The following is a 236,968-nucleotide window of genomic DNA, read 5'->3' as shown; positions in this document are numbered from 1 at the left end:
GGCACGTCAAACAGGTTGTCTCTTATCTGTAAGATGCTGTAAACTACTTCCACACAGTCGTGCTGGTCCTGGGGGACTGGCAGGTCAGGAAGCAAGGTAGCTGGATTAAGGGGTCCACACCTTTCAAAAATTAGGTTAGTGTCTTCTAAGAGTTCGGCCTCTAGCTGTTGCTGACGATGGGCCGAAAAGACTTGGGTTGTGCCCCTACGCAGAAGGGCTGACAAGGCATGAGAGGTCCAAACCGTGGTAAAATGACCCAGGGTTAGGCTCTTTGCCTTTGTGATCAGCAGGGCAGCTGCTGCCAGAGTCCGGGTGCAGGATGGGGTTCCCTGAGCGACAGGGTCGATTTGCTGAGAGTAAAAAGCAAGCGGGAAATGGTGGGGCCCGCTCAGCTGGGTAAGGACACCACTAGCAATTCCGCCCCTCTCGTGGACAAAAAGGTGAAAGGGTTTGCTGTAATTGGGGGGGCGGAGAGACATGGAGGAGGCCACACTGTCCTTGAGTAACTGAAAGGCTTGAATAGTGTCCGGGGACCACTGCAAAGGGTCAGGAGCAAGGTTAGCAGTGAGTCGGTGGAGCGGTTTGCTTAACTCCCCGCAGGACGGCAACCAGGGGCGACAGAAGCCAATTAATCCTAAGAAACCTCGAAGTTGTTTCTTGGTGTTCGGTAGAGGGCAGTTTTGAATAGTCTTTATGCGGGCTGGGTCCATTTGTCTTCCTTCTGGGGTTAACAGGAAGCCCAGATATCGGACCTTCTGTGAGACCCACTGAATCTTTTTAGGGTCTACCTTGTGGCCTCTGGTGTGTAGGTATAATAAAAGTGCCTTACCATCGATGCGGAGGGCAGCTTCTTCGCGATTACCTAATAGGATGTCATCTACGTATAGGACCAATGTGGATCCCTGCGGACTGGTGAAACCTTCCAAGTCGTGGCGGAGGCACTGGCTGAAAATCGTGGGGCTGTCTCTGTAGCCTTGAGGAAGTCGTTGCCAGACATAACTTTGTCCCTCCCAGGTGAAACCAAAGAGATACTGAGAGTCTGGGTGCACAGGAATGCTGAAAAAAGCTGATTTTAAGTCAATAACAGTGAACCACTCAGCATCCCAGGGGATTTGGCTGATGATAGTAGCTGGGTCAGGAACTACTGCATGAAGAGGGACCACATACTGATTAACAACTCGTAGATCCTGTACAAAGCGTCAACGAACAGGGTCTCCGTCCTTTTTAGGAGGCTTTTTGACAGGCAGTATAGGGGTGTTACAGGGAGTGCGCTGAGGGCGGACTAGCTTTTGTGCAATGAATCCCTCAATAATGGGGCGGATGCCCTCCCGGGCTTCCAGAGACAGGGGGTATTGAGGGACTGACGGGGGGGTTAAGGAAGGCTTTACCTGAATCCTTACGGGCTCTGCCGAAAGGAGCAGGCCAACATCAGTGTCAGAAATTCCCCAGAGGGTTGAAGGCAAGTCAGTGAGGTCAGGGGAGAGAGAGAGAGGTGTTTCCCAATTACCCTGAGTAGGGGCCGAATCTCCTAACACAGTCATCAATAATCCTACCCCTTCAGGAGTGCAGGTTAAAGTAGCCTCAAGCTTACAGAGTAAATCCCGGCCCATCAAAGGGATCGGACAAGCTGGGGAAAAAAGAAAACGGTGAGAAAAACATTTATCAGCATAAATAACATTCAAAGGCAAAGTGAGTCCCAGAGACTGTGGGTTGCCCTCCACCCCAGTCGCAGTTTTAACCTCAGAGGATAGCCAGGGAGAGGGGGCATGATTTAAAAGAGAGAAAGTAGCCCCAGTATCAATGAGGAAAGAGACAGGCAGTCCCTGGACTGAAAGGGTTAAACGAGGCTCTTTGCTGGGAGGGGAGAAAGTGAGAAAGGAGCCGGCTAAAGACATTAAGGAAATAAGACCATCACATTGTTTGCCTTCGCCCCCGGGGTACCGTCATTGAGGAGGCTGAGTTTGCTGCGGCTGCTGCTGTTTCCCGTAGTTGATCCAGGCCTGGGGGATGGGCTGAGCTGGTGGTGCAGGGGTGTATTCCTCACTTGTATAAGCATCTGCGGATGCAACCAGACCCTCTGGGCGTCCCCAGGGGCATTCACGTTTAAAGTGACCAGGCTGTCCGCACTGAAAACAATTTCCTGATGGCTGGGGTCGCCAGGACCCTCTTCCCCGGGCACCCTGGAATCCCCTGCCACGGCCACGGCCTTTGCCTCGAACACCGCCGTGAAAAGCTAAAGCCATCAGCTTATATTCTTCCTTTTTCTCTTTCTTTTTACTACTTTCCCTTTCTTTCTCCCAGGCAAAATCAGCTACTTCCAACACTGAAGTGACTGACTCACCTCCCCAACCAGGGCGAAACTTTAAGAAGTAATCCCTTACAGGGGGCACCGACTGATTCACAAAAAATGAAATAAGAGTAGGGTGGTCTGCTTCTCTCTCAGGATCCATCTGAGTGAACATTCGGGCCCCCTCCAATAGCCTCGACCAGAACTTTCTGGGCGGCTCATCAGATTCCTGCCGAATCTGCATGAACTTAGCCTGATTAGGCGAGCGGCGAGCCATTTCCTTGAGTCTCTCTAACAATCGCTCTCTATCTGTTCGCAGCTGAGTCAGCCTTAGCTGAGTCCAGTCTAGGGGATTCCAGCCAGTGGCCAGATCCCGCCTATCCATCCAAGTAAGATTAGCTGCATTGCTATCTCCCCATGTCCTTTCTGCCATCCACAATCTACTACGTTCTTCTCCGGTCAAAACTCTACTTAACAACTGATCCACATCCGTATAAGTAGGATTATAACTTAAAAACAATCTTTCTAGAAGTTCTATGATCTTTCGGGGATTTTCCCCAAAAGACCCTGACAACTGTCCCCACTCTTTCAAATCCCATTCTAGCCATCCTTTATATTCCACAATACTAGCATGTTGCAATCGTCCATCATTGCCCATATAAGGTTGATCGTGCACCTGTAAAGGCATCTCTCTAACTATACTTTTATTATTCGCAAGAGATTTGACGGAGACATCCTCTGGGCTATCCTCGGGGGGGGGGGCATGCACCCTGCTGTACCTGCTTGGACCTAAGCCTAGTAACTACTCCTCCCGAGGTTTGCCCCTCCAATTCCTCCTCATCCTTCTGCACAAATTCCAATCTGGGATCCTGCAGATTCCCCTCTGCTACAAGGAGAGAGTCCCCCTGCGGAGGAATAGGGGCAGGTGCAGAGGGGACCAGCTGACGAGTCAAAACACGCCGTAGTCTACACCCTTCATCGAAATAACCTGGAGGGGGTTCACTCTCGGGAGAGTACCTGACTGCCATAATTTTTAAAGATTTCCACAGCTCTGCTGCTGTGTCCCAACAAAACCAGTAACATAACTGTCCCGGATGGTCTTTTTCGATCTGGCTCTTTACTCCTCTTAAGGCAGCCTGCTCGAAAGAGCCATACGAAGGCCACCTCATCTCCGAGTCGGCCAATACCGCGGTATACCCAGTCCAATTCCTTACACATAGTGTGTACAACTTCTTCCTAGACATTCCTGTCTGTACTGGGAGTTTCCCTTCGTTCCATAACTTATTTACAATCCCCAACGGACTCTCAAGAGGCACGCTAGTCCCTTGATCCATGGTGTCTGACAGGAGCCCTCCAACTGGCGTTTACCCTGCTGTCCAATACACGACCCCTCAATATTGAATTGGCTAGGAGAAATCTCCTGTGGCGCCTTGCCAATTCATATATGAGTGATCTGACCACTGGACAGAGGTACCGCACCAGAAGGAATCCCGGACGAGCCCCCAAATTGTTAGGTAATAAAGCAAGTCCTCACTCACCTCTCCAACACCCAAGCTCGTGCGGAGTTGGAATTTGGGCACACAATTCTGTCAGAGACCAGACACCAATGCGTTGATCAACGGGCTCACACTACCCCAAAAGCTTTAGAATAAGTGTGGCGCCTTTATTAGGGGTGAGCATCAATATTTATACACAGAAGTAAACAAAGTGATTAATAAAAGATAATGGTCATGCATAATCAATCAAGATTTTACAGGAAGAGCAAGTTTAACAAGTAAATGCATAGAGATAAAGGCTAATGGCTACTTGAGGAAGGGGGTGTCATGAGTAGTTTGCAGGTCAGTGCTTTGTTCAAAAAAAGGTTCAGAAAGGATTATGCAGAGACGGCCAGTCTGGGTGTTTTTTGGCTCCAAAGTTCACCAAAAGTTTAGACCCAACAATCCCATGCACCTTTAATCCTCTGTTTTCAAACAGATTAGGATATAGCACAGGCATATACAGCAGAAGGAGCCTTCTGAACAGCTTTCCAGCTCCCTCCTTGACTTCCTGTTCCTCCCCTTACTAAGCCAATTACCTCACTAGCCATCAAGGGTCAGTAATCCTCCCCACCAGTAACAGAGCAATTGATTCTAATTAGGCCTGCAGCCTTCTCTGTGCTGCAGCAAACTCAGTGGGCAGGGTGCGACATGCACTCTGCCACAAGTCAAGTGCCATCCCTTAATGTGGTGTGTCCTCTGGCCTGTTCTCCATTCCCTTTTGTAATAGAATGCTACTCTGAATTGTACTGCTCAGCCTCTAGCTGGCCCTGTGTGTAACAGATCTAACCTCAGCCAGATGGGCAGGGCATTAAAGGATCCTACACTGAACCCAGCTGGTGTGTCTGTGGCTCAGAAGGAAGCTCTGGAGCCAGTCTGTATCTGGTACAGGAGCTTGACACCTTTTGTGTGCACTGAGCATATGCTTGGTGCCACTGCGTAAGTGTGGAGGCCTGCAGTGGGGACGAGGCCTGAACAGGGGTAGAAAACTGCAGTGACTCCCATTGTATGCCACAAAAATTACCTGGGGGGTCGGGGGGGGAGAAGCATTTTAATTACTGTGTGGTTTCTATATATTCCCTCTAACTGGGCCTGTTTTCACTTCTTTTCTTCTTTAAGTGGATTTTTGTTGCTTGAGCTAGATATTCTTGTTTTGCGAACTCTTGATCTCTTTCCCCACCAGCCCCTTTCTATGTGCTTCTTTCTATGAGAATCCAATTATATCCATTTGAGTTTTTTCCTACAGGTTATTTATTTAAACAAACTAGGAAAGATTTCCAGTAGAGCATTGTTAACAGTATGTGATTTCTAAAAATGTCATCTTAAATTATTCAGGGTCATGTTGCAGAACCATATGGTGTTGCAAGGTGTGTAGGTGCCTTAACCAAGAATTGAGCCCATTGAGCTAGGTGCTGATACATCCATAGTAAGAGAAAGCTTCTGAACTCTTTGGATAAGAGCCTAAACAGACAAGAAGGAAAACGGGTGGGGAGTGGGGGAAGGAAATAGTATGTGTTCCTCGTCCATCTTTGTAAAATGAGGACAAGAACAGAAAGTCATCCAGGATGTCTGTGACAGCTGGAAAGTGAAGACAAACCTCCCGAGTTCCAGTCAAAGTCACAAACCACAAGGCTTTTTTCCTGTAATTCAGCTTGTCATAATTTTAGTCAGTTCTCCTAAATTTTGTTACACTTTGCTATGCATCAACAATTCATCATTTTGAAACAGTTTAGAAGATGCCTCTCTACAAGTAATAACCTATAACACTGAGGAGTCCTTGTGGCACCTAAGCGACTAACAAATTATTTGGGCGTAAGCTTCCATGGGCTAAACCCCCATGATGCATCTGATGAAGTGGGTTATAGCCCTCAAAAGCTTATGCCCAAATAAATTTTCTAGTCTCTAAGATGCCACCATGGCTCTTCACTTTTGTTGATACAGACTAACACGGCTACCCCTCTGAAACCTATAACACTGTCTCTCTTAAAAAATCAGTTGGCAACGTTTAGCCCTATGTAGTCTGGCACAACTTTACCTTCAGTGAAATTTCTTCCATGTAGTAAAGGTGTGTGTGATGTTGCAGTCTATATAATTTTATAAAAATATGCTAATGAGTGAATATAATGTAACTGGAATATGCTTCATGCAAAAGGTCTCTTGTAAGGTATCATTACAAATCTTATAATCTACTGAGTGTGATCATCCTATTTGTATAAATGTACCACTCTTGTATCTGAAACTAGAAATATGAAATATAACTCTGAGGGTCTATTGTTATTATGCAAAGTGTGGGCCATTAATGGTGGTTTGGAATCTTGATGACTCCCATTAACTAGGACAATTGTCTGCAGATGGCTTTTTTATCTGAAAGTCTTCCTGTACAGTGTGTGCTGGCAAGTGGGCACTGAAGTCTTGCAGTGACATGTGATCACGTCACCTGAACTGGAATCCATCTTTAACCTGGCGTCTTTCCATTGAGAAGGAGCGGGTGGGAACCCAGAGAGGGACGAAGGATTCCTGCCTTATGCAAAAGATATATAAAGGGGTGGAACAGAACAAAGCGAGAGGAGCCATCATGAAGAATCCCCTAGCTACCATCTGAGCTGGAACAACAGCTGTACCAGGGGAAAGAATTGTGCCCAGGCCTGGAAGGTGTCTAGTCCGAGGAAAAAACTTACTGAAGCATCTCTGAGGGTGAGATTATCTGTATTCAGCAAAGAGTCCTGTGACACCTTATAGACTAACAGATGTATTGGAGCATGAGCTTTCATGGGTGAACACCCACTTCGTCAGATGCATGCATGTTAGTCTATAAGGTGCCATAGGACTCTTTGCTGCTTTTACTGATCCAGACTAACACAGCTACCCCTCTGATACTATCTGTATTCAGTTTGATTAGACACAGATTTGCGTATTTTATTTTATTTTGCTTGGTGACTTACCTTGTTTGGTCTGTTACTATTTGGAACCACTTAAATCCTACTTTCTGTATTTAATAAAATCACTTTTTACTTATTAATTAACTTAGAGTATGTATTAATACCTGGGGGAGCAAACAACTGTGCATATCTCTCTATCAGTGGTATAGAGGGCAAACAATTTACAAGTTTACCCTTCATAAGCTTTATATAGGGTAAAACGGATTTATTTGGGTTTATACTCCATTGGGGCAAGTAATTCAGACCCTGGGTCTTTGTTGGAGCAGATGGGAGTGTCTGACTCAGCAAGACAGGGTGCTGGAGTCCCGAGCTGGCAGGGAAAGCAGGGGTAGAAGTAGTCTTGGCACATCGGGTGGCAGCTCCCAAGAAAGTTTCTGTGATCCAACCCATCACAGTGTGGATTTTGTACTTTGATCATTTATTAATTACTGTTTATATGCTGGAGACCCTAGTTTTGAAACATATGTGCTAATCTTAGGTTCTCAAGTCAGAACCTGGCTACCTAAAATGGATATCTGGATACCATAAGGACTACTGCTCATTATGGTCTTGCTCTAGCAACGCATTTATGCATGTGCTTAAGTTTTAAGCAAGTGAGTGGTCCCACTCAAGTCAGTGGAACTATTCACATGCTTAAATGTTCTGCTGGATCCAGGCCTGTACGGCTGACAGGTATCTATCTGTGAGTGTGAAAACAAGTTCAAATTCTGATCTCAGTTACAACAATGTAAATCTGGAGTGTCTCCATGGAAGTGAATGGGGCAAGTCTGGATTTACACCATTGCAAGTGAGAACAGACTTGGTCCAATTACTTCAATTATAAAAGTCTTCTTACCTAAGAAATAACACAGTAAATGACCCTACTGCATGTTGGGAATACAATTTTTATGAAAGAGCAAACACCTCACATAAGGTCTTTTTTTAAATGTGAAGCCTATCGTCCTTTAAGAGTACATTTAGAAATAGTTTATAAGAGATTAATAGATGTGAGTAGTATGTGCTGTAGATGGTTATAAGCATATCAGTAGGGGTGATATAAACCTGGGTTAGAAGCAATGCATTGGACTCTATAACTTATTAAAAGATCTATTCATATATGAACACTTTATCCAATATATCTGCACCCTTAATGGATCAAGTGACCAGGAATTCTTTGGACTAAGTTGTGCTGTTTAGGCATAGTCAGGGCTCAGGGTAGGGTTGTGTCATCCTGTTCCAGCGGGAGGGCAGGGTCAGGCTGCTCCTTGGGACCTTCGGGAATAAGAAGGCTGCATTGTCCAGGGGTGATTGGAGTGCTTAATAGGACAGTGTGGAAGAAGAGGGATAGGACTCCACCTCCTATGGGACACAAATGTACAGAAGGTACAATCCCTGCGCTCCCCAGAGGACAAAGGCTGCTGTTATTCCTGGTCCCTGCACAGTATGTGCAAGGGAAGAGGGAGGGTCTGGGACAATCTGGCTTTTTGTGAGAGGGTAAAACACAGAGACAACTGAAAAGCATCCTTTTGCTGCAATTCAAAATAGCAACTGTCTGGCAGCATCTACTGTGTGATTGGCCCAGTCCCGCAGATGATGGCAGCCCTGTAGTCAAGGGGCATCCCATGCAATGTCCCCAGAGGATTATGCCCTGCCTCTTGTAAAACATGCATGGTTTCCTTCCCCAATAAGGTGATGGAGAGGGTTGGCTTAGATGAGCAAAATCTCATGCATTGGCACAAAATCTGTCACGATGTGACTAATCCAGGAAATTTTTTTGCATAAAACTGATGTCATTAAATGATTAAGAATTTTCCTATCGATGGCCTTCAATTACACCACTCATTAATTTAGCTGCTATAATGCAAGGTGCAATACGATGTTAAGTTAATATATTGTGACTGCTGTATTGTATCAGGGATTGTATTAAAGAAAGCTAGCACTCACATGGTGCATTTGGTGCATTTACAATAAGATGGGAGGGAAAGGGTGAACTTCCTAAGCATCTTGCTAAATTAATATGTCTGAGAAAGGAAACACATGTAACTTTTAACAAGACATTTCATAGGGAGCTTATTGTAGTGAAGTTCATTGAAAATGAATTTGATCATGAAGAAATGAGTTCCAGTGGCAATTGGCTCCTGCACTCCACAGATACACCTATTAACTCTTCTAAAGGAGACACACTTCATCTTCTAGAGCTGCAGAATTCTGAATTCTTTCCCAATGGTAGAAGGCCTATGATTATGTTGGCAACAGGGGTCCTGGAAGCAGGGCCGGTGCAAGGATATTTTGCACCGTAGGTGAAAATTCCACCTTGTGCCCTCCCTCCCCCTCCCTCTGGACCATCGCTTATTATAAACTTTCAAAAATGAATACTGCATAATGTGGCATTGTTCATTAGAACTGATACACGTTCGACTTGAAAATTTATTAATTTCATTATTTAATCTACATATTTAATGAAAATAAATGGCCTTGGGTCTCCTGCATGTAGCGAGTCCCTCCTGCCCTCCCCCGCCATGGATCTGGAAAGGGCTGTTTTGGGGATCAGAGCACAGAGCTGGGAGTCAGGATCTGGCGTCTGTTCTCCATCCTGGCACCAACTCACTGGATGACTTTAGGCAAGTTACTTCCCTGTTCTGGGCTTCAGCTTTCCCCAGCGCTAAGGTGTGAAATGATTCCTTGCTCCTGGGCTGGAAAGAGCAATGCAGGCAGGAGGGGGTGTCTGAAGGCCTGTCTTCCCCACAGGTATGAGGTAAGGACAGAGTTCCAGCCTTTGTCATGACTGTCCTGGTTGCTTTACTCTGCCCCATGCCAACTGCTGCTGAAGCCCCTTACTCAGAGAGCTCTGGCTCAGGGCAGAGGCATCAGTGTCATTCTGAGCCTGATTTTCAGAGACGCTGAGCACCTGTGGTTCCCCCGATGTCTGTGGAAACTCCAGGGTCCTCAGTACTTCTGAAACTCAGAGCAATTTATTTAGAATGCTGGGCCAGGACTGAGCCTGCAAAGTCAGGTCCATACACACCCCTCAATCCACAGCAGATCTCCCATCACTAACAATACAAGCAAACAGGAGAATGATGAGGGGCAGTTGGCCCAATGCTGGGAGTAGGGAGGATATGGCCCTAATGTGGTCACTAATGTGAGGATATGGCCCTAATGTGGTCTACCTAGTAAAGTTACTGGTGCATCTGCTGTCATTCAGTGAGAGGAGAAAAATCTCTTGGGTGCTTCAGCCTGTCCAGGGTTCAGCTGCACTTAACCTGAGTTGCTCGCACACTTGCAGTGCTTGTGCACCACGCATCTGGTCACCCATGTTACATGAAAATCTGGCTTTGACCGTGCTGTAATTAGACTTAACAGTTGTTGCTGCAGTTCCTAGAGCTGTTGTCCCAGGCTGGCTGCAGACTGAGGCAGACAGAACTGTGTCAGCTAGATGCTCATCACCTTTGGAAGATTTTCCTTGTAGCCATAAGGGCTCGATACAGCCTTGTTTCTTCACTGAAAACTTGCAGTGTGCTGGCCCTGGATCCCAGATTAATACCTTGTGTGGGCAGGTGCAGAGCTCAGGGCTTGAAGGCCTCTGGTCTAATGGTATGAGCCAGCACAGAACTAGGAGCCTTGAATGCCTGTGTTCAAAGCAGGACTCCAACAATGACTCCCCGGCTTACCTTGGGCAAATCACGTCCCTGTTCCCTGCCTCAGTTTCCCCCAAAATGGGGCTCTACCATTTTTGCCACCCCAAACAAAAAAAAAAGCTGCTCAGATGGCCACCCGAACTGCCACCCCAAGAATGGACAGAATGCTGCCCCTTACCAGGTGCAACCCCAGGCACATGCTTTCTCCACTGGTGCCTGGAGTTGGCCCTGTCCACAGGGCTGCAGGGATGGATGGAGATGAAGCCTTGGAAGGTGGCATGTGCTGAGGACGGTTACACTTTTGCAGCTTTTTAACCCTGTATCCTCTGGCAGGGCCATGATCTACCCCCGCAGGTGGACCGGTGGCCACGGCCTCCTCTTGCTTTTCCCCACCCCTGCCCCCCGTCCTGCCACTGCATTGCTGTCAATAGGGCCAGCAGCAGGTGGGCTGATGTCACCTGCTCCAATCTGCAGCTGGCAGCCCTTGGGGAGCAGCCACTGGTGCGGCAGGGGGTCCAGGACTGCCAGAGCCAGAGGGAGCGGGCTAGGGAGTGATGCAGCAGCCCACGGGCTCGGGGAGGAGGCGGCTCTGGGCTGGCAGGGGGGCATGGGTGGGCTGTGATGTGAGGTGCAGCGGAGGGAAGTGGCGGGGCCCACGGTTGCAGAGGACATCCACAGAGGTGGGTACTAATGCAGCTGTGAGAGGACTGTCCCCCAGCTGGGAGCAATAGTGTAAAAAAAAATTGGGGGCACTGCTTTTTGGTGCCCCCACATCTTGGCACCCTAGATGGCCACCTAGTTCGCCTAGTGGTTACATTAGCCCTGCCTGGAAGTAAAAGTAGAGGAATTCAGCAGGTCTGATGTGATGTGCTAAAGCAAGCTGGGGCAAGCAACCTGGATATACAGTTTTTTTTCTTGGCTGACATCTCCATTCTAGAAGTCACATGGGGAGGAGCAAAGAAGAGGCTCATACAGTCTTAAGACTGAAAAATCCTAGCAGTTAGGCATCAGGAGTCAATTCATTCCACTTCAGAGCCCCACATCAATTGGGGGAATCAGCCAACCCCTATGCTACAGGGAAGAGAGACTATTGTATTTTGTACCAGTTGGTGCTAAGGGTGCTTCAGTCCTAAATATAAAGTATAAAATTAACCCTGAGGGGATCACGTATGCCTGGATTGCCATGGCCAGCCTACATCTATGGAGGGCAGCTTTCTGGTCTGTTATAGGGGGTGGGGCAGGGGCGCACTGTGCTCTGGGTATCCCCAGGTGGCAGGTTAGAGCAGTTCGCAGACTGTTATAACCTATGTCAAAGCTAGATCAGAGGCATGCAGAAACTCAGGAAGCCATAAATATCTCCCCAATTGACTGCATTCTTTAACGTACTGAGCCGATTTCCTCCTTGGCAGAGGCTCTGTCCCAAAGAGCTTGATTACTCCTGTGTAAATAGGGAATAACACCACAGAGGTACACAGTACAAACGAGAGAAGAATGTGGCCCAAATATTATTTATGCAAAATATGGCAGGGACCTCTGGTGCTAGGTAGATCTGTATTAGTCATCTGTAACCTTTTCTCCACCCTCTGAACTGTGCCTTTAAATTTCTAGGAGTCTGCTGAAGTCAGCTGCGATTTTGTGTACAGTTCAGATGCAGCCTGAGGGGGCCACACATTGTGCTTTGTCTTATGGAGCATCTATTTTTGTTCTTTCTTGTTTCCTTTAACCTACAATAACAGTCATCCAGGGTCAAGATGTAAGTTCCTCTCTAGGTATGGAAAAATGTCACAGGACCTGCTAAGTCTAAGACTCACTTATTTTCAACTGAGTTTATTTAATGGCACTGCATAGATATAATATTCAGGTTGAATCAGTACCATGGAGGGAGAAAAATCACAAAAACTCTGTAAACTATGGGTAGGGAAGTTCATATGGTTGTATTAACCTCGGCTCTTTGTAATGTAGGTCAGAATTTCAAAGGCCCACTACCGATTGGAACAAAAATTGAAGTGCTGCCCTTTCTGACCAACTTGTCAAAGCTTTGAGAAATTCTGCTGAACTCTGCAGACCTGCACAGGCCTCAGAGTAATCAGATGTAGAACAGTGGTGGCAGGGGACACAAAGGGACATATCTAAAGTCATCTTGCGTGGTGGAACTGCTCCTAGGCAAAACTAATGCTGAATTGACTTTTACTAAGGGCAATCAGTGCTACAAAGCACTGAATTCACCTAAAGCTTCTCCTTGTGTTAGTAGACTGATTACCAGTAGATCACTCTATTCTTTGAAATTCTGTACTGCAAATAAAGTTTTCTTTCTATTAATTCCTATAACTTTTTTTCTTGATATCCAGAATATCTCTCCTTTTAGGAAGTCTTAAATTTACTCTAGGAATGCATCATTTTTGAGATGAGAACAGATGAATGATTCACTTCCACTTCAGCAATCCATATCTCCTACCTCTGCCATCTGGAGGCCTCTCCACTGCAGATTTGCTGGCGCTTCCTTTGTAGGTTAAAAATAAGGACTGAAGCTTTGGGTCTGCTCCTGTCTTCCACACTGCAAAAAGGCATACATCTGTATTCTTTACAGAGGAAGTATGGTATAGTGGTTGGAAGAGGTGACTAGGTCACTGACTGGTCCTGGAGTCTATTTCCAAGTCTGTAACGGAGTTGACATGGGGAATTCTCTTCACCTATGTGTCCTCTTGCTCTTCTGTAGCATGAGCATAACAAAGCTTCCCAAGTGTATTGGGAGTCTTTTTAATTAATATCCCAGTGCTTGGAAATGCTCAGAAGAAAGCACCTAGAGAATTGCCAGTATTTATACTGAAAAGGGGTATAAAACTGTCAATGACTTTTAAAGCTCTTTACTGGCATTGCTGATGTGCACGTTGGACCAATTATCAGGGCTCTTCTATAATAGCCACGCACACCCAGGAGCTAGATCTCAAGAGCTAATGAATGTTGCAATGGTGCAATGATTTTAACCTTAATCAGGGTGCCAGAAGTGTTTCATAGGGCTCCTATATATACAAATATAGAGTCTCTTCTCATTTACACATATGTTATTTTGTGGACTCCACTCTTTGGTTGGTGTAAACTGTCCTTATTCGGTTTAAAAGCATGGCCTTCAGGCCATGACTCCTGACTTACAGCAATGTAAATGAGAAGAGAATCAAGCCCCTACCCATCTTTACTAATTTGTTTGATATTGTACTGCATTTTATCTCTTTAAGATAAAAGCCTTTTTCAAATCCATTTTCTTCCATGCTTGCTATATAAAACTTTTATTTTTATTTTTATTTTGGTAGTACCTGATGTCATGATCCCTGCCCCAAAGAGCTGGCAATCTAGCTAGTATCTGCAGCCCCACTCAGAAACATGGAAGAATAAAGCCACAGTAAAATAAATGTACCTCTTCTCACTTCAATGTGCTATTCTCAGCTGGTCACTTAACAATCACTTCTCTAGATGAAGGATCTTTTTAGTTGCTTCAGTATTCTAGACTACATGGTATACAGTCTTTGCAACCCAGCAGGGGATGGAAAGCACTACATAGCCAAGCAGTTACAACAGAGGACTGAAAGAGACTTTCCCAAGTGCCTTTTGCTAATGAGTTCCTGTGGAGCTAATGTAAGGAACAGAGGCCCTCCTGAAATGTTGACCCATGGTTGCCAGGCTCCAATCTTAAGTAGTTGAATTAAGTACATAGTCCTGAACAAATGAATAAAATAAAATCCTTAAGGGAAGTCATTGCAGAATCAGTGAATTCTTCAAGCACATGCAGTGACAGGAATTTTGAATTCTTTTTTGCTGCATACCATGTATGTCCTTTGAAGAACAGATGGGTTTCCTGTCCCCAGTTTACAAGAACAACCAATATGTGCATGTACTAGAAATCGTGGAAGAAAAAAACCCTCCAATCTTCTTCCTTTAACATTGGCAATTTGCATAACTATTCCTGAAGAAAAAAATCATGACACAAGTTCTAAATTGAATTGTTGCTTTTCTTCATTTTTGTATGTGTATTTAAAATTCGGATTCCTTCTGCAGTATACTGTTAAGCAACATTCCTGCCCTGGTTGCCTTCCTGCATCTTTGAAGCACAGCTGACTTTAGCCCTTAGAGGGAGCCACAGACTTGACTATGGCTGTTTGAAGTAAAAATAGGGTTGAACAACCAGTCTATCCATAATTAAGGAGGAAAAAATTGTTCAGGACTGTCTCTTTCCATTTTTCTAATTGACAGTGATGTCTGTGCACATCAGACACAGCAATGGTTTGTTTTGGTGAGTGCTCTAATCCATTTCCTTCTCCTGATGAGAATCTTTTGTGAAGAAGGCCTTGAACAAAACATGAATTTTAGCTCTTTCTTTCACATTTTCACCCCCACCAATCAGCCCCCCCCAAATCATTTTATTCCAAATTCCACTAGAATTGCTGTGATGCTGACAAGCAGTTACACTCCAGGACTTGCCAAATTATAAACACTGCACATACCACTGCCTACCCCTTCAACCCCCTCCCGGGCTGGGGGTTAGGCTGCTGAGTTCAGTGCATGGAGAAACATCCATGAATGCCTGGTTTTATGTTTGCTCTGTCATTCTTTTCTCTGACCCCTATTGCTAGGGGACGGGTTATTTGCTATCTTGATTTACCATCTGTGGATTATAACCAAATACTTATGTACATTACATGACTGAGGTAGGTTTATATGGGTATGTCATAAAAACTGACTGGTAATCCTATTCTGCTGCATCAGCACTTGTCCTGTCAGAATGCTAGTCAGCTCTGGGACTGGGACAGTGCACACTTCATAAAGAAAATGGATGAGGAAACAAGCATGACTTATCCAGTTAAACACATTCTAAAACCCCCACCCTATACCAGCTTTGTGTCAATTTAGTATTTTCAAAAGGTGCTGAAGTGACAGTGCCATGGACTCACATCCTCTCTTTAGCCATATGACATCTACAGCTTAAGGAGGCAGCAGCAGCCTGACACATCCATGCTGCCACGCAGAGGGACACCTTTAGGGATAAAAGGGTACTTCAGTCTCCAATCAGCCCCAGTTATGGGACTGCCAATTAGTGGTGGCAGTTTCGTGATAAGAACAGCTGTCTGCTAGACGCCGGTATAATATTATTTGCTCTGCATGGGCCAGGAAGTAGGGGTCTGATGGTAATGACTTTCAGCCATGACTCTAGCTTGATTTGAACTTGTGAACTAAGTGTATGTCTACACTGCAATAAAACACCAGCCCAGGTCCGCTGACTTGGGCTGCAGGGCTATACAACTGTGGTGTAAATGTTCAGCTCAAGCAGGAGCTTGGGTTCTGGGACCCTTCCCCCTCACTGGGTCTCAGAGCCAGGGCTCCAGCCTGACCTCAAATGTCTACATTCACCACCCCTCTTCTCTCCTAATCCTGGCTTCAATGGGGAACTCCTCTTTACAAAGGAAGGAGAGCCGTGCTTGCCCATGGTCCCCTGTTTCTCTTCTGAATTATTCTCCTGCTCAGTAGATATTCTATTGCGGCATAGGGATGTGGCTGGAATCCAGTATTGGCAAACACAAGCATTCAAAAATCATGACTCCGGCCCTAAAAATAATATTTTAAAAAATAATAATAATTTGGAGTTCTTTTTATTTGCCTTCTGGCTTTTGAACCTTTATGGGTCATGTTTTCAAGCTTTTCTCCAGAACCATTAGGATTAGAAATTTACTTTTCTTTTCTTTTTTTTTTTTAAATGAAAGCACAGATTCTGTTGCAGTTGCATGATGCCAGGGTCCAGGGCACTAAGAAAAACATCAAATATAGTGAGATTGATGACAAAATTGCAAGAATTGGCAACATTGAGGATCCATTTGGGGGAGGCTGATATCTTGTCAGAGGTTTGCTTGGACAGCATTGGGAGCACTTTATGTACTGTCCGCAGAATCACTTTGATGGCATAGCTAAGAGATGTGCAATACTTCTGTCTCCTTCTCAATGTCACATCCTTCATGAAGTCGGCCCATGCTCTATTAGGTTAGTCCCCTTATCACAGCATAAACAAGGAAACCCTCCTAATGCCACTGCTGGAGAAAGCAGTTGACCAGATAAGTCTAGTTTGACTTCCTTGCATAGCTAAGAATTGTTTCTGTTACTTCTCCTCATTCATTTTGACTTAAAGCATGATGGGTTTAGATCAGTTTCATTGACTTCTCTGAACATTTAGCTGCTAGCTATTACTTTCACATCAGCGTCTGTCAATTCTTTTCTGAATTTCTTATATAGTCTTTATAGAAGACTGTATTCTTGTGGCCCAATGAAGGGAGAGGACAGTGTGTGTGTGTGTGTGTGTGTGTGTGTGTGTGTGTGTGTGTGTGTGTGTGTGTGTGTGTGTGTATATATCTATATCTATATCTATCTATCTAAACATCTCTGTTGGCACAACTTCATTATAGCATAAGGCACTGTAGCCAAGCTAACACAATCCTGATGCTCCATTGTGCATTTGTGGCTTAAACATATATGTAAAACTAAATATCAAGTGTGAGAGAGGCATTATTATCCAAAAGGATGTTTCCTATAAGAGACAGAAGCAATGTGTGAAGCCTAGTGCTTTTTCTAAAATTATCCTCCCCTGGCTGGACTAAGGTGACCTGATAGTAAGTATGAAAAATCGGGACGGGGGGAGGGGGTAATAGGCATCTATATAAGATAAAGCCCCAAATATCATGACTATCCCTATAAAATCAGGACATCTGGTCACCCTAGGCTGGACACAGAGTTATAACTATGCAGGTAGGTTTTTGCATTTGACCTGCCAACTGAGAAAATCGGTGTCTGAGGAAAGTGCATCTGAGAGGGTAGCAAAGCAAAAGGGGAAGCTTTGTGTGAACTGGCCCGGCAAAGAGAGCTCGCATACAGAGGTGGAGGGAAAACTTTCCTACACTCCAGCTTCCATATGATATTTATTACTACGTGATAAAACAATTAAAATCTGATAGTCAGATCTCCTCATCCTTGTTGGAAAAATTAGCACTGGAGGAACTGGATCATTCCTCAGGGTGACAGCTATAATAATGTGACATACCGGAGCACTGGTAAGAGACTGAACTTCACTGCCTGGCCTGAGTCACATGCCCTGACTCAAGGTTACAAAAGTTTATACTCTTGCCACATGACTGGTCAGTGGCTAATGTTATATCACCCATTCCTTAGCACTGCTAGTTTGGTGTGTGGAAGGGAGCTGCTCTTTCATTCCTAGTAATACAAGCCTCTCTCCTGCAATACTTCCTGGAAGAGGAGGCTGGGTCCCGTTGACTCCTGTGAAAGTCATTAGGGTTTGGAGTACAGAGTTCCCTTCAGGAGGTACTCAGGTTTGGATCCACAAAATGTCACTGGGCCAGAGAGAGAGTAAGAATGACTTGGTAGCCTGGTAGTTAGGGCACCCACATGGAGACTCAGGGTCCGGTACCGTGCTCCAATTACTCTGATTATTCACAGTGGAATAGCTTCAACAGGAGAGATTGAGGGAACCTCACACTAGAAAACCCCATAGATCAGTGGTTAGCGCGCGCTCTTGTGAGCGGTGAGAGATCCCCTAGTCAATTTTTTTTCTCTCCCTATACATGGGGGGGAGGATTGAACCTAGGTCTTCCACTTCCCAGGAGAGTGCTCTAACCACTAGGCTAAAAATCATAATGTAGACAGCAAACAACCTCTTCCTTCAATTCTGAATAGAACCCAATCTGATAGGTGGCCTCTGCACTTTCCTGCCGGATCTACCCTGCATGTTAGTTAGGTGGCCCAACACCTAAGGCTCCGGTGGGAGGTGCCTGCATGCCTACAGCAAGGCAGCAGTGCATTTGCTCGGAGGCAGAAATTTAAGCACTGAGGGGAATTTTTACCCTGAAAATTTAGTCACTGATAGAGGTTAGGTGCCCACAGGCTATGGTGGGAGTTATGAGGATTGCAATGGAGCCTAAAACAGGGATTTAAATACTTCACAGGCCTATATTCTTCAAAGGTTCTGTCTTTCTGGGAGTTGCATCCAAATCCAAACCCTTGCTGATAAGTTGGGCCTTATCAGTATCCAGAAGCACTTCCACTGTTACCCAAAAGAATAGAAAATCTTAATCAGATAGGTATCCTGGATCCTACTACTAGGTGGGTGGGGAAAAATTGTGAATGGAATGTAACTGAACAACAAAAAGTTAAGGCTGGTGAAAGCAACTTCCACCTCCTACTAGTCCTTCTGGGTTACCCTGTGCCATCCCTTCCATAAACAAACATGCAACCCTGCAGAACAAACCAACCAGTTCCCATGTTCCAGCTGGCAGAAAAGCATATTGGAGGGTCGGAAAGTTGAAAACAATACATCAAGAGGGAGCTGGAAGAACTACTACCTAAAGTACACCGTCATTACCTGGACAAGAAAGCCAATGGCAAGTTCGATATTGTCTCATTACTTTTGTCAGATGTTGTTGTTTGGCTTATACTTAGGAGGACTGTTGTTCTCTCCCATCCCTCCCATTTTTTAAGGTGTTTTATGCTTCAAATCTTAAGAAGGGGCAGCTAAAAGAGAGCAGATCAAACACTTTGTTGTGAATAATATTTGTTACAAATGTAATCTTTTGCTCTCTTCTTCCCCATCCCAAACAACAAACCAATCTTGATTCATCATTTTTTTCTAGGGTGACCAGAGGTCCCGATTTTATAGGGACAGTCGCGATATTTGGGGCTTTTTTTTATATGGGCTCCTATACCCCCCACCCCCGTTCCGATTTTTCTCACTTGCTAACTGGTCACCCTATTTGTTTCTCAAATAGTTTGGATGAATGATTTTCAGGCTATGAACTATTTGTTTCAACTCTTCACTACTAATTTTTCTTACTATGTGACTGGTCACCCAAGCGACCTGGCATTTTCAGGAATATTCAGTGGTTGTCTCAATACTTGGATATATATTGCCTTGTACTTCGGTTCATCTTCCTGCAAAATACCTGGAGCTTTTCCAGCAGTTGGATGTATTATGCAACTCAGAGATGCCTCTCTCTCCTTATCACACTTAAATGCACATACTCCTTGATGAAGAGTTTGTTCTTCACATTGTGGTAGCTTGTGATAAGGATTTGACTTCTGGTCTGTGAAGTCAAATAAAATCAAATAAAAAATATGAAGCCTGGGAACAGCAGAAAAATCACCTGCCCTGAAGCCTTTGCAAGCGTGAGTCTTTTTCACTTAGTACCAAAATGTGAAGCCATAATTGTAATATAAGTGAGTAAAATCAAAGAAACTAAGACCAGATCCACCAGGGTTTCTCCTTCAATACACGAGCAAGTAACAGAGGAGAAAGAAGTGGCAATATATTCCTCTTTTCCCTAGGTGCCTACTTGCCAAACTGCATTTTTCTTTCTCCCCACTCCTTTCCCCCCAAAACATTGTTTTATGAGACAAAATTCCTACATTGCAACATAAGAGAGGCTCTGAACTGCAAATCATGGGGGTGGTTCTGAACTTCTGCAAAGCTCCGGTCCTTTGGGACTTGGAGTTTTGGTTTGATCCAGAGAGAGGTGGCTATAGCTACTCAAGTTTAGATATGAATCTGTATCCAAATCCAAACTCCCATCTGCTTGAGATAGTCTGTTTGGATTCTGGGTTTTGGTTCAGGCTCATCTCTAAAAATGAGGGTACAGATGTTTTCTGTTTAGCTGTAATCTATTAGCCACTCAGAAGCAATAGATTCCTTTTAAATTGAAGAGTGTGTGTTTATGCTTTTATATGAAAGAAGGCTGGTCCCTGTGAATAGAGTTCTAGCCTGATACTTGAGAAACCAGATTAAACTCACTTAGTCTGTCTCTAGGCCTCAGTTCCTCATACCTCAATTTCCTGTCTGTAAAATGGGGATAATAGCACTTTGCTACTTCAGACGGGTTTTTTGATGGTAAATATACCTTAAAATGTTCAGCTACTATGGTAATGGTGAGCCATATCAGTACCTACGCTATGTCCTTCAAGGCCAGAATCCTGTGGAAAAAATAGTAGGTGGCTATGTAATTAAAGACATCATCATAATACCAACATACCAAGGGGGCAAAATTAACATTGCACAGGCAATTATAAATCTGGAATGTTCTAACTTTCAAGTGCTTGACTTTGCAACCTAATGAATGTTCTTTTAACAAAGTTTTTTGTATTTAATTCCTTAGATCCTTTTTTAAAGGAAAAAAGTGAAGAAAATTCTATCAGGTGCAGTAACAGCCTCTCCCTTCCCAATCATGCATCACCAGCTGGGTCTGAACCTTGAGAATTATAGCTCAATGTTAGCAGTCCATGATACAGAGCTAACTAAATCAGCAGGCACTAGGAGAAAATGGTTATCCCAGCGGTGGGACTGAGCCTCTGGAGCCAAGTTTGTGTGATTGGGGAGCATGGCCTGGTGCTCCCTCTATTTCTCCCAGAAAGTGGAAGGACCACACGGTCCTGGGAGGGGAGGAGGACTATCAATGCAGCCCAGCTCATTGGGGGGGGTGGGGCGGGAGGGAGGAATGTTGGGGGGAAGGAGAGACACAATAAGTAAGGGGAGCTTCAGTCTCATGTGGTGGCCCCAAACTGGGGAAGGAAGAAGTGGGTTGTTGGAACCAGGTGCTGAGGTCCAGGGATATTAGGGACAGTCCTGCCAAGTATAAGGAATCTTGCCTGACATGTATTCCTGCAGTTTGGCCTGTATGTCGTGTCTCGCTCAGCTGCACTTCCTCCTGTAGCTGCTAGAGCCTGCTGGGGAGCCTGACTCAGATCAGTCAGGCTGAGTTTCTGCTTCTCCAATGGCCTGTGTGCATTCAGCCCTATTTTTAGACTGACGAGTGCTAAAATAGAGGTCTGTGAAATACACGCAAAGTGAGAGGAAACAGCACAAAATGTGAGTTTATTTGCCTTTTGCTACAAATGCAGAAATGGCCGTATTTTGGTTTTGCTCAAAAAAAGGCCTCTTTTCAATTAAAAATGAGCTAGTTCCCCAGAGAAAATAGGCACACTTAAAGGAAAATTGGCTTTGGAATTTGATTGGATTTAAAAATAAAAAAATAAAAAAATAAAAACATTAAACTGCTGTTGGACTGATTGCTAAAATACTAGTGTTTTATTGAGATTAGTGAAGTGACTTTTTACTATGTAATAGCATAACTTGCTTGATCAGTAAACATATCTTTCTCCAGTCAAAGTGGACAAATGAATTGCATAGGCTACATGAACTGTGGAGAACTGCCTCTTGTCTAGTTAATATTAATTTGCTACTTATAAAGTGATAAGAATCTCATGGCTTCTGTTGCCTCTATTTTCCTTTTAAATCCTCTGTAGTCAGTTTGCTGAATCCCCATGTCTGTTGTCTCTAAGTAAACGTGAGAGGTGATGATGATGATGATGATAGGGGTGGCACACCCTACTAAGACTGATTAGGGAGATTATACTAGGAAATATAGTGCAAACTAGTTTCCTCTCTTATTGGAGATCAATTCCCCAAGGGAGCTGGAATGACATAGATAGTGCCAGTGTAACTGTTACTTTTAGCCATGACATCAGTCTGAACCCAACAACACTACACCACTGCTGCAGAATGGGAACCGGTTCAGCAGAAATAGTGCTGTAACCAGTGCCTCCCTTTGCACTGAGGTTTCTCTGCTTATTCATGCCCATTCTGGAATTTGCTGTTGTGTTTTGTTTTTTTTAATCTTTTTGCAGTAAAGTTCACACAAGTGGCCTCTCATTGTTCACCTGGCCTTCTCATTCCCCCCGCCTTTCTTCACTTGACACGTGTTGCTGTCTTCAGTGGGTGAGATGCCCAGGGAATTCTGTCATCATTCAGGGAAGGGGAGGAGCGCAGGTGTATGAAAAAGGGACAGAAGAAGAATTGGAATCTCCCCCAGGGAAGGCAGCTGTTGGGAGAGTTCTCTTGGTTTGAGTTACTTTGTGGAGTGCTGCAGGTGTGATTTTTGGGGGCTGTCGTGAGTGCTGTGGGAGGTTTTGTGAATTGCCATGCTGCAACAAATTTTGCATGATATGTACATTGACCCTGAGCTCCTGGCAGAACTGAATGACGAGCAGAAGCACATCCTGTTCTACAAAATGAGGGAAGAGCAGCTGAGGCGTTGGAGGGAAAAGGAGGAAAAAGAACAAAGAGAGGAAGCTGCGCTGAAAAGGACAGCGAGATTCAAGCAAAGTAAGCTTTTGTGGATGTGGGCTGAGATGGGCCTATGTGATTTAGAGGAACAAGATGGGCTGTAAGGCACTCTGTAGATGGACGAGACCACTTGGAGTAGTGTTGCCAAGTGGCTAAAACAGGGGAATGGGTGGAAGCTTGGCTCCAATGCTCTGCCCTCCATTCACTGACCAGAGAACCAGCACTACCCAAGGGTGAGTAGTCCTATTGCTGCTATAAACCAACAGTAATTTACTAATCCAGAAAGGCAGAACCAAGAGGAAATTTCCATTTAGATGCTGCCCTGAAGCACAAAGCCTCCCAGTGCTATTGCCATGGCAGGGCAGTTTAAGCACTGCCCGCTGTGGGGTGCCTATGGTCATAACCTAGCCTTTAAAGTCTGCCCAAAATTTTCCAAAAGTTCCTAATGATGCTTGGGTGTCTGGTTTCCAGAAACTGATGGATGTTGAGAGAATTCATGTTTGTAAACTTAGATGGAAAATGTTATAGGATTGCAGAATCCTGGACTTACCCCCAAAAGTTCTTGTGTGTGGAGACAAAGGATACAGCGTTGTCATTTCTGTGCAAAGGTATGATCGTGGGTTACATGTAATTTTTTCAATGTGCATGAACAATAATCATTTGCTGAGCTCAATCTTTTTCTCCACAACCCCTTGCTAGTATGGTAGGTTTATCCATCATTTCAGGGATTCAGAAAATATGGTAAGGCTCACAATTAATTGGACAAAGCCAAAGCTCAGAATAAGTCTTTTCTTCAGTCACTAATTAGCCAGCTCTGAGCTTTGCTATTGCAGAATTCCAAGACGAGCATATATGTGCTGCTTACATTAAGACGCAACTGGGGTACGAGTCTTGGTTCTGGGTACTAGATATAAGTGTAGGTTTCAGGGCTTAACTGAGCGTGTTTGTGCTTTAAGTAGTGTATGGCCTGTTCTTGCACGGTGCTGACTACATCCCTATGGATGTTTTACACCTTTCAGGCTGGGTCTTTACCCTGATTGTATGCTTCACTTGTAACTGATCCTGTAGACTTGTTGGAACAATTGCAGGATCAGGCCCTCTAAAATGACAGGATGTTAATGTACAAAGGTATTCTTAAAGCAAAATCCAGTGGGGAGTGCAGATACATGAATATCCTATGGATTAGCAACAAATGGGTTAAAATTGTCCCTACACTGTTATCAACATGAAGGCCCGGAGGATCCTATTGGCTACACTTGAAATTTCAAAGCGCTGCCGTGGCAGCACTTTGAAGTGTGAGTGTAGTTGGAGCGCCAGCGCTGGGAGAGAGCTCTCCCAGCGCTGCACGTAAACCACATCCCTTACGGGTGTAGCTTGCCGAGCTGGGAGCCACGCTTCCAGCACTGCAGCACTGATTACACTGAGGCTTTACAGCGCTGTATCTTGCAGCGCTTGGGGGGTGTTTTTTCACACCCCTGAGCGCGAAAGTTGCAGCGCTGTAAAGTGCCAGTGTAGCCGTGGCCAGTTAATTTTCTATTTGCCTCCTGAACACATTCTTAAACACACTGTAAAGGGACTTCTCCTACAAAAGATCACCTCTATACTGCTTCTTTCATATGGTAAACAAAGCTTGTTTACTTTGATTTGTAGCTGAGGAAAAAATTAGAAATGCAATTCAGACCCACAGACCAAAACAATATTATAGTGTCAAGATAATTTGCATTACACTCATTCTCTGAGGAACACAGATGCAGAAAAATCTAATGGCAAAACTATTTATGTGACAATTTGTCATGCTGACATCTAAATTTTCATATATAAATTATATATTAATCCTATTCAGCATTGAAGTGCAGGAGACCATTTTCTATGTAACTAATTTTCTTATTTACAAATAAAGAGGGAGAAAAGCAACAAAGGAACCTATAGATCATGTCTGTGCATAAGTGTGCACATGCACATGCAGAATAAAGCAACACGGTGACCCAGCTCCATTTTACACTCCTTGTCCCAAATTACCCCTATAAGATATCCTGATGGTTTTCCAGAAAATGTTCTTTCACCTTTCGTTCAACTCTTATTCCACTGGGCAACCAGTTTTGCTAGTTCCTTGAGTATTGTAATAAATGTCTGGCATGCAAGAGTACTGGACTTTCAAAAGGAAGGAAGGAAGGGTAATGGGACTGAATGGGAGGTAGGTGCTTAACTCCCTTAAATTCCTCTGAAAATGTGTGTGTGGGGGTTGTTTTTGTTTTTTTTTCCTCAGTCAGTTGACATAGGTAAGGGTTACAAAAGGTTTGTAATCCTTGAATATGCTAGTCTCTCTGTTAACTGTTCAACCTCACATGAATTGGGTTTATTAGGAGGCAGTGCAAACTAGAGTCTAGGGCTCTGGAGACCTGGGTTTTATTCCTGGCTCTGCTGCTGGTTGACCTTGGGCAGGTCATTTTCTCTGAGCCTTATTTTCCCCATCTGTAAAATGGGGATAATAATACAGACCTGCTTGGAGGTCTTTGGATTAAAAGGTGCTAAGTAGTAGTATTATGCAGATCTGTAATATAATGTCAATGGTCTCTCCTAGCAGCTGGCTTCTTGCAAGGAAAATGTGTTGCAGCTCAACCAGAAACAATGGGCCTGATGTAGGAATTACTGGGTGGAATTCTATAGTCTGTGTTTATGCAGGAGCTCAGACTAGTGGTCCTTTCTGGCCTTAAAATCTATGAGTGTATGAATCTTTCCCAACATGCATTCTGGAACATATTGAACTCTTTAGAACACATTGTGTAGCAATTTGAAGTCCTATTCATGCTCCCAATGGAATGTAAAGGAGGTTTCCTATGCTTGGGACCTGCTCCATATAGTGGTATAAGGGATTTCTCCCTCTTTGAATAGCTTCTAGGAAACTTGGAAGTGCCAAACCACCTCCTGGATGGTTTCATCTGCTTCCTTTGCCAAAAGTCTGATTCTCTATCCTATGACACTGGTTTTATGCTGGTGTTAATCTGTTGATGTCAGTGGCACTATACTGGTATAAAGCCAGTGTAACAGAGTTGAGAATCAAGCCCTAGCTTTTCTCAGATGCCATGTAGTTAGTTTGACACCTAGTAGAGCTGTGAGAAATGGGTCTTGAATTGCCTGGCCTTTTGGCCTGACATGAGTCAGGATTACAAAGGTTTACACTGTACACACATTAAAAGCATGTAGGAACAAAATTAGAAAGGCCAAGGCAGAAACAAGATTAAACTAGCTAGGAACCTAAAGGGTAACAGGAAAACATTTTAGATACATTAGAAGCAAGAGGAAGACTAACAACAAGGCTGATCCATACCTCAATGAGGAGGGAAAGACAATAACAGAAAATATAGAAACAGATGAAGTGTTTTTGTTTCAGTTTTTCATTTGTTTTCACCAAAAAGGTTAGCAGAGATTGGAGGACAAACCTAGTGAACATCAGTGTAAATGGGGTAGGATCAGAGACAAAAATAGGGAAAGAACAACTTAATAATTACTTAGACAAGTTAGATGTTTTCAAGTTGGCAGAGCCTGACCTAAGTACAGCCTAGAATACTTAAGGAGCTGGCTGAAGAGATCTGTGAGCCATTAGTGATTCTCTTTGATATCTCATAAAACGCAGGAGAGATCACAGAGGACTGGAAAAGGGCAAATATGGTACCTGCCTATAAAATGGGGAATAAGGACAACCCAGGGAATTATAGACTAGTCAGTTTAATTTTGGCACCTAAAAAGATAATGGAGCATATAATCAAACCATCAATTTGAAAGCACATAGAGGATAACAAGGGTTTAGTAAATCGACACCAATTTGTCAAGAATAAATCATATCAAACCAACCTAACATCCTTCTTTGAATTAGAATTCAAAATGGTCTTGACCAACTGGAGAAATGGTCTGAAATAAATACCCCAGGAAGTTGTGGAATCTCCATTATTCAAGATTTTTAAGAACAGTTAGCTAGACAAACTCTTGTCAGGGATGGTCTAGATCAGGCCTGCACAACATACAGCCCACGGCCCGCATGCAGCCCGCGAAGCCTCACTGTGCAGCCCACGGGGGGATTCTAAATCCCGCGCACACGGCGCTCTGTTGGCAGCCTAGAGCACTTTTAAATCTCAGCCGCGGCTGGGATTCAAAAGGCTCTGGTCTGCCCGCCGTGGCGAGGAGCCGAGAGCCCTTAAATCTCAGCAGTGGCCGGGATTCAAAGGGGAGCCCACGGGGAGCCCAGAGCCCTTTAAATCTCAACCATGGCTGGGAATCAAAGGGCTCTGGGCTGCCCCCAACCTCTTCAGCTGGAAGCCCCTGGTTGATTTAAAATCAAATATCACCTCCCCACCCCCAACCTTCCTTTTTGGCCCACAGCTGTTTTGGTGGGGTGGTGCTGGGGAAGGAGTGTTTGTTTTCGCAAGGCCGGGAGGTGCTGGGGGGGAAGCTTCTGCGGGGCCGGGGGATTTCTGCCTTCAGCTGTTTTCTTTGGAGTAATGTGGCCCTTGCCGCTTTACGAGTTGTGCAGGCCTGGTCTAGATAACATTTAGGTTCATCTCAGTGTGGAGAACTGGCCTAGATGACTTATCATGATCCTTTCCAGGCCTTCATTTCTATGCTTTCTGTAAGTATTTTTAGCTGTATTACCAATACAGAAGCTAATCCTGGCATTTTTTTAACAATTTGGATTGTTATTTCGGAACTCAGTTTCTTGATAACTGTCTAATGGTGGGGAAAGGGAGGGAAAGATGAAATATATAAACACAAGCTAGCCTTAGCTAGCGGCATTACATCTTTGGGCTGGAATGTTGTAAGAGATTGTAGGACAAACAAGCTTGGGCCTATTAATCAGTGCCTGTACTGAAAGCAGCACTCCAGGAGGTGCTCTTGGTGACTTGTGGGCTTGTACCTTCTAAGCTAAGCAACCAGACACTTGGGAAATAGTTCACTGTAGTAATTCAGAGCCCTCCCCATCTAGTGTCCCTTCTCTCACCATTGGAGATATTTGCTAATAGCAGTTGCAGATGGGCCATATGCAATTGTAGGCAACTTCTTCAGACCATCCCCCTCATGAACTTATCATGCGCAGTCCTAAAATAAGATAAGGTGATGGGTTGTGTGGTGTTTTTTTTTTTGCCCCTACTGCTCCTCTGGAAAGCTATTCCAGAGTTTGCTCCCCTGTGGTTAAAAATCGTAGTGTAATTTCAAATCTAAACTTATTGAAGTTTATAGCCATTTGTTCTTGTGCCAACATTGGCACTTAACTTAAATAACTCCACTCCCTCTCTGATGTTTATCCTTCTGACCTATTTACAGAGCACAATACTATCTCCCCGCAGCCTTAATTTGATTAGGTGAAACAGGTCAAGCTCTTTAAGTCTCCTCTCATAAGGTAGGTTCTCTATTCCTCTGATCATCCTGGTAGCTCTTCTCTGCACCTGTTCCAGTTTGAATTAATCTTTCTTAACCATGGGAGATCAGAATTGCATGCAGTGTTCCTGATAAGGTCTTGCCAGTACCATGAATAATGGTAATAATGCTTCACTACCTGTACTGGAAATACCTCATCTGATGCATCCTAGGATTGCATTAGACTTTTTCATGGTTGCATCACTTTGGCAACTCATCGTCATCCTGTGATAGACCTGACTGTATTGGTCCTTCTCCTCTTCTGTTGCTTCCAACTGATATGTCCCCAGCTTCTAGCAAATATTCTTGTGGTTAGTCCTGAAGTTCATGACTTTTGCACTATTAGATTTCATCCCATTTCTGTAGCTCTACTTCTCAAGGTTGTCCAGATTTTCTTGTGTGATATCAAATCACCAACTAAGAAACCCAGGTTTTATGCAGTTCCCTCAAAGTTTGAAAGAAACTGTGTCCACTTCTAGGAGCCATAATTACAGAATTACAAAAGAAAAATACATTCATATATCAAGGAATAGGAAATGATTTTTCTCTAAAAACATCCACTGGTGTATGGAAAATGGCTGAGTTACAGCTTTTCCACAACAAAAAATGTTGAATTTGTTAGAGAACCAGAGTGGCTTTTTCTTGAAGTTTTAGTGTAGTGTTGAATGTAGTTTGGACCATCTGATCTCCATTTGGTACAATGGACAAAGCCAACTGGATGGTCTGTTAAATGACGTTTTTAAAGGTAAAAAAAGGGGTACAATGCTTAGGCCACCAAGCAACCTGACTGACTGGCTTAATAGTCTTATGTGCTTTCTAATGAATGTGATAGGATTTTCTGTAGGGCTGGAGGAGATTATATGAGTCATCTTTAGTAGCTGTAACATGACTACTCTAATACTCTGATGGCTTCCGTCTTAGCAGTCTTTGCTCAAGGAAGTCCCAAGACTGCAATAGCAGGGTACATGTTACAGCGCAGCATTGCAATGTTCTAGCTGTGTGACTGAAGCTTGCACTATGCCAGTCACAATTGTGCCTGATGCAGGCCAGCATCAGGCACTTTCCTTTCATGGGCACTACATTCATGAACTAGCTGATATTTATTTTAAGTATAATTCTGTATAATATGTATTTTATTAGGTGAGTGATGGATGGCACGGACTTCTAGTGAGAGGTCTTCTAATAAGAATGTAGCCAATTTCTGAGAGGTTAATATTCTGGATCCAATTTATTTACAAACTACTCCTTGGATGGTTCCTGCAGGGGCATATTTCCTTCCATTGCAATATACAAAGCGTACAGTGCCAGGTTTCCTTTTTGCTGAGTGCTAATAGCACTAAAGGAAGTCACCTTGCAACTTCAAGATCCCTTTGGGATTTGCTCAGGTTGACGGACAGCTGTGACATTTGCACAGAAACATATTTATTTGATTAGGCAGCAGTTCTTTAACCATCTTGTCTGAATTGGGACTAAGTGAAGGACCCTGCCACTTTTGATGTAGACTTCTCTGCAGTATCCAGAGTCAAGGTGGCTTGGAGCTGTCTGAATACCAGCAATGAGATTTCAAAAACTCTTGAATTAAGCAGCTGAAGGACAGGCTTGTTGGAGAGGAGAGAATATTGGTTTGCTGCTACTTTATTCTGACATTTATTTGTTGTGAGTTGCAATTCATGAGGCTCAGTCAAGAACGGTTTGTAACAGCTGCATTTCTATTCTCCTATCCTTAACCAGTATAGCTGGGAATAGATTAGCTGGTCTTATTACAGTATGGCTGGAAAATAACTCCTTTATCTAAAAGCTATTCATGTTAGAAAGTCATTGGATATGGATGAAAGCACTTCACGGTAAACAAAAATCCCTATTATTGCAAGCTGGTAGTTGGAGAATACAACATCGTAACTGGTGTGTGTGTGTGTGTGTGTGTGTGTGTGTGTGTGTGTGTGTGTGTGTGTGTGTGTGTGTGTGTGTGTGTAAGAGAGAGAGTGTTAGCAGTACTTCCTTCTACTTCCCAATGATTGCTATAGAAAATACCTCGGACACTACATTATGCACTGAACTCTTGTTTATCTGTATGCACCTAACTCCCATCTTTGAGGATCCTAGCTGAAGAGCCTGATTTTCATTTTACTAAGGCTGCTTTGTATAAACTACTTAGGCTACTATGGAAGGGTAAAGGGGCTTGAAAGTGTGATACATATAATGATCCAAGATCAGATCTACCAGTAAGGCAACTGCTTTCAATTAAACATCAGACTTGAGCCTGTCATAACCTAGTCCCAGATTTGGACCTTAGCGTCCAAAATATGGGGGTTAGCATGAAAACCTCCAAGCTTAGTTACCAGCTTGGACCTGGTACTTGCTGCCACCACCTAAAAAATTAGAGTGTTTTGGGGCACTCTGTTCCCCCTGAAAAACCTTCCCTGGGGACCCCAAGACCCAAATCCCTTGAGTCTCACAACAAAGGGAAATAACCCTTTTTCTTTGGGGCACTCTGGTCCCCCTGAAAAACCTTCCCTGGGGACCCCAAGACCCAAATCCCTTGAGTCTCACAACAAAGGGAAATAATCCTTTTTCCCTTCCCCCCTCCAGGTGCTCCTGGAGAGATGCACAGACACAAGCTCTGTGAATCCAAACAGAGTGACTCCCCCTCTCCGTTCCCAGTCCTGGAAACAAAAAACACTTTCCTCTTTACCCAGAGGAAATGCAAAATCAGGCTAGCAAATTCAACACACACAGATCTCCCCTGATTTCTTCCTCCCACCAGTTCCCTGGTGAGTACAGACTCAATTTCCCTGAAGTAAAGAAAAACTCCAACAGGTCTGAAAAGAAAGCTTTATATAAAAAGAAAGAAAAATACATACAAATGGTCTCTCTGTATTAAGGTGACGAAATACAGGGTCAATTGCTTAAAAGAATATTGAATAAAGAGCCATATTCAAAAAGAATACAAATCAAAGCACTCCAGCACTTATATTCATGCAACTACCAAAGAAAAGAAACCATATAACTTACTATCTGATCTCTTTGTCCTTACACTTAGAAACAGAAGACTAGAAAGTAGAAACTACTTCTCCAAAGCTCAGAGAAAGCAGGCAGACAGAAAACAAAGACTCAGACACAAACTTCCCTCCACCCAGAGTTGAAAAAATCCGGTTTCCTGATTGGTCCTCTGGTCAGGTGCTTCAGGAGAAAGAGACATTAACCCTTAGCTATCTGTTTATGACAGAGCCCCTTCAAATTTTTTAGCAGCACTCAGAACCAAAATCAGCCGAGAATGATTTCAATTTCCAGTTGAGATATAACAGAAATTTCACCACATTTCTCAATAGGAACCAGATCCAACCCACACTGAAGTCAATGGCAAGATTTCCTTTGGCTTCAATGGAAGTTGGATCAGCCCTTAGATTTCCATCATAAGGGGCTGAAATCTCATGAGACTAGTTTGAGATTTTGATGCAGTCAGATTTTAACCTGAACCTTATTAACCTTATTCACCCTTGAATTCAAACCCTTATCTGAACCTAACTCCTATCCTGAACTGAACCGTTATGTCTTAGCATGTATTTAATACATGCATGCCATAGATACTAACTTGTTGCAAAACACATAATTCATTAAATACATAAGAAATTAAATTCAGATCTCTTCAGCAATGTCAAAAACAAAGAACTTGCTGAGGTCAGGCTTGCTTTAATAAGAAATAAGCCCATCCGATTTCACAGTACTACTGAATTATTGGGTTGCTAATTGATGTTCAGTGATTGTTGGGTATTTGTCATGCATTTAACATAAGGCATTTCTAGAGCTGGGTTTTAATTTAGCCTTTAACCCCAAAAGGTTGGCTGCCATTCATGGAATAAAAGTATCCTCGGATATTTACCAGCATGTGATATTATGGATTTTTGTACTTTGGAGACATAATCTCAGTGCAGCTGTGAGTTGGGAAGGGATTAAACAGAGGCTTTTAAAAACATCTTTTGACTTCTCTGATCCTGTGATCACTAGGATCTATAGTAGCCTACAATAGAACCTAGATATGTGTCAGCTGGAGCAGTTCCACAGGGACTGCTCTGGCAGCCAAGGATCAGCCAAAATACTGTGCTCCTCGGTCTCAACCCTTCCCTCCCAACATGTCCGCAGCGCAGAGTGGGAGTGACCTAGTGCCAGCTACGCTGCCTTTATTCCACCAGAGAATTCTCGTATATCTGGGGAATCCTTAGTCGTCCCTTTCTCTGAAGCATCTGACATTGGCTGCTCTCAGAAACAGGATTTTGCACTAGATGAAACGTGGTTATGTTTATGGAAATTGGTATGTACCCATGTCTCTGTTTGCTGCAGTCTGTTGCTAGGACTAACTGGACACTGCAATGTTCAGGCAGGCTTTCTTATAAATGTGAACAATCTGGCTATTAACTCTCTGGAAACAAGATGAGGCTGTAACTGTCTGAGCTCATGAATACTTGATGTGGAAAGAGAACAGTACTGCAACTAAGCACAGAATTTACCAAAGCAAATTTGGTATTTCTCCCTGATTTTTTCCTTTTCTTATATAAATGACTATTTATGGCCTGAAAGGGACTGCATTTAGTTACAAAAGTATTCTAGGGGTTGGTAGGTATGGAGAAGCTGTGTTCATTAGTGTAAATTATCCAGCATCCAAATCGGATAGGTAAGATCTTTGATACCTTCTGATGGCTCCAAGTCAGAAACTGCCTCATTCTGTCATTCATTTTCCATAGGGGCAACTTCTGCTCACCTTCAAAGAGGGGTAGAATTGGGTCCAGAAACCACATTGGTATTTATTTATTTATTTTTAAGAAGATGAAAGTGAAGGATCAACTGGATAATACTTGTTATGGATGAATTCACAACAATCCACTTTGTACTTTCAAAAATTCTTAAATGACTTCTACTGACAGGTCCAAGTATAGTGGATGGGCCACTAATTTCTTTCTAAAGCACAGGCATTAAGTTCTGGATATAATCTCCCAGTTGAAAGTATCTAAATGTGAAAATGATATTACAATGAACCACAGCCAGAGCGCGAGTAAGATGTCTGAGTCACATTGGAGACCAAATTAAAAATACTATGCACTTTCTGTGTTTCCTTAAGGGAGTATATCTGTAGTGTAGAAAACATGAAAATGTATCATGTGAACAACTTTTCCCACCCCCTTTTTGCCTTTTTGTGTACATTATATACCTACTTTACAGTAAAGTAGCAAACACTCTAACTCATCTCATTTGATCCTGTAGGGATATACCACAGCATAATTATTTCCATGGTAACAGGCAGTAATTCCATAAATAAAGGATTATGAGTTCATTACATGATCAGGACACAGCAGAAGAATCTGAGCTATAAAGATCTGATGCTCAGAAGTGCTGAGAGACAATAATTCCACTGATGTATTAATATGACACATTTAAATTCCCTCCTTTTTCAAAAAGGAAGCAAAACTGCACAGCACTGAATGGGAGTTAGAATTTTTTTCCTCTGTTAAGTTGATTTTTAAAAAGCATGTGTTTGAAGCTCCTCCAAGCTTTAGAATGTAATCTTGGTAGAGATGGATTAATGGTCAGCGTGCAGGTGTGGAAGACAAATGGAATTTATCCCAGTGGCTCCATAATTTATTGCATGGCTATGTTTTTTCACAAGAATATTGCAATCAGATAATTAGGCTGTACATTTTAACAGAAGCAACTGCTGGAATTCATGTTGTAAAAAGTGTTTCCATATTACTCCCTCAGTCACTCAGAACTGTATGTCTAAAAGTGAATGTTGCTGACAATGTTTTCTAGGTGTATTTCCCCCTTTAGAGTTTGCCAGCTCCTGAGAGGCTGGTCTGAGCCTACAAGAGCTAAAACAGTAATGGCTCCAGAGCCTCTGGATATCATTTCCCAGCCTGCTTAGGGCCTGGGCTGGGACAGACTAGAAGGAAACTCCTGCAAAAGCCAATACGGAGGCTTCTGATGGGGTGATTTACATAGACAGTTTGCTGGCCCAGTGATGAACCAGAACTGTTCACGTGCTTTCTCATTTACACACACACACTAGTGGGAGGGGACAACCTGACCCATTTACAAAGCTGCTAGGTTTAGTTTCACTTTTGCAGCTTCTGAGTTTGGGAGGCGAGAGCATAGGTGAACAGCCCAGGGAGTCTCTGTTTAGCTCCCAATTTCCACAAAAAGAGACTTTTAGAACTGCTGTGGGATCTAATACCTGGGTCAGGTAGCTCCAGCTCTGCAAACACCAGTGGTTGGAAAGGCAGAAAACCAACCTGCTGCTAGCTACCTAAAGCCAGCCAGTACCTCCACAGGACTCTGGATCAGGGGGACGGGAAAGGACCCTGTCCCACCCATGGATGAAAACACACTAAGGGAGTCCCCTTATGTTTTTTTTTCAAGCCAATGAATGTTTGCAGTGTTGCTATACCATTCTCCAGACTCATCTTAGGCAATCCATCTTCCTGGGAAGGTGCCGGGGTATATTTGTGACTATTCAGAGGTGGGGAATTTGTTATATTGTTGATGTGTTAGCTTTTTAGTTATGCTTCACCCTTTCCTTCTCTGGAGACTTTTCCTTCTCCTGTCCCCAGTAAAGTCCCCCTTTGTATACTATTGTTTTTGGGTGTGGCATTTCATTGGCTGGGCTTTATTATTGTATTCCATTTCTTGAGTACTGGGTTATACTCCTCGGGGAAAATAGCTAATACCACTAATTTTAACAAGGGACAGCACCCATTGTGTCCCAAGCACAGGGAAGAGTCACCTTAGGTGGAGGCACTGGGCGTCACAACCCAGGACCCAACATATGTGAGGGGGATGGATCACTTGAGAGTTGCTCTGTTATTTTCATTCCCTTTGGAGTGTCTGGCATTGGCCACTGGGCTAGATGAACTGTTGGTCTGATGCAGTATGGCCGTTATGTTATATTAAGATGATGTTGCATGTGTCTCAGGGGCAAACTTAGTTGTGTCCTTCAAAAAGTACTGATATTTATTGGCTATAAAAAGAGCGCTGGAGTCACTAAGGTGCATGGTGCCTTCCAGTGGTAAAAGGCCAAACTGGTTCACACTGAATTTAATTCAGTTGTATGTACCACTTCAATTCTACCCCCGTGTGCACAGGCTTTGTAATAAAGCCTTCAATTATAGATCACATATTTTGTTGCCTTTCTTGAGATGCATGCGCTATTTCCCCCCCACTCCATATTAGAAACATGATAAGCTATAACCATATTAAAAACACTTTGAGACACTTATAGGTAGAGGTAGGTGAATAATATTCACTGAAGTCCCTTTTTCATAACCAAAAACCCAAAGTCTAATAATGTATACCTGCTCAGGTCTAGTTATAAGCCCTAGTATGGCATGGGACTAAGAGAATGCAAAACAACCTGGCAAGCAAAAATATTTTCACTCTTGGACAGATTTGTAAAAATATAGGAGCCCTATATCTACTTGATTAAAATAAGTGAGGAAATGAAAAGTGAGAAAATTCTCTTTTCTCCTTCTCCGTGTTCCACTTACATCATCTCAACCTTTGTGGACAAACCATGCCTATTTGCTTGTGTTTATAGTGTTATTGGAAGTTGTCTGTTAATCTGAATGTATAAGCAGTTAAGAAAAATGCTTATAATCAGCTGTGTTGCAGTTCTTTGTGGAAGCTGAGCTTCTTTCTTTCTTTCTTTCTTACCCCCCCCCCCACCAACTGGAATAATTACTTTGAGTTGTGGCCTATAGATTAAACAAAACATTACATGGTGCCAATAAATTAGAGCACTTTAGGCTACATCTGTGCTACACACCACCAATGGCGGCAGGTAGAGTACGTGTAGCTACATGGCTAAATGAAGAGCAGGCTGCAGCCATGTTGTGGCATGTAGCTATACGTGTCTGTGACAGGGACTGGTAGTGGGGAAAGGCTTCAACAGCAGGGAGCTGGCAGAGACTTTTCCTGTAGCAGGAGCCTTTCCCTGCCGTGGGGGAAGGACTCCAGTAGCAGGACACTACACTGCTAAAAATAGCAGTGTAGGTGGGGAGGCATGCCTTGGGTGAGTAGAGAGCCATGTAGGTGTAACCCCCTTTCCTTCCTGGGTTACTTGGGAGCAGGCAACACTCACCTGTGTGTGTGGACACCTGATGTTGTTGACATGAAAGGGGATCCTGGGGATCCCAGTGATGATGTTGGATAGGTGGGAATACCCCTCTGATGCCGTCCCTTTACTCCTAAAGGAATTTAAAATTGGTGGTGCCTCCACCTGGCTGGCCCCTGTACACATTCAATGGCATGCCTTGGGAACCTCCAGGAATACACCTATTCTAATAATAATCTGTGGCAGGGGGTCTACTCAAAAATACCAGTTATAGATAATATACATCCAATATGCTTAAATTAAATTAGTTAACATATCTTTACTTAACAACTTAAAGAAACAGGTATAACAGACTAAGATTAATTGTCACTACTAATTTAATTCCACAGGGGCAGCTGAATAAAATCAATTAACAAATATAGTATACAGTAATAAATGAAACGTATCTAACTGGCATTTACACTGTCATCATTTACTCCAGCCTAGAAAGTACACTTCTCTGGATTTCTTAGTCCTAGGTACTTGCTTGCATGGGTGCGCTCGAAGATGTGAAGCTGGAGAGAGCACTCTGTTGGTTCTGTGTATCAGTCCAGCCAAGGCAATAAGCTGCACAACCCTTGGCGATTGGTGCTGACCCCACCAAATGTCAGCAACTCTGGGTCCTAGTTCAATGGGAAGATCACCCTGCCTCTCCTCAGACAAGGCCTGGTCTACACTACAGAGTTAGATTGATGGAAGCTGCCTTAAGTCAACCTGTTAATGTATATGTCTATACTACTGGGTCCTTTATGTTGACCTAAGCTGCCTCCGATGTCGACTTCTGTAATTCACCTCTGCAAGAGGCATAGTGCTTAATTTGATTTTCATGGGCTGACTGCGAGGTAGTACAGATGCAGCTTTGTGTAATTCGACTTAATTGGCCTCAAAGTGGTGTCCCACAATGCTCATCTGTGACCACTCTGGAGAACATTCTCAACTCTGCTGCACTGCATCCAGGTACACAGGAAATAGCCCCTTCCCTGCTAAAGCCCTGGGAACTTTTGAATTCCCATTTTCTGTTTGATCAGCATTGGGAGCGTGCTAGCTTGAGCACAGCTGATCATGGAGACTACACACTCCAAATGCGCTCCAGCCTGGAAGTGGTGGTTCTCGTTTTGTGGGGAGAAACATCTGTGCAGGTAGAGTTCTGATCCAGCAGAAGAAACTCTAATATCTGTGCAAAGATCGCTCATGGAATGCAGGAGAAGGGCTACACGAAGGACACACAGCAGTGCCATATAAAAATAAAAGAACTTGGCAAAGCATACCACAAGGCAAGGGAGATGAATAGTCATTCTGATGTTGAACCCCACACATGCCAGCATGACAACGAGCTGCATGTGACTCTTGGGGGTGACCCTACCAGCACCCCCACAAGCAATGTGGACACCTCACAGGTGTGTGAGTCCAGGGACAACAAGGAGGATTATATGGTGGATGAGGAGGAGGATAATGGGAAACAGGTGAGTGGTGGATCCCATTCTCCCCAAGAACCAGGAAATATTTTTAACCCTGGAGCCCTGTGGATCACAGGACATCACTGTGGCCAACTGTGATGCTGGGGAAGGCACCTCTGGTGAGGATACAGTTAAAATGAACGTCCAGTTAAACTTTAGTGGGCACACACGTTTGTTGATATTGCATGTTTACTGTGAGAAAAAGCAAGATGCTTTGACTCTCTGCTTACAAGAGGCTGCTCCAGCTATGCAGAGGGTGGCCTGTGGAAAAACTGTTTATATGAACTGGAATAGCCTGGGAATCCTCCATGGATATCACTAGAAAACTTTCATGGAGGTACTCTGCAATTCTTTGCAGAAGGTTTCTGGGCAGAGCAGTCTTATTTGTTCCACCATGGCAGGACACTTTCCCATACAACTCCTGAATTAATTCAGAATTAATTCATTGCAGTACACGGCATAGCAGCACAAGGACAAGGCCTATACCCAGACCCTTTCAGCATCTCCTTCCTTTCCGACTCTATTACCCTCAGGAGACTGATATCAGATAGGGCTACCTAGGGGAAACAGGGGAAGTTCTCATTAAAAGAATGGGGGGAAGGGCATGTAGACCCCCACCCAGCCCCTCACATTCCGGATTGCAAAACCATGCAGCCTCTAAGGTGCCTTTACGGTGCTCAGCGTGGGTGGGCAAGTAGTTTTAAAGTGGCTGATAGGGGACTGGGACCCCACATGAGAGAGTTCGCAATTTGGGAGTGAAAACTCCACCCCCCACCCCCACAACCCGGTCCCATTCATAAACAGCTATGGAGAAGGGCCATTGTTCAACTAGCTACCTGTGTTCCTGACAAAAGCCTGCCATAAGCTTTATTAAAGGTGCGGTCAACCATGACTCTGGGAGGGCCTACTCATCATAGCTGGAGCAGCAAAACAACACAGTAAATGGTTATGGATTCTGATTATGTTATGGTTTGCACCTAGTGTAAACATTTTATTCATGTACAATGGCTCCTTTATTTTTTATCTTTTCCCCTGACTGACAGCTGGAAATGTGTCCTGCGGCGGGTGATTAGGAGCAGGAGAAAGAGAGAATGTGGGAGGACATGCTGGGACAGCTGACACAGAGCTGAGAGCAAGGAGGATTTCCACTGTCCGAGAGCGTACGGTGCAGGATGAGATGCTTTGGATTATGAGGGACCAGACATATTGAGGCTGCTTGAACTGCAGGAACAGAAGCAGGAAGGTAGAGTCTCTCTGCAGACCTTGGTGGACAGCCAGCCATGCAGAATCATCCTCCCCAAAGAGTTCCATGAGGTGTGGGTGAAAAGTCCGTTATCCCTTTCACTTAACTCGAGGGGGAGGGTACAAGGAACAGAAGGCGCCCGTTCCCCCAGACCTTTAATGGTCTGGAATGCGGTGTTATGTTACATAGCTGAAAATGTTTCTCCCGTTCCAACTGTATAACCCCTTTTCCTCAAGGTTACCTTTTCTCTGTTCTCCCTCTTTACTTATGTTTTTTAAATAAAGTAAATGGATTCGAGAAATAAATGTTCTTTGAGTAGAAGCGGTGGACTTGGGTAGGGGGCTGGCTTTACATGGACAGTGGTACAAGCCAGGTGAAGGTTTGGGAAAGCACAATGCAGACAAGCTGCTCACATTACTGTGACTCATTATTGAAATGGCTTTTGAAAGCCTCGTGGATATGCAGTGCCCCTTGCTGTGCACTTCTTATTGCCCTGGTGTCTGGCTACTCAAAAATGGCTGCCATAGGATCTGCCCATCCCTGCAGAAAATTTCCCCCCTTTTTTCCACAGATATTATGGAGCACACAACAGGCAGTTATAACCATGGGGATGTTCTCCTCACTAAAGTCCAACTTTCTTAGTAGACTTCTCCAGTGCCCTTTCAAATAATCAAAGGCACATTCAACCACCATTCTACACTTGATGAGCCTATAGTTGAACGGTTCCTAACTGCTGTCCAGATGGCCGGTGTATGGCTTCATGAGCCATGGGAGCAAGGGGTAGGCTGGGTCTCCCAGGATAAATATAGGCATCTAAACATCGTCAATGTTAATTTTGTGATCTGGAAAGAAAGTCCCAGATTGAAGCAGTTTGAACAGACTCTAGTTCCTAAAGATGCGTGTCATGAACTTTTTCCAACCATCCTACGTTGATGTCAGTGAAATGTCCCCTGTGATCCACCAGTGCTTGCAACACTATTGAAAAGTATCCATTTTATATACTCTTTGGCAAGCTGATCTGGTGCCAAGAAGGGGATATGTGTGCCATCTATCTCCCCACCACAATTTGGGAACCACATCATATCAAAGCCATCCAGTATGTCCTGCACATTTCCCAGAATCACTACCTTTCGGAGCAGAAATTGATTAATGACCCTGAACACTTGGTGCACAGCAGTTCCCACAGTTGATTTACATACTCTAAATTGATTCCCCACTGACCAGTAACTGTCTGGTGTTGCAAGCTTCCAAACAGTGATTGACACTCGCTTCTCCATTTTCAGAGCAGCTCTCATTTTTATGTTGCTCAACTGCAGGGGAGGGGAGAGCTCTGCACAAAGTTCCTGGAAGGTGGCCTTCTGCATTCAAAAGTTCTGCAGCCACTGCTCATCATCCCATACCTACAAACCAATGCAGTCCCACCAGTCAGTCTTTGTTTCATGGAACCAGAAATGGTGCTCAACAGAATGCAGCTGCTCTGTGACTGCCATCAGTAACTGTGAAATTCCCCCCACTCTCCAATGGCTTGCAGCAGGACTGCTTGCAGGACATCTCTCTGTTCCATGTGGCAGTCCCTACTTTGGCTCTGGAAATACTGCAGGAGAAGGCATGAGGTGTTTGAGATGCTCACAGCAAGAGTGCATAGCTGAGCAGACTCCATGCTTCTCGGGTTAGGTCGTACGCACGGTGGTTTTAAGGTGTGAAAACCACTAGGTTGTTTGCCATTGATGTGAGGAGGGAGCACAGTGCATTATGGGATGCTGAGACAATGTTCCCATTCTCTCCTGCGACAATTTTTTTGGTCCTATGAGACATTGCACAAACTTCCCAAAACACACTGCAGCAAGTTGCACTTTGGAATAGCTACCCACAATGCACTACTTTGTGCATCGAAGCAGGCGCTGCTAGTGAGGACGCACTTCATCAAGACAATGAGCATGGTGTGGCCATGCACAATCAACTTTGTTAATTCGGGGGCTCAAGGTCAAATTAAAATCAACTTAACTTTGTAGTGTACACATTCCTCTGCTGCCCCTTCCCTTGCAAGTACTTTCCCAAACAACAGTGGGGGGTTACTTGCAGTGCTTTCACTGCAGACCCAGTCTCTGCCCTGGTTCCAGTGGCTCTCAGCAGCAGCTTCTGGCTGCCTAGCAGCAGCTCCTGCTATGGGCAGAGCTCCACACCAGCCACTTCACTTCTTTTCCCAAAATGGAGTCCACTGCCTGCTCTCCCTGCACTGCCTGGAAAGCAAGTCTCTCACTCTTCTCCAAGGCATCATGGGAGTTGTAGTCTCTAAGGCTAGATTGCTGCACACAGGATCTTACCAGCTGGAACTCTCCCAATAAATTTCAGAGGCCCCTCTAGCAAAGGGTGCCTACATAGGGTATGTAATCTGCTGTACACACCCTTCAGGGGCAACTTTACTTGCCTAAGCCATGGCCTGCTATCTACATTGCTATTTATGCTCATGCAAGGGGGTGCTATGCATGTATGTACATGCTGCCAAAAGAAGCATTTATCTTGGGGTGTGCATGGCAGCTCATGTAGGTGTAACAGTGCTAGTTGTACTCTAGCTAGCTTGCTAAAAATAGAAGTAAGAATGGGTGTGACAGGGTGCTCAGCAGGAACAGCTGAACCAGCCCTCTGTCACTCCAGCTCCAATTAAAGGAGATAAATAGTGGCTGGTTTGGGGATCCTGTGGCTGATTGGCAGAGGAGAAATAGTTGCCAGCCTGATTAGCTTGGGGCTATACACAGGCCCAGAGGGAGGAAGTAAAAGGGGGGAAGCCAGGGAAGGGAAGGGAAGGGAAGGAGCAGAGCAGCCATCCTGGCCCAAGAGATGAAGAAGTCCTCAAGGCTGGAACACACAAGCTTTATTAGTGCCATCCCACCACCTTCTCACCATGTAAATAAACTACCTTAGAGGATCTTTATTGTCCTGCTCAAGTACACTTCAGTTAATAGCTTGTGCAATGAACTTGGAGGGTGAGTATATAAGGGAATGTGTCCAACCCACAATTCCCTGCATCTTTATTTCTGTCCTAAAACCTTATTCCATGTGTGTATGTGCTGGGCAGGACTGCAACCAGTGAAATTTGGAATGGAATACAGCATATTTTTGAAATCCAAGCAGAAACCTTTGAAGAAGATGTAAAAGTCATTAGTTCTGAACAGAGTGTGGTGATTAAATCTTATTCAAAATGCAGACTGTGCTTTAAAATATATCAGGTATCTAAATTCAGAAGGAACAAAAACAATCCCCCAGAAGCTACAGTATGTCTTGAAACTACAAAGGGAAATCAGGCTGATTGGCCCTATGCTAGAGAGCTGTATGCTGCTACAGTCTGTTTCAAATGCTGAATAGGTTTCAGGAGAATTTAACTTCTTCACAGTAATTATAGACAAGAGGGGGTGTCATAAACAGATGGTTAAGGGTTAATGCCTCTTTTACCCTTAAAGGATTAAAAAGTTCACCTAGCCTAGCTAACACCTGACCAGAGGAACCAATGGGGTAACAAGATGTTTCAAAAGGAAGGAGGGAAGTTTTTCCTTTGTTGAGAGTTTCAGTTTCAGCCAGAGTGAAAAAGATCAAGAAACCAGCCTCTTAACAGAGTAGTAAGTTTTAGAAAGGAATAAATAGGTTTATGTTTATTTCTTTGTAACCTGCATTATGCAATTAGAGGTAGAATCAAATTGGGTATTTTTTTGTGTAACTAAATTTGTGCCCAGGGGAACATCCTCTGTGTTTTGAATCTGTTGTCTGTGAGAGTAGCTGGTATGCTAATCTCTCCTAGAGGGTTTTCTTTTACCTTTCTTTTCTTTAATTAAAAGCCTTTTTCTTAATACCTGATTGATTTTTCCTTGTTTTTAGATCCAGGGGGATTGGATCTGGACTCACCAGGGACTGGTGGGAGAAAGGAAGGGGGTTGGTTAATTTCTCCTTGTTTTAATATCCAAGGGATTGGATCTGGATTCACCTGGGAATTGGTGAAGGAGTCTCTCAAGGCTACCCAGGGAGGGGAAGGTTTTGGGGGGAAAGAGAGTGATCCAGACACTGAAAATACTGGATGATGGCAGTGATACCAAATCTTAACTGGTAATTAAGCTTAGAAGTGTCCATGCAGGTCCCCACATCTGTACCATAAAGTTCAGAGTGGGGAAGGAACCTTGATGGGGGAAAAGAAAAGAAATACTTTATGCAGAGATGAGGGCCATAGAGTGGTTTTATGAACACAAGGCTTCCCAATGGCAAAAGAGGGGGAGTTATTTTGTTGTTGTGTGACATCTGCAGCCATCCAGGGTAGGAATGGTGGTAGGAAGCCAAACCACAATGAAGTTAGACTTTATCAGTGGAAACACAGGGCTTTGTTTTAAAAGGTTATTAAGCAGAGTTTAAATTTCATTTCATGTGTCTGGGATTCTAAATCAGCAGTGCTCTAACGTTTTCAAACTATAATTTTAATTAGTCTGTTGCACTCCATGTAATACAATGGCAGCAGGGTTACCTGCACGCTCCTGCTTTCTTTGCTAGGCGAAGCAAGTGGCTTGTGGCTCATGAGTAACAGCATAGCTGGGAGACTTGACTCCAAAGCGGGCTTTGAATGAACTTTGGCTTAGGTCCCTCACAAAAACTGGAGATAGATAACAAATGGGAATTGTCAGGGATGCCATAATTGTTAGAACAATGATAAATGAGCCTGCATAAAGGAAGCTGACTCCAGCAATATTCCATCAACTGCTGCCTCTGTTTTAAACTGCTTTTAATTAGCAGCACACATGCAAATGAATCCAGATTATAAACCAGAACTTCTATAAAAAGAAAACTAAGCTTCTGCCCACATGTCCTACTTACTAGAGACAGTGTAAGACTATTATTTTTCATATATTTCAGTGCATGCTAAATCTTATTTGCAGTGTGAATGTTATAGCTGTTTTAAAATTTAAGACAGATATCTCTTTCTTTGCAAATCAGGTTGCCTCCCTCCCAACAGTTTTCAAATGGTGCATATGTTTTTCTTGTAAGGAAGCTGATAGGAAATATGGAAACTTCTATTACTAGTCAGCCATAATATTGTCTCTCATCTACCATAGGGATACCCAAATAACAGTTTGAAGGCCAAGTGCAGCCTATAGCAGCATGGTCAGTGGAGATTGACTCTTATACACAAGAGCCTTGTTCTGTAGGGCCTTGTTTTGTGTTTTCCTTGCTGTGAACTCAACCCAGAAACAGACTGTTAATCTGTTGGGGACGCACTTGGTATAACCCCAGGTAATTCGGGAGAATGGAAGGCCATGAGAGCTGATGAAGTTCTCTTGTTCTGAGCCATAGTGTACCAGCTCCTCCATTTTGAGTTTTGCTCCTCCATTTTTAGTTTTACTCCTCCATGTTTGACCTCAGGTTGCCCTTGTTGGGAGGGGCTAGTCCTACTCCCTCTGTTGCTGGGCAGATTTAACCTTTGGGCGGGAAACTGAACTGTTACTAGGCAGACTTGGCCTTGGGTGGGGACTGTGTGAGTGACAGATCATGTTATAATGTGTATCAGTTTTGGTTCCAGTATAATTAGTTAGGTAAGCTGTTTGTTTGGCGCGCTTGATCTGAGTCCTGTATGGCTCCAGGCGTCTTATTTGAGCTCAAATAAAGTTTGGTTACTTCTCCACCCTGCTGTGTTTAATTGGATGCGAAGCACACCGGGCAACGGACCCACCGTTGCCACCCTCAGGCACTCTGTACCGGCAACAAATCTATCACACAAACTACTGTATAAGCAAAAGCAAACACTATCATTCAAAATGACATGGTTCTGAATGTTTGTGATCAGTGTATATATATATTTTCCATGCATAGTAAGTGTAGTCTTGTACCTCCTGGAAAGTTACCATGGTGTTGCAAATTTTGGATGCTGGCGTGCTATGTCAAGAGCTGCTAGGAAAAAAATTCACTGCCCTGTAAGCAGTTTAGATCTTGCAGTAGGTGGAGGGCTGAACTCCATGAAGGATACTCCTTCACAGATCTGCTGCAAGTAGAGAACTGTACATCAGTAGACACAATTTTGCTTTATAGCTGTTTTGGGGTGCTATGATAAGAATGGTTACCTTAAATGAACAACCAGTAGAAGACTAACTTTGTTTAAATCAAAGTGTCTAAAAGCCAGAGATGGAATAAACCTAAAGTTATCCAGTCCTCTTCCCTTCTCATGCAGGTTTGTTTCTAATAGTATATTATTTTAAATGTTCTGTTGAGACTAATTTATATGTGTTAAGCAATAGGGTTTCCCCACCTCCTCCTGTGGCGGATGAAGAGTGGGTTTACTTTGTTGTTAAGGTAGTAGACTGGGACTCGGACTTGAGTTGAATTCCTGATTCTTCCCCAAAATTCCTATATGAATTTGGGCTAGTTCTTTAATGTCTCTGTGCCTTAGATCCACAGCTGTAAAATAAGAATAGCAATACTCCCCCTTTCAGTCATTCTCTATTGTGTTGGTTTAGATTTTAAGCTCTTTTACATAGGGACTCTCTTTTGCTGGTTGAAAATTTTTAACTGAAAAATCCTCATGTGAAAAAAAGGGGATTTGTTGAAAACAATTTTTTTGGTGGGGAGCAGGAAAAGTGTCCTTACTGATGAGAAATCTCAAAACAAAAATTAAAAAAATCTTTTTTTTTTTTAACTATAACCAAACCTTACAGACAACTATTTCTTGATTGCCAAAGCAGGCAAACTCAGCCTGTGCAGGTAAAGTAGTGAAGGACATTTCACTTCTAGAATCCCTGTTCAGCTCTTAAGTACTTATATGGCCCCTCTGTAGTATCTGAGCACCTCCTCACAATCTGTAATGTAGTTTATGTCACAAGAGTGTTGTGAAATTAGGAAGAACTTAATTTATCTGACTCTGTTCCCCATCTGTTAAATAGGGGGTAAAGTGACTTGGCCAGGGTCACACAGGAGAGTGGACCAAAGAATTGAACCCAGTCCTGAGAGCCTCACCATTGGCCAAGCTTTCCTCTTTTGGTCTTAGAATTGATCTTATTTTTGGGTCTAAAAGACTAGAGCCTTCTCTTAACTTGACTTGCAGGCTGCAAGTACTTTGAGGCAAGAATTTCATTTTCAAAGTGTCCATATTTGAGTTACTTATTTCTTTTGCTGCCCACTCATCACATTGTCTTTTTGGATGCTGCTCTTGGAGAAACTACAAAGCTTTCTGATCAGATTGCACGGTGAAACCCATCTCCAGCTTTATGAAGAGTATTACTGATGTTGGTTTGGGGCAGATTTGCAGGGGAGGCACTTCTACCTACAGTCTAAATTTTACCTCTAGAAGTGAAAAAGCTGTTTTGGTTGTTCTAAAGAAAAAATAAACTAAAGGCATATGGTGTTCAAGCTGAATTGGCTTAAAATTGTATATGCTGTGGAGGGGCTGTCCAGCTATTGCTGATGCATAAAATTGTGAAATTGGTAGATTATGCTATAATCTTTCGGCCTGATAGATGGATGTGTGTATCATTATTAGTGCTGTACCAACTGATAAATTATACTGATCTGTTAGAGAGAGTTTAAATATCTGGTGCCTGTGGGGCTGGAAGAGACCTACAGCTTTGAAAAAAGAGTAATTTCTAAAGACATCCTCTAGAGATGAAGATTTTGATTCATATGGCTGTGTATTAAAGTTGTGCCTGTGAGAAATATATCAATAGGCCAGAGACGCAGGAAGAGTATGCACACTCCAAAGGGGTCTATTTTGTGCTGTGAATCTGCTAAATTCACAAATAAGCAGCAGGAGTCTCAGAACAGCAGTGAGATTTGACTTCTCCCAGCTACCACACTAATTAGGTGCTAGGATACTAATCAGGATGGTGCCAGTTTACAACATTTTTTTAAATGGGTTTACCTTTTATTTGCTCTCACAGATGTATGAGATTGATAGCACTGTTGAAAGCCACGTATAATGCGCACAGCCTACCCCTATTTATCATCACAGCTCTGTCAGAAAAGCCTCCGTCATGCTCTGCAACATGCTACAACAAATCACACAGTGATTCTGGGATTATTTCTATTACATTAGCATCTAGAGGCACAAACTGAGCACTATAGAAAATGCTATCCCTGCCGCATAATACATATAGTAGGGCATGCCAAGTATGAGGGCTCAGTCCTACCTTTTAGCTTTCCTTTACTTTGTGGGTTTAATTTTCTAGCACAGTTTCATCTATATTTGTTTCTGAATCTGAGCAAGTTGCTTAATAAATCCTTTCCATGTTTGTTTTGGTGGCTATTACAGGTAATGACAGACGTGTGCAGTGGCTGCATGGGAGTGATGGTGAGATCTGGGTCTGGATTATGGGAGACTCCCCAGGTGACAAGCCATATAAACAAATTTCTGAGGAACTAATGGCAGAACGAGCCAGGCAACAAGCACAAAAGGAGGCAGAAGAACTATGGTGAGATTTTATGACTCTAAATTGATGGCCCATTTGACACAATGACACAACTATTGGAAAAACCAAATTAAAAAAATCCATATTTTTTCATTCATTTAGAATTCTTTAGTGAAAAATGCCCCTTTCAAATCAATGTCAACTACTTCTGGTGATAGGAATGATGTTGAGATTAGGCTGGGTCTAATCGTGATCTAAACTATTTACCTGCTCAGTTGGCTTGTTTTATTTGTTTGCAATCTGCTTTTGGATGACAAATCAGAAACAGCAGCTGTAGTCAGGCGTACAAATTTCTGACTGAAGTTTGGCACATAAAGCCTATTACTGAGTGGCTTATTTGCATGTTAGCATAATTGACTCAGGAAAGTGCCATTAACTGTATTTCCAATGACGCCTATGACAGCTTTGGAATTGGTCAGAGGGTGTGTTGATGCCCAATGGCATTGAGAGATGCGGCTCCATGCAGATCTTGCTCTATGGTAATACTCTGAACAGGGATTGGAACAATGTGGTGTTGTTTCATATTTATTCTTTTTATTAGATTTTCTTAGTTAAAGTCAAAATATGCTGCTTCTGAATGTGGATGTTGCATATTTAACTTGGGATTCAAACATCAATCTGTGCTCGGCCTGTTGCATTGTCACCAGTAATAAAGATTTTGCCACTAGAATTTAGCAGATAGCTGCTTTGATGTGTGAGGCAGAATAGATTTCAGATCACTATCTCATTGCTGCTTTGGCTTTGCATTGCTGACAAGAAATATCTGGTTTTCATCAGAAAAGGAAATAGCTATGGTCTGAACCAAAGACAGCCAATGAACAAATTTCAGATTTTAGAAGGTGCTATTTTAAGTCACTTTCCAAGACTGAAAATGTCTGTCCCTTGTATGCTGTATGTGTATGCTTGGAATTAGGCTTATTGTACTTTACTTGTTAAATACATTTTAAATTATTTTTCCATGTGTATTTTCCTAGACTTACATGAACCAGTTATCACCGATAGTACTAAGAATCTAGGCTTGTTTACTCTAACTTTTTCTCACTTCCTAGAGACCAGTCTTTAACTATTTTTGTTTTTTTCAAATTCTTTTCTGAAGGAAGCAAAAAGAGGCTGAAATTACAAAGAAGTTCCGGGATGCTATGGCTAAGGAGAAAGCCAAAATAGTGGCAGAAAAGTGGAAATTAGAAACAGAAGATCGAAAAGCAGCCAAACTGATGGAGGAAAAAATTCAGGAGGAATTAAAGGTTTGCATGCAATCATCTTTAGCCTTCATATTCATTTTTCCCATATAGATTCACAACTCCTATCACCTATAAGCATTACAATCTTTTCTACTGGAATGTATAAGTAGAACCATTGTATTCATTAGAACAGATGGGTGAATAACTTTAAACGTGTTACATATCACTTTCACAAATGTCACTATAGTGATTACATGGCGTATTCAACTAACACATTTACGGAATTGGCTATAAATGTTGGATGAATAATAATAATAGGAGAGGGGAAAACATACTTGTATAACTTTTTTTGAAGATGTTAAAATTTGTTAAACATTCTGAATATTTGATAAGTAATTGATGTATGTATTTAATCTAAAAATGCTTTGGCTATTTTTTCTTTAATATTGTGATGAGCTGATCCTGCTCCAATTAAATTAATGGGGAAAACTGCAATTGATTCTGATTAGAGAAGGCTGTTTGACTAATTTTAGTTGTATTTTTTCTATAACATCTTCCACGTGGTCAGTTCTTAATAGTCATTTAACTCTTAGGGCACATCTGCGCTGCAGCTATGCTACTACAATGCTATAGTATAGATTAATCAATGCGGGGGGGTTCTGTTGATCAAGTTAATTCATCTCTCAGAGATGTAAGTCAGGTCAAGAGAAGATGTAGCTGTGTCTACACTGAAAATTAGATTATCCCAGTGGTTCCCAAACTGGGGTTTGAGAACCCCTGGGGGTTCACAAAATGTTACAGGGGGTTCTTGGAAAAAAGTTCCCTAATGGCGGACAGAGCTGTTCCTAGGAACTTTGGGCAGCATGGGGCCAGCAGCCTGGAGCCCCTGGACTTCCAAGAGCTAAGAGGATCAAAGCAAGCATATCTATCACACTGAGATTTAAACTTCAAGACTCCTTATAAGAGATGGAAAGGAAGGTGGATATTTTTTGCTGTTTTTAAAATTAAATAGGCAGCTAGTATTGCTTTTAAAATTATTATGATGAACAAATTTAAACTTTGTTGTAACATGCGTTGTTTGTGTGGACTGCTCAAGATCTGAATACTTGTGTAGGAGGAATTCTTTGAGTTGGCTTCTTAAATACCTTCATGCTGTTTCAAATCTGATATCCTTTGATGAAATGTAGGAGCATTGTCTTATAACAGGCTTATTCAAAGTGATACAACCTACAAAATTTAGATCTTGGAAGACTGTTGCCATTTTCATAATGTAATAAATACTGTAATGATAAATAAGAACATAAGAATGGCCCTACTTGGTCAGACCAAGGGTCCATCTAGCCCATTATCCTGTCTTCTGACAGTGGCGAGTGCCAGGTGCCCCAGAGGGAATGAACAGAACAGGTAATCATCAAGTGATCCATCTCTTTTCGCTCATTCCCAGCTTCTGGCAAACAGAGGCCAGGGACACTTGATAATAATTAGTGTGTAATAAGCATGTCATAAAAACAAAGCTTATATTTCCAAGATCACTACTTTTATAATATATACTCAGGTAAATGAGAATCCCTGGAAATATTCATTTTTAGGAGGGGGTTTGCGAGACTTGACATTTTAGTGAAAGGGTTTCACAGGTTGTTAAAGTTTGGGAACCATCCTAACTACAGTGGTTGGGACATGAAATTTTTCATAGCCCTGAGCAACATAGCTAGGTTGATCTAATTTTTAAGCATACATGAGGTTTTAGTCTTTATCTCCTATTTTGTATTTATTTAATGTAGTTTTTTCTATGATCCCATTTCTCACAAAAAAAAGTTACATCCTCACTCATTCATAAGTAAACATGGTAGAGAAAGACTTCTTTGAAAATATACCTGGCTTTTGCCTGCAGATAAATTCAGCACATTCATTCCATCTGAAGAGATTTTGTTGAAAATTAAACAAAGCAAAATTACTTTAAACCAGAAACCTATTTCAGAAGAAAAGGAGATAGGTCTAATGTGTGTATTGTGAGAGTGCAGGAGTGGCAGGTAATATGGTCTGCTTGAGGATCCACAAGGAAACCCTTTGGATCTCAGGAGATCTGCATACAGCAGCTGCCTGACACATGGCTCTCATCTCCTGTTAGCACTGACACCTTGGTTGTGCTCTCCCCCTCCCTGGGACTGTCCACAAGTCCCCATCTTCTTTAGTGTGTAGAAACCACTGAAAGAGTTAGTGCTCCTCACTATGCTACTCAATGCTGGTCCTAGGTCCGAAACATTCAGCTTTAACTCATGCAGCGATTTTTCTCATCAGTTATGGTCTGTAAGCCGGTTGTGTCGGGGCTCGTCCCCCTCAGGCATGGCGTGGAGCCAGGGCGCCTTCTTGCGCGCCGCAGTCCAGGTAGGCTTAGCCCTCGGCAGGTGTTGAGCGGGGTACAGGGTCTGTAAACAGGGTAGAGCCCTGGCCCTCTAGCCGGGGTTGGGGCTCTCAAAGTCAATAAGCCCTGGCCCTTGGACAGGGCGGGCAGCAATAGTTCAGGCTCAGACCTTCAGCGGGGCTGAGCAAACACAGTATTGGCCCAGGCCCTTGAACAGGCCGGACAGTAATAGTTCAGGCTCAGGCCCCTAGCAGGGGCTGAGCAAATACCTTATCAGTCCAGGCCCTTGGCTCGGGCGGGGCACCAAACACAAGTCTAGTTCGCTCTGGCCCTTTGGGTCAGGGCAGAGCAGTGGCAAAGTCAACAGGGCCCAGCCCTTGGTTCGGGCGGGGCACCAAACACAGGTCTAATTCGCTCTGGCCCTCTGGATCAGGGCAGAGCAGTGGCAATAGGCGGGAAGAGGGGGAGTCTGCCACCCGGTTATGGGTGGCAGGGGGAACGCAGGCCCTCCCACTCCAGTGCGTTCCAGCCCGGGGCCCTAGCAGCGGTGAAGACCCGCTGCGGTCAGTGGGGATCCTGGCCGCAACACACTGACATGGGTTCGGGCTCTTCCGGAGCCAAACCAGGGTCGGCTATCCCCGGGCTACTTCCAACCTCCCCCTCTCTGGGTACCTGGTTCTTGCCGGCGTCGTCTGATGGGTTCCAGACTATAGGTTCCTCCGAGTACCGGTCGTGGGGAAGCTCAGGCCACTCCTCGGGGTAACTGGCACATGGCAGGTCCGGCCAGCGCTCCTCCGGGTAGTGGGCGCGGGGCAGGTCCAGCCAGCGCTCCTCCGGGTAGTGGGCGCGGGGCAGGTCGGCCAGGCAGGAGCCCGGGCACCAGCGTCTGTCCTCTCTGGCGGCCGGCAGCCAACTGAGTGCTGGGGCCGGGCTTTTATACTTCCTGTCCCGCCCCTTGACTTCCGGGGGGCGAGGACAGGCCGTGCTGACTCCGCCCACTGAGGCACCTGCTCTGGCTTGTCCCCCTCAGGCGTGGCAGGGAGCCAGGGCGCCTCCTTACATGGTCCTTTCCATAGAGGAACGTTTGATGTAAATTGATGGTACCAAGACTCCTCTACTCATTGCCAGGCCAGATCGCTAATTTCAGCTGGTCAGTGTTGGGTGGGGGAGCCACTAGTGGGTATGTGGAGTGTATCCTCTAGCCTCTTTTGCACAAGGTCACTGATAATTTTGGTGCAATTACCTTGAATTTACACCTGTACTTACCTTGAAAGAGGAGAGACTTGGGCCCTTGGATCTTATGTCAGTGTTTAATAATGAAACTATAACTTTCAGGTGGCTTTATTAAAGCTTGTACTGTAAGCAGAATAACTCTTTGTGCAGCTCCACCTCTGCGTCTCAGAAAGCAAAGCCCTATTGAACTAAGACCCATGTGGCCTTGCTCATGTCACAAGTTGCCACTCAAGCTACACTGGCAACTTCTAGAAAGTGTAATACTATGCAGAACTTCAAACTTAGTGCTGCTCTTATATATCAAAGAGGCCCGTTGCAAAACAGGGTAGCAAGTAGCCTCATGATAGCTTCACTGGTCAGCCAACATAGCTACATGCATTTAGGGAAAATTAATTATTCTATTAGAAGCTTTTGGTACAATTTTAAAGTAATAGTGCCAGATTCTGCCCTCACTTCAATTGATATAAATCTGAAGGCAGTGAGGTGATTGGCCCTTGCTCCCACAATTCTTCTCAGAGCTGCGGGGTATCCCACACTCCGTAGCAACAATTGTGCAGTATGCTATGAGGCTGGAAGCACTGCAAGACTTACACTGGAGTAACTAGGGCCAGAACTTGCCCCCTTGCCTTTAACTTACAGTGGGGAAAGTGTTTTTGCTTTTATTTACTGTCCCATAACTCAAACATCTGAAGGGATTTTGTTGAAAATTAAACAAAGCAAAGTATCAGAGTGGTAGCCGTGTTAGTCTGGATCTGTAAAAGCAGAAAGGAGTCCTGTGGCACCTTATAGACTAACAGACATTTTGGAGCATGAGCTTTCGTGGGTGAACACCCACTTTGTCGGACCGGAAACCTACTTCAAAAGAAAATGTTCAGCCCCAAAGGTGAATACTTCAGTTTGTGAAGACATGAGGTTATGGATGAAAACGCTTTTGCAATAGTAGCTTATGGGAGGTGCTACTAGCACCAACTATAAGTTACAGCATGTTGTTCTATTAACTTGAGGCCCCAGTCTTGCAGTCAGATGTGTACCTTGCTAACATTGGCAGGTGAATTAACTTCGGTGGGCTCTGCATTGGCATAGTGTTCAGCCTGCATGGATCTGATTGCAGGATTGGCAACCTGTAATATAACAAATTGTTGCTCCCTAGATGTTTATAAAGCATCTCATCAATCCCTAATCTGATTTTCTTCTAAGAGTAACACTTATGTCTAGTTTTGTAGATTTGATTAAAAACAATAAAGACACTTAAATGACTCTACTGCCTCACCAGATGGCAATCCTGGTCAGTTGTTAAGCTTTATATTCTCTGGCATGTCCAGATCTTAACTTCCACTCCATTTATTCCTTTTGCAGCCACCAAATTAAATATTTACATGAAGTCTATTTAGCAATAATAAAACTGAAAAGTAGGAAAGTGGCACTTAGCATTAAAAAAATATTGCTTTACTTGCCTCTAACTAAATTAAGCAAATAATAATAATAAAAAAAACAAACTGTAGAGAAAAAGGTGAATTGGTTAATAATCATAGAATATTAGGGTAGGAAGAGACCTCAAGAGGTCATCTAGTCCAATTCCCTGCTCAAACCAGGACCAACACCAACTAAATCATCTCAACAAGGCCTTAAAAACCTCTAAGGATGCAGAGTCCACCACCTCCCTTGGTAACCCATTCCAGTGCTTCACCACCCTCCTAGTGAAATAGTGTTGCTTAATATCAAACCTAGACCTCCCTCACTGCAACTTGAGACCATTGCTTCTTGTTCTATCATCTTCCACCACTGAGGACAGCTGAGCTCCGTCCTCTTTGGAACCTTCCTTTAGGTAGTTGAAGGCTGCTATCAAATCCCCCCTCACTCTTGTCTTCTGCAGACTAAATAACCCCAGTTCCCTCAGACTCTCCTCATAAGTCATGTGCCACAGCCCCCTACTCATTTTTGTTGCCCTCTGCTGGAGTCTCTCCAATTTGTCCACATCCCCTCTGTAGTGGGGGGACCAAAACTGGATGCAGTAGTCTAGGTGTGGCTTCACCAATGCCAAATAGAAGGGAATAATCACTTCCCTTGATCTCCTGGCACTGCTCCTACTAATACAGCCCAATATGCCATTGGCCTTCTTGGCAACAAGGGCACACTTCTGACTCATATCCAGCTTCTCATCCACTGTAATCCCCAAGTCCTTTTCTGCAGAACTGCTGCTTAGCCAGTTGGTCCCCAGCCTGCAGCAGGGCATGGGATTCTTCCTTCCTAAGTGCAAGACTCTGTACTTGTCCTTGTTGAACCTCATGAGATTTATTTTTGGCCTAATCCTCCAATTTGTCTAGGTCACTGTGGACCTTATCCCTACCCCCCCAGCTTATCTACCTCTTCCCCCACCCCCGCCCAGTTTAGTGTCATCTGTGAACTTGCTGAGAGTGCAATTTATCCCATCATCCAGATCATTAATAAATCTATGCATGTGTGACTGTAATCAGTGAAATCCTGAAGAAATGTGCCTTTCATGAATGATTCAGGGGATGGAATGAGATGCAGATTGGTTAACAAGCCCACTTCAACAAGTTTAAAATATTTAACACCTCATTAATCATCCTTCTGTGATGATGACCAGACCATATTTAAAACAGTCTTTGAAAAGGAGAATAAAAACCTGAATGCCATTAAAGTTCCATCATCGTGAAGCATTTTGATTTGGGAAATTAAAGCTTGCAGTCTGTTTTGCTGATGTGTTTAATTTCAAACCATCTTGCATCACAATTGCCTCTTTTCAGTTAGCTTTTATTCCTCTTGGCATATCATGGGACTCTAAAGTCGGCTGGACTAGATAAATTAGATTTTCTCTTATCACAGTGAATGATGATCCCTGTTTTCCTTTTGCCGATACTAATCTTGCCCTTGTTGGTGCTGCTTAAGCAGAGATGCATTTAATTTATGATGCCAGAATATAAGTGTTGACTTTTCTTTTTTTTTGCAACTTAACAACAGCTACTCTTTTATGCACCTTTTGCAATGGATAAATAAGCGGGCCAATTACTGGCATTAATCTTATGCTAATTCACAAAGCTATGAGAGCATGGGCACCATTTTTTTTTGACTGTGATCAGTTGCTGCTGCTGTTTTTTGGTTTTTGAAGAATGTTGCATAACAAGCGCATTGGCCCAAATGAAAGATGTGAGTTTCGGCCATCCAGATGAGAGCAGAATTTTTCAGCTACACTCTAAAAATAATAGAGGTATGATTCTTTTAATGATGTCATCTGCTTCCCATTCCACAAGGAAATCTTAAGTTGTCATGCAGCCAGTTCATTCCCATTGAGGTGCCTGCCAGGAAGAATATCAACACAGCTGACTGCAAAGCTAGATTGTTTTTTTTTTGTTATGAAATGTTTGCAAAATGAAATGCATATTAACCAAAAATGTCAACGTTTTTTAGAAAGCATTTAAAAACAGGTGGGTGGTGGGACTTTAAAATTTGTGGGATGAGTTTGATGCAGAAGAGCTAGGTATTCTGTGAGATTGTCATACTTGGATCTGCTGAACAACTCAGGTGCTTGTCTGTATAAGTCCATACAAGTCTGGGGCTGGGTGCTAAAAGTTCCCTAATGCTCTTTGATTTACTCCACTTTGAAACAGGAGTAGATCAAAGCACACTAGAGAGTTTCTGGTGGATAGCAGCAGAGTCCGCGTGGCCAGTTAGTGTGTGGCATGCTAGTACAAGGTAGACTTACACCGCAGTTCACTGCTCACTAACTGTTTGTATAGACAAGTCCTAACTCGTGATTTGAACCAAAACTGTTCAGGGAAGAAGAGAAAGTTAATTAAGGCCTCCATTCAGGAAAGCATCTCTACTCAGGACAGCATTTAGAATAAGGCATGTGCTTAAATAACATTGAAATCAGTGGGATGTGAAGCATGTGCCTAAGTTCTTTCCTGAATTAGGACCTGACATACTATGGGCATGATTCTGCAGATCCTGACTACCAGCCACAGAGTTTGGCAATGAGTAGTCCCATTGAATTGTATGTCACTATTCATGATACAGTCACTATGGGTGCAATACTGTAATGGGTTAAGCACTCTTTGACCTGATCCAGTGAAGCACTTAAACTCACTCTTACTTTGAAGCATGAGAAGGGGCACCACTGATGGAATGTGGGCTACTCACTTTTTTAAAGTTAAGCACATGCTCAGGGGCTTTGCTGGGTCAGGCCAGAGTGCTCAGTGCCTGCAGCATTAAGCTCTATACCCAGTAATTATCATATGCAGGTGTGATGCTGGCAGACTAGGTGCTAGCTCATGCCAAGGCTCCAGGCCTCACTGAACACTTACAAAGGCACAGTTGGAAACCAGTCTTGTTTACCTCTGTGTTAGCGTCATCAGAATAGACACTAGATGTTAAGTTGATCAGAGTATGTTTAGTGTTCAGACTTTAAAAAATGTTTGTAGGATGCTGCATGTATTGATCTCAGTTATTATCTCTGTAGCCAACGGTATAAAGTTATATTGAGTGTTTGTTTGCATTATAAACCTCTGTAATTGTGTAACTCATCAAACAGGAAAAGAAGCATTGATTGAGGTGTAATGCTTGTCCAGCACCCAAAATAATCCACTGAAGTCAAATGACGACGTATTTGTGCAGCATCAAAGAACAGAGACTTTATTGATTGCACTCCTAAATCCCTCCAGGAAGGAGAGACCTGCACATGAATTCGTCCCATTAGTTTTGGATTCCAGAGTGGAGGGGATAAAAATCTCTGACAAGGAGAAACACAATCTCTTTCATGCTGCCTGAACTCTGAGGGGCAAGGATTCCTAAACATATGCACAGAGATCCCCATGTTGCTTGGCATGGCTTAGCCCTGAAAGATATTCAGTGCTGACAGATTATACATCTGTTACCTTTTGAAACCATCTGGAAAATGGCATAAACAGTGACGTGGCAAAATTTGAAGATGATACAAAACTACTCAAGATAGTTAAGTCCCAGGCAGACTGCGAAGAGCTACAAAAGGCTATCTCAAAACTGGGTGACTGGGCAACAAAATGGCAGATGAAATTTAATGTTCTTCTTCGAGTGATTGCTCACATCCATTCCAGGTAGGTGTGCGCGCCGCGCGTGCACGTTCGTCGGAAACTTTTTTACCCTAGCAACTCCAGTGGGCCGGCAGGTCGCCCCCTAGAGTGGCGCCGCCATGGCGCTCTATATATACCCCTGCCGGCCCGCCCGCTCCTCAGTTCCTTCTTACCGCCGTGTCGGTCGTTGGAACTGTGGAGCGCGGCTTAGCTGTCCTCCACGTCCCTAGCTCTCCTAGTTCTCTATCGTTTATCTATAGTTCATCTCTAGTTCCATTATAGTTGTTAATTAGTTTGTTAAGTAGATAGTTTAGTTAAATAGTTGTTAAGTAGTTCTTCGCCGGGGGCTTAGCCCTTCCCGGCACCCGGCGCCAGGCTCATGCCTGTTTCGCCGGGCTTCAAGCAGTGTGCGGCCTGCAAGAAGCCCATGCCTACCAGCGATCCCCACGAAGCGTGCCTGAAGTGCCTCGGGGAATCGCACAGATCCGACAAGTGCCGCATCTGTAAGGCTTTTAAGCCGAGGACAAAGAAGGAGAGAGATCAGAGGCTCCGAACTCTCCTAATGGAGGCGGCACTTGACCCGTCGGCTTTGCAGGCCGTGGTATCGGCACCGGCACCGGATCGCTCCGGCACCGAGAAGACTCCTCGGCACCGACCCTCTCCGGCACTGGAATCAGAGCCAAGGCCGTCGAAGTCTGATACTCCGGCCAGGCAGACCCGGCTTGAGCGCCCGGCCTCGACATCGGCCGCGGCGCCGCCGGCACCGTCAGCACCGTTGACTCCGGGCCCAGCGGGTCCGTTGAGTCCGGTGCCGCCGAGCTCCCCCATGAGATCTGGGGTTGAGGTAGTGGTCCCATCCACACCGGAGACCTTCGCCTCGGCTCGGGACCTTATTGCCCTGACTGAGCCCACTCGGCTGCCACCCCCGGTACCTCCGGTACGGGTTGTGTCCAGAGGCAAGCCCATGATGTCGGCGCCGCCCAGAGACAGTCGTTCGCCCTCCAGGTCCCGACGTCTTGGGCGCTCCAGATCCCGACGCCGCTCGCAGTCCTGGCACCGCTCCCCTCAGCGGCACCGGTCGCACTCGCGGCAACGGTCGGCATCGAGGCGGTCGCGGTCAGGCTCCAGTCGGCGACTCCGGCACCGCGACTCCAGGAGCAGGTCCCGACGCTACTCGCCGCACCGGTCGACCTCCCGGCACCGAGCTGGTGGCAGGTCCCGGTCTCGGTCGACCTCCCGGCGCCGAGCTGGTGGTAGGTCCCGGTCGACCTCCCGGCACCGAGCTGGTGGCAGGTCCCGGTACCGAAGCGGCGCCCGGTACCGATCAGGATCCCGGCACCGTGACAGATCCCGGTCCCGATCCCGGTCCCGGCACCGATATGACTCCCGGCACCGGTCCCCGGCACCGAGACGATCCTCCGTGCCGGCCCGCGCAGACCCTTACCATCCGGGGTCGGCCCCACCGTGGCCCTCGAGACAGCCGTCCGTATCCTCCCAGACGGACAGCGGGTATGCGCTGGGCACCGACCGGCAGGCGGCGCTGTTCGGTGATCCGCCGCTGCAAGACCAAGGCCCACAACAGTGGGGATTCTGGACACCCTGGGCATACCATCAGGCCCAGGGCCCCCAGCAGCTCCCTGCTAGACCGGCGACTGCGGAGCGTAGGGCCCCTGAAGCCTCCTTGTCTCGCCCCCCTCCCTCCCCGGAAGGGGAGGAAGGGTCCAAACAGCAGGACTCCGCTGCGGCTCCGGAGGCAGAGGCGAGGGCTGAGGAAGACCCTCAGTTAGACACTCTCGTGCCTGGGGTCTCATCATCCTCCTCCCCGGATGAGGCGGTGGCGGGTACCTCCTCCAACAGTCCCCCCCGCTGGATCTCAGGGCGCACCAGGACCTCCTCAGGCGATTGGCTCAAAATCTGAGTCTGCAGGCAGAGGAGGTCTCGGAGATAGAGGATCCAATTGTCACCATCCTCTCTTCTGATGCTCCCACCAGGGTCGCCCTGCCCTTTATACGGACCATCCAGGCCAACGCCAATACTATCTGGCAGTCCCCGGCCTCCATCCCTCCGACAGCGAAAGGAGTCGAGAGAAAGTACATGGCCCCTTCTAGGGGATACGAATATCTACATGTTCACCCGACTCCCGGTTCACTGGTGGTGCAATCGGTGAACGATAGGGAGCGTCACGGCCAGGAGGCTCCAGCCCCCAAATCCAGAGAAGCCAGGCGGATGGACCTCCTTGGCCGTAAGGTGTATTCGGCTGGGGCGCTGCAGCTCAGGGTCTCTAACCAACAGGCCCTGCTGAGCAGATACGCCTTTAACTCCTGGGTGGCAGTGGACAAATTTAAGGAGCTGCTGCCACAGGATGCTCGCCAAGAGTTTACGGCCATCTTGGACGAAGGCAAGAAGGTCGCACGCACGGCCTTACAAGCCTCCTTGGACGCTGCGGACTCGGCTGCCCGTACCCTCGCGTCAGGAGTTACGATGCGTCGCATCTCCTGGCTGCAGGTTTCCGGCCTTCCGCCGGAGCTCCAGCACACTATACAGGACCTTCCTTTCGAAGGCCAGGGCCTGTTTTCTGATAAGACAGACCCCAGACTCAAGAGTCTAAAAGACAACCGGGTCATTATGCGGTCCCTCGGGATGCACACTCCCGTGACGCAGCGTAGACCCTTTAGGTCGCAACAACAGCAACAACGTAGGCCGTTTTCCAAGTTCCGCCAGCGGCAGGACCTTTACAGGCGCCGCGGCAGAAACGGCAGGCGCAGGCAGTCTGGGAACCAAGGGGGGCAGAACCAAGGCTCCTCAAAACCCCCGCCTGGTCCTAAGCCTTCATTTTGAAGGTGCGCCCGAGGGCGCGGTAACAGTTTCCCCTATGGATCCTTCCCCCCCATTTTCCAACCGCCTTTCGTTTTTCCTCCCGGCGTGGTCCCAAATAACATCGGACCGCTGGGTCTTAAGCATGGTGCAGACGGGATACCGCCTGCAGTTTGTTTCGTTTCCTCCTTCCCGCCCTCCTTCCTCGTCCCTCTTCAGGGACCCCTCTCACGAGCAATTCCTTTGGCAGGAGGTGCAGACGCTCCTCAGCAAAGGAGCTATAGAGGCGGTTCCGGAAAACGAGAAAGGCAGGGGGTTTTATTCCCGCTACTTTCTGATCCCCAAGGCCAAGGGGGGCCTCAGGCCTATCCTCGACCTGCGAGAACTCAACAAATACCTCGTGAAGTTGAAGTTCCGCATGGTATCCCTGGGGACCATTATTCCATCCCTGGATCCGGGAGACTGGTACGCCGCCCTCGACATGCAGGACGCGTATTTCCACATTGCCATTTGGCCGCGCCACAGACGCTTTCTCCGCTTCGTTGTGGGGGCTCTTCATTATCAATTTGCAGTCCTCCCATTCGGCCTGTCCACGGCCCCGAGGGTGTTTACAAAATGCATGGCAGTTGTCGTGGCGCATCTTCGGCGCAACCGTGTCCACGTGTTCCCTTATCTGGACGACTGGTTGATTCGGGGCACGTCGGAACAGCAGGTCAACAGCCATGTCCGCATGATCACCGCCATATTTGCAAGTCTGGGCCTCTTGATAAACACAGACAAGTCCACTCTGAGGCCCATGCAGAAGGTGGAATTTATCGGGGCCGTCCTGGATGCCACTGTGGGCAGGGCCTCGCTACCTCTGCAACGGTTCCAGACCATGGCGGCGATCGTTCAACGTTTGCGGTCAGCCCCATTGACGTCAGTGAGGACATGTCTAACCCTGTTAGGCCACATGGCGGCGTGCACTTTTGTGACCGACTACGCTCGGCTCCACATGAGGCCTCTCCAGCTGTGGCTTATCAGTCATTACAGGCCGGCAAGGCAATCTTTAGACATGTTAGTCACAATCCCCCAGAAGGTCTTAGATTCTCTCGGCTGGTGGTTAGACCAGTCCGTATTATGTGCGGGTCTTCCCTTTCACCCCTCTCAGCCCTCGGTATCCCTGACAACGGATGCCTCAGATCTAGGCTGGGGGGCCCACCTAGGGACCCTGCGGACACAGGGCCTGTGGTCCCAGGAGGAGGTGGGGCTCCACATCAACATGCGGGAGTTGAGAGCGGTCCGCCTTGCTTGTCAAGCGTTTTGTCATCAGCTTCAGGGTCGTTGTGTCGCCGTGTTCACGGACAACACGACGACCATGTACTATATCAACAAGCAGGGAGGCACCAGGTCCTCCTCCCTGTGCCGCGAGGCGATACGACTCTGGGACTTTTGCGTAGCCCACTCCATTCACCTCAGGGCTTCCTTCCTCCCTGGAGTACGGAACACTCTGGCAGATCGATTGAGCAGATCCTTCCTGTCACACGAGTGGTCCCTTCGCCCGGACGTCGCTCTCTCCATTTTCCGGAGGTGGGGTTATCCCCGGGTGGACCTCTTCGCGTCCAAAGGGAACAGGAAGTGCCAAGCGTTCTGCTCCTTTCAGGGCAGGGAGCCGGGGTCGATAGCGGATGCCTTCCTCATCCAGTGGTCGACCCACCTGTACTATGCATTTCCCCCGTTCCCTCTGGTCCACAAGGTCCTCCTGAAGGTGCGCAGGGACAGGGCTCTCGTGATCATGGTGGCCCCGGCATGGCCCAGGCAGCACTGGTACACCATGCTGCTGGACTTGGCCATAGCCGACCCAGTTCCCCTGCCCCTTCATCCGGACCTGATTACCCAGGACCACGGGACCCTCTGTCAGCCGGACCTGCAGTCGCTGCACCTAGCGGCGTGGCTCCTGCGTGGCTGACTGGTTCCGAGCTGCGCTGCTCCACGCCTGTGAGAGAGGTGCTCTTGAGCAGCAGGAAACCGTCCACAAGAGCCACATATTCGGCGAAATGGAAGCGCTTTTCCTGTTGGTGCGTAGAGAGAAATCTCCGCCCTATGGAAGTTTCGGTAACCGAAATCTTAGACTACGTTTGGTCCCTCAAAGGGCAAGGTCTGGCCTTATCGTGGTTGCGAGTCCACCTAGCAGCTATCTCCACCTTTCACCCGGGTGCGGACGGTCGCTCCGTTTTTTCTCACCCGACGGTGTCGAGATTCCTTAAAGGGCTGGAACGTTTATTCCCTAACGTCCGTCCCCCTGCTCCAACCTGGGATCTTAACCTGGTGTTGTCCCGGCTCATGGGGCCCCCCTTTGAGCCGTTAGCTACTTGCTCCCTGCTCTACCTCTCTTGGAAAACTGCCTTTCTAGTGGCTATCACCTCAGCTAGACGGGTGTCGGAGCTCCGAGCTCTTGTGGTAGACCCCCCATATACGGTCTTCCACAAGGACAAGGTGCAGCTGAGACCACACCCTGCTTTTCTGCCCAAGGTGGTCTTAGCCTTCCACGTCAACCAAGAGATTTTCCTTCCGGTTTTTTTCCGAAAACCTCACTCCTCAGGCAGGGAGCAGCAGCTCCACTCGCTGGATGTTCGTAGGGCTCTCGCGTTCTACATAGAGAGGACTAAGCCCTTCCGAAAATCCCCCCAGCTTTTCGTGGCGGTAGCGGACCGTATGAAAGGGCTTCCTATCTCCTCCCAGAGGGTATCCTCTTGGGTTACGTCCTATATCAGGACCTGTTATGACTTGGCCCATGTCCCTACGGGCCGTGTGACTGCGCATTCTACCAGGGCGCAGGCGTCGTCGCTAGCTTTCCTCGCCCGTGTGCCCATCCAGGAAATCTGTCGGGCAGCGACCTGGTCATCGGTCCACACCTTTGCTTCCCACTACGCCCTGGTCCAGCAGTCGAGGGAGGATGCGGCCTTCGGAACTGCAGTGCTCCGTGCCGCGACTTCTCACTCCGACCCCACCGCCTAGGTATGGCTTGGGAGTCACCTACCTGGAATGGATGTGAGCAATCACTCGAAGAAGAAAAGACGGTTACTCACCTTTGTAACTGTTGTTCTTCGAGATGTGTTGCTCACATCCATTCCACACCCGCCCTCCTTCCCCACTGTCGGAGTAGCCGGCAAGAAGGAACTGAGGAGCGGGCGGGCCGGCAGGGGTATATATAGAGCGCCATGGCGGCGCCACTCTAGGGGGCGACCTGCCGGCCCACTGGAGTTGCTAGGGTAAAAAAGTTTCCGACGAACGGGCACGCGCGGCGCGCACACCTACCTGGAATGGATGTGAGCAACACATCTCGAAGAACAACAGTTACAAAGGTGAGTAACCGTCTTTTGATAAATGCAAAGTAATACACATTGGAAAATATAATCCTAACTATACACATACAATGATGGGGTCTAAATTAGCTGTTATCACTCAAGAACAAGATCTTGGAGTCATTGTAGATAGTTCTCTGAAGTCATCCTGTCATAAACAGATAGTTAAGGGTTAATAGAACAAGAGTACTTCATGTCTCTTTTGCCTGTAAAGGGTTAACAAGTTCAGTGAGCCTGGCTGTCACCTGACCAGAGGACCAATCAGGGGACAGGATACTTTCAAATCTTGAGGGAGGGAAGTCTTTGTGTGTGTGTGTGCTGTTAGAATTTGGTGGTGGTTCTCTCTGGGTTCTGAGAGTGACCAGACGTGCAACCAGGTTTCTCTCCAATCTCCTGATACAGGTTCTTATAGATTCAAAATAGTAAGTACTAAATGATAAGGCGAGTTAGGCTTATGTTTGTTTTCTTTATTTGCAAATGTGTATTTGGCTGGAAGGAGTTCAAATTTTGTATTTTGCTGAAAGCGTTTTAATTTGTACTTGTATACTTAGGCTGGGAGGATATTCCCAGTGTCTATAGGTGAAAGATCCTGTACCTATTCCATCTTAAGTTTACAAAGATAATTTTTACTGTTTTTTTCTTTTTTTAATTAAAAGCTTTTCTTGTTTAAGAACCTGATTGTTTTTTTTTATTCTGGTGAGACCCCATGAGGCTGGGTCTGGATTCACCAGGGAATTGGTGGGGCGAAAGGAGGGAAGGGGGAGACACAGGTTAATTTCTCTCGGTGTTAGGATTACTTCCTCTCTCAGGGAGAATCTGGGAGGGAGAGAGAGGAGGAGGGGGGAAGGTGAATTTTCCTCTCTGTTTTAAGATTCAAGGAGTTTGAATCACAGTGATCTTCCAGGGTAACCCAGGGAGGGGAAGTCTGGGAGAGGCAACGGTGAGGGAAAGGATTTACTTTCCTTGTGCTAAGATCCAGAGGGACTGGGTCTTGGGGGTCCCCGGCAAGGTTTTGGGGGGACCAGAGTGTACCAGGCACTGGAATTCCTGGTTGGTGGCAGTGCAACAAGTACTAAGCTGGTAATTGAGCTTAGAGGAATTCATGCTGGTACCCCATCTTTTGGATGCTAAGGTTCAGAGTGGGGAATTATACCATGACACATCCGCTCAATGTGCAGCGCCAGTTAAAAAAACGAACAGAATGTTGGGATTCATCAAGAAAGGGATAAATAATAAGACAGAAAATATCATTGCCTCTATATAAACCTCAGCTTGGAGAAGAGGCAACTGCAGGGGGATATGATACAGGGCTATAAAATCATGAGTGGTATAGAGAAAGTAAACAAGGACGTGTTATTTACTCCTTCTCATAATATAAGAACAAGGGGCCACCAAATGAAATTAATAGGTAGCAGGTTTAAAACAAACACAAAGTATTTTTTCACGCAACTCAGTCAGCTTCTGGAACTCGTTGCCAGAGGGTGTTGTGAAGGCCAAGAATATAACGGGGTTCAAAAGGGAGCTAGATAGATTCATGGAAGATAGATCTATCAATGGCTATTAGCCAAGATGGGCAGGAATGGTGTCCCTAGTTTGCTAGATGCTGGGATTGGGTTACAGGGCATGAATTACTTGATGATAACCTGTATGTTCATTCCCTTTGGGGCACCTTCCATTGGTCACTGTCAGAGGACAGGATACTAGGCTTGATGGACCTTTGGTCTGACCCAGTGTGGCCATTCTTATGTTATGTTCACAGACTGAACTCACTTGTTATGTTGCTTGCTTTAATCTGTAAATAACTCTCATTCCTTTTTCCTAATAAATCTTTAGTAGTTTTATTACAGGATTGGCTACCAGAGTTGTCTTTGGTGTGAGATCTAAGGTACACATTGATCTGTGGTGAGTGCCTGGTCTCTTGGGACTGGGAGCAATCTGAATATTTTGTGATTTTTGGAGTACGTGACCATTTATAACTAAGTCTAGTTTGCCTGGGCTGCAAGATAAACTGGAGTTTAACCATCTAAGGGGATGGTTTATGACTCCATTACAAGACTAAATTGTGACTTTCAAAGTACTGCATTTATTACTGGGTTGGTGAAACATATAGCCAGTTTGGAGTGTCTTCCCTATTTTTTGACTGTCTGCCCTGAGGTTGGCACTCTGAGTCATAAGCCACTCCAGACAGTGTGACAGTAGGATTCTGGCATATGACAAGTAACTTGTTGGGGCCAGAGATCAAATTTATCCATTATGTAACTCTGTTGAACTCAGTGGGTTCACCAAGGATGAATTTGGTGTGCTATCTCTTAATCACAGTAATATAGTAATACCTACCAAATAGTTCTGATCAATAACTCTGAGCACAGAGAGAGGAAAATCTTAGTGCTTTTTTTGTTCTTTAAGGAAGACCTTTTTCATCCAACTGCCTTTTTAGCTGTGACAAAATTAGTGAGCTGTCTAGTTTCTGCTGAGCAACCTGAGGGAATCCCTATCCTGTATTTGGGAAAGTTTTTGATATTTCATCATTAAAAGTAATATTTTCCTTATTTAGCCCAATAATGTTTGTGCTAACTGGTTATCTTTATTTAGGATATTTGCCAAGAAGTAGCATCTCGGTCTGATATTTTCCACAGGCAAGTAGATTTGCAGGACACATTTGAGCCACTAATGAAAAGAATAACTTGCATTTCATATAGCTTCTTACATGCTGAAAGAATCCCAGTATACAAGGATAACTATCACCAGTGATATGTAGCCACTTCTTGGGTGAAACACAGCAGACTAGCTTCTCAGCTGCTGTAAATCTGAGGATTTAAAGATCATGATCAACCTTATAATACGGAACAGACTGCCTCGGGAGGTTGTAGAAGCCCCTTCACTGGAGGTTTTCAAAAGGAGGTTGGACAGCCATCTGTCTCGAATAGTTTATGCACAACAAATCCTGCATCTTGGTCCTTGTGGTCCCCTCCAACCCTGTGATTCTAGCAATTGTAAACAGTTCATAGGAATGTTACCCCACCATTTAGAACATGAAGCAAACTACTGTCTCTAGTGAAACTTGAGATCCTCTTTAGAGTAGGTCAGGACTTCAGTGCACCATAACACCATGCTGGAGCACCAACTTTGTTAACACAGAGACTGTCTGCACTAGGGAATTTATACCACGTGTAATTAAAACAATAGACCATGTGTAACTGGCACATCTGCATAAGCAATCCTTGCTTTTATCCGCTCATACACACACCACAGGATAATACAATAATGAAAGCACACTGCTCCCTTTGTGACCATGGTGGGAGGAGCAATGGTAACTTGAGCTACTTTGCAAGTGCTTCTCATCTGCATTAGCACTATAACATTAGAAACTGATCTGAGCTAAGAATGAATATTATTTAGACTTGGTTGCAGCAGGGCTAACATCATCATTGCAAAACAGTTTTACAGTATAGCAAGTTTGCCTCTTGGTTGCTAACATTATTTAGTACACACATTTTCCAGTAGAGAGGAGGCCAGGTCAAATATAGCTACCTACTGAATTACCAGCATAATTTGTTGCAGCACATGAGTGTTTCTTGGCTATTTGCAACCAAGTACTACTCAAATATTGACTCAGCACCTTCCTGGTTAGCTTTTAAGTTATGGAGGGATCACCGCAGAAGGTGCTGTTTTTACCATCCATCAGCCAGTGACATATGGGGAGTTTGGATTATTACAGCTGCTTGTAACTTCCACCTCTGACAAACAAAACAAAGTTTCTTCCATGCTTGAAAAGGGTGATCTTTGTTTGTTGATGTGTTTTTTAAAGTAACTTTATCACCAAGCAAGATTTTCCCCAGCACTCAAAGTTCTGCCCTGGATTCTACTCTTTTCTTATCTACTTTGATCTCTTTCCAAACAGCATCAACAACAAGCAAAACCCCTCCTGAAAATTCCCTGAGGATACAAGAGGGCTGTTTGGGGGATCTGTTTGTTCTTTGCACATGGAGCTGTTTGGTGTGTTAAATGGGGATAATACTTACATCCCATGGCTACCTTGCTCAGTGGAAGGCTGGTAGTGTATTTATTGGCCTTATTGAATGTTTGGGAGCCAGGTGGGCACAAGTCTGCCTGTGGCTAAAGGCCCCTCCCCCAGGCTTGCAGGAGGTACCACTGGACCTGGTTCCAACTAAACATGGGGTACAACTAAAAAATAACAGGGCAAGAAATGGAGGTCACAGGTTCAGAACGAGGGATCCAGAGTGGGACACCAAGCAGAGAACCCTGGACAGCACTCACTGCTCCTCAAAACTGTCTAGGGAGCCAGCGGACACTGACCAGAGGAACTTTTCCCAGATGCGTGAGACCAGGGAACAGAAATAGGCCCCACAGTCGCAGAGCCCCCCACCCATCGAGCATCCTCCTCCTGTATTGTAGATGGCCACGTTGGCCAGGGCCAGGAGGAGGTTGACGAGGAGGTCTCACGACTTTGTGGGGCCACAGACAGGGTGTGAATATATGAAGAGGTGTGGGAAAAGTGCAGCCAGAACCTCAACAGGAGGTTCTGGAGGAGCAGAAAAAAGGGCTGAAACCTGGTGCATTTGAGAGAGGCATGTACCAGTTTCTCTCTCACCCCACAAAAGGAGCAGGCATCCGGGATAGGAGTGAATCAAGTCACGTACATGCCTGTGCTCATGGCTCCACGAAGGAGCTGCTAACCGATATCTCAGCGGGCTACAGGACCAAGATGGAATAGAGGCTGGCCCACCAGGGTTCCTCACCCTCCACAGATGGTAGATAGTCCTACCACTTGTTAGCAGGGCAGGACACAAGAATGAGGAAGTGAAGTGTATGGAGTATGAGCTTGTAAAGTTGTTCCCTTGGCGTGGTTTGAAAGCGAACTGGCTGCAGGAGACACAGCCGGCTCAGGTTATGAAAGGGAAGGGTCTAGGGGGCTCACAGAACAGGGGCCCAGTGAAAAGGTCCAGAAGGCCTGGGGTGAGGGGTGGACCCACTCAAGGAAAACCCAAGAACATTGTGTCTGACAGAATAGGTGAGAGAGAAAGACAGTTCATTGCAGAGACTGCAGTGTGTATGGGGGATTTAGAAATGAATAGATACATTTATTATGTTAATAATAGAGTATTATAAAAGTGTAGTGCCAATTTGGCTGCAGTAGCTCATGAGTGTGAGTATCAACCTCAGGGCAGCTTGTCAAGAAGCAGGACATAAACCCCAAGTTGGCAGTTAGAGTTCACCAACCAAATAATGAGTGTGAACTTCTCTAGCACTATAGCAGCCTAACCATGGATTCATAGACAGTCCTTTTGCGTACTCCCATCTATCTTTTTACCCAGGCAAATTTGCCTTTGTGATAGATGGTCCCATACCTCAAGAATCACAACCATATTCAAGTTACTCCCTGTTCCAAAGGACCAGTTACTTACCCCAGGTCAATTGCATCTCATATCTCACACCAAAGACAAGGTTTGTAGCCAATCCGGTAATAAACTAACTAAAGATTTATTAACTAAAAATAGAAATGAATTATTTATCAGGTTAAAACTGGTAAACATACCCAGAAAAATGAGTTACAGTCTTAGGTTCCAAAATGTAATAAAAGTTGCTGTAATATGCAATATTTCTGTGCCCTTTAGAGCGAAGCAGATTGGGGATACCTTGCTTACGCTCGCTAATATTGCCTTCTCCAAATTCCAAGCAGCATAGTGATAACAATGTCTTCTCAATGGGGATTTTTATTGCCTTGAAGCTGTGATGGGATGAGTGCTTGTGCATGTCCCCTCTTTGTGGGCATGAGGGAAGCAATCAGCTAAGTCTTTTGTTCACTGATGTTCCATAATGGATTGTCTGGTGTGTATGGGTCTTCTTTTGTTGGGGATAAGTTGATTCCTCTTGTGGTAAAGCAGTATTTCATACTTGGTAATGCTTCTCTCCTCATTGTGTGGGTTTACAGTTTTAGCAAACACTTTTATAGTTACAGAGAAAACACTTACGCTATGTGTACCCTACATCATTTATGCTTCTGGTGTAGGTGCTCTAAGCCTACAAAAGAGAGCTCGCCCATCTGTTTAATATCTGCTGCCTCCATGAGAGGCAGTAGCTGTGTTGCTGTCTACACAAGCACTTAGGTAAATATAATTTATGTTGTTCAGGAGTGTGGATTATTCACACCTCTGAGTGATAAAAGTTATACCGATGTAATTTGTAGTGTAGACAGTATTTGAAGCTCTATCTTATAACATGGGATAAAGATATTATAAGTAAGATTAATACCTATGGTAAGCTTAATAGTGTTACCTATAGTATAGAACTTTCCTTTTTTAAGGAGTTCTAGGAGTGGTCTATTTGTTGTTCCTATATGTGGTGGTTTTGGTGCTGTTATGTGCTTCATAGGCACATCATTATTAACATCCATGATTTCAGCGGGAAGGACTTCAGTTTTGGTTCATTATGAACAACAAGCCTTTAAAAATAAAAGGCTAGATCTTCGGTATGACTCCATTGACAGTGCTGTCAGACGTTGCTAGATGTTCTGCTGCATGTCTGTGTTCTCCCTGTGTACTGTCCCAGCTCTGCGCAGACAGTTGGCACAGTAGACCTCTAGCAAACTGCCCAATGACCACAAGATCCGTTAAGGTACAAAGGCACCTAGCTAGGTTTATTGTCAATGAGGGCACGGTCCTAGTATCCCACAGACTCTACAGGACCACTAACACCTGTATGCCCGTTACAATGGACACAGCTCAGTGAATGGCAGGACTTTCCATTCTCCCCCAATCCTAGGTCAGCCAAAGACCCTCCCTCTGAGACTCCATTTTATACATCGATGGAAACAAGTTATGTACTGCTCCTCTGATGCAGTTATTTGACACCCTCTGACGTAGCAAGTTACCACCATCACCTGGTACATCTTTATCCATCACGCTGTCATTCTGACCTTATTTTTAGGATGGGTCAGTGAGCTCCTGTTATTTTTAGGGAATGTGTTGGTATTAAGGTGTTTTAGTGCCTCCCTTCTGGAGTGTGTTTGCAAGAGTGCTCTGTGCCTAGCACCTCTTAGGAATGTGTGATTCTGCAATATCAGCCCTGTTCTTGCCAGACTCGGTGAGCTTGCAAACTGGCAGAGTCTGACTTCTGCTCACTTTGCTTCTTTGCTTTATATCAGCAAAGCTTGATCACTACTTTAGTTCAGGCTTACAGCTCACAACAGGCCTCTGATACAAGGACTTTATATTTCAGACTCTCTTTCTACTACAGACAGTAATGGGGATGCCTTGACTTACACTACCTGAGAATCTGACCCATTAAAAGTTTTCAGACCACCTGCAAAAGTGCCTGAGTTGTTGCAGAAGGTAGAGACTTTTCCATCCCCTGAGGATAATTGTTTTCAATTAGTAAATTGCTTACTTTTTTCAATCACTTTGAAATGTCAATGGACATAAACCCTTATTCAGCCAGCTGACAGAGCTCTACCACTAAGCAAACCATTCCTGAGAAACCCAAGACACCTGGCCTTGTTTATTCACACTTGGCAAACTAATACTGTGTTTCTCCATCCTTCCTAATAAAAGCGTCATTTTTCCTTAAGTATACCTTTTAGTGTGTTCCATAGCTCAGAACAACAAGCAGCCTGCTCTCTGTGACTTCTTCTGACCCTCACTGAGATCTGAAAGGTCACAAATGACACACTAATACTGCTTGCTTTGAAGAGTCTCCTTTGGGGAAAAAAAAAATCAGTTCCTCAGATCTTAGTGGCAAAAATACTCCCCTGCTCACAAACAGTTTATAAGGTAGCAAAGGAAGGGAATAAGAAAAGTTGCTCTGAGGTGGGAAAGCAATGTAATCCCTGGAAACCAGGTTGTTTTACATGCCTCAAAGGAAGCCCCCTCCAGTCAGCTACTACTCCTCTTATGGGTGGCAAGCCATGCAATGACCTGTCACTGTGAGACCAACACTTATGGAATGGCTACAGCAGCTGTTTGCCTGACTTTCTCCTGCCTAAAAGGAGAAAAGATAGGACAGGCAACCTTCTTGGGAATCAGATTAGATGTGTGAATAGCTGGTCTTTTTTTCAGTTGTATTTATGGAACAGTGGATGAATGAATAAATAACACCTGGTACTTGTATATCACCTTTCAACCAAGGATCAGATGGTTAAATTATGACAGAAGTGACAAAACTATGACTAAGACAACTTCAGTCCATATCTTGCAGACATTTCTGCTTACTTTTTATCCATGTGAGTAGTACCATTGAGCATTGACTGGGCCTGCTCTCAGGTATAAAATTAAGCATGTTTGTGTTTGTAGGATTGGATGCTTATCAAAGCCCATACAGCAAATCAGTGCTAAACTCAGGAGCTGAAGCAGGAAGTCCAGTATCCCAATCTCACATTCTAACCAGGAATCACAGTTAAATTGATATACATTGAGTAAATCCATTTATTTAGATGGAGTTACTATCAAATTTCACCAGTGTGACCTAAGATCAGAATCTGGCTTTTCTGCCTTTCTACATGTTCCCTACTCTCACCATAATAAACTTTTAATGGCAGGGACCACTGCTACCTGTATGGTAGTACTGTGTGTGGCTCAATGGAGCTCTAAACCCGACTGAGGCCTCCAGCTGATACCATAATAGGATAATCTGAAGGGCATTTCACATACCGTATTGAGCTCTTCTAGTTTATCTAGCTAAATCCATTTAAACAAATCATCAGATTTTTCTTCTTCTTGTGGCAGTATAATATCAGGCAATGCACTGTATTTTACTGTTGGTTTGAACTGGGGCCAAACATGCAGCACATACTTAGTCTCTAGGACTCCAGCACTATGAGGCTGGTCTGGAGGATGGCTTTGGTTTCTGACACTCCTGTGCAAAACAAATAACTTCACCTTTTCCTTCATCTAATATAGTGTGCTCAAAGCAGAAAAGGCTTAACATGTAATGAGCCCTGTGATCTAAAGCAATCTATTACTGCATCATTTGTGACTCAGTGGACAGTATCTGAATTTCCATTGAAAAGAAAAGTGGTTATTTTCAATGCAATGCTTTGAAGAAATTAGTGGAGCAAATAAATACTAAAACTCCATTGCACTGCCAAAATACAAATAAATGATGAAAATGGTCCCCTTTTTGTGGTCCCAGCTGGCCTACTCAAGATAGCTCTGAGATACAGAAGCGTAGCAGCGCTGTCTTAAGATTTTTCAGAATGTGTTCTGACAATATGTATGGCTCATTCTCTTAGGCAACCTCTGCCTTCCACTCACCTGATGAAAAAATTTGCACATAACCCCACAAAGGGAACCTTGCAGTGTTTTCTCCCTTAGCCATCTCCTTCAGGTTTTAGCACATGAACGGACAATAGCAAACTGCAAACACTGAAATTTGCTGGCAGGAAAGGTATTTAAAACTAACTGCTAAAACTAACGGGCATCAGAAGATGATCATGACTAGTAACAAATACTTAGCATGAGGGCAGTCAGTCTGACTTGATCTGGGATCCTGTTTGATTTCTCACACAAACTATGGTAGGCCCAAGTTGGGTTGGATGAGAGACCTCCAAGTTGCTAAACTAATGTCTCAGAATGGGAACTCTGCATTTACAGTGGGGATGAGCAGAGTGTGGACGTGGAAGCTCTGAGTTTTTAGAGAACACCATCACTCTGTTTATCGTCCCAACTCTAACATCTCTCCATTCACTTGTATATATGTATAGTTTTTAATTAATAGTCTGTGGATTGTTCTGGTTATGTCATGTGTGATATACAATGAATTGCTTTTCTTTTCAGATTTATAAGCTATATCTTTCTACAAAGTTCGGAGTGTACGAATATTTCCTAAAAAGCACACAATCTTATCCAAAAATCACTTCCGTTCTCCATTCCACCCCACTTCAAACATCCTTAAACCTCGGACAAGCACAGTCCATTAAAGGAAATTATGAAAAGCCTAATTTAAATGGAAAAATCCAATATAAACACTTAAAAAGAAATCACTGGATTTTATTCACCCTGATATGCTATTACCCATGCACATTTGCTAGTATTAAAATTCTAGAATAACCCATATTTGGTATGGGTCCATTTTAGTGATGTAGGATGCACTGCTGAATGAATTGTGACAAAGTTGTTGAAATGTTTATATTGCCCCCAAAGGAAATATCATTTGTTTCATTACAACACAAATTGCTGGCGGGGCGGCTCCAGGCACCAGTGCAGCAAGCGCGTGCCTGGGGCAGCAAGCCACAGGGGGATCCGCAGGTCCTGCGGTTTTGGCAGCAATTCGGCGGCAGGTACACCAAAGACACGAGACCAGCAGACCTCTCGCAGGCACGCTGCCAAAAGCCGCCTGACTGCTGTGCTTGGGGTGGCAAAATACATAGAGCAGCCCCGATTGCTGGGATGTTCCTTGTCTGCTTTTCCTATTGGAATGGTCTCCTATTGTATGAGTGAGCAATTGTATTGATGTCTATGGGCTCAATTCTCTTCTGCATCAAAGCTTGCTCTTCACAATGGAGGGGAGAGTGCCAACAGGAAAATGAAGACTAGAAAACATGGTCTCTTTGTCAGTCATGGCATACTAGTATTGTATTTTTTCAGGATGCAAAACCAATAAAAGCAGTGAAGTAATTAGAGCAGGTTTAATGCATTCTGCTGATCCTACAATAGAACAAATGACTTATCTTTGGGATTAAAGATGTGCTACCAGTGGGGATACATGTAGTATGGAAACAATAGCACAATTTGCAGATATACCACTTGTAGCATGCTGTTGGTAGAGGTGTCACATGACACAGCAAGTGTTCAGTATAAACATCAAGATCTAGCTATTGTAGGTGCTTTGTGTTCCCCATTACTGTAGTATCAGAGCACTCACAATTTTTCATGTATTTATCCTCTTGATAACCCTTGTAGGTAAGAAAGTGCTGTTATTCCCATTATATAGATGGGGAAGTGAGTCACAAAGAGACTAAATCACTTGCCAAAGGTCACACAGGAAGTTTTGAAGGAAGAAGAAATTGAACCAATGTTCTAATGACTGAACTATACTTACTCTCTAATGATTTTTTTTCCTTTTCCTGTTTCTTTTTTTTTAAGAAAAGAGAGGAAGAAGAGAGGCAGAGAGGTGAAGAACAGATACGACAGCAAGAAGAACTTAGAGCAAAAGAGTTGTATTTGAGCCTCAAGCAAGCTCAACAGCACAGCCAACACAGTGAACACGAGGACCAGGAGTGGAAAGAACAGCGTGAGTAAACTTAATCGATGAATGAATATGAAATATGCACAAATCTTACCTAAGCTTGTGCAAAGTACCATGGGGAACCATAGAACCCACAAGAAACAGTCATACGAGTGGGGAAGCTGCTCTTTACACAACCATGGAAAGAAGCATTTCTTTCTAGTCAAATTCATCTTTTATGAGGTAGATTCTACATCCAGCATTCCAAAATGACTCAAGTAAAAAAAATGCATTCGTGATTTTTTTACCTTGTGCAGTACAAGATTGCACACAATTTTGCTGCAAGCAGTCAATTTGTCCTTATGTTGCAAATTTCAAGTCACTTTGCCAATTTCATATTTCTTTCTGCATAAAGTTGCATCATCATTCATTTTCTGCAGTGGAAGCTACCTTGTGCAGACAACACCATAGAAAGCAATTTGATTTTTTTTGTAAAGTCTGATGAAAAAAAATTCTGGCCATCTGTATTTGAACATCTTATACTAGAGGATTCAGCTTTGAATAGACAAAAGTTGTTGTCTGCATATTTATTCTAATATGGCTATTTTAAGAATTCCTTACAAGCTGGTAGGGCAAAATGCTTATGTCCTTACTCTGGCAAATTTCCATTGACTTCAAAGGATTGTTTTAAATGGCAGTTTTGAGCATGATCTAGAATAGATCTTTATGACGTTGCATTCATAGCAGCATTTTTCATTGTGGTTCCTAGCCACACTGAAGTCTTTTATAAATACCATCAGTGTGACTGACAAAAATTTAGAAACACAGGAGTAGCTTGTGTTCAGCTGTAGCCATGTAGAGGGCACATCCCATATGTGATTGTGTATACTGTATATAAGGTTCCCAGTAGTTTTGTACAAGGGTGGTCTTAACAGGTTTCAGGGAATAAAATATGGTTAGCTGTCACTTTTATATAGTAATAACTCTGAGATATTAAATGTGCGACCTTCCTGTTAATGAGAAAAATTACACATTTGTATCGAGCAAAGAATGTACTTTATACCTGCTGACCTACATTGATTTGATTACTTAACAGAAAAAGAGGAAGAAATATTTAGAAGGTTTTAACTTGAACAGCGACATTGAGCTAATTGTGTATAACACAAAGATTAATAAAGTAAGCACTTAAAGTGACATTTATCTGGGTCAAAGATAAGCGTGTGTTTTATGAGATAATTCGGTAACTCATGAAGTAGGGAAAGCAAAGCTACAGAGGTAGTGTGCTGTGATATTGCTAATTTATATATGTTAACAGTAAAGGAAAACCAACAACAGTAAAAGAAATACCTCAAAATATGTGAAGAATGCTTCTGGTTTTTTTGTTTGTTTTTTGTTTTGTAGTTTTATTCATTCATTGCAGGAATTCTTGGAGACTGATTACCAAAGTTCTGTTTCCTGCTATTCATAAGAGATGACGTTATTAAGTACAAAATTGATTTTATATTTAAGATACACTTCTGGCATTATCCAATATGGTAACTGGCTGCCATCTATTTTGACAGAATAAATACTCTATAGATTAAATTTTCAATGAAAAAATAATTCCCTGTGAAATTATTTAAATCCAGGATTCTGTTCATTTGAAAAGGTAAAAGTTGTCCTTTTGTACTCCAGGCCTCTAAGGTATTTGGTGAGGAGTGGGGAGAGAGCATTTCACTTTTGAAATGAACAGGACTATTCCAGGTTATACCAGCTGACAGTCTAGCATTGTCAACTTTCTAACTTCAGAAAACCGAACACCCTTGCCCTACCTCTTCTCCAAGGTCCCGCCTCCACTCCCTTCCTTGCTTTCCCCCACCCTTGCCCACTTGCTCATTTTCACTGGGCTGGGGCAGGGGGTTGGGGGTGCAGGAGGGGGCTCCAGGCTGGGGCCCAGAGGTTCAGAGTGTGGGAGGAGGCTCTGGGCTGGAGCAGGTGTGTGGGGTGGGGGAGGGCTCTGGCTGGAGGTGTATGGGCTCTGGGGTGGGGCCAGGGATAAGGGGTTTGGAGTGCAGGAGCAGGCTTTGGGCTGGAATCAAGGGGTTCAGAGTGTGGGAGGGGGTTCTGAGTTGGGGCAGAGGGTTGGTACACGGAAGGGGGCGCGGGCCCCGGGCGACACTGATCTCAGGCAGGTCCCAGGAAGCAGCAACATGTCCCTCTGGCTCCTATGTGGAAGATTGGCCAGGGGACTCCACACCCCCCACCCCTGCCTGCAGGTGCCACCACCCCTGCAGCTTCAATTGGCTATGATTCCCAGCCAATGGGAGCTGCGGAGCCACCCCGGCCACTCCTCCCCCTAGTAGCTGGAGGGACATGCCCACAGCTTTCTGGGAGCTGCATGGAGCCAGGCTTGGAGTGTGCCTGCCCTGTTGGTGCTGTGGCCAACGACATTTTTAGTGGCCTGTCAATGAGGCTGACTGGAGTCGCCGGGGTCCCTTTTCGACTGGGGGTTTTGGTAGAAAACCGGATGCCTGGCAACCCTATGACAGTCTGGCCTAGAGGATGGTATTTCAGCAGCCCACTCAGATGGTGGATACAGAAACAGAGGAAATTTGTAAGATTCGTGTCAAAAGAAAAATATTGCATATGGAAATTGGCAACATAACAAAATACTACAAATTTTACTGTGTTTAATTTGTTCTGTTTTAAAAATAATAAAAAACAAAAAACTGGATAGTTTTTTGAAATGAATGCTGCAGTATAGGGACTGTGGCAGGAAAAGAGGGAAAATGAGGAATGGGGAAAAGAGGAAGCAGTTTTCAGCCAGGGTTTCCAAAATGGTTCTGAACACAGATTTTCCTAGTCTGCACTTAGATTGTGGCCAATCAACACTGCTTTGATTGCATCCAGGACTGGCGCTAGGGGTTTTAGCGCCCTAGGCACAGGGAAATTTCGCTGCCCTGCGCGCTGGTCCTGCGGCGCCAGTGGAGCTGCCACAGTCGTGGCTGCGGACAGTCGGCTGCTCCCGCGGCTCTGGTGGAGCTGCCGCAGTCGTGGCTGTGGACGGTCGGCTACTGCGGCAGCTGGTCCACCGGAGCCGCACGAACAGCCGGCCGTCCACAGCCACGACTGTGGCAGCTCCAACGGAGCCGCCTGCTGCCCTCTCCGGCAAAACGCCGCCCACCAATAATCCTGGCGCCCTAGGCAATTGCCTAGGCTGCCTAAATGGAAGCGCCAGCCCTGATTGCATCATTTTCTGATGCACATTGTTTGCAAGAGTTTATTTCTGTAGCACAGGCAAGTCTTTGGAGGGAGTCTAAATTAGTGTAACTTGCATTGTCTTCTCTTATCCTGAAACTGTATGCTCACAAATTTGGATGCCATCTAGTCCTCCATAGACTCTCTTCAATTTACTTAGCATCACGGCCACATGCCAATGAGTAACTTACACCCATACCTGTCATTTAAGTTCTAAGTTTGTCCCTCGGGGCTTGATTTACCTCACACACCAGTTTCATGTTGGTGTAAATCCGTTAAAGTCAATGAGGTTACTCCTTTTTTACACTGGTGTTATTGATAGGAAAATCAGGTCCACTGAGTCGAAACAAGTCTAAGTTAGTGTAACTCACGTGGGGAGGGCTGGAAGAGGGGAGCGTAGCAAGAAAAGTAACTAATAGGAGCATTTAGAATGCATATGTGAAAGTAGGATTAAGGAAATCTAAATCTAAATGTAATGCCACCGTGCATTCAAATTCAAAATTTGTTCCTGAATGCCTCTCTCCACTTTTGAAGTGGTTCTTTCTGTTCAGGCTTTAGGCTCCCCATTGCACCATTGTGGCAAAAGTTTACAGTACTGTTACTTGCAGTAACTGTGTTTGGCCTTTGTCCTAAATACTAAATAAATAAATAAATAAGTAAGCACATGCCTACGCAAAGGAGGCACTGTCAGATGCAGCATTAGCATCTTTGCCATTCTGCACCTGCTGTTGAAGGCACATTACCCATTAGGAGCTGGGCCAGGTTCTTCTTGAAGTCAGCCCCCGCACTCAGCAGCAGCAGGGGTCACAGCTGAAGAGGCGCAGCAGTGCTAGTGCATCTGTTGTGGAGGGCAAATGTAGCAATGATATTGATGACACTACTAATTTATTTAGTAGATGGAATTTAGAAAGGAATGAGGATTCATCGCTCATCATCAGATTATTTCTCAGCTGTTTATTGCCAAAGCAATAGGCATAGACGAAGTGTTGCTAATTTTAGTTTCTGTTGTTCACTTCAGTTCACTTGATTGTGCCAAATAACAATAAAAGCCCTTAGAACTGCTGTAGTGTCACTTTGCTATAGTTAATTGAAATACATATTTTTAGTGCTTTTTAATAGACTAAATGTCTAGTGTGGAATATCTTGAGTAATTGCCACTATAAAAAACAATTGATGTTATAAATGTAATTATACATTTAGATTTCACATGCTGGACATATGATAGGAATGTCTTGGAGAGCAGTTGTGAGTTGATACAAGTATAGAGGGGTATAAGTATATTAGCAGAATAGTGTATTAATGGAATAATATGAATAAGATTAGTGAAAAAGAGTGAACCAAGAAGTCCATATTTCAGTGTGCTTGTAATGACTAATAATAGCATGACTAAGAAGAAGTGGAGTTAGTTTGGGAGATAGGCAATGTATACATACTGCTCAACTTTGTTCCTAACCATAATAAAATCCATGTCATGGATTCTCAAAGCGTTCATGAGTAGTATTATGTTCCAGTCTCTGAAGTGATCTGTGCTTGTTGCACAGCTGCAAACAAAGGATTTGTAAAATACCACTGGAAAAATTGTTTAATACTTAGAAAAATGCTATTTGTAGAATAATTTGTTTGATGGAAAACAGCAAAATGTACTGACTACTATGTTAATCAAACACTGTTTGACCAGTTCTATTAATCTCCAATGTGAACAGTATTGCAGTATTATTAATGGGAGCAGAGTGACTACTGCAAAAAAGTCTGTATGTTTTTGTTTGAATTTTTAAGGGAATTTGCTTAGATCTTGTGAACACAACTTCTTTGTGTTTGCTTTCCATAAAAATTCAAGTGAACATGTATACTGGCAAGGATGTTTGCTAAAAGAATGATTTTTAAGCTAATAGGCTCCTATTCAGCAATGCATTTAAGCACATGCTTAATTTTAAGTATATGCTTGAGGCTCATTGCTTTCAGTGGGCCTCAGAGTGTTTTGCTGAATAGCTTTACAGCTTTAACATAAGCAGATTGTTGACCAGGAGCCATACTGCAGAATATTTATAGGAAGCCAATTTCCAACAGGGGAACAGAAACACACCACGTGATATATAAGTATACTCAAAATGTTGAATTTTGAATTTGAATATTATATAGTCATTATGAACTACTCATAAACAAGCTACAGACTAAGAATTATTAACAAGGGCACAGCTGAAGCAAAAGCTTTTAAAATTGGGATGCATATTCATGGCACATTTTTTTTGCAGAACTCACCCTGCTCCAGCTGTGACTCATAGTGCCTCAAAGGCACAAAATAGACCATAAAAATGGAGAGCTCCTAATCTTTCGCAAATGATGTGACTCACACGAGTTCAGTCCCAGCACTGCATGAATTAATTCACATCTGTATTAAAACATCTACTGTTAGAGTCCTGTCAGAACTGCGAAGAGGGGTTTTCCCGAGTCTACATGGAAATATAGAAGTCAGTGCTCTATTTTCAGTAAAAAGGCAACTTTGGTATGTTTAGAAAATTGTAGGGAAAATTATAAAGTGATCTGGAATAACGAGGGCCAAATCAAATCTCAGCCCAGATTCAAAAGCTCCACTGTTCCAAGGTTCCAAGCTAGTTGGTCTCACTCTTACAAACTGCGCAGATTAGGGTTACCATACGCCTGGGTTTTCCTGGACATAACCTCTTTTTCTTTGATCCTCTGCCCTCTATCCGGGTGGATTTTTCAAATAAGAGGAAATGTTGGGGATTTTTGTGGAGCAGATGGTGCAGTTCAGAAAGAGCCATCTCCACATCTCGATTGGTCCTTCCCCTGCATCCACAACTACCGACAGAGCCATCCCTTGGGTATGACAAATTGCGCGACCGCCCGGGCCACCTGCCTTGGGGGGCCTCGCAGGCAAGGAGGTGAAGTGGGATGCATGCGGGTGAGTGGGGTGAGGAGCCGAATGGGGAGACAAGCGGCAGATGGACGGGGGCAAGGAGGAGCTCCCCTACCAGAACCTCCCCCTCCCACTAGCACCTCCTGCCTTGTGGCGGGTCCTACCGATCAGTGCCCTCCTCCTACACGCAGTACCTGTCACAGATCAGATGTTTTGTGGTGTCAGGAGATGCTGGTGGGAAGGGGAGAGGAGCGAGGGCGAAACGTGCTTGGAGGGAGTTGCAGAACTGGGCGGGGAAGAAGTGGGGCAGGGGTGGGAAGAGGCGGGGTGGCGGTGGGGCCTTGGGGGAAAGGGAGGAGTGGGGGCAGGTCCTGGGTGAAGCCGGGGGAGGGGAGCCCTCCCAGCAGAATAGAAACTTGGAGCCTATATCTTGCCCCCCCAGGGATTCCCCTGACTGCCAGATCCCATCCACCCTGGCTTGGCCTGCCAGGTAAGCACCTCTCGGCCAGGCAGCCCGTCCCGCCACAGGGCCTCAAAGCCCGGCTAGGAGGGGTGACAGGGCCAAGTCTCAACTCCTCACCCTGTGGTGGTGGAGAGGCCTGCAGGAAGGACAGACTGATGGGCTGGCACTGTGTCCCTGGACTGTGCCAGCTTCCCTGCCACTGTGATAGGGATACTGCTCCCCACCTTGAGTGTGAGGTACCCCCTCTAGCAACCCCAAATCTGCACCCAATAGACACCCACAGCACCTTCCAAATATCCCCTCCAGTATCTCCCAACTGTACCCCCTCCAAATACCCCTTCCCAGGACACACGCTCTCCTCCAACTCCCCAACTCCTTCCCCACCATCCGCCGGCAGTATCCTCTATTTGGTAACTTGAAATATGGTAACCCTAGAGTAGATTCTTCTCTTTTGTCCATCACATCTGGGTTGAAGGAGAATGTGCCCTCCCTTGCTTCTGGCAATACTGTAAGCTAAAAGGAAGGACAAGGATAGGATGGTGAACTTGGACTCAGACTCTAGAGACCAGGGTTCAATTCTTGGCTCAGCCACAGGTTCGTGTATGACCGTAGGAAATCTACCCTGTTGCCTCAGGTCCCAGTTTGTAAAATAGGGATAATATTTCCCTGCTTCACAGGGAAGATATGAGGATACCATCCATTAATAATGGAGAGGGACTAGGTACTATGGTGATGAGGGTCTGTCACAGGCTGGCTAGCCCTTTAAAGCAAGCCATGCTCAGCCTTGCCTGAATCCTCCAGCTGTGTGTGATGGATATATAATTATAATGTCTGACCCCAGCTGCAGGAGATCAGACAGAGGATTATTTAAACAGAGCTCAGGCTAGGAGGAGACCCAGGAGAGACAAGCAAGGGGAGTTCTCTCTCTGGGAAGGGTCTGTGGAAAGTAGGCTGGAAGAGATGCAGATGGAGCCAGCTGGCTATGGCAGGGGGGCTGAGAGAGGGCCTGGAAGTAGCAGGAAGATCCCTAAAGGAAGCCGCCAGAGTCCCCAAGGAAGGGAGACAGTTGGGAAAACCTGCTGGGAGAAAGCTGCATCAGAGAAGCTCTGTAGGGCTCAGGAGTAGGTGCTAAGAAGCAGAAGGCTTCATGCAGTCCAAGAAGGGTAGAAGAATTTTTGGTTTAGATATTTATTTGGATGTACAGTTGAGCATTTTGTTACCCAGGAAGGGATATGCGCTACCTGCTTCTCAGCTGGAAGGCTGAGTGATGTACGAAGACAGATCGCCTGCAGGGGTACTGGAGGAGAAAAGCCCTGCACAATTGCACTATAACACAAGGGGTGCACTGATGATGTGTGCGCATCTTCACAGGGCTAGGGGTGTACTTAGAGAGAGGCCAACCTTTTCTGATGATGATTCAGAGACTTAAGGCCAGAAGAGACTATTAGACTCTTTAGTCTGACCTTGGATGATTTTATGCTCAGTGGCAGAGTGGTGTTAAAAATACACAACCTGTAGCACAGAGTATCTTCGGGCAGTCAAACAGGAAAAATAATTCATTCATACAATGAATAATACTAGATGTCCAAGCTCCTTTTGCCTTCCTATTGACAGGGTGGGAGATGAAAGGCTACAATGTGTTCTGAAAGATAACAAGTGGTGCAGAGATTGTAGCTGCTGCATGTATAGACATTCAGCATGACAATATCTGCACTGGTCTTGACCCCAGCATAAAGAGCTGGAGAAGAGACAGAATCAGGTAGGGCACTGAGAATAAGGATGTAGTTACCCAGCGGTATGCAAAGGACGAGGAAACAATAAGTATTAGAGATACAGGGCTAAATGCACCCTTATGCTTCCACGAGTGGCATTCTGAGTGCACAGAAAGGCACAGCAAGGTGAGGACCAACCCCATGATTTGCATGACTGCCTTGAGTCAGCTAGCTATGGGAATGGTGGGACCACAGATGGCCTCTTCCTCACCCTTTCATTTCCCCTTACTGGCGCTGGGTATTCCAGGAATAAATTTAATGCCACTGACCTTGGATCATTAGCTCCTGTGAGTTCCCTCTCCCACTCGGTGGATTCCCTAGAAGGAGGTCAGTGGAAGCTGGGGACAACATGACAGCACAGCTCCTGGAACAATTATAAAGACATAGAGCCTCTGTCAGCTTTTTCAGGGATCTGTGGGTGTTGGGAGGCTTAAATCCTGTCTTGCTCTGAGAAGTGAGACAGAGAAAACTGTGCCTTTTTCTTACTGACAGAATGTTCAGTAGGAGGCCCTGCAAATCCATAAGTATTGTTATATAGTTTTTCTGTTGCTTCTGTTAAGAAATCTGTAGTGAGGACAATTGTAAAACACAAAAAGACAGAATTCAGCCCAGGTGTCACTATGAATATATGTGATAAAATATAAGAGGGAGGAAGGGCTGTCAGTAGGAGACCAAAGTTTCTCTGGAAAAGATGTGTGAACATTAATGTTAAACCATTCCAAACAATGCCACTCTGCCTAAGAATGCCACTCTTCATACAAAGGGCAACTCCCTAGATGGTAAAAGTGTCACAATATCTTTATATGAACAGGAAAATGTAGTATAGGTTACTGGCCCCTACCAATATACAAGCATTAGCCAAAGTAAGGATTGTAGACACCTGGCCATGTCTCTGTTGAAGTACTTGTCTATGGCTGAGTGAAATGGAGCATGTAGATGCTTTTGCTTTTTTTTCTTGCCATTCTCCCCCCTTCTTAGATATAGGCAGGCTATCCAGGGAAGTCCAATATATCTATACCAGTGGACCCTAGAGAACTCAAGATTCTTTATACTGTATTCAGAACTCTGGTTCTAGCTGTGATACAGCTGTGACAAATGATGACTGCTCTCTTCCATTATTTACTTACCATGCTGCATTGCACTTAAGACTTATCTTCATTGCTATTGGTGGCATTATTACAAAGACAATGACCATATTTAAAACAACCAGTGTTTTGTGCCTCATATTCTTAAAGATGAAACAGAAAAGCTTTCCAAGTAATACTGTTGCCCCACTCAAATTACATATAGGAATCACTTCACCTGTAGGGTGAACAGTGAAAACTGTTTCTCTGTTTTTCATATTATGCAGTAGTTCAGTACTCTACCCAGCTGAAAATTCAGAGTGAATTTTTAGATAGACCCAAAGTATTTATCCAAATTGTAACTCTACCAATTGTACAGATGAAAGCATCAGACTGAAACTGGATAACTTTTCTTGGATCACTTATTAAATCCAATCTCTTTATTTGCTTCCACTCCAGATCACCCCTTAGCTTTTGATGTTACTTAAACCTCCAAAGTTTGTGGACATTCATTGGTCCCTTGTTTGCTTATAGATTTTCTTGTAAGGTCTGCTTTTATTATATCCTGGCTCCATTGAGTGTTTCCATAATTCACATAAATCAATATATACTTATGCTTATTTCACCTCAAGAGTGAAAACCAGAAGCAGGCAAGCAGCCTCATGAAATGTGGCTGTATAGCAGAATACCTGCATGCATGCATTGCCCATCACAGGTATCACTGCGGAGGGAGAGAAGTAGTGTATGTGCTGCATACACAACTATGTACTACACATGCAGAGCCTTCCTTGCTTTTAAAAAATCTTGTATGCATTAAGAACTGCACAGTGAGTATTCATTTATCAACTCGCTTTTTTTTTTAGTGCCTTGAGCCCCATTTTGCTGGTTTTTGAGACATAAATATCTTTAGGCAGACAAATTATTCCAGTACAGAAAAAATCCTTAACATCCAGCGAAGCAAATATTAAAGAATCAAGCTATTGCCTCCAGTAGCAATTATCAATCCTGCCGTGAGTATCCTGGCTTAGAAGAGGGCTCTTGGAGTTAAAACGAATATGCATATACTGTGCATTGCAGTGGCTGAAAGGGTATTACTCTTAAGAAAAAGTGTTCCCCCACCAACAAATAGAGGAGCAAGTGAACAACGTATTGTGGACAATAGGGCTAGCAGCCATTGGAAAGTACTATAGGGAAAGGCGTGATAAGAATAAAAATATTTAGACTTACAGTGGACACAGTTAATATCCTCTATTGTTAAGGTAACAAAACCATTTTCATTATGGCCTTTTGTTTCTAGGCTTTCATAATATTAGGAAACATTCTCATTTTGGGCAGATAACTGATTTAACCTCACACTAATGATGGTGGTAATAGCTTCTGCTTTATGGGACTATCCCAGTTGTAAAACGGTGATGAAACAGCTGTGAAATTATTAACTCTGACCTTTTGAACACATAAGTTCAAAATGAAGAGTGCTTAGGAGGCCTCAGTCATGGATGTCTTGCCTCTGGTGGCCTCAGTCAAGGATAGCAGCCCTGTCATTTTGCAGTGTGGGTGAAGATCAAGCTACTAGGCCCAGGTCAGAAGGTCTGCATAGTGCAGTATGGATGCAATAGCATGGCTGAGACCTGGGTCCAGCAATTGTAAATCAAGTTTTACTATGTTGAGTGGATGCTCAGGCGTGGGCTTGGAAATACCAAGTCTGCAAGCCCAGGTGCCACAAATCCGATTGTACAATGCAGTGTAGACATACCCTTACAAACCCTACTACAGAGCTTGGTTCTTGAGTTGATGAGACTCAAATTTTACATTGGCTTACCAAAGCCAGAGTAAGTGTCCTTTGTCCCTTCTGTCGCTTTTAGCCCATTTTCTACTTTTAAAAAGTGGTGGTCGTGGCGGGAAGAGTGAGAAAGAGGAAAAACAGCCAGACAAAAACCCCACAATTGGAAGATTTCTTTATGCCAAATTTAGTTATCCCCAAGTGTGTTGAAAGTGACTGGCAGCTGGGACTCACACAGATGTGAAAGGGCTGCATAGCACTTGGGACTGGAGAAGGGATCAAAGTAGCCCAGGGAACTTATTTTTTAAAAAGAAAAACATTAATATACTCAAAACAGTAGGAAAAGAGTGTTCATAAACTTTAGCCTAGTATTCTGTGATCCTTCTCCTAGGAACTGCTTTCCATAGTGGAAAGATACCCTGCATGTATTCCACAAATTATTTTTATATTATTCTAAAGAATATTTCAATTTAAGGAGCTGTAATCTAAGAGCATTAAGTTTCACCGTGGTAGGCTGTTGTGCTCTGATCCAACGAAACACTTAATCATGTTTTTAATCAGGTGAATAATCCCATTGAATTCAGCTACTCATGTGCTGAAATTAAGCATGTGCTTCAGTGTTTTGCTTGAATAGGGCACTGGTGGCTGAAGTAACGAAGCCAAAGACTGAGTTTCTCATAATGCCGCCCAAGCAGGCATCAAATGCATACCTCGTAATGGTTTATTGCTATTAACCTTTACTCGATCCATTCTCAAAAGATTGACCATTGAGATTGGACCACTTGTGTCTTTGTGTCCAAGCCTGGTATGCTTTCCCCAAATGTGGGTCCACACCTGATGCCTCAGAGGCATGCATCCCTATGACATGCTGTGACAAAGTGGGGTTTTATTCATCTTGTTATGTTGCATGTGAGTCTTACTGTCCTATATTGATACTGTGTGTACCTCCATTTCCCTGTGTACGGCACCAATATTTTTGTGGTGGGAATTGGGTGTCTGATTTTTGCTGAGGCTTTCAGGGCAGGTGAGGCTGCCCAGCTGTCTGAACATATGTAACCTGAGATCCAGGATGGAGGTGCGACCAGGTGATACCTTTTGCCCGGGAAGCAGTACAAAGAGAAGGAGGAGGAGCAGGGTCGGCTCCAGGGTTTTTGCTGTCCCAAGTGGTGGGGGAAAAAAAGCAAAAAAAAAAAAAAAGCGATCAGCAGCAGCTCCACCACGCCACTTTCTTCTTCCATGGCAATTTGGCGGCAGGTCCTTCCCTCCGAGAGGGATTAAGGGACCAGCCGCCGAATTGCCATTGAAGAGCCCAACATGCCGCCCCTTCCCCTTGGCCGCCCCAAGCACCTGCTGGCTGGGCTGGTGCTTGAAGCCGTCCCTGAGGAGGTGCCACAGGTGGGGTGTCGGAGGTCGGATCACTGGTAGTAGTCTGCTTGGCGGGACTGGAAGAGGGGAATCCAGGTTGTCTGGCCCAGGAGTCCCCAAGATGGACTTGGATGAAAGTACTGATTTCTGTGATAGCAAGCTCTGTTCTACGCTATGTTCCTGTCAACTAATAAACCCTTCTCTTCTACACACTGGCTGGGAGTCACTGCTGACTGAGGAGTTGGGGTGCAGGGCCCTCTGGCTTCTCCAGAAGCTCCACCTGGGCAGACTCGCTGCGGGAAGCGCACGGTGTGGAAGGGAATGCTGAATGCTCTGAGGTCAGACCCAGGGAGGTCAAAGCTGTGTAAGGTTATTGCTTTGGAGTCAGTATGCTCAGAGAGAGGAGGCATGCTACACCAGAGTCCTGAATGGCTTTGTATGGAGTAGTTCCAGAGCATTGGCCCAGTGACTCCATGACACCTGCCTCATATACTATGCAGTGTTGGAATTTAGAGCATTAATTCCTACTCAGCCCTGGCCATGGTGAATTTATGACCTGAAATAAGAGTTTAGATTTCCTTTATTTTACACAAATGCAAAGGACATTAGCCAAACCATTATTCAATCCTTTGGTGGTATTTTGTGTGTTGGAATCTGAATATTTTTAAAATCAGGTAATAGAGAGGAATGACTGTAGATCATTGTTCTGTAAAGAAAAGGGTAAAGAGTCATGTCTATATTTCTAAAACACAAATGACTTTCATCCCCACCCAGTGCACCGCTCAAAGGCTGCAGATGAGGAAAGGAGCCACAAAGCACGCAAGGCCCGGGATGAATATCGACGGCAATCCTTACGAGCCATCCAGAAAGGAAAAGTGGCTGGCTTGAGTAACCTGTTCAAGGGGACCAGCCTGAGTAATGAGCCAGAGATAAAGCTGAACAGCAACAATCCTAGCCCACTAATGACGCTCACTACACCAGTCAGGTTTGTTCGTATTATAGGTGATTCAAAAAAATTGTTCCTCCATTCATGGGCTTTTACCCCCATTTTAACAAGTGCTTCTTTTATCTTATTTTTTATTTTTAATTTAATTTTGTTTTATTTGAGATTCTCCACAGTGTTGCTCTTGACCCTGAATAGAAAGGGAATGTTTTAAAAAGATCAAAATGCACTGAGTGCATAATGTCAATTAAATGATGTTTGTTTTTAAAAAGCACCTTTTAGCATCCACAAAAAGATGGGTCTTTAAAAAAATCAATGATTTGATAAGAATGCAAGGCTGGGATAGAGAGAGAATCAAACAAATTCTCAAGCAAACTTTAGCTCCGCAGCCTAGAAATAACTGCTGCTCAAGTGTTCTTTGACATATTTTACAGAGAGGGCAACCTCCTAAGTTTTAGTTGAGTTTTCTGCTGGCAAAATCAAGGGTCTTCTGAGTTTTGTTTTATTTTGTTTTTAAACCTATTGATCCGTCATCTGTCTCTTTCATAAACCACATGGATTCCAGAAGTGAAAAACAGTCTAACACAGCACCCCATCTGCTGTGAAATTTATCGGTCGCTCCTTATGGGTTTATATGTTGCCATCTGACATTATTAATTAGGCTTGATAAGATGAACAAGATAATGTGAACTGGGCAAGGTGGTAAAGTAAAAAAATGCATATTCAGTGGAAAAAAGAGAAATTCAACTTTTATTTTCCCTTTTATTGCCAAGTCTTGCAATTACCAGTCAATGTGCTTGTGATATCTGACAGGCTGGCAGCACCAAAAGGACTTCAGTCCCTTCCTGTCTGGGATTTGTGTTCTGTTTTAACAAGCAATCTCTTTATCTTATATGAGATACGGAAACTCACAGCAGATGAGTTGTTTAAATTCCCAGTCTGAGGAATCAAAATTGCTCTGTCTGAAATGCAGTGGGATCTCTACACTCGCCATCAAGTCACTTGTCAAAACAATCTTCTCATTATTTTTATTTTCCCAAACCACTTACATCAAAGAGTCTTCTCTGAAATAAAGTAATAAACACACTAATAAAGATAGTAAATTTAGAAAACTAGTGGTTATAATTCAGCCTGTAGTTCTCCACTTTCTAAATGGAGTTATTTATTACAGAATTGAGCATTGTTTGGTATGAATTACTTACAAGTAGGGCTGAGAAAAAGTTTGGATCCTTATCCAGTCCTTGTCCAAAGCTGTTTATTCATTTCCAAGTCACATCCGTGTTTAAAATTTGATATTGTTTGTTTTTCTTATCTCTTAAGGCATCTTTTTGTCATTGTGTATGACTAGATTGTGACTCAGACTACGTACCTGCTGAAGGGAATCAGAGGAGTAAGGACTCTCTTTAAACCCATGTACAGGCTACCCGGATCTTGGATCTGCATGCATAGGAATAACAACTACTTTGTATGTGTGTACTTCCATATGGGGGCGGGGCAGGTGGGTGAACAGAGAGAGAGAAGGGGCAAAGTCATAGTATTGTTCCTCCAGTGAGGTGGCCAGGGCAACTAAGCAGGTATGGGGTGTGTTGTAATCTGCTACTGGTGTGGACATCACCAGATTACTGCTCCCTGGAGCAAGGGAAAGGGAGTTAGCACAGTATCTCTAGAGGGGTGAGTGTGGGTCACAGTGCTTCCTGAGGGTAATCCTGGATGGGTGCAAATTTGTGCACTGCTCTTTCAGTTCATGGCTGTCTAAAGTCACAGTAAAATGATGTTATTTCTGTGTGAGATTCCTATTTCTTTCACCTTCTATGTTCTTTGGAAAGCTTGTCTGGATTTTTATTTCCTCCCTTCATCCGTCTTTCCTGTCTATTTTGCCCTGCTGATTTTCTCTGTATGTTGAAGCATTTTGTTTCTTTTACTCATCATAGTTTGTCTCTATCTGTGTGGTTGTGTTTAATTTTTTTCTTCCTGCCCTTACCATGCTCACTTTGTCTACTGTAGTTGTGTAGAAATCAACTGGGAGCAATTTCATGATTTGGCCCTAGACAGAAAATTGCTATAAAACCAGCCCTCTTAATTCATGCTCAAACAGTTCCCACAAGGCTGTTTGGAGTCCTGTTTATCTTCCACTCTTAAACAGAATCAGAGAGAAGTGAGCTCTGGACTTTAGAATCCAGGAGTGAGTAAGCTGTCTAGGTCACCCATATAAAATCTTTAAAAGCAGAAATATCTGGGGGAATTAACTGTGCCTCCATGTGTAGTTTGCTTTCTTCTCTGTGTGGATAGCATGCATTCTCTCTGTTATTATAATATCAGAGCAGCTTTTCCATGTACTTAATTCAAACACTCTGGTATTGGTTTGCATATATTTCTGTGTTTGCACTGTTTTTATTTTACTTTTTTTCTACCTACAAAAATAGGTATTTGGAAATAATTTTGGTTGCTTATTGTGTTCTTTTAGCAAAGATTTATCTAGTTGTGCAAGTTGCATGCTTTTAAAACAAACCAGATGTTACAAAAGATGTTTAGAGGCCACTCTAAAAGCGGGGAAGAAGGATCCAGAAGGAGGAAGTTCTGGGGCCCTGAGAAGAAAGCATGCATAAATGGGCATCAGTATATTTCATCTACTGGAGTTCTCTTTCATAGAATCATAGACTTTAAGGTCAGAAGGTATCCTTCATCTTCCTCACTGTGTTCCATCTTTTGGTTCAGGTGGGTCAGGCTCAGTTGGGTGTGGAAGAGCTCTTAACCCTCTGTGGGCTCTGCAACATCCACATCCCCCTCCTAAACAAGCTGACTGTCATGTTGCAGTTCTGTGGTGCCTTTCTCCAGATGTTGTGTGGTGTCCACTGTCATTTGTGGGGTGGTGATGGGGTCACCACTCAGTACGGTGTCTAGCTCTACATATTAGTTGCAGTTCTTGAGGACAGCACCAGATTTTTTGTCCCCTCCTGTCTTTTGGTAGGACTGATGCAGTTCCTCTCTCTTTGCTAGACAGTGTTAATTGTCCCTGTTGTACCTCTGGCCTTTGCAATATCCAGATAAACATCTTTATTTCTGCAGCAGTTCCACATCTGGGCTTGCACTACCCCTCTACTCTCACAGGTTGATGAAATCCAGGAATTCTTTCCTGGACCAGGCAGCATCATGAGGTTTACCTGAGCTTTTTTTAGCTACAGGTTTACCTGGAAGAATACCTATATTCTTGTATACCAAAGGTGGGCTAGCAGGATGAGAGGGATTTCCAAACATATTGGGTATTTTAAGGGGTGGGGAAGCTTCCCCTAAGCAGCAGATTTCAAAAATATGACAAAACAGTCACTGCTGTGGGGCCAAGGGCCTTGTGGTTCTTTTGTTGGAGGACAATTTGTACCGGTACAAGTTATGCAGCATCCTCACGGGTATTGTACTGGTGGAACGGCACTGATACAGGATTTTTGCCATTTCGGGAGGTGGTTTAGCTTGAATGGGTTTTGTTGGCAGGACTCAAAACTGAGAATGGATGCGTGCAAGGATGTGCCAACAGAAGGCAAGTTTTACTGGTAAAACCTTGTGGCTTAGACCAAGCCTTAGGGCATATCCAACTAATATTCTGACTTAGGTCTCTGTCTTGCCACTTGAACTGAGACTCCTTGAGGTCAACCTAGATGTTCTGCCATTTACCCTAAAGGCCTAATTCTGCTTCTGTTGAAAGCAGCAGCCAAACTGCCATTGACTTCAGTGGAAGCAGGACCCAGACCCCGAGGAGGATATCCATCAGATGTCAAGAGCACCCAGTATTCTCTTGCACAGTCTCCAATCACTAGAGGGCAAGCTCATCATTACTGAGTATTATAGGATCTAGTTTGCTTTGTTGGTTCTTGGTTGTCTGGTAGGTTATAGTAGTGCTTCTCTGTGACTGCCCGGTTGATATCCTGATTTTGAAAGAGTTGTAATTCCAAACAATACTAATTTCAGCACTTACTCAGGATGCCTGCAAATATGGATCATTAAATGATAGCTCCGTTGTAGGCAGAGCACAAGATGCGAGAGCTAGAAAAATGCAGTGAGCCAAACAGAAACTGAGGACTTACAAGATGTATAAGTAGGGACATAGGACCTATGGAGCAATAGTAGAAGTAGGGGGAAGGCAAGGCACCTCAGAGAGAAACTCCAGAGAAATGTTTTCTCTCCATGTTTTCCTGTGGTCAAGGCATGCTAGACACAGTGGCTGAATCTTGCTTAACATGCAGGGGATTCACACAAAAGGTAAAAAGTAGTTTTTTGCTTGCAAATAATAATCTTTTGTTTATGAAAAATTAAAAGAAATCAGAGTGAATAATAGAGCAGGTTGAATATTTTCCATTAAATCTTATTGTCAGAAAATGGCTTTTGGACAAAACTGATGTTTTAATGATGGAATTTCTTTTGTCAAAAATGTTTGGATTTTTATAGGAAAACAAATCCCCACCTCCCCTACCCACAAGATATCTGGTTATTCAATGAAATAAAAAAATTCCCAGTGGACTGTAGTGATTAGCCCCTGTTCCCCCTACTCTATGAACATGGTGCAAGTTATTTTTTGTCCTATAGCTGCATGACATCTATCTCCCATTGTTTGTATTTTAAATGTAGGAAAGCTTGGGAGCGTCCTTCTAGACCCATTTCCAGAGAAATCCTCATTCGCTGGTTCAAGGAGGAGCAGCTTCCACGACATGCTGGGTTTGAGAGAAACACCTGTGCTGTAGCGCCCTGGTTTCATGGTAATTCAGTTATCTTTATTTTTTCATATAATTGAGCCTAAAGGACGTTCTGGGTTGAAGCAGTGGGTTACAAAATATCTTTGTTTTTTTGCAAGGACCACAATAGGCACTTTCAATTGCCCCTCTAGTTGGGAGTAATCTTGTTCACTTTCCTCACAAGGGTTGGTATAAAATGGGTTGCTGTCTGACCAGTAATGTCTATCCATTATTTTTATCATAGAGAGACTATTCTTCCCATTTTTTTCCCTCTGTTTTGTAGTCCAATTTGTGACACATACCAGATGTCCTCCTATTTCTTAGTATTATCAGAGCCTGAACTGCACAAATGAATGTCTGGAATAACATTTGGGAGAGGTGTGTGTGTGAGAGCGCGTGTGTAATGCCGACAGCCCCCTGTCATTGATGGGCAGGATTGAACCTGGGATTTCTGGAGCTTAGTACATGAGCCTCTACAGCATGAGCTAAAAGCCAACTAGCTGTTAGTGAAGGCTGTAGAGCAAACTTGTTAATCTCTCTCTCTCCGTAAGTGATCTTGGTACTGGTAGCTGGGACAGAACACTACACCCCAAAGGTGTGCGGATTACACGTGTGCAGATGCAAATCTCATTTTTATCCTGCATTACAAACATCGTTGATATTTGCTGTAACTATATAGGTAGGAACCAAGCATTCTGGCTATTAGTATAAATCATAGCTGACACAAAGACTTTTATTTATGAGCCTGAATGTATTTTAGATCCAAGTCACAACACTCTTTTCCTCTGAATGTTAGGAATTAGAGTATTATAGTAGATGTGGTGGGCCTGACCTTTTTCTGACCCCAACTGTCATTTCTTATTATGGGGTTGTGTTTTTAGAGAATCCCTCACTTTCCTTGAGAGCTCTTTGACACGTGAGCCTCCCTCACTCCCTGCCTATCAAGGCATAAATAAGTTAAATGTGCATATGGAGAATCATATCTCAACTAATCATCTGTTACAAGCAAGAAATGAAGAAATACAATTATGGACAGCTCTTGTCTCTCTCCAGGTTGTGATTTGAAATCCTTCTCACTATACATAAGTTTTTGCTTAAATATTTTAGAAAAGACGGTTACTCATCTTTGTAACTGTTGTTCTTCGAGATGTGTTGCTCACATCCATTCCAGTTAGGTGTGCGCGCCGCGCGTGCACGTTCGTCGGAAACTTTTTTACCCTAGCAACTCCAGTGGGCCGGCAGGCCGCCCCCTGGAGTGGCGCCGCCGTGGCGCTCAATATATATCCCTGCCGGCCCACCCGCTCCTCAGTTCCTTCTTGCCGGCTACTCCGACAGTGGGGAAGGAGGGCGGGTGTGGAATGGATGTGAGCAACACATCTCAAAGAACAACATTTACAAAGGTGAGTAACCGTCTTTTCTTCTTCGAGTGATTGCTCACATCCATTCCAGGTAGGTGAATCCCAAGCCATACCTAGGCGGTGGGGTCGGAGTGAGAAGTCGCGGCATGGAGCACTGCAGATCCGAAGGCCGCGTCCTCTCTTGACTGCTGGACCAGGGCGTAGTGGGAAGCAAAGGTGTGGACCGATGACCAGGTCGCTGCCCGACAGATTTCCTGGATGGGCACACGGGCGAGGAAAGCCAGCGATGACGCCTGCGCCCTGGTAGAATGCGCAGTCACACGGCCCGTAGGGACGTGGGCCAAGTCATAGCAGGTCCTGATACAGGACGTTACCCATGAGGATAACCTCTGGGAGGAGATAGGAAGCCCCTTCATGCGGTCCGCTACCGCCACGAAAAGTTGGGGGGAGTTGCGGAAGGGCCTGATCCTCTCCATGTAGAACGCGAGAGCCCTACGGACATCAAGCGAGTGGAGCTGCTGCACCCTGCCTGAGGAGTGAGGTTTCGGGAAAAAAACCGGAAGGAATATCTCTTGGCTGATGTGGAAGGACGAGACTACCTTGGGGAGAAAGGCAGGGTGTGGCCTCAGCTGCACCTTATCTTTGTGGAAGACTGTATACGGGGGGTCTACCACAAGAGCCCGGAGTTCCGACACCCGCCTAGCTGAGGTGATAGCTACTAAAAAGGCAGTCTTCCAAGAGAGGTAAAGCAAGGAGCAAGTAGCTAACGGCTCAAAGGGGGGTCCCATGAGCCGAGACAACACCAAGTTAAGATCCCAGGTTGGAGCAGGGAGTCGGACGTTAGGGTATAAACGTTCCAGACCCTTAAGGAATCTAGACACCGTCGGGTGAGAAAAAACAGAGCGACCATCCGCACCCGGGTGAAAGGTGGAGATAGCTGCCAGGTGGACTCGCAACGACGATATCGCCAGGCCCTGATGTTTGAGGGACCAAACGTAGTCTAAGATATTGGCCACCGAAACTTCCAAAGGGCGGAGATTTCTCTCCACGCACCAACAGGAGAAACACTTCCACTTGGCCGAATATGTCGCTCTCGTGGAAGGCTTCCTGCTGCCCAAAAGCACCTCCCTCACCGGTGTGGAGCAGCGCAGCTCAGAGCCGGTCAGCCACGCAGGAACCACGCCGCTAGGTGCAGCGACTGCAGGTCCGGGTGACAGAGGGTCCCGTGCTCCTGGGTAATCAGGTCCGGGTGAAGGGGCAGGGGAACTGGGTCGGCTATGGCCAGGTCCAGCAGCATGGGGTACCAATGTTGCCTGGGCCACGCCGGGGCTACCATGATCACGCGAGCCCTGTCCCTGCGCACCTTCAGAAGGACCCTGTGGACCAGTGGGAATGGGGGAAACGCGTAGTACAAGTGGGTCGACCACGGAATAAGGAAGGCATCCGCTATCGACCCGGGCTCCCTGCCCTGAAAGGAGCAGAACACCTGGCACTTCTTGTTCCCCCCGGACGCGAAGAGGTCCACACGGGGATAACCCCACCTCTGTAAGATTGAGAGGGCGACGTCCGGGCGAAGGGACCACTCGTGCGACAGGAAGGATCTGCTCAAGCGATCCGCCAGCGTGTTCCGTACTCCGGGGAGGAAGGAAGCCGTGAGGTGAATGGAGTGGGCTACACAAAAGTCCCAGAGTCGCATCGCCTCGTGACACAGGGGAGAGGATCTGGTGCCGCCTTGCTTGTTGATATAGTACATGGTCGTCGTGTTGTCGGTAAACACCGCGACACAACGACCATGAAGCTGATGGCAGAATGTTTGACAAGCAAGGCGGACTGCTCTCAACTCCCGCATGTTGATGTGCAACCCCACCTCCTTCGGGGACCACAGGCCCTGCGTTCTCAGGGTTCCCAGGTGGGCCCCCCAGCCTAAATCTGAGGCATCCGTTGTCAGGGACACCGAGGGCTGAGGTGGGTGGAAAGGGAGCCCCACACATAGCACGGACTGGTCCAGCCACCAGTCGAGAGAATCTAACACCCCTTGGGGGATCGTGACCAGCATGTCTAGCGGCTGTCTTGCCGGTCGGTAATGATCGATGAGCCACAACTGGAGGGGCCTCATGCGGAGCCGAGCGTAACCAGTCACAAAGGTGCAAGCCGCCATGTGGCCTAACAGGGCTAGACATGTCCGCACTGATGTCAAGGGGGCTGCCCGCAGTCGTTGAACGATCGCCGACAATGCCTGGAACCTCTGCAACGGCAGCAGAGCCCTGGCCACAGTGGCGTCCAGGACGGCCCCGATGAACTCCACCCTCTGCGTGGGGATCAGGGTGGACTTGTCCATGTTTATCAAGAGGCCCAAAGTAGCAAACAGGCCGGTGATCACGCGGACATGGCTGCAAACTTGCCGTTCCGACGTGCCCCGAATTAACCAATCGTATAGGTAAGGGAACACGTGGATACGACTGCGTCGAAGATGTGCCACAACAACTGCCATGCATTTTGTAAATACCCTCGGGGCCGTAGAAAGGCCAAATGGGAGGACTGCAAACTGGAAATGAAGGGGGCCCGCCACGAAACGAAGGAAACGTCTGTGGTGTGGCCAAATGGCAATGTGAAAATACGCGTCCTGCATGTCGAGGGCGGCGTACCAGTCTCCCGGATCCAGGGATGGGATAATGGTCCCCAGGGATACCATGCGGAACTTCAACTTCACCAGGTACTTGTTGAGCTCTCGCAAGTCGAGGATAGGCCTGAGGCCTCCCTTGGCCTTGGGGATCAGAAAGTAACGGGAATAAAACCCCTTGCCTTTCTCGTTTTCCGGAACCGTCTCTATAGCTCCTTTGCTGAGGAGCGTCTGTACCTCCTGCCGAAGGAATTGCTCGTGAGAGGGGTCCCTGAAGAGGGACGAGGAAGGGGGGCGGGAAGGAGGAAATGATACAAACTGCAGGCGGTATCCCGTCTGCACCGTGCGTAAGACCCAGCGGTCCGATGTTATTTGGGTCCACGCCGGGAGGAAAAACGAAAGGCGGTTGGAAAACGGGGGGGAAGGATCCATGGGGGAAACTGTTACTGCGCCCTCGGGCGCACCTTCAAAATGAAGGCTTGGGTCCAGGCGGGGGCTTAGAGGAGCCTTGGTTCTGCCCCCCTTGGTTCCCCGAATGCCTGCGCCTTCCATTCCTGCCACGGCGCCTATTAAGGTCCTGCCGTTGGCGGAACTGGGAATATGGCCTGCGCTGCTGTTGTTGCTGTGGCCGGAAGGGTCTGCGTTGCGTTCCCGGTGTGTGCATCCCGAGGGAGCGCATAATGACCCGATTGTCCTTCAGACTCTTAAGTCTGGGGTCTGTCTTTTCGGAAAACAGGCCCTGGCCTTCGAATGGGAGGTCCTGGATGGTATGTTGGAGCTCCGGAGGAAGGCCAGAGACCTGCAGCCAGGAGATGCAGCGCATCGTTACCCCCGACGCGAGGGTGCGGGCAGCCGAGTCTGCAGCGTCCAAAGAAGCTTGCAAAGATGTACGTGCAACCTTCTTGCCCTCATCTAAGATGGCTGCAAATTCCTGGCGGGCGTCTTGCGGCAGCAGCTCTTTAAATTTGTCTGCTGCCACCCAGGAGTTGAAAGCGTACCTGCTGAGCAGGGCTTGCTGGTTCGAAACCCTGAGCTGCAGCGCCCCAGCCGAGTATACTTTACGTCCAAGGAGGTCCATTCGCCTGGCCTCCCTGGATTTGGGGGCTGGAGCTTCCTGCTCATGACGCTCTCTGTCATTTACCGGTTGTACCACCAGGGAACACGGTGTCGGGTGTATATGGAGGTACTCATAGCCTTTAGAGGGGGCCATGTACTTCCTCTCGACCCCCCTCGCCGTAGGGGGGATGGAGGCCGGTGACTGCCAGATGGTATTAGCGTTGGCCTGGATGGTCCTTATGAAGGGTAGGGCGACCCTGGTGGGAGCATCCGATGAGAGGATGGTAACAATCGGATCCTCTATGTCCGAGACCTCCTCGGCTTGTAGGCTCAGATTCTGAGCTACTCGCCTGAGGAGGTCTTGGTGCGCCCTGAGATCCAGCGGGGGGGGGCTACTGGAGGAGGTACCAGCCACCGCTTCATCAGGGGAGGAGGATGAGGAGACCCCCAGCAAGAGAGTGTCTAATGGGGGGTCTCCCTCGGCCCTCGCCTCTGTCTCAGGAGCCAGAGCGGAGTCTTGCTGCTTGGACCCCTCTTCCCCATCCGGGGAGGGAGGGGGGCGAGACAATGAGGCCTCCGGCACCCTGTGCTCCGCCGTCGCAGGCCTAGCAGGAAGCTGCTGGGGCCCCTGGGCTTGATGGTATGCCCAGGGTGTCCAAAACCCCCACTGCTGCAGGCCTTGGTCGTGTTGTGGCGGGTCGTGAAAGAGCGCTGCCTGCCGGTCGGTGCCCAGCGCATACTCGCTGTCCGTTTGTGAGAAGACCGACGGCTGTCTAGAAGGCCACGGCGGGGCCGACCCTGGCTGGTAAGGGTCTGCGCGGGTCGGCAGGGACGATCTTCTCGGTGCCGGGGATCGGTACCGGGAGTCATAGCGGTGCCGGGACCGGGACCGGGTTCTGTCTCGGTGCCGGGATCTGGACCGGTACCAGCCGCCGCTTCGGTGCCGGGATCGGGACCGGGACCTGCCACCAGCTCGGTGCCGGGAGGTCGACCGGTGCGGCGAGTGACGGCGGGACTGGCTCCTGGAGTCACGGTGCCGGCATCGGCGGCTGGAGTCCGACCGCGACCGCCTTGAGGTCGACCGGTGCCACGAGTGCGACCGGTACCGCCGAGAAGAGCGGTGCCGGGACTGCGAGCGGCAATGAGATCTCGACCTGCCGTGACGTCGGGACCTGGACCGCGAGCGCGAGTCCCGAGACGGTGCCGACATCATGGGCTTGCCTCTAGACGCGACCCGCACCGGAGGTACCGGGGGTGGCAGCTGAGTAGGCTCAGTCAAGGCAATGAGGTCCCGTGCCGAGGCGAAGGTCTCCGGCGTGGATGGGACCAATATCTCAACCCCAGATCTCATGGGGGAGCTTGGCGGCACCGGACTCGACGGACCCGCCGGGCCCGGAGTCGACGGTGCCGGCGGCGCCGCGGCCGATGTTGAGGCCGGGCGCTCCAGTCGGATCTGCCTGGCCGGAGTAGCAGACTTCGACGGTCTTGGTTCTGCCCCCAGTGCCGGAGAAGGTCGGTGCCGGGGAGTCTTTTCGGTGCCGGTGCGATCCGGTGCCGGCGCCGAGATCACGGCCTGCGAAGCCGCCGGGTCAAGTGCCGCCTCCATAAGGAGAGTCCGGAGTCTTTGATCTCTCTCCTTTTTTGTCCTTGGCTTAAAAGCCTTGCAGATGCGGCACTTGTCTGATCTGTGTGATTCCCCCAGGCACTTCAGGCACGCGTCGTGGGGGTCGCTGATAGGCATAGGCTTCTTGCAGGCCGCACACTGCTTGAAGCCCGGCGAACCAGGCATGAGCCCGGTGCCGGGTAGGGCTAGAGCCCCCGGCAAACAACTATTTACAACCTATCTACACTTAAATACTTAACAATCTAACTAACAACTATAACAATAACGAGAGATAACGAGAGATAACAAGGAGAGCTAGGGACGTGGAGGACAGCTATGCCGCGCTCCACAGTTCCAACGACCGACACGGCGGTAAGAAGGAACTGAGGAGCGGGTGGGCCGGCAGGGATATATATTGAGCGCCATGGCGGCGCCACTCCAGGGGGCGACCTGCCGGCCCACTGGAGTTGCTAGGGTAAAAAAGTTTCCGACGAACGTGCACGCACGGCGCGCACGCCTAACTGGAATGGATGTGAGCAATCACTCGAAGAAGAACACATCAGCTAGCTACTGGCTTGGTGCATCAAACAAAAAGAAAGAAGTAGATAGCTTGTAAATATTATACATTTCTATTTTTTATGAGCAGTGATGCAGATGAAAGATAGGCCTGTATATACACATATTTGACATGGGATCTCTCTAAGAGTTAGTTAATGTAATAGTTGTATTTTTTGTAGCTTACAGTGTATGGAAAAGGAGCAAACATTCAACTCAATGGTTTATTTCCTGATTTGTAGAGCTGGTGGAACTCTGCAAGAAAGCATCTGTGAACATTCATAGGAATAAAGTTATGTGAGGTCAGTTCAACTGAATTCATGACCCCCACTTATTTGCTATTTGCAAACAATCTAATGGGCAAGGTTTTTCCCCCAGTATTTGAGGGAAGCTCATTCACATGAATATGCATGTGCAGATGCAAACATGTATTTGTGCAAGTCATCTAAGTCTTGATGTAAAGCCCAGTGAAGTCAATGGGAGTCAAGTATCAGAGGGGTAGCTGTGTTAGTCTGGATCTGTAAAAAGCAACAAAGAGTCCATTAATGGGAGTGTGACTTTATGGACTGAAAGCTCACAAAACTCATCATGAGAATAAGTTTCTTCTTGCTTCTCCACCCAACAAAGATAATGAAGTTATATTTAGAGCTGTGCAAAGCACAGCAATTTTGTGATTGTCTTTTTGTTCTGTGTTTCTATAGCACAATAGAGTCCTGATCTATGATTGAGACTCCTAGGTGCTATGATAATATAAACAATAATTTGCTGGGGTTCATGCAGATATTGTTTTGGTATCTTTTCATTTGAATGTGAACAAGATCATATTGTCCTAAGTGAAACTCAGTCAAAATCCTCAAGTTTCATCTAGTTTCACATGAAAATCCCCACCCTATTTCATGTGATTGTGATGCAAAAGCTAAAATGGGGCCTGGTGTGCTCAGATGTTTTGTGAATCTTTTAGCAAACTTCGTTTGAGTTCCAAATTTTGTAACAAACTTTGGGAACCAAACGAGTACTCTGTTGCTGGGTCACATTGTGAACATTGTGTCCAGGTCCAGCTGGCTCCCACAACACACCTCATCAGAGTGAAGAGTTCAATGGCATTATCTTGGAATGGTGGAAGCTAAACATCAACATGTTATGGTAAAAGGTCTAAAGGAATTTTGAGTGTGACTCTGAAATGAAGCAGAGAGAGAGCGCTACTTTGGCACAGAGCCCACTGTGGAGTCACACTTTGCAATTCTGAAGCAAGGAAATTCTTTGCTGTTTGTTTCCATTGTGTTCTGGGATACAGGACTTTGTGCACATTTTTCGTGTGTAAATGAGAGTACACCAAAGCGTGTACCTGAGTCATATTACTGATTTCTCATTTAAATGGAAACAATCATGCAAGGCCCTGAAATTTGTCTCATGGCTCTGGCCATAGAGCAACAACTTGTTCATCATCTGCTTAAATGGATGAGGTCATGGAAAGCAATGTTGTCAAGTATTTAGGCCAGAGGTTAGAAGGCATAACTCTTGCATTGCATTTTGGGTTCTATTACTGAATCAGGGCTGGAACCTGCCAAGTGCTCTCGAGAGTGCTAATACTGACTATAGTGACAGCGGAGGGTCCCTAGAACTTGTAGGATCAGATCCTTGACAACCTTGAGTGAGTCCCTGAACTTCCCATTCCTCATTTTCCCTATCTGTAAAATGGGATAATATTTTGCAAGGGTAATGTGAAGCTTCAGTAAAAGATCTGAAGTGCTTTGAGATCCTTGGATGAAGTGGGCTAAAGAAGGGTAAAATGTCATGGAGTATGATCATCTGGTAGATCAGTGCTGAAAGTAGATGCTCAGATAGTGTAAAATGATATAATTCCACTCAAGTAAATGGAGCTATCCTGATCTACATCAGCTGAGGAAGTCACCCTTAGTCTCTTAGCCAAGATAAAACTTCAGTCCAGTCAGTATCTTTAAAGTTTAAATTAAAGGTAACATTTTTTTATTGGTGCTAACTAGAAAATGAAGGAAAGAATCCTGTGGCACCTTATAGACTAACAGACGTTTTGGAGCATGAGCTTTCGTGGGTGAATACTCACTTCGTCAGATGCATGTAGTGGAAATTTCCAGGGGCAGGTATATATATGCAAGCAAGCTAGAGATAATGAGGTAGTTCAATCAGGGAGGATGAGGCCCTGTTCTAGCAGTTGAGGTGTGAAAACCAAGGGAGGAGAAACTGATTTTGTAATTGGCAAACCATTCACAGTCTTTGTTTAATCCTGAGCTGATGGTGTCAAATTTGCAGATGAACTGAAGCTCAGCAGTTTCTCTTTGAAGTCTGGTCCTGAAGTTTTTTTGCTGCAGGATGGCCACCTTAAGGTCTGCTATAGTGTGGCCAGGGAAGTTGAAGTCTTCTCCTACAGGTTTTTGTATATTGCCATTCCTAATATCTGATTTGTGTCCGTTTATCCTTTTGCGTAGCGACTGTCCAGTTTGGCCGATGTACATAGCAGAGGGGCATTGCTGGCATATGATGGCATATATTACATTGGTGGACGTGCAGGTGAATGAACTGGTGATGGTGTGGCTGATCTGGTTAGGTCCTGTGATGGTGTTGCTGGTGTAGATATGTGGGCAGAGTCTATAAGGTGCCACAGGATTCTTTGCTGCTTTTACAGATCCAGACTAACACGGCTACCCCTCTGATACTAGAAAATGAAGGCTCCTTCAAACTAAAAATAAAATCACAAACCCAAATCTTATAAAGATCAGCGGTCTTCACACTGGAATCCTGCACATATACCACCTTTTGTAATTATGCTGAGCCGAGTGCTCATGCAAATTCTAATTCCTCCAGTGGGTTTTCATGGAATGTGAAGCGGTGCAGCGTAATGGGGCTTTCTGTCTATCTAAAATTCCCCCACCAGTTTCATTTGAAAGTTGGGCCAGATCCTTGGTGCTGGGTAAATCACCTTTTTGCCTTTCCAGCACTGAAGGAGGGAGATAAAGGTGATAAAATACTGCGGCAGGGGGAACTATAGTCTACTGGATGGAGCTCAGGGCTAAGCAGTCACATGTTGTAGTCCCAGATCAGCCACTAACTAGCTCGCTGACCTTAGGCAAGTCATCCTATGTTTCTCTCCATCTCACTTTTCATCCTCCTCTAAAATAGATACAGTAAACACTTTGCATATTCTGTACAATCTTCAGATAAAAAATGCTATAAATATACAAAGGGTTATTAGTTAGATTTACCATAGGGCAACATCTGGAGTAAATGATGTTTAAAAACCAGAAAAACCTTTTCTAAGGTCTCTAGCCAGTCTTTCTTTCCTCACTCCCAAAAGTAACTGTGAGAAAACATCAATTTCAGCTCCAAGAGTCTCTTTCCTTTTCCATAGAGTAGAAATATCATTAATCTAATCCCCACAACATATGGGAAATTTATTTAAGTAACATTGATCATGGTAACATTAATCTTTCCAGTTTGTGTTCAAGAAGTTGCAGTGAGTTCTTGCAAAATTATTTTTAACATGGAGCTGCCAGGTGTGGATCCATAGTTCAGGTTGTGTTGCGTTTTGTACTGAAAGCAGGGATTCAGCTTTTCTTTGTCTGTAGAATACATTCTGTCCTTTCCCAAAATTACAGCACTTCCTCCTTGGAGACAGAATGAATTTTGTAACATTTTAGAAAGAAATCTGTTATTTAGTGTGAGTTAAAATTAGTGGTAAAAAGTCTCTTTAAAAAACCTCAGCTCAGACATTATCTGACTACAGAAATTGGCAGGGAAATGAATCTTGAGTAGATATGGTGCTGTGCACATTTGTGTTGTAAAGAAATATTTAGGATTCAGGGCCCCTCCACACTATTATTTTCCTTCAGGAGAGGCAGAAAAATATTGATCTCCAGAGAATATCACAAGAACTGCCCTCTTTCAAAATTGCTGCCACCTCCCATTGTTATCAATAGACTGAAGCCATGGCCTGACTTGAGTAAAGATGGTCATTGCCTCCATTCACTTGCTCCTCCCTGCCTCTTGACAGCATATAAAGCCACTTAACAAGTCCTTCCCAATGGAAGTGAAGCTATCAACTGGCATATGATTCCTCAGGGCCCTCAGCTAGCTGGAGCTGCTTGAATATCAAGGAGCCAGAATCAACTTCTTGGCTATCCTGACCATATCTTGGTTCAAGTGATAATCTGGGCTAACTCTCATTTGTACAAAACCATGTACAATAGTCTTAAAGTAGCTGTAAAAATTACTTAAATTATTTGAATACTTAAACCCAGAAAATTAAAGGTTCTGGGTTTCATAATTAGCAACTGATATCATACCAACTAATCAGTGAATGTGGGCTCTGAGGACACAATATAATGATCCCTTCTTGGGTTCAATTCTAGAGATTCAAGAAACTTGTTATGAATTTGCAATTCTGGCTGAACTTTGCCAATATCAGTGAATCTTGGTTTTTAGGGAAGATTTGAATGGGATTTATGATTTCAGATGGAAAGCTGTTTTATATGGCTCACAGCTGGAGACAAGTAAAACTGGGCTGTTTTGTCTGAGTTTTGCTTTGATTTGGGGGTTTTCAAACCTCAGTGCAACCCATGCCAAAGTAAAATGAAAAAGTTTATCAGCCTTTTCCCATCTATTGCCGAGTATTACCAAACTCTCTCTCATACATCTACGTTTGTTGTCAGTTAGCTGCAAATATATGGTATAGGCCAGGAATATAATTCTTTTTGGCAACAAAAACATGGGCCTCTACCTTCCTAACACTTAACTGTCCTGTGCTGTAATGAGGGATTCTGATTGCTGAAAATATACTAATACTTTGCCCTTTGTCTGAAGTATTGTCTTGTTTTTTCCTTCCTTCTGTTTAAACTCCATTTAGGCATTCAGCTTTTCCTATGAAAATTGGCTTTTCACTTGTTATTTCTGGGAAAGTTAAGATGTAGCAAACTCTCAGACCCAACATTTTGGCTCATGCAGAGTTTGACTCCTGAATATAGAAGATTTTCTCAAATCATTCAAGTGTCACTTAGCAAACAAGAACCAGACTCTAAAATGATCCCATCCTTAGTTAAGATTTGGAAGTTCTTGACAGCTTGTTCAGATCTACCTACCTTATGTCAATGGACGCTCTTGCAAGTGTAGAAAGGACATGTCCTAGTCATCACTATTATCAACACATTATCGTCTTATATCTATTACATGCCATTAGTGAAGGAGCTAAGTTGAAGGAGCTGTCCAGTCAATCAGTGTTTGAAAGGGAATCTTCTTTAGGTTGTGAGAGTTGGTGAAGAGACCCAAAAGTATGGTGTTCCCTCTGATTTCAGATCAAGAATTCCTTCTCTAATGGTTTTCATCTCCCATGTTGTTTGTGGGAAGAAACACTGACAGATGTCAGTAGACAGGATGTTTCTGCAGACTGGATTTCTTCAGTATGGGATGTCTAACATTTTTGAGCATTTGTGTTTTCTTTTGAGAATAGCACTGCCACACGGATAGGATGCAACAGCAAGATTTCTTGTAGCTTCTATTGAAATGAGCTTTTTCTGAGACACACAAGTATTTTAGCTGTTTGATTTGATCAAGACCTTATGCATCAATAAATACAGTATGCTCATTTGTTCATAAAACACACTTTCTGATTCTCTAAGGGAGGGAAACTTAAGTAATAGAACATGTTAGAATGAGATGAAGTAAACTCCAGTGGAGATATAGCATTTTTTTATGTGAATTATCTATTTTCCTATCTGTTACTTCACCTGCTTTTTGCGTGTTTGATTTGCTATTTTGAGAATACGGAGGGATGGTGTGACGTTGCACTCCATATGCTTTATGAAAATATGCTTGAGTGTGAATATGATGTAACTAGAATATGCTTTATGCAAAAGGTCTCTTGTAAGGTATTATTACAAAACTTGTAATCTACTGAGTGTGTTCATCCTATTTGTTTGCGTGTTTTATGTTTATGTCTGGAGTTAGGAGAATAAGATTGCATTGTATTACTAATGTAAACATATTCAGTGGAAGCCATTAAGGGTGCTTCAGAATCAATGAACTGTAAACGGCTCTCTTTATTTGTAAACCTTCCTGTGTATGTGTGGGCCAGCCCAGGAAGAATGGAGGCTGGGGTCTCACAGGACATGTGACCATGTCACATGATACTGAAATCCATCTTAAATCTGGTACTTTTCCATTTTAGAAGGAGGGGTGGGAACCCAGAGAGACAAAAGATTCCTGCCTTGTGCCAAAGTGATAAAAGGGAGTGGAGCAGGACAAGGAGGGCCAGTCATGAGAAAACCCCTAGTTCCACTTGAGATGTCTGCTGGAATTAGCAAGGACTATACCAGGAGAAAGGATTGGACCCAGACTTGGAAGGAGTCTAGTCTGTGAAAGAAACTTATTGGAACATCTCTGAGGGTGAGAGATTACCTGTAATCAGTTTCTTAATGTATTAGACTTGTGTGTTTTTGCTTTATTTTGCTCAGTAACTTACTTTGTTCTATCTGTTATTACTTGGAACCACTTAAATCCTACTTTTTAGACTTAATAAAATCACTTTTGTTTATTAGTAAACCCAGAGTAAGTGATTAATACCTGGGGGAGCAAACAGCTGTGCATATCTCTCTATGAGTGTTAAAGAGGGCGAATTATTTATAAATTTACCCTCTATAAGCTTTATACAGAATAAAACTGATTTATTTGGGGTTTAGATCCCATTGGGAGCTGGTGTCTGGGTGCTGGAATCAGGAAACCTGCAGAGCTGTTTTCACTTAAAACCTGCAGCTTTGGGGGCATGACTGGACCCTGGGTCTGTGTTGCAGCAGGCTAGTATGTCTAGCTCAACAAGACAGGTTCTGGTAGTCCCAAGCTGGCAGAGAAAATGGGCTCAGAGGTAATTCCAGCACATCAGGTGTCACTCCCAAGGGGGTCTCTGTGGCCAAACCCGTCACAGATGGATCCTCAGCTTGTTTACATAGAAATGAAGTTAAGGAGCACGTGACAAAAAAAGAGAGAATAAGGCCTTATCCAAAGCCTATTGAAGTCAATAGGCATCTTTCCCAGGGACTTGTTGGGTCAGGCCTCTGTGAATGGGACACACTCTACTTGGGAGGATGGTTGTTCAGTGTCAAAATCCGGTTCTAAGTGTCCCAAAAATCATTACTGCAATTAGTACTAAATGGCACCCTTGCTGGCAATCTTAGCACACAGACCACAGATTGAATCAGTCTGGAGACTGAATCTCTCTCTTGTCCCTCCGGGGGCTCCCTCTTGAACAGGGTTGAGGCGTATTGTCATGGACGGATGGGGAAGAATGTATTGCTGTTGCCTTATATTGTCCATTTTCCGTAGATAAACAGGGCACTTCAGGACTGACAATTCAGCACTTTTCATCATTGCTGAATCCAGAATAGAGGAATGAATGTACATTTTGCCATGCTAGGGCAGGGTGAATAACTCCCCCCCCCGCCCATGTATTATAAACAGACTGCTGTACACAGAAATGGGACATGTCAGGTTGGGAGAATTTATGTGACTAGTGTTTGGTGGAGATATTGATGGGGAATTCCTGGGGACCACAACATTTTTGTATCAAACCCTTGAAATGGTAATCCCCAAGCATGAGACTATTATGTTGAGTATCTTTAAAAGAGATACTATGCCCCTGGAAAGTTATGTATTTGTGGACGATGAGTGGATTCACTATATAATGATAGTGATGTGATTCCAGCTCTGTATTCACGGGGAGATGGCCTACAGTTTTGGCATCACCATATCAATCCCAGCCGTCTAACTAAAATATGAGGTACTAGCTCATACAGACTATTTTTCAAGGACAGCACAGTGTGTGGTGAATATGTGCTAAATCTTTGGATTCTTTGAGGGCTACCAGTAGCTGATGATGAATGTTTCAAGCCTGGTTAGTCTCCAGTAACATATGACAAGAAAACCTGACAACTTCATCAACTCTGATTCAGTTCTCAACTTTTCCCTCTGGGAACCAGAGGTGTTTTTGATTGGCTCTCAGAAATGAGAACTTCTGGCAGTATGTCACTCCACTTAGCTCTCAGTAATAGTTTTAGTCTATCAGTCCTTTGGAAGGCTTTGAGATTGTTTTTTCTAGTGCCGTTATGATTCAAAAGTGTCAGCATAGAGAAGTTCTTGGCAAACATAAGAAATGTTTTAGACTCATGGTCCCCCTTACAGTAGAGCTGAGTTTCAAAGTGAGGTAACAGGAGCTGTGGCATGCAGCAGGGAGAGAGGAAACACAAAAGAGCAGCTGAGCTATTTCTCTGAAATGAGAGAGTGAGGTAACTGAATAATTCATGTGAATAGGCTAATTGCTAATGTGAAAATAGGCTTCCCTGTCCTTTAACAATAGGTAATCGTCCTTGCTTTCTGTTTCACTGAGACTCACGTGCTATCTACCAAAGAAGTAGATGGTGGTTAGAAAGAGATTACTTTACTGGACAGATGTTGGATGCTAAAAATAAGTGATTACATAAATGTAACCACAGATGTAGAGAGATGTTTGCCTGGTGGGGCGTGTTCAAAGTTTAGGAGACAAACAGGTTAGGTGCACTAAGTAGGAACTGCCTTAGTATAGGAAAGGGTTGTTGTTGTTTTTTAAACTAATCTGTGTCATTCCGAGGTTTAGGTGGCATCAAACTATTTTTTTTTTTCACTTGGTAATGGTGGGTATCTTCTCTGGACCATTTTTTTTTTAACATGAAGCAAAGCAAAAAGAAGAAAGAACAAAAGTAATTTGAAACTGACTATATATGTTCTGCTGTCATGTTTGGAAATAATGTGTGCAAACTAATCAGTACATTACAAGAGGGTCATTTATTTAGAATAAATCAAAATAAGGACTTCATTCATTCATTTTTGAGAAAGTAAAAGAGATAATAAGCAAGGACAACGCTCTAACACATACTCCAGGAGAAGAAAACTGGATAGAAGTTTCTTCCAACCATTGGACATGTAGTATGACAAGGGTGCCATTTTTACACTAAAACAAACTGATACAAAAATAGTTGCTTATAAACATCTAGAATGCCTTCTCTTGATATGCACATACCCATCTATTCCATCTGTATCACACTAATCATTTACTAATTCTTTATAAGCTATTTACAAATTGACTCAATATAAAATGTGACTGAACAATCAGTATTTAACCCCAAAATAGTTACACTTCTTTGCCTATTTCCCATTTAAAGCACAGCAAACGTAGTAAAATCAAAGCCCAGAGATTACAGTCAGCTTTCTTGCAGGTGGTCTGCTGACTGGCCCTTTCCCCTTACTCCACAAAGCATTGTGATGACAGCCCTATTGATCCAGCCTCCAAGCAAAAGCTGTGCAGTTATCCATCTGACAGCTCCTGTGGAATGATGGCTTTTGAATTTTGCTAAGCCAAAATTACTCTCTCAGACAGGCTCTCAGTCCAGTCACTTGTGCTCTGTGACACTCAGAGGAAAGGCACATGACTGGGCAGAAACAGGACCGTGGTTTGGCTTTCCAGCTATAGTTTGCTCAGGTAGCAGTTGGTTGTGACCCTTAACCTGTGGTCACCACAAGAGCTAGATGCTGGGAGATGATTTGAAAACAAAGGGCAGATACTTCAGTGAGTTTGCTGACTGCTAACCTGGATATGCAGCTTCTTTCGGTGTGTGTGTTTGTGATGGCCAGGAGTTAGAGAAAGGGGGTTGTGTGTGTGTGTGTGGAGGGGAGCACACCATTCCCTCCTCTATTAAGAGCAAAGGGGGTGTTCCCCTTCCTTTCCCTGATGGAGCCTTGGGAGAGATCAGTTCCCTTCCTCCTGCCTCTTCTAGGACTAGTGCGCTCATAATTTTTTATAATTTCAGGAAAACAGAGGGCCAGATGTATAGCTGGTACAAATCAGCATAACTTCATTTGAATCAATGGGCTATGCAGATTACCATCCAGCAGCTGAGGACCTGGCCCACTGTATCCTCCATGTCTTATTTCAGAATCAGTATGTATCTTTGTGAATCAGTCTGTAACTTTAATGAACATTCTGGCCCTGAGGATAACCACCCTTTTGCCCACTAAAATTTGCATGCATCTTTCTGGGACTATACACTACTATTGTAAAACAGGCCCAGAATATTTGATTATAAATGGAGCAGTATGCAATTGTGTATCTGCCTCCTTGAAGATTTCCTTTGGGTTAAAATTATGCTGTAGACACATCTGAGCATTTAAGTTCAAACTGAAAGGTAGCAATAACTCATGAGACAGAGTACATCTTTTGCCTCAGTTTCCCCAGCAACCATGCTAAGAACTTCTTTGCAAAGTGAGAATTGCATCTGCAGCAGAGTCTATACATGATTATGTAACCAAATGTATCTCCATTCTCACATTCAAGGGCCTGGATCCTCATCTCCTGTAATCTGTCATAGATCCATTGACTTAATTTTAGGCACAGAGGTCCTTAATTCTTGAACCTGTGTTAGCAGCTCAGCCCTATAAGAATTCTCATTTGTTTTAGCTGATATTTGTAGTTTGCCAGATCCTTAGTGGCTGTAATCTGAAGTAGCTCCATTGAAGTCATTTCCACCTACTGAAATCTGGGTTTGTCTTAGATTTAAGGCCCCTAAATTAGGATTAAAGCTGTGTGAATAATAGCACGCACTGAAGGGCTAACAGATTACATTAATACAAATTTAGACACCTTTTAATTCATGCCTGCTGTCAGCGGCGGCTCCAGGCACCAGCACTCCAAGCATGTGCTTGGGGTGGCAAGCCGCGGGGGGCGCCCTGCCGGTCCTTGCAAGGGTGGCAGTCAGGCAGCCTTCAGTGGCTTGCCTGCGGGAGGTCCCCAGTCCCACAGATTCGGCAGCAATTCAGCAGTGGGTACGCCAAATCCATGGGACCAGCGGACCTCCCGCAGGAAAGCCGCCGAATCTGCAGGACCGGGGACCTCCCGCAGGCAAGCCGCCGAAGGAAGCCTGACTGCCGTGCTTGGAGCAGCAAAAAAGCTAGAGCTGCCCCTGCCTGTAGTCTCCACACAGAGGAGTGACAGTGGAGAACTTTGGTGAGCAGTGCTGTTCACACCCCTGAAGTCCGAACTGTGGGGCAGGGTAGCCATAGCTGTAGATCATACTGCAGTGAGCTTCATTCTAGCTCCTAGTTCATTGTTCCTCATCTCTAGTGATTCCACCGACTTCATGAGCTTTGGATCAAGCCCCAACCCTGGAATACCATAAACAATGTACTTTAGAGTTACCTTCAGAGGTTTGAGCAGCTTTTACAGTGCCTACCAGCACTCTTGCTTGACTTATGCTAGTGCTACAGTATCCCACTGTCACTTTCATGAGCGCTTAAAGTCAAACCTTGGTCTAGGACTCGAGAAACAAAAATCATAAGTATGTTTTATACAAGTAGACAAACAATATCTTTGTTAATTACAAACTTCTCAGTCTTGCCAAGTGCTTTAGAAGCAAAATTAGTAGCTCAAATTCCTTATACAGGTTCTAAAGTATTTACCAAAAACCCCACCCTCAAAGTGTTTTTTAAAAATCTATTTGGAATTTCTGTTAGTTTGAATAGAGGGGAAAAAATCCATGTATAATATGACAAATTTATATATATTTTATACTATGCATATAAAGTCTGATCCAAAGCCAGCAAAGACAATGAAAAGTCTCCGACGGGCTTTAGATCAGGCTAGTATTGTATATGGTAAATGTGCGCATCCATATTTTAAGTGGGCGGTACAGACAAAGCAAACATTTTTCACCTGTGGAAATATATGGACAAATAAAATCACAGTATGTTTTCTTCTTAGTTAATTATTATGAGTCCAGTTATACAATTAGAATTCTGGGGTCCAGGTTAACTGTGGCATTTATCTGTCTCCTTACACTCAGTGAGCTCTCCAGGTACTGATTTACAGTGACAATCATCACTGGGTTTGCAGAAGGGATGGTATCCTGACAGCTTCTTGATCATCTATAAGACATGATGTTCAGTGCAAGTTGTTAGCCCGGGCAGTTTTTGAAGTCCACCATGGACCTGTCTATGTAATTGTAAAGTCTGTTGTCTTTCTGGAAACATTCGTTTCTTTATAAAGTGTATATTTTTGGTGGGAGGGTGCATTTTTTTTCTTTGAAGATCTTTACTGCTAAATGGCTTACCTTTTAGATTGTTTTAAACAATCTCTTGTATCATAATTCACTACAGCAAAGCACAGTTAGGATATTTCATTTCTAACATTTGGAAATATGTGCATCAGCCATTGCCAAGCCATCACTTTTTGACAAGCTAGGATGTGGCTAGAAATTTTTTTTTGCCTTTAATGGCTGTGTCATAAACAGATGGTTAAGGGTTAATGTCTCTTTTACCTATACATAGTTAAGCAGCTCAGTGAACCTGGCTGACAGCTGACCAGAGGACCAATGGGGGGGACAAGATACTTTCAAATCTTGGTGGAGGGAAGTCTTTGTTTGTGCTGTTTGTTTTGTTCGTTGTTCACTCTTGGGGCTAAGAGGGACCAGACGTACACCCAAGTTTTCTCCCAATCTTTCTGAATCAGTCTCTCATGTTTCAAAATAGCAAGTAGTAGCCAGGAAAGGTGGATTAGTCTTATGTTTGTTTTCTTAACTTGTAAATGTGTCTTTTGCTGGAAGGATTTTTACCTCTGTTTGCTGTAACTTTAAATCTCAGGTTAAGGCGGGGGAGTCCCTCTAGGCTATATGAATCTGAATACCCTGTAAAGCATTTTACATCCTGATTTTACAGAGATAATTTTTACCTTTTCTTTCTTTTATTAAAAGCTTTCTTTTTTAAGAACCTGAGTAATTTTTTCCCTTGTTTTAAGACCCAAGGAGATTGGGTCTGAACTCACCAGGGATTGGTGGGGGGAAAAGGAGGAAGGGGATGGTAAATTCCTCTTTGTTTTAAGATCCAAGGAGTTTGGATCTGTATAGCTTCCCAAGGCAACCCAGGGAGGGGAAAGTCTGGCGGGAGGGGAAAGGAGGGGGGATGGTTTATTTCTCCTTGTTTTAAGACCCAAGGGGTTTGGGTCTTGGGTTCCCGAGGGAAGGTTTTGGGGGAACAGGAAGTGTACCAAACACTATATTTTTGGATGGTGGCAGTGTTATTGGATCTAAGCTAGGAATTAAGCTTAGAAGGGTCCATGCAGATCCCCACTTTTTGGACACTAAAGTTCAAAGTGGGGAAAAAACCTTGACAGGCTGACACGTAGAGTTTTCTGCCAACTTAATCACAAGTAGTTGTGATGTTTGCAGTGCAAGTTGTGCTGGCCATCCAGCTGTCATTGTGCTGTGTGTCTTATTCAACAGATTCTCACTGGTTTCATGTGCCAGTTTAGCTATAAATTATGGTCTGGATCCTCTGCTGCAACCTAGCCACTCTGGGTATGTCCGCACTGTGATAAAACCCCACAGCACCAAGTCTCAGTGCCTGGGTCAGCTCTTTCGGGCTCCCAGGGCTCTAAAATTGTTGTATAAGATGTTCAGGCTTGGCTAGAGCCCAAGTGTCCCAGAGCCCAGACTCAAGCCTTAGCCCATATGTCTACATTGCAATTTTATATCGCTGTGCCTGAGCCCCATGAGTCCAAGCCAGCTGACCCTAGCTCTCGGAGTCAGTGCCATAGCTTTTTAATCACATTATAGACATATCCTTTAGACTGCCTGCAGCAGCCGGTTCTCCCTGGTAAGCATAGGGTGTCTGCTATGGCATGGGGTGCATAGGAGAATGGCAGGGGCAGGGAGCAGGTAGAATGTCCTGTTGCCCCCTGGTGATTGAACTCCCCTTATTATCTAACTGGTATAGATTAAAGTAAGCCCCCAGGCTGCTCTGATTTTAGCCAGCTCTGGCATAGCAATGATTACAGAATCAGAAAGCCACCACTGGTTCCCTGAGGCTTCCCCCTAGCTGCTGAGCCCAGCTCCAATTTTGGATCTATATTTGGACCTATATTTCATTATTTTCAAGTAATTGTAACTTTCTTTTAAAACAACTTGGGTACAATTCAGTACAAATCAACATAAACACAAAGCAATAAGGAGACAAAATGGATAACATCAGCCACTCTAGTAAATTAGTGACTTGTCAATGACTGTAATAAAATATTTTGCCTACTACCATACTATCCAATTAACCTTCAGACATTTCAGTGTCCAACACTGGACCAACAATATTACTGTTTAGATCATTGCACTAGTGAATTTATCTCTCAAGCATTTTCTTTGTTTTGACTGGCAAATCATACTGAGGTGAAAACAAAGCAATTCTAAATAATATACCGGGGGGACGGGAAGAGAAGAGAAAACAAAAGACACTGAACGTACTGCAGTTCAGTTAGTAAAACTGCAAAACCTTTCCTGCATGACATTGCCTTTTGATAAACCCATCCCGTATAATTTGTACAAAATGGTACTTCAGAGAGGTTTCTGACATATCTGTATGCTAGTCACTAATTACAGGTTATGTCTAAGAAATTTATTTCTGGTTTCATGTATAAGCAGACCTTGATTCATATCCCTTATGGGCCCAAAATTGAGCAAAACCTCACTTCTCTGTTTCACAGTGAAGTGAGGCTTAGTGTGTGTGAAGTGCTTTTGGAGTCTCATATAGAACTTCGAATTATTATTACCACCACCTTTATGGTAAGAACTTTTATTAGTTACAGGAATTTATACAGTGTTATGTCTGTTGCAGAGCTTATTATGAAGAATTTGGGGCCTGAAAGGTATTTTAAAATTCCAAACTTTATCAATGACATCTCCTAACCTATCCCAACACTACCTAATTTTGGCAGAACCAAAAGGTGTGTGTCGCATCTCTATCAAGGGTCAATTTAATCCCAATCAAATGTTCTTAGATATACTGTTATCCAATAAATTCCCCTTTATAGAGCCTGTCAGAAGGCTAACTACCCCCTGACAGGGCCTTTTGATGAATGAAGGTTGTATTGATATGCGATGAGGTGGTATCAATACTCAGTGATCTTGGGTCAGTAAATGTGGATGTAGCACCATCAAGTTTTAATGCAGTGTCAATTTGGCGAAATAGACTTACAACACAGAATCATGCTGCTTTTCTGTCCCAACGGATGAATATTGGAAGGTGCAATGCTACTTCTCCCCCAGGCTTGACTGAGTGGGCTGTTTTTTCTTCCTGATTTTATTGAATGATTCCTGGAAATGCTCCATGATAAAGGCAGGAGCTCATTATAAAATGTATTGTATAAGTAAATCCAGTTTGTTTTTTCTTGATTTTTTTTAAATAGTTAAGATCTGCATCAGTCAGTCCAATGATCATTAATGTTTCTTTTTATCGTTCATTTTGCTGCTTGTCATCTGGCTTGACAAAATCTGCCAGTGGCTTCCTATTATATAGATTAGTGTGATTATTTTCTCTTTATTTAATAAGTCTGGTGGTGGTGGTGGGTCTCATAAGTATTTAAAGCAATATTGGTGGTGGGGAAACTGAGCTAAGGATTACTATTGGAACATCTTAGCTGTTCATTTCTAGGTTAGATCCAGACGACATCACAAGTCTCAAAAGTTATCCTTTCCACTTGAAGGTGGTTTAATATCCTGTATGAGGTGGTGGTCTCAATCCGCTCTTAAACCATGGGCCTGATTCTCCATTACCCTGCCCCTTGTGCAACATGCATATAATAATCCAAATGGCAGTGTGTTACGCCCATTTTGCACTGGGATAAATGACTACACAAGGCACAGAGCAACAGAGAATCAGGCTCTGACTATCAACATCACAAAAGCTACCTCTACCAAAGTTCAGACCATTGATTGCAATCTCAGCTCAGAGATCAAGGATTTCTTTGGAAATTAAACCCATGTTCATTTCTAGAAGTGATTCCTTCATATCAGAGCTGAGGCATAATGGTGGTGGGATAAGGTGTAGCATAAGGTAATATGGCAAAGTACCTGCTTCTCCTCTGCTGGCTCAGTCCCTTGCTGCCTTAGAGCCACAGGCTTGGGCAAAGCAAAAGCCCTTCCTGGTGGCACAGGGTCTGACCGATCCCTTCTCAGTCAGTCCCTTACTCAGTTTCTCTCTCTTTCTGGAGACAGTGCAATCTGCCTTGCAGGAAGAGTTTCAGAGTCCTGCTGCACCTACTCACTGGCAGCTACTCTACTTCTCTCCTCCTGCCAGGGAGGGTTTAAAAAGGTCCCCAGCAATTGGGGCCAGCTGAAGCTAATTAGTTCCCTGGTAACCCCTGTTCCAGCTGAACCTTGTTTCTCCATGGCTATCTCCCCTCAATGGATAGGGAGAGGCCTTTTAACCCCTCTGGGACTAATTACTACCCCTCTCCTGGTAGCTAATTGTCCTGAGTTTGCCACAGTAAGCTTGCATTGTTGGCACCTGTAACAAGTCCTCTGCCCGCCCTTCTTCCTGGGACCCACTGGCTGCCCCAATAAATCTGAGAAAGGCTTCTAGTTCTTCAGCACCCGTGGCTTTATTTACACCAGGTTCTCCTACCAGCAGTGATATACTATATACAGCTTGCAGGCCTAAAAAAATCTCCTCTCCTTCACAGAGTCTGCCCTCAGCCTGGAGACTAACCTTCCCCTAGCCATTCCCCTATTCTTCTGGCTGCCAGCCAGCCTTTATAGCCCTTGAACCCGCTGGCCCGCAGGTGCAGCCAGTTCTAAAGGCCAGGCACCAGACTTCTGCGCAGCCCCAATCTATTTCTCCTGATTGAGGCTAGCTGTGCAGGGGCTAATTAGGTGCTTTTGCACCAGTACCCTCCAACAGTGCCTATGGTGTATCTCCCAGTTTTACAGGGCACATTGTTTATATAAGGGACTGAGTTTGTATTGCAATTGTTTGCAGCCATCCAAACAGATGAATTAGTTACCTAACTACCTGTGTGCTCACACAAGTATCCAAAAATGTCGTGATTAATACTTTACAGGCCAATATTGAACCAATACATCACATGTTTCTGCATATTTCATTTTTATTACATCAAAATGATTTAAGAGCAGGCTTTGCCACTCTTACTCACGCTTGAGTAGTGTCTTACTCCTCAAGTGTAATGAATTCAATGAATGAATCAGTGTGACTGTGTGGCAAAATCTGACACTTAAATTAAACAATTGTATCATGGACATTTTCAGACATCAGTGTTTTATTTTTAAACCAGTGTACTTCAAGGATTACTGTGTCACCTTATAGACTAACAGATGTTTTGGAGCATGAGTTTTTGTGGGTGAATACCCACTTCGTCGGATGACATGCATCCAATGAAGTGGATATTCACCCACGAAAGCTCATGCTCCAACACGTCTGCTAGTCTATAATGTGCCACAGGACTCTTTGCTGCTTTTACAGATCCAGACTAACATGGCTACCCCTCTGATATTTAAGGATTATGTAATTTTTAAAGTATTTGTCAAGCCTTGTCAACATTTTTAGAGCTAGTAGAATATATTGCTTTATTTAGTTTCTCTTCCTAGTCAGAATTTTTGTTTGACTTGTGTTTCTTGTCAAGTTGAAGCGCCTGTTGTTTTGCAAGTATTTCTTTTGGGATTTTCAAAGGCAAGTTTGATGTTTAGATGTATGTATGTAGATTACTAAAGGGAAAAATAGCAAGCGGATAAAAATCAGTTTGTGACAAACTAGCAGAAATCTCTTCAGGAAGATTGAGGCATAAGAATATCTGGAAATAAAATGGCAGATATTCCACTGTATGGCTTAATTAATGTGAACAAGGCCTTCGACATCTGAACACAAAATGTAATGAGGCAGCATCACAAATGAGATATTATCTTTATTGGCATATATAATAACACAGGGTACACAACAGGGCACAAATGTTTTAGGTCAATAGCTATTTTCACACTTAAGAAAGAGCTCTGAAATGAAGCACAACGTTGGTGGCTAGTTTTACATATTGCTCTAAATATGTCAGCAAACGAATCTTTCTGTTGTGTAGCATTCATTTCCTTTAATTAGTTTTGGTTAGGCTATCCCCTAAATTTCATGCTCAGCTCTGTATGCTTTAATGTTTCCAACCTTTGCTTATCTCCTCCTCCACTGCCGCCCTGGGTACTTGATGTTACTTAGGTGGAGCATGGATGGCAGTTATACAACTCCTATGTATATTGAGCACAAGCATGTTTCTGCCCCTGCAGAATATGTTGAAGAGGCTGCCAGGCTCTTTTCCAGAGATTTTCTTACTCTTAAGAAGTATTTCAGACCTGTTCTTACATACAGAATGTCCTCACACTTTAAATACATGTTTGCTTCAATACTTCAGAAAGATAAAATATCGTAAGCTCTGAATATTAAGAGAGTCTTTCAAAAGTACTTACCTTCTGCTTCTGAGATACCTCGACACCTAATTATATATATGGGTATGCAAACGTTTTTACAATAGGTTTTTCTGTTTTGACAGAAATGGGGGGAGGGATGGCTCAGTGGTTTGAGCATTGGCCTGCTAAACCCAGGGTTGTGAATTCAGTCCTTGAGGGGGCCACTTAGGGATCTGGGGCAAAAATCAGTATTTGGTCCTGCTAGTGAAGGTAGGGGCCTGGACTCGATGACCTTTCAAGATCCCTTCCAGTTATAGGAGATTGGTATATCTCCTATTGTAAAAGGTTAAGTGAGCCCAATTTTTTCCCGGTTTTATATTTATGTAACACCATTGATTTAAGTGGAATCAAGTCAATGGGACTTGCATTAAGTGAAGGCAGAACACTGATGGATACTTCTTGATTGGTTAGTTACATATGACATCTAATCAGAGAAACAAATTTATATCAAGTGACTTACGTAACAAACTAAAAACAATCCAAGTTTAAAAGTGTGAATAGTTTCACAAATAGTTCACTGTGATATGTATATAAAATATTGTGAAGAAATTCATGAATAATTTTCATAATGAATGCATTCAAGAACTTCAGCCTGCTCACAGATATTCCACAAACAGGAAAAAAAAGTTAAATTCAGTTAATTATGTTTTATTAATTATTTGCTCATCCCCTCTCTTTCTGAGGAAAACAGTGGGATCCAGTGACTGTGACACTGTGTGATGTGTCTTAAAGTTCTTCTCTGAGTGATTGCTCATATCCATTCCAGTTAGGTGTGTGCGCCGCGCGTGCACATTCGTCGGAAAACTTTTACCCTAGCAACTCAGTGGGCCGGCAGGTCGCACCCTAGAGTGGCGCCATCATGGTGCTCGATATATACCCCTGCCGGCCCACCCGCTCCTCAGTTCCTTCTTACCGCCCGTGTCGGTCGTTGGAACAGTGGAGCGCGGCTTAGCTGACCTCCACTTCCCTAGCTACTCGTAGTTCTCGTATATAGTTATGCAGTTATAATTCCTTTATATATATATTTGTATAGTTATACGTTTTTTCTTTGCTAACATAGTTAGTTTAGTAATAGTTAGCGGGGTTCAGGAAGTAGCCCCTTCCCTGCACCCGGTGCCGGAGCCCATGCACGGCTCACCAGGTTTTAAAATGGGCTCGGCCTGCCAGAAGCCGATGCCGAAGGGAGATCCACACGACTCCTGTTTGAAGATCCTCAGGGAATCACACTTGACAGCTAAGTGCCCCATTTGCAAGGCTTTTAAGCCGAGAACAAAAAGGAGCGGGACTTTCACTTACCCCTCCACCTTTGGCACCGAGCAACCCTGCCGGTACTGCCAAGGCCTTTCGGCACCGGCCGTCGCTGGCACCGAAGTCAACTCGGCACCGCTCCCTTCCTCCGAGGTCGAGAAAGCCTACAATTCCTGCTGGTGCCTGACGGCTCCCCGGCACGTGCCGTGGTTGAGCCCCCTGCTCCTGCTGCTTCCGTGCCACCTGCATCGCAGCCAGAGAGCTCGTCTAAGTCGGATTGCCCGGCACCGACACCTGCAGAGGCACCGATGACATCGGCACCGTCGATTCCAGTCCCCCAGGGCCATTGAATCCAGTGCCTGACAGCTCCCCGGCATGCGCCGTGGTAGATCTTACTGCTCCCGCTGCTTCTGTGCCAACTGCACCACAGCCAGAGAGCTCGTCTAAGTCGGATCGCCCGGCACCGACACCTGCTGAGGCACCGACGACGTCGGCACCGTCGATCCCGGTCCCACAAGGGCCGTCGAATCCGGTGCCTGACGGCTCCCCGGCATGCGCCGTGGTTGAGCTTACTGCTCCTGCTGCTTCCGTGCCAACTGCACCGCAGCCAGAGAGCTCGTCTAAGTCGGATTGCCCGGCACCGACACCTGCAGAGGCACCGATGACATCGGCACCGTCGATTCCAGTCCCCCAGGGCCATTGAATCCAGTGCCTGACAGCTCCCCGGCATGCGCCGTGGTAGATCTTACTGCTCCCGCTGCTTCTGTGCCAACTGCACCACAGCCAGAGAGCTCGTCTAAGTCGGATCGCCCGGCACCGACACCTGCTGAGGCACCGACGACGTCGGCACCGTCGATCCCGGTCCCACAAGGGCCATCGAATCCGGTGCCTGACGGCTCCCCGGCATGCGCCGTGGTTGAGTTTACTGCTTCTGCTGCTTCCGTGCCAACTGCACCGCAGCCAGAGAGCTCGTCTAAGTCGGATCGCCCGGCACCGACACCTACCGAAGCTCTGATGACCTCGGTACTGTCGATCCCGGTCCCACGAGGGCCATCGAATCCGGTGCCTGACAGCTCCCCAGTATGCACTGTGGTTGAGCCTGCTGTTCCCTCCACGCCGGAGACATTACCAACGGCGAGGGATCTCATTGCCATGACAGAGTCGATGCTGCCTGACCCCGACACCGCCGGTGCGGGTAATACAGTCTCTTCATATGACTGTCCTCTGTCAGCACAGCAGAGCGGCACCATTCATGATCACTGTCCCGCAGACGCTCCAGGTCCCGTCGGCACCCCCGACACCACTTGCGGTCCCGGTGCTGTTTTCCTCATCGGTACTGGTCGCACTCGCCGCACCAGTCGGTATCCCATTCGCTAACCCGCTACTATCGGCACCGTTCTGACTCCCGGCACCGCGACAGGTACCGTGACTCCCGTAGCCTCTCCCCGAGCCTCGAGATCTCGGTCAACCTCCCGGCACTGTTCTGGTTGCAGGTCTGGATCTCGTTCCAGGTACCGGTACGCCTCCCGGTGCCGGTCCCCAGTGCCGAGTTGGGCAAGGTCCGATAGAGTCAGAGACTCTGCCCATGCCTATTTTTTTTAGTACCTCCATGGCCATCCAGACACGCATCCGTGTCATCCCACATGCGCAGATCTTATGCTCAGGACCAGGATTCTGATACGCCCCCCGACAACCTGAGGTGGAGGAGGTCCCAGAGGTAGAGGACCCGGTATGGTGCCCTCTAATGGGTACGACTACTCGTGTGTCCGTTCTCCTCTCTGCTCACTAGTCTTTTAGTCTGTTAAGGAGAGGTATTGGCATGGCCAGCGGGCGCCAGCCCCGAAACCGAAAGAGGCTTGGCGAATGAACCTACTTGGCCGCCAGGTGTACTCTGCAGAGGTCCTGCAGCTCTGGGTAGCAAAGCAACAAGCCTTGCTTAGCTGCTATAATTATAGCACCTGGGTGAAGGTAGTTTAGTTTATGGAGTTTCTCCCTCAAAACTCCCGCCAAGAGTTCGCTGCTGTCTTGGAGGACGGGGGAAAAAGGTACCCAGAGCGTCCCTCCAGGCCTCGTTGGACACAGCAGACTCAGCAGCCAGGACTCTGGCCTTTGGTGTCGCCATGAGGTGCATCTCATGGTTTCAGGTTTCAAACCTCCGGCCGGAGCTGCAGTATGCCATTCAGGACTTACCCTTTGTTGGTAAAGGCCTCTTCGCGGCAAAGACAGCCCCAGGCGGCGAAGCCTGATGGACAATAGGGTCCTAATGCGCTCTCTCAGCATGCATATGCCAGCGACCAAACGCAGGCCTTTCTGTCCCCAGCCGCCATACTCTGTGCCTAGCCAGAGACAGGACTTTGGCAAACGGCGAGGCCAAGGTGGTCGCAGACAAACGTCAGGATCCCTAAAGAGCCAAGGTCAAGGTCCCTCACAATTACCACTGGGACCAAAGACGAACCTTCCAAGGTGCGCCTGAGGGCGGTGTACCAGTCACAGGCTGGGATCTCAATCCCGCTTTCTCCTGGCGTGGCCCCAGTTAATTTCAGATCGCTGGGTCCTGCGCACGGTGGAGCATGGGTACCACCTCTAATTTGTTCCAACCCTGTCCCTCTTCAAGGACCCCTCTCACGAGCAATTCCTCGTACAAGAGGTGCAGAGCTGACGGACGAAAGGGCAAGGGGGTTTACTCCCGTTCTGCCCTAGTCCCCCACTCGAACGGAGGTCTCAGACCTTCCTAGTTCTACGCGGACTCAACCAGTTTAGGATAAGGTTGAAGTTCCGCATGGTATCCCTGGGAACCATTATCCCATCCTTACCTCCTGGGGACTGCTATGCCACCCTCGATATGAAGGACGCATACTTTCACCACGCCATCTTCCCTCCACACAGGAGATACCTCCGCTTTCTAGCCAACCGTCAGTACTTCTGGTTTACGGTCCTACTGTTTGGCCTTTCTGCAGCCCCACAGGTATTGACCAAGTATATGGCCATAGTCGCCGCCTACCTTCGCTGATGTCGGATATGCGTTTTTCCATATCTGGACGATTCGCTTATCCGAGGAGACTCCGAGACACAAACCACTCAGCACGTGGGCATCGTCACGGTCTTATTCACAGGTCTAGGCCTGATGATTACTATAGAGCAATCCACTCTGGTTCCCACGAAGAGGTTGGACTTCCTAGGGGCTATCCTGGTCTCCGACCTAGCCGGAGCCTGCTTATCACAGCCGCGGTTTTAGGCAATGGCAACAATCATCCGAGGTCTGCAGACTTTCCCAACGACCTCGGCTCGCACTTGTCTCAGTCTCCTGGGTCCATGGCTGCCCGCAAGTTTGTAACCAAACACGCCAAGCTCCGCCTCCGTCCTATCCAAGTCCGGCTCACCTCGGCGTACCGCCCGGACAGGGAGCCAATGGTCATGGTAGTCACCGTTCCCTCGAGCACCTTAGGCTCCCTAGAGTGGTGGCTAACTCCCTCCCTGGTGTGGGCAGGGATGCAGTTCCATCCGCCCCAGCCCTCACTGCCCCTGACGACGGACGCGTCATCTCTCTGCTCGAGTGCTCATGGTCACCTCCAAGCTTAAGGCCTTTGGTCTTCTCGGGAGCTGGCATTCCACATCAATGCCCCAATAATGAGAGTAGTCCGCCTGGCGTGCCAGGGGTTCCAGCAGCAGCTGAGAGGTCGTGATATCTCGGTGTTTACAGCCAACACAATGGCCATATGCTTCATAAATAACCAGGGAGGGACATGGTCCTCCCCCCTTTTGTCAGGAGGCCATCCATTTCTGGGACTTTTGCATGGCCCACTCGATGGAGCTGGTGACGTCCTTTCTCCCAGGCGTTCGGAACGCCTTGGCGCTTTGACTCAGCAGGTCTTTCCTGTCTTACGAGTGGGCACTCTGCCCCATGTGAGGCGTTCTGCTTTCCAGAAGTGGAGATTTTTCCTCACATAGACCTGTTCGCTCACTGCGAGAGCAGAAAATTCCAGATGTTCTGCTCCTTCCAAGGTCTCTCCTCGGGATCAATCTTGGACGCATTCCTGATGCCGTGGAAAGGCCAACTCCTTTACACCTTCCCACTGTTCCCACTGGTTCATTAGGTCCTACTCAAACTCCGCAGGGGCAGAGCGCGCATCATCATGATCACTCCAGCATGGTTCAGGCAGCACTGATATACCACGTTCTTCTTCGAGTGATTGCTCATATCCATTCCAGTTAGGTGTACGCGCCGCGCGTGCACATTCATCGGAAAACTTTTACCCTAGCAACTCAGTGGGCCGGCAGGTCGCCCCCTAGAGTGGCGCCACCATGGCGCTCCATATATACTCCTGCCGGCCCACCCGCTCCTCAGTTCCTTCTTACCGCCCGTGTCGGTCGTTGGAACAGTGGAGCGCGGCTTAGCTGACCTCCACTTCCCTAGCTACTCGTTTTCTCGTATATAATTATGCAGTTATAACCCTTTTATATATATATTTGTATGGTTATACGTGTTTTCTTTGCTAACATGGTTAGTTTAGTTAGCGGGTTTCAGGAAGTAGCCCCTTCCATGAGCCCAGTGCCGGAGCCATGCATGGCTCACCGGGTTTTAAAAGGGGCCCGGCCTGCCAGAAGCCGCGGCCGAAGAGAGATCTACATGACTCCTGTTTGAAGTGCCTCAGGGAATCACACTTGACAGATAAGTGCCCCATTTGCAAGGCTTTTAAGCCGAGAACAAAAAGGTGCGGGACTTTCACTTACCCCTCTACCTTGGGCGCCGAGCGATGTTCAAGCGGTGGGCAGAAGCGCCTCCTCGGCACCGGACCCCGCCGGTACTACCAAGGCCTTTCGGCACTGATCGTCGCCGGCACCGATGTCGACTCGGCACCGCTCCCTTCTTCCGAGGTCGAGAGAGCCTACGATTCCTGCTGGTGCCTGGCGGCTCCCCGGCACGCGCCGTGGTTGAGCCCCCTGCTCCCGCTGCTTCCGTGCCACCTGCATCGCAGCCAGAGAGCTCGCATAAGTTGCGTTACCCGGCACCGACACCTGCAGAGGCACCGATGACTTCGGCTCCGTCGATTCCAGTCCCCCAGGACCACGGAATCTGGTGCCTGGCAGCTCCCCGGCTCGCGCCGTGGTAGAGCTTACTGCTCCTGCTGCTTCTGTGCCAACTGCACCACAGCTAGAGAGCTCGTCTAAGATGGCTCGCCCGGCACCGACGACGTCGGCACCGTCGATCCCGGTCCCACGAGGGCCGTAGAATCCGGTGCCTGACGGCTCCCCGGTGCGCGCCGTGGTTGAGCGTACTGCTCCTGCTGCTTCCGTGCCAGCGGCACCGCAGCCAGAGAGCTCGTCTAAGTCGGATCGCCCGGCGCCGACACCTGCTACGGCACCGATGACGTCGTCACCGTCGATCCCGGTCCCACAAGGGCCGTAGAATCCGGTGCCTGACGGCTCCCCGGCACGCGCCGTGGTAGAGCTAATGCTCCGGCTGCTTCCGTGTCAACGGCACCGCAGCCAGAGGGCTAGTCTAAGTCGGATCGCCCGGCACCGACACCTGCTGCGGCACCGATGACGTCGGCACCGTCGATCCCGGTCCCGCAAGGGCCGTAGAATCCGGTGCCTGACGGCTCCCCGGCACGCGCCGTGGTTGAGCTCCTGTTCCGGCTGCTTCCATGCCAACGGCACCGCAGCCAGAGGGCTAGTCTAAGTCGGATTGCCCAGCACCGACGCCTCTGAGGCACCGACAACATCGGCACCGTCGATTCCAGTCCCACAAGGGCTATCGAATCCGGTGCCCGACGGCTCCCCGGCACGCGCCGTGGTTGAGCGTATTACTCCCGCTGCTTCAGTGCTGACGGCACCGCAGCCAGACAGCTTATCTAACTCGGATCGCCCGGCACCGACACCTACCGAAGCTCTAATGACCTCGGTACCGTGGATCCCGGCCCCACGAGGGCCGTCGAATCCGGTGCCTGACAGCTCCCCAGTACGCACTGTGGTTGAGCCTGCTGTTCCCTGCACGCCGGAGATGTTACCAACGGCGAGGGCTCTCAGTGCCATGACAGAGTCAGTGCTGCCTGACCCGGGCACCGCCGGTACGGGTAATACAGTCTCTTCAAGGGACTGTCCCCTGTCAGTACAGCAGAGCGGCACCGTCCATGATCACGGTCCCGCAGACACTCCAAGTCCTGTCGGCACGCCGGACACCACTGGCAGTCCCGGTACTGTTTTCCTCGGTACTGGTCACACTCGCTGCACCGGTCGGTATCCCGTTCACCGACCCGCTATCGGCACCGTTCCAACATCTGGCACCGGGGCAGGTACCTTGACTCCTGTAGCTCTTCTCCGAGCCTCGAGATCTCGGTCGACCTCCCGACACCGTTCTGGTTGCGGGTCTGGATCTCGTTCCAGGTACCGATAAGCCTCCCGATGCCGGTCCCCGGTGCCGAGTTGGGCAAGGTCCGAGTGAGTCAGAGACTCTGCCTGTGCCTTCTTTTAGTACCTCCATGGCCGTCCGGACACGCATCCGTGTCATCCCATATGCGCAGATTTTATGCTCAGGACCACGATCCTGATATGATGGCCAGCGGGCGCCAGCCCTGAAGCAGAAAGAGGCTTGGCGAATGAACAGGCTTGGCCGCCAGGTGTACTCTGCAGGGGCCCTGCAGCTCGGGATAGCAAAGCAACAAGCCTTGCTTAGCTGCGATAATTATAGCACCTGAGTGAAGGAGTTTCTCCCTCAAAACTTCCACCTGGAGTTCGCTGCCGTCTTGGAGGACGGGGGGAAAGAAGGTTCCCAGAGCGTCCCTCCAGGCCTCGTTGGACGCAGCAGACTCTGCGGCCAGCACTCTGGCCTTGAGTGTCGCCGTGAGGTGCATTTCATGGCTTCAGGTTTTAAACCTCCGGCCGGAGCTGCGGTATGCCATTCAGGATTACCCCTTGTTGGTAAAGGCATCTTCGTGGCAGAGACAGCCCCAGACTGCGAAGTCTGGTGGGCAATAGGGTCCTAATGCGTCTCAGCATGTATACGCCAGCGACCAAACGCAGGCCTTTCTGGCCCCAGCCGCCATACTCTGTGCCTAGCCAGAGGCAGAACTCTGGCAAACGGCAGGGCCAAGGTGGTCGCAGACGAACGTCAGGACCCCTAAAGAGCCAAAGTCGAGGTCCCTCGCAATTACCACTGGGACCAAAGACGGACCTTCCAAGGTTCACCTGAGGGCGGTGTACCAGTCGCAGGACGGGATCCCGATCCCGCTTTCTCCTGGCATGGCCCCAGTTACTTTCAGATCGCTGGGTCCTGCGCACGATGGAGCATAGGTACCACCTTTAATTTGCTCCAGCCCTGTCCCACTTCAGCGGACGAAAGGGGTAAGGGGTTTTACCCCCGTTATGCCCTAGTCCCCCACTCGAACACAGGTCTCAGACCTCCCTGGTCCTGCATGGACTCAACCGGTTTGGGATAAGGTTAAAGTTCTGCATGGTATCCCTGGGAACCATTATTCCATCCTTGCCTCCTGGGGGCTACTATGCCGCCCTGGATAGGAAGGACGCGTACTTTCGCAATGCCATCTTCCCTCCGCACGGGAGATGCCTCCGCTTTATAGCCAGCGGTGAATACTCCCGGTTTACGGCCATAGTCGCCGCCTACCGTAGCTATGTCGGATATGCGTTTTTCCGTATTGGGACGATTCGCTTATCCGAGGAGACTCTGACGCACAACCCACTCAGCCGTGGGCATCGTCACGGTCTTATTCACAGATCAAGGCCTGATGATTACTATAGAGCAATCCACTCTGGTTCCCACGCAGAGGTTGGGCTCCTAGGGGCTATCTTGGTCTCCTACCTAGCCGGAGCCTGCTTATCGCAACTGCGGTTTTAGGCGATGGCATCAATCATCTGAGGTCTGAAGGCTTTCCCAACGACCTCAGCTCGTTCTTGTCTCAGTCTCCTGGGTCCATGGTTGCCCGCAAGTTTGTAACCAAACACGCCAAGCTCCTCCTCCATCCTCTCCAAGTCCGGCTCACTGCCCCTGACGGCGGACGCCTCATCTCTCTGCTCGAGTGTTCATAGTCACCTCTGAGCTTAAGGCCTTTGGTCTTCTAGGGAGCTGGCATTCCTCATCAATGCCCCAAAAATTGAGAGTAGTCCGCCTGGCATGCCAGGGGTTCCAGCGGCAGCTGCGAGGCCGTTGTATCTCGGTGTTTACAGCCAACACAACGACCAGGTGCTTCATAAGTATTCAGGGGGGAAATAGTCCTCCCCCCCCTTTTTTTGTCAGGAGGCCATCCATTTCCGGGTCTTTGGCATGGCCCACTCGATGGAGCTGGCGACGTCCTTTCTCCCAGGCGTTTGGAACGTCCTAACTCTTTGCCTCAGCAGGTCTTTCCTGCCTTACGAGTGATCACTCTGCCCCATGTGAGGCGTCCCGCTTTCCGGAAGTGGAGATGTTTCCTCACACAGACCTGTTCGCTCACCGCGAGAGCAGGAAATGCCAGGTGTTCTGCTCCTTCCAAGATCTCTCCTCGGAATCGATCTTGGACGCATTCCTGATGCCGTGGAAAGGCCAACTGCATTATGCCTTCCCACTGTTCCCACTGGTTCATTAGGTCCTGCTCAAACTCCGCAGGGGCAGAGCGTGCATCATCATGATCACTCCAGAATGGTCCGGGCAGCGCTGACATACCACGTTACTCGGCCTGTCAGCCCAGACCTCATCACTCAGGGCAACGACAGGCTTCGTCACTCGGACCTGCAGCCTCTTCGCCTCACGGTGGCTGCTGCGTACCTGAGTCGGGGTGACAGGCAGCCTTCCACCTGGTCGACGTACCGGGCCAGGTGGAAGCGTTTCTTTTACAGCTGCAATACGCTCGATCTTGCTCCTGCTGAGGTCTCGATCCCCTCTGTTTGGCCTGCCTCTGGCCTTCAGCGGCAGGACCTGGCGGTATCAGCGCTGAGGATACACTCGGCAGCCATCTCTACCTTCCAGCAGGCTGAGATGGACGTTCAGTGTTCTCACGCTCTATGGGTTCGAGGTCCCTCAAGGGCTTGGAGCGCTTGCACCCTCGGGTGCGCCGCCCAGCCCCGACCTGGGACCTCAACCTAGTCTTGGCCAGACGGGTCTCTGAGATCAGAGCTCTTACGGGGGTTCCGCCGTACACTAGGTTTCACAATGACAAGGTGCAGTTATGACCGCACCCGGCTTTCCTCCCTAAGGTGGTTTTGGCTTTTCATGTTACCCACAGTTCAACGCAATGGGCACAACCGTTGCACTCCTTGGACATCTGTGGAGTGCTCGCATTATATTGTGCTGACAGAACCATTTCCTAAGGTGCCCCAGCTCTATCCCGGTAGCGGGCCAAAGGGAGGCCTTGCTTGTTCTCCTCTCAGAGGATCTCATCTGGGGTGATGGCGGACATCCCCACTTGTTATGATTTGGCTCATATTTCCCCAAGCCACATCAACGTGCATTCTACCAGGGCTCAGGCTTCATCTGCCGCCTTGCTGGCTCGTGTTTCTACCCACGAGATCTGTCGCGAAGCTCCATTGGTCCTCGGTCCATACCTTTGCTTCGCAGTATGCCCTGGTTCAGCAGTCAAGAGAGGCTGTAGCCTCTGGCTCAGCAGTTTTATTCTGCCACATTTCACTCCGACCCCACCGCCTTTGTAAGGCTTGGGATTCACCTAACTGGAATGGATATGAGCAATCACTCGAAGAAGAAAAGACGGTTACTCACCTTTGTAACTGTTGTTCTTCGAGATGTGTTGCTCATATCCATTCCACACCCGCCCTCCTTCCCCACTGTCGGAGTAGCCGGCAAGAAGGAACTGAGGAGCGGGTGGGCCGGCAGGAGTATATATGGAGCGCCATGGTGGCGCCACTCTAGGGGGCGACCTGCCGGCCCACTGAGTTGCTAGGGTAAAAGTTTTCCGATGAATGTGCACGCGCGGCGCGTACACCTAACTGGAATGGATATGAGCAACACATCTCGAAGAACAACAGTTACAAAGGTGAGTAACCGTCTTTTGCTCGGCCTGTCAATAACCAACCCAATTACCCTGCCACCCCACCCAGACCTCATCACTCGGGGCCACAACAGGCTTTGTGACCCGGACCTGCAGCCTCTTCGCCTCACGGTGTGGCTGCTGCATAACTGAGCCGGGATGGCAGGAAGCCTTCCACCTGGTCAACATACCTGGCCGAGTGGAAGCGTTTCTTCTACAGGTGCAATACGCTCGATCTTTCTCCTACTGAGGTCTCGATCCCCTCTATTTGGCCTGCCTCTGGCCTTCAGCGGCAGGACCTGGCGGTATCATCGCTGAGGGTACACTTGGCAGCCATCTCTACCTTCCAGCCAGGCTAAAGTGGACGTTCCGTGTTCTCACACTCTATGGGTTCGAGGTCCCTCAAGGGCTTGGAGCGCTTGCACCCTCGGGTGCACCGCCCAGCCCCAACCTGGGACCTCAACCTGGTTTTAACCAGACTTATGTCTCCCCCATTTGAGCCGTTCGCGACCGGCCCTCTGCTATACCTGTCTTGGATGACAACTTTCCTCGTAGCCGTTACATCGGCCAGACGAGTCTCTGAGCTCAGAGCTCTTACGGTGGTTCTGCCGTACACTAGGTTTCACAAAGACAAGGTGCAGTTATGACCATACCCGGCTTTCCTCCCTAAGGTGGTTTCGGCCTTTCATGTTACCCACAGCTCAATGCAATGGGTGCAACAATTGCACTCCCTGGACATCTGTAGAGTGCTCGCATTTATATTGCGCTGACAGAACCATTTCGTAAGGTGCCCCAGCTCTGTCACGGTAGCAGACCAAAGGGAAGGCTTGCTTGTTTTCCTCTCAGAGGATCTCATCTTGGGTGATGGCGTACATCCGCACTTGTTATGATTTGGCTCATATTTCCCCAAGCCACATCATCGTGCATTCTACCAGGGCTCAGGCTTCATCTGCCGCCTTGCTAGCTCGTGTTCCTACCCACGAGATCTGTCGCGCAGCTCCATTGGTCCTCGGTCCATACCTTTGCTTCGCAGTATGCCCTGGTTCAACAGTCAAGAGATGCTCTAGCCTCTGGCCCAGCAGTTTTCATTCTGCCACTTTTCACTCCGACCCCACCGCCTACATAAGGCTTGGGATTCACCTAACTGGAATGGATATGAGCAATCACTCGAAGAAGAAAAGACGGTTACTCACCTTTGTAACTGTTGTTCTTCGAGATGTGTTGCTCATATCCATTCCACACCCGCCCTCCTTCCCCACTGTCGAAGTAGCCGGCAAGAAGGAACTGAGGAGCGGGTGGGCCGGCAGGGGTATATATCGAGCACCATGACGGCGCCACTCTAGGGGGCAACCTGCCGGCCCACTGAGTTGCTAGGATAAAAGTTTTCCGACGAATGTGCACGCGTGGCGCACACACCTAACTGGAATGGATATGAGCAACACATCTCGAAGAACAACAGTTACAAAGGTGAGTAACCGTCTTTTACAAAGGTGAGTAACCATTTTTTATCCTGTGCTGGCAGTACTGTGATTTAGCACATCTCTGTGACAGTGGCATGTTAATAGCTATGGAAAGAGGCAAGATAGTTTCTTTTGTGGTGTTATTGCTTTAGGAAGCGTAGACATACTAGCTGTGATTCACTGCAAAGTGCTTTCAGAAGTGAGCTATTGCAAACAATATTTTAGCAAAAGGTATATACAGTTAATTCAGTGAAATTAGACAACCTTATGTGGAATTAGTTGTACAAAATTCCCCTTTTTATTGACTGTGGAGAAAATATTTGAGAAATCCACTAAAAATTATTATTATAACAACAGTAGCATACATAATGCACTAGTAGTTTTAAACACCCAGACAGGCAGCCAGATTGCATTCTGTGGAGCAGCACTAACATCAAATCGTAAGGATATGTGGGTACATATTTCATAAGTGCCAAAGGAGCCCAAGTCCCACTTCCAATAGCACAGAAGTGTCATTGACAGTCAGTAGGACAGGAATTCCTAAGGCATTTTTTAAGAGACTTTAGGCTCTTAAATCACTTAGGCACTTTTGAATTTTTTCCCCTTAAAATAACCAGTTCATTACACAATGACTCAAGCCATAGAGGTGTGCAGTAAGGTGTTCTCACTCCCCGTGGCAGCAGGAATTGGCATGGGGCGTGGGATCTGGCCAGCAGCCATATGGAGCAAGTGTCAGGATCCAGCAAGCAGACAGTCAGCAGCCTAGTAGCAATCATGGCCTGGCCCTGGGGAAAGAGGGGGCTTCAGGAGGGTGCAGGGCTGCGGGGAGCTAAGGAGGAGGTTCAGGGGCTGGGCCAAGCTGGGGAGGGGAAGAAGGCAGCAGAGGACTGGTAATGTGGGAATTGGGGCTGGAGGGCAGGGGATGAGAGGAAGGATCAGGGACATTGGACAGGTGGAATAGAGGTAATGGTTGGTCCCACTGGGATACTTCCTAGGGGTACCAGGCCTGGAAGGCACCTAGTTACCATCTGCCCTTAGTGTGAGAAAACCTTGTCTGTGCCTGCCATGGGTCAGCTCCCCAGCACCACTTGCCTCAGGAAACGCACTCCCCTCTAGTTCCACACAGACTTGTCAGGTTAGCGATAGGCACACAGCAACCTGTGAGCAGTCTGAGTATCTCCTTGAAGTGCCCACCCTCTGGTCCACCGGATACTTGCAGTATTCACTGCTTCCCAAGAAACAGTACACCACTGCTTACAAGTTACACCTCAACTAATTGCTCTGCTTAACTCACAGCGCTTAGATTTGTGTATAGTTAAATCAATGATGTGTTTAGTTAGAGCATAGAGATTCAAGTCGTAGCAAGAAGAACTGGAAACAAAAAGTTACATATAAAATCAGTGCATGCATTCTAGATACTCGACTTAATTAACAAGATACTCTCATGTCTAACCAAGTATTGCTAAACCAAAATCTGTGCAGCGTTTTACAGCCAGGCTGGCTATGGCCCCTTCTAAGGGGCAATGTGCGGGGGGAAGAGGCATGCAGGATTATGTGCCCCCCCCCCAGATTTCTGTGAGGGTGGGAGTCAGGCTGAGTGTGGCTGTGGGGGATGTGCATGGGAAAGGCACGAGCACTTCTGAGCTCTGCTAGGAGGCACCCAGAGCAGGGAAGAGAGACTGGTCTAGCAGCACAGCTCTGCCAGAGGGCAGAGACGGGGATTGAATACCCCCAGGCAAATTGGAAAGTTGGCACCTGTGTCTGTACATATTTTTTGCGATGTTTATAATGACTGGTCGCCTTTTGGCTCTCAGTAGAGAGCTGACAAAGCAACCTTTGGTGAACTATTATGTAGATATCTGACCTAGGGGTTCCCTAAAAAATTGTATGTATCCCTTCTGCCCTCTGCCAGTTTGCACCCTGGGTCACATCCTCCGAAAGACAAAATGCAATTGGAGGGTTGCCTTAGTAAAAAGTTGTGAATCATTCCAGTAAGGTTCCAATGTAACTACAGAGTTTATGAAACAGTATCCTCACATGGAGCCTAAGCTTCAATAAAGAGAAGGGGGACAGAGAGGTTATTTTGATCTTTCCTGGTATCAGCATAGGATTTTCCCTTAGGTAGTGAATTAAACCGAGATTAGTGTATATATTTCCTGTTCTGGTTTTCTTCTGCTGTTCACTATATCGATCATGCTATAACCTTTAGACTTGCCTATATTCATATCCATGTTGCAATTCTATATTTCTTATAACCAGCATATGATTGTTGATTATTGCTTGCGGTTTTCATTTCATGGTGAGTGAAACAATAAGCACTGCGCAAACACAGTGTTCAGCAAACACAGCATTGAAACAAAGATATAAGTGGTGTATTTTGGTTCCTAACAACCCGTGTTTATTTTTCATTTAGCACATAAAGGCTTTTTTATACATCTACTTCTTTGGAGCCAATGTGACAACCATATTTACCTCAATAAGATGCTGCTCTGAACTTGTGCTGTATTATGCTAATAAGATTCTGTGTAAATTGACTCACACGATGTGCCAATTTTCTATAAATAAAGAACATCTAAAATTATCACCATTACTTTCTGATAGCAGGTAGCTCAGAAATGAGTAAAAGCCAATTGTTTTTGTTACAATTTTACAAAGATCTCCATTTTCCTTTTTCTTGATTTCAGGATATTTTCTCTTTCTAATATGTACACATAGATGTGTATTCAGTATCAGATATGAAAGACTTTAGCATAGTTTAATGGTGCCACTACAGCTGCAGTTGTTTTATATTTAGACTGAGTCGTAAAGTCATAGACTTTAAGGTCAGAAGGGACCATTATGATCTTTTAGTCTGACCTCCTGCACAATGCAGGCCACAGAATCTCATCCACCCACTCCTGTAACAGATCCCTAACCTATGTCTGAGCCACTGAAGTCCTCAAATCATGGTTTAAAGACTTCAAGGTGCAGAGAATTCTCCAGCAAGTGACCCATGCCCCATGCAGCAGAAGAAGGTGAAAAAACCCCAGGGCCTCTGCCAATCTGCCCTGGAGGAAAATTCCTTCCTGACCCCAAATATAGTGATCAACTAAACCCTGAGCATGTGGGCAAGACTCACCAGCCAGATACCCAGGAAAGAATTATCTGTAGTAAGTCATATCCCACCCCATCTAACATCCCATCACAGACCATTGGGCATATTTACCGCTAATAGTCAAGGATCAATTAATTGCCAAAATTAGGCTATCCCATGATACCATTCCCTCCATAAACTTATCAAGCTTAGTCTTGAAGCCAGATATGTCTTTTGCCCCCACTGCTCCCCTTGGAAGGCTGTTCTAGAACTTTGCTCCTCTGATGGTTAGAAACCTTCATCTAACTCCAAGTCTAAACTTCCTGATGGCCAGTTTATATCCATTTGTTCTTGTGTTCACATTGGTACTGAGCTTAAATAATTCCTCACCCTCCCTAGTATTTATCACTCTGATATATTTATAGAGAGCAATCATATCTCCCCTAAGCCTTCTTTTGGTTAAGCTAAACAAGCCAAGCTCTTTGAGTCTCCTTTTATAAGACAGGTTTTCCATTCCTTGGATCATCCTAGTAACCCTTCTCTGAACCTGTTCCAGTTTGAATTCATTCTTTTTAAACATGGGAGACCAGAATTGCACACAGTATTCCAGATGAGGTCTCACCAGTGCCTTGTATAACGGTACTAACACCTCCTTATCTCTACTGGAAATACCTCACCTGATGCACCCCAAGACCGCATTAGCTTTTTTCACAGCCATATCACATCATCCTGCCATTATCCCTAAGCTCCTCATTAGCCTCATTAAAGACTGAGGCAAAGTATTTGTTTAGATATTGGGCCATGCCTAGATTATCTTTAACCTCCACTCCATCCTCAGTGTTTAGCGGTCCCACTTCTTATTTCTTTGTTTTCTTCTTATTTATATGGCTATAGAACCTTTTACTGTTGGTTTTAATTCTCTTTGCAAGGTCAACTCTACATAGCTTTTGGCCTTTCTCACTTTATCCCTTACATTCTAACCTCAATAAGGTAGCTTTCCTTGCTGAGCCCTCCCATCTTCCATTCCTTGTAGGCTTTCTGCTTTTTCTTAATCACCTCTCTGAGATGCTTGCTCATTCATTTTTTCCCCCTTTCTGATAGTTTCTGCAACTTTGACTTGAAGTAATTCCAGGCCTGCTCCACCTTTATATCCACAAGTTCTTCAGTCCAATCCACTTCCCTAATTAATTTCCTTAATTTTTTAAAGTTAGCCCTTTTGAAATAAAAAATCCTAGTCACAGATCTATTTTTGTTTATCCTTCCATTTAGTTTGAACTGAACTATCTCATGATTGCTTAAAGCAAGGTTGTCCCCTACAACTATTTCTTCTATGAGGTCTTCACTACTCACCAAAACCAAATCTAAAGTGGAATCCCCTCTTGTTGGTTCAGCAACTACTTGGTGAAGGAGTCCATCAGCTATTGCATCCAGGAAAATCTGAGCCCTGTTATTATTACTAGCACTTGTCCTCCAGTCTATATCTGGAAAGTTAAAGTCTCCCATGATCACACAATTCCCATTAGTATTTACTTCATTAAAAACATTAAAGAGGTCTCTATATCCAAATCAGATCCCGGTGGTTTATATCACACCCCAGGCAATATCCCAGGGGAGGCTCTAGTAGCTTTCTTCCCCAATGAGATTTTTGCCCAGACAGACTCTGTCTTATCCATTCTATCCCTTCTTATTTCTTTACAGTCTACCTCATCATTGATATACAATGCTACTCCACTGCCTTTGCCTTTATTTCTGTCTTTCCTAAACAGCACATACCCTTCAATACCTGTACGCCAGTCATGACTACTATTCCATCATGTTTCTGTTATCCCTATAATATCTGGTTTCATTTCCTGCACCAGTAACTCTAGTTCCTCCATTTTGTTACCTAGGCTCCTCGCATTGGTGTACAAACATCTTAATTTTTGCTGTTTGGCTTCACTGACATTCTTTACCCGGTTAGGCATAGACATTCTACCATCAGTATCACTTATTAGACTGGTATTTACACTACCCTTCCTCCTTATGCCCATTCTCCTACTCACATCTGTATCCTTTCTTGCTTTGTTTTCTTCCCTCCCAATGTTAAAATCCAGAGTGGAGATTACCTGGACATCTCCCAACCATCTCCCCCAAATTCCTAGTTTAAAGCTCTCTTAATCAGTTGTGCCAGCCTCCATCCTAGAAGGCTATTTCCCTCCGTACTCAGGTGAAGTCCATCCCGAGAGACCAGTCCTCTGTCCATGAATGCCTCCCAGTGGCCATACATCCCAAAGCCCTTCTTATAGCGCCAATGACTGAGTTATCTGTTGATCATCATAATCTTGTCACACCTTTGTTGCCCTTCTCTAGGAACAGGAATAATCCCACTGAAGATCACCTGAGCCTTGATTTCCTTGAGTGTCTTCCTCAACCTGGCATAGTCTCCCTTGATATGTTCCAGTGGGTCTCAATTGTCCCAGTAAGGTTTGGGAGTGCACCATACTGGAAGTGAAATAAACACATACTGAAACAGAGTACCTTATCCTTCAGACACAGCTTACAATTAGAGTTAGGCCAGAATTTTCAAATGAAACTATTTTTCACTGAAAAATGCAGATTTGGGTCATCTGAAACATTTTATGAATTTGTGTAGAGTTTGCAAAATGGTTTTGTTTGGGGAAAAAAATTGAAAAATCTAAATGTTTCATTCTGATGTTTTCAAAAAGAAACATTTCCATTTTTATTCAAAATTACTGTTGGTTTCAAAATTTGCTTTAAAATATATCTAAACCATCAAAAATGAAATTACATGTTTTGTTTTGGATCACATTGTTTTGTCCAACCCCCAAAGTTTTTTTTTTAACATTTTGGTTCACCAAAAAAATAGAAAAAAATCATTTGATGCCGATCCAAAATGATTGTTATTGTTTTTCATATTGGCCAGTGAACCAAAATATCAGACATTCACACCAATCTACTTATGATATAGAGAGGTGTGATTTAAACTGAGGACTAAAAGAACCAGGAACTCATAAATCAGAAACCCACCTTTGACACTTGCTATTTCACTATTCCTGCTTACTTTACAATCATGCACAGTCTCATTGGGGTAAATTAGAGTATTTGCGTGAATAAGGAAGTAGGATTTAGCCCATGTCACTGCTAAATGGTGTGGGTCTCTCTGCAGAACCTTGTAAAATGAGGGTTATAATACTTCATAGAACTGTCAGGAGGATTATTGTATTTTATGCACTGATCTATAAACTCCTGATGTGTTTGTATGATCAAAAATATAGAATACAAATTACTAGTCAATATTTGCAAAATGCTTTGAAGAGGAAGAGCACTGTGTGACTGCTAGAGGCCAGATCCTTAACTGGTGTAAATCAGCATCACTCCATTAGCATATATATATATATATAAAACTATGCAAAGTTGCACTAGTTGAGAATCTGGTCCTATGTATATTTATTATTGTTTTTTCCTCTTTTAATCTAAGATCAAAAGTTGCCAGCATCTGATGGCTGTTTAGTGATCTTAGTTGATTTCCTATTGGATAATGCTATGCAATAATATTAATTAATAATAATTAATAATAATAAAATAAGAATAAACCAAAAATTCATCACTAGAGTAAGCATTAATTGACAGAGCTGAATGAATAATTCATAATGAATAATTTGACAAGATTCCCTATTTTTTCTATTTGTGAATTATCCATGACGAGATAATTTTGTAAAGTTCATCATTGTGGGTACAATCTTAAGTTCTTAAGGGGGACTTTGATCCATGGGCCTTGTGCTAGCCATCTCCATGGAGATAATTTTACCCAATTTAGATTTATTTCCTGAATGATTTCTCTGAATTGTGATTGCAGTTTATTGCAGATACTAGTTATTTAAAATATGACCTATGTTGGCTAATTTTAACTGGACTAACAGGTTCCATGATGTGTTTTTGTTTCCTGTTGGCTGATTGTTTGAGGTGATAGAGAGTTTTCCAATGAAACATTTTATTGGAAAATGCTGATTAATCCAAACTAAAACTTCACAGGGGAGGGTCAGTTTTGACTAAGCTCCTAAATCAAAAAATGTTTGAACAAAACCAGATTTTAAAGTGGTTAAAGACTCATATTTTGCGATTTTGAAATGTTTGAAAAGTTTCATTTTCTGGATCAAACTGACATTCATTTAGTAATTTTAATAAATTTATACTAAATGAGGATTAAAATGTCAAAATGGAAACTATGAACATTATTAAAACTACTGAAATGACTGAAACAAAATGTTTCAATTGACCTAATCCAAAAATTTTGGGGATTATCAATTCATGAAAAATTTGGAGATTGACTCTTTGTCCCACTTTGGGGAAGTGAAAAAAGTCCTTTGAAAATAAGACTTCATATATGCAAAGTCTCTCCAGTGGGAAGTGTAGAATCATTAATCATTTCAAAAAGTGAAAACACCTTTACATTAATGGTAGATTAGATACAAAAAAAGAATTCACTTAACTGAAGAATAATTGTTCTAAATTTTATGTGTTTACACTTGGATGCCTAAATAGGTTTTTAAAATAACAGTAATATTTTTTCTTCTCAGATTTTGAGAGAACCCTAATGGGTTAGACAGACTGTACCTTCCATAAATTCTAATTTTGAATCCCAACCTGATTTGACTTTTATTTTTAAATGTGATCTTCACCGTGGTTGGTAGCTTTCATTGTGGGACACTTTTCTTACTCAAGGTGGAAAGAGCTGGCTCATAGATAAAATGTAAGAGAACTTTATAATTTTGGTGTCTTAGTTTGTCTGTACTTAACAGATCTTTTATCCTACAATATAAGTCCTCAGTATTTACTGTTGTAGCATTAATCTGTTATGCACAAACTGTTCACCATGCTATGCTCTTACAGAACCTGTATTTGATGAAGCAATAGTTGTTTGTCTACTTTATGTAATGTAGATGTATTAAGAGCTGAAACAGTTTATCTGAACCCCCTCAGACTTTGAACATTGCATTCTATGGTTCCAATCTTGCAAAGCACTTAAGTAGATGCTTAATTTTAAATCAATAGGACTTCACATGCTTAAAGTTAAGCATGTGCTTAACTTTGCTGGATCGAGACCCTATGTGAATGATATGCCCAACAGGTGAAGGAGAAAATGTATCCCTTTGACTAGGGGACTGTGGGGAGTGGCTGTAGAACAGTGTCTCTCCATAAGCCTTCAGCATCTATCTCAGCCTAGGGATTGGTCTAGCAGAAGTGGCTCCTTGTGCTATTTGTTGTCAGGTCCACTGGAGCCCCATATCTGCAGATTCAGTGGTCTCAACACCAGCCTGCCCTCAGAGCTGCTCTGTACATTGTTGTTTTTGGACTCAGAGGAGTTCCCCTCTGCCAAGCATTAGGAGATGCAGTGCTGAGGGGCTAGTAGAGAGGGCCACATACAGATTAAGTCTAACTAATTCTGAGCCCTACTGAACCTTTTTATACAAAACCAGAGAGGGGGAAAAAAGATTTTTGAAATTGGTTCAGTGAAAACTCAGCCTGCCAAGAGGTTTTTCACAGAACATGCCATGCCTAACATATGCAGGAGGACTGAAAAGGATTTATGATGGCTGGAATTATGAGAAAGTAAACAATTACCAGGAGGGATTTTGCTTTCTCATTCTTGCCTCTCTCAGAGATCAGATTTCTCCTCTTTCTCCTCAATTTAGATTTCATTTACATACCAACAGCTTTTCTCTCTAGTTTCCAAAATAGAAAAATTAAGAGGACTTAAATGCAAGATAATAAGTTGAGAAATTGATATAAGTGAGATGATTAAGAGAAAGAGCTTGGGAGTGACATTCACAAGATAGAATTTCTTTTCCCTTTTCCTGAGATATCTGCAAAACCCTCAGTAAAGGACACAAATGATTTAGTTTGAAGAATGGACTGAGGATACTGACTCCTAAACTTAAAAAGAAATGGGCAAGGTTTGACCACTAAACTCTTACTTGAAAGACCATTTTCAGACTGAAAGGAGTATCCAAAAATCACTATGCAAGAACTGATATATTTCTTTCCAATTAGCGGACCAGGATTGATCCTTAGAAAAGCTTCCTGATTCTTCATATATTTGTATTTATCCTCTGGTGTGTTCTTATCCATCTCAGGTTGCAAAATAGTGGACATTCATTGGGGTGTCATTTAGCATCTGGTTTGTAGATGTGCTGACCATCCCAAACTCCTGTTGAAGGCACTGGGAAGTATGGGTACTCAGCCCTTCTGAAGATTGGACCCCTTATGTATTAACACATTGTCAACCTTTATTTATTACATTTTACTATTTAAACATCAGAAATGTCTCAAAACTTGGAGGCAAATTAATATTTTTACACTCCATTGTCACTCCTCACTCCCAGTAATGACTTAAGTGTTGGAGGCCCATGCTTTTTTCTGTCACAAGTAGCTCCTGTCCTGTTTCCACGTTAAAGAGGCGTTACTATGACTGCTCCTAAAGCTGCATTAGAGAGACACTATACGTTTCCCAAGGAGAAGAACGGAAGAAACAAATTCAGTCATGTCCCACAGATGTATACTGAAGATAATACATGAAGACATCAACACAAGGAGGTAGCTGTGGAAGGAACAAATTGCTAGACTTTGCTGTTGAAGAGACAGTGAAAGTTGACTTTACCCATGTTGGTTGGTGGTCAGCGGTCTGGGCTGGCATAAAGGGAACTCTCTGACTGAGTATTGGAACACAGTGATTACTAATTGTTGTTGTTATACTGACACTCATTTTTCTTTCTCTCACCTCCTAACTACAATTCTGTGTCATTTTTAGCTACATTTTAATGGAGCCCACGGAGGAAAAAGATTAAGGACCAGATCCTCAGTTAGTATAGCACAGCTGATTTCAGTTGGGCTATGCTGATTTACACCACCTGATGATCCAGATCTAATGTTTATTCATGGTTGCATTCTTTATCCCTTATGCATATTTCAGTGCCACAGGAGACACAGTAAGGATTTACTATCTAGTTTATGTATATATCACATGCTGTTAGATATGCAGTTATTCCATAACTTGAATACCTTGTCCACATATAATAAAAACAAAAATCCACTCTTTATGTATACATTGAGAACTGTTCATATCCTGAAAAAATAGTGTTTGCAGCCTCTTTATTGGACTATGGAACAGCTGTTTTTTTCAAAGCATGTTTGTTCCTTTTTCTAATGCCGTTTGTAGCCATAGCTGTGAATGTGTTTCTATCTGCATAAATTCTTGCAAATGGTGGTTATTCATACAGATGCCCATATTTGCATAGGATCAAGAGTATGCATACATAAACAAGAGTATTCACTGTTCATTATTTGTTTTACTCTCATTTATAAAGTTTCAGTCATCCCAGAGGGCAGAAAAAACAAACTAACCATCTATCATAGATGACCAATCACACACCTCTAATAGCAAACGTACAGTTTGCAAACATCTCATAAGCTGGAATCTGTGTTCATAAACTATTCAGTGAATATTTACTTATTTACTAATTTACTAAATTACATATTTACTTATTAACTAATTTATTTACAAATTGGGATTAGTTCTTGAATGATCCACAGACCTAAAGAAGGCCAAAGTTCACTAGGTACATTATTTTCTACGAATCATTTGACCAGTCTAATATTCAACCATGCATTCTTCTGTGCTTAGCACTGGTAATGTCTCATATCTGATTGGGCATGCAATACTAAATCTGGGTAAGTTCTGAAAGATTTGAGAAATTACTGAAAATGGGAAGGCTAACAATTCCTTTAATAATTACTTTAAGGAACTAGTTTTGAAAAGCTGTTGAGATAAGAAGAGAAAGGACACAAAAATGAATGAGAAACGCCGAACTGAAGGGGGAGGTAGTGGGGTAACCTACAGTATACTTTGAGAAGACCTTAACAGACAAATGTATAGCTCCATTATACCGGCAGTGTGTTGAGACAAGTAATGCAAGTGCTTTTATGTGCTGCACTGCTTGTTAGTGAATACAGTCTAAATATTTTGACAGTGAATATAAAGAGGTTTACAGTATTTGGTAGTCGAGGTAAAGAATGAACTTTGAAGAGACAGTTAAGAGGTATGTTTCCAGTAATGTGCCTAGGGAATTAACTATGCACCATGCTAGCAATATGAGGTATAGCACACCTAATTCTCATTAAACCTGATAGAAAATATATTATTTAGCTGCAGTACTCATTTAGGCAGGGATTTCCAAAGATGCCTAAGGGAGTTAGGTGCCCAATGAATTTTAATGGGATTTGGACAATTTTTAAGAAATTTCAGTCTTTGGGCATTCAGAATAAAATGTCTTTTCAGAGCCTGATTCTCTCTCACAATAAAGTCCCTTCACACTGCCTGAATGGTCTAAAGGAACCCTAGTGTAAATAAGAATCAGGTTTGTACTATTTGTATACCTTTTGCTTATCTTGGGTGATATTTTCCCCTCTAGAAAGGCCCAGTACAGGATCTATGCACCATGTAAGCTCCCATTGCTGTACCACCTTGGCCTGGAGGATACTCAGCGTTGGACATAAACTATATGGGCTTAAAGAACAAGAGTACTTGTGGCACCTTAGAGACTAACAAATCCATTTGAGCATGAGCTTTCATGAGCTACAGCTCACTTCTTCAGATGCACAGAATGGAACACACAGGTTATGTTATGGGGCAAGTGATGCTGCTTTTCCACAATTTCAGCCCGTGCACGTTGACGGAAGCAATCTATGTAGAAGTCCAGTCTGTTGTTTCGACCCTCAGGAGGAGTCCATGCAGAATCCTTTTTATTATAGCGTTGGTAAGAAGGATTCTGTGGGTTAGTATGTTGTTCAGAGGTGTGTTGGAAGTATTCTTTGAGTCGGAGACGGCAAAAGTAGGATTCTAGGTCACCACAGAACTGTATCATGTTTGTGGGTCTGGAAGGACAAAAGGAGAGGCCCCAAGTTAGGACAGATTCTTCTGCTGAGCTAAGAGAATAGCTGGAAAGATTAAAAATATTGTTGGGTGGGTTAAGGGAGCTACTGTTGTGGCTCCTTGTGCCATGTAGCAATTTAGACAGTTTAGTGTCCTTTTTCTTTTGTAGAGAAGCAAAGTGTGTGTTATAAATGGCTTGTCTAGTTTTTGTAAAGTCCATCCATGAGGAAGTTTGTGTAGAAGGTTGGTTTTTCATGAGAGTATCTAGTTCTGCATGGATTCCTCCTGAGGGTCGAAACAACAGACTGGACTTCTACATAGATTGCATCCGTCAACGTGCACGGGCTGAAATTGTGGAAAAGCAGCATCACTTGCCCCATAACCTAAGCCGTGCTGAACACAATGCCATCAACAGCCTCAGGAACAACTCTGACATTGTAATCAAACAGGCTGACAAAGGAGGTGCTACCGTCATCATGAATAGGTCGGAATATGAACAAGAGGCTGCTAGGCAGCTCTCTAACTCCACATTCTACAAGTCATTACCCTCTGATCCCACTGAGGATTACCAAAAGAAACTACATCATCTGCTCAAAAAACTCCCTGAGAAAGCACAGGAACAGATCTGTGCAGACACACGCCTAGAACCCTGACCAGGTGTATTCTATTTGCTACCCAAGATCCATAAACCTGGAAATCCTGGACGCCCCATCATCTCAAGCATTGGTACCTTAACAGCAGGATTGTCTGGCTATGTGGACTCTCTCCTCAGGCCCTATGCTACCAGCACTTCCAGCTATCTTCGAGACGCCACTGACTTCCTGAGGAAACTACAATCCATCAGTGATCTTCCAGAAAACACCATCCTGGCCACTATGGATGTGGAAGCCCTCTACACCAATATTCCACACAAAGATGGATTACAAGCCATCAAGAATAGTATCCCTGATAACATCCCAGCTAACCTAGTGATTGAACTTTGTGACTTTGTCCTCACCCACAACTATTTCACATTTGGGGACAATATATACCTTCAAGTCAATGGCACTGCTATGGGTACCCGCATGGCCCCACAGTATGCCAACATCTTTATGGCTGACTTAGAACAACGCTTCCTTAGCTCTCGTTCCCTAACGCCCCTATTCTACTTGCACTACATTGATGACATCTTCATCATCTGGACCCATGAAAAAGAAGCCCTCGAGGAATTCCACCGTGATTTTAACAATTTCCATCCCACCATCAACCTCAGCCTAGATCAATCCACACAAGCGGTCCATTTCCTAGACACTACTGTACTAATAAGCAATGGTCCCATAAACACCACCCTATACCAGAAACTCACTGACCGCTATACTTACCTACATGCCTCCAGCTTCCATCCAGGACACACCACACGATCCATTGTCTCCAGCCAAGCTCTAAGATACAACCGTATTTGCTCCAATCCCTCAGACAGAGATAAACACCTACAAGATCTCTATCAAGCATTCTTAAAACTACAATACCCACCTGCTGAAGTAAAAAAAACAGATTGACAGAGCCAGAAGAGTACCCAGAAGCCACCTACTACAGGACAGGCCCAACAAAGAAAATAACAGAATGCCACTAGCCATCACCTACAGCTCCCAACTAAAACCTCTCCAGTGCATCATCAAAGATCTACAACCTATCCTTAAAGATGATCCCTCACTCTCACAGATCCTGGGAGACAGGCCAGTCCTCGCTTATAGACAGCCTCCCAACCTGAAACAAATACTCACCAGCAGCCGCACACCATACAACATAAACACTAACCCAGGAACCTATCCTTGCAACAAAGCCCGATGCCAGCTCTGTCTGCAAATTGATTCAAGTGACATCATCATAGGACCTAATCACATCAGCCACGCCATCAGGGGTTCGTTCACCTGCACATCTAGCAACGTGATATATGCCATCATGTGCCAGCAATGCCCCTCTGCCATGTACATTGGCCAAACCGGACAATCTCTTTGCAAAAGAATAAATGGACACAAATCTGACATCAGGAATCATAACATTCAAAAACCAGTGGGAGAACACTTCAACCTCTCTAACCACTCAGTGACAGACTTGAAGGTGGCAGTTTTGCAACAAAAAGACTTCAAAAACAGACTGCAAAGAGAGACTGCTGAACTCGAATTAATATGCAAATTAGACACAATTAACTCAGGCCTTAACAGAGACTGGGAATGGCTGGGTCATTACACTAATTGAATCTATCTCCCTATGTTAAGTTCTCCTCACACTTTCTATGGGTCATCTTAATTATCACTTCAAAAGTTTTTTTCCCCTGCTGACGATAGCTCATCTCAATTGATTAGATTCTTCCTGTTGGTATGCATACTTCCATCTTTTCATGTTCTCTGTATGTATAAATATCTCCTGTCTATGTGTTCCATTCTGTGCATCTGAAGAAGTGAGCTGTAGCTCACGAAAGCTCATGCTGAAATAGATTTGTTAGTCTCTAAGGTGCCACAAGTACTCTTGTTCTTTTTGCGGATACAGACTAACACGGCTGCTACTCTGAAACCTATAATTATATATGGGCTGTGCTGTAGTTCTCCATACAGTGATGTACAGAGCCCAGGTGCAGTGCAAAGAGAGGACTGCCAGGGAGCTGATAATGAAACCCTGATTCTGGGCTGTCCAGCCAAAGTTTAAGTTAAAATTTCAGGTGGATAGTTTACAGGGTGGCAGCTCTATCTTTCTTCAGCCTGGAATGGGGCACAAATGAAGCTTTGCTCCACCACACCTGCTCCCCTTCTTCCCTTGATGCTGATCTTTGGCAAACAAGACAGCAGTAGTGGGTAATGGAACTGGAGCAGGAGAGAGTTCTCCAGGAGGCTGTTTGGCCAGTGTTAAGTCCACTTTGCAGTACTAATGCTGCCCGAAATGAACTCTGTAAACTGAAGAATTGTTGTTAATGAGCATTGCATATTCAGACAAGAGTGGCAGAATATGAAAGGGTCATTGTTCTATAGACACATGCTATTCCCATAGGTGTACACCAGTAATACCTATGTTCAAACTTGTTTCTCTTATTGCTGTTTAGTACAACTGGGAGTTTTGACTTTGTTGCCATTTCCATTTCAGTAACTCCTTTTGGCAGCCTATTACCAACTGCTAGTTCTTCCTTTGTTCCAGCACTAGGAGAGTCTCTGGCACTGCTACTTATTAGTGACTCCGGGACAGGTTTTCAAAAGCACCCAAGACTAGGCAGAGCTGGCTTTAGCAAGTGTGGGACCCAATTTCTGGGGAGGCAGGGCGAGGCTTGTACTCATCAGGGGGCGCTCCTAGTCTTCAGCAGCACACTTCGGATTGCCGGTGGGGAGAACGGGGCCACGGGGCTGCCGCGCTTCGGCCAAAGCTTCAGCTGGGGTCGCGGGGCTGCCGCGCTCCGGCCAGGAGAGCAGGGCCGCAGGGCTGCCGTGCTCCAGCTGGAGCTCCGGCCAGGAGAGCAGCGCCGCTGAAGACCCTGGCAGAGCTGACTGCCGCCGGGGTGAGTAAAAAAAATTAAAAAGGCGCCTAAGGCGTGGGATCCTCTTAGGCGCAGGGCACGATTCTGGGGAATTGGGCAAATCGACCTAAAGCTGGCCCTGGGACTAGGCTTTCAAGGGGTCAGCAGTCTCAACCTGAGGGGACCAGATTTTTCAAAGGAACTCAGCTGCTCATAGCTTCCATTTTTACAGTTATGGCCAGATTTTGAAAAGAGTACAGCATGCTGGCTACTGAGCATTTTTTAACATCTTCCCACTTATTTTGGTGCCTGATTAGGCATGCAGAGATCTGTGGAAAATCTAGTCCAATGTGAGTTCAGCTTGCATTACCCACTGATGGTTAATTGCTGCAACAGTTTTATTTCCATTACCACCTGTCTTTGATTTACTTTTGCTTTGCTTTTCATTGTGTTGCTTCCATTTTGCAATGGCAGAGATAGAACTATTGTTATCTCCCAGCCATGACTATGCTGTGGTATTGATCTCTTCTTTCACTGTTTGTTCTTCCGCCTAGTCAAGAAAAGTAGTGCACTGTAAAAAAAAAAATTAAAAATATTGCCATTATAATAGGATGGCAGACTCTAAAGCTGTGATCCTATAAACACTTCCTAGACCGTTCTGCTCAGAGAGGGGACACAGTTCTGATCAGCTAACCAGGGGCCTGCTTAGCAACATAGTGTCATGATATATGAAACTGAGGAGCACTGCGCCTTCTGGTGTGGCCTCAATGTCTCATATTGTGGAAGCTTTTCTTCATAGGAACATAGAATGGCAATTGGTATGATTCTCACACTAGAGAGAGCAGTCATCCAGCAACCTTCACTTCCCTCTCCCTTCATATTTCTTACATTTCTGGCTGGGGGAGCTGGCTACTAACCACATTCCCTCCAAATATTTGTTACACTGGAGACTGATGTTCATAGACTCATAGACTTTAAGGTCAGAAGGGACCATTATGATCATCTAGTCTGACCTCCTGCACATTGCAGGCCACAGAATCGCACCCATCCACTTCTGTAACAAACCCCTAACTTATGTCTGAGTTATTGAACTCCTCAAATTGTTGCCACTATTTGTTTCACCATTCCCTTCTGCCTTGCTGTGAGGTGGACAGATTGTGAGCATTGCTTGCAGATGCTTGCTCAGCAGGTTCAGGTTTATCCTGGTTTATCCAGGTTTATCCATTTGCTTTTTACTCCAAATTGTGCACTCTCCCTCATTCTGGGGTCAAAAAATCCACTAGGATTTCCCAACTTCTACTATTCATTGTACTAGCTAGGTATTGATTTTTTTTTTTCATTTCATTACGTGGTTTTGAACTCCTCCAGCACATCTGTCTGCCCTTGCATTTTCTGTATGACATTGCATTGCATATGACTACAAATGCATGTAGTATTGCTATTCAGCCATTCTAACTAGCGAGACAGGGAACTTCATCCAGTCTGACCTCTCCTCTTGGGAGGTATGGAGCTCCTTGAACACCTAAGGTTCAAATCTGGGAGGCATGAATAGCATAATTCCAGCATAGGTTCCAGGTAACCTGGGGAGATGGAATAGTTAAGTTAAGTTCTGTGTCTACCACTGTGTGTTTGTACAGTGCCTAGCACAATGGACACCTATGGGCACTTCTGTGATAAAAATGGTTCATAACTAAGGTTGACAACTTTCTATTTGCAAAAAACTGAACAACCCCACCTTGCCCTTTCCCTGAGGCCATGCCCCTGCCCTAACCCTTCTCTGAGGCTGCGCCCCTGCTCACTTCATCACCTCTCCCTCTGTAGCTTGCTCTCCCCCAGCTTCTCTCACCCTCATTTTCACTAGGCTGGGGCAGAGTGTTGCAAGGAGAGGGGAGAGCTCTGTCTGGGAGTATAGGCTCTTGGATGGGGCTGTAGATGAGAGGTTTGGGGTGCAGTAAGGGACTTCAGGCTGGGAGTTGGTGCCAAGGGAATCGGAGTGTGGGAGGAGGCTTCAGGCTGGGATTGGGGCGTGGGAGGAGGTATGGGCTCTGGGATATGGGTGCAGGCTCTGGGGTGGGGCCAGAAATGAAGGGTTCAGGGTGTGGGAGAGGGCTCTGAGCTGGGGCAGGGGGTTGGGATGTAGGAGGAGGTGTGGCCTCTGGGAGGGAGTTTCGGGTGTGGAAGGAGGCTCTGGGCTGGGACTGGAGGTGAGAGGTGCAGGCTTACTTCAGGCAGCTCCCAGAGGTGGCAAAATCTCCCTCTGGCTCCTAGGTGGAGGCACGGCCAGGTGGCTCTGTGCACTGCCCCTGCTGCATGCGCCACCCTGGCAGTGCTCATTGGCCAAGGTTCCTGGCCAATGGGAGCTGTGGAGCTGGCACTCAGGGAAGAGGCAGCACACAGATCCCCGCCCCCCTGGCCATTCCTCAACCTAGGACCCAGAAAGACATGCCGACCACTTCTCAAGAGCTGCGTGGAGCTGGGCAGGTACCCTGCCTGCCCTGCTACAGGCAGCCAACTGGACTTTTAATGGCCCAGTCAGCAGTGCTGACCAGAGTTGCTCCAGGTTTTCGACCAGGTGTTCCAGTTGAAAACTGGATGCCTGGCAACCCTGTTCATAACAATAATTTAGTTTTTATTAACAACACTGAAAGTTCCAGTTTTCTCTCAAATTCACAGAGCTGCACTTTTGAGTCCTTTTTAAATCAGAGTGCCAAGCTTTTGTTTATTAAGACCATTAATTTCATGGCATGTGATTTATACTTTGAAATTAGGCCCTTGATTCAGCAAAGCACTTGACCACATGTTCCATTTTAATTGCACACAGATATGGATGGGAACTAAACAATCTGCTTAAAAGCCTGGCTAAATTGAGGCCTAGATTCAGATAAAGTATATTTTATATTGAATGTAATGAAAGAAAAGTAAAGGGGAGTTGGCTACCTAAATTGCTTTTGAAAGTCCCAGCCTACTACTCTGATATTTTTATTATAGATATTGGTAAAATATGTTTGATGCTGTGTTTCTTTGAGTTATGTGAAAAGACTGATCTTTAGCTAAAATATCAACTTTCAGTCACAATGTTCAAAAATCGGATCAAGACAATGTTCTGATGATTCTACCATTGAAGTGAGCCTTTTCACTGTGAAATCATGATTATATAATGTGTTAAACACAAAAACCTTCACAATAACAATAAAGCAATAGGAGAGAATCTTTGACCTCAGGGGCATTGAAAATCATCGGAAATTCATGTACAATAATTTTACTGACAAACTTTTCATTTTTTCATCGAATAGGAACATAAGACTACAGGAGCGAGGAAACTATTTTGTTCTTCAAGCATCTGTCCCATTCAAACTTATATTTTATGTTTATGTACATTATTGTTTTTCTTCTTCTCCCCCAAAAGAATAGAGCTAATTAACCCTTATAGTCCCATTTTAAACACTATTGGCTACAGTATCTGACTTAACCCTTCTCCAGAATTTTTGCATACTCCCCTTCTGAATTCTTTCATGATTACTTGTTTCTACCTATGTTTCTTCTCATGGGTAATCCAACCACCAATTTGGTAAAATAATATATAATAATGAAAAGATCTTGCTAGAATTGTTTAGTAGCTAACTTCCTCTTTCTTCTCAATTCAGGACTTCATGAGGGATGTATGTTTGAATGTTTGTTCGTTACATTTCTTTTTAGGTTTTTATAGCCCTTTAAACTAAAGTTGTGTCAGTTCTTATAAAATAAGAAGTGATGGAAACCTTTCTTCCAAATGCAAGCTAAAGCCATGTGAACCTTTTAACTGATTTGGAAAGGTTTGAAAACATGTATTAATCATTATATAGTTTAATTGCCTGATTATTTCCCAATCTCTTCTGAGGTTCTTGTGGTAAACAATATACAGCCCCGTTGTCTAACCTCCAAAAGGTATGGATTGCCATTAGGTGCTTAGCAAACTGAATCAGGCAAACGCCTGAGCTGCTCCTGTCACTATTTTTCAATAGACTAGAAATTTGAGCTGGGTGAACCTGTTCACACAGGGGCTAATTTGACAAACATGTCCTTTACACTGTTTTGGAATTATGATGAGAAATTTGAGGATCTGTACATGTGTTACTATTCACGATTATTGACAGGATAATTTGTATAAACACATTTTATCCTGTTAATTGTTCACACAATGGTTGCTAAATTGGAGTATTATTTTATTTGTCCAGGTTCTGATCCTAAGTCTAAGGAAAGACTCTTGTTCATTTCTCCATGTTTTGGATCTAGCCCGTAAGTTTGATTGGTTATACACATCACAAGTTATTGGCCCTGGTTAAATGGTCTGAGTTTTATAAGCAGGACAAAATTAGAAAAGCCAAGGCACAAAACAAGATCAAGCTACCTAGGGACATAAAAGGAAACAAGAAAACATTTTACAAATACATTAGAAGCAAGAGGAAGACCAAGAACAGAGTAAGCTTGTTACTCAATGAGGGGGGAAAGACAATGGGCTTAAATTGCAGCAAGGGCAGTTTAGGTTGGACTTTAGGAAAAACTTCCTAACTGTCAGAGTGGTTAAGCACTGGAAGAAATTGCTTAGAGAGGTTGTAGAATCTCCATCATTGGGGATTTTTAAGATCAGGTTGGACAAACACCTGTCAGGGATGGTCTAGATAATATTTAGTCCTGCTTTGAGTGCAGGGGCCTGGACTAGATGACCTCTCAAGGTCTCTTCCAATTCTATGATTCTATGAAAAGTCTCTTTTCTGTTCATTATCTGTGAACATTCAGAATTGTTCAACCAATCAATTGTGCAAGTAATAGAATGCTTTTCATAGTGGCCATGAGAACACTTCCAGCATGAATATTCTTAATAATATTTATTCATACTAGTATTCATGATGCTTTTATTTTTACTCTCTGCAAATACAGCTTTGTGGATAAGCTAATGAAAAAGGGGTGGCAAACATCAGCAAAGCAAGTAAGCACCTGAATACTTTTTGGCTGTGTTCAGCCTGATCTCACACAAATCTGTCTAATATTTCCTTGTAAATTACACCATTGAAAAGCAAAATAATGTTTGTGAACTTCCTGCAATAGTGTGCCTCTAATTCCAGTCAAATTCTTGCTATACGTTAAAAAAACATTACAATAACTCTGTGGTTTACAAATACACTACAGCCAATATATTCATAAGTCTCACTCTGTCTTTTATGTGTTGCCATTGTGCCTACATTGTGGTTCATGTGGTGTATTAGATGCACACTGTTTGCAGATCACAGCAATGTAGTCAACTTGATGATGAAGTCATAGAATTAAAGATAGAACAGTTGTTTTATACCATCCAGTCTTGCTTTACTGCTTTATCCTCTTGCTTTACCGCTTAAATTTCTTGGCTTTCTAGTTTAAATTGATATCTTTTATACTATTATATTAACATGTCTTTATGTATTACATATGATCAATTTTAAACAATTGTGCAAAAAAGGAAGGAAAATCTCCAGCATGCAACTGGAATCCTACTCCATAGTATTTCAAAGAATTCCTCTCATTACTATCAAGTGGGAGCCATTATAAACTCAGTGGCTGGGTCAAGATTTTGAGCCGTACCCACTAAATATGTAATGGGTCCTTCTGTTACAGGATTCCATTGTACTCTAAATATTACAATTCTCTTCTTTTCAAATGACATGCAACATTCAAAACAACAAAATTACAAGGAAAATCTTTAAGATACTCCTATCATCTGTAAATTACTGGAAGTATCACACCAGCATAGGCCACTGCATTTGAAAAGTCAATCCTTAATCAGTAATGGATCAAATGATGATGTATCACTAGCTTTTCCACCATTAGAAATAGCTAGAGTTTTCAATCCATATTTTCAGCCTACATCCATAGACAGGTACACAAAAATATTTAACTCTTCTGTGCACTCAGGTGCTAGAATGTTTAAAGTGCCCATGCAGATATTTGCACCTATAAATTATGGGTGCATGTATGTGTGTGTAAAATTGTATATGAACAAGTTGACCTTGGGGGGTGAAAATCAAGCCATTTGTCCACATTGCACTTCATAGGGTTTTTTCATATTCAAGAAGTATTAGATAAAATCATGCAGTCCTTTCTCAGCAACTCTCACATTAATAACCTTTAGTAGGACTGAAGGCCATGGCCAATCGTTCTGATACAGCCTGAACCACAGCAAACAGCAGCAGTATATATTCACTGACACTTATTGTCATAATTGACATAGCAGGTGGCAGATGTATGGAGATGATTAAGTGAGTTTGCTCTAGACTGTTTGGTAAGGAGCTGATATCCTGAAGAGTTAAAATGAATGAACTAGTCCTGAGTTTAATAGTAATGTCATTATTTTAAATGATCTAATTGGAAAAGCTGATCTTATTTGAAATTCTTGCTGATTTTGATACTAGAGGCTACATCCTTCCCTGGCATAAAATCAGCATAGCTTTGCAGTAGCTTGCTGTCAGTGGAGCTGTGCTGTTGAGGATCTGGTCCTATTTTTTTTAAAGAGATTAACAGGAATTAGAGAGATAGAGAGAGAGAAAATAATTTTCAAAGCATCAGAGGTTTCTTTTCCAGATAATATTTCTAATTAATATTGTAATCAGCACAAAGAAAAGCTTTGGTGATCCTACACCTCTTACCAGAGCCTTGGGAAACCAAAGTTTCTTGACTTTAGTTGCAAGAATTTTAAATGTTCATGTAGGGTTTTCACAGATGTTGTTTATTTCTCAACAGCCGTCTCAAGAGCAAGTGGTGCCACTCTTTTTCTTGTTGCCATGAGAATAATATAACATTTTGAAAGGGTGGAGGGAAATTTTCATTGCTTTAATTACCACCCGCTGAAGAACTGAACTGTAGAAAAATAAAATAAAATTGGGGATAGGGGAAAAAAAGAGATGATGTTCCCAGGAGCCATTAACAGTATCAGGAGAGAGAAAGCGAAGAATGCAGCTGGCTGATAATTTATTACACCATCTTTAGAAAAAAAGAGAATTAAAACAAAAAGAACTTGGCTGTAAGCAATCTAGCATTTCTCACCTACCAACCAGCACTGATGCCTGAGAACAAAAGCAATCTCTGGCAAGGAAGATAATGTTGTGTGAAAGCCTGCAGTGTTTTAACTGTGGGAGTTGGGAGCAGGTGAACAGATTATTTTGAATTAAATGAACTGAGATTAAACGTGTTTGGTGGTGTATGCCTGATAGTGATGGTCATTCAGACCCTGAAATATCCTCAGCTCAGTGTTCTCCAAATTATGTATGTCTCTCTCTTCTTTTATTCCCCTGCTGTAAAGCTGTTGGACTGCACACTTCCTGTCACTCCCAAGCAGGGCCCCAGGACTATAAGAAGAAAGAGTGTAATCACAACCTCCCTTGCCACACACTTGTGTCATCAGCAGGATTTAAACCTGAGAATTGCAGCATCACAGCACAGACCTTGAAAATCTGAATTAATGGAGGAACTGGTAGAAGAAGTAGGCTTTTGTCCATCAGTAGGCCAGCCTTTGGAAGGAGATGCAACATACACAATATGAGATTGTTATAAGAGTACCTTATCTGTGTTTTTTCTAGTAGAGGTAACTGTTGTTTATAAGAGAAACAGGCTCTAATCACCTTTAAATTCTTTTGTTTCTATATTCAAATTAGGGCAATATGATCGAGGATTGGATCTTTGCCTCAACAAATAGTTTGATTTCAGAACTAATTTCTGTGTCATTCTTGGCACACAGCATCTTATATTAGGATCTAATGATGTAGCTTCATGTAATATATGTCACATCGATCCACAGTGGCACTATTCTTTCTTTGAACTGTTCAACAACAGTAATTCTTAACAATTCAGATCCGAACACTTCTCTTTTCCTCCCTGACAACATTCTTTTGATTTTTGTGAAATGGATTAATTGACTTGTTAGGCTGATCATTTGCATGTCATTTCTAAACAGATGCATATGTCTACCTGGTTTGCATGTTTAGTGATAGGAGAATACAGTGCTCTCCAGAAAGGAGGCTAGTGCTCTCATATTGTAGCCCTCATTTAGCCAAGCACTTAAGTATGTTCTTACTATTACAGCATACTAGAGTAAAATCTACCAGGCCCTCTTAGAATGGGGCCCTATTGGTTAGGCAAAGTACCAACACAATAAGAGATTATCCCTGCCCCAAAGAGCATGCAGTCTAAATAGGCAAAAGGTGAAGGAAAAAAAGGGGTGAAATGGCTTGTCTAAGGTCACAGAGCAGGTCAATGGCAGAGCTGGGAATAGAGCCTGGGTTTCTGAGTCTTAGTCATACGAACATAAAAGTGGCAGTGCTGGGTCAGACCAATGGACTGTCTAGCCCTATATCCTATCTTCTGACAGTGGTCGATGCCAGATGCTTCAGAGGGAATGAACAGAAAAGGGAAATTACTGAGTGATCTACCCCCTGTCATCCAGTCCCAGCATCTTGCAGTCAGAGCATTAGGGACACCCAGAGTGTGGGGTTGCATCCCTGACCATCTTGGCTAATAGCCCTTGATAGACCTATGCTCCATGAATTCATCTAATTCCTTTTTGAACCCACTTATACTTTTGTCCTTTACAACATCCCCTGGATGAGTTCCACAGGTTGACTGTGCATTGTGTGAAGAAGTACTCCCTTTTATTTGTTTTAAACCTGATGCATATTAATTTCATTGGGTGACCCTTGATTCTTGTGTCATGTAAAGGCATAAACACTTCCTTATTCACTTTCTTCACACCCTTCATGATTTTGTAGACCTTTATCATGTCCCCCCTTAGTTGTCACTTTGCCAGCTGAACAATCTCAATCTTTTTAATATTTTCTCATATAGCATCTAGTCCATACCTTTCTCTGTACATTTTCTAATTCTAATGTATCTTTTTGAGACTGAGCAACCAGAACTGCATGCAGAATTTAAGGTGTAGACATACCATGGATTTATATAGTAGCATTTTGATATTTTCTGTCTTATTATCTATCCCTTCCTAATGGTTCCTAACATTCTGTTTGTTTGCTTTTTTGACTGACACTGCACTTTGAGTGGATGTTTTCAGAGAACTATCCAGAATGACACTAAAATCTTTTGAGTGGCAGCTAATTTAGACCTCATCATTTTGTACATAGAGTTTGGGTTATGTTTTCCAATGTGCATTACTTCGCATTTATCAACATTGAATTTCATCTGCCATTTTGTTGCCCAGTCACCCAGTTTACTGAGATCTCTTTGTAACTTTTCACAGTCTGCTTTGGACTTAACTATCTTGTAGTTTTGTGTCATCTGCAAACACCTCACTGTTTACCCCTTTTTCCAGATCATTTTTTAATACATTGAACACACTGGTGCCCATACAGATCCTTAGGGGACACTGCTATTCACGTCTCTTCACTGTGAAAGCTGACCATTTATTCCTACCCTTTGTTTCCTATCTTTTAACCAGTTACTGATCCATGAGAGGAGGTCCTCTTATAACATCACTGTTTACTTTGCTTAAGAGCCTTTGGTGAGGGACCTTGTCAAAGGTTTCCTGAAAGTCCAACTATACACTTAGACTATATCCACTGGATGACCCTTGTCTACATATTTGTGGACCCCCCTCAAAGAATTTTAAATGATTGGTGAGACATGATTTTCCCTTTACGTAAGCTATAGTAACTCTTCCCAAACAAATTGTATTCATCAAGGTGTCTGATAATTCTGTTCTTTACTATAGTTTCAACTAGTTTGCCTGGTACTGAAGTTAGGCTTACCAGCCTGTATTTACCAGGGTTGCCTCTGGAGCCTTTTTTAAAAATCAGTGTTGTATTAATTATTCTCCAGTCATTTGGTACAGAGGCTGATTTAAGAAATAGGTTATTTAGCATAGTTAGTAGTTCTGCAATTTCACATCTGAGTTCCTTCAGAACTCTTGGGTGAATACCATCTGGTCCTGGTGACTTATTACTGTTTAGTTTATCAATTTGTTCCAAAACCTTCTCTAATGACTCCTCAATCTGAGACAGTTCCTCACGTTTCTCACCAAAAAAGAATGGCTCAGGTTTGGGAATCTCCCTCAGATCCTCTGCAGTGAAGATGAATGCAAATAATTAATTCAGCTTCTCTGCAAAAGCCTTATCTTCCTCGAGTGCTCCTTTAGCACCTCAGTCATCCAGTAGCTGTCTGGCAGACTTCCTGCTTCCGAGGTACTTACATTTTTTTTGCTGTTAGTTTTTGTGTATCTTGCTACTTGCTCATCACATTTTGTTTTGGCCTGCCTAATTATACTTTTATACTTAACTTGCCAGAGTTTATGCTCCTTTCTATTTTCCTCAGTAGGATTTGTCTTCCAATTTTTAAAGGATTCCTTTTTGCCTCTAACCACCTTTTTGCCTCTAACTACCTTTTTTTAGTTCAGGGTTCTATATGCACTGCCTCTCTTTAAGTGCTGAATCTGGGCCTGTGTATATAGGGAATCTACCATGAGACACTTCTGATCCTCCACCCTACCTCTGACTCAAACTTGACCTCTGGCTTGATTCCTGACGTGGACTTCAACTCTTGGCTGGAATCCCGACTCAGGCTTTGACCACTAGACTTAACTGCCTTACAATAGTGTGCCAAAAGTGGTAGCATGGGTTAGCTCTGCCAAGTAAAAATGTGGCTGAATCCGGTGGGCATGTATTCGGCATGGCTGGCCTGTGCTGCTATCTCTGTTCTACCCCAAATACATTATAGGTTGATGAAAACTAGCACAAATATGTCTATACGAGCAGGCATCATGCCCATAGCTCATAATGTAGCTATTGCTATAGACTATAATTTGATAGACTTATCATACATTGATTAGAGCAAGTTTAGAATATTATACGCAAAGAAGAGAGTTGCATGATCCACGTACATTAATTTACTACTTTTGTCATGTGCTTATCCAGAACTGATGTAAAAAAAAAGAGAAGACATTAGCAGAGATGGGCTGGAGCTGTTGTTAAAATCCTATCCTGTTTCCTAGAAGACAAAACCAGACATATGTACACAAAAGAGGAAAGAAAAGAACAGCAAAGATAAAAAATGCAGCTTCTCTCTCTGGTGTTGACTCTTACTTGCAACCTCACTGCTGGAAAACACACAGGCATGACACTTGGTCTTATTAGCCACTCTGAGACCTGGCAAATTCATGCCACCATCAGACAGTTTAGGGCATTTCATTAGTTGCTCTCTCTGATCCCAAGCTCAAGCAGTGTTACAAAATATGCAGTCTTGATCTGCTAAGACAGACTTGTAAGACAGAAGGAAAAAGAAGAGAGATAGGAAAGAGAAGAAATAAGGCAGGGAAGGAAAAAGATGCCTGGGATGAAGTGTGGGAATGAAGTCTCACATCCCAAGTGGCATTTGGGATTTAGCCAAAGCTGGTGGAGGCATCAATGTCATTTGTCTGTCTCTCTCTCTAGTCAGAAAATCTTTCAGGATTAGGATGAAGAAGGTCTAGAGTCCCAGGAGGCGGTAGGGTTGGAAGTCATGTTGGTGAAGCTTGCTTTTTCCCCTTCTCTCACTTTTCAGCCAGTCAGTATCACACTCCATTAGATTTTCCCAAAAAAGTCTCTCTCTGAGGTACCTCAAAGGGAGTGAAGGGTGGAATAGCCCATCCCCTCATTATTTTGTGCACCAGTTAGGCCTGATTGCCAACACATCAATTTTGGTTCATTGATTTCTGATCCCACACTTGTTTTGTTTACCAGGCATGATCTTAACACAGTCTTTGAGTTATATCAGCAGTCCCTTTTGATTGGACTAACTCAGTCTTTCTGTCTCCTTTTTGCACCTTTTCCCATCAGCATTTATTATAGGTTATTATGATACTTTATGAGCCTTCATTCAACTTTTCATAGTTGAGCTCACAATTAGAGTAAATGTGTAGGCCCAGTTATTATGACAGGGCTTAGCCCAGTTATGTGGACATTTCTGACTGTACCTTTCATTGGGTATGTTAGGGTCCTATATTATTCTCTGTCTACATTTAGAACTCTCAACAATGTCAATTTTGAGTCCCTGATTGAGATAACGTATGGCCTTGTCCTCTAAAGAAAGTTAAGGTCTTTCTAAACTAAAAGAAACTAAGTATTTCCAGAACTTCCCCGTTGGTGGTGAGATTTTCAAAGTTACCAGGGAGAACTGGACACTTATTTTCCATTAACTTAGAGCTGATCCCCCAAGTGGCTTTGAAAATCTAGGCCTTGATCTTTCTTGAATCTTCTGAATAAGTTAGCAGTCATTAGCTACCAAAGAGACTTCTACTAGCTGTGAGCCAATTACTCAATAAGGGAGGTGGAGAGGACAAAAATATAACCTCATTCCCCTCCATATTGGCCTTTGGAATGAGCCAGTCCACAGAGGAGAGCAGTCTGCATAATGCTACTGAATGGTGCAGCATGTAACCCTCCTGCATACCAAGCAGCTCCAGGGAGATTGCATATGCTGGGACACAATCTTTTCCCCTGTCTTCTGAAGGGCACTGCAACCCTTCCAGAGTCTGGAAGTGGTGTTTGTACAGTCAGAGATTCCAGGACAAGAAGGGGCCATTGTGATCATCCAATCTGACCTCCTATATAACACAGGCATAGAACTTCCCCCAAATAATTTCTAAAGCAGATTTTTTAGAAGAACCTCCCATCTTGATTTAAAAATGGGCAGTGGTGGACAATTCACCATGACCCTAGGTAAATTGTTCCAATGGTTAATTACCCTCACTGTTAAAAATGTATGCCTTATTTCCAGACTGAATTAGTCTAGCTTCAACTTCCAGCCACTGGATCGCATTATACCTTTCTCTGCTAGATTGAAGATTCCCTTAATTATTAACTCAAAGCATTTGGAGATGATCAGATCAGAGGTACTATATTACCTAATGAAAAGTATAATTATAATTGCCAATAGTCCCTGAGTACCCATGATACAGAAACTGCAACCCCTGGACGTTCCAGTGCTCTATCTATTCTGATATCTCCTTTCTTTCAGTGACTTAGAGTGTGGATACTGAATCCAGAGACTAAATGACCTTTTCTATTTAATTCATTTCTCTATGAGTTTTATTTTATGCACATCTTTAGGAGAACTGTGAGGACAGTGGGGATGTGGTAAAACAAGTGGAAATAATTATTAATAATCACATAAGTAACAAATTAAAAGTATGCAGAATTCCATCAAAGACAAGTAATATTTACTAAGTCCCCAGAGCTGTAACCTCTTAGCACAATCATATTCCACTATAAGTGCTTGAACACTTGAGAGGCCTTGCACATTTCAGCTTCACCTCCACCCTTTAATCCATGTCTATTTCATTTTAATTACTACATTCTTCAGGGCCCATTATGTGATGACTGTGGCCTCTTTCTTCTTGGCAGGTATTATTAGCCGCCAGGAGGCAGAAGAGCTGCTAATGAACAAGTCTGAAGGAGCATTCCTGGTGCGGGTCAGTGAGAAAATCTGGGGCTATGCTTTGTCTTATCGCCAACAGAATGGGTTCAAACACTTTTTGGTGGATGCTTCGGGGGATTTCTACAGCTTCTTGGGCGTGGATCCCAACCGGCATGAGACACTCACGGATCTTATTGATTTTCACAAGGTATCATTTATTGTGGAAAGATCAATCGCTGAATTCAGCAGATTAATAAATTAAAGAGGAACCATGTAATTTGAAACCAACCTAGAAAGTGGAAATAACCATTGTGAAAAGCTAAACTACTGTACAGTAGCTCTAGTCAGAATATACAAATTAAACTTCATACACCTGAAGTTTTGTTTCTCTGCTGAAGTGTCCCAGTGAATTTTTTTCCACTTTCAAAATCTTCAGTATCCATTTGTGTCCCTTTCTAACCAGCTTTGTATGCAGTGCCTGCTTTGAAGGACCAAAAGATGCACTAACAGGGACTGACAGAGCTAACACTTTCTGAGCTTCTTTGGTCTGCAAAATTGGATTGGAAATATTACAAGAAAAGGGCTTTTGATGGTATTTCAGCACTGTAGCCTCTATCCTGGAGCCACAAAATGCAAAAGCACACACAATTAGGAGAGTGAGGGTCAAACAAATTGAAGAATAGTCTGGGTTCAGTTTTAGGAATGGACTAAGGCTAATTTCTTATGTTATCCAAATCTCTCTTCCCAGAATAGTTTACCATGAGCCTTTGACAACTCTACGTCACCAGGAATTGGCTCTCTGGGAAGTTGTGCTTCTTATGGGCCAGTCTATGACTAAAAAGCAGCATGATTTCTGGTGGAACAGGTTATTTTTACCTTCTCAAGTGTTTCATCTCAATTGATTGGCCTCTTCCAGTTGGTATGCGTACTTCCATCTTTTCATGTTCTCTGTATGTATAAATATCTTCTGTCTGTGTGTTCCATTTTATGCATCCGCAGAAGTGAGCTGTAGCCCCCGAAAGCCTATGCTGAAATAAATTTGTTAGTTTCTAAGGTGCCACAAGTGCTCCTGTTCTTCTCATGTATGTCTCTCCATCAATTATTCTTCTGTTTTTCTCTTTCTCCTCACCTGTATTGTTCCCTCTCCTCTTTTCTTTTCTTTGTTTCACTCTCATTCCAGTGGATTTTTTCTCCTCTATGACTATTTCCATATCCCATTTCTCCTTAGACAACATGTAAGGAGTTTTCCTTTTCTTCCCCTAATTTCCCTTCTGCTCCCAATTTCCCTTCCCTCTCCTCTAAGCCTTTCTTAAGGTGCCATGAACTTCAGTTTGAAGCATCTCTGCATGCTCTCTTCACACCTACACACATTCTATTCCTTCCCCCAGTGAACCTCTTGTTAGTACTTATAATACTGAGCAACAGAGGGAAATTCTGCTCTGTGGCACTGTGGTAAATCTGGAATAATTCACTAGATTTATATCAGTTTAATGGAGATGAGAAGTTGCACCCACGAGTGAGGTCACCGCAAAACATGACAGTCCCTGCCTCAAGGAATTTACATTGCAAGAAGAAACAGACCATGCAGTCATAGCAGAGTGTAATATTCTACATAAATAGGTTGGGACAGATTCCTGGCCTGTCTCAAGAAATGGCACAAGAAGAGGTCCTAAAACTGCCTTAAAGCAGAAGCTGAGAATCTAACTAGCATAAGAGAGATGTGAGCCTGGCACATAACCTCTATTTGCCCACTCCAAGGAGGAGTGGGGCCATAGTGCAATGTGGTACAGTGATCCTGGCTAGAGGAACAACTCAAGACCATTATCCCCTGGCACAAGGTAGAGAAGCCCTAAGCTGGCTCTGACTTCAGTTTGTGTCACAGGGGAGAGGGGAACGAGGAAGGGACAGCGAGGAGGTTTATAAAGGTGGCACAGTACTCCCTATGCTGTGGATCTAGCCCGTTATACATAAAACACAAACCCCACATGATAAGCAAGAGGAAAGCTGAACCTAGGCACCTCCATTTTATTTTATATATTTGAAGAAGCCTTCATTCTGGCTGTCTTTTTCAAAGTCAGTGCATCTCTTTGTACTGCCTCCTACAGAAACAAGCATCCCCTAGATTGGTATATTGGAAGAGGGACTCTCAGGATCCTTCTGGCTGGGAATAGAAGAGTGCATCTACAGTTGCACAGCTGGTACTTGAACGCTGCAAGCTGAAACTGTAGTGGAACTCAGTTCCTGAGGCAGGTGTTCTGGCAGCCATGTGTCTCCTCCTCTTTTGGGGGGCAATCAAGACTGACCAAATTTCATGTATTTCCCTTGTTTTCTCCTTGCCTATCATAGGCAATAACCACACAAGACACCCCATCCATCTGCAAAGAGAACAAGGGCACCTGTCAGAAGCAAAATGTCTATTAAGCCCAGACAATAAGGAAAAAAATATTTGTGTGTGTGGGGAGAGCTTCACAGATGATAAAATTGACAGGTGTGATTATGACAGTCTCATTAGAGAAGCTGCTCTTCTTCTGAAGTGACCATCCAGTTCTTTTTTAATTGTCTGGCTTAGTGGACATATGTAAAACTGGTCAGTTTTCTCCTGAGTGTCAGTTCCTGTCTTCCATATCATTGTCTCTGAAACTTTTCTGTCTTTCCTTACCTCTGAAGTGTGCTCTCAAGCCCTCCACAGCCTTTTAATGGCCAGGTACACAATGCCAGAGGATGTGAAAGTAGCACAATGGAAATTAACATATTCTCTTCCAGATCCTACCCAGGTTCTGGTTTTGGTGAAACTCTTTCAGGAAGGTTCCTGGTCTTTTGTCATGGTTAAGATGAACTGTAGGTGGATTCCATTTATCTTCAGAGCTCAAAGTTTATTGTGATCCCAAAGACCACAGCAAAAGCTTTAAGAATTCAGACCCAGCCACCAAAACTAAAGGGGCTAGGAAATAACAATAATACAGAGCTTGACCCTCTTTCCTCTTCTTTGCCTCATTCTAGTCTTCATTTGGAGAAACCAGTTAATGTGGGTGTTGGGAGATTGTCAGGTCAAGTAAACTACTACCCAGCTTACAGCCACAAAAGACCATGTGGCACTTGCCAGTCTAATGTTTATATGAGTTTTTACAACCACTAGGGTTTATTTTTGCATATAAATATAGTGTTGAAAGCAGCAAACATTATAATTAAGTTGAGAGTGGCTTTCCCTACTAAACCCCTGTCTCTGCTTGCTCATAACTTTCCCACGATGTTTCTGTTTGGATAGGAAATTTCCATACTTATTTTCAACCCAACATAGTGATTGGGCATGGACCAAGATTGGGATTTTCAATGGGGCCTAAAGGAGTTAGGCACTCAAATTCCCATTGAGTTTCACTGAGAAATGAACATCTTTGAAAATCCAAGCCCAATAACTCAGATCTAAATTTGGATTCAGCTGCATTCCTAACTTTGGGATGTTCTGATCTATGGTTTTGCCCCATATCTAACCCCCAAGTCATTTTTAATGGACTTGTTAAAATTGTTTCAGTCATTTTTAATGAATAACAGAACAGAATTCCCTTGATTTATGTAACTCTTATTTTCCCACTCAATTTTTATTGTATTCTAAAGTGCCACTTTAAATAACGAATAACAGTCTCTATGCTAACTATGGAAAATGGTTTAATCTTTTATTCCATTCTTTTTATATTGTCATACAGTTATCAACTGTGCATGTGCAGAGGGTGGCATAGATTATGCAGAGCACTAAGAAGGATGTGGAACTAGAATGATTCTTTCCACTGACTGTGTGGAAGACAGAATATCAGTCCCTGTACAAAGCAGAGGTGAAGAACGAGCTGGTTTTTGTATGGGCAGCTCCACCCCTGGGAGAGAGAATAGGAGCTGCTGGTATCCCAGTGTACATTTTGTCAGATGCACATTTGTGTATCATATTAGAATTGCAGATAATCATTTTTTAAGATGTGTAGTTGGACAATAGCAGCCAGTTTCTCATCTCACCAAAGGGTTGGTCCTTCCTGGAATTGAGTGAGGATCTTCTTTTTTGCCATGGTTTTGTTTCTTGAGGGGACAGGAGAAGGCGGAAGCACCTTTGAATGATACTCTGTATGTCCTTTTATCTTTTCAGGAAGAAATTATCACATCCTCAGGTGGGGAATTACTACTGGAACCATGTGGACAGAGGAAGAATCCACCTGACTACAGTTCCTTATTTGAATGACTCTTTTCTGTCTTTAGGACTAGAATGAAAACCCTAAAATAGTATGTTAATTATCAAATCTTCAGTCACTAGCTGTTTGGCCAACAAACTACCACCACTAACAGGTCCTAGAAGCAACCATTTGATACCTGATTTGTGGTAATTATTTATATCACCAAGAGTGTAAAGATGGGAGAATATTGACTGACTACAGATGAAGACAATTCCCAGTAGTGCTTCTAAGAGATGTGGTCAACTGGCACTGGCACTCAAGATCATTTTAATTTTTCAGCTGATGTCCAGCTGCTAACAGACATGACTTTAAGAAGGAAGTCTTCTACTTCCTTTTTAAACTACTTATATCTTCATAAGGCATTGTATGAAATACTAATACACCTCTACCCCAATATAATGCGATCGAATATAACATGAATTTGGATATAACGTGGTAAAGCAGTGCTCTGGGAGGGCAGGGCTGTGCGCTCCGGTGGGTCAAAGCAAGTTCAATGTAGCGCCGTTTCACCTATAATGCGGTAAGATTTTTTGTCTCCCAAGGACAGCGTTATATCAGGGTAGGGGTGTATGTTGAATTAGGTTCTTTCCTCTGACATCAGATTTGCTAGTTTCCAATGACAAGCTCATCAGTCAATCTTGCAGTTTTGCAAATGGACTTTAAAAACTTGTGTAATTTGTGATATCTTATTGTTTACTTTCAAATTCAGGCCTATAAAGTGAAGTTTCCCTCAGAGTAGACATTCCCCATAAGACCCTGTGCACTATTAAAGACTTTATGGGTACAGCAGCATTGGAAAGATTTTCAACTGTTCTGTAGAAGATCAATTATTCTGCACCATGTAGCTAATCACTGTTTCCAACAGGAAAAAGAAAACTACAAGATTTAAAAGACACAAATCACTTTATGTTGGGAATGTAATTTTGAAACTTGAAGTAGTGAATTAATTAAGGATGGGGAAATCACCTGGATAAAATATGAAGTGACTTGAATCCTCACCCAAAACTCTAGCCAATCCCTGACATTTCTCTACTTTCAATGATGCCCAATCCGCATCTTGCAGTTTCCTGGCTTCACTTTTTTTATAGTTCCAGACACTCCCTTACCAATTCTGCTTGCAAGGGAGTTAGACAGATCCATGTATAAGGCGTGACATATTTATTAGATATCGTGCCTGCTCACCTTTACATATGAGGCAGAGAGTTCTTAAAGCATTTGTTACAGCCACATATTAAATATCAGAACATATCTAAAGAAACAGATATACTAAAGTGAGTAACATAGGCTAGCTGCTTAGACTTACTTGACTGATAAGTTGGAGATCATTCCATTAGACAAGTTATGAAGTATTTAGAAGATTTTTAAAGAACTCTCACTAGCCTTCTGGTTTGCTCCCAGGCCCCTTTGCAAGGAGCTGGCAGTTGGACTCAGTTGTTTCCCCTTTCAGTTCCTCAGATCCTATTCCTCCCTTCTCCAAGAGGGCATCATTGCAGAATTGTCTGACCACTCTGAAGGTTTGTTTACAATATATAGCATAATGTAGTTGATCTGAGTCATTCGCAGTGGAGGGACGTAACTGAAATGGCCATGTGACTCCTTAAGTGGGTAGTTTCTCCATCCTTTTCAGATACTTGAGACTCTTTTGAATAATGAGAGACTTTGCTCACAGCTACATCTCACATCTCATTTCCTCTGCCTGCTGCTTGAAATTCTTTCCAGTACTCTCTTAACTCCAACCTTTGTGCCTCTCTCTCACTTTCAGCTTTGTGCCTTACTTCCATGATATTCCTATGCTTGGAACAGCCTCACAATTCATATGTGCCACTCTCCCACATCTCCTTAAAACCTTTTTCTTATTGTTGAACCCCTTCCTCCTCAGAGGGTACTCCATTTGCTTGTACCCTTGAATGGGTGTCCTGTGTATTGTATCTGTCAGAATTAGACTGTAAGGTGATCTTCAGGGGAAGGGACCTTGTCCTTACATGTTTGTTAAGCATCATGTACACTTATGGTGTTACACACATAATAAATGCTCTTTATAATGACAATGGCTTTCCTCATTATTGCTGTCATAAACAGATAGCTAAGGGTTAATGTCTCTTTCACCTGAAACACCTGACCAGAGAACCAATCAGGAAACCGGATTTTTTCAACTTTGGGTGGAGGGAAGTGGGTGTCTGAGTCTTTTGTCTGTCTGCCTGCTCCTCTGAGCTTTGGAGAAGTACTCTCTACTTTCTAGTCTTCTGTTTCTAAGTGTAAGGACAAAGAGATCAGATAGTAAGTTCTATGGTTTCTTTTCTTTGGTATTTGCATGAATATAAGTGCTGAAATGCTTTGATTTGTATTCTTTTTGAATAAGGCTGTTTATTCAATATTCTTTTAAGCAATTGACCCTGTGTTGTATCATCTTAATACAGAGAGAACATTTGTATTTTTTCTTTCTTTTTTATATAAAGCTTTCTTTTAAGACCTGTTGGAGTTTCTTTACTTCAGGGAAATTGAGTCTGTACTCACCAGGGAATTGGTGGGAGGAAGAAATCAAGGGGAGAGCTGTGTGTTGGATTGCTAGCCTGATTTTGCATTTCCTCTGGGTGAAGAGGAAAGTGCTTTTGTTCCCGGATTGGGAACGGAGAGGGGGGAATCTCTCTGTGTAGTTTCACAGAGCTTGTGTCTGTGTATCTCTCCAGGAGCACCTGGAGGGGGGAAGGGAATCAGGATTATTTCCCTTTGTTGTGAGACTCAAGGGATTTGGGTCTTGTGGTCCCCGGGGAAGGTTTTTCAGGGGGACCAGAGTGCCCCAAAACACTCTAATTTTTTGGGTGGTGGCAGCAGGTACCAGGTCCAAGCTGGTAACTAAGCTTGGAGGTTTTCATGCTAACCCCCATATTTTGGACGCTAAGGTCCAGAATCTGGGAATAAGGTTATAACATGGTGTAGCAGCGGCGGGATATAGACAGAATCCAGAAGCCAGTAGGAATATTATATTTTTCTTTTCTCTGCTAAGGGCTTTTTAGCAGAGAGAAACAGTTTGGTTTTAAAAGGGAACCAGAGAGAATTTTTTTTTTCTGCTCTCTAGCAGTTTGTGGTTTGCATATTAAGCGAGAAGACTGTTAAGGGTCTTTTGTCATGCAATAGCCCTCCCATTAGGAGGCAAGTATCAGCACTTATATGCATGCAGATAAAGTGGTTTTTCTGGTTTCCCTTAATTGAACATTAGCTAGAGAGAGAAAAGGAAAAAAGCACTGTTGCTAGGCAGACTTCAGGAGGCAACAGAGAGCCTGCAGTTCAGAAGATAAACATCGGAGGGCACTCCAACACAAGAAAACAGGAACCATGACTTCTAAGGCAAGGATTGATGCCGAAGAACAAATCAAAGACGCTGAACACAGGCGACAGATGGAGATGAAAGAAAAGGAAGAAAGCCTCAAACTGGCAGCCTTCCAAAGAGAACAGGCAGCCCAAGAGGCAGCACACAAAAGAAAACTAGAAGAAGAAGAGGTGGCCTACCGAAGGAAACAAGCAGAAGATGAGGCAGCCCACCGCCGAGAAATGGAAAAGCACCAAAAAGAAATGGAAAAGCACCAAAAAGAAATGGAAAAACAACAAAAAGAAATGGAAAAACAACAAAAAGAGAATGAAGAGAAGGAAAAACAGAGAAAACATGAACTGGAGATGGCAAAAGCTGGGCTGCATGTGCCAGCCAACCCTAACAACCCGGCGCCAATTATTGCTCCCCAGCACAGGAAATTTCCCACCTACAAGGCAGGTGATGACACCGAGGCCTTCTTGGAAAATTTTGAAAGAGCCTGTCTTGGGTACAGCATCCCCGAAGACCAGTACATGGTAGAATTAAGGCCACACCTCAGTGGACCTTTAGCAGAGGTGGCAGCTGAAATGCCCAAGCCGCAAATGAATGACTATAAACTTTTTCAAACCAAGGCCAGATACAGGATGGGGATAACCCCAGATCATGCCCGTCGGCGCTTCAGAACCCAAAAATGGAAACCAGAGGTGTCATTTCCCAAACACGCCTAATACATTGCAAAAAACTATGAGGCCTGGTTAACAGGAAACAACATTCAAACCTTGGAAGAAGTGAACCTCCTCATACAAATGGAGCAGTTCTTGGATGGTGTTCCTGAAGACATCACACGGTACATACAAGATAGAAATCCCAAAACTATCGCTGAGGCGGGGGAGATTGGAGCCAAATGGATGGAACTGGCAGAAAGCAAAAAAGCTACTGTCAAGGGGAACGATTACCCCAGGGGGCACACAGACCATAAACCCTACAACCGAGGACAGCCAAAGACCCTCCATACCACCCAAGTAAAGCCACAGATACCCTACTCTTCAACCTCACCAGTCTCCAGTAACTCACCTCGGCCCAGTGACCCATCAGATGGAAGATGCTTTAAGTGTAATGAACTGGGACATATCAAGGCCAACTGTCCCAAGAACACCATGCGAGTGCAATTCATTACACCACCATCACCCCAAAGATCCCCAGGCCCAGATGCCTCTCAAATACCCTTGGAGCGAAGGGAAAATTTGAGAGTGGGCGGAAAGAAGGTTACTGCGTGGAGAGACACGGGGGCACAAGTGTCAGCTATCCACCAATCCTTCGTTGACCCCAAATTCATCAACCCAAAGGCCAAAGTTACCATTTACCCCTTCATGTCACAAGCTGTAGACTTGCCTACAGCTGAACTGCCTGTCCAGTACAAAGGCTGGTCAGGAATGTGGACTTTTGCAGTCTATGACAATTATCCTATCCCCATGCTACTGGGGGAAGACTTGGCCAACCAGGTGAGGCGGGCCAAGAGAGTGGGAATGGTTACCCGTAGCCAAACCAGGCAAGCTTCCAGACCCATTCCTGTTCCTGAGCCGTCCACAGACGCCCCGTCTGTGTTACCAGAGACCCAGACAGAGGTAGTGGACCCGGATTCCATGCCTACCACTGAAACAGCCACAGCATCTCCAGTACCAGGCCCGGAACTGGAACAGCAACCAGCACCAGCAAGTGCAACCGCATCTTCAAACTCAACGCCAGAGGGCGCCAGCGCGCCAAAACTGGCAGAAGCACACGACAGCCATACCCAAAAGGCTCGGCCAGAGCCTGAAATACCCTCAGGTGCACCAGCGGAGAGCGGTTCACCAGCAACGGAAACAACCCCATCACCTACATCGCTTCCAGAGGGACCAAGCCCAAGTCCACAGTCTGAGGAGGAACTGGTGACCCCAGCCTCAAGGGAACAGTTCCAGGCTGAGCAGGAAGCAGATGACAGCCTTCAGAAAGCGTGGGCGGCGGCACAGAGCACCCCACCGCCTCTCAGCTCTTCTAATCGATCCCGGTTTGTTATAGACCAAGGACTTTTATACAAGGAAATTCTTTCTGGTGGACACCGGGAAGAATGGCAGCCGCAAAAACAGTTGGTGGTCCCAACTAAGTACCGGGAGAAGCTCTTAAGCTTAGCCCATGATCATCCCAGTGGCCATGCTGGGGTGAACAGAACCAAGGACCGGTTGGGGAAGTCCTTCCACTGGGAGGGGATGGGCAAGGATGTTGCCAAGTATGTCCGGTCTTGTGAGGTATGCCAAAGAGTGGGAAAGCCTCAAGACCAGGTCAAGGCCCCTCTCCAGCCACTCCCCATAATTGAGGTCCCATTTCAGCGAGTAGCTGTGGATATTCTGGGCCCTTTCCCAAAAAAGACGCCCAGAGGAAAGCAGTACGTACTGACTTTAGTGGACTTTGCTACCCGATGGCCAGAAGCAGTAGCTCTAGGCAACACCAGGGCTAACACTGTGTGCCTGGCCCTAACAGACATCTTTGCCAGGGTAGGTTGGCCCTCTGACATCCTTACAGATTCAGGGTCTAATTTCCTGGCAGGGACCATGGAAAAACTGTGGGAAACTCATGGGGTGAATCACTTGGTTGCCACCCCGTACCACCATCAAACCAATGGCCTGGTGGAAAGGTTCAATGGAACTTTGGGGGCCATGATAAGAAAATTCATCAACGAATTCTCCAATAATTGGGACCTAGTGTTGCAGCAGTTGCTGTTTGCCTACAGGGCTGTACCACATCCCAGTTTAGGGTTTTCACCATTTGAACTTGTGTATGGTCACGAGGTTAAGGGGCCATTACAGTTGGTGAAGCAGCAATGGGAGGGGTTTACGCCTTCTCCAGCAACTAACATTCTGGACTTTGTAAGCAACCTACAAAGCACCCTCCGACACTCTTTAGCCCTTGCTAGAGAGAACCTAAAGGATGCTCAAGAAGAGCAAAAGGCCTGGTATGACAGACATGCCAGAGAACGTTCCTTCAAGGTAGGAGACCAGGTTATGGTCTTGAAGGCGCAACAGGCCCATAAGATGGAAGCATCATGGGAAGGGCCATTCACGGTCCAAGAGCGCCTGGGAGCTGTAAACTACCTCATAGCATTTCCCAATTCCTCACTAAAGCCTAAAGTGTACCATGTTAATTCTCTCAAGCCTTTCTATTCCAGAGACTTACAGGTTTGTCAGTTTACAGTCCAGGGAGATGATGCTGAGTGGCCTGACGGTGTCTACTACGACGGAAAAAAAGACGGTGGCGTGGAAGAGGTAAACCTCTCAACCACCCTGGAACGTCTGCAGCGGCAACAAATCAAGGAGCTGTGCACTAGCTTCGCCCCATTGTTCTCAGCCACCCCAGGACGGACTGAACGGGCATACCACTCCATTGATACAGGTAATGCTCACCCAATCAGAACCCCACCCTACCGGGTGTCTCCTCATGCCCAAGCTGCTATAGAACGGGAGATCCAGAACATGCTACAGATGGGTATAATCCGCCCATCTACCAGTGCATGGGCATCTCCAGTGGTTCTGGTACCCAAACCAGATGGGGAAATACGCTTTTGCGTGGACTACCGTAAGCTAAATGCTGTAACTCGTCCGGACAACTATCCGATGCCACGTACTGATGAGCTATTGGAAAAGTTGGGACGTGCCCAGTTCATCTCTACAATAGACTTAACCAAGGGGTACTGGCAAGTACCGCTAGATGAACCTGCCAAGGAGAGGTCAGCATTCGTCACCCATGCGGGGGTGTATGAATTCAATGTCCTTCCTTTCGGCCTTCGAAATGCACCCGCCACCTTCCAGAGGCTGGTAGACGGTCTACTAGCTGGACTGGGAGAATTTGCAGTTGCCTACCTCGATGATGTGGCCATTTTTTCAGACTCCTGGCCCGAACACCTACTCCACCTGGAAAAGGTCTTTGAGCGCATCAGGCAGGCAGGACTAACTGTTAAGGCCAAAAAGTGTCAAATAGGCCAAAACAGAGTAACTTACCTGGGGCACCAGGTGGGTCGAGGAACCATAAACCCCCTACAGGCCAAGGTGGATGCTATCCAAAAGTGGCCTGTCCCAAGGTCAAAGAAACAGGTCCAATCCTTCTTAGGCTTGGCCGGATACTACAGGCGATTTGTACCACACTACAGCCAAATCGCTGCCCCATTAACCGACCTAACCAAAAAGACCCAGCCAAATGCCGTTAAGTGGACTAATGAGTGTCAAGAGGCCTTTACCCAGCTTAAGGCGATGCTCATGTCTGACCCTGTGCTCAGGGCCCCGGACTTTAACAAGCCATTCCTAGTAACCACAGATGCATCTGAGCGTGGTATAGGAGCAGTGCTCATGCAGGAAGCAACAGATCACAACTTCCATCCTGTCGTGTTTCTCAGCAAGAAACTGTCTGAGAGGGAAAGTCACTGGTCAGTCAGTGAAAAGGAATGCTATGCCATTGTGTACGCCCTGGAAAAGCTACGCCCATATGTTTGGGGACGGCGGTTCCAACTACAAACTGACCATGCTGCACTAAAGTGGCTTCATACTGCCAAGGGGAACAACAAGAAACTTCTTCGTTGGAGTTTAGCTCTCCAAGATTTTGATTTTGAAATTCAACACATCACAGGAGCTTCTAACAAAGTTGCTGATGCACTCTCCCGTGAGAGTTTCCCAGAATCCAGTAGTTAAAAAGTGTTCTTAAAATGTAAAAGTCTGTTAGTTATATACTTAGTAGTATATGTAAAGGTGCATGTGTTGTATTAATCTGTTTATTTTCAAGTTCTAGAAGGAAATTGCCGCCAGTGAGCTTCCCCACTGTCTGCAATTTGGGGGGCGTGTCATAAACAGATAGCTAAGGGTTAATGTCTCTTTCACCTGAAACACCTGACCAGAGAACCAATCAGGAAACCGGATTTTTTCAACTTTGGGTGGAGGGAAGTGGGTGTCTGAGTCTTTTGTCTGTCTGCCTGCTCCTCTGAGCTTTGGAGAAGTACTCTCTACTTTCTAGTCTTCTGTTTCTAAGTGTAAGGACAAAGAGATCAGATAGTAAGTTCTATGGTTTCTTTTCTTTGGTATTTGCATGAATATAAGTGCTGAAATGCTTTGATTTGTATTCTTTTTGAATAAGGCTGTTTATTCAATATTCTTTTAAGCAATTGACCCTGTGTTGTATCATCTTAATACAGAGAGAACATTTGTATTTTTTCTTTCTTTTTTATATAAAGCTTTCTTTTAAGACCTGTTGGAGTTTCTTTACTTCAGGGAAATTGAGTCTGTACTCACCAGGGAATTGGTGGGAGGAAGAAATCAAGGGGAGAGCTGTGTGTTGGATTGCTAGCCTGATTTTGCATTTCCTCTGGGTGAAGAGGAAAGTGCTTTTGTTCCCGGATTGGGAACAGAGAGGGGGGAATCTCTCTGTGTAGTTTCACAGAGCTTGTGTCTGTGTATCTCTCCAGGAGCACCTGGAGGGGGGAAGGGAATCAGGATTATTTCCCTTTGTTGTGAGACTCAAGGGATTTGGGTCTTGGGGTCCCCGGGGAAGGTTTTTCAGGGGGACCAGAGTGCCCCAAAACACTCTAATTTTTTGGGTGGTGGCAGCAGGTACCAGGTCCAAGCTGGTAACTAAGCTTGGAGGTTTTCATGCTAACCCCCATATTTTGGACGCTAAGGTCCAGAATCTGGGAATAAGGTTATAACAATTGCCTCTTCCAGTCCTTGCTGAAATCAGAAAATTCAGACATGTCTTACAATATCACATAGGACATTTTTTTTTGTTAATGTTAGCTTTTTGTGAGATTAAATCCATCCGTGTTTGTGAGCTGTGAGGGAGAATTTCAATTAGCTTTCCACAGAGGGAAATTTCTATGTGATACGCACTGGCCACATTGGCCCAGGTTTCTGTAAAACTTCATAACAAAAGGTTGTCTAAGAAGTTAGGGTTCAGTCTAAATTGTAATCAGGGCTCACTAGTGTATTGTTCACTTTCTGGATCAGCCATTCTTATCATAGGGTACTCTGATGTGAATGCAGCTAAAATTTTTTCACCAAATATGTTTGGAAAATTAGGATACTCTTTTCTGCAGCTGATATCTTGGGAAGCAATGTGACTTAGTAGTTTGAGTGGGTGACTGGGAGTCGAGAGATCTGTGCTGTCTTCAGGACTTGGCCAATGGCTCAACAGTTGAACTCTTGCAAGTCACTCAGTCTTTGAGCTTCGATTTACCATCCTAGAAAAAGGGGATAATAATATGGACGCCCCCACTTTTGTAAACTGTTTTCAGATCATCACATAAAAGGTTATTATGTATGCTTAAAGTAGGACACATTGCTTTCCGATTCTTTTGAGGTTTACCTCCCTGCAGGATTCAGCATCTACAGTTATGGGAATGGTTGTGTACATAAAGTTGAAGCAGCCTTGTTCTGTATAAAGAATTCATATTCATAAGACGTTGGCAATAACATAATTATTCCTTTCTAAATGATACATGTCCCAGGAACTGTCTACATTTTTGGATATAGGACAAGAAAACTTGAAAGTTTGGATCTTTAGCTTACCTGTTCTGTCCTAATTAACATGTATGAGACAACCACACAGTTTTCAATTCATGATATATTTCCTACTTTTTTGGGTCTGCATTCCATGCATGTCTCATATTTTAGGTTTTACCTGGCTTTAAAATAAATCCCTTGTAAGTTCTCCTGCAAATGAAATTACTGTCTGGAAAACCGCAATTTTATCTTGAGAGTTTTATTACGTTAATAAATGTCAGGATTCTCAAATAAAGGAATTGCTTTTTTTCCAGAGCCCCACAGAAATAATGAAGAACATCTAGCCAACTCAGAGAGAACTGCGGAGTAAAACTTTACAATATATAACCAGAAATATTGGAAATAAAATATAATGCAACTTAACTGAAGATAAAATTCAAAGAAAACAAAAGGACATCATAGTAGACAAAAATTAAGAAGAACAGAAGTTTTCCTAGGTAAAGATGTGCAGCAGCTGCTAATATACTAGAAGGTAGTGAGGGAAATACAAGAGTAGAGACATTTTTTGAGCTAACAAATGCTGGTGCTGCCTTCCAGAAAACAAATGGACTATGAAAAGGTAACTAGTGAGTGGGAGGCATAGAAAGGGGAGAGCAATTTAGAAAATGAAGAGAAAATTAAAACAATGAGACAAATGTGTTTATCCCATTGTTTTTAAAAATGTTACTATATTTTTGAAGTCCTTGGAGGAAACTCTGAAGGTTGCTCTCTTCCCCAAATCACAATGCTTAAAATGCAAGTGGAGCCTGAGCCACAACATTCAGAACTGCGTTTCAAATTCCCAAAGTCTGGAGACATTGGCTTAGCTCAACAGAGATTACAAGCTGTGGATTCTTACCAGGATCTGCATTCAGACTCCAAGCCCTGCCTTGCTTCCTTTACATTCAGTGCTGTTTGGTTCTGTCCCTTTCTCTACAGTCTTTTGAGATGGTGGAGGTTTCAATTTCCTGTTTGTCCAGGTTGATGATATTATAGCAGTGACTCCCAAATCTTGGTTGTGATTTATTTTTCCTGGGGTAGCTAGTGTTGAGTCAAGGGAGCTGCATGTGCAGAATTCCATTTTAAGGCTTCCTGTCAATATTTCCTGTCACTGTGGCCTCTGGAATTGATGGTAAGTCCACTTTGATAGGGACACAGACTTCTGTAATAAGCAAAACTTTTACATTCTTAAATGAATCTGACTTTCTTTTATATCCCTATCATAGCAACAAAAATGCACTTTATAGGTTCACAAGTATGTATACATATTTTTTAGACAGAATCTCCAATACATTCATTACCTTGGCTTTCTGGGGATCCCTGTTACATCTGGAATTTTTTATTTTTGTCTGAATACTAGGGCTGTGTACAAATTTTGTCAGTTTAATGGCATTGGCTATTATATGGAAAAGCAAAAACACCTCAAACAAACTCTACTACAGGGATATGATTTTGAAACCCACCTAATGTATTTGGATGCTCACTTCCAGTGTATTATCTCTGCTTTAGATATTGCAATGGAATTAATATACAGTTTGAGTATTTAAAATTATTGAATCTTGGCATTAGAGAAGCACCTCAAAACCCCATTTAGTATCAGGACCACATCGTACTGAACAAGCACTGAGTAAAAGACTATCCCTGCCTCAGAGAGATGTCTATTTAAAGATTTTTGGTAAAACAGATGGACTATATATGGTGTTCATATTTACTGAATCTGGGCTGGACCCAGAGACCATTGAGACCATGTGAGACTGCATTAATTTCAACTGATTTTGCTGAGCTGTATGAATCAGAACCTCCACTGGTGTGAAGCAAGATAGCTCCATTGACTACAGTGAATCTACCCAGATTTCCACTGGCTGAGGATCCACCTCCATGAGTACACACAATCCCCCTTGTCTTTCACAATTTGCTTTAAATACACACAAGGCTATTTATATTATTATCTTACAGTGATGTCTGTGTGTACCAGTTTGAAGTCTAATTCATGAATTCTTGTCTTCCAGTTTTTATAAAGCCACAGCACAAATTTGCTCTAAGGTGAAAAGTGATATCTCTTATCCTGGGAGCAATTTTCTTTCTCTCTTATATATATATATAATCTGCATCATTTACAAGCTGTAGCTTATTTTTTCACAAGTTTCTAAAGATTTTCATTTTGTTTTTGTTATGTCTCTTCTTTAAGATTCCCAGAGGCTCATGTTAGTGAACTGAAGTACTAATATGCCCCTGGCTGGGCTGTCAATTGCAGGAGGTATTTGCATTTGAATTGTGGTTTGTATTTCCTGGACTGATCCTTGTTCCTTGGATATATTTTAGATTGCTTGATGATAATGTTGCATAATTGATTTCTGTAGCTAATTTATTGTAGTGCAAGTACTCTGAAACTGCCTCTACAAATATTTGTTTAGTGCTAGTGATTACCCCTGCAGTTTGTGTATTTACCTTATGGCGTGTGCCAATGCAAATTTTCTACTAGGCTGGAACTAGTTGCTTGTGGCATTGTGCTCTCTTGGAAGTTCTTCCAGTAGTCTTAAGTTAAGGTTACATCCTTGTATTATAGCTTTAATTATATACTAAACATGGATTATAAGCAATTTCTCTATGGTGGCGAAACAGCTTCATAAGAGATGGCTCTGTTTCAACTCCGACTGTGTTCCTTTGATCTGTGCATGGTGAAAGCTCTCCGTTTGCAGATCTCTTGCCCTTCTTGAATGCAAGGGTCTTAGCTGCCTCTGTGGCAGCATTTACCCGCCCTGTTCTCAGACTCCACAGATCTGCATGTGAGAAAGGAATGTTCAGTGACATTGAGGGCAGAGAGGGAGGGCGAACAGACACATCTAGTCCTATGGAGTTGCCCATCCAGCGAGCAAAGTGTTTGGGGCTGAGTGCTAACATACTCATTGTGTTGCTCATTAACCAGTAGCAGGCAGAGGGTGCATCAGGATGACTAAAGTGTGTGCAGGACATGTGTAGTCCTGTAGAGATGACTGATTAGTCTACCAGTACCTCAGGAATGGCACAAAAGTGGACTTCTACGAAGAATACCTGAGGAGTAGCCAAAATTATCAGCATGAAGCAGTTGGCCCTGAGTAATATATGGACATATATTTTGAATATTCCTTAAGTGCCACATGTAAGAATTTAGAAGCATGTTTTCATATACCCTGAAGGTAATACGTTTTGTTGAAAATGCATGGAGGTAATTTTTAAATCTCCATTTTTCTGATCCCAGAAATGGTGCAGGTGCTGTTTCCTTATTCTAATTGCATAAAGAGTTTGCTTCAATGCATTCTCAGTAACTCAAGCCAGCTGGTATTTTGGAAACCCAGTATGCTCCTTGCATTTTTTTTTTAAATTGCCTTATTGATCAATTCATTGGCTGGTGTTTCCTCTATTACAAACCCATCTGAAAAGGTTTTCTTCAAACAACTTTCACATTTAAAAAAAAGAGAGATAATTAAAATACTAGATCGTAAAACTTATTTGGGGCAGAAAACTTATCGTGTGTAAAGAGTCATGCCCACCAGTAGCATGATATAAATAAAGGTAGTGAACCTTGCTGACCACCTGCACCATGATTCAAACTTGCAACAGAGCTCTTATATCAAAAATAAACAAAGGACACAGCCATGGGTGTGTAGTCTGCTCTTTCAGCAGAGGTGCCAATGAGGCTTCCAAAGAAACTTCCTGAACTTTTTTTGGAAGTCATATAAAAACCCAAGCTTAATAGAGAACTCTAAGGCTATACCAAGTTAATTAAAAGAAGTATAGCCTAGAGACCCATTGGTGATACTGTGAACACAAAACACCCCCATTGCCCTTAGAGTGTGTTTGCATGCCTCACTGGGACTGCAAGCCATTGTTTCTTATTGGCTCTTGGCTATCACAAGCCACTGTAAGTTCTCATGCTGAGTACTCAGATCACTGAGGTCATCAGTGCTGGAAAAGGTGCAAATGTACTTTCACCGTACATAAACCTTCCTTTCTTCTAGGGATTCCCTGAAATGATAGAAGTATCTAACTGGGCTGACTAGACAAATAAAATGTTTGATTTGTAGATGACACTCATAGCCTACTAAAGATTCAATAGTTACAAACTCAAGGAAATCATGTACTGTACTAAAGTTTTGCTGAAAAACTGTTCCATTTGAGATCTTCCATTTTTTAAATTAAAATTATTCTTCGAGTGATTGCTCATATCCATTCCAGTTAGGTGTGTGCGCCGCGCGTGCACGTTCGTCGGAAACTTTTTACCCTAGCAACTCCAGTGGGCCGGCAGGTCGCCCCCTAGAGTGGCGCCGCCATGGCGCCTGATATATACCCCTGCCGGCCCACCCGCTCCTCAGTTCCTTCTTACCGCCGTGTCGGTCGTTGGAACTGTGGAGCGCGGCATAGCTGTCCTCCACGTCCCTAGCTCTCCTAATTGTACTGTTTATAGTTGTAATTAGTAGTTAAGTGTAGTTAGTTAAGTAGTAATATAGTAAATAGTGTAAATAATACTTGTAAATATTTGTTAGCCGGTTTGGGCTGTAGCCCTTCCCGGCACCCGGCACCGGGCCCATGCCTGGTTCGCCGGGCTTCAAGCAATGTGCGGCCTGTAAGAAGCCGATGCCGACCAGCGACCCCCACGACGCGTGCCTAAAGTGCCTGGGGGAATCGCACATCTCGGACAAGTGCCGCATTTGTAAGGCTTTTAAGTGTAGAACAAAGAAGGAGAGAGAGACCAGAGACTTAGGACTCTCCTCATGGAAGTGGCACTCGACCCGGCAGCTTCGCAGACCGTTACCTCGACACCGGCACCGGACCGCGCTGGCACCGGGAAGACTCCCCGGCACCGACCTTCACCGGCACCGGGTTCAGAAGCAAGGCCCTCGAAGTCTGCAACTCCATACAGGCAGACTCGAGTGGAGCGCCCGGCACCTGCATCTGCCGCGGCGCTACCGACAGGGATCCCATCGACTCCGGGCCCGGCGGGTCCATCAAGTCCAGTCCCGCCAAGCTCCCCCATAAGATCTGGGGTTGAGCTATTGGTCCCATCGACGCCGGAGACCTTTGCCTCGGCACGGGACCTAATTGCCCTGACTGAGCCAACTCAGCCTCCACCCCCGGTACCTCCGGTGCGGGTTGTGTCCAGAGGCAAACCGATGATGAGAGCGTCGTCTCGCAACTCACGCTCGCTGTCGAGGTCCCGGCACCGTGGTTGCTCCAGATCCCGCTGCCGCTCGCAGTCCCGGCACCGCTCCCCTTGGCGGTACCAGTCGCACTCGCGGCACCGATTGGCCTCCAGACAGTCCCAATCTGGTTCCAGCCACTGATACCGGCATCGGGACTCTAGGAGCCATTCTCGCCGTCGATCGGCTCCCCGGTCGACCTCCCGGCACCGAGCTGGTGGCAGGTTCCGGTCGACCTCCCGGCACTGCTTCTGTGGTAGGTCCCGATCCCGATCCCGGCACCGAGTCAGCGGCTGGTACCGGTCCCGATCCCGGCACCGAGTCCAAGACAGACCCCTGTCCTGATCCCGGCACCGGTATGACTCCCGGTACCGGTCCCCGGCACGGAGAACATATTCGGCGCCAGGACGCGGAGATTCTTACCAGCCGTGGTTGGTCCCTCCATGGCCTTCCAGAAAGCCGTCGGTGTCGTCGCAGGCGGACAGTGTGTATGCGCTGGGCACAGACAGGCAGGCGGCCCTTTTCCAAGACCCTCCGCAACAGGACCAGGGACCGCAGCAGTGGGGGTTCTGGACACCCTGGGCGTATCACCAAGCCCAGGGCCCCCTACAGCTTCCTCCTAGGCCTGCGACGATGGAGCACAGGCCGCCGGAGACGTCATTGTCTCGCCCCTCCTCTCCCCGGACGGGGAGGACGGGTCAAAACAACAAGACCCTGAGCTCCCTCTGGAGTCAGAGGCGAGGGCTCAGGCAGACCCCCCGCTGGACACTCTCTTGCCAGGGGTCTCCTCATCGTCTTCTCCCGATGAGGCGGTGGCAGGCACATCTTCCAATAGCCCTCCTCCGCTAGATCTCAGGGCACATCAGGACCTCCTCAGGTGCGTAGCGCAAAACTTGAGCCTGCAAGCTGAGGAGGTCTCCGAGATCAAGGATCCCATCGTCAGCATCCTCTCCTCTGATGCTCCCACTAGGGTTGCCCTGCCCTTTATTCGGACGATCCAGGCCAATGCCAATACGATCTGGCAATCACCGGCCTCCATCCCCCCTACTGCACAGGGCGTCGAAAGGAAGTACATGGCCCCCTCCAAGGGCTATGAGTACCTCCATGTTCACCTGACACCGTGCTCCCTCGTTGTGCAGTCGGTGAATGAGAGGGAGCGTCATGGACAAGAAGCCCCAGCTCCCAAATCCAAGGAGGCCAGGCGTATGGACCTCCTCGGCCACAAGGTCTATTCGGCGGGGGCCCTTCAGCTCAGGGTTTCCAACCAGCAAGCCCTTCTTAGCCGCTATGCCTTTAACTCTTGGGTGGCAGCGGATAAGTTTAAAGAGCTGTTGCCACAGGAGGCGCGTCAAGAATTTGCGGCAATTCTTGACGAGGGCAAGAAGGTCGCAAGAACCTCGTTGCAGGCCTCCTTGGACGCTGCGGACTCGGCTGCCTGTACCCCCGCCTCGGGAGTGACGATGCGCCGCATCTCCTGGCTTCAGGTTTCTGGCCTTCCACCGGAGCTCCAATACACCATCCAGGACCTCCCGTTCGAAGGCCAGGGCCTGTTCTCGGAGAAGACAGACCCCAGACTAAAAAGTCTGAAGGACAATCGGGTCATTATGCGCTCCCTTAGGATGCACACGCCCGGGACGCAACGCAGACCCTTCCGGCCGCAACAACAGCAGCAGCGCCGGCCGTACCCCCAGTTCTGCCAGCGGCAGGCGCCACGGCAGAAATGGCAGGCGCAGGCAGTCGAGGAATCAAGGGGGGCAGAACCAAAGCTCCTCTAAAGCCCCACCTGAACCCAAATTTTCGTTTTGAAGGTGCACCCGAGGGTGTAGTACCAGTGTCCCCCATGGATCCTTCCCCCCCATTTTCCAACCGCCTTTCGTTTTTCCTCCAGGCGTGGACCCAAATAACATCCCACCACTGGGTCTTACGCATGGTGCAGACACGATACCATCTGCAGTTTATATCTTTTCCTCCCTCCCGCCCCCCACCCTCGTCCCTCTTCAGGGACCCCTCTCACGAGCAATTCCTCCGCCAGGAGGTGCAGACGTTCCTCGACAAAGGAGCTATAGAGGCGGTTCCGGAGAACGAGAAGGGCAAGGGGTTTTATTCCCGCTACTTTCTGATCCCCAAGGCCAAGGGAGGCCTCAGACCCATCCTCGACCTGCGAGAGCTCAACAAATATCTAGTGAAGTTGAAGTTCCGCATGGTATCCCTGGGGACCATTATCCCATCCCTGGATCCTGGAGACTGGTATGCCGCCCTCGACATGCAGGACGCTTATTTTCATATTGCCATATGGCCACACCACAGACGTTTCCTTCGGTTCGTGGTCGACCGCCATCACTACCAATTCGCGATCCTCCCGTTTGGCCTCTCTATGGCCCTGAGGGTATTCACCAAATGCATGGCTGTCGTTGTGGCACATCTTCGACGCAGTCGCATTCACGTGTCCCCTTACCTCGACGATTGGCTAATTCAGGGCACGTCAGAGCTGCAGGTCCGCAGCCACGTCCGCAGGATCACTGGCCTGTTTGTTACCTTGGGCCTTATGATCAACGTGGACAAGTTCACTCTGCTCCCCTCGCAGAGGGTGGAGTTCATTGGGGCCGTCCTGGACTCCACCTTGGCCAGGGCCCTTCTACCGTTGCCCAGGTTCCAGTCGCTGTCGACGATCGTTCAGCGCTTGCTGACAGCCCCCCTGACCTCGATAAGGACATGCCTAACCCTGTTAGGCCACATGGTGGCCTGCACGTTTGTGACAGGGTATGCACGGCTCCGCATGAGGCCCCTCCAATCTTGGCTCATCGCACAATACCGGCCGGCCAGACAGTCACTAGACACGCTTGTCACAATCCCCCAGGGGGTGTTGGATTCCCTCAGTTGGTGGCTAGACCAGTCCGTCGTGTGTGCGGGGTTCCCATTCCACCCACCCCAGCCCTCGGTGTCCCTAACAACGGACGCCTCAGATCTCGGCTGGGGGGCCCACCTGGGAACCATGAGAACACAGGGCCTGTGGTCCCCGCAGGAGGTGGAGCTACACATCAACATGTGGGAGCTGAGAGTGGTCCGCCTTGCTTGTCAAACGTTCTGTCACCAGCTTCGAGGTCGTTGTGTCGCGGTATTTACTGACAACACGACGACCATGTACTATATCAACAAGCAGGGCGGCACCAGATCCTCTCCCCTATGTCACGAGGCGATGCGACTCTGGGACTTTTGTATAGCCCACTCCATTCACCTCACGGCTTCCTTCCTCCCCGGAGTACAGAACACGCTGGCGGACCGCCTGAGCAGATCCTTCGTCGCGCACGAGTGGTCCCTCCGCCCGGACGTCGCCCTCTTGATCTTCCAGAGGTGGGGTTGTCCCCGCGTGGACCTCTTCGCGTCCAGGGGGAACAGGAAATGCCAGGTGTTCTGCTCCTTTCAGGGCCGGGAACCCGGGTCTATAGCGGACGCCTTCCTTATTCCGTGGACGACCCACTTGTTCTACGCGTTCCCTCCATTCCCGCTGGTCCACAAGGTCCTTCTGAAGGTGCGCAGGGACAGGGCCCGCGTGATCATGGTAGCCCCAGCGTGGCCCAGGCAACATTGGTACCCCATGTTGCTGGACCTGGCCATAGCCAACCCAGTTCCCCTGCCCCTTCACCCGGACCTGATCACCCAGGACCACAGTACTCTCTGTCACCCGGACCTCCAGTCGCTGCACCTAGCAGCGTGGCTCCTGCGTGGCTGACCAGATCCGAGTTATGCTGCTCCACCCCGGGACGTGAGGTACTCTTGAGCAGCAGGAAGCCTTCCACCAGAGCGACATACTCGGCCAAGTGGAAGCGTTTCTCCTGTTGGTGCATGGAGAGGGGTTTCCTCCCGATGGAAGTTTCAGTAGCCAATATTTTTGGACTATATTTGGTCCCTCAAGCAACAGGGCCTGGCAATATCATCCCTTCGGTTCCACCTGTCAGCTATCTCCACCTTTCACCCAGGTGGGGATGGCCACTCCGTTTTCTCTCACCCGACGGTGACTAGATTCCTTAAGGGGCTGGAATGTCTATACCCTAACGTCCGACTCCCTGCCCCTACCTGGGATCTTAACCTGGTTCGGCTCATGGGGCCCCCCTTTGAGCTGTTAGCGACTTGCTCCCTGCTCTATCTTTCTTGGAAGACTGCCTTTTTAGTAGCTATTACCTCAGCTAGATGGGTGTCGGAACTCCGGGCTCTCACAGTAGATCCCCTGTATACGGTCTTCCATAAAGATAAGGTGCAGCTGAGACCGCACCCTGCTTTTCTCCCCAAGGTGGTTTCAGCCTTTCACGTCAACCAGGAGATCTTCCTCCCAGTTTTTTTCCCCGAAACCTCATTCTTCACGCAGGGAGCAACAACTCCACTCGCTTGATGTCCGTCGGGCTCTCGCGTTTTATGTGGAGAGGACCAAACCATTCCGCAAATCCCCCCAGCTTTTCGTGGCAGTAGTGGACCGCATTAAGGGGCTTCCCATTTCCTCACAGAGGTTATCCTCGTGGGTAACGTTCTGTATCAGGACCTGCTATGACTTGGCTCACGTTCCTACGGGCCGTCTGACTGCGCACTCTACCAGGGCGCAGGCGTCGTCGCTGGCTTTCCTCGCCCGTGTGCCCATCCAGGAAATCTGTCAGGCAGCGACCTGGTCATCGGTCCACAACTTTGCTTCCCACTACGCCCTGGTCCAGCAGTCCAGAGAGGACGCGGCCTTCGGATCTGCAGTGCTCCATGCCGCTACTTCTCACTCCGAACCCACCGCCTAGGTATGGCTTGGGATTCACCTAACTGGAATGGATATGAGCAATCACTCGAAGAAGAAAAGACGGTTACTCACCTTTGTAACTGTTGTTCTTCGAGATGTGTTGCTCATATCCATTCCACACCCGCCCTCCTTCCCCACTGTCGGAGTAGCCGGCAAGAAGGAACTGAGGAGCGGGTGGGCTGGCAGGGGTATATATCAGGCGCCATGGCGGCGCCACACTAGGGGGCGACCTGCCGGCCCACTGGAGTTGCTAGGGTAAAAAAGTTTCCGACGAACGTGCACGCGCGGCGCGCACACCTAACTGGAATGGATATGAGCAACACATCTCGAAGAACAACAGTTACAAAGGTGAGTAACTGTCTTTTCTCCCCTCCTCCCCCGATTTTAGAAATGGAAAACTGAAAAATATTAACTGAAAAACTAATTTGTTTTTGCAGGAAAGAAACGATTTGTTAAAGTGTACCACCCTTTTCTCTAAACTCTCAAGACAGTACAGATGTTCAATCATTTTGACATTTTGAATGTAATTATTTCATTAGGTATACTCTCTCTCCCTTAACACTCGTTTGCTGTTTCAGGGAGAAGGTAGATACCTGGTGGAATAATTATTAAAAATGTCAAAACCATTAAATATCTGGATTGGTAACTGAAATAAAATCAAGAAGATTTAAATAATCTCTTAGATAGTGTTTTTTCAGCAAAAATCAAACTCTAAAAATTGGAAAATTCTGGAAAAAGTCAGTGAATATTAGTTACAATTGTTATGAATTTTCTTTGAGTGTTTGCAGCATTTGTGTTTGATTTCCATAAATATTATAGTAAACAAGTTTTGTGGCAGACGTGTTCACAGAAACAACAAAATTAAAGCAAATACTGTAAAATATACAGGGAAGTTAAGGCCTAGATTTCAATTTCCCTGCAAAATAATTGATTTCAATATGATTGGTCTCACGAGGAAAGATAAGCAGGGGCATAAACATTTGCAGGATCAGGGTCTAAATTTCCAACTTGTAATCAAAATGGAAACCTGATTCTGAGCTAAGATGGTCCAATCAGGGAACAGAAACATACCACGTAACCAAGGTATTTAGTTAACACAGGTCAATTTTCAAATACTAAATAGAAAATATTTGCAATAAACTGCTTGAAAATGAGATCTCTGACCTATAAGTATAAGCAAATTTATTTCAAGAATTCTATATAAAAATAAATTTGAAAAATATTGTCTTGTTAGGAGACCATTCGCAGAGATCAAGGCAACATCTGGGCCATCACTGCAGCCACTTTACTCCCTTTGGTGAGTAGTTACACATGTAGACTTATTGAAGGCAATCTTGGGAATAAGGATTTTACAATCTGGGCCTTGGATTTTCACTCAGCTCTCCTGAACTCTACATACAGTTCTAAAGTGTTATCCATTTGGTCTCGGAAGTTGTTCAAAATCCAATGGACTAAAAATATTCCCTCTGCCAAGGAGACAGTCAAGCTGGAAAGACTTGGTTACACTTTCTTTGGGCCACAGTCTGCAGATAAATGGAGACATCCATCCCTCCTTCCCTTGTCCCCAGACCTATTCACAATAATCAAGGAGAAACCTGACTGATAGCTAATATTCTAAATGTAATACAGTCCACTGCCCACAGTTCTAAAACTCCTTTCAAGTTACACTTCAATTCTTTTACTGTAATTGATGATCAGTTGTATATCCCTTTGTAAAGCTTTTATTTTTAATCAATGTCTTTGGTGGTTCATTTTATATCAGCAGCAAATCAATGCCATTTTAATAGAACAGAGTGCTTATGTTGACTTATCTAGAGCTTAACTTCAAACTGAATTAATATTGACGTATCTATTTCAATATCAATGAAGTTTTCAAAGTATAGAAGAGCAATTTTTTTGCCTTTAGAACCATCCCATTTGTCTCCACACAATGGTGACATCCTTGTAATCAGGTGTAGTAAAACTACCTGTGTTAATGAAATTGGTTTAAACTGTGGCAATGTCTTTTCAGTACAATAGAAAGAAATGGGAGTTGAGGCTGATAATTGGATGAATGGTTCAATAGAATGCAAATATCCACATAGAAAGTCTCTCTCTCTCTCTCTCCCTCTTCCATCTTTTGAGAAAAATATACAAAATCACTTAGAAATTAATGTGTGCGCATGAATGAGCACATCCGTGTGTGTATGTATCAGGGAATTCTCAGTGGGAAGGCTGTGGATGGAATAAAAGCTGCCAGAAAAGCTCTTGTTAAGAGCACTTAACCATATATCAAAGTGTGTTTTGCGGGGAAAAACATAACTAGAATATATTTTATCCGCTTGTACTCTTTCTTCAGCATTAAATGAAGATACAGAGCTTGAGGGCCCTGAAGTTTTGCAGCCTTATTGAAGGAAACCCTCCCATTAATTTTAATTGGCCAAAGTTTTATTCGAGATCCCTAAATGAATCAGGGCTCTACTACCTGCAAAACCCATTGACTTCCACAGGATTTAAGCATGCTCTTAATTTTAGACACAGGCTTAGACGCTTAGCTGAATAAGGATAGATTTGAGCACATGCTGAAATTTAAAAATATACTTTACATAGCAGTTAATAAAAATATTAACAAATCATAGTACCTCATCTAGCATACAGAAACTTACATGCATGGCATTGTTGGCATGAGAAAGACCCATAGAACTTTCCACACACTAATATTCTATCAGGGAGTATAACTAATGTGGTTTATAGTGAGATTTAAAGTGAAAACACTCCCATTAAAGTCAGTGGCAAATCTTCCATTGGTTTCAACATGAGCAAAATGTGGGTCTCATGTATTTCTTTCAGATAGCCCCAGTCAGAATTATATTTTATCAAACTGTGTCTACCAGCTAGAGTCAATTTGAACTGCATGAGCCATTTAATCAGCCTGAGTGAGAGGCTAAAATAAGCTGCTTTGCTGTGAGTTCTGGCTATTGAGGACCATTTCAGGACCATGCTGACCCAAGACATACAGCCTTGGAAATTTGCATACTGAATTCCAATGACTTTCTAATTTATGACAGGAGAACAGAATGGGGGAGAGGTTGACATGCTGCTGCTGCCCTCTCCAGCATTTGCTTTGATTCATTAGCGCAGCCTTGAATAGACTTCAGGGGTCTAATAAAACCTGTTCATGATCTTGTTCTGAAAGAAAGGTAAGAAAAGAGACTGACACATGTCTTTAATATTTTGCTATAACTTTTCCCATTTCTCTTGAGAGAGAAACTGATGTCTAATTCTCCTTCTCCATCTTTCATTGAAGACTAGATTTAATGGGCTATTGAACGGTATTTAGTCATGTATAGATATTTCCTACAATGTGACCTGCAGTATTAATCATTTTAGGATAGTCTCTCAATAGGCAAGATAGTCTTGTAATGACTTTCTTAGGTAGATAACAACAATAGGCCCAATTTTCCTGTAGGTAGTGGCTCAGGAGTAGGAAATCTCCATGAGGTTTTCATAGTGTAGTTTTATATCTGATCTTTGCATGAGAGGAGGGCAGAGGTTGTTGGCTTCCCCCATGGAACAGACTGTAAGGCCAGCCCTCAGGCACTGTGCATTCCCTAGGAATTATGAGAGATCAGGTTCTGCACTGTCCTCAGTAGTCTCTACTGCCTTTGACCTCTTCAAATGGTGGGATTGCCAATATGGAATGGGAAGCAAATACAACCATTAAGCATATCTTTACATTTGTAAGAAGTCTATCTGACTGCAGGGGATCAGCTGCCATTTTGAGAGGCAGATAAGATGCAGCGCGTTACAGAGGAGGCTCACACTGTGATCTCTCATGGAGATTTTACTTCTTTTTGTTTTCCCTTAATCAGAAATAAAACTTTCAAACTATGGGGAAAAATATACAGAAGAAACCACTGAAAACAGAACATGACACCCGTCTGTTCCCTCTTTATGGGTTTACCTGTCCCATGAGAATTTTCAAGATATCAAAATTTTTCTCAGCCCGACTCAGGACTACAGGAATGAGTGCCTAAATCCTGATTTTGACTTTGTTTTTACTTTTAATCTAAATAACTATAAGCTGAAAAGTGAAACTTTGTATTGAAAAAGTCATTATTTGTATATTTTCCAATTGTTAGCTTTGTTGAAACCAACCCTTTCCTGCAAATAGTTTTGGGTTTGATTAACCAACATTTTCCAAAGGAGCACTGGGAGGGCAGCGGGGGTAGGGGTGGGGTGAGTTCACAGGAAAATTCCTGACCAGCTTAAGTAATTGGGACCTGTATGGCTGAGAGTAATAATATAATATAATATAATATAATATAGAGAAGGTTTAATATTTACTGGGACTTCTGGTTATTTCTGCAACAGATCTACTGATAACGATAATTTTACTGTTGAACATAGCAGTCAAGCTTGACATTCAGTTATGTTAATAGGCTGTTAATGGTGGATAACAGCACAGCCAGTGGGAAGAATGGTCACCATAGCAGGATAAACTGACTGACTCATCAAACCAACTAGCAGGCCTCCCTTCCCCTCTATGTAAAAGTTCTGCTTCTCCCAGGGGCTGTGGGACTGTTAATCTGTCAATAAAATTTTTGTTGTGCTCAAAACATTTTACTGAGACTCTAGCATCATTGCATAGGAATTGAGAATGCTGGAACTTGATATATATGAGTATAGGTAAAGGTTCTGCTTAAAGTGGCCCAAAAGTGCGATTTCAGGCAGACCAATGGGGGAAACTTGTCTGTCTTCTCCTATCCACAGTATTAAACTACTTAATATGTATATAATAAAGCCATGGAAACTTTCCTTTGAACTATTTAATGGAGCCAGAGTATTTGTTAGATGTTTAATTTTAGTCCAGGAAAGTCCCTTGGATATGAATCCTATTGCTGGCGTTTAAAAAAAAAAAAAAAAAAAGCCTGATATGGCTTCTGCTGTCACATGTCTTATAGAAGCATTAGTACTATGAATTCTGTAAAAGCTTTGCTGGTATAACTGAAAAACTATGCCTTGAGTGCTGGGAAGTATATAAGAAAAAATGATGCAGTCCAATTCTAACTACAGCATACAAAGGAAACGATCAGTCATTATTGACAGGAAGAAAATGAATAAATATTGTTACAGATAACACATATATATCCTTCAACTCAATGTATTTATATTAGCATCTGAGTGATGACTTCTCTCAGGAAGACTAGTAGAGCAGTTCTATTAGCTCTCTTGATGGATATAATTCTTTTCAGGGTCAATGAACTTCTGATGTAAAACTATTGTTGTTACATATTCCTTGGGGGTATGCACTTTCTCTCACATTGGATTATATCAAAAATTCAAACCGGCGTGCCTAAAGTTAGGCTCCTAAATCCATATTTAGGCATATAAATGAAAGTGGCCTGATTTCTACATATCCCATAGAAGTTAACCCAAAATGAAGGTGCTTGACATTTTTTTTGGGGGGAGGAGGTAAGAGCCTTACATTTGGGTGACTAAATGCAGCTGTTGGAGCCTAACTTTAGGCACACAGGTTTGAAAATTCAGTCAATAACATTAAAAGATGTTTTCTGTTTGGTACAAAATGGTTTTAAATTGTTTATCATGTTAAAGCCAGGAAAAAAGTGACCAGATAAAGAAGTTAGTTATAAAAAGGAGGTAAGAAGAAACCTGGCTAGATGACCAGTAAATGGAGGTTCAGTTCAGTTTGCCAACCCAGAATCTTTTTGACGTTTGAAGATTTTTGGTTAGCCGCTCACTCAGCTTCCCATTTTATGTCATTTCAGTTCCTGGTTCTCACTAAGCCCTGAACTGGAAGTACAGAAATACTGTAATAAAAGGCCCAGATCCAAAGATAATTGAAGTCAATGGAAAGTCTCCTGTTAATTTCACTGGGTTTTGGATTGTGCCCTAACTTTTCTCATGCTATTTCTAATACAACAGGAAATGTGAAGTACTAGAAGTCTCACAACAAACCTTTTTCATAAGATCTCCAGAGTAATTTTGCTAGACCCAGGAGCATGTAATTTTTTCAGTGTTTCAGATAAATATGTGAACTGTTGTGTTCATATCTGAACTGTGCAACTTTCTGAGAGTGACCAGTCACTAATAAAAATGTCATCCATATTTTTTAATCTGCCCTGGCAGAAGTGCTGCTTTTGATGCTAAATCCTTTACTAACTCTTGAGAATATATCAAACTGTCATGTTGTGCAGTACACCTACTTTTTTACCCTGGGATTGTAGCTGAACAATATGAATTCTATACAGAAGGAGATCGTTTCACATCACATAACTGCTTTTCCAAATACCAGTGGTAAATAGTCAGCAAATCAATAAAATGGCACTGATGTATAGTCAAAAGTTACTTATGATGCTTTCAAATCCATATCATCATGTGCCTTTTTATTGCATCCCCTCTGAACCCACCAAAACATAATCTAGTACAAAAGAGATCTTTGATTTGAATGGCTGGCAAACTTGCATAAAGATTTTGGGAAAACCTTTTGTACAATGGGGTTTGATTTTAATTGTGTTTAAATGAAACATTTTGGAGCTGTTTTCCTCCCTTATCTTTGAAGGAAACATTATAAAACCTTTTGGTGTATGCTGAAATACCATCCATTTTATGAAAAAGAGGTCCATTAATATTTATGGTACTGTTCCCTTCCTTTGAATACTAAAGGACAGTCAAGAGTTATTGCTTGAATGTCACTGAATTAATCTTGCTGAGGGTTTGGATCATATCATTTACTTGTGTTAAGTTACCTCATTCATTCATACCTGTTCCTTTAAAGATATTCATCTTGTGTGAATTAAAAGCAACAGAACACTACTGTTACAATTTCCAAGACAGTAACTCTATACTCCCAAAGACTGATAGTGTTTCCCTTGAAGCCAATGGTGAAATTCCCATTGACTTCATTGGTAGTGGAATTAGATCACATATGAGTGGCACAGCAGAGAGGTAAGTAAGTGGAGCAAATATAATGAATGTGCTGTGCCTCCAGAAAGAACACAGTCATGAGGGTCAAGATAAGCCTAAACTTCTGATGGCGCCGAACAGACAGTGAGAAAAGCTGACATCCGTCATTTATTCCCAGGACAGGTAAAGCAACTGCAGCACCACTGAAAGATGTTCCATACGTTGTCACCCACCCACATCTTCCCTGATCAGTAGGGCTCACTTTAAGGGCAGATAAGACAGTTAAGGCGCTATGCTCTGGGCCTCTCTGTTGAGGCTGCCAGTAAAAGAAAGGTATTAGGTTTAACTATGAAGTGGATAGCTGTGTGCTAGGAATCACATTATGACTGCCAGCATATTTTACATTAGCTCCTGAGAGCCCTCAAACTGAGTGGAGCTGCATTTGAACCAGTGACCTAGAAGGACAAGTCTGAGTCACCAGATGCCAGTTGCTAAACAGCCATTCACGTGTGAAGTGTCAGGGGAGCCTTTTAAAAAAAATACCACTCATAAGAAATAATATAATAATCTGGTGTTGTCGTAAGTTTCTCTAGTCCCTCTTGCCCACAGAACATAGTTGTATGAAAGACACTTGCTCCACCTTTAGGTACTTCTGGGAGAGAAACATTCCTTTTATTTCAGTAACATACAATACCTAGGACTAAATGTGAAAGATTTTGAAATCAAATACTTCTGAATAAAAGCCTGGCTGAACTTGGCCTCTAAATAAGAAATTGTGCTGTGATGGCATGTTTCTGCCACACAGGCTCTGAAAGGGTTAATGTGTGCCTGAGAGTCCAATCAATCCAACTGGTTACACTTGGCCCAATTAAAGATGAGTCCCTGTGGGTGATTAGTATAAAAGAAGAAAGTCTGAAGCAGAAAGAGTCTACAATCACTCTCTGGGATTACAGAGTAGGGAGACTGGACGGGTGAACTAGGAAGCCTAGGAGGAGCGTAAACACTGGCATTCTTGTTAAAGAAGGCTGGTAAGTAGTCAGGAGAGACATAGAGCAGCTTCTGGGCTGGAAAAGGCTCTGGTAGTATACCCTGAAAGAAAGACAGAGATTGGACTTCTTGGGAGAAGGCCCTGGAAGGTGTTCAACCACGGAACAGAACAGAGAAAATTTAAGAGCGATGAAAAGTTAAGCCTGAGGAGGGAGGAAATTGAGTTTATATTTGTATTTGTTAGTGTGTTATTTTCTGATGGATTCCAGTGGAGGCCCTGTGAGTCCTGGACCTGAGAGAAGGGTGAACCTGGAGAGGTGATGGAGCAAGGGCCTCAAAAAGAAGCCGTGATAGGAAGAAGTCCAGGGAGAGAGCAGCAAGGAGTCTGAAAAAGCAGGCCTTGGTTGTCAGTTATAGGGCTCTTGGACTGGAAGCGAGAGTAGTGGGAGGGCCTGGGTTCCCCTACAAGCCACTGGCATGGTGGCATGAAGCCCCTGAGAAGGGAATAAGGATGACAGAGCCCTGAGAGAAGGGTGTAAAGACCATGAATCCCAAAATTATGACTGAAGATCTTTTGTGAGAATACTTGTACTTCTACGTGTTGGGCTTTGTTACCCCAAAAAGGATGGCACTAAACTGTGATGTGGCCAGAGGGCCAAGTAAGTTACAGGATGAGTGACCATGTTGCAACTGGAGTGGCTGTTAGCAGGGAGTATCAGGTGGGGAAAGCCTCCTATGGCACATCGAGTCATAAAGGGGCACACCAGCGGTGAGTCCACTCTCTCTCATATGCGGAGACAAAGACAATAAGTAGTTGAAATAAAATAAACTGTCCTGATAATTTGCCAATCCTTTGAACTAATCCCAAAACACATTTTGTTTTCCCCTGAAGTTCATTAACATTTGGTTAACTTTTAAAAATGTATTCTTGTTCGTTGGTGCTCCTCTGCAATTTTCTGGTTTCAGCTGTAATATCCCACAAAAGACTAAATGTTGCTATCATTATTATGTTTTAAGTACCAATAGCGTGCTGTGTGAGATGCAAAGACAAGGTTCTTCTCCTGAAGGCTGTACACTCTTAGGGTCAGATGATGTTACCCTTAGCTGGGTAGTGCCTTACTCCAAAAGTAATCCCACTGCTATCAATGGATTAGCATGAGATTAAGGGTAGCAGAATCTGGCCCTAAACTGGTCATGAAACTGGTAAAGAACTGACCATCTCTCACATTTTGAGGTGTTTCTGTCATTTCACGGCTTGGGCTTGCTATCAGGGCTGTAGTGGTGGTCAAATAAATCAAAGTAAAATAAATGTACTTTTCCTCCCAATATATCATTCGTTCATGGGCGATCCACACAGGGATGAGTGGCTGCACTAGCCCAGATGTGTAGCCTACATTCCATCAAAGGCCTTTAAAACAGGAGGAGGTGCCCCTAATCCATTTAACACTCTGCAGCCACAGCAGAGGACAAAGGGACCTTTGAAGAGTACTTGTGACTTGCTGTTTTCAAGGAAACTTCTAAACAAGTTTTAGTCCACCTCTATTTCAGACTGCATATCCCTAAAGTTAAGCATATGCTTAAGTGCTGTACTAAACAGGGATGTTTTCCTGAATTGGATCCTGAATTAATGTATAGTGAGAGAAGAGGTTATAGAGTACCCAGCTCAAATTTTGACCGAGAGTCACCATATCTCCTACCACCAGTTATGATTTATGATTATGCAGTAAGTTAACCTCTGTGAGCCTGAATGAAAAGGAATCTTCAATAAATTCATTTTTTATTAGTTGAAAAAATGGAAAATATATATTTGCAGTCACTTGTGTGTGGCCCACTTGTCTTGTGGCATCAGGATCTTCCCAAACTTGGGATTTTTTTTCTTCTTTTTGCCTAGCAGTTTTTGCTGGGTTCTCTATGTTCCTGAATGGAGCTCAAAGGCTATTTGGCTTCTGGATACCATGATAATTGGGATGGCCTTTACATTTTCTAAGACAGATGCCAGAGAGACCCCTAAATTGCCTCTGCTTTCCAACATACTGTCCCAGCTACCATCCTTCCAACTGGGAAGCATTTGATGAGATTTCCTTTGGACCCTCCTTAATCATCTTGCAAGGCACTGTACTTAGTTACTGAATTGCATTGACATGCTACCAAGACCTTATTGCTACAAGACCTTTGAGAGACTTGAACTGAGCATCACATCCTTGAGAGGTAGAGCTAATGGTTCTGTTCCCAGTCTGGTCCATGGGAGACCTAGGTCCACTTCCTGCTCTGCCTCCTATTTCCTGTGTGACTCTGGCCAAGTCACTTAATCTCTCTGTGCCTCCTTTTCCCCAATCTGTAAAATGGGATAATAACATTTCCCTACCTGAGAGATGTTGTGAGGATCTTAGATACTCTGGTGATCTGGGCCTTTAAATCCCTTAGTTTGATAAAAGTCTGAGGGGGCTAGGGTTCTAAGGTTTAATGACCCCTGTGAAAGCTTACCTTTTTTTTGTTCATATTCAGAAATTGTGACTGCCTTTTGCATCATGCCACAGTGCCTCATAATATATTTAGTCTGTAATTTCAGCAAGGTGATTGTCATTCTAAAACACACGCAAGATTTTCAAATGTTTTCCGATTCAAAAATCTTTTCATTCCAAAAATAAGGACCCAACATTTGTTGGAAAGTGGCTCATTTTCCATGGGAAATGGCTTTTTCCTCAAATAGCAATTGAAGATGAGCTACATTTAAGTGAGAATGGGCCCATTTTCATGTTCCTGACAAAAAAGAAAAAAAACTTAGAACATGGAGTCCCTCTTGCCTTTGGTTACAAATCTCATGCTACTTTAATGTTCATGATCCAACTTTCAGAATGAATTTCTGGCCCTCTTAATGGTAACATTCCCAGTGACTTCAATGAGGCCTGGATTTCACCTGCAATCTCTGTTCAAAGTCAAACTTGCGGCTCCAAAAACTGTTTTCTAATATTATTTCCATCTTTCTACCCTTTATTCCCCCTTCCCACCTCCAGGCTGCCACTCACTGTCCAGCTGAACAGTTTGTGGATTTGTTTGGCTTCACTGCCTCTACAACTGTCATCACATCAGTAGGGCTAGGTGGAGGTTAATCAAAATCTGAAGCCTTTTATAGCAGTATTTGGCCTTCTTTGGCACTTAGATTTTTACCATTGTTGGAAGCGGCTAAGACTAGACTTGAGTGAATAATGCCCACCCAACCCCCAAAGAGCAAGCTGCAGAAGAGAACTTAGTAATATACTTCAAGGTATAGAAATGTAGATTCATAGGCTCATATGAACAGAAGGTGAGGTGCTAGAGCTCAGAAATCCTCACATCAAGGGTGGAAGCCTATATAGGCACATGCAGTCAAATATATAGGCTGTGGACTCAAACATGCCTGGAGCTAAAGGAAACAATCCTTAGCTCCCAACTGCTGTAGGTGGCTTCCTACTGCAGGGTATAGAAGGAGTAACATGTTGTGGAGCTGCTGTCCATGTCCTTGACCTGCCCTCCTCCTCAACATACAGATATGCTTCAGGGGAAGGGAGGAAAGGGAATTCATCCCTGTTCAGAAGGCCAGCACCAGGCCTATGCAACCATTTAAGCCCTATTTTGAAACCCTTAGGGAACAGATTGTGTCAAAACTTGGTTCTGGGGCACCTGGGAGACTTGAATTTCCCTTCATACTCTTTCCAGGCTGTGCACTTCCTCCGCAGCACAACCCCGGGAGAAGGATAAACAGACGTTCATCCCAGCTAAGCATTTGGTTTTGTGATAGAATCAAAGACTTAGAGTTGTGACATATACAGAGTGAAGAACCTATTTCACCACCTTTGAACACATTCCAATAAAACAAACAATGCATTAGCATCATAACAATTTAAAATTATACATTAAGGGTATGTCTATACTGCAGTTAAACACCCACGGATGGCCTGTATCAACTGACTCAGGTTTCAGCTCCAGCGATGTCAAATTGTAGTTCAGACATTCAGGCTCGAGCTAGAGTGTGGGTTCCAGCCTGACCTGAATGTCTACACCACGAATTTACAGTCCTGCAGCCTGAGTCAACAGCCACAGCTATTCAAGTGCAGTGTAACCATAATATTTGGTGTTTAAGGGTAAGCTCTGATTTTTTTGCCTTGCTGAGGAGAGATGCCTTTTAGTGTTTTGGGATGATTTAGTTGGGGCATTAAAATATATACACTATGAAACTTGTGACAGGATGTACATATAAACCTTTCTCTTCCTACCTTAATGTGAGGGTAAGTAGAGGCTCATGAGAATTGGAATATAAAGAGGAGACAATGGAAGGCAAAGGGGAGAGTTCCTGAAGGGGAAGAGCAGGCTTTACCATCTTCCTTTCAAGTTTGAGTAGCACTGTTACCAGCCCCTGAAAGTTTATCCTAATTCACTTGATGGTGTTTCTCTGAAAGCTGCAGCTCCTACAGCCAGGTGATTAGGAATATTAACTCAGCTTTTATTTAAGAAAATTCTATCCTTCATGGTTGTAGAGAAAAGATTGATCTGAGTGCACCCATAAAACTTAAAAGGCAGAAGACAAATAAAAAACTCATTTTTTAAAACTCACTCTTAAGCCATTTGCATGCTTTTTGGGAGCCTCGCTTGCTGAACACATGGGGCTGACAGGACTAGAGGCAGGAAGCTCCAAATCCAGACCAGGAAAAAAGGAGGTACTGGGACAGTGATCATGCTGATCAGAATCATCTCATTGTTGAAGTGTCTTCACCTTGTCCAAAACACACTAACACTTCTTTATGTATAAGGTACCTAAATTTAGGGCAAGAGTGATAATAAACTGCAATTCTCTCTTATTTTGTTTCTTATTAGCTCCAATTCAACGAAGCATTTAAGCACATGTTTAAGTCCATCCTTATTCAGCAAAGCACATGCATAAAATTAAGCAGGGTTTAAGCATGTGTTTTAAGAGGTTTGCAGAACAGGGTCTGCTGCATAAGGGCATTCTGCTCACACTTGGCCTGCGCATTAGCTAGCTGCCACAGACCATAAAACAATTTGTAGAAACCAGATTAAAAGTTCACATTTTCCCAATTATCCTTTGTGTAATAAGACATTGTTCAGTGGTTTTAGCACCCAGAATTCCTTGCAGCGGATTCAATTTTATAAAATGCAGTTTCAGCACTCATCTTTTCTTCCTACAGAAGGAGAAGGAACACCAAACACCACTCCAAAATGCTGCAACATCTTGCCAAGATTTGACAAGTATGCATAACTATCCGTAAATAGCTAATGAATATTGGCAGATATATATTAAGTAAAATATATTTCCTTTCAGCATATACTGAAACTTGAGCAGGCATAGAATCCTTCTTAGCTAATTGTGTCACTGCTGAAGTCTTGGTGACCCCGTTCTAAGGTATAATGAACAAATCCTCCGAGAAAGCACCCAGATGCTAATCTGGGAACTAGGAATTCCTCACTTTAGAAAGGAAATTATTTTTATTGAATGAAAATTAAAATCTCTAACCCATGCAGTAGTTTCTTCCAGTCTGTTTTAGAAACCTCTTGACAGAGGCCTGAGTGTTGAAATGCCAGTAATTTTGCTCTATCATTCCTTTCTAATAAGTAGACAAGCAGGCAGGCAGGCAGTCAGCTTGAAACATGACATTTTAATAATTTCCAGCTGTCTTGGTTTGTACGTGGTGAGCCTCTTAGGATTGAAGCCAGGCAGCAGAACAGAATAGACTTGTTTCAGAGCCATTCATGGATTAGGACAACCACATACATTTTAAGGAAACAAAGGACAGCTAAATAAAAACATAAGGGGCAATCTTCTTCTTAAGAGATCTCACCCTCCAATGCTTATTTGTGGTCATATATTTGTATCTCACTGTATGATCTGATGTACAAGCCACTGCGTATAAACATATTCTGACCCCACACAGGACTGAGGTGAGTTAAGGTGGCTGAGTAGGCCAACTATCTCCACAGGCTGCACCTGGAGTAGGAGCCAGGGTGCAGGAGACTGATTAGGAACAGATTCACCTGTGCAGAAACAGGCAGGGCCTATAAAGGTAAGTAGCAGACCACAGAGTGGTTGGTTGTTGGGAAAGGCCAGTCATTTCCTGGGGGAGTGGCAGGAGTGGTTGGGGGTGACCCTGCCAGCAGGTAGGGGATCTTGGGGGACAACTACTGCACTGGTGGGGTGCAAAATAAACTTTATTAAGAAAATGCAAAAACAGGGAAAATTCAATAATGAGGGGTATAGGGTTTGTTAAGGTAGACAATTGGGGAGGGGTTTCTTTTAGTAAATAGTATAGGGAGTTTCAATAGCGGGGTACAATACAGTTGGTAACCAATTAACACTGAAGTATAAATGTAACAAGTAGCTAACAATTTCTGTGTAAAGGGTGTGTCACAGCAGCATATAACCAACTAACAGTTATGGGTAAAATGTGTTACATTTTTACCTAGAGTTGTTGGTTATTTGTCACAGTGGTGTAAATGTAAAATGTGAGGTGTGTTGGAGAGAAAAAGGATAACCAATGGGGTTTTATGCTAGACTTCAGTAATACAATTGAGGTTTGGCAGCAGTAGGACCAGGTGAACACATGGGGGAAAGGATTAAGAGAGAGAGACAGGCAGTGGTAGAGGAATGAGGTTGGGGGCTGGAGGGAGAGGAGCACGTGGTGGAGCAGAGACCAAAGGCAGAAGTGCTGCGGAGGGAGATTTAAACTCAGACAGGCTGCAAGTTTAAACAGCAGAGAGACTGCAACGAGTGACTGGGGAGCTCAGGGGGGAGACATGGGCAAGCTTGGGCGGGGCGGGGTTAGGGCAGCGGTAAGATAGACTTAACCACAATTATACAGAACATGGCAAAATCTTATTCATGATCTAACTTAACCAAGACTACACAAATTACCAAGCAACAGAACACAATGCAACAATTTTTTTAAACCTAACTTACAGAGCACAATACAAACAATTCTTTAAACCTAACTTAACCACAGCTATGCAAAATGAAATTACAACTTATCTAGACTAAGAACCTGATTCTAACAGGTGCACCTTACACTATACCGATTCTTTGATCGGGAGGGGGAGCAGTTCCAGAGGGCAGAGTGGTGTGTGCCCAGGGTACAGCCCCCGGGGAGGTGGGGGGTGGCTGCAGCCGTGGGACGGCTGCAAGCCGGTGGCCCAGGATACAATCTAGCAAGGCACATCTTAGCAGCAGCAAAGGCGCTGCGGAGCAAGAAACAGATTACAGATACAGACCAAGAAGTTAGCTTGGGTCTGTCTGCTGGGGAAACAAGGCCAGCAACTAGGACAGGGGGAATCTGCAAGAGGGAGTTCTTACCAATCCCCAGGACAGCAGCAAGCACAGAGGCAGGAACAGCAGTAGCATTGGAGGATGGAGAGAGGACTTGATTCGCTTACAATAATCAGGAGATCTCCAGGCACAAATTTGTTGTTCATGGGAGGGGAGTTTAAAAATGGGGGTATGCTCAAAAACAAACAAGAGTGGGGAGAGGGCCCCCCAAAGACCCCTAGCTGATCAGACCAGGTGACAAAGCAGGGACCTTCTCTGAGGTCTAATCAGAAAATGTCCGGCTTTAAAGGCAAACTCAGGCAGTTTCCCACCAGTACTTTTAATTGGCTCCTCTTGATACAGGGGAGGAGAGAAGGCAGGAAAAGGCTGCAGGTAAGCATAGGCATGCTTGGGCATTTTCTGAGCCACAGGTATGACTCATCTGCTTAATTAGTTGGCCATTTCAGGTCTTGCATTTCTGGGCAGTGCCCCCTACACCAAGCCCAGGTCTGAACAAAGGAGCCAAACAAAGAAGCAAGAAGCCCCCTCCCTAGGCAGAGCAATGGCTTCAGTTAGTCTGTACAAGCCATTCCTATGAATAGGGCTGTGACTTTAGTTAGCACAATGGCTGGGAGGGGCGGCCACACAGGACAAACAGAAAGGAGAGGGAAAAAAGGAATGCAGCAGGGTGACAGGTGTAACAGACAGGGGGCTGCTGGGAAAGGCTACAGGAAGGTAGGTTGTAGTCATCCTCTGGAAAGAGGGAGATGGGTTCTTGGAGCTGGTACACTCCGAGAGAGAGAGAGAAGGCAGCGGCACCAGCACCACCAGAGAGTAGGAAGCAGTCCAAGGAAGAATGATGGCATGCAAATTGTGGTCAGGGGTGTCAGCCTTGAGAGCCACTCCCCAGGGTGAGCAGGAGGAAGTGCCATGCCAGACCAGTGGTGAGTGGAGCATCCCATGAAAGGCTGAATTCCTGTTTGAGAGATAGCTTTCAGTTCTTTTATTATTAAGGGAAGCTGTACTTTAGAGGCTTGGTAGATAGTTTTCTCTCCTAAAACTACTTTAACTGACTTATCCTTAGTCCAAAGAGAATACTGTAATTATTAATGGAGCACCAAACAATTGCTCCTTTTAAAAACTATGCAAGAAGATTCTGTAGTGCCATGCAGAATTCAGTTATGGCTCTTGGAAATTTACTGGCACTCAGAAATACTGAGTCACAAATATAATTTACTGCTCCAGAGATCTGCCCATTCCCACCATCCTCTGCCCACTTGATGCTATGTCAGCAACGTGGGAAATTTATCTTAAGAATTTGCTAAAAACAAGGCTCCTTGTTTGGGTTTTTTTTTAACTTGTAGCCCTGGCTGAGCCAGAGGTCTCTAACTGAGAAAGAGTGTGTTCATTAAGTCTCAATCAAGGGAGTAACTGGAGGGCTGATTAGCAATGTAGCACAGAGGAGGAAGAAAGCTCCTCTGACCTGCATTATGATGGAAAAGACTCATCGGATGCTCAAGGGAGGATAAGAGAGTGTTTGTGAATGCATGTCTGTTGGCCTTAGTCATTTACTTCAGGGAGCAGTGTGATTGCTAAGTGAAGCAAAATCTTTGGAGTGTATTTTTTCATAAAACATTGCAATGTTGCCAAGGCTAACTTTTAGAGATAATGGCTTGAGTAACACTGCTTTATTAATCACATTTACTAATTAAGAAAATTGTATTTTTTTCAAAATATCATTAGAGACAAATTATACAGCATTGGCATTTCTATGGAAATTCAACATTAAAAACTTTGTCATATAATGCACATAATTAAATGAGGAGGAATCCAGAATCAGTCTTGGATTCCATCGGCTTCAGAAGCCTAACAGCAACTTGCGTAGCCCAGTTGATTTAATGTAAATTTAACTTTGAGCAGCAATGATCATAATGCCTTTTACAAGGTCTATCTGGAAATACTGCACTGCATTTGAACTGCTTCTTTCATATAGCAAATAAGAGCTGGGCTGTTACTCGACAGCTCTTCTAATGGGATTATTTTTAAAACAAATCAACAAGCAAAACATAAAAGAGATCAGCTCTTAATTTGCAATATCAAACTTCAAGAGTGGTATTTATGGAAAATTGATCAACTATTCTTTATCATTCATACTGCAAAGCACCATAAATGGACACAGCACTAAGCAGTTGATGCTGACAATGTAACAGCTCCCTGTCTCAGAGCACTCACAGCGTAAAGGCCCAAGTGATGATAATCCAGTACAAGACAACATAAACGCACACAGAGTAGGTTATGACCACTATAACTTGAATGCTTTGTGGAATAGGAATCTAAATGAAATTTTAGAAAACTTTTTATAAGGTGCAAGGTGTTGGCTTTTCAGGATCAGAAGGCAGCAAACTGTGATAACAAATAATACAATTTGTAGAGAGGTTTTCATTGCAAAATCACATTTCATACAACGTAAGTGTCACTGGCCTGCATGTGTGTGTAAACACATATACAGATCTATCAAAGAGTTTTACCTTTTGGCCTCAGTGAAAGGTGATCCAGACCACAGAACAACAATACTACTCTTGGAGAATAACTCACTTTTTAATATGGGAAAGGGAACATTATTACAGATTGTGGAACTTACTTGATAGTTGACTGTTGAAATCATATTAGCCTGCATGTAATTATATTTACATGACTTTATGGGATTTTCTTCATAATTTTTCCTTCACTCATGTCAGAAAATGAAGAGGCGTTGTTTGGAAAGGTAACTAATCTCAAGATGGAAATAGTATCAAGTATCAGAGGGGCAGCCGTGTTAGTCTGGATCTGTAAAAGCAGCAAAGAATCCTGTGGCACCTTATAGACTAACAAACGTTTTGAAGCATGAGCTTTCATGGGTGAATACCCACTTCGTCAGATGCATGTAGTGGAAATTTCCAGGGGCAGGTATATATATGCAGGCAAGCTAGAGATAATGAGGTTATTTCAATCAGGGAGGATGAGGCCCTGTTCTAGCAGTTGAGGTGTGAAAACCAAGGGAGGAGAAACTGGTTTTGTAGTTGGCAAGCCATTCACAGTCTTTGTTTAATCCTGAGCCTCATCCTCCCTGATTGAACTAACCTCATTATCTATAGCTTGCCTGCATATATATACCTGCCCCTGGAAATTTCTACTACATGCATCTGACGAAGTGGGTATTCACCCACGAAAGCTCATGCTTCAAAATGTCTAAGATGGAAATATGGTCTTGTGCTTAAAGGGCAATATAGCTAGTGTATACAATGCTGTTCATTATTCTAGCAGCACACTCTCAACCCTGGTACATGTCCACTCAGCTATTAATCACCTTTATCTTTTGTTCTACCTAAGTGCCAAGCAATTCATTTTGGTTATGCCTTGAATTAAAATACAGGGGCCTGATTCTCCACTGCCTTGTGTAGTCACATACCTCTGTGTAAAGTGGGGATAAAAATGTTACTAGGCTCATTGGACAATCCGTTCCTTCATCTGCCCCCAGTACACATGCGTGCCCCTGAGACAAAAACATGTGCAGTGTGTAAAATCCTGCCCCCACCAACTTGGTCACAGTGGAATCCAGATGTAGCAGGACTATCTTGCTTTAGCTGCACAGGGAAATAGGATTTCTGGGACCCATCTAGTTATGCCACAAAGAATCATCACATGGTGACTCCTTCCAAGTCTTCACTCAGTGAAGTTAAGGAAACAGCCTGGCCTGGATGGACTGGATGAAAAGCAGGGTGAGGCCAGTGGATCTTCTGCTATGTGGGTCCACCAGCCATTACCCTGCATGGAATGGGGGGCACAGAGGCTGCTCAGTGTGGTGCATAAGCAGCTCATGGAGTGGTTCTGCTCCTTCAGCTCTGTGGCTCAGGAGAGAAGGCTTCCTTTTCCCTCCTGTCTCAGTAAATCCCCCTAGCAGCCACACAGGGCCACTTGGGCTTCAGGCAAGGGTGAAAATGTAGCCCACTGTGAAGGGAACCAAGGTGACTATGGGATAAGGATTGACCCTTTTACTAAAAGTATTAGTCTTTTAACTTTGTAGAAGTCCTTGGCTACAGGGGTGAGAGCAGCACAGAGGAGATCTCCATCTGGGAAAAGTCCTTTTTTATTGGAAGGCCCTGAGGGGTGGAGATGGGGCAGGTAGGACTGGATAGTCCCAATATAAGGGAGCTGGACCAGCCCTCTAACATGATTTATTTTGTAATAACTTATGAAGGCGCAAACTGTAGAATCCAAAACAGGCATCTGGAACTAACCAGTGTTTTGATGTGACAAACCTGCTACACCAAGTATTGGGTGAGATTCTTACAACAAAATACATGGAAGCAGATTCTGAGCTGGTGTGAATTGTCATTTCACTTTGAAGTCAACAGAGCTATGATCATTTACAACCAGCTCAGCATCTGGCCCCATGAACTTTCACCAACACCAATGTGCATACTAAGCTAAACAGAATACACATGCCATATTTTCCTTTTTTGTAAGCTGTGGGGATCCTGTTTATCTGGAAATTGATCACTTGTGTTTTTATTTTAAAAAAGCCTTTAAGCAAGAAAATTAAGTAACTGTTGCTTAAAAGTAAAGTGTGTAGTCATGTAACTCGCAACTAGTTGGGAAACAACACATTTTCATTTCAGAATAGTCAGTCAAATAAATTAATTTAAAAAAGAAAGCAAGATAAAAGCTCCATTCCTGCTTTTAGTACTAGGCAGAGGACATTCTGAGAAGTTTGTTTGTTGCCTTTTTTGGGGTGGGGGGCAGAACTCAACATGTGGTCTTTCATCTGGCTGTTAACTTTAAGAAAAGTCATTCTAACATTTTGGAAATGGAGCTCTTCCAATTATACTATCAAACAGTAACTGATTCTTACAGCCGGTGGGGGTTTATTTACTTTGGCTGAGTGGCAAACATCATCATAATGTTGAAAGAGGAGTATGATGCATTCAAGTTGATACATTTTGCTGCCTGAAACTCCATGTTTATCAAACCTCGAAATTAAAGTTTCCTATAGAAGTGACTTCTAGCATAGTTTCACTGGTCACAGATAAATCTACAGGTGTCTTGAGGAAAAAGTGCACTTAAACAGGCATGTAGCCTCTCCCATTGCATGGCCATGCAATGGGGCTGCAGCTCATACTTCTCCATTTGTTATACATCATGGACAATAGATCAATAGCTGTTGCTGTTCTATAACCCCTATGCAGATGTTAAGGACACTGGATTTACATAGGAGAGCCATAACTGCCAGGTCAGCCCCCAAATCCCTGTACATATCAACCTTTCTAAACCTATTCTTCTCCAGGTGCAAAGGTGAGCAGAGGCCTTCCTATGCACGCAAGCTGGCTCCTGGCAAAACTCTCACTGGCTTCAGTGGAGCTAGGATTTCACATAGTGAGGGGGTCCCACTGCACAGTACCAATGTAAAGGAGAAGTGTTATGGAGGGCCTCGAGTCAGCCCTCCACAATGCGGATGAAGTGCACCCAAAGGGCATTGTTCAAAACCAGTTGGAGGCCTGCCATTAACTTCAATGAGCTTTGGATCCAGCCTTCAATGCCCATCTTTATAATAGGCACATCTTAATCTTTAGCATTGAATCAAGATTTAGAATATCTAAGAATGAATTATGGATGCTTATCTATTTGTTTCTTACTAAGAAAGGAGGCAGTAAATATAATAGGCAATGCATGTGCCACCATCTATTTTAAAGGAGAGCTTGGTGGGGAAACAGTTTTCCCATATCCCACCCCGGTCTGATTTTTGAGATGATAAAAAAAAAACTTCTCAAATTAGAATGAGAAATAAAAATATGAAAAACATTCATGAATTGAATCTGAGTTTTTTATTAGATCAGGTAAATTGAAATATTTTTCCTTTTGATTTCAACCTTTATTCTTTTTTAAATATTTTAATTTTAAGTTTGTCCATTTTCAAAATGAAAAGTAATTTCAGCTCAATTTTTCCAATTAAAAAAAGTCAATGGGACACTTTGACAATTTTGAAACTTTTTTCCGAAGTTCTTTTGGGTCAAGAGATTTGTCAAACTGACCCAGTTTCAAAAACAATTTTGGTTTGGCTGAATCAGTATTTTCTTTTGTGTATATGTAAAGGGGGAAATGGTTCATCAAAAAAATCCTTACTACCTTGATTATTCCCCTTTTGTAAGTTGGTGTTTTCAGTTGCTTTTAACTTTGCCAACTTTTAACTGTTTGGGCTGAAATTTTCTATGCTGAATATCTGCTTGAGGCGGAATTATTTTTTGGAGAGAAATCATATGAGATTGTAGATAGAATAGTTTCTCTTGGTCCTTTTTAATAAGCATCAATTAGCTCTAAGAGATGATTCTCAGTAATGAGCCATTCTTGAGGACCATTTGTTGTAGAATGTCATGTTAAATAGTATCTCTAGCAGAAGGCCTAATCTATACCTGTGATCGGCATCAGCTTCCAAATAGTGCAGTTTAAGAAGCTAGCCTTGACTTCTAAAATCATTTAGGACTTTAGTGGTGAAAACTTTAGACCTTATGATTCTCATACTACTGTGGCTGTTCTGGTGAAGGGAGCTGCTTACTCTTTTATCCACAGTGGCTGGAATGGAATGGGAGGCTACTTGAAGCCGTGTGTGTGGTGGTTAGTGAGAAGGCCTGACAGAGCCCAGATTTGTTGACCACAGAGTAATGCTGAAAGTACAGTCTTTCACCTGATCTTCCCTGGTGAAGAATAAGGGGGATTAATTGGCGAGATGGGTTATGCATTGAAGGGTAGCATTTTATTTTGATGTGGTTTTGGGTGATTGTAATGCCTTCTAGAATTTCACATGGGCAATTTTTATTAATCTAAATAAGTAGGAGGCTCATTCTCAGAATTGTATCTAAGCTGATTATCAATTTTTTCTTCAGATGGACACTGTTAGTACTTAGTATTCAATCACAAAACATTAACTTGAGAACTTTGCTGATTGCCTACTATAGTGCATAATACACGCATCAAGCTTCATTCTTAGTTCATACTAATGCCAACTTCATTAAGATTATAGGCCTGATTTTTCCTTAGTTACACCAGTGAGAGGATGGTCAGGATGCTAGCCTGGGACTCAGGAGACCCTATGTGTGGCAGAGCAGAGAATTCATACTTCCTTTGTAACCCTGAGAGAAACTAAGGGACTTGCACTGTGCCTCAGTTTCCCATCTGTGAGATAGCATAATGTCACTTTTTCTACCTCACAGGGTAAGGGTAAATATATTAGTATGAGGTGCTTAAATCTGACCTTTTCTACTGGAATAAGTACTTTACTGTAAATCAGGAATAACAATTATTCAATTGAATTACACCAGGGTATAGCCTGTATAAGTGAGAGGAGCATCCCAATATCCATATAACAATTGCCCTATATCTAGAAAAGATCATATGGTGACTTAAAAAAAGAAAAAAACAAAGGCTTCAATTGGTTTCCTAGCTTTGCTAAGTAGTTTTTTTTAATGGATGTTTTAATTAGATATTTCTGTTCTAAATATTGCGTGAGACTTTGTTTCTTTGTCCCCTGGGAATTTGATAGATCTTTTAGTGGCTGGGTATAATTGCTCAGAGAGTCTTTGAGCAACTTGAAGCTGAGCACAGAACTGTGGGAACTTGATTAGTCATCCTTGCTTCCACTAAGAACTTGTACTGTGTGTAACCCATACAGCAAGCGTGTGGTACATTCACCCCCTCTCATGGTTGGACCAGGTAAAGAGCTTTGAGTCCACTATTGCCTTTAATCTAGGTAGATTGAGCAAACAGTAGAGGCTTATGCTTTTACATGTGGTGGTCCTGGGCTCAATCCTTACAGACGACCCCTGTGTGTCTGTATGTGTGCATCTCTCCACCACTCACCTGACTTCTCCATTGCCCCAATCCTGCAGAGAGCTGCTGCTGTGCACCAAGCTTTCCCTTTGCATGTTCTCTTCATTTGCCACTGTAGAATTGTATCTTCCTGGATTTTGCACAGGAATCTCTACAGATGTACAGCCAGTTTTACCAGTATGATCTGACTGCTTTACACAAAGAAGCTGGAGCATTTAAGTAAATCTGGCCTGCAATATTTATGGTGTAATCAATAAACATCTATAATTAGATGACCTTAAAAGACATCATAGACAACAATGAGATTCTAGCTGGAGCTATAGTATTGGAGGAGGAATGCACCTCACTGTGCATAGCTGCCTTCAAGGAAAACAATCTTCAGTGAAACTGCTGGTCTCAATTTGTTTCAGTAGTTTGAAATGACCATCATATTTACAGTCCATGTTTAGAGAAAGCTGACAGTCAAAATAACCTTCCTCCAGGACCTGCCAGATTTGTTGGCAGCCCTGACAGTGAGCTAGTAACACACTGATCAAGGCCCTGTTAGTACTCTGCTCAGTGAGAAGGAAAGAAATGACAGTGCTTTGAAATTCTATACTGCCATTTCCACATCACCCCTCTTCAAATACGTAGTCCTGATCAATGGATTAATTTCATTCTGGGTGAATAATCAGGAACTGTTTAATACACTCGACTTTGGTTCATTTTATAATGGAGAATACACTTCCTAATGGGGGAACCCATGAAATAGCCAGGACCTCCAGAATAACACTCAAACACAAAGTAAAACTATTTCTCCATGTTTATTTCCCCCCTACACACACTGTTCCTCACAACTTCTTGACAACTGCTGCAAATGGACCATTTTGATTACCACTATAATTTTTTCTCTCTCCTGCTGGTAATAGCTCACCTTAACTGATCACTCTTGTTAGAGTGTGTATAGTAACACCCATTGTTTCATGGTGTGTGTGTGTGTGTGTGTGTATATACACACGTAGAATTTAATGGGTGTATATATATTAAATTTTATGTGTGTATACACACACACACACACACACACACACACCATGAAACAATGGGTGTTACCATACACACTCTAACAAGAGTGATCAGTTAAGGTGAGCTATTACCAGCAGGAGAGAGAAAAAATTATAGTGGTAATCAAAATGGTCCATTTGCAGCAGTTGTCAAGAAGTTGTGAGGAACAGTGTGTGTAGGGGGGAAATAAACATGGAGAAATAGTTTTACTTTGTGTAAGTACACATACACATCTTCCTACTATATTTTCCACTCCATGCATCCGATGAAGTGGGCTGTAGCCCACAAAAGCTTATGCTCAAATACATTTGTTATTCTTTAAGGTGACACATGTACTCCTGTTCTTTTTGTGGATACAGACTAATATGGCTGCTACTCTGAAACCGCTCAAACACATGGTTTATAATGAAAATAAGACACTTTGGCACATTATTACGTAGTGCCGACTAGTGTACATCTTAGGTGCACAGCATTCACTTGATTCTATTACCAACCTAGCCAGGGGCTGCATTAACCATTTGTGTTGCTAAATGCCCCGAATATGGAGAAAAGAACCTGTCTGATGTGATCCATGTACAGTACCAGGCTTGGTGCCTGGAAGTGTCGATGGTAAAGGAATGTTAGTACTTCCAAGGTAGAAACATCCCTGGATGCAATGTGGGAAAGCAGCATATATTTACCCTGCTATTTGATACTGGGTGCCCTCAACTCCCATTGATTTCAAGGTGGCTCTTTTAATGCAGCTGGAAGGGATTATTCAATGCTCACTGCTGCACAGTCCATCAGGTATTTTTTCTTAATTCAGACAAATCAAGCTGTTAATCACAAGCTTGAAGGGGAAGGAAGTTATCACACCAAATTCACTCTGTCATGTCTAATTGCAATTAGACAACTTCATTCAAATAGTAATTTTTGGTAAAGTGTATGTATTTCTGTATGCTAATAGCTGAGGCTCATCAATTCCAAAAAATGAAGTAATGCTGGGAAGTCTAGCTAACCCGCCGGACCATTTATATTTCATTTTCTTATACAAAGAGCAATTTACTATCAAACATGGATAGAATGTGATCGTAGAAGCCAATTCCAACTAGAGGAGTGTGAGTATAAAGTGGAAAGTGTTATTTCTACTATGGGCTGTAACCAGATAGCTGTACTCTTATTGAAGCTGGTGCTCCAAAAATAGTATTTAGGTGTCTAACTCCCATTGAAATCAATAGGATTGAGGCACCAAGTACCTTTTTGAGGATCTGGGCCAGTGTATTGACTTTTTAAAGCTGGGTTCTCCATAGGCTTCAGCTAGGAATTCTGCTTAATCATTTCTGGTATCCACATCTGGAAAAGTACGCTAGGATTTAATAATGTTGAAACTAAAAGGGCTCAATGGAAACTTTAAAAAGTGCTATAGAATTTACACTTAAACTTTATATAATATCCTACAGCTGTTTTGAACTATTCTACAGAATTCTATAGCTGGCATAACTTTCCATTAAATTCTACATGTTCAAAAAAAGCCTATAGAATAGCTACCACTGCATGAAAAATTCCTATAGAATTTAATATAAGTGTAATTCAGCTCCATTTTTGTAGTGTTTTGAACAAAGAAGCCTCCAAAAGAAGTAGCTTTAATAGAACTAGCGTTTCAACAGTGAACAAAGATGAGGTATTGCTGCGACAAACAGCTTACTACTCAAGGGACAGTGTTTTTAAGAATGAGACCAGAGTGTCCCCAATTCCCAGCAATTTGGCGACAAGCTAGGTTTAAGGGTGGATGCCAGTGTTGCCAGTACTAAGATATGCATGTCCACTCAACCTTCCATGGTGTGCGTATGAGCAAGCACAACAGATGCATGTGCAAATTGCAAACACTCATGCATAGTCTCTCAACTTTCCTGTTATTAGAATGAGCATGTTTCCTGAGAATGAAACTGAAACTGGGATGTTGTTCATAACATTAACTGGAGGGGAGGGAAATGTATAACCTGGAGGACAGTATTAGTGTTTAATACAGAAAGGAAATGAAGTGTGTGTGATGTCCCCACTATTGGATTAATATAAAGAGTGGCAGATCTGTTCTTTAGCATACTGTAGTTCCACAGACTGTTTCTTACACCTTGCTGAGCATCAGTTTGAACCAAATGTGTAATCATCCGGAATGATGCCTATAGACTACTAACACTCAACAGCCCTCTGGTTAATGTAGTGGTTAGTGAATTGGGAAATTGTGGAGATGCTCATTTTAAATATTTTCATGGTGTATATTATGCTGGGCTCAGCTGATGTGAAAGCACTGGAAAGAGCATCTATTACTCAAAGGACACCTTAAGGAATTTAACCTATTTTTCTTATACAAGTATAATTTTTGAAAGTTAAACACTGACATAGCCTTGGTGCTTCCTTCCTAGCACTGTGCAGGTGTTTGGAGTAGGGCCAACTGGATCCATGTACCACATGCAGAGGTACATGGAAGCACAGACTTCTGGGATCCCATGTTCTTGCAGCACATGCCCAGTAGCAGCTCTTGTTGTGAAGGCATCTCCATTCCAGGGATACCACCCCCAAAAGTGTGAAAGCTTCTTCCCTATTTACTTTCAAGTTTCAGCTCCATTGCAAGCCGCCCTTCCATCTTGTCCTATCACTGATGCTTGGAAGGTCAGGATCCTTAACTAGCTTTCTAGGGTCCCTGCACATCTGATTTCCCACACAACTCAGTCTTTTTCTATATTATAGTATTTCTCCACAAGTTGCTCTTGCCAACAGGAATCTCTTTTGGCATCTGACAAAATGAGCTCACCAGCATTGAAGGCAGATTAGGAAACCTCTTGCTCATTGATGAAGTTAATAATTTGTTATATACTTTACTTTGCAGACATGCCAAAGAAGCAAACTGGAGGGTTAGTTGGGCATTTTAGTTTATTTTTTTCCAGTGAAACAAAGTCAGTGTCCTTTTAGTAATGCAGAAATGAATGAGCAAGCAATTAGCAAGTGTCAATTCCTGATTCAGAGAAAAGTTGCACATTATTTTGATTTCTCAACACTTGCTAAAAATCAAACACGCACATTGAAAGAGAGAGACACATGCTCAGTGTAGGGCAAACAAAATAAAATAGACGTGCTTTAGAACATGAATGTGTACATACCCTCTCCTCCCCAACAGACCCTAAACACAATGGCTTGAAGGGAGAAATCCATCTTTAGCAACTTTGATTTGGTGGCTTTTTGTCATTTATATATGTGCTAAGAATAATTTGGCTGATAACATATTCCCTTTTACTTTGCATTGATTAACTTCATATGCAGTGGAAGCTTGTAGATGTAATTTATAATCCCTCACTGAAAATTCTAAGATTCTGACAGTATTCAGAAGCAATCTTCTGAATAAACGATATTGGCAACTAATACAAATAAGACGTTGTGCACCCTTGCTACATAAAGCCAAAGCAACTGAACTACAGAGGGGATGGATGATATTTCCAACTTCTGGACAGGCTGCAGGATGATTAGTACAACTTGTAAGCTGGCAAAGTGGCTGCTACTGCTTCTCCCCCCCCCGCCATGTGTTTAAGTGGCGCTGACACCCTTGCTCTGTCTTCCACATTACAAGTGAATTTTACCTGTCCAGTATAATGTTGAAATCTTAATTTTAATCCATTTTATTAAAATCACTTGTAATAGCACTCCTGGGGAAGGCCTATAGAATTTCCTAAGGATTGAATCAATAGGGTTCTAAAGAAATTTTCTTAAACCTAGAGTGACATTTAATGCCATTGAAGTCACTGGGAGTTTTGCCATTCAGAAAACTTACTAAATTTTTTTAGTAAAATTCTCTCAAATTCACAGGATGATTCAAACTGCCTATTGAAAGGAAGCCATTCTCTAGTAAATTTGATAGGACTCTTCTGTTTAAATAGCACTCCCTTGTAGATTTCTTATTAGCAGAAGAAAATGAGTTCCTGCTATCTCAGGAACTCTATTTGGTTCTCTCTATTTGGACTGAGCTTTGCTGATTTTAATGCAGATTTAGTGTGTACACGCTCCTCAGCATGATAAATTCTTTATCAGATTTAAGAGGTTATTCTTCCTTTTTATAAAGAGTGTCAGAATGTATCTGAACAGCATATACTGTAGGTCTGGCTTTGCAGACAAAGTAGAAGGAAAGTCTTGACTTGCTGTTTTCAGGGCCTCCAATAGTTTTGGTTTGATTTTCTTCAAGCACCTTCCTTCTTGCAATCATTAGTAGCTGTGTCAAAGGAAAGCTTCTTGGCTACTAAGCTGCTATCTGATCAGGCGCAGCACTCAATGACACTCCAAAGGCAACACGATGCATTCTCAATGGTAAGAAAGTAGTGGTAGGTACATCTTTAACAAGTTTAGAGGTTTGATTCACAATTGGATTAGCACCTAAAAATTTGAATTGCATTATCTGAGTCCGATCTAGACTTGTATGGAGGTGAGCAGGGATGATGGGCCAAATTTATCTCTGGTGCAATTCCATTGAATTTGGCTCCATTTAGACTCCTGTGTTTGTATAGTGCTGAGAATAATAAATATAATTGGCCAAGATTCTAAAGATTCTCACCAAAGAGTTTAGGTGCCAACCTTGAGACATTTTGAGTCTAATTTTCAGGACTGCATAGCAATCTTATGATTTCTAATCTCAGCTCTAATATTAATTCCTCTGCCATATCTGTTATGCTTTATGCTTCAATTCTCCACCTGAAAAGTGGGAAAAGTACTAATAGTTACTGAGCATCTGTCATAAACAGATAGCTAAGGGTTAATGTCTTTTTCACCTGAAGCACCTGACCAGAGGACCAATCAGGAAACAGGATTTTTTTTCAACTTTGGGTGGAGGGAAGTTTGTGTCTTAGTCTTTGTCTGTCTGCTTGCTTTTCTCTCAGCTATGAGGAGTGATTTCTATTTCCTGCTCTCTAATCTTCTGTTTCCAAGTTGTGAGTACAGAGATCTTGTATTTACATGAATATAGTTGCTGGAGTGCTTTGATTTGTATTCTTTTTGAATAAGGCTGTTTATTCAATATTCTTTTAAGCAATTGACCCTGTATTTGTCACCTTAATACAGAGAGACCATTTGTATGTATTTTCTTTCTTTTATATAAAGCTTTCTTTTAAGACCTGTTCGAGTTTTCTTTAGTGGGGAACTTCAGGGAATTGGGTCTGCAGCTCACCAGGGAATTGGTGGGAGGAAGAAATCAGGGGGAGGTCTGTGTGGGCTAGATTTACTGGTCTGACTTTACATTCCCTCTGGGTGAAGAGGAAAGTGCTTTTGTTTCCAGGATTGGAATTACAGAGGGTGGACTCCCTCTGTTTAGATTCACAGAGCTTGTGTCTGTGTATCTCTCCAGGAGCACCTGGAGGGGGGAAGGGAAAAGATTTATTTCCCTTGGTTGTGAGACTCAAGGGTTTGGGTCTTGGGGTCCCCAGGGAAGGGTTACGGGGGGACCAGAGTGCCCCCAAACACTCTAATTTTTTGGGTGGTGGCAGCAAGTACCAGGTCCCAGCTGGTAACTGAGCTTGGAGGTTTTCATGTTAACCCCCATAATTTGGATGCTAAGGTCCAAATCTGGGACTAAGGTTTGACATGGTGGCAGCGGTTACGGGATAGACAGAATCCAGAAGCCAGTAGGAATATTATATTTTTCTTTTCTCTGCTAGGGGCTTTTTAGCAGAGAGAAACAGTTTGGTTTTAAAAAGGAACCAGAGAGATTTTTTTTTCTGCTCTCTCTGGCAGCTGTGGCTTGCATATTAAGCAAGCAACCATTAAGAGACTGTTGAGGGTCTTTTGTCACACAATAGCACTCCCATTAGGAGGCAAATACCAGCACTATATACATGCAAATAAAGTGGTTTTTCTGGTTTACTTTACATTGAAAAAATTAGCTAGGAAGAAAGGGGAAAAGGCACTGTTGCTAGGCAGACCCCAGGAGGCAACAGAGCCTGCAGTTCAGAAGATAAGCACCGGAGGGCACCCCAACACAAGAAAACCAGAACCATGCCTACCAAGACAAAAATGAAGGCCGAAGAACAAATCAAAGAAGCTGAACACAGGCGAGAACTGGAAAAAAGACTACAAGAAATGGAGTTGAGAGAAAGAGAGAGGCAACCTAGAAAAGAGAGCAAGCAGCCAAAGATGCAGACCACCAAAAACAGCTGGAACTCCAGAGGGAAGCCCACCGACAGGCCATGGAATTAGAAAAGGCTAAGCAAACACAGCCAACCCTAACAACCCTGCGCCAATGATTGTTCCACAGCACAGGAAATTTCCCACCTACAAGGCAGGTGATGACACCGAGGCCTTCTTGGAAAATTTTGAAAGAGCCTGTCTTGGGTACAGCATCCCTGAAGACCAGTACATGGTAGAATTGAGGCCACAGCTCAGTGGACCTTTAGCAGAGGTGGCAGCTGAAATGCCTAAGGAGAACATGAACTACTATAAACTTTTTCAAACCAAGGCCAGATACAGAATGGGGATAACCCCGGATCATGCCCGTCGGCGTTTCAGAACCCAAAAGTGGAAACCAGATGTGTCATTTCCCAAACACGCCTACTACGTTGGGAAAAATTATGAGGCCTGGATATCAGGACACAATGTTAAAACTTTGGAAGAACTGCACCTCCTCATACAAATGGAGCAGTTCTTGGATGGTGTTCCTGAGGACATAACACGGTACACACAAGATGGAAAACCCAAAAATCTCGCTGAGGCGGGGGAGATTGGAGCCAGATGGATGGAAGTGGCAGAAAGCAAGAAAGCTACGGTCAAGGGGAACGAATACCCCAGGGGGCACACCGACCATAAACCCTACAACCGAGGACAGCCAAAGACCCCACATACAACCCAAGTCAAGCCACAGACGCCCTATTCGTCCACCTCACCAGTCTGCAGTAACTCACCTCGGCCCAGTGACCCATCAGATGGAAGATGCTTTAAGTGTAATGAACTGGGACATATCAAGGCCAACTGTCCAAAGAACACCATGCGAGTGCAATTCATTACACCACCATCACACCAAAGATCCCCAGGCCCAAATGCCTCTCAAATACCCTTGGAGCGAAGGGAAAATTTGAGAGTGGGTGGAAAGAAGGTTACTGCGTGGAGAGACACAGGGACACAAGTGTCAGCTATCCACCAATCCTTCGTTGACCCCAAATTCATCAACCCAAAGGCCAAAGTTACAATTTACCCCTTCATGTCACAAGCTGTAGACTTGCCTACAGCTGAACTGCCTGTCCAGTACAAAGACTGGTCAGGAATGTGGACTTTTGCAGTCTATGACAATTATCCTATCCCCATGCTACTGAGGGAAGACTTGGCCAACCAGGTGAAGCGGGCCAAGAGAGTGGGAATGGTTACACGCAGCCAAACCAGGCAAGCTTCCAGGCCCATTCCTATTCCTGAGCCGTCCACAGAGGCCCCGTCTGTATTACCAGAGACCCAGACAGAGGTAGTGGACCCGGAGACCATGCCAACCACTGAAACAGCCACTGAAACAGCCAGGCCCGGAACTGGAACAGCAACCAGCACCAGCAAGTGCAACCACATCTTCAAACTCAACGCCAGAGGGCGCCAGCGAGCCAAAACTGGCAGAAGCAACAGACAGCCATACCCAAAAGTCTCAGCCCGAGCCTGAAGTATCCTCAGGTGCACCAGCGGAGAGCGGTTCACCAGCAACAGAAACAACCCCATCACCTACATCGCTTCCAGAGGGACCAAGCCCAAGTCCACAGTCTGAGGAAGAACTGGTGACTCCAGCCTCAAGGGAACAGTTCCAGACTGAGCAGGAAGCAGATGACAGCCTGCAGAAAGCTTGGGCAGCGGCACGGAGCACCCCACCGCCTCTCAGCTCTTCTAATCGATCCCGGTTTGTTATAGACCAAAGACTTTTATACAAGGAATTTCTTTCTGGTGGACACCGGGAAGAATGGCAGCCGCAAAAACAGTTGGTGGTTCCAACTAAGTACCAGGGGAAGCTCTTAAGCTTAGCCCATGATCATCCCAGTGGCCATGCTGGGGTGAACAGAACCAAGGACCGGTTGGGGAAGTCCTTCCACTGGGAGGGGATGGGCAGGGACGTTGCCAAGTATGTCTGGTCTTGTGAGGTATGCCAAAGAGTGGGAAAGCCTCAAGACCAGGTCAAGGCCCCTCTCCAGCCACTCCCCATAATTGAGGTCCAATTTCAGCGAGTAGCTGTGGATATTCTGGGTCCTTTCCCAAAAAAGACACCCAGAGGAAAGCAGTACGTACTGACTTTAGTGGACTTTGCTACCCGATGGCCGGAAGCAGTAGCTCTAGGCAACACCAGGGCTAACACTGTGTGCCTGGCCCTAACAGACATCTTTGCCAGGGTAGGTTGGCCCTCCGACATCCTTACAGATTCAGGGTCTAATTTCCTGGCAGGGACCATGGAAAAACTGTGGGAAACGCATGGGGTGAATCACTTGGTTGCCACCCCGTACCACCATCAAACCAATGGCCCGGTGGAAAGGTTCAATGGAACTTTGGGGGCCATGATACGAAAATTCATCAACGAATTCTCCAATAATTGAGACCTAGTGTTGCAGCAGTTGCTGTTTGCCTACAGGGCTGTACCACATCCCAGTTTAGGGTTTTCACCATTTGAACTTGTGTATGGTCACGAGGTTAAGGGACCATTACAGTTGGTGAAGCAGCAATGGGAGGGGTTTACACCTTCTCCAGGAACTAACATTCTGGACTTTGTAAGCAACCTACAAAGCACTCTCCGACACTCTTTAGCCCTTGCTAGAGAGAACCTAAAGGATGCTCAGGAAGAGCAAAAGGCCTGGTATGACAGACATGCCAGAGAACGTTCCTTCAAGGTAGGAGACCAGGTTATGGTCTTGAAGGCGCAACAGGCCCATAAGATGGAAGCATCATGGGAAGGGCCATTCATGGTCCAAGAGCGCCTGGGAACTGTAAACTACCTCATAGCATTTCCCAATTCCTCACTAAAGCCTAAAGTGTACCATGTTAATTCTCTCAAGCCTTTCTATTCCAGAGACTTACAGGTTTGTCAGTTTACAGTCCAGGGAGATGATGTTGAGTGGCCTGATGGTGTCTATTACGACGGGAAAAAAGACAGTGGCGTGGAAGAGGTGAACCTCTCAACCACCCTGGAACGTCTGCAGCGGCGACAAATCAAGGAGCTGTGCACTAGCTTTGCCCCATTGTTCTCAGCCACCCCAGGACGGACGGGCATATCACTGCATTGACACATGTAATGCTCACCCAATCAGAACCCCACCCTACCGGGTGTCTCCTTATGCCCAAGCTGCTATAGAACAGGAGATCCAGAACATGCTACAGATGGGTATAACCCGCTCATCTACCAGTGCATGGGCATCTCCAGTGGTTCTGGTACCCAAACCAGATGGGGAATTCCCTTTTGCGTGGACTACCGTAAGCTAAATGCGGTAACTCTTCCGGACAACTATCCAATGCCACGCACCGAAAAGCTATTGGAGAAGTTGGGATGTGCCCAGTTCATCTCTACAATAGACTTAACCAAGGGGTACTGGCAAGTACCACTAGATGAACCTGCCAAGGAGAGATCAGCATTCGTCACCCATGCGGGGGTGTATGAATTCAATGTCCTTCCTTTCGGCCTTCGAAATGCACCCGCCACCTTCCAGAGGCTGGTAGATGGTCTACTAGCAGGACTGGGAGAATTTGCAGTTGCCTACCTCGATGATGTGGCCATTTTTTCAGACTCCTGGCCCGAACACCTGCTACACCTGGAACAGGTCTTTGAGCGCATCAGGCAGGCTGGACTAACTGTTAAGGCCAAAAAGTGTCAAATAGGCCAAAACAGAGTGACTTACCTGGGGCACCAGGTGGGTCGAGGAACCATAAACGCCCTACAGGCCAAGGTAGATGCTATCCAAAAGTGGCCTGTCCCACGGTCCAAGAAGCAGGTCCAATCCTTCTTAGGCTTGGCCGGATACTACAGGCGATTTGTACCACACTACAGCCAAATCGCTGCCCCACTGACCGACCTGACCAAAAAGACCCAGCTAAATGCAGTTAAGTGGACTGATGAGTGTCAAAAGGCCTTTACCCAACTTAAGGCAACACTCATGTCTGACCCTGTACTCAGGGCCCCGGATTTTGACAAGCCATTCCTAGTAACCACGGATGCATCTGAGCGTGGTATAGGAGCAGTTCTCATGCAGGAAGCAACAGATCACAACTTCCATCCTGTCGTGTTTCTCAGCAAGAAAGTGTCTGAGAGGCAAAGTCACTGGTCAGTCAGTGAAAAGCAATGCTATGCCATTATGTACGCCCTGGAAAAGCTACGCCCTTATGTTTGGGGACGGCGGTTCCAGCTACAAACTGACCATGCTGCGCTAAAGTGGCTTCAGACTGCCAAGGGGAACAACAAGAAACTTCTTCGTTGGAGTTTAGCTCTCCAACATTTTGATTTTGAAATTCAGCACATCTCCGGAGCTTCTAACAAAGTAGCTGATGCACTCTCCCGTGAGAGTTTCCCACAATCTAGTAGTTGAACAGTGTTCTTAAAATGTAGAGGTCTGTTAGTTATATACTTAGTGGTATATGTAAAGGTGCATGTGTTGTATTAATCTGTTTATTTTAAAGTTCTAGGAGGAAATCGCAGCCAGTGAGCTTCCCCACTGTCTGCAATTTGGGGGGCGTGTCATAAACAGATAGCTAAGGGTTAATGTCTCTTTCACCTGAAGCACCTGACCAGAGGACCAATCAGGAAACAGGATTTTTTTTCAACTCTGGGTGGAGGGAAGTTTGTGTCTGAGTCTTTGTCTGTCTGCTTGCTTTTCTCTCAGCTATGAGGAGTGATTTCTATTTCCTGCTCTCTAATCTTCTGTTTCCAAGTTGTGAGTACAGAGATCTTGTATTTACATGAATATAGTTGCTGGAGTGCTTTGATTTGTATTCTTTTTGAATAAGGCTGTTTATTCAATATTCTTTTAAGCAATTGACCCTGTATTTGTCACCTTAATACAGAGAGACCATTTGTATGTATTTTCTTTCTTTTATATAAAGCTTTCTTTTAAGACCTGTTCGAGTTTTCTTTAGTGGGGAACTTCAGGGAATTGGGTCTGCAGCTCACCAGGGAATTGGTGGGAGGAAGAAATCAGGGGGAGGTCTGTGTGGGCTAGATTTACTGGTCTGACTTTACATTCCCTCTGGGTGAAGAGGAAAGTGCTTTTGTTTCCAGGATTGGAATTACAGAGGGTGGACTCCCTCTGTTTAGATTCACAGAGCTTGTGTCTGTGTATCTCTCCAGGAGCACCTGGAGGGGGGAAGGGAAAAGATTTATTTCCCTTGGTTGTGAGACTCAAGGGTTTGGGTCTTGGGGTCCCCAGGGAAGGGTTTCGGGGGGACCAGAGTGCCCCCAAACACTCTAATTTTTTGGGTGGTGGCAGCAAGTACCAGGTCCCAGCTGGTAACTAAGCTTGGAGGTTTTCATGTTAACCCCCATAATTTGGACGCTAAAGTCCAAATCTGGGACTAAGGTTTGACAGCACCCGATAGGGTGGGGTAAGGATTAATTATTTGATATTTTTCAAGTGTTCTGAACACAACCAGGATCACCTATGGCTAGTCGTACTTTGATTTTTTTCTGGATGATTGCTGTGGCAATGGATGATAGAGCATTTGTCTGATTTCGTATTGTCAAGGCAATGATACTGTATGCACTTCCTTTCTTTCTCCCTCTGTTTCCTCAAAACTAATGTTAAAGTAGCTAAAAAACAAACGTCCAGGACTTTGCTCATATAGCTCACATTTCACTAAAATGCACAGCTAAAATTCCTTGGAGGGGAACATTTTATTCTTCTTCGAGTGATTGCAAATATCCATTCCAGTTAGGTGTACGCGCCGCGCGTGCACATTCGTCGGAAAACTTTTACCCTAGCAACTCAGTGGGCCACCATGGCGCTTGATATATACTCCTGCCGGCCCACCCGCTCCTCAGTTCCTTCTTACCGCCCGTGTCGGTCGTTGGAACAGTGGAGCGCGGCTTAGCTGACCTCCACTTCCCTAGCTACTCGTATTTCTCGTGTATAGTTATGCAGTTTTAACCCTTTTATATATATATTTGTATAGTTATACGTGTTTTCTTTGCTAACATGGTTAGTTTAGTTAGCGGGGTTCAGGAAGTAGCCCCTTCCATGAGCGCAGTGCCGGAGCCCATGCATGGTTCACCGGGTTTTAAAATGGGCCCGGCCTGCCAGAAGCCGCGGCCGAAGGGAGATCTACATGACTCCTGTTTGAAGTGCCTCAGGGAATCACACTTGACAGCTAAGTGCCCCATTTGCAAGGCTTTCAAGCCGAGAACAAAAAGGTGCGGGACTTTCACTTACCCCTCCACCTTGGGCGCCGAGCGATGTTCAAGCGGCGGGCAGAAGCTCCTCCTCGGCACGGGACCCCGCCGGTACTACCAAGGCCTTTCGGCACCGGCCGTCGCCGGCACCGATGTCGACTCGGCACCGCTCCCTTCTTCCGAGGTCGAGAAAGCCTACGATTCCTGCTGGTGCCTGGCGGCTCCCCGGCACGCGCCGTGGTTGAGCCCCCTGCTCCCGCTGCTTCCATGCCACCTGCATCGCAGCCAGAGAGCTCGCCTAAGTTGCATTACCCGGCACCGACACCTGCAGAGGCACCGATGACATCGGCACCGTCGATTCCAGTCCCCCAGGGCCACTGAATCCGGTGCCTGGCAGCTCCCCGGCTCGCGCCGTGGTAGAGCTTACTGCTCCTGCTGCTTCTGTGCCAACTGCACCGCAGCTAGAGAGCTCGTCTAAGATGGTTCGCCCGGCACCGACGATGTCGGCACCATCGACCCCGGTCCCACGAGGGCCGTAGAATCCGGTGCCTGACGGCTCCCCGGCACGCGCCGTGGTTGAGCTACTGCTCCTGCTGCTTCCGTGCCAGCAGCACCGCAGCCAGAGAGCTCGTCTAAGTCGGATCGCCCGGCGCCGACACCTGCTACGGCACCGATGACGTCGACACCGTCGATCCCGGTCCCACAAGGGCCGTAGAATCCGGTGCCTGACGGCTCCCCGGCACGCGCCGTGGTTGAGCTACTGCTCCTGCTGCTTCCGTGCCAGCGGCACCGCAGCCAGAGGGCTCGTCTAAGTCGGATCGCCCGGCACCGACACCTGCTGCGGCACCGATGACGTCGGCACCGTCGATCCCGGTCCCACAAGGGCCGTAGAATCCGGTGCCTGACGGCTCCCCGGCACGCGCCGTGGTTGAGCTACTGCTCCTGCTGCTTCCGTGCCAACGGCACCGCAGCCAGAGGGCTAGTCTAAGTCGGATTGCCCGGCACCGACGCCTCTGAGGCACCGACAACGTCGGCACCATCGATTCCAGTCCCACAAGGGCTATCGAATCCGGTGCCCGACGGCTCCCCGGCACGCGCCGTGGTTGAGCGTATTGCTCCCACTGCTTCCGTGCTGACGGCACCGCAGCCAGACAGCTTATCTAACTCGGATCGCCCGGCACCGACACCTACCGAAGCTCTGATGACCTCGATACCGTTGATCCCGGTCCCACGAGGGCCGTCGAATCCGGTGCCTGACAGCTCCCCAGTATGCACTGTGGTTGAGCCTGCTGTTCCCTTCACGCCGGAGACGTTACCAACGGCGAGGGCTCTCAGTGCCATGACAGAGTCAATGCTGCCTGACCCCGGCACCGCCGGTGCAGGTAATACAGTCTCTTCAGGTGACTGTCCTCTGTCAGCACAGCAGAGCGGCACCGTTCATGATCACGGTCCCGCAGACACTCCAAGTCCTGTCGGCACGCCGGACACCACTGGCAGTCCCGGTGCTGTTTTTCTCGGTACTGGTCGCACTCGCTGCACCGGTCGGTATCCCGTTCGCCGACCCGCTATCGGCACCGTTCCGACTCCTGGCACCGCGGCAGGTACCTTGACTCCTGTAGCCTTTCCCCGAGCCTCGAGATCTCGGTCGACCTCCCGACACCGTTCTGGGTGCGGGTCTGGATCTCGTTCCAGGTACCGATACGCCTCCTGGTGCCGGTCCCCGGTGCCGAGTTGGGCAAGGTCCGAATGAGTCAGAGACTCTGCCTGTGCCTTCTTTTAGTACCTCCATGGCCGTCCGGACACGCATCCGTGTCATCCCATATGCACAGATTTTATGCTCAGGACCACGATCCTGATATGATGGCCAGCGGGCGCCAGCCCCGAAGCAGAAAGAGGCTTGGCGAATGAACCTGCTTGGCCGCCAGGTGTACTCTGCAGGGGCCCTGCAGCTCTGGGTAGCAAAGCAACAAGCCTTGCTTAGCTGCGATAATTATAGCACCTGGGTGAAGGAGTTTCTCTCTCAAAACTCCCACCAGGAGTTCGCTGCCGTCTTGGAGGACGGGGGAAAGAAGGTTCCCAGAGCGTCCCTCCAGGCCTCGTTGGACGCAGCAGACTCTGCGGCCAGCACTCTGGCCTTGGGTGTCGCCATGAGGTGCATTTCATGGCTTCAGGTTTTAAACCTCCGGCGGGAGCTGCAGTATGCCATTCAGGATTTACCCTTTGTTGGTAAAGGCATCTTCGCGGCAGAGACAGCCCCAGACTGCGAAGCCTGATGGACAATAGGGTCCTAATGCGTCTCAGCATGTATACGCCAGCGACCAAACGCAGGCCTTTCTGGCCCCAGCCGCCATACTCTGTGCCTAGCCAGAGGCAGAACTCTGACAAACGGCAAGGCCAAGGTGGTTGCAGACGAACGTCAGGACCCCTAAAGAGCCAAAGTCAAGGTCCCTCGCAATTACCACTGGGACCGAAGACGGACCTTCCAAGGTTCGCCTGAGGGCGGTGTACCAGTCACAGGACGGGATCCCGATCCCACTTTCTCCTGGCATGGCCCCAGTTACTTTCAGATCGCTGGGTCCTGCGCACGATGGAGCATAGGTACCACCTTTAATTTGCTCCAGCCCTGTCCCCCTTCAGCGGACGAAAGGGGCAAGGGGTTTTACTCCCTTTATGCCCTAGTCCCCCACTCGAACACAGGTCTCAGACCTTCCTGGTCCTGCACGGACTCAACCGGTTTAGGATAAGGTTGAAGTTCTGCATGGTATCCCTGGGAACCATTATTCCATCCTTGCCTCCTGGGGGCTACTATGCCGCCCTGGATATGAAGGACGCATACTTTCGCAATGCCATCTTCCCTCCGCACGGGAGATGCCTCCGCTGTATAGTCAATGGTCAATACTCCCGGTTTACGGCCATAGTCGCCGCCTACCGTCGCTGATGTCGGATAGCGTTTTTCCGTATCTGACGATTCGCTTATCCGAGGAGACTCTGAGACACAAACCACTCAGCGCGTGGGCATCGTCACGGTCTTATTCACAGGTCAAGGCCTGCTGTTTACTATAGAGCAATCCACTCTGGTTCCCACGCAGAGGTTGGGCTTCCTAGGGGCTATCCTGGTCTCCTACCTAGCCGGAGCCTGCTTATCACAACTGCGGTTTTAGGCGATGGCAACAATCATCTGAGGTCTGAAGGCTTTCCCAACGATCTCAGCTCGTTCTTGTCTCAGTCTCCTGGGTCCATGGTTGCCAGCAAGTTTGTAACCAAACACGCCAAGCTCCGCCTCCGTCCTCTCCAAGTCCGGCCCACCTCGGCGTACCGCTTGGACAGGGAGCCAATGGTCATGGTAGTCACCGTTCCCTCGAACGCCTTAGGCCTCCCTAGAGTGGTGGCTAACTCCCTCCTTGGTGTGGACAGGGATGCGGTTTCATCCGCCCCCAGCCCTCACTTGCCCCTGATGGCGGACGCATCATCTCTCTCCTCGAGTGCTCATGGTCACCTCCGAGCTTAAGGCCTTTGTTCTTCTAGGGAGCTGGCATTCCTCATCAATGCCCCAAAAATGAGAGTAGTCCGCCTGGCATGCCAGGGGTTCCAGCGGCAGCTGCGAGGCCGTTGTATCTCGGTGTTTACAGCCAACACAACGGCCAGGTGCTTCATAAGTATTCAGGGGGGACATAGTCCTCCCCCCTTTTTTTGTCAGGAGGCCATCCATTTCCGGGTCTTTTGCATGGCCCACTCGATGGAGCTGGTGACGTCCTTTCTCCCAGGCGTTCGGAACGTCTAACTCTTTGACTCAGCAGGTCTTTCCTGTCTTACGAGTGATCGCTCTGCCCAATGTGAGGCGTCCCGCTTGCCGGAAGTGGAGATGTTTCCTCACACAGACCTGTTCGCTCACCGCGGAGCAGGAAATGCCAGGTGTTCTGCTCCTTCCTAGGTCTCTCCTCGGAATCGATCTTGGACGCATTCCTGATGCCGTGGAAAGGCCAACTGCATTATGCCTTCCACTGTTCCCACTGGTTCATTAGGTCCTGCTCAAACTCCTCAGGGGCAGAGCGCGCATCATCATGATCACTACCAGAGTGGTCCAGGCAGCACTGACATACCACGTTGCTCGGGGCCTGTCAGCCCAGACCTCATCACTCAGGGCAACGACAGGCTTCGTCGCTCGGAACCTGCAGCCTCTTCGCCTCACGGTGGCTGCTGCGTACCTGAGTCGGGGTGACAGGCAGCCTTCCACCTGGTCAACGTACCGGGCCAGGTGGAAGCGTTTCTTTTACAGCTGCAATACGCTCGATATTTCTCCTGCTGAGGTCTCGATCCCCTCTATTTGGCCTGCCTCTGGCCTTCAGCGGCAGGACCTGGCGGTATCATCGCTGAGGATACACTCAGCAGCCATCTCTACCTTCTAGCAGGCTAAGATGGACGTTCAGTGTTCTCACGCTCTATGGGTTCGAGGTCCCTCAAGGGCTTGGAGCGCTTGCACCCTCGGGTGCGCCACCCAGCCCCGATCTGGGACCTCAACCTAGTCTTGGCCAGACGGGTCTCTGAGATCAGAGCTCTTACGGGGGTTCCGCCATACACTAGGTTTCACAAAGACAAGGTGCAGTTATGACCGCACCCCGGCTTTCCTCCCTAAGGTGGTTTTGGCCTTTCATGTTACCCACAGCTCAACGCAATGGGCACAACCGTTGCACTCCTTGGACATCTGTGGAGTGCTCGCATTATATTGTGCTGACAGAACCATTTCCTAAGGTGCCCCAGCTCTGTCCCGGTAACGGGCCAAAGGGAGGGCTTGCTTGTTTCCTCTCAGAGGATCTCATCTGGGGTGATGGCGGACATCCCCACTTGTTATGATTTGGCTCATATTTCCCCAAGCCACATCACCGTGCATTCTACCAGGGCTCAGGCTTCATCTGCCGCCTTGCTGGCTCGTGTTTCTACCCACGAGATCTGTCGCGAAGCTCCATTGGTCCTCGGTCCATACCTTTGCTTCGCGGTATGCCCTGGTTCAGCAGTCAAGAGAGGCTGTAGCCTCTGGCTCAGCAGTTTTATTCTGCCACATTTCACTCCGACCCCACCGCCTTTGTAAGGCTTGGGATTCACCTAACTGGAATGGATATGAGCAATCACTCGAAGAAGAAAAGACGGTTACTCACCTTTGTAACTGTTGTTCTTCGAGATGTGTTGCTCATATCCATTCCACACCCGCCCTCCTTCCCCACTGTCAGAGTAGCCGGCAAGAAGGAACTGAGAAGCGGGTGGGCCGGCAGGAGTATATATCAAGCGCCATGGTGGCGCCACTCTAGGGGGCGACCTGCCGGCCCACTGAGTTGCTAGGGTAAAAGTTTTCCGACGAATGTGCACGCCGCGTGCGTACACCTAACTGGAATGGATATGAGCAACACATCTCGAAGAACAACAGTCAAAGGTGATAACGTCTTTTCCTGTGCCTGCATCCAGAGGCAAAAAAGGTTATCTTGGAAAACTGCATGAGGCTATCCCCACAATGTCATTTGACCTATCAGTAGTGAAACCTTTCCAATAACAAGACTCAGGGCATTGACCTGCCATTATTTTTGCCAATTAACAAGGCCTTAAATTGAAACAAAGTTTAACTCTAATCACATTCACATTATACACTGTACAATTACACGCAGTCCTTGACTTTCTGACAAGTGGCACTTAAGATGTTTCTGAATTGACACCTTGATTCAACTTACGACAATTGGCTTTGACTTTTTGATGCTCTATCCCGCAAGGGAGCAGATTGTAGTTCTGAGTTATGACATTTTGACTTGTGATGCAATTTTCAGGAACTAACTGTGTCTTAAGTCAGAGGACTGCCTGTATAACAAAAATAAAGACATTTAAAAACTAGTGGTGAGAGAATTCCTTTCCATAATGATCGGCTCATGATAACTCTGTTTTCCTATTTTGGACAATCTTTTTCTTTCTGCTTCTGAGTACCTTGGCTGTAATCTCTGTGATACTTACAAGCTGGAGACCAACCAACTAGGGAAGCCTGATTAGGTTATGAAAGCCACTCTCTCTTGGAATGTGTCCTAGCCCACAACTCTGTTTTTATAAGGAAAGTCAAAATAGTTTTGGCAAAATCGGCACACAGCTTTAGCTTATTTTTATTTTTTTAATTTGAAAATGTTCAGATGACCTCTGCATGGACAACCCCACTTAAATTATGTATTAGAACGTGTGAGCACACTGGGAGGGAACCTAACTTCACTTCAGTGAGCAATTGGCACAAGGCATAAGTCAAATTCACCAACCTGCTGCAGTCATATCTAGTGTGGAATATGATAGTTATTCTGGTTTAATAGTTACATAAACTGCTTATTCTGTATAGAGATTAGGGTTGACATGTTTAACTGGTCTCACCCGTGCACAATTCACATTCAGTTGTGCACACACTTGCACATGCAAAGTTAAATTTGAGCATCTGTGCTAGCAAGGTCACATGGAGAAGAATTACAAACCACCATCCTCTGCACTAGAAATTAATAGGGGAATTATGGGTAGGCAGAATGTAAATACTACTCAATGAAACTTGTACAGAGGGGAACATCTTTGGTATTGGGTATTTCAGTTGATATGCCAGAAAAGATACTTGTTTTCAATATATCATCACAGTTCTGTGTATGTTTGAGAGATGGAAAAAAGACTATGAGACAGGATAGAAGAGGCCCTGCATGTTCTTTCTTCATTAGAAGAATGTGCTTGCAACAGCAGGGAACAACTGCATTTTTAAGTCTTCTGTAAATGTCCCCAAAAGAAAAATTCGGAATATCTACAAAAACACCCTAATCCTCCAACATGTGTAATATTTCCATATACCCTGTCCTCTGTCACTTGGTATTTATGATCAGAGATGTAGTACTGCAGAAATTTGGCAAGTAGAAGATTGGGATGTTCCAATACAATCTACTAGTCACTGAATACCATCAGTTAGCACACTAGATTCCACAGGACCTGCTAGCACTGTGATTCATCCTCCATCGTACAAAAATTGATTACTCTGTCTTTGTTTCAGAAGAAAAAACATGGTTATTAGATCAGGCTGGTGATTTAAATTCACCCCACTATCTATGAATGTGTCATGGAGGGAATGCAGTCACCGTAATGTTTCCATGTATCCCTTTTTTTTTTTTTTTTTGGAGGGGAGAGCTGACTTTTTGATGTGTTGACACACTCCTAGAAGAATAGTGGGAAGACATTAAAAATGTAAATTTAAAATGCCATGAGGGAAAATTTCCTTTCTGATGATTGTGATTTCAGGATGTCGCATCATACCACTTGGAAAAAGATCAAGACATCACAGGTGTCAATAGCAGTTTTCATTTTCCTAGTGAGAATGTGGGTTGTATTGGGAAATCCAACTAATATGTAGTAGAATGGATCAGAGCAATTACTGTATTGACTGATCTTGTAATTGGGCAGTTTTAAACCTTGATGGACATCTTGTCCTGGACTAAACTAATCTCTGGTGTTACAGAATTGGATGAGGGATGAATTTAGCCCTGCTATGCTGCAGTTGGATCAGGAATTCACTCCTTCTCTTTACTCATCTGAAAATAAGACTACATGGAGGCAACTGGGGTTTGAGTTATGAGCTCAATAGAGTGGTAACTGGATGAAATTCTATGGTTTGTGGTGTACAGGAGGTGAGACTAGATGATATAATGGTCCCTTCTGGACTTGAAATCTCTGAATCTATGGATCCAAGATCACTACCAGCTGCATGTCCAAATAAGAATAAGTCTGGATGTTGCAGAATGCTGTGGGCTGCATTTGCCCTTGAGCTTCTCTTCAGGTTATTAAATAGTCTAATTCAGGATAGAGAGGCTTATTCAGAGGGTATAGTTCCCACTCTGGTACATACTGTGAAAATACATAATATGGTTTCGTATATAGCCCTGCTCTTCCTTTCTTGGGTTATGGTTTTCAAAGCAATGCAGAACATTTTGGCCACAGATCATCTTCATTTAAAATAAGAAGTGTGGCTAATTCCCCTGTACCACTTTGAAACTCTCCTCCACAAGGAGGAGGTTCTGTGAGGAGAAAAGCAATGACGACCATGCAGTGGGTCCCTGAACTAGCCTGCTGTCCCAGGACAGCACACATTAGCAGGGTTGCATCCTACTCCTTAATGTGCCACAAAGTGCAGTATATACAGAAATGGTGTGGGGGCTGACCACACCCTATAAGTAACACACCATGTCTCCTTGTGATGTGCAAGGATTGATAGCTGGGCCCTTCCTGGTGCTCAGAAGAGTGCTGGGATGGGAAGGCATTCTTACTTGCTCTTGTGTTGCTATGAAGGTGGATAAAGCTCTGTAGTCTTTCCTTCTCATTGCCCCTAGTGCACCCACCCAACTCAAGGCAGGATTTAGCTCTGTATTCCCTCCCTCCCCCCGCATCTGACCTTGAATCTAAGAATTGTCCTGAAGATTAGAAAGCTTTGTTACCCATTCTGGAAGCTGAATGGCGTTTTGAGCAATGAGCTTTTCTAATATTAAAAACAGAAACATTGGCCTAGTGAGAGAGATCTTTTATTCAGCACAGACTTCAATCTTTTCAATTTTCTGAGCTTGACAGGAAACTCTGGGCTTTGTCTGCTTCCCTTCCTCTTTCTGCCTTTGTGCTTACTGCAGTCTCCCTCAGCTTGGAAGTTGGCTGCATTAGCTCTGGTGAAGGAAGAGAGACTATTTCTGGAGCCACTGGCATGTACTAATACAAGATGACAGAAGCCTGAATAAACTAAGAGAGGATCCCATATTAACAATAAATAAATAATGATGTACAGATCACTTGAACCCTCCATTGTAATCTGAGGAAGGAGCAGATAGCCACACACAGTCTTCTAAATCTAAAAGAACCGTGCTCCTCCTCAGTCCCAATAATAACTTCTAGGCAACTTAGTCACATTCATTTCGAGTTTGTGTTCTTCCTCTTTGCATTTATGCAAAGGAAAAAGCTGACCAAAGGAAGACAATATACTTACTGCAGTATATTATGCAAAGCAGGACTAGGAGCAGAGCTACAACAACGAACAATGCAGACTCTGTAAAATGAGACACTGTATGAATGAACCAGTCTGACTTTTCTGCACTCAGTGACTTGTCATTTTGCTCAGCAGGTGGCACCATTAAGCTAATCATCCAGGTAAAGCTGTTTTACCACAAGGGATGCCCTTTTTTCTTAATATCACAATGACGCATTCTCCATATTTCTCAAGCTTGAGTCGTTACTGGAGGCGGCAGTACCACTTTAAGAATACAGGGCAAAAGAAACATTAAAAGGGAGCAAGGTTATTTTCATCACTCCGGCTGAAAGTCCATTTCTTTTTGTTACTAGGACAGAGCTTTGTTTCCCAGTGAAATCTATTTTGCTTGAATTTCCTAAGATTAGTGTTTCCTATTTAAAGGCTATTTCATTTGTGCAGGCAGAGCAGGCTTTGATGAACAGGCTTTATTGGCATGGGTTTGGGATGGCTGTAGTGCACACAGCTCACCCTATCATGTGCTGTACACATGACACATTTTATGAGGGGGCGGGAAATACTATTTTAGAAATGTTTACAAATGTTGGCCCTGATCCCACAAATTCTTACACACAAGTATTTTTGTAGCCCTGCATAGTGCCATTGAAGGCAAGAGACTACTGGGTCATGTAAGTGCTTGCAGGATTGGGGCCTTACTGATGGCTATTCTTCACAGCCCTGAGCTGGTTGAGCTAGTAGTCAGTGGTCTCAAGCTCATGTTTCTAACCCAGTTGGGTCACAAGCTATCTGGCCTTCTGTTTGTCACTGGTTCAGAACTGAGCATTGCCTGTCCTGATCCCAGGTTGGTGCAGTTTGCAGGGGGCAGGAAATATTTGGAAAAAGTAAAGTCATCCTTTCAAAATTGCTTTTGATCTGGAATGTTAGCAGCCTTAGCCAAGGTTCATCAGTGTCTTTCATATATTCCCTTTAGAGTATGCACAGCATTCACATCCATATAAAATTGAACTCCTACAAACAGTTAAGGGTGCCCTGTGTGCACAGTTCTTCTTCGAGTGATTGCTCATATCCATTCCAGGTAGGTGTACACGCCGTGCGTGCATGTCTGCCGGAAACTTTTTACCCTAGCAACTCCAGTGGGCCGGCAGGTCGCCCCCTAGAGTGGCGCCACTATGGCACTTGATATATACCCCTGCCGGCCCGCCCGCTCCTCAGTTCCTTCTTACCGCCGTGTCGGTTGCTGGAACTGTGGAGTGCGGCTTGCTGACCTCCACGTCCCTAGCTCTCCTGATTGTCGTTTCACTTGTAGATAGTTCTTAGTTAAGTGTTGTTAATGTTAATAGTTAAGTGTAGATAGTCTTTAGTTATTGAACGTTTCCGGCGGGTGGGCCGTTGCCCTCCCCGGCACCCGGCCGGGCCCATGCCTGGCTCGCCGGGTTTCAAGCAGTGTTCGGCGTGCAAGAAGCCGATGCCCACGAGCGATCCCCACGACGCGTGCCTCAAGTGCCTAGGGGAATCGCATATTAGCTACAAGTGCCGCATTTGCAAGGCCTTTAAGCCTCGCACTAAAAAGGAGAGAGACCAAAGACTCCGCGCTCTCCTGATGGAAGCGGCTCTGTCTCCGGCACTGGCGGCGCAGTCGGCCGGCTCTACACCAGCACTGGACCGCGCCGGCACCGGCAAGACTCCCCGGCACCGACCATCTCCGGCACCGGGAGCAGATCTACGTCCCTCGGCGTCTGCGACACCATCAAGGCAGGCCCGAGGGGACCGCCCGGCTCCTACCTTAGCCGCGGCACCGCCTGCAGGACCGCTGTCGACTCCGGGCCCGGAAGGTCCGTCAAGTCCAGCCCCACCTAGCTCCCCCATGAGATTGGTGGTTGAGCTCAGGGTCCCATCAACGCCGGAGACTTTCGCTTTGGCTCGGGACTTAATCGCGCTGACGGAGCCAGCTCAGCCTCAGCCGGCACCCCTGGGACGCTTAACTTCCAGGGGCAAGCCCATGCTCCGAGCGCCGTCTCCCGAGTCCCGGCACCGATCACCCCGGAGACATGAACGCTCTCGCTCGGTGCGCCGCTCGGAGTCCCGGCACCGGTCGCCCAGACGGTACCGGTTGTACTCGTGGCACCGATCACCATCCGCACGGTCCCAGTCGGGCTCATCTCACCACCGGCACCGAGATTCCAGGAGCCGTTCACCTCGGCGTTTGGCTCCACGGTCGACCTCCCGGCACCGAACCGGTGGCAGGTCCCGAACCCAGTCAACCTCCCGGCACCGCGCTGGTGGTAGGTCCTGGTCTCCGCTGCCGTCCCGGCACCGTACTCTACAAAGATCACAGTCCCGCTCCTGGCACCGACATTGCTCCCGATCCACAGAGCATCACGCCGTTCTCAGTCCCGATCCCGGTACCGAGGTCAGTCATGGCACCGAGCCTCGGCACCGAGGGGAACGTCAGTCACGGCGCATGGAGCTGTATACTATCCAAGCTCAGCGCCTCCCTGGCCTTCTAGGGAGCCGTCAGTCTCCTCCCACGCGGATAGTGCCTATGCCCTGGCACAGGGCAGACACAAGGCCCTGTTCCAAGATCCATCACAAGAACGAGGGCCTCCACAGTGGGGTTCTGGACCCCATGGGCATACTCCAAGACCCAAGGTCCGCAACATGTTACCCCCCCCTGTAGCGGAGCGCAGACCTCCGGAGGCGACGGTGTCTCGACCTCCTCCCTCCCCGGAAACAGAGGGGACTCACCGGGACCCAGAGCTCCCTCCGGAAGTAGAGGAGCAGCCCCTCACGGATCCCCCCGTGGACGCTTTGGTGCCGGGGGTGTCCTTGTCCTCGTCTCCGGATGAGGCAGTGGCGGGTACCTTGTCCTCCAGTCCCCCTCCACTGGATTTGAGGGCGCACCAAGACCTCCTCCGCCGAGTGGCACAGAACCTAAACTTACAGGCGGAGGAGTGTCGGAAGTTGAGGACCCGGTGGTGAGCATCCTTTCAGCAGATGCACCCACCAGAGTGGCCCTACCTTTCATTAAAACCATCCAGACTAATGCCACTAACATCTGGTAGTCACTGGCCTCCATCCCTCCGACCGCTCCAGGGTTGGAGCGTAAGTACATGGCCCCCTCTAAGGGATATGAGTACTTGTACGTTCACCCGACCCCCTGTGAACGATAGGGAGCGCCACGGGCAAGAGGCCCCAGCGCCCAAGTCAAAGGAGGCGAGGCAGATGGACCTCCTGGGCAGAAAAGTCTATTCAGCTGGGGCGCTGCAGCTCCGGGTGTCCAACCAGCAGGCCCTCCTCAGCCAATACTCCTTCAATACCTGGGTAGCGGCTGAGAAGTTTACGGAGCTCTTGCCCCAGGAGGCACGCCAGGAATTTTCCACCATCCTGGTCGAGGGCAAGAAAGTAGCTAGAACATCGCTACAGGCCTCCCTTGATGCTGCCGACTCGGCCGCTCGGACCCTAGCTTCGGGGCTCATGATGCGCCGGATCTCTTGGCTGCAGGTCTCTGGCCTTCCGTCGGAGCTCCAGCACACGATCCAGGACCTCCCCTTCGAAGGCCAGGGCTGTTCTCAGATAAAACAGACCCTAGACTCAAAAATCTGAAGGATGATAGAGTCATCATAAGGTCGCTGGGCATGCATACGCCGGCGACGCAACGCAGGCCATTCAGGCAGCAAAATCATCAGCAGCAACGGCGGCCATATCCTCCGTTCCGCCTGCGACAGGACCCTTTGAGGCGCCGTGGCAGGAACAACCGCCGCAGACAGTCCGGTGGACAAACGGGGCAGAACCAAGGCTCCACCAAGGCCCCTCCAGGGCCTAAGCCTTCATTTTGAAGGTGCGCCCGAGGGCGCAGTACCAGTTTCCCCTCGGATCCCTCCCTGCAGTTTTCCAACCGCCTTTCCTTTTTCCTCCCGGCGTGGACCCGTATAACATCAGACCGTTGGGTCTTGCGTACGGTGCAGGCCGGTTATCGCCTGCAGTTTTCTTCGCCCTCTCCCTCCCATCCACCATCCCCGTCCCTCTTCAGGGACCCCTCTCACGAGCAATTCCTCCGTCAGGAAGTGCACGCGCTCCTTGCCAAGGGAGCCATAGAGGCGGTGCCGGACAACGAGAAGGGCAAGGGGTTTTATTCCCGCTACTTTCTAATCCCCAAATCCAAGGGCGGCCTCAGGCCCATCCGCGACCTGCGGGAACTCAACAAGTATAATCGTGAAGTTGAAGTTCCGCATGGTATCCCTTGGAACCATTATCCCATCTCTGGATCCCGGAGACTGGTACACCGCCCTCGATATGCAGGACGCCTACTTTCACATCTCTATTGCTCCCCAACACAGGCGTTTCCTCCGCTTTGTAGCCGACCGCCGACATTTCCAATTCGCGGTCCTTCCGTTTGGCCTCTCTATGGCCCCAAGAGTATTTACAAAATGCATGGCAGTTGTCGTCGCACACCTTCGACGTTGCCGCATTCACGTCTTCCCCTACTTGGACGACTGGCTGATCCGAGGCACGTCGGACTTGCAGGTCCGCGACTGTAGACAGGATCAACACCCTCTTTGCGGCCTTGGGCCTCGTAATCAACATGGACAAGTCTACTCTACTCCCCACGCAGCGGATAGAGTTTATCGGGCCGTTCTAGACTCTGCCCTAGCCAGGGCCTTGTTGCCCTTGCCCAGGTTCCAGTCGTTGTCGGGCATCATTCTACGGTTGCGAGTGGCCCCGCTGACCTCAATACGGACATGTCTGGCCCTCCTAGGCCACATGGCAGCCTGCGTTTGTAACGGCACATGCCCGACTCCGCATGAGGCCTCTTCAATCCTGGCTCCTTGCACAGTATCGGCCGGCCAGACAGTCGTTGGACACGGTTGTCACCATCCCTCAGAGGGTACTAGACTCTCTTCGCTGGTGGCTGGACCAATCCGTAGTCTGTGCGGGGCTCCCGTTCCATCCGCCCCAACCTTCGGCATCCCTGACCTCGGACGCCTCCGATCTGGGCTGGGGGGCTCACTGCGGCACCCAGAGAACTCAGGGCTTATGGACACCAGAGGAGATCAACCTCCACATCAATGTGCAAGAGCTGAGAGCGGTCCGCCTTGCTTGTCAAGCGTTCGTCCACCTCCTTCAAGGTCGTTGTGTCGCGGTGTTCACCGACAACATGACGACTATGTTTTACATCAACAAGCAGGGCGGCACCAGGTCCTCTCCCTCTGTCTTGAGGCAATACGTCTCTGGGAGTTTTGCATAGCCCATTCTATTCACCTTTCCGCCTCCTATCTCCCGGGAGCGCGGAACACCCTAGCGGATCGGCTGAGCAGATCCTTCCGTTCACACGAGTGGTCCCTCCGTCCGGACGTCGCCCTCTCACTCTTCCAGAGGTGGGGTCGTCCCCAGATGGACCTCTTCGCGTCCAGGGTGAACAGGAAGTGTCGAACATTCTGCTTCTTCCAGGGTCGGGAGCCGGGGTCTCTAGCAGATGCATTCCTGATCCCATGGACAGCCCACCTGTGTTATGCTTTCCCGCCCATTCCGCTGATTCACAGAGTTCTCATCAAGGTACGCAGGGACAGAGCCCGGGTGATTCTCATAGCTCCAGCATGGGCCAGGCAGCACTGGTACCCCATGCTGCTGGACCTCTCGGTGACCAACCCAGTTACCCTGCCCCTGCATCGGGACCTGATCACTCAGGACCACGGCAGGCTCTGTCACCCTGACCTTCAGTCTCTGCACCTTACAGCATGGCTCCTGCGTGGTTGACAGACGCCGAGTTGCGATGTTCCACCCCGGTTCGCGAGGTTCTCTTGGGCAGCAGAAAGCCTTCCACCAGAGAGACTTACACAGCTAAGTGGAAGCGTTTCTGCTGCTGGTGTTCAGAGAAAGCTTTTCGCCCTATGGAGACTTCCGTCACCACTCTCTTGGACTATATCTGGTCCCTTAAGGCCCAAGGTCTGGCATTGTCGTCCCTCGAGTCCACCTAGCCGCCATCTCCGCGTTTCATCCCGGAGTAGACGGATGTTCCGTCTTCTCTCACCCTATGGTGGCGAGATTCCTGAAGGGGCTGGAGTGGCTTTATCCGCAAATTCGCCCTCCGGCCCCTTCATGGGACCTCAACCTGGTCCTAACTCGACTCATGGGTCCTCCATTCGAGCCATTAGCTTCCTGCTCCCTGCTTTACCTCTCATGGAAGACCGCCTTCCTGGTGGCCATTACCTCAGCTAGACGAGTGTCAGAGCTGAGGGCCCTCACGGTGAACCCATCGTATACCGTCTTCCACAGAGACAAGGTACAGCTGAGGCCTCACCCTGCCTTTCTTCCCAAGATGGTCTCAGCTTTCCATGTCAACCAAGAGATTTTCCTCCCAGTTTTCTTCCCCAAGCCCCATTCGTCCCGCAGGGAGCAGCAGCTACATTCGCTAGATGTCCGACGGGCTCTAGCATTTTATGTGGATAGAACCAAACCCTTCCGCAAGTCCCCTCAGTTATTGTGGCAGTTGCGGACCGGGTCAAGGGGCTACCGATTTCCTCCCAGAGGTTATCTTCATGGGTTACGTCCTGTATCAGGACCTGCTACGACCTGGCCCAAGTTCCGATGAGCCGTGTGACTGCTCACTCCACCAGAGCGCAGGCGTCATCGCTGGCTTTCCTCGCCCACGTGCCAATACAAGAGATTTGTAGGGCGGCGACCTGGTCATCGATCCATACATTCGCTTCCCATTACGCCCTGGTACAGCAGTCCAGAGATGATGCTGCCTTTGGCTCTGCAGTACTCCAGGCCGCGACCTCTCACTCCGAACCCACCGCCTAGGTAAGGCTTGGGAATCACCTACCTGGAATGGATATGAGCAATCACTCGAAGAAGAAAAGACGGTTACTTACCTTTGTAACTGTTGTTCTTCGAGATGTGTTGCTCATATCCATTCCACACCCGCCCTCCTTCCCCACTGTCGGAGTAGCCGGCAAGAAGGAACTGAGGAGCGGGCGGGCCGGCAGGGGTATATATCAAGTGCCATAGTGGCCCCACTCTAGGGGGCGACCTGCCGGCCCACTGGAGTTGCTAGGGTAAAAAAGTTTCCGGCAGACGTGCACGCATGGCGCGTACACCTACCTGGAATGGATATGAGCAACACATCTCGAAGAACAACAGTTACAAAGGTGAGTAACCGTCTTTTTTCTATTCCAAGATTCACCTTGGCTGATTGGTATACAGACTCTTTCCCTTCTGTAATCCTGGTACCTGTGTTTGTGGTAGCTTGCAAAATAGCCGTGTCTGAACTATACCCGTATATATATTTTGCTGTCCTAGTCATTATTTTACACAAATATCTCTGCAGCATTTCATGCACTCTCCTAAAATTGCTAATAACCTGGAGCAGAAGTAAATTTTACATTAAGGGCTTGACTGTGGCTGAATCTGCAGGTGAGGAAGAGGAAGAGAAGATGCACCACATGTTTCTGTTACCCTCACTCACCTTGGTTGCTAAATGATTTCGCTGTGCTGTATTATCAACGCATTGTTGAGGGCTGGATGCAGACCATTCTTAAATATAGAGGTCTACCATCTCTGCAAGAAACCATCTCTTGATGCTGGACTGCCTGACAGTTACAGCCATGTCTCAGATTTCTCCCTTTTGGGAAAGATGATAGAGCTCTGTGTGTATGTGTGGTGGGTGTGTGTTGTGTGGTTTTTTTCCTGTTCACTTTCACATGCCTGTAGACTTCAATAGTATCCTGGGTACATTCCAGTCTGGGTCCCAGACATACTTGAGAACTGAGACTGCCCTCCATTTAGACCTAAAGG

At 45.0% G+C, this 236,968-nt stretch overlaps 1 protein-coding gene across 1 annotated transcript; it reads left to right on the top strand.

Annotated features, from left to right (window-relative positions):
* The first annotated feature begins 22,393 nt into the window (after window positions 1-22,393).
* Window positions 22,394-163,935, top strand: SH2D4B (SH2 domain containing 4B). The gene is made up of 8 exons (XM_030569811.1): window positions 22,394-22,577; window positions 47,057-47,216; window positions 48,310-48,457; window positions 74,316-74,463; window positions 87,731-87,941; window positions 92,517-92,644; window positions 159,701-159,921; window positions 163,843-163,935. Exons 1-8 carry the CDS (start codon window positions 22,394-22,396, stop codon window positions 163,933-163,935), a joined length of 1,293 nt encoding a protein of 430 aa, XP_030425671.1.
* Window positions 163,936-236,968: the final 73,033 nt, after the last annotated feature.

The sequence above is a fragment of the Gopherus evgoodei genome, chromosome 7 (genome assembly GCF_007399415.2).
Source record: "Gopherus evgoodei ecotype Sinaloan lineage chromosome 7, rGopEvg1_v1.p, whole genome shotgun sequence".
Taxonomy (NCBI): domain Eukaryota; kingdom Metazoa; phylum Chordata; order Testudines; family Testudinidae; genus Gopherus; species Gopherus evgoodei.
The sequence above is the reverse complement of the archived record's forward strand: the minus strand, read 5'-3'. Positions and strand labels throughout refer to the sequence as shown.

Excerpts from the sequence above, each read along its gene's own strand:
- SH2D4B (XM_030569811.1), top strand. The coding sequence starts at position 22,394 with ATGCTGCAACAAATTTTGCATGATATGTACATTGACCCTGAGCTCCTG. Across the intron at positions 22,578-47,056 it reads GACAGCGAGATTCAAGCAAA|GTAATGACAGACGTGTGCAG; the intron begins GTAAGCTTTTGT and ends TGGCTATTACAG. Across the intron at positions 159,922-163,842 it reads ATCTTATTGATTTTCACAAG|GAAGAAATTATCACATCCTC; the intron begins GTATCATTTATT and ends TTATCTTTTCAG.